Genomic DNA, 217255 nt, shown 5'->3' on the forward strand with positions numbered 1-217255 from the left:
CTCCTTGTAAACTACTACTACTGTACTTTCATATTGCTTTACCTTAATGTTTGTGATGCCTGATGCACTAATCTTATTAGGAATCCCAGCCTACTGCTTAATATCTGCTTTTCATTGTCTAGTGTAATAGAATTGTAGTTATTCAACGTCCTTTTTGAGGATCTGCAAAAAGTTGCTTTCTGCAACTTTCTCTCAAATCCACTCTTATGCGAATTCTTCTAGCATGAAAAAAAACAACAAAACTAAACTAATTTGAACAGAATGTTCCACCTGAAGCTCTGTGGAGGTCAGGAATTTAGAACACCACCTGGTGTTTGGCACTCATGAAACCGTCCAGCGCATCAATTTGTGCCATCCTGGCAAAGGCAAAGAAAGAAGTTTTAATGAGCTTATTGGCTTTCAATAGGCCGACTCCACTGCTATGCACTGATAGGTACACTAAGGGAGGGAGCCGACACCCCTTCAAATACCAGCATGAGCACACTCGATGCCTCACACAGGATGTAGCACCGCTCCCCAGCTTTCTTTTCTTCTTCCTCACGAACCGTCACAGCTCTTTGTTTTAGCCATGTTAACCCTTCTGAAATGTATCCCTCTGCTGCTGGGAGGCAAGCGCGGGCTTCCCAGGGGAGTGGATTGGCCCATTGCTCTCGGTGCTTTGCAGGGAGTTGCCATCAGAAGTTAAGTCACAAGTGAGCAAATATGCGTAATCTGACAACGAACACAAATACATGCAAAAAGTAATTACTGCTGTGTGGCTATATTGTTTCTTTACATCCATCTTGGATTACATCTGCTCCACATCTGGAGTAAAGACTTCGCCAATTCAGTCATCAATATAAAAAGTTATGGTGTTATTTCTTGCGTCGTTTTAAGAGATCCACCTTCAACCACCAAATTCACCTCACAGTACGTGCTTGCATGGGTTTCCTCTTGGTACTGTGGATCCCTCCCATAGTCCAGAGGCATGCATGTGGTTAGTTAACGACCAAACTGTTGTTTGGATGAGTGAAACAGACAAATGGAAAGTATGTGACACTACAGCTACAAACACAGTCGAGTTTAACTTCTCAGCTGCTAAGACCGTTACATCAGGCATGTACCTAAATAACAATGTGACGTACAGACAGTGTTTATACAGTGGGGGCTTCAGCACTTCCCAGTCTGTGGTACATTATCAGTGCCAAAAAGCTGGATTTGTGACTCTTGTTTACCATCGCACTGCCTTAGTCACAGAGCCTCTGCTTATTGCTGTGGTTTCCAACACTTAAACTGCAGATTACCAAAGATACTGTCATAATAGTGAGTCACGTTATTCTCTGTGTGCCTCACTGTATGTAATTGCCCTGCCCCGGCATAGGTTTACTCAGGCTTGGAGTAAATTCCACTTTATAAGAGAGATAATCTGAATCAAAATGAACTCACTGATGTGTTTCTGCACTATCCCCCACTCCAGGATTCTCATGTAGCCCTGTGTTGGTCTTGGGTTTAAAAGGGCATACTGTGAATGTGATAAAAGCAAACTTAAAGCCAGGGTAAGAAACATGTTTTAGAGCATCACTGGAAAACGCTGAAAAACATGGGGGGGGGGGAAATCTATAAGAAACTTCCAGCTGCTTTGGGGCCTGTACTAGAAAATGAGTTCAACATACCCAGGATACCTTTCTGTTAGCTGGCTTCACTTACTCTACCATCATCAATCAGGATAAGCAGACACACAAAGCTGGTTATCAGCTCAATAAGTTAACCCAGGCTTAACTCAATCTAGCTACGAGCATGTTCCCATGAAAGCGGTGGCATCGCCTGACCAGTCGCAAACATGGATAAGAGTGGTGGCATCAGAGTGACTGATTTTTGCAAAGAAAACAGAAAAAGCACTGCACAGTCACTTAGTAGTAAAAGTGTAGCATAAACATCTGCTTGCTCTAAACAATTTGCTCAGTAAGTGGGGAAAAGAGCTACTACACTAGTTAAGTTTAGCCTCTTTGAAGGCAGGAAGCTGGCAAACATGCCAGCTGTGTAAACAGACTTAAATATTAGAGCTCAACCATTAAGATTACAAGTAAGTGTTTAATTCAATTATTGTTTAAATGTGCATAAATCAGTTTTAGGCTTTCTCCTTTCAGCTGGTGGTGTAGTTGGTGTAGTTTAACAGTCTGAGAGAAATTCACATATAGCTTTACGTATGGTAACTTGATTGTGGTAGGACTTGACTTAAGCGGTCAAAGAAGTGCAGGAGACTGATGCGGTCCAGTGTATCAAGTGATTTATTCCCCATTTTGTGACCCAAACAATATTTACAAAGAAACAAATAAGAAACTCAACTCCAAATTAACTCAGTTCAAATAAACATAACTGAACTTAAATCAACGGACATTAAGGTCAAACTGCTCACAGCCACACTGACCTGAATCTCTCTCTTCTTCTGCTTAAATTGTCCACTTAACCAAACGATTTCTCCTCTGGACTATTCCATTCAGTAGGTAAGATGAACATGATTATATTCAAACCTAAACTCAACTTTATTAAATTACAAGAGTTCTTCCCCCTCCCGCACTTGGTCTCTTCCTGTGACCTCAGATGAACCCAGAAGCTATAAAGCAGGAAGTAAAACTACATTTCCTCCTTTTGTTTCTGGAAGACAGGTAGGTAAGGTAAGTTCTAAACAATACAAATTAACAGTTGAAATAAAGAACATGTTAACTTAACAAACTTGTAGGGATTGATTTAAACCAAGATGTTATATTATATAATCTGTAAAAGTGCAAAACATAAACAAACCCGGGATAGTAGATGTTTGCCTATTGCAGATTACGTGTGAAATATGGTTAAATCAAAACAAGAATGTTAACTAAGAATATAGACAAATGGTACTCTCACCCACTTTGTCACATTGATACAAAGTCGTGTATTAATGCTCACAGGACAAAACTCTTAAAAATCTTTAGGCCATTACTGATGGAAACCAATTTTGCTGGTTTCTCTGAGCATTACAGATCTGGCCTTGGAGTGAATTTGCTGGGATGTACACTCCTGGGAAGATTATGTCACTGTGTTAACACACACCTAAATGCCTCAGACCAGCAAACTGCTAAAACTTCTGCTTTTATAGAGGTGCTCCTAATGATAGGACCTACTGGAAACACCTGACCCATCCTAATGAGCTGCCTGAACCGCCTCAACTGGATCCTTTCAGTGTGGAGGAGAAGCGGCTCTACTCTGAGCCCCTCCACAATGACCAAACTGCTTACCCTCTCTCTGAGGCAAAAGCCAGGCACCCTTTGGAGAAAGCTCATTTTGGCTAGTTGTATTCACAACCTCATTTTTAACACACTACAGAGCTCAGGACTGTAGTTTCAGGTAGGAACCAGGTTCACTTTCGATGTTTCACTTTGACTGCATGGAAAGTGGCAGCGGTGCAACAGGTGTGGACGCACCCAAGGCTCACGGGCAGCTTAGCAGGTGGTCAGCTGGCAGGACCAAATGGCGCACTGACCTCTGATGGCACAAAAACCTCCAAATCACACAGAGCAGGTCCCTCCCGTGTGCCAACCTCCATCTCAAGATGATCGGGTCCCTCGGGTTCCCTCACTCTCCGATTTGGTTGAGGGACACTGGTGGGGCCAGCGGTGGTATCTGCCAGAAATCAACCCGAGCTGCCAGACTCACAAACAGCTGCGTCATTGCAAAACACAGCCACCAGCTTCTTCCGCGTAGCCACAAGCTTGGCCACCATTCGGGTTGGTGCCCAGTCATGGTTATACCATGCCACGATCCTGTGTTTTGGCACCACTGTGGCACATGAATGACGGACGGACCCGACCACATAGCTGGCCCTTTCAACACCTTGTATTCGGTTATCTGGTTCTTAGGACACTTGGTTGCAGCTTTCCAGCTACAAACCCATACACAACCATATACAGGGGAGGCGTGATGACCTGATTGAGCTCCGGTGTGTCAGTCTCCCATGCAGCCACGCCACAAAGCACGCACCACCACAAGCTTCTTAAAGATAAAAAAAACTCTGACAACTAATTACTGCTAAAAACCAACCCACCTGAAGAAGTCTTGGTCTGAATGCATCAAAGACAAACAAGAATTCAATAGAAGCGGTTACACAGAAATGCATTTATCATGGATTTTCACTTTGTCAGCATTCTGGTTGAATTTACATGAATGTCAAAAACTAGGAGGTGAATCTGCTTTTGAGGTTTTGAACAAGAAACCGTGAAAAATCAAAATTTTAAAAGAACGCAGCATGCTCTGTATCTGTGATCGATAATTTGCTGACAGCTTCTTTTTTAAATGATTTTTGTTGTTGCGTTAGCTTCTGTGTATTCTCTATGCATGCTCTGAGCTGCACCTCCATTGGTAACATCAGACTCCTATTAAATATTGAAGTGAAGGGATTATTTTAGTTGAGTGTATTTTTTTTTTCCTCACATCTGAATGGCTTACTGACAGCTCACAGCTGAACTCACTGAAAAATAATTCACTGCCATACAAGAGGCTGAAAGGAAGCCGGGTCATTGTGTGGTTGCCATCTAATCCCAATTTAGTTCTCAGATCAATTCTGCAAGTAAGAGCTCAGGCCAGTAATTGGTCTGAATGGTTGTAGGCGAACAATACCTTCATTCGTTACCCCCTCTGTGGTTGCGGATGTTTACATGACCGACACGGTCGTGGTCTAATTACAGTCCCCGTTTTCTACACAATCCAGCCCATCTCCTGTTTGTCCTTCTGTTCGTTTAAAGTCAGAGCCTACAATGAGAGAGCCGCCTGAGCTAAATGGTGATGACAGCACGGAGAAAGAGCCTCCCAGTGACAGGTTGCCATTACACATTGACCATTATCGTGGATTTCACAGCACAATTTTGGGGCTTCTTCCATTATCAACCTACTGCATTATTGTGAAAGCTCACTGCATTAACAAGTCCAACAATTAGCACAAATGCTGCTCGCATTGGTTTTATGTATTGTTGGCGACACTCGTTTGCAGAGCACAGCAACCTTTAACCACACAGATAACCACAGAGTTGAGAGACGTCCTGACAGCTAATGTGTCTTCATTTGAAGGCCGACATGAAAACTGCTTCCCAAGCAGCAGTTTTCTACAGTACTGTACAGTGCTGTGACATGTTGTGATGGCTCTAATTAATGACGGTGGCGGTGATAGGCAACCTGCAGCCGCGTCCCTCTTCTTTGCTCAGCACTCCTACCTGGAGCAAGCGGCGTCTCCCTCTCCCTCTGACTGTCCCCACCAGTTCATCTCTATTAAGGACCAAATGAGCTGTCGAGCTGCCTGCAGAGATGTTCTAACAAAACGAACTCCCAAGGGGCTGCCGTCACCCCAGCATGGCTGCCGCCTTGCTTCCTTCCTACAGATCAAAAGCAAAGACACTAATGCTTCTTTAAAAGAAGAATAGAGCCTTAACGAGCTACTTAAAATCACTGATTAAAATTTAACTCCAACAACTCGCTCATTAGGGGTCAGTTCTGTAAGCAGCGGGCATTGCTCGTAAAATATCCCTGCTGTCTAGGTAATTGTAAATCCTGAGCCAGAAACAAAAGCTTAGGCAATGCTGCCAGGCCCCGGCCACTCATTTTTCTTAATCCGGTTAAACTCCTTATCCTTCATATGCCTTTAATTCTCTCGCTTCTTATTTTCTCTGTCATCAGTACAGCAGCCAAAGCACAATGGCCTCCTGCCAAGGAGAGCAGACATCGACACTCCCTGACAAATGTCCTCAAGAGCCAAGAAACAAAAATGCTAAACTCTTTTGAGAATGTAGAGGAAATCAAAACAGCAGTGGCCACTGAGACCTTCAGGCTGCGTCAGAGGCTGAAGAACCCTAGCAGTGCTGACCTTTGGGTGTTGTTGCGATCAATCAGCATGACCCTGCAGGCGCTCCGGCTCTGCTAAGCAGCCCAGCCTGTGCCCTTGATATTTGCCTAACAAGAGGCATTACATTAATCACACTGTTGACACTGGTTATTATGAGAGCACAAGACACTGCACGGTATATTCTGGGTGTGTCACCTTCACCTTCGGGCTTCATAACTTAAATCATACCTGTTTTTTCAAATACATATGGAGAAATAACTACACAATGATTGTTTTATTTTATGAAATGACTTTGTTTGGCCAAGTTCACATGTGACGCCGCACTGGAGCATGCACACATGGAGAGTGTTGTACCTGCTGGTTGTGTGATGTGGTGGGGCTGGTTCAGGTGCCTCATGAAGATCCTAACTGCACTAGGATCTGGGAAATATGGATCACTTCACCTGCCAGTTGTTTTATACCTGTCAGCCTCATATTACAAACTCTGCTTACTGTCCGAGTGCTCCATCCTTCCATCCGCCCATGCATGTCACTTGCCCATGTCAAGAGCACAACAGTTTAAGCAGAGATTCCCAGACCTCCCGCTCCCCAGCCCTCTCCTCTAGCTCTTCCAGACCTAGGCATTCACAAGCCAGCTGATACATGTAGTCTCTCCAGACCTGTCCTGGATCTCCATCAGGGTCTTGTTCTGGGGGGACATGCCCAAAACACCAGATAACCTCAACTAGCTCCTTTCAAAGTACGGAAGTAGCAGCTCTTTTTTGAGCTCTATTCTGAGCCCTAACCAAATTACCTCTAAAGGAGAGCCTCCACCATTTGGAGGAAGATCATTTTCTCTGCTGGTATCCAGAAACTTGTTTTTTCGATCGCTGCGCAGAGCTGGTGGCAAATCAACAGATTTGCTTTCATGCTCTCCTCCCTCTTTACCACAACGGTCTGGTCTGAATCACTGCCGGTCCTGCTTCAATCCATCTATCAATCTCGTGCTCTCCCTTCACTCGTGATGATGAGTGATCATCGTGTTATCAGGTGATGTCATATCTGCTGGCGCAAGCTGCGCTTTCGTGTCATGCGGGGCGGTTGTGCATCTCTCAGTTTTTATGACGTCTCGCCATCACCGTGTAGACACACGTGTATCAGTTTTCACTGCCAGCTTAATGTTTTATCAGTGCAACAGCTCAGCACGTCACAGATTATACAGAAGAAGAAGAAAAATGTGTTTGAAAAGAAATTCTGTCATTTCTTCGCTTCCGGTTTTGACTTCTTCTTCTCCCTCCTCATTCGCTTATATCAGTGCTGATGGCAGTTTGTCTGAGTGGTGGTAGCTATCATTCAGGAAAATGGGGACCTAATGGCCAGTAAAAATGAGTCAGAGACCCCATACTCCTGAAGCACCCGCCAGAGGATGCCTTGAGGGATGCGGTCAAATGCCTTCTCCAAGTCCACAAAACGCATGTATACTGTTCAAGTGCACCCATGTTAGAAGCAATTGTCTGGTGAGTGGGTATCACGTGTTCTGCCTCTTGCATGCTCTCCCTGCATAGCACCATCACCTAAATCATTTCATCACACTGTTTACAGTCTGTGAGAATGATCTGCATTTCCCAACACTGTCTGCAGTTAATGTTTAAGAAAAAACACCAACTTCATATTTTCTTGTGCAACATAATAAAAATTAATCCAAGTACACAAATATGAAAAAAATTGCAAGGAAGCCCAACTTCATGACTGAATCATGGTCTTATACATACAATTCAAAACCCCAACAGTCACACAACCTACTATGAACATGTATTTGGTGACAGCGGGAATGAAAAAAAAATTATCATAAAGAAACCTCCAGCAGAACCAGGCTCAGGGAGGTGCGGCCATCTGCTGTAACATGTTCAAGGGGAGGGGAGGAAAACAGGACAAAGTCCCACTGTGGAGATTAACAATGACTACACATGCAGAGAGGTGTATAAACACATAACTGGTGAGAAGAGGTGAGTGAAAGAGAAACAGTGCATCATAGGAAGCCCCCAGCAGCTTTTGCCTATTCCAGCTTAACTACAGGAGGTTTTAGGGTCACCTGATCCAGCCCTAACTATAAGCTCATCAAAAAAGACCATTTTAAGCCCAATCTTGTCTGTCTCCTGAATCCAAACTGGAAGCTGATTCCACAGAAGTTGGGCCTAAAAGCAGAAGGCCTCCCATTATACTTTTAAACATCATAGGACAAACTAAAACAAGTACAACAAACTGCTCTGTTGGGGTGATATGGTACTATGAGATGGTGAAGATTGGGCCTGATTATTCAGATCCTTGTATGTGAGGAGAAGGATTTTAAATTAAATTCTGGAGCCAATAAAGAGAAGCTAATATAGTAGGATGCTCTCTCTTCCAGCACTTGGTATTCCAAGTATGTCTCCTATCCAAATACTTACCCGTCCTAATCGAGACTGGGCGTGCTCAGGTGTTAGTGTAGAAATGGCTCTCTGGATGGTTTCACTCCTAATGCTTTAAAAAAAAAAAAAAAGATCACCAAGCTAATTTCCTTCAGATCAATAAAATTATCATCAGAAATGTTTTTCTTCCCCACTGGGTTTATTGGAACGCTGTGACTCACCAAAAGGACACAGACATCATTTCTTGGAAATCACTGACAAATGAACTTTGAGAATACTCTAAACCATGTTTTTTTCTTTCAAGGCATTAACATTTTAGCAAAAGGTTAAGGTTTGATGATCAACAGATATTTCGTTCCAGTTCTCAACAATAAAAAAGAGAAAGAAAAAAAAAAAGAAAAACTACATCAAAACACCCTGAATCCAGACACCTTTGGGGGGGCCGGGCTCACTGTTCTGTCTAAATCGTGCTGCCTCGTAGCTCTACCTACATTTAACTGGGTTAGTTTTAATCACAGTTGCTTAACCAAACAGGAAATTAAAAATCAATGTTTTCCCTCCTGCTGTCGCTCCAGCTATAGAGTCTTTTCATTGTTAAGGTAATTCCTGAATCACCGTCCTGTTCAGTATAGAAATGCTTAGCATGAGCAGATGAGAATAAACCCAGAGCCACAAGTCGAATCTTTATGTCTATTAGTGTTTACACAGCAATAAAAACTGAATTCAATCAATTTAAACATATTTGTACCATAACTAGACATCCAAAGAAACCTGATATATGCATAGGGATTATACATATATATTAGGGGTGCAACGATACACAAAATTCACTGTTCGGTTCGGTTCGATACTTTGGTGTTACGTTTGATATTTTTTTCGATACAAAAAAAAATTTTCATGCCTTTTTAATTTGTCATTTATTAAAATTATAAATATATATTTTAACTCAAAAGTACAGTTTTTAAATTTAATGTTGCTGAAACAACAAAGTAATAAAAAAAATAAATCTACCTGATAGAGAAATCACTCATCTTTGGAAAAGAGAGTTTATTACAGAGAAATGTCTCTTTCCAAAATAAAAGCTATACTATACGCTTCTTCTGGGCTATATTCTCAGCAGCATATTAAACATATCAGGTCCCCATAAGGAGAATCATGTGCTAACGGCTGTCTAAATGACTCGGGTAAAGTTTGTAGCATGCTGCTTGTTGTTTTTGTCTGCTTCCACTTGTCTTTGCACTAGGATGCTGTCGGAGTAAATGTGCAGTCATATTCGTTGTGTTCCCACTAGTGCTGTCAGCGTTAATCTCGTTGAAATGACGTTAACGCCACAACACTGCAAATCTCCGTTAACGAGCTACCGCGGATCGCCCAGTGCGTGGGGCTGGACGGCCAACACGTTAACGAGCTAACTGCGCTAACGCTCTAGTTCCCACCAATGTAATTGAGCATTGCGTGGCACATCCGACATACTGTTTTACTTTTGTCCATGACAGCTTACCTTCAGGGTTATGCTTCACATGAAAACCAAAATAGTTCCAAAAGCCACATCTGAATGAGGGTGGGGGAGGTTCAATTTGCCATGTTGCAATGAGCTTAACTTCAGTCTCGCTAGCTTGCCCTGTGCTCAGTGAATCTGCGTTCGACTACTCCGCCTAGGCTGCACTGTCGAGCGCAGATCCACTGAGCGCTCAACACAGACAGCACCGTCAGAAGGAAAGTTGATAAAATAAATTAAAAATTTTGTATTGTTCGATACATATGCGTAACGAACCGAAAGCACTGTATCGAACGGTTCAATATCGAAGAAAATACATTCTCAAAGAAAAAGAATTCAGTAATTAGCCATAGTGTGAACACGTGGCAACGTTTCCTCAATACAGTCTCAAAAATGGCTTCAAAAGCAACTCAGTTTCCACAGACCCTCGTTTTAAAAATGCCATAAATTATATCAAAACATATGAACAGCAGTACCAGCTGGTTAGAACAACAATATTTTATCTTCCTCGTAGCGTTGCTTGTGTTAAGTCTGTTTTTTGCTAGCTAAAATTAGCCTCCCATTAGTATGAATGGTGACGCGGCTTTCTAGTTAAATAGCTTGCCATTGCTGGTGTTTTTTGTTGTTGTTTTTTTCAAACACAACTCTAAAACAAAAGTCCACAAAAACAAACAAATACATGACATCACAGTGAGTGAGCCCATCTTTTATATACAATCTGTAGCTCCTACAGGAACAGGAATATTTTCAATAGATCTTTAATTTTTTATAGAAAGTTCAAACAATTGGAGGCTTTGTCAGTGCTCCGGACCACAAGACTGCACACATCCTTCAGAACAGAGACATAATAATGGCCTGCAAGTGCATCAATCTTTAATATGAATTCCAAACTCTGTTTTCAAACTTTCTTTGAAGGCTAAATCAAGCAAAAGATTGCCACAAATTTTTCTAGTTTCTATATGAACACTATGAACAAGTGTACAAATAATTTCCCCTCAAGTACATGGGCACTCTTAGATCCTTAAGATTGTTTTTAAGGTTCTTACGTGTACAGTTATATAAAAGAATTTGAGACACATTCACTTTGCACACGACCAAAATCGAAGACATGTTGTGTCTAGATGATCGTCCTTGGTGCAAACACAGAGCAGTAAACTTACTGTGTAGTGGGTTTGTTTTTTCAACCAGCATTCACTGAGGCATTTATGTGAAACTTAAATGGATGAGCTCAGAAAATCCTCAAGTATCTGTTATTCCAGGGTATTTCACCACTCTCCAGCTCCTCCTAGGATAAGCAAATAGGATGCCAGAGAATTTAGCCAAGAACAATGTTGCTACAGTTAGTCAAAGCCAGCCTGCACCACTCAGCACTTTTCATTTCCCCCAAGTCCCCCCAAGTTATTGCTCCATGATCTATGCTGTAATGCAGCATCCATCCACTCTTTGCTCTTACAAAAGGACACATAACATGGAAACAAACTTGCCACATATGACCGCGCTGTACTTCAGAGACTATGAGAAAAAAAACCTTGACGTATGCAACGTTTAGAATTAAATAAATGCATAGGACTGTTGTGTTCATGAGAACTGGCTGGACATACGGTAAGCCCATGCATCTAAGGACTTTCCAAATAAGTGCGCTTCAGTTAAACTTTGATAGAAATGTGCTCTGAAGAGACTTCCTACCACAGAAAATAACAAAAGACGTTTGTGAGCTTGGAGTGCTGTGGGGATTAAGAATCAAATTTTTGCTGTGAAAGGTATTATTTTATATTTAGAAATCCTTTGCGTGATATGTGCAAACTTAAACCCTCTACATGTGAATTAAGTTACTCTAACATGCTATTAAATTATGGTAAATAGTCGATAAATGTTTGTTTCTTGTCTTACTACTCATTAGTCTGATTTCAGTCTGGTAAATCTGAAATATTATTTGCTGTAACCTTGTAGAGGCTTCCTGTGTTACATCATATACACGTCAGACTCGTAACACGTAATGCAATGACTGTTTCTCATGCTCTCCTTCATAAACACTTTATCACAGTAAGTCTCATCCTTGAGTTTATCTGATAGATCAAAACCATCATTGTTGAAATTCTTCAGCCAGATTTGTGTTTCCTGCACAAAAACATTCATTCACAAATTTTCTCTATGATTGTCTGACCTCAGTCTGATACCCATCTTCTGAAGATGTAGAAGGATTTTCTTGACCTTCTTCTGGATACAGGTCGCCATCTAGTGGCATCACTGGGTTCATAGGCTTCATCTAGTGCGTCACCCGACAGAGGAGGTGTTACTAATACGTTTTACGCTGAGCACACATCTTTTTTTTCTTTAAATGTTTAAATATTGATGAAATTGTAATGGCCAGTGTAAATCTCTCTTGCATAGGATATTTCGACCAGCCAAACACAGGCTTCACTGTTCACCTTTATACTGGGAAAAGCATGAAAAACACCAGCAGTAAAGAAGCAGATGTGCAGTGATGAATACTCAGATTCAGGTTATAAGGAGGCGGTAGTCTTCCTTGGGAGTTCGCCTTGTAATCGGAAGGTTACAAGGCCGGCTTGGACACCCTCGGTCATTGTGTCCTTGGGCGAGATACTTCACCCGTTGCCTACTGGTGGTGGTCAGAGGGCCCGGTGGCGCCAGTGTCCGGCAGCCTCTGTCAGTGCGCCCCAGGGTGGCTGTGGCTACAATGTAGCTTGCCATCACCAGTGTGTGAATGTGTGGATGACTGGGTGTGTAAAGCGCTTTGGGGTCCTTAGGGACTAGTAAAAGCGCTATACAAATACAGGCCGTTTACCATTCCTCGCTGGAGATTCATTCAACAGGATCTTGTGGAGAACATACAGATGTGTTGTTTCAATAAAAACCAGATGGGTTTATTTAGTTACTACTTTCAAAATTATAAATAATACAGCACCTAGCTATCTCGCCGAACTTCTTAGACCATACACCCCTGGGAGAGCCCTCAGATCATCCGACCAATTACCAATTACTCCTGGTACAGCCTAGATCTCGGCTTAAGACCAGAGGTGACCGTGCGTTTGACCTGGTTGCACCAAACCTGTGGCACAACCTTCCCATTGCTATTAGCGCGTCTGACTCCATCCAATTGTTTAAATAACGATTAAAAACTCACTTATTTAATTTTTCTTTCCCGGTTAGTTAACGCCTGTATTTTATACTTAATTCCAATTTTCCATCCATCCATTCGCTTCTGCTGATCCTTTTCACGGTACGGTGGTTTGCACTGTTGCTGCACAGCAAGAAGGTCCTGAGTTCAATTCCACCATCAGGCTGGGGTCTTTCTGGGTGGAGTTTGCATGTTCTCCCAGTGTTTGCGTGGGTTCCCTCCGGGTACTCCAGCCCCCCACAGTCCAAAGACATATAGTTTGTGGGGATAGGTTAAATGATTAATCCAAATTGCCCATAGGTGTGAATGTGAGCGCGAATGGCTGTCTGTGTGTTAGCCCTGCGACAGACTGGCGACCTGTCCAGGGTGTACTCGCCCAGCTGGGATAGGCTCCAGCGCCCCCAGCCATCCCGAAAAGCGGAAGCGAATGGATGGATAATTCCAATTTTATCTTTCTATATATATTCTACTTAAAACCTGTGTGTTTTTAGCAAGTTTGCTTTGATATTCCCTTTTATTCTTGTGTAATTAGTGCCATAATGGTCTTATATTATTCATGTTTTAACCCGCTGTTTTATTGTGAAGCACTTTGGTATACCGTTGGATTTTAAATGTGCTATATAAATAAAGTTGTATTGTATTGTACTACTTCATCCTCACCTGCAGTAGACAGGAGATGTGTTCACTCAGTTTAATACAGGCTCTTGAAAAAGGCGAGCATGCAGATTAGGGTGGGTGACAAACCCATGTGATCACTGTTAAATTACAGTTACTGCAATTCAATGATTACTGGAATACTCAGAGTTTAGGTTAGAGTTGAGTTCAATGAATATTGATGTAGTATTGCTGATTTACACCTCAGGAGCAACCTTAGAGCCAAATCACCTTGCAGGTCCACTCTGGGTTTCCTGGGGATTGGGGCCTCAGATTAGGGTATGGGAAGGTGGAAGTCTGGGTCACTCCTGAGCAGCTGTTTTGCAGTGTGTGTGTGTGTGTGTGTGTGTGTGTGTGTGTGTGTGTGTGTGTGTGTGTGTGTGTGATGAGATGATCAGTGTCAGTGGTCAGCTACACTGCCTCCTGTGGTGAACACTCATGCTGCCATAGTCCAGACTTAAACAATTACACAGTATAAAAGCTCGTTTTGTAATTGATGTCAGTAAAGGACAAATGGTTTTACAGAGTCGTTTAAAGTGTGATCTATTAAAGGTTTCATGAAAAGGGAGCACTGCTCTCATTCAATAAAAATCACCTTCAAAATTCTTTGGAAAGCAAAACAATGAATGAAAGTGGAGATCTCCAAAGCATGTAGGTGAACAAACTGCAGCATAAATATGTTGAAATATGTGTTTCTTTAATGGTGTTACTTTAACCATAGATGCCATTGTTCTATACATACACACGGTGTATGTATAGAACAATGGCGGTGACAGAACAGACTTTGTTTAATCCCACACTGGGGAAATTCACTTGTTACAGCAGCACAATGGCCAGAAATGAAGAAAAGGTGAATTAGAGGATACGTGTGGATGTTTAAAATACTCAGCTCTGTGACTGCTGTGAAATGACAAAAGTTAAAGAACAATAAAGTGAAATCAGGGTGAAGTTTCAATTCAAATACATTCTTCATTTTAATTTCATTTTATAATTGCCTTTGTGGCGGGGCGTGGCCTGCGGTGCCGTGCAGAGGAGGCGGGCGCACCTGTACGGCATCCGCAATCACGCCCCGCCGACTTAAATATTGTACTGGGTCCTGTGGTGGGGGTGGTTTGTTGTGGTGATAATGTTGAGCGGGCAGCGGGAGAGCTGCAGCTCTGTGAGTATTGTGGACAGCAACCGTGTGAGTTAATAAAGTGTCGAAATGCCACTGGGTCTGCCGTGTATGTTTACAGCCTTCCTAACTGATTAATGCTTTGTGCTCTTTTCTTCTTCTTCTTCTTCTTCTTCTTTGTGCGTGTGTTTGTCCTTGTCTTAGCCTTGCATTGTTCTTATTAGTGTACCCTTTTCCTTTACTACTCTGTTGGCCTTTCTTTGGAATAAATATGTTGCATAACCCCTTTTGATAAGCTCTCATCCCCTTTTCTGTCATGACCCTGCCCGCAGTAAAGGTATTGCATTTAGCCACCACGACACACCTCTGCAGGGCATGTGGAGAAAAGAAACTGATTATTATTATTATTATTGTTGTTGTTGTTGTTGTTATTACTACTACTACTACTACTACTAATAATAATAATAATAATAATAATATTATCATCAATGTTCACAGAAGTATTTAGCTGGCTAATAGAAACACATTCACCTGGACCGATATAAAACCAAAAGGTCATGTATGCATTTTCTCCATGGACAACAGCGTATGTTTGTGCATTTAATTTTATTTGTTTGTTAGTTTAGCCACAAACACTGAAGGAGACACTGAGCACCACACCGAACCGTGTGTGCACACTGAACTAGTTTCCCCGTACGAGCCACTAGAGGGCGCTGCTGGCCAGATTATGCAGGCGCTCACGCTGCTCTCGTGTGGCTGACTTTAAATGTAATCAGGTTTGAAAGGGCTGTCCCGGCTCTTTATTGTCCACTTGTCCTTTCCACAGACTGTTTAGACACGGTGCTTTTAAAGGCAACAGAACAGAAGATACGAGCGTGCTCATTAGCTTTCTAACATTAGGGTTTTTTTTTCTTAAGTAATATTTTTTTAAGAAAATATTTATTTATTTAGACTTTTGAATATTATGTACTTGGGACTGCATGCACGTGTTTGGATGTTTAAAGCACAGAGAGACAGAGAAGGCACCGGTAACTGCGCGGATCCACAGCCTCCAACAAGCGTCTTTGTGTCCCAGCATCTGCCCCCTGTCACTGCTCTGTCACTTCCCATTGGTGTCGAGGCTACGCTCAGATAAGATTATCTTTACGCTGTTTATTAGCCCGTTTCCCTTCCACGGTGGGACAAAGGCCTGCGGCAAACTACGCGCCATCAGCGGGCCAACGACCCGTTACTGAAAAACACAGGAATGTAGCCAGGCTTATGTTCATGTGCACCGAGCAACAGGTCCACGTTTGACTGCAAAACTACAGCATTTATAATAATAATAATAATAATAATAATAATAATAATAATAATAATAATAATAATAATAATAATAATGTGCAGGTGTAGCTGGCTCACAGTCCTTTTTTTTATCTTCATCGGTTTAGTGAGGACAGTGTAACAAATTTGAGTTTAAGAGTTTCAACTCTAAATTACCTGTAAATTTAGGAGATAAAAATTCAAATAATTCATTATCTTAAATTGCCGTTATGGTTTTACGGTGACTGGCTGTTTGGCAGCTGCCGCCTTTGGCTGCAGATGAACTGGACAAAGTGCCAATCTTTCCGTCATTGATCTCCCCCCGGGTCAGCCGCTAACTGCTTCATTTTAACTTACTGGCGTTTTAGTAAAACTAAGAAGGCCCCAGCGTCCCCCTGTCGGCTTCTTAGAACTTATATACAGGATCTGATCAGGGGTTTTTTTTACCCCCTAATATTTCACAGTCATCCTTTTTTAAAGATATATATATATATATATATATATATATATATATATATATATATATATATATATATATATATATATATATATATATATATTTAATCTAGAAATAGAGACGTTGTTTATAGAATTAGACGTTCATGCACTGCATCCAGCTTGAAGAAATACAGCCAAAATCATGAATCACCTCGAGCTTCAGCAAAAAAAATACAGAGAAGAAGAAAAAAAGAAAAAGCTTTTAAAATCCTCAGTCCTTCCCCCGGTGAGCAAATGAGCAGCAGTGTGCATTTGCTGAGGCCTTTCAAATGCTAACGTGGCCATATTTCACTCTTACAACCTTCTCACATCTCCATAAAATATTACAGCACTCAGAGTGATGACTGGAGCCCGGCGCGTTTTTCTCGCACACTTTCACCGTAATAACGCAGTTTGTGTTGAAAAACACCAAATTATCTCACTCTTATAAAATAAATAAAAAAAACAGGCTGTCCTTTAATGAGCTTCTGCTGTTTGATGGTTCATATAAAAGGCCAGCGACAGCTACTTTGCTTCAAGTTACCCCAAACACGTCATATTTAATAAAATAAATAAATAGATAAATATTTTAGTCGAATTACAAGTTGTATTTTTTAATAAAAAATAATACTAATAATTTATTCGATGTTATTTACTAAAGTAGCCTTTGTCGGAATCGGTATAAAAATGTATACTCTTGTGCAAAAGTGAAAGAAGAAAAAACATTTATAAATAACAGAAAAATATCAAGAAAAATAAATGTAATATACATAAAAACTAATCGTGTAATTTTGCGAGCGAAGGGTAGAACTTGTTATTATTATTATTACTTTTATTATTACATTTATTATTACAATCGTTTCACTGAAATTACCCAAAGAAGTCTTCCCCCGGTTTCCATTTCTACTTTAACCTCCTCCCGTACTCTGCGCTAACAGCTTTTAATGTAAGTGAGTGAGTGTTGCAGTACGTGGAAACAATGATTTCCACAGCGCAGGACGCATCATTAACAGCACCACCAAATATCTTAATGGAGTGGGGCTGTTGGTGCATTCAAGGTTCCTCTGACACGATGGTTTCCACAATAATAACTCCTTAATTCATCTTTACGCCATCTTAAGCAACGTTTAGCTCCTGCACACACAAAAACAAACAAAAAACCCCTCAGGCCTCGTCTCTCTAATGTAAAACCAGAAAAATACTGTTTTTTAAAAAGCGCCTTAAAAAAAAAAAAAAAAAAAAAAAGATCATTTCTATGCCAGCAGTATTAAAGTGTTATCATTATTAATGAAACAATATGCTACGCTGCCAGACTTTTTTGTTGCCGACTTGCTCTGAAATGTATCACCAACATGCATCTCCATCTATCAAAAACAAATCCACTCAGTCCTAATAGGCACCGTTGATATGCATCTTTACTGGAGTGGGGGGAACAGTCTTATTTCCGACAGCACGTCAAGGCAGCATCCGTCCAGCAGCGGGGTTTATGTCTCCTCCAATCAGGGCGCCGTCTCACTCAGCCTTGTCCAATGGGAATAACGCTCGTGCAGGTGGCTGCGCTGTTATCAGCGACTCCCGCTTCACTCCCAGCATAGAGCGAGTGAATTTATGAAAAGGCGAGCCGAGCCTTTTAATGGTTCTCATCAAAACCACCAAAAACATCATCAGATCGTCCGATTTCCGCGAGGATTCCTGAGGCGGACGCATGCAGCCTCCTCCCAGCTGACAGACTCCGAGCAAAACAAACACGCGGAGAGGCGTTTTGGAGTTTTTGCCGAGCTCTTCACTCCCGAGAGAGAACTTCGCTTTCGTTCAAGTTTTTTCTAACATTTCAAGAGTCTTCCTCCGGGCCCAGGATAGTTTGGAAAAGGCGGCAGAAGTGGCCTGGCTCCTGAATCCCAGCAGTCCGCTGTGCGCCTGCATTTACTCGCCTTTACTACTCCCGCTAGTTTCCTTCCAGTTTCTGTCCCAGCGAGTTTGGCGGTTCATGTTCACAGATGTTAGCGGTCGGGCAGATGGAGGCTAACCGGCAGAGTGCTTTCGTACTGGGCAGCACCCCGCTGGCGGCGTTGCACAACATGACCGAGATGAAGACGTCCCTGTTCCCGTACGCGCTGCAGCAGAGCCCGGCGGGCTTCAAGGCGCCTCCGCTGTCCAACCTCAACTCTCAGTTCGCCGGGGGGACCCCGCACGGAATAAGCGACATCCTGGGGAGACCAATTACCACCGCCGGGCAGCTGTTGTCCGGATTTCCGCGGATAAACGGCCTGGCAACTACCGCGGCCGCAGCAGCGGCGGGGATGTACTTCAGCCCGGCGGTGTCGCGGTATCCGAAGCCCCTGGCCGAGCTACCGGGGCGGGCACCCATCTTCTGGCCCGGGGTGATGCAAGGCTCTCCGTGGAGGGACCCTCGGGTTCCTTGTCCCAGTAAGTCCCGCCTGAGCGTGCCTCTGGGCTGCTTTTTTATACATATAATGAATAGTTTAAATTTGGGAGAAGCCGCCATTCCCCTGTGATGTTTTCTTTGGAATTTAGAGGTTATTTTGGTTAATAAGAGGCCCGTTTGGGAGAAAACAACCCCAACTTACAAGAAGTACACCTGCACTGCGTTTCACACAATCACGACAACAAATGTAACACAGGTTTGCATGTTATGAATGCTGTGTCACAGGGTCAGTGTTGTTATACATCCTCGTCAGAGTACCAGAAAAGACACCGAGACTTCCACACAGGGCGCTGAATGAACATCACAGTGGCATTAAAACTGTAATCACGAATAGTTGGGTCTGACACATCCAGGAGCATCACATTTACTGACCTAATGTTTGTTTGTTTTAGTATCCAACTACAAATTTAATATATCTTAATATAACCACACATTTTGCATCTCTCCTCTCCTCAGCTCAGGCTAACATAATGGTGGACAAGGACGGGAAGAAGAAACACTCCAGGCCGACGTTTTCAGGACAACAAATTTTTGCACTGGAAAAAACTTTCGAGCAGACAAAATACCTGGCCGGCCCGGAGAGAGCCCGGCTGGCCTACTCTTTAGGAATGACCGAGAGTCAAGTCAAGGTAAAGACCGCTAAACCGTGCCTGCTCAGGGCTGAGAAGCGTGTGGGAAATAAAATAAATAAATAAATTGTGGCTGATCTGCGCTTTGATTTCTTTAATTGGGGAAGATTCGTCTACAAGGCCGGAAAGTGTAGGGTTATTTCCACATATTATAATGCTACAGCTTCATTAAAAAAAAATAAAAAAAAATAAAAAAAAATATTAATAATAATAATAATAATTATAATAATAATAATAATAATAATAATGATGAGGAGAATAAATGTTTTATCCCCAAACTTTTGAAAATGACTGCTACAGTAACATTATTTTTATTATTATGAAAAGCAGAAGAAGCTTATTTTTATCTACATTTTAATCAGTTACTGTTTTTGTTTTGTTTATTATTTTTGATTGGACACAAATAAATTAATGGATTAAAAAGTAATTAAAAAATAATTGTAGAAGCAGCTTCTTCTTCGTCTTTTATTATTGTTGTTATTATTTATTATTAATGTTTTTTTATTGCTTGTTTGTTTCTCTTGTGTTATATATAACTGTTTGGACCTCCTGATTTCCTGCTTCTGTTACTGGTGCTGGACCTGTTGAGCATCTGTGTCTCTTTTTTTTTTCTTCCCTCTCTTCTCATCAGGTTTGGTTTCAGAACAGAAGAACCAAATGGCGGAAGAGGCACGCAGCGGAAATGGCCACGGCTAAGAAGAAGCACGACTCCGAGACGGAGAAAATGAAGGAGAGCTCTGACAACGAGGAGGACGACGAGTACAACAAACCTCTGGACCCAAATTCAGACGACGAAAAAATCACGAGACTCTTGAAAAAGCACAAGGCTACCAACCTGGCGCTGATCAGCCCCTGCAGTAACAGCTCGGACACCTTGTGATCCCCACAGCCTGGGAGGGACCCAGAAAAGGGGTCCCCACGAAGACTTGTCGCACTCTCTCCGAGCCCATCTCCACCTGACATTTCCAACATGCCTCCTAAGGGATCACCTTTATTCCCCCCCCCCCCCCCCCCCCACACACACCCTCAAGCAGAGATAGAAAAATGCGTAAAACTCCCAAGCCTGCGTCCAGACGCACGGGAAAAACCGAAAAGGTGGCCAAGCGGAGACGCACATGGCTGCATCCAAACTCACCCAGACGCTGCTGTATGCGGAGCTATAACTGTGTTTCCTCCTGGACTTGAGAAAGACTGATGAGGACATGTTTATGCGAGCTGAAAGGACACTGATGCTGGGAACGGAAACTGTCCTGGAGACGCAAATGAGTTTTTACGCATACAGGCAGAGTTTTAACAGGTGTAAATGTAAAGAAAATATTCTTTAAAAAAAAAACAAAAAAAACAACCCTACTTTGGATCAGTGCTGAGCTCAAAACGTTTACACTTACTTTAAGTCATTGCACTTGTTGCATTATTTTTACAGCTTGTCACGTTACGTCACGGTTTCAGCTCCTAATGTGACCTCTAAATGTTTTAATACAGTTCGGTATTCATACGTTCATCTGAAGAGATTGCACACTTTTTAAAATTTTTGTTTTTTATTTTACACGTATTAACAGATTTTTTGTTTTGTTTTGTTTTGTTTTTTAGTAGCCCACACTGATCCAGATCCCGGGCGCATGTTTTAAATGGCAGGTGCAAACGGGGCCTGTGACGCTTCTAAAGCTCAGTTTAACCAGGGTATCCACTGTCCTAAAAGGCAACAGACTAAACTGTTTGAAGGGGGCAGGTTTGAGACGAGTGACTGATTTTTGTGCTGTAGCCTGCAGATGAACATGTATGTGAGATTGTATATATATTTTTTACTGAGTAAGTTATGATTTGAGCAGCGGAAACGTGGCAGCATTGGGCTCATCCCTCCCTCCGATACCGCTTTTTATTTTTATTTTTTCTTCCTGCTGAGTAAAGTCACGTTTTATTGAACTCTACATTTCATTACAGGAACACTATTGTATAAAATGCTAAATGCTGTAAATAATGACTGTAAACAAACAAACCAAGAAAAACCACACAGCTTGTTTTTTAACATCACTTTTATTTAGTTTGACACAGTTTCTGTTTTACCTCATCACGCAGCCGAGCAGAGAACCGGAGCATCGTTTTAAGTTGGATCTAAAGAGTATTATCGCTTCCGGAAGGTTATAGGAAGAAAAAGAAAAAAGTAAACCCCCTTTGTATTATGAATAAATTATTTAACAAGCTTTTTTTTTTCTTTTTCTTTTTTGTTTTATTTTGGGTTTTGATTTAATGTATGGGCTTAATATAAATTAAAGAGAAATTCATGACTATCGATAAGTGAATTTCCTTATTGGCAACAATGACACCGAAAGCGGGTTAACTGATGTTGTTATTAAGTTTATATATTTCATACAAGAGTGGCGCGTAAGGAAAAACGAGTCTTAAAATATTTAATATATTTTTCAAAAAGTGCAATTTATGTGGGATCATCATTTATTTACTTAAAATTCCCTCCATAAATTATGAAGCGTTATTATAATATTATGATTATTACAAAAAGGTAAAACATCGGTTTTTAACACATATAAATGACCAACAATAAATCACCTCTTTCAGTGCTGGAGGTTTTATTTTCCATCTTATAAATGGAGATTAATTAACTCTTTGTTCAATCTTTACGTTCCTCTTGGAGAGAAAGTGTTTCTTAGCCTTTATTATTATTACTTTATCTCAGAAAAGGCTTAATTGCGGTTTTATACTGTTTGCTGTTCAGAGTTCTTGTATTTAATAGTTGAGACTTGAAGTGCTCCCCCTCTGTCTGAAATGCGGAACTACACCCGAGGTAGTTCTATGTAGGCAAATCAATGGGAGAGTTCAGCCAATCACAAATGAGCGCTCATTAAACTCAAATCCCACCTTGGACTTTTTGATAATCCGTGCATGAAGTGAACAGCTGCCATCATAAAAGACGGATTTAAGGAGAAGTTATCCTTCTTTAAACTGAGGCCGCGGGAACAGGCTGATATTAAAAAGATCCCAAACGTTTCAAGCTTAATTATGTATTTCAATATATTTCTATATATTTGTTAAATAATAATAAAATGTAACATTTTTCTCATTTTTATACTCGGAATTGTTTAACGTGGACATTTAAATTCGTTTTAGGCCTCAGTTAAAGGCAGCGAGGACTCATACACGTGGGTCAAATTGCATTGCATATTTCACTTGACGCAATTTTTTTTCTTTATCTGAAAAGTTGCGTATAAAATGTATTGTTGGGCACTAGTGCGCAAAAAGTGAGACCAAACCAATAACACTGCACTCGAGGTGGAGGCCCATATTCGAATAGTTAATGTGGAGCTCTCTCTGTGTTATTAAACAATAAGTTGTCTACCAGGAAGTAAAAACGAGAAAGAATGAGGACAGAATAGGCATTGAGCTCTAATGGGTTTTATTGCTTTTGAGAACTGCATCACCTACAGTAGAGGCCAGGCCGTCCTGAAAGGGGGCTGGAATAAAATCTCTATCTGCTTTTATAGGATGGAGTGAAGGGAAAAAATAATAACTGCAGCTTATAATCCTACAGTATACTCACAATGAGCAGCTGGAACAAAAACAAGCAGGGTTTCATTTACTTTTTTTTTGTTTAGTTTTTTTTAAACTTTTATAAACATTCTGCCTTATGGACCAAATCACAAAAGATGACATAAATTCTGCAGCAGGCACAAAAACAGTTCCACTTGGTGTTTGATTTAGATGGAGAAAAAAATAATAATAATAAGGGAGGATCAATCTGTTGGCTTCACTGAGTCTGAAACCTGTAGTGTAGTACATGAAATCGATGATAAAAAAAAAAAAAAGAAGTCTCCCATCACCTCTAATGCTCCAATTATTTGCAAAGGAGGCTGCTGAAGGCTACATACTGAACAATTACAAATAGCAAGACTCCCTGCTCTGCCCCACGCCCCTCCCCTGCTTTTAGAGTTTCTCTCATTTATCTTAAGTATTTCTGACACACTTCATTCCCGTTTAGGATACTTGGCACCATAATGCAGTAACAAAAATAGACAAAAAACAAAAAAAGACAGTTTACATTTTAAGGACACCCAAACCTACCTAAAATATCACATTCAGAACCATAATATTATAGAAATAAGTTAGAGTAAGAATAAGAATGACATAATGTGAGAGTGCTATATATGAAACATTATCTTTTTAAATATATATGTTTGTATACATACATATATATATATATATATATATATATATATATATATATATATATATATACCTGCATGGTCTATGGCACTGCTTAAAACATTCTTGGATAGGCAATAAATCACTCCTCTCTTGTTGTACGGACTTATTCAAAGGTCAGCGTGGCTGTGGGAACACCGACACGGCCGCGCTGTGTCTGCGCACGCACTCCAGCATAAACATTTTGGTAAGAATTATAAATTATCTCTTTAAAAAGTACAGTATATAAAACAAGACTCAACTGATGTGTCAGGCATGGCTGTGTGTTGCGCACACAACAACAAGAACAACTCAAAAAACCAAAATGAAACAAAAGAGGAAAAAAAAACAATATATATATGTATTTATATAGAAACTGTTGAAATAAACTTAGAAGTTCTATCTATTCCAACAAAGGGACCGCAAAGTTTGGTCAGAGAAGAGAACGGCACTAAAACCATCAACGAGTCTATGTTATACTGTCCGATGTACAAATAAACCTAACAATATAGATACAAGACTTTTTTTTGCATTGCACTTTTCTTTTTTGTTTTTTAAAACACCTTACATACTGTATGGAAAGTAGCTTCTATACATAGAGGCATACCTAAAAATGCCAAGTACGGTGTCTAAAAGGATGTAGTAGGACTGTGTTCAATTAGAGTTTTGGCAATGAGGCTGTGGCATGGAAGAGAGTTGTCCATCCGTCCGTCTGGTTGTCCTTTTCTCTGGGGAATGGGGGAGGGTTGCATGGCAACGATGAGGTCAGCGATGTGTATCTCGTCTGGAAGCCGGGCCCTCGGGTGGCTCGTCCAGATCTCGGCGAGTGTTTCGTGGGAAGAAATCGGGTCGGGGTTTTCGTATGGATGAGGCGTCTGGATTACTGCAACTGGTCAGCACTGCTGAAACAAAGTCTGTCTAGGTTCTTCAGTGTATGCTTGTGCAAAGTGTGTGTGTGGGTGTGTTTTTGTGCGTGTGTGTGTGCGCTGTGTGTGCGGTGTCCTGTTTGTTTCTCGGGTGTTCTCACAGAGGCGCTTCACGGAATATGTTCTCCCCCCTTTGGCAACACTTCCCTGCGGAGGAATAAAAGAAGGGGAGAGGGACCGGGTGGGAAAAAAAGTTTTACTCCTCCAACACACAAAGTGATTTTTTAATCAAACATATCTGATGATTCTTAAAAAGGTCAAACATGAGCTGCAGCACGAGATTTTCTTAAAAAAGAGAAGCATTTTAAGCAATCTCGCGTGACTGTGATTTCTGCACCGACGCTGTTTTATTTCACAATAAAACTCCTCAAGCAGGCATGCCTGCCACTTGTGCAAAGTCATGACAAAAACAGTCAAGCAAATCAAAGTGAACAATAGCAACAATGGGAAGAATTGTGATAAAGAAAAAGAATGATATTTACCACGACATCACTGCACCACACAACACTTGTGCTTATTTGCATTAGGTTTACCTGCCCCCGCTGTTATTCGGAAGGACAGGAAGACAGGCTGGTGAGGGGGGGACAGAGACAAACCACGGTAAGAAAACTCCATACTTCTCTGGAAGAAGCACACCACACACACACACCCCACCCTCCTCCTCCACCCCACGAAACGACCAACCCACCCCTGTGAGCACCTCTGACATGCAGGTTAAACTCACATACCAGTCCTGGAGCATTTTGGGGCCTGTGTGCTAACTACACTGGACATTTTTTAAACATAGGCAGCTGTGACTTTAGCGGCGTTGTGTGGTTTGGAGGTAAGGGACGGTGGAGTGTCTGCCGCTGTGCTCAGGTCACCTCGCACACACACAACAGTGTCCGTGTCACACCGTGTAGTGATGAAAGACCTGGCTTAAGGCGCCTCTCTTTCAGTGGAAGACCTTCTGTCTGACAGCCCTACAGCTGACCTTATGGGAAAAATCTTTTCCACATCTTTCCTACTTTCTACAGATTTTTCCTGACAAATACAGTAATAGCTTAATAAAGCCAACAGTAGGAGAAAATTCAGGATAATTATTAGAGTTTGTTTTATTGTTCTAGTGAAATTTATGCCAGTTTTATACTTAAACTCTGCAGACTTCAGTAATAATAAGGTAAGCTGTTAACTGTACAGGTTATATAGATGAACTAGGGATTGGTGATTGGGTTTCTAACACATGTAATCAAATAAAGACAAATACAGAGATTGTATTAGACGTGACGTCAGGAAAAAGCCTCTGCAGACTGATCAACTTCACACTTGGAGCATATTTCACTGTGACAACCCGAAGAACTCAACAAACTTCAACCGAATGCTTTTATTTATTTAAGGTGATGAACCCTAAAGTTAAAGGTTTTCAGAATGATAATAATAATAGTATGTGACGCATGCTTTGGTAGATTAAAGGTAAATTATACTATTTAGTCAGCTCACTTAGGCTTCATTTACCTCTCGCACTGGATTAATTTAAATGAACTTAAATAAGTACACAACTTAACTTTCTTACTTCCTTTTTAAAAATGAAACAAAAGCATTGTAACTCTATCATTCTCTTCTTTAAAGCATGAATTGAAAAGAAAGTTATTACTTATAAATAAACAGGATTTTATCAACTAAATAGTTCAAGTTAATCAGTCACATTAACCCAAAAAAGGAAGAAAACTTCAAAATGCAAAGTACTGAAGTAAAATATTTGTACAAACTTAAGTAGAATATTTTAACACACTGGTTTTACACTGCAGACACACAGATCACAGTTTCTCCAGAGCAGCATATTCAACACATCACAGAACAATCGCACACAGTGAGTGAGGTTGTGTTACCTTGTGGTCCCCCATGCAGACATTGGGCCCAATGTTATCATAGACTATAGACTTCTCTTCATTTTCAGGCTGCAGAGACACAAAATCAAACGTGGTGCGATCTAAATGTTGGGGTCGCACTTACACAGGACAATTACTACATGTTCGTGTCGTCGTGTTGATATGAACTGGAGCAGCTTCATTAAACACAATTAGGAGGATCATGTAGCTGGTTTCAAAATAAAAGTCAGCTGGAAAAGTGAAATAGGCAACTTCTGGACAAAACAGTTTCAACAGTAAATTTCAACTGAGGAGCTTCTCTCCTACACATTAGGAAACCAGAACTAAGCTTACACCCGTCATCTAAGTTCCACGTGTGCTGGAAAAAAGGACAAAGAAAAACCTCCCTTAGAAGATGCGTGACTACAGTCCTCGGTTTCTGAAGTGCAGACAGATAAAGGAAGATTCCTCCTTCATGAGTTATTAGAAATTTGTAAAAGTTTATCAGGTCCTACAGGGGCTGTTTTACATAATCGACACGTGATTAAAAATGTTCTGTTTGTTTAGGTGCCAGAAAAATCTCATAATATCAGCACTGCTGTTGTTCACTAACAGAGAGACACTTAGTCATTCAGCTTGAGAAATGCTGAAAATATTAGGGAGTGATGTGATGTTAAAAAGCCCACGTTTGAATATGAATAATGCAGAGTCTGTTGGAAAAGGGACGCAATTCTGCTGTGATCTGATCAGTCGCTTTGGAGCTGGTAAACGGATCCGTTTTTTTTGTTTTTTTAATTTACCAGCATTGGGTGGACAGAATAGAAAGCCTTGGCTAATTAAGATATGCTGTCTCCTCCACAACCCCCAAAATATTAGAGGTGGTCCCCAGAAGGCGAGTAGGCAGGCTACCCAATGAGTTCTCAGATTGACTGGGACGTAATGAAGATAAATTTTAAATAAATGCTCGATATAACTACTAAGTAAATTAGGGGATGTTAAATAGTTTATGCTTAGTTCAGGCACAGCTATTAGTAAAATTAAGCTAATTTACAGGCACAAAAATGAATCACAGCAGGCAAAGAAAACGAAGAAAAAAACCTAATTGTAGCCCGACGTCCTTTTTCGACGCCGGACTTCTTCCTTCTGATTATAGTTACCCCAATTCTTCGAGAGCAGCGGCACTGAGCTGTGGCTGAACGCACCTCGAGCTTTGAGTTTTAACTTTAAACTCGCGTGAAGAAAAATGAAAAGCTGGAGCAATTTACAAAGTGGACATTTGCCTCACGGCCTAATACACTCTCAGTGTAATCTAAGTGCTTATCTGAGAGAACCGTGTTTCAATATCACTGCCTGCACACAAAGAAGCTCCGAGCCACTCGCACATGAATCCGCAGACTGGAGTATAAATCACACTTGTCTGGTTGAACTAAAGACTTTTTAAACAGCCACCAGCCCCCACTTACACACACACACACACACACACACAGAGGTTGGTGTGTGCCACCGGTTGTGATGTGGCGAGCGGCACTGACACTTTAGAAGAAAGAGACAGAGAGCCGGAGAATGAACCATAAAGCCAAATCCAAATTAACTTCAGACCAATCCTGCAGCGGAGCCGGGTCAGCACGCCGCGTGCCTACACCTCACTACCTTTCCTAGCGGGCCACGCGCTGCCTCCTCTCTATTTGTCTGGCAGCCGGCTCCTGTGCCGCTGCCTCCCGCAGCCTGAGACACATTCATCAAACACACACTTGATAATTTACAAAGGCAGCATAAAATTGTGGATTTTCGGGCTGCATAATCTTTAGACAGATAAACAAATTACCCGGGGCCCTCCGGCAGAGAGGGAGCGCTCGCTCGGCTAAACATTCATTACCGCCGCTCCCGGAGCCGGTGCCGTGCCGCACAGCCAGCGGGCAACCTTTGGCGTGTTAGGGCTCGGCAAGCAGAAAATAACATGATGGCAAGTTAACCGACCGTGCCATGATAGATGACGCCGCACGCCGGGCTGTTTACGGGCCCATGTCTCAACAATCTGTAATGCTCGGAGCCAGAGAGTGTGCGCTCAGTGAATCATCAGCCAATCTGCGAACACACTAACTGTTCCACTCTGTCCCTGCATTACAAACAATTAACCGGTGCTTGAGGGGAAGAAAAGCAAACAGCGAACCAGCTGTTTGGGCGCGTGGATCCCCTCTTATATAATTCTGACACTTTAAGTGGGTAAAAACAAACTGCATGCTACCATATTTTAAGCCTCTGCAGTCTCTGTAATTTACAATCTATGGTAACACAGCGATGGGAGTTATTGTTCTGCGGCGTCCTTGTGATGCTTCAGTCAGTAAAGAATAAAGATCAGGAAGGAATTTTCTCATTTGTTGTGGACAAAAGAAGAAAAGAAGCCAAACTTCCTGAGTAACCCCCCCACTGTGGACTGGTACTGTACAATACACTGCTGCATCTCTTTCACACACATTAACAGATGAAAGCCCGTGTGTTCCAGCGCTCAAAAGGTTCAGGCCTCTAAAGACAAAGCTGGGTTTTATTGGCTGAGATTCCAGAGGTGGCAGATTGGCTGGCGTTAATAATGGGATGGATCTGAAGCCGAACAGGGACTGGCAGGCTTCAGCTCTGCGAGTAAAAAGACAGATCTGCCGCTCAATGAGGAAGACGGGACCCACTGGAACTCCAGTGTTTGGATATATATACTGTCTGGGTGGACCCATGGCTTATCATTGCTAATTAATATTTACAGACACCTCATCCTTCCATCTGTGAAGTGCCAAAGGAGAGGAGGGGCATGCAGATCAAGGATGATGGAGTTGTAGGAGCAGAGCGAGGCATTAATAAAGACACTTGCTCTTTAGCTGAGGGGAGAGTGGTGAGGTTTGAGTAGAAATAGAGGCTCACCTTTAGCAACATGTCTCTGGCAGAGGGAGACATCAGGATTCGGTCACACCAGGCGGGGCATCTGGTATTCATGTACTGCTTCCCCTGACTGCTGTCTTCACTGTACGGATAACTGAAGAAACACACAAGCAGAATGATCTGTAAAAACGGCAAACATTCATTTATGCATATTTATAAGGTGTTTTTGATAACCGTGCATTCAAGCAACACATGCATATATTGTTTAGCATTAATGGTGCCTTGTTATGTGCACTTATGCTTGCTTCCCCTCATCACAGATGCTTCTAAACCTCACAGGTTGGATGGTCCCTCTCATCTGTAACCTGAGGTTAAATCATGCATTAGAAATGCAGTATTTTGATTGGTCAGACCACACTTTGGATGTTGTTTATATATTTTTTTTACATCTTAAAGATAAAATGTCTCTAGACTGCTTTTTAAAAAAATAGCATAACTTGTTTTTTAAGCTTTTCTCATCTCCTGTTTCTCCCGTGCTCTATTAAGATGCATTACTGGCATCAAATTAATAACAATAACAATTCTCCATCAAGACATGATGTGTCGCAACATTAGTTAAATCCAGGGAACATGAATGATTTGCCATCGTATTTTGCATTTGACTACATTTTATACAGGGTAACTGTGTCGTATTTTATTTTATAGAAAAGTGTTGCACAAAAAGAGCCAATAAGGAAAGCAATAAATATGATTCGTGTGAATCAACAGGGCTTGGAGGAGTAATAAATATGAGATGTTATCTCACAGACAGAGATCAAAATGTTTTCCCAAGAAAACAGGAGGTCCATTAGTATGACCAATCATCTGAGTAATCTCTTGAATCAACACACATGGATGGCTCAATCAAAGCAATCTTTCTCTGCCAACTGTAGGGCTCGTGTTTGTGTGTGTGTGTGTTTGAGCGAGAGAGAGAGGGGGAAATGAAAAGAAAGAATGAGCGTGGGGGAGATTCAGTTGCCCATATGTATAGCTACATCCCTACACGGTCATCAAAAACAGATTAGGTGCTGCAGCAAATGGCTAAGAGAGATTGTATCTTGGAACAGCAGGGAACAATCGCATGATTTAAGTGGCGGCAGGGCTCCGAATGGGTGGGGAGCCATTGAGCTGATACAGATTTACATTGTTGAGAATTCAATTTGCCCCTTCGGCTCATCAAACTGCTTCAGATTTACACACCACCAATCCAATTTGTTTGTCGGCGCTCATCAGGATGTAGCGCCGGGCGTACATACTGTAATACCAATCCAATTTGCTCCTTCAGTGCTATACGTGCTAACTGAATAATAGAAAATAGCCCTTCTCTGAGGATGGTGATACCCTAATGATAAAATAAACACACACACACACCAGGCTTTCCATTCATCACACTTGCCAAGCTCTGATAGCTTAATTGGACTTTGTGCTGAGGCAGAACATGTACCTGGTTGTGGTTTCTTTCAATGTTTGTTCATTCAAATCATCACGTGGGTTCATGCTGCTGCAGTTACAGCTGTTACCACCACTGACAGAGCTGCAAGCGTTACACCAGTTCCAATATAAATAATTTCGTTTCGACTTCACCTGATCCAAGCCGTGCATTTTGGATGAGACTGCAAGCAGTTTTTTTTGTTTTTGTTTCACTGTTATGGAAAAAGTAAATAAATAAAATATAATAATGCTGCCTGATTTTAAAGTTGCATTTGCCAAGCTGTGGTAAAACTGTCAAGAGCGCAACACAAACCAGAAATGGAGACCATCTGCCTTCAAAGTAAAAGCTGCACCTTTTTAATTAGTTAAATTTTCACTTTTAATATATAAGCTTCGAGTTTGTGTTGGACTTTTTAAAGTTTCATTAGTACTAAGTGGTTACTCAGCAACTATTTGCAGACATGTTGGTATCTTGCATGCAAACCACTGAAATCTGCTAGCGATCAAAGCAATCACAGGAAGGCTTTTGGTGCAGCGCTCTCTTTGCAGCCGTTCTCACTCATCAACATCCAGTAACCTCCTGCAACCGGCTGGGGGATACACTCTAGTGACCGGAGGTTGGCAGTAGGTCTCCAACAAGTCTCTGTATGTGACCGAGGCCTAATGAAAAAGAAACTCGAAGGGGCAAAGTAAATGAGCGGGTGAACGCGAATCAGATAGCTGATTAATTTAAGCTACACAGGTATTGCAATGTATTGTAAAAACATTGCAATGTAGTGCAAAGTACTGGAGAATTGCTGCATTGAGATACCTCTATTATCATGGACATCATGTTGCAACACTGTTGTATTATTGGTTATTCATTAACACCCTTCCACCCATTGGGAAAAAATAGAATTCATCCAGGAAACTCCAGGAATATCATAACAAAATGTGCAGTTTTAGAAAGGAGAAATAAAAACAGTGACTATGGTGTTACACAGAAGTGTGCAAAAGGGACTGATCAGGACCTCAATGTCTGTACGAAACTTAGTAAACATGCATTTTCACAATTGATGTCTGCATCAAAAGTGTGGCCCAACCGACCACTATTACCATCCTGAATGAGGTGCTGTTGCAGACCATTACATTTTAAATAACAATGACACGTGACAGAAATTCTTCAAACATAAAAAACTGGATCATAATATTAGTCATGATATGAGGATGAAGAAAGCTTGAAAACATATTGTGCTGATATAAACAGTGAAATTATCCAAATATAGAGTTTTTAGATCGAGCTGGAGGATGCTAATGATCGAGTATGTGAAGGTTACTCCCTCCTCTTGTTGACTGTCTGGTTCAGCTATCTGTATTATTTTCCCTGTATAGTTTTTAATGGATTGTGTTTGACTGTTTTTATAGTTTATTGCTGACTGTTTGCCATATGCCATAGAATTCTTTAGATAGTATTTCCAACACCCAGTTCATTGACTCAATTGATTTATTGATAGCTACATTGTTCTGTTCATATTTAGTTTTGTTTCTTAACATCAGGCCAGTGAAAATACATGAAAAATGAGCGCTGTTAAGAAAGTTATTCATTAATTGGATTGCATTAGTTTTATTGGAGATTAGTCAGTGAAACATGTTTGGGGGGGTTTGTTTCTCTATCATGACGGTTATATTGCAGTTATTAATTTGCCATGTGTTTCCATCATAAAATGAAGAAGGTGCACATTAACATTACAGTATCCACTGTAGACATGATGAAAAATGATGAAATAACATTGGTTATATTTTTTACTGTGATACATTTATTACTCTAATCAGCAGTTGTATACATTATCAGAAACAGAATACCAGCAATAGACTGACTGTTTATATGATAAAAGTGTGTTTGGGTGTCTTTGTGTAGGAGGTTAATCTTGGGGCGTGAAGTGGGCTCATCTGACACGCACACACACACACACACACACACACACACACACACACACACACACACACACACACACACACACACACACACACAGGGAGCTCCCCCACCAGGTGTACAAACAGACCTGCAGAGAGCTACTTAAAGAAGTTCCCAGCCTCCAATTAGCATTAATAGCCCTTAAACCATAGGGGAAATGCATAGGGGTTTTGGTATGCTAATCAAAGGGCTAAAGAAGTGATCCAGGGATAAAAGAGAGCATGAAGAATAGGATGAGTGAAACAGAGATAGACAGGGAGGCAGAAGAGAGGGGATAAAGACGGATCAGTCAAAAAGAGGCAAAGTGAGGGTGGAAAAGAGCAAAGTCTTCAAAGAGATTGGAGAGCTGCTCGACTTCAGGGTGGCCTGAATGCTGCAGCTTCATGAGGGACGGCGCCGGCCTTAAACAGCCTGTGAACAATCAGCCTATCAGGGACTCTGTTATAGCTTTATTGACTAACAAGCTTGGGGTCACTTTAGTGTTAAAGAGATTGAGAGAAAATCAAGTTTTCCCCCTTACCTCCTTCAAACAATGAACTCCCTCTTGATGGCAAACTTCCTGAGTGCTTCAACAACAAAAACTATCATTCAGTTATTTCTGACGACAGCCAGACGTTGGAAAAACTAATTAAAAATACTCCACAGTGGCCATCAAAGGGCCATTCTCTGGCCCGGTGTGAGCAGGTATTGGGCTGTTCCCCTTTCCGTTTTACCACACCCTCCACTGGCTCCAATAGAGATAACAAGTCTTAATGCAACGGCAAACAGTCGAACGGCGCGCTGGAGCCGATGTGATTAATGTGTCCGATTAGTGAGCTCACAAAGTTATCGGGGAAGGTAAACGGTCCGAGAGGGTGTGTGGGCTGGAGGACGCCAACTTATATCCCACCTTTACTGGCCCCAGCAAGACTAATTACTCTAATTAATGAACTAAACTGATAACAACAACTGGGAAGGGGGGGGGGTACACTTTAAGGATTCCACACAGTCGCACACTAAAGATTCAAAATGAACACTGGCACTGCTTTACTGTTCTTTGTGCTAATACTGTTAGACTACATATAAAATGGAAAACTAGAAAATTCACGAAGGACCTCTAGTCAGGTCAAAACTTTATTGAATGCACAATCAGCTGTTGACAGTCAGATAAGGCGGCTGACACAAACAGGATTTACTTGGCTTGGCTGCCCGTGTAAACATCGGCCACTTGTGAATATTTCGAAACTCTTTTCAGATTTTTTCATCACTTCGAAGAGAACGACTTCATCTTTGATCAGTTAACTAATAAACATTCTCTAAATTCAAAGCTTCATAGTCTGTGGAGCTCACATTCAGTATGCAATGACCACCGTTTGCTCGATACTGAAACAATAATAAATCGAATCAAAATAATAAATTGTGACAAAACTGAGTAATTCATTATCTTTAAACCTCTAAAAGTCCAAAAGCTATAAGGCTCACTAACTGTCCATGTTCTGGGTATATAGTGGGTTTACATGAAATGTAACAACAGTAAAATAAAAAAATTACTTACATGACCTGATGTTGCAAGTACACTTTTTTCTAATACTGTTTTTAACAACTACTCTCTAATCATAAGTATAGTCAAAGCTCAAATGGCCTGTCTAAGATATGCACATACTATACTGTGCACACTATCAAATGTAAACACTGTCACTGAAAAAGTGAGGAAGGAAAGGTCTTTGATAGCTTGACTGATAAAGGACTCTAAAGACTGATACTGATATCTGGTGATTTAAAAATCTGAAATATCTTTTTCAGTCACACCAAACTCAAACAGATTTCATTACCATTTGTTATGTATGAATGTGTATGAGTCATTATTAAGATAATATGACAATGCGGTTTAAAAATAATCTGCCTGACTCTGCTGCAGCTGGTTGTTGTTGTGTGTGGCTCTAAACACATCTTTAGGAATGCCACAAAAGTCACACAGCTCCCAACGGGTTTACTTTTTCATTCTCATTTCGCTACTATTATAAATGCCGACACCCATCGGCAAATGGCTAATATCAGCCGATTCATCGGTCAGGCCCTATTCTAAGACATCTTCTCTCACTTGTGTAAAGTTGAGGTAAAAACACATTTTCCCTGCTCGTTAACACGCTCTCCTGTGTTGCTGACCACTTTACAGATGATGCATGTGCAAACGGTCGCATATCGAGACCCGCTAGCAGTCATCGAGAGCTCATTCATCCACGCTTGGGTTGGGGTTTAATGTTTGACTTTGCTGCTGGCACATTACTCACATGTGTTGTGGCTGGTGTCAGCTTGTTTGTCTTGCAACAGTAAATGCTGGAGAGGTGAACACCGGCCCTACCTACAGTGTCAATCAGCCTCTCCCAGCAGAGGGAGAGGCAGCAATGACACACATTACTGTATTATACCAATACAACGCTGAACTGTTACATCTTTTTCAAACATTACGACAATAAGCTCCAATTATCATTTTAAAAGGTTGTAGGCAACTTTAACAACCTGTTTTGCCTGGAGCAGACACTCTGTAATTGTTCCCAGGCCAGACTTCCTTGTCTCATTTTCTTCTCTTCACATAAAAAGCTATTGCTCTTCATAATGACAAATAAGTGACAGGACAAACAGTGCACTATTCACTTACCCAGTATTTGATGAGGGCAATATAAATTTGAGAATACAGGTAGGGCAGGAAGTCAGAGATAAGAGTCATCGTATCAGCAACCTGAGGTCACGAACACTAAAGAGCTTTGCAGAATGCTGGTGTGGCCGCTGTCGAGATGGGATTGGCTAAAAAAAAGTCTGAAACTGCGGGCTTCGAACGACTCGCTGCCTCTACAGCTATGTTTGTTTGCCGTTGTCAGGGGAGGCCTGGCAAAACACAACACACACATACACACGCAGAAATTCAAAAAGATCAGCCAAACGCTATCAATAAAGCTGAATGTTTGCTTCGGTTTGTAGAGCTGGGAGGCTCGCAGGCACAACATTGGCATAGTGCAGTACAAACAGAGCGAAATGCCATCAGTAGCTCATGGCTCACAGCCTGCCGGGGCTCGGCTATGACACGTTGTGCCTTTAGCTGCTCTAAATGAAGACAAGAAGACACAGATGGCATCCATTTAATCCTCGCTGTGTAAGATTGTTTTTAACAAAGGCCTCTTCTCAGTGGCATCGTCTCAGACAAGAGGCGGCGATACATGACGGCGGACAATCTTCGGCTATTATCGCCACAGTGGCCCCTCATCGTTTGCGATGGCTCTCTAGTAGTTAGAATGATGGATGCGCTGCTGGTTGTAAAACAATGTTCGCGTTCAGCAGATCAGCGTGTAACGCCGGATCCTGTGGCAGGGCTCGGGCAACATGAGCAGCACACTTACGGCGGCTCGGGGGCAACGCTTTAACCAAACACTGGCGCTAAACTGCATGTGTGGTGCTCTTCGCATGCGGTCACGTGGGACTGCTCCTCTATAGCATGGCTGTTCACAGAGCAGGGAACAACAAGACTCCTTCATATATGAAGCAAACAGAAGGGCTATAGGACTAATGCACAATTAAATTCACATGCAGAGGGTGAGATCATTCGTGCAGGCTTTCAGGGAGCAGGGATTTAGAGTGAAGAGAGCTGTCAACAGAACAAGGACGGTTACTGTATGCAGAAGAGCCATCTGTGTGTGAGCGCTTCCTATGAGCTCAAAACAAGTCTCCAGAAATTCTCCACTGCTCTGACAATTCACTCATGCTCTTATTAGCAGTTATTGAAGAACTGGCAGGTAGCCATTTGTGTCACTTGACTAAAATCTTCTCTCAACTGAAGGGCAAAGCCGTTCTGCCTGGCATCAGCTTTCCAACCACCTCCCAACCTTCCTCTTTCAGGACCATGTGAATGTTGTCGAGTTTCCCAGCAGGCAAGTCACTTTTTTGGCTTGTCCTCTCAGCCCTGCAGCTTTACAAAATAAATGGTGACGTGCCAGGAGGGCTCCCAGAGTGCTTCCCAAACAGCTCAAACGCAACCGTTTACAGGTTTCTGCCTCCTAACAGACATCACTTCCTGACCTCGAGGCCACGCTCTGCTCCTCTGCTGCTGTCAGTGTCTAGACTTGACAAACATAAGCACACAAGAGTGGAGCCATCATGTTCCCTGAAAGACCTTCACCCTGCTGTCTTTATACACACTTAAACACACTTCCAGTTGGACAGTGAGAAAGGATCAGTCTGCTCTTATATATATTTCTTGGGTTATTAGTCCTTTATTGATTCAGTTTATTAATGTGGCTATTTCTTCGTAGCGATGGTAGCAGGATTATTCTAGCAATAGCAATGTCAGTTCACTACTGTGACCCAGTTTCACACAGCTTTTCTGTGGTTCCGTATAAAGTCAAAAAGAGCAAATATCGTTAATGTGTTCATTTCAGGCACTGACGTGCGGTTCAAACCATATGTCCACAAGGGACAGGCAGGATGATAGCTTAAAAGGAGAGAAGGCAAAATGTTTTCTCGGAGACCAAACTTTACTGAGGAGGATGGACTAAAACCAAGTTTAAGAAAAGCAAGGATTATTGTGACATGTGAATCATGGAAAGCCTCTCTGGGAGAGTCCAAGAATAAAAAAATGGTACAAAGTGCTGCATCAGGTTAAAATGTACCTGTTAAATATCAGAATTTGGTAAAACTGGTCATTTTGACTTCAAAATTACAGAAATAATTCTCATCTTTCAGGAACCATTTGAATTTTCTCTCTAGCGCAAAGCTCGTTTAAAGAGCGCTTGTAAAATGAACCTGCTGCCAGATCGTAACAAAATTCAGTTAAAGGTTTTAATAATTTCATTGCAGCGCTAAACAGTTTCACTGTAGCAAGATAAGTATAGATGAGAGACATTAACTAAATTTTAATGCTATGTTTCCCTTCTAAGCATGAAGAGAATCCTGTAGAGTTTTAGCAGCTTTAACTACACATCACTGGCATCCAGGTGTCATCTACAGGAAAATATCTCCTCTTTGGCACCTCTCTCTTTCTTTACAAACACGTGGAGCAGCGGCTAGTTTTGTTTCTACTCCTGGCTTTTCCACATCTATCCACCCACCAGCATCCACACCATCTTCTTGCTCTGAAATCACTCATGATTTGTCCACTGATAGAGTTGTGCCGCTGGTCTGATGTCACTCAAAATCTCCCTCAAAGCCCATTCTAGGTAACCACGTTACAGGCAGAATACATCCTCCCTCTGCTCCCTCACCGTCCACTGCATTTCTTCCAGAAGCTGGGCTCCCGATTCAATTTTTGCATCGATCTCGTGCAAAAAGAACAGCAAAGAAATCAGATCAGAGGAGTACTAAAAGCTTTCCCTCCAAATCAATCAAAATACATGAATAAGTTACTGGTGCCTTAGTATGTTTTAGGGCATATTACCTTAGTTATGCCATTTCAAATATGAAATCAAAACTACCGTAATCTATAGCAAAACTTCACATTATTTTCATTACCGGCCATGCTGCAGCCAGTGTAAAGATAATGGCTCAATGGCTGGTTGCAAGTCTCATATATTATGCCTGATGGAAAAACTGTGTCTAAATAAATGAATGGTTTCTGATTAATAGACTCATCTTTTCTCTCTCAAATCACTGGATAGGAAAACTGCTAAGCATACATGCGTTCCTGTGTGTGACTGCGCGAGTTGTCCTGTAGTCTGTCGGTGCACAGCGGCCGACTGGCTCCAGGTCCAACTGTGGCAAGGCCCGGGCAAATTCCTCACCCGGGTGCCCGAGTACTTAGACGTGTCACGGCCAACTTTGATGGATGACTTCTTGAAGGTAAAGAGATATGCATTTTACTGCTCGAAGCCTCCGCAGCGTCGCAGAGGGCGAGAATTCACGTGTGCACACAGTCACCGACATTGTGCCACTTACAGTGTGCGTCACGGCCTTTTGTTAGCCAATGCTTAGTTCACATCTCTCATTTTGTGACAACTTCTTATCCGGCGCTGGACAGCGGACAGAATTAACTTGCAGATTAAATGTTTGTGACTAGTATTGATTTATAGATCTGAACCAAAGTGAGACGTGTGCGTGCATGCGTGTGTGTCGGTGAGGCTGTGTTCTGATGGCCTGCATTAAAAAGAGTAATAACCTCACAGATGGTGAGGGGCCGGTCCGGAGCAGACTATGTGATGGGGAACAATCGTTGGGGCTTGATTGCTCAAGGAACACAAGGCAGACCTGACAGGGGGAGGGGTACCAGTATCTATCTATACAGATAGATAGATGTGAGTGTGTGTGTGGATGTGAAGCAGAAAAACTGCAGGAGGGGGTTGTTTAAGTTTAACTAGGCCACTGCTACCCATTACATGACTGACAATGATGTGGTTTGTCGCACACACAGAGTAGATCAAATCAAATTTCATATGCTGCTCCTGGCTTTCATATATTTGATTCATCATCACCTCAAGTATGTGGAAATCATTTGTATTCGTTCACAGCAGCACATTCATTCCTCCCTGTGGAGAGATGATTCAGTATTATATGGATAGGTGCAAAAGTCAGCCAGTGTAAAAGGACAATAAATCCTACTGTCACTTATGCAAAGTGATGTAAATGGGGTCCCTGATTAAGACACAGAGTCATTTAAAAAACAGGGACTGGCAGAACCTTGACACACACACTCAGTCTCCAGCTCTCACTTTTACACATGTATGTGCGCACACACACACACACACACGGTTCCATGTATCTCGAGACCTCTCTCTCTCTCACACTCACACACACACTCACACACACACATGCTAAAATCCCCAGCCGCCCTGCGCCTGCCACCAGAGCAGTTTATCAAGTAATTATTGTTTGATTACAGCGTTTCATTATCTGCGCTGATTGAGTCACAACCGACGGCAAAGGTCAAGCGCCATTAATGCGCTGCTCCCGAAACATATTTCCGCGCCGTCCGCGTGTTTGCCCTCCCTCTCCTCTGAAAGGGCTAATTGCAAATGCATTTGTTTGAGGAAGAGGAGAGGAGAACACCCGCTCCAATCTCCCCCAAGTCCCAGTGAGACGGAATTATCAATGCTGTCCATAGTGTTCGTACACACACACACACACACACACACACACACACACACACACACACACACACACACACACACACACACACACACACACACACACACACACACACACACAGACGTACCAGCAGAGACACATGGGAGCAGTTTGGAAGCGTACGCAATCAGACTTAACAACTGATACCAATCAAACACACATCCAACAGCTTTCATTAAACCGTTTTGGACAATAAGCGCGTGATTGGCTACTTATAATTTTACATATTAATAACGAGTCTTTAAGGCGCATATCTGAGCAGCATAATCGCTGCATTTATCGAAATGTAAGAACTTAAACCTCAGGATTCGCTCTTTTAGCACTTTTCTTTTTTGCTTGTGAAGTTTGGAATTTTTTCAGATACACTGAAGGATAAAATCGATATCTCTTTATTTTGATGATTTTTCTTTTAAATTTCAAACAAACCAGGAAAAAACCTCTAAGAGATTTTGTAGCACATTAGAAAAAGATATTTGGGGGGGGGTTCACAGTCTAGTAAGCTTTTACTTCGTCTGTTTATTTATAACCAGTTCTTTGAGTCCGGATTTTTTCAAGAAGCTTTGAATGATAATGAGATAAGAATTTCTCAGAAAGTGAAAGTTAGCTCGAAATAACTTCCTCTGTGCTGCTGACGAACCAAGGACTGTGTTCTTGTCAATTCTCAACAGGTCCTTTTGACCCCGTTACAATTATAGTGGCATTAAATTTCAGTTTTTGGTTAGCGTCCAGGGTTTACCATACATTCACAAACTGTCAATGAGCTGGATAAAGAGCCACATAACCTGTGTGGCTCTACACGGTAGATCTCTGTACTGTAAATATAAATGCATCAAACAAACCATTGTGTAATACATGTAATGGCTCCATACCTTGGCGGGAAACCGATCTCTTGTTCATGCAGACGTTCTTTGAACACTGACAGCTCTTTATCAAACTCTAAAAGCTGTGGAAAGCAAAACAAAAAGACAGAGGCGTCAATAAAACATCAACGACATATACCATTTCAGTTATTTTCTCACTGATGGGGTGTTAATCAAAAAGCTGCTCACAAAAATATATTCTTATCTCAAAAACTGACCAGATCAAAGTTTTTATGAAAATATGGACGGTTTTATCCAACAAACAGACACATGATAAGACATCATGCATGTCTTTGGACTGACTTTAATTTGATTTCTGATAATGACTGTTGAAGGAAAGTATGGGGGTATCTTCCTGTTAAAAGGGAGTTTTTCCTCCCCACTTTTTCCAAGTACTTGCTCGTTCAGGGTCATCTAATTGTGGGAGTTTTGACTTTACCTCTTTTCCTTATAAGATAAAGCACCTTGAGGTGGCTGTTGTGATTCTGTGCTATATAAATAAAACTGAACTGAATTGAACTGAATTGAATAAGCCAGAGGGGAGACGTGGACAAGGTAGCCGATCATATTCAAATCATATTAAAAATGCAACAAATTCTTTGTCAAATGCAAGATTTACATGATATACAATGTACAAAAAAGCAAGTCTCTCAAGAAAACCAACACAAGGTGATAAAGACGGAGAATGAGGCTCACATCTTTGGCCTTATTCAATGAAGTCCACATACCCCATGCTGTATCGACAGCAGCTGACCAGTGTGTGTGTGTGTGTGTGTGTGTGTGTGTGTGTGTGTGTGTGTGTGTGTGTGTGTCACTAGCCCTTTCCTACAGGGGTGGGGGGGTATAACTTTCCACACTGACAGTGCATCCACACACTCTTCATCAATCATGTCTCCTCACCCAGCTGTACTCACTCACTAGAGTGTACACACACACTTCCCCCAATTTCCCCCCTTTCACAAAACCCATAAATCATTAGTGAAAAGTGCAATTAGCGGCTCCTTGTACACATTAATTATCTGCGAGATGAACAGGTAGCTAGGGCACCTGCATGACTGCTTTCCTGAGAGACTGACAGCGACGTTTCCCAGCAACACCCTCCCGGAGGACCGCTCGCAGGTCCCGCCCTTTCCTTTCAAACAGGAAGACGTGGAGACGGAGGCGAGTCGTGTTTGTTTAGTAGTAAATTAGGCTATTGTACATGTTTCAAACACCATGCTACAATGATGGCCCGATGAAGACATCACCCGCAATAGCACGAGTCTGACAGCTTAACATTAATGACATTACGTCGGTGTATTACATGCAGCAATATGTTGATGGCTACACGATGAAATATCCAAATATTACCCATGAGCACCACGTCATCGCTGTTATTTGGAAGGACGTCCTCGCAAAGTGGAGACGGTGTCATGTCGGCGTTATGATATTAGACGAAGGTAACTGCTGTTCTCCGTGTGCGCTGACATATTTATACATACGTGTATAACCGTCTACGCGTTGTCTTCGCATCAACGCTGAGTACGCACTTACACAAAAAAGAAATAAATAAGCCCGTCGGTGTGTTCCTTCACCATGATGCTCTGCAGTGTTTGTGTGATTACGTGTCAGTGGTGTAGAACAGTGGCCATTACTTGAGGCAGAGGGGGCCTCGCAGACAGAGTCTCAGCGGTTCAGGAGGGCAGATGTGCTGCATTCATCAAACTCACACTGCCGGGGTCACAGGAGAGACTCACACACTGTGGATGAGGGATGGCAGAGCAGGGGATGCAACCCCACGCTCCACTGTACACAACCATCTCACCATCCAGCCACTGATGGCTTCTTTCAGTGCTGTTTTTTCCACATCTGACCAATACGGGGCTCTTCAGGCTGATCGAAAGCATTAATACTAATTGAGAGATTAAAAAAGATGTTGTAAAGATAAGTGAACCAATGTATATTTAGCATTGCATTCTCTGCATTCATCTGCTGCGACCGGTTAGGGGTGAGGGTGTCTGTTTCTTGAATCCAAACTGGAAGCTGGTTCCAGGGAAGAGAAACTTGGAAGTTAAAGGCTCTCTCTGCCCTTTTACTGTCCTAAGCCCAAGTCAGCAGTCTGAGAGTGAAGTGCTCTATTGGGATGATACGTTATTATAAGGTTTTTAAGACAAGGCGGGGCCTGATTATTCAAGACCTTGTATGTGAACTGTGAATGTGTGACTGAAGAGGCACACTATTGAAAAGAAAAAAAAAAGAAAATACGCACACAACATATAATTCCCATATTTTTTCTCTTTAAGGCTATTTTGCTTCCTCGGTTAAACATCTTGATCTATTTCAGAAAGTTTTGTGTATCGCTGTTATTGCAGGAAACATATAGTGACAGTATTGTGAGTTATAGTGCGAAGTATCTGTGCATTCACAGGTGTGATAATGTTTGAGGTAAAGCAGCTCAGACTGATAGAGTGTGACAGTTTAAATAACAGGGGATAAGCAACATATGGCTGTGTGTATTCAAGTAGTGTGTGTGTGTTCGTGTGCCTTAAGTGAATGTTGAGTAATTCACCCAGGTGAGTGGAAAACCCTGCAGTCACAAATTTCACACTACATTTCATCCCAGGTCAATTAAGCAGAATGCTCCGGTGCTGTGTTAGGTCAGTGCTTTAAAAAAAGAAGCAGAAGAAGAAGAAGAAAAAAGCATCTGATATCAGTTCAAGGCCTCGTGACATTATAAAGCCAGCAGGAGTTTGTAAACCAGAAATGACCTTGTGGGAGTTGTGGAGGAGGTGGCGTGAGATGATGCCACTCTGGCAATACTAAGGAGGGGGAAAAGATGAAGAAGTGTCCGGATAAAAACTACCTTGTCATGGGCTCAAATTTCTGACTGTGCTTGGATAATCGCCGCGCTCCTAAATCAGACTGGCGTTGATAGCTAAGAGGCAGGAAGCCGAGAGGGGTACAAAGAGGGGGAAAGAGCATCTCGGGCCTCCGAGTGTTCCTCTCAGCATGCTGCCCGCTCATCCACCAACTGTAATTGTGCTTTGATTTACGCATCGTCAAATATCCCCCGTGACAACACCTGCTGCTGTTAAAACTCATCAATAAATGTTGGGGTGAAAGGTCATTTAATTTGATTTTTACACCTCACACTTGGCTTTCATTGCAGGGGCTGTATTTTCCCCGCTTTTTTATGGGATCTTCATTATTTTGTGCAGAAAACCGATAAACCGTCAGCGACGCCGGCCGGGGATGGCTGATTGGGAGCTGAGATGGGCCGACCAAGGCTGGGTTTAACTTCACAATTATTCTGATAAAAAAAAAAAAAAACTTAAAAAAATTCAACGGCAGCTTGGGCCCACTGTCCCTTAGAGCCATATATTCTGATAAGCCTAAGTAAGCCGTCAATACTTTCCTAAAGCGTTCAGAAGAAAGGCGAGTTAAATTAAAAGAAATACTCATTGTAGCATCAATTTATATAAAGGTCAGATTTCATTTAGCATGGCTTCTGTATTGCCACTTAAGAGCTCTGACAGGTGAAATATGAAAGAACTTCGGGCTGAGGCAGCATTTGTTCTTTAGGGGTTTTTTTTATGTCCCTCTCATGTTTAAAATGTCTCCGGGCTTTTGAGTAATGCTGAAGACTACACTGCCAGCATGACAAGGAGAGGCACGCCAGACAGAAAGGTTCATCACTTGCTAAAGCTAGTACACAAACGCACCCTCCTCCCCTCTCCTGGTCCCCCCCCCCCCCCCAATCTGCCGACACACGCTGATAAAGTTACAATAAAGAGATACTGAAACAAAATCAATGGGAATGGAGGAGGGAGACTTGCCCTGTGTGTGTTTGTGTGTGTTTGTGTATGTTTGTGTGTGTTTGTGCGTGTCTTCCAGGAAAGGCACGAGCATGCACCATGGATGCTTGCACAGCCTCACAAACACACACACACACACACCACGCTCCTCCCATCTTTCCACCGGAGCAAGGCCCCATGGTGCCCCTTGACGCCATGAGCGCCCAGAAAATTTAATCTTCCCAAATACTCATCAGGGCTCTCCATCGTCCTGCCGTGACAGCGCCGGGGATAATTAATTATACAATTTCGATGGGAATATCGACTAAACAAACCTATTAATCATAGCAAAAGTCAATAGGCATGGACACATTCAATCATGTCCCGGCCAATGATTACTCCTCTCAAAATACAATAATTATTTTCAAGAGCTGCCTCGAATTAAATTTCTGTCAAGCTGGTACAAGTCTTGCAGTTGATGAAGGATGCAATGGATTTTTTTTTCTTTCCCCCCCTTCCCCAGTGGAGGAGTGTAAGGAGGGACATTTATCCTTTTGGAAAGGTAGTTTGTTTTATAAGGATCATAACACGGTGTGTTTAACTAGACCATGACCATCAGATTATCTCTGATGCCCCCATTATGTCATCCATCTTGTCTGGCTTGGTGAGGAGGCAGAGAGAGGGAGAGCGGGAGGAAGGGAGAAGGAAATGAAGGTGAAGGGAGGGTGGGGTACCTCAGCCTCCTCACAGCTACTGTTTCACAGTTAGGGGACATTTCTGCTGGTCAGATTCAATCATGCTTTACTGGACAGCATGCAAGCAGACATCCACATCGACTTTCCTTACTGAAGACTCGCAGTCTTCTACATTTTACCTTTACCTTATAAGCAAGAATGTTTATTTTCTAGTTTCTGGATTATTTGGCTACCTTGATATGCATTTACAGTAAAAACACTTAAAATAAGTCCATAATAAGATATACTGTATCTCAGCAGTTGAAGAAGAAAGAAGAAAAAAAGGAGGACACGTGTTTTGGAGGCACTGAGCTTGCTTGAAGCCAAACAAATGTCACATAAAAGATCATGCTGAACTCAGTAAATTTTGGAAGTTAAGTAAAGTAACTGAAAATACTTTTTTTCCCCCACAATTCCAATTCCAAAATATGCCAGCTTACTTTGGACCATCTGTTTGGCTGCGTTAGGCCACTCTAAACAATTGAAAATATTCAGTGGCTTCATTTAATTTATTGACACGCAAACACGGCTAATGGAAAATCAAGTGGGCGCTTTCTTTCAGCTCAGTGAGATGCACGTCACGTGACTTATAAACGCACAGAGCAGGAAAATCAACATTATCATGCGGCATATGAATAAACCCCGGACGGCCTGAGAAAATCAATATAATTACATGGATTTAAAAATATATATATTTCTCAATGTGACAAGAGACACGTGCAAAATCATACAACTTCACTTAAAAATGCATGAATTGAATTAGCAGTAATAACGAGCTCACATTAAACCACACCTTGTGATACAAACCCAGTGCAAGTTCATAAATGATAACACTGATTTATTACCCAAAACTTTAACTTAACAAGGTTAATAAACTCTGCGGCTTCACTGCCAATTCTGCTGTGTGTGTGTGTGTGTGTTTGTGTGTGTGTTTGTGTGTGTGTTTGTCATTCATGTTTTTTAACAAGGTCCAACTTTGAACTACTTAATGTAATACAACCATATAAAAGTGGAAGTGCATTCCTCTGCTGTTTTTCTTCTGCAGACGCTGAACACGCCTCGTCTGCACTGAGTGCTGCTTAAAAGTTATTCCCTACATTTGGCCTCTTGAGTGGGGAAAAAGAGTGTTTGTTTGTTAGGTATTTGAGGGCATCTGCACCACTCAGGTCAGCAGCTGCAACCTAATTATTTGAACCTTTCTGTGCTACTGTGCAGACATGAGGAGTCATTTTGAACTTTGCTTTGTTGATTTCACAGTCAGTCAATGGCGGTCATTACACAGTGGAAAAAGAATGTATATGACAGTTGATCAAGGAAATTAAACTCGTAATAGATAAGATGAGAGGTGAGAAAGTAGATGATTATATAAAAGTTAAAGGAGTGACTTACTGAGGTCCCGTTGTCTTCCCGGAATACTTCCTGGTTGACATAATTAAAAAGCTTCTTTTCAATTTGAAGAATAACCTGAATCAGTGGAAAGAGAGAAATTGCACTCTGATTAATAGCAATACTAATGTGAACTGCACTCAGTAATTAGAGAACTAATGAACAGCATTGAGCTGCAGCAGCAGACAAGCACTGTTATCTCTACACGTGTCTCATCGAGGCTTTACATTGACCTTGGCACCTCGGGGTCAGGTGTATCAAAGCAGAAAATAAGCAGTATTTTGAAGTTTAATTACAGGTCAAAACCTAAAATTTTTTACATTAAATATGGTATTTGAATATTGTCATTTACTTACTAACAAAAGGGTTAGACCTTTATTAATACCTTAATATCAGTAGGATAAAAGCAATGAAGTGAACACACTGACCAACAGTGAGCAGTCTCACAGTCTTGACCTTTAAAACAGCAAACACTGTAATGTGTTGGCTATGATTACATTTAATCCTTATCATATACCTGCTTCCAAAGGTAGACTGTATATAAATGATGGACACGGTGACATCTCCTGAACTGAATAATTAGGCCCGTACCAACTTGGTGTTTTAGAACTGGATGTGATAAGTGAGAAACACAATCACAAGGTAGGCTCGCCCTAAACCATAACCTGCTATGAAATAATGAACATCATGTCATACCAGTAAGACTTTAAACTAAAGAATGAGACTATAAACTCATCAGGACAGTGCCTACGGAGTTCATCGACAGAGTTTCATACAATCTGACTTCGTGCAAACGGAGGTGTCGCCCCCTGTGGGTGGAAGGATTGGACCAGCCTACATTGGGTTAGTCCAGGGATGGGCAATCTCAGTCCACGAGGGCCGATGTCCCTGCAGGTTTTAGATCTCACCTTGGGTCAACACACCTGAATCGCATGATTAGTTCGTTACCAGGCCTCTGGAGAACTTCAGGACATGTTGAGGAGCTAATTTAGCCATTTAAATCAGCTGTGTTGGTTCGAGGACACATCTAAAACCTGCAGGGACACCGGCCCTCGTGGACTGAGATTGCCCACCCCTGGGTTAGTCAGTGAATACACAGTTCCACAAAAGGACTGTATTTGTTTTTTTTTTGTTTGGGTTTTTTTTTGTAAGCATCGAAGAACTCACCTTTCGGTCATTATCAGTTTCTTGAAATACTAGCTTGTGAATTTCATTGTTGTCGGTTCTGATTGTCTGCATGGTGGCATCAGAGCAGAGTTTCTGGACATAAGAAAGCAACAGGATAGAGGATTATTGGAATGTTTATTTAACAAACATTTGATGTCACTAACATGCAAACCATCTATGATTTAATTTCTAGTTTACAGTTACTGGCATGTTAATATACAGTATACACTAGTTTCTCAGTATACCTCAACACCATTCGTTAAACACTGTGGTGTATTTGAATGACTTTTAAAGAGCCAACCCACAAACAGCCACCTCACTGTCCCCTCTCTTTATCTGGGTCTATGTACTGACCACATGGACTGTGTGCATGGTTAAATTCTTCTTTGTGGACTCTCTTAACAATTAGTTAAACATTCGGCCATCTGTGTTTGAAGACAGTTGAATGAGGAAATCCCTTAGCCAGTGGTTCCCATACCACACAGCAGAGAGCCAGTGACCTGATTCAAATTCAAAGCACAGATCTGATAATCGGGTCAAGCCAATATAGCGAGCAGAAAAAGGCCCTTTAGACCGAAATGTCACAAATCAGTCCTGCTTCGGCCATGAAGAAATGGCACACCAGATTAGAACAAACACCGTGCCCTGAGAGAAAGTGGAACAACTCCTCGAACCCCCCTTCCACCGCCTCAGCCCCATTCCTTCATGCTTACCCCCACTCCCCCAAAAGCAACTTTCTAAAGCCCTAACAAATCGCTCCATCTTTCACTCATTTAGGCCTTCCAAATGCAGGGTCAATATGGTCCCCTGGCAGCCAAATGCTAATGCGCTTAAGTGTGCTTAAGCAGCTTTGTGCAATGAATAGGCCAAAGAAGGAGCTAGTGAGAAGGGCAAGAGATACTTTCCCTGTCAAAAAGTCATTGTAGCCACAGCTAGCAAAGACAATTGAAGAAGGTCATTTGAGGGTGTTTGATTACTGCTAAATGTAACAGTACTGTAATATAATATAATAATTTTAAGATATCATCAGCAAAAACTCTTAGAAATCTTCAAGAAGATTGTGAGATGTGGTGAATTTCGCATTTTTTTAAATTAGGGCTATTAAAAGCACCCTAATGTTTTTTTGGGTTTCTACAAACATCGGAGTCCAGTAATTCTTCCAAGTGGGTGCCCTTCTGACGCCTTGCTTTGCAAATCCAAAAATCAGTCAAGCAGAAATGCCTGGCCACTTCACAGTTACAACTGAAGCCAGAAGCTTACACTGCTCGCTGGCACAATAAGCATCAATATTTAAAGGACAGAAATAGCCACTCCATTCATGTTCAAATGATTTCAATAATCCGTTAAGCGTTACTTGAATCGCCGGCACAGTTAAATGTATGTAGTCATGGACAGACAGAAGATGATACATATAGGTTTCAGATAGGAGAAGAACAGAATGATGTAATTCTCAGTGAGATAACTGAGGTTTTGTATTCTTGTAGGTCTATATTGTGTGCCAAGAGTGTCACTGCTGGGAGGGTTCAATTAGAAAAAAAAGACAATTAGCTAATGCTTTTTCTAGTGGGAAAAAATGTCTTTTCCCAGAATGATTACACTTTAGCTACCTGAAGAAAGAAAACCACTTTAACTTAAAGCAAACAAATGATTCCAGATGCAGACTTTGTGTTTAGCCTGTTAGAAAAATAACAGGTATTTTACACAAATAGCAACCGGTGCAGACGGACCTTAAGGTATTCCAGCTCTGGACATCTGTGCATGTTAACAATCGATCCATTCCTATGTTTAACGACTGAATAATCATTGCTGTTGGCGGTGGTTGATTGCACTGGATTGATCACAGCTCCCCTACTGTCATCTTCTGCGTCAAACATCCCACTCATTTAAGACGCGCCCGCTCATCCCAGTGGCTGTGTCATAAGATCCGCACACCAGACACTGAGATGGGGAAAATGAGAAGCCCATGCTGTCACTTAAGGCTATATCAGTGTGGTGCTGTGTCTTTCCCGCTGCCAACAGAGCCCAGGTGCTTGGGCAGAATCTTTGAACAGATATCTCCCTTCAAAGCCGCAGCTTCCTAAGCACATTAAATGTAGAAACGGCCTCACTGACCATCCTAAATGACATTACCATAATTCTGCAATTGGCTTCTCATTTGATATATGCCAATTAGTCTGTGGGAAGAAGAAGAAGTCTGGCAAAGGGAAAACATTAACAGACAGCTGTCAGCGTACAACGCTGTAGTCCAAAGGACAGTGTGGATGTCTTCACTGCTGTGGCCTCTTTAACAGATCCTGCAAAGTGACTTGGCATTGCGTCTCTGCATTATGGGTCACAGGTCAGCACTGTGTGTTTGTCCAGGGCCAGAGGGGCCGGGTGGGGGTGGGGGGCTGGGATGAGAGGCTGCGGAGGAAGGTGCTGGCTTTGTGCATCAATGGAGGATAATCTCATGACTGTCGAAGGAGGAAGCGGCTGCTTAAAGGAGCTCTCTATTCCAGCTGCTCTCCTTAGAAGAGAGGTTAAAGCAATCTGTCCCACTTCAAAGACCGAAGACGCACACACACACAGACACACAAACTAGCATTCAAGCCTTCTGTGTTTGGTGCTGCCAACAGATGGACATGATCCACCGTTCCCAGCTTAAACACTAAGAAACCCTCTCAGGGCAGCATAGCAGTCTTGACAATGTGCAAAGGTTTGTTTCACAAGTCAACATTTAGAAGAGGAAAAAGGCTAATGGGAAGCACAAACAGAAGGGAGCATTCGATGAAAATCACACCGCTCAGGTTTAAAAGACGAACAAGACTTCAGATATTAAATACAATAAAAGTATCTCTTGATTTTTTTTAACATTAACTAACCTTTATGTTTTACCTTTTTATTGCTCAAAACAAAATAGATGAAAGGCAACGCTGGAAAATTCATTTCATATTCAAGACATGTAGTTTATTATATGCTTTTATTTCATGTAAACTGCATGTCCCAACCTATGTGATGGATCCCCCCCCCCCCTCCCACAGAAGCCCAGTGATTATTAAAGAAAGTATGAGAGCGTGCGCAGAAAGAGACAAGAGGATGAGTGTACAATGAGCTAAGTATTCATTCTTCATTACTAGAGGCAGGGGACGGGGGCTCCCCTCTGTGTCAGCGGGAGCACTGGCATTGTCAGAATGCACCATTATTTTCCAGCTGCCACGCAAAGCCAAGCTGCCAGCTGAGTTAAGGTGTGCCAGCCGGGGTGGCAGGTTCAGCGCGAATTGCTCGGCACTCCGATCGCTTTTATTCCACTCGCCGTCGTTCATCACGCTCATCCTGCGCACGCGATTGCGACATCAGCACGAACGAGGGGAGAAGGTGGCATCCAAAGTAGCAGACAACAAATTCGGCCATGCTTTCCTGCCAGCTATTACACAGGAGAGCCAGTAAATCAGCTGTGACCCCTCCCCACCTCATCTGACTGGACACAAGCCAGAGTTATCCACTCCGCTCTCCCTGTGACTGGCTAATTTAATGTCTCCAAACACAGTGGATTCATCACTGACACACACACACACACATATATACAGTAGTAAGGGGAGTCAGCGTGAAAACAAAGTTAGTCTGTGTGACCCACTTGGTCGGCGGCTGACCCCAGTAAACCTGGCCTGTGTCCTCCCCTGACACCAAGTGAGACACAGAACTCTCACTCCTTTCCATGAACTCAGTGAGCAGCGGTGAGAGCTGATGTTGATGGCCAATGGCAGTGTGCGTGTTGTAGGAGGTCCTCTAACCTGCCACGCCCTTGCTAAAAAAAAAAAAAAAAAGAGCTTGGTAAGAGGTAAGAGGGCGTGCGAGGTAGTGATAATGTGCCCTATTTATCTTGTGCATTATAACATCTGGGAAACTTCTCTAAAAACAATGGCACAATGAGGGCTGCCATTCTGGCTTTACCTTCAGAAACCCACCAAAAGCATTTGTCCCCCTGGAATGGATAATGGACAGGCCACAAATCATTCGGGACAACAGGACGGAGGGTTGTGTGAGAGAGAAACTCAATGTATGTGTATGTTTTGTGTGTGTGTGTGTGTGTGTTCACCCCTGGTATTTAACTTCTCTGCTGGCCCATTCTGCAGGGCCCCGCAGGACAAATTGCCCTGCATGGTTGTCTTTGAGAGGCAGTGCAGCGCGCAGAGAAAGGGACAGGGCTGAAACACAAGGAACAGGCCTATAAAAATTCATCACTTTGACCCCTGTGACCTCCAACTACTGGGTTTTTTTTCCTCTTTTTACTCACGCATACACACACAGATGCACGAGCACGCACTTGGCCACCCACACAAGCTTGGAGCTGAGGGCAGTTATTCAGAAATCATCTATTCGAGTTAAGTTTTTAAAGAGAAACGGACAGTTGCTGCGACAAGTCGGCTCGAGCTGCAGAAACGCACTAAGCCTCGTGATCTCTCTGTCTCTTTCTCTCGCACATGCACATGCACACTTGCTGCTGACACAATAGCCGCAGAAAAGCTTTCTACACAGGAAAAGGCCACCAGATGCTTCATTGTGACTGTGTCTCTGTGTAAAGTAGTGGCAGTAAAAGGAGGCTGGGCTCTCCAGAGCCATATTAGTCCCAGTAAGAGGAGGACATTGTCTCAGGCCTGGACTCTTGACACATTACTGCCACCTGTACAAAGAAAACCTAATGAGAGATTTAATCTGAGAAACCTCCCCTGCCACTTTTAGTCAGCACTTTGAAACCAACCGCGGCAGATGTCTGCAAGACTGTTTAACGTACCGGCTTCTCTTAACCTCTCAATAAAGCCGTGCATGCTTAAATTGCTCAATAGCCATTCATTTGAATGTTAGCTGCACTTGTTACAATTCCTCCCAAAAAAAAGGGAGCTTTGTGATGTGAAGGAGTAGCCGGCAGCGCCACGGCCATTCACGACTTCTTCTTAACACCTCGGACCTAAAGACGGCATTTATCCTGTTAATGAGAAAACAAATTCACATCCAACCGTGAAGCAATCATTGTAGCGCATTAAAATATAGGCGGCAGCAGCGCTATTGATAGAGTATAAGCACTTACTAAGCACCTGAAAACATTGCTCTCTCATTTAATTTACCTGCTCCTGCAGCAGCTCTAAACCGCAGGAATCAATTAAAGGAAACAGACAGCGAGGTGATTTGTCGTTGCCGAGTCAATTAAGGAATATCGAAGGCCCAATCACTGATTGGTGATTAGTGACGGTCCAATAAGCATACAGAGTATGTTGAGTTCATTACTCTGGTATTCGATAAAATCAGGTCCTAACAATTAATGAGAGTCTAATTCTGTACTCTTCGAACAAGGCCGGAGCGTGGTTAGCACTGTAAACGAGACGCGCTGCAATCATGGAGACTCTTCCACAACTTTTGAAGAAGCAAAATAAACATAGACTTCATCAAATGTTAAAAACATATCTTCATACGTGGAAGAAATGAGGTGTTCTTGTTCTGAGAGAGCATTTGATGGCTTTTTCAGTCAGGCGGGCCGGCAGGTGACCAGCTTCCTTCCTACTGGTAGAACCCCAGTAAGCCCTCATCACACACAAAGAACGCAGACTTATTTGAAGCACCACCCGTTAATTTGTTTGCACCATTTCATCTAAATGATGTGCTTGTCCACCAGGGTGAGAGAGAGGGAGAGGTGTAAGTCAGCAAAGGAAAGGGGAAAAGGGAAGGTAACAGAGGAGGAGGCGGAGGGGTCTTGACATCCCCCACCACAGGGCGCTAGGCAACCATCTAGTGGGTGGGCTTTGTGATACATTTTACCAATTTTTCATGCCCATCCCTCTTGATGTGACCCCACTCAGGGCCTTTTATATCAGTGACAGCTCTGCGCAGGAAAACATGCTGCCGCTCTGATAGCATGAAATCGGGAACAAAGACCCCCAAGGAGAGGAGAAGGGGGCCACCGAGGCACGCTGTGCTCCGGGCCCGCCTGGCTCTGGACACAAACAGATGTTAGGACAGCCCCGGCTCTCACTATCCCCTGAAAGAGGAGGCCCTGTCGGAGAAATGTGCCTGAGATGCATTGTTTTGGGCCTCCTCTAAGACAAAAACTTGAGCCACTCCTTCTGAAAGGGCCTGGCAATATGTTCGCCACCGATAAATCACAAGGGAGAGTGAGAGAAAGGGCCATGAATTCTCAATGTGGCCCTTAATGGGCCCTCTTAAATATGATGGGATATTTGTGTGTGGCTGTGAATGGAGCCCGGTGACTTTTAATGTCAGTGGGCAGAGTTGTTTAAAAGCCCGTGGTGCCAACACCGGGTTTACAGCTGTGTTACAATGAGCCATTGTCGAGTAACATCACTCTGGTGCTGACAGTAAAGATTCACACTGGGAATCCTGTCGGCCAACTTGTTTAAATAATCCTTGCAGGTTTGCCGGCTTCCTTAACAACAGCGGAATGTTTATTCTTTGTCATCGCTTTTCAAAGTTTGCAGTGGAATGAGCCCAAGCTCGCAAACGCCACGACTTAAATAGTTCCCTGATTTGAAAAAGGAATCATGTCTGACTTGCGACGTGCCGCTATTCTCATAAAGACTGCTTCTTGTGCTTATATGCATTATGATTCAAATGCTGCATGTGTGCATGTTTGTGCACAGCCCGCAGCCACGACATGTGCCACTCAATCCTTCAGAGGGACAGAGAAAAAACTATTATTGTGCTCTGTTTTACAAACGCTGAGGACTGCATTAGTCAAAAATAGACTGACATCATACAAGTCGGACACTATGTACCAGGCACAAAGAGATCCCTATCCTTCACAGTTTATGCCACATTTCATCTGGACTAAATAATAGCATCACTGTTAGCTGTTGTCGTTCCTCTCTGGGTTATTTTTCAAAGCCGGGTGTCCATACTGACTAACAGAAGATGAGACAAACCATCAATAAAGCAAAACATAAAGAAAGACTGTGGTGCAAGCCAAAGTTGATTATTCATGATTTATAGAGCTCTTATGTTGCTTAGACAAAACAATGGATTAAATGTTTATAAGTCATGCATTGAGTTCACTGGTATTCACAGACAGACCAGATTTGATCACTAAATCAATTTAAAGTGTCTATATTGTTTGCATAAAACTTATCAGGTGCACTGTGGGTATTACACTGTAGCATGACATGAACCAATAGTAAAGAGCCATCTCTCTAGAACCTTTAAAGGAATCTTCAAAGGTGCATCACCTTATGGTGCGCTTTTCATTTGTTGATTAACTGAGTATTAACTAGAGATGGCACGATAACACTTTTTTATGTCCGATACCGATATCATCAATTTGGATCTCTGCCGATACCGATATGAATCCGATATAGTGTATTTTATAATCAATAAAATCGCTTTTTATTAAATATCTTGCTGAATTTTGTATAAGTTCATACTCAAGTTTTAAAAACCAAAACACTAAAGCTATTCTGTTATACCTGTATGCAAAAAATACACTGCACCCAAAATATTTCATAGTTCAGCAACACTGATCAATCTAATAGACATAAACCTGCACCATCCTCCCTATTCTGGTATTTTAAAGAGAACTTAGTGGAAATATTAAACAACCTAGCTAATAGGGTTGACAACTCCCAGCAAAAGAAATAGGGAACCACCCCCAACACTCCGCCTCGTGATGCTTAATCGACGTAATCGACTTTAATTTAATGCACGTGTAAAACAAATGCACAGAAATCAATTATTTTTCAACAATAATGAAATAGATTCAACATCTTTCTTCAACAGAATTGCAGACTGCACAGATGGTACCTTCCCAAAGGAAAAAGTAGAATAGCTTACTAGGGTATATATTAGACTTAATAGTTACTATATACAACAATGGACTTCATATATTTTACATCAGATGAAAACTTTGGTTGTAAGATTCAGATAATTATTTATTAAAAGCTGGAGAATAAGAAAGAAAAGTATTTCTCTGTGACCCCCTTTCCCTGTTAACGCCCTACATGCCCCCTGGCAAAACCTTGCTAGACCCGCCCCTGCACAGTTACCAGCAGTCAGCTACATAGAAAAGGATCCTGGTGTAGAAAGTAATATTAAATACATTCTAACAACAGCTTATCAAGCTTAAACGTGCTGCTGTTGTTCAGCCTGGTTTCCTCTTTCTGGTGCAAAGTGGGCGATAAACAAACAAGAGAGACGGGACTCGGGACAGAAAAGCCGATCAGCTGATCATTAATCAGTTTCAATTTGAAGTAGCAACAGGAGAGGGAGGGAGAGAGAGGCAGTCGCTCATTATATCGGTTGTTAAGCTTAACGTGGGAATGCTTTACGAACATTCAGAGATGAACTTACATATATGCTTTACTTCTCTGGGATAGCTCTCTCGGAGATGAAATGCCGGTTTGGTAGCGAGGCTCCAAATGCTCAACCAGACCGCCGAGAGGTCGCCACAGCCGCTCTATGACGTGACGCATACTGCTCCGAAGTGCTAAGGTCATGAGCTGGGTTACGCCATGTCGCAAGTTTTGTGAGGTACTTTTGTAATATTGAATGGATCGGATTACATTTTTTATTTCTCTCTGATATCCGATCCAGTAATTTAGGTCAGTATCGGACCGATACCGATATTTAAAATCCCTAGTATTAACCAATTAAAAGATGTAAGTTCCTCCTTTTTTTACATCTTAAAAATAGACATTAAGTCAGTTAAAGAGAATCTAATCAACAGATTAACTGAGTAATGGTCAATTCTGGGGGGGAGGGGACTCATAACTCAAATATACTGCCGATGAATCTGTCAATCAGCTGCTTAATAGAATAGGTTTGAAGTACAAAAAAAAGAGACATCTAAACAGTGGCTCCAGCTGGAGAAGACAGCAGTAGTGCGTGGCTGTGGGGTAACTCAGGTTACAGCCCTGACCGAGACCAACCCCAGGGGCCGGCAAGACGGCGTCCCATCCCGGGCCCCGTTGGTGCCAGGCTCTGCGCTCATCCTTGGCTCGGTTTGTCACGCCATCCCACCGTTGTTGGCATGGTGTTCCCAGCTGCCAGTGACAGCGCCCCTCCCCACCTTCCCCCAAGTACACAATGGCTGGCGCCGGGCTCAAACGGCCTGTTGTTAATGAGCAGGACCAACAGAAGCCACTGCTTGTTCTTCATTTGCCAGGGTTTTAATTATATGGACAGCGTTGCCATCAAAGCTGCATCTCTCAAGTTTGCGCCCTCGTAGCTGAACTCGTTTTTTCTCCTCCGTGTCTTCGCCGCTGTATTCATTAGCATCAAAAGCAAACAGAGAGAAGAGGGAGAGTGAACAGGCTCTGTTGTCTAGAGGGAATAGTCTCCCTCTATATCCAGATGGGTTATCAGTGATATAATGGGCACTCATTGTGATAGATTGGACTCTTCTAAGCCAGATAATATGTCGTTATTGTATCGTAAGGAAATATCTCCACATGTCTAACCACTGGGGCCATAAACAGGCGTAGGTCAAACAGTAGGTGCTAACAACTCTATTTTGACTTGCATGGTGCAGTAAATGAATGAGGTTTACTGCATCAGGACAATTAAGACAATGTCAGGTGGGTAGTCTTTCATGGAAAAAGTGTATTGATTTAGTAGATTACCACGACCATTGGAAGGGATTTGTCAATACAATCTGGCCTGGCAATAAAATAGTCAAACACAGCACTCCAATGCCTCCTCTTGCTAGCAACGCCGTCTCGAGAATTCTGAAAGCGGTCATTCCTCCACACAGGCAGAGGCAAAGGTATGTGATCTGTGTCGCGTTCATTTTGGCGTCCAACTGTTTATCAGCTAGAGTTGTGAAAACATCCAGTCTGAATTTGATTAAACATTGTAGAGAGGTGGAAAAAAAGAGCCATTAAATTTCAGCGCTGGGCTGCTCTTTAAAATTGCAAGACGGGGTAATGGCCTTGGCTCAAAATGTTCTCTCTAAGTGCCCTTCTAGGTGCAGGAAGATTTTTAGGCAAATTCCAAAAGACTTGGTACATATATGACTGTGTATACATCTGTGTCTCTGGGTATCAATGCATGAGTGTATCTGGAAAGATGAGGGCAGCCAAGGAAGGTCGCAGTCCCCAGTGTCGGGGGTTCCACAGAACAGAGGCCCAATCAGTGCTGGCCCGCTGGTTAATGGATGGATGGCCCCCAAAATTAATTAGCCTGACTAATGTAGTGTACACTTAATTACACTGGCTGCCTTTTGATTTATAGCTGGCCTGATACACACATGCTAGTCAAAGTCAGGCTAAAAAGGGAAAAATTGTTTAGCCTTTACTAGTGCAAATTATTTACCAGGGTTAGGTTCAGCAGCCCGGACAATGGACCTGATGAACTGCTGCTGGTTTTAGTTAGACACTCCAGATAATATACGCGTTGTTTCTTTCCACTGTCTGAACAACAACCACTGTAATATTCATATTGCATTATCAAAAAGGAATAAATAAGGTGGCTGTAGATTGGACATGACTGAGGTCCTTGCACCCACATGCTCAATAAGAAAACATGCCATTCATGAGAAAAGTGATGTCCAAAAAAACCATGTTTGGTTGTAATTCTGCTCCCATAGTCACGAGCATGTGCACTGAGTGATTGCACTGTGTGAAAAATGAATGATCTATCACGCTGCTCTGTCATTACTAGGCATTTTACAGCATTCATTAGGAGTGGGGCTAGTCTAGGGCCCCACCTTTAATTTCATGCTGCTCAAGCGAGAGAAAGGACACAGGACAAAGGAAGGAAGATTGATGCCCAATCCAGCCCTCTCCACTTCCTGCAGGTGCAGACAGGGGGTGCTATTCTTAGTGTCTCTCTCCAGTCAATGAGAGGCCAGCTAGTCTAATGAAATCTGTCCATGTAGCAGCAGATCAGGCCCAATTAAAACAGCCCCGCACCATGTCACGGGGACAGTAGATCAAGTCAGCAATTAACCTCCCTGCTGGCCTCTATCAATCCTTAAATTGGAGCGGGCTGGCCAGCAGCACACAATCTCTGCAGATATTAAATTTACATTCTATTAAGTTTAATTAGGAGGGATTTTAAATATACTAGGAGTCCAGGCACAGAGCCCTGAGCCTGTCATCGACACTGTTGATTCACAGCCACGGGCCACCTCGAGGGACACGCATACACTCTTTAATACACGCCATCTTTTACCACCTTCTGACTGAAGCGTGGAACCATAGAAAAAAAGATATTCAGTGTAGGTGTGCACGGTTCGACAAAGGTTATATGATCTGGCTTCTTAACTGAGAGCCCAGCCTGGGAGCAGCTGTAGGGTGAAAGGATGGCAGCAGATTTCAATAATAAGATTAAGTGTACAGGTACAGGTTGACTGTTGTCACCTGAGCGTTACTTAAAACACAGTGACTAATGGTTTGTGTGGGACTTTATATTAGCTGTCTTTCAATGACTGCTTATCTTATAACGTGAAGTCAAAAAAAGATTTTAGAATGTTTTGATAAAAATAGTTTCAGTACTAAACGTGTGTTGAAATAACAGATGAATATACATATGCATTTTATCTAACATCCGTCCCACAGTGACAATGATCAATACATGCTCTTTATTTTAGAATAACAATGTGCATACAGGGAATCCTTTTGCCATTTCACTCCTTAACTGGAGATTTCAGTCCAGATCCTCACCTATTAAATATTAATTGTTTCTGTATTTAACAAATTAACATTTAATTATAAAGATTAACTGCTGGTTGAACAAACACTGGAGATCAGGGTGTTTCCTGGCATGTCCCCTTGGGCTCTGAGCAATTATGGCATCGTTTCAATTAAGCATTTTAGCAACAAAGCTGTTAACTGAATAACAACTGAAACATTTTGGCTTAATTTATCATAAAATGAGTTGTTCTGTCTAACTTACACAAAATTCTTTTTGCCAGTCAAGATTATCGCTGGATACTAAGGTGCACTGAAATTTACAAAGGTGGTCAGTATTGTAACATCTTTGAAAATAAATAAATAAATAAAATGCACTGTTAACAGCCTGTTTCACTCACAGAATTTTACTTTTTTGGTTTATTTTAAGCCTAACAGTCACCTGCAGTGAGCGGTAGTATCTGGCCTAGATTGTGAATGAAGAAGACCAAACACAGCCTTTGGGGTAACGTTGGTCTAACAGGTTTCAGGGCATTCCTTCAAAAACACGAGACTCAGACTCCCTAAAGGAAGTTATAGATTGATATGCAGCCATGTTTTAATAGCATGCTCTATCTTTACGCCGCTTATCATGACTGTCCTGAATGTGCCTTGAACATGAGCGCTTGATAAGGGATATAAATGGACTGATTGAAAACGTCTCCTTTGTACTTCTTTGTTTTATCAGCACTGATGCAAAGCATGATCAAGCCAAATCATGATCACACCCATGGGAGAGGAGAGAGAAGGTTGGCGGGGCATGGACCACCTCCAGGCTGCTCAGCCTGAGCATTAGTCTCCACGTGGCTGTGTCTTTTGTCTGCGAGTCAAAGGGCCGCTGAATGGGGGTCAATTGAAACCAATTCCCTCTGTCGGACACAATTAATGGGGTTGCCCAGGGTGGGCAGGAGGGGGGCAGCCACAGGCCTTTGGTTACTGATCCTGCCGCGCAAGCATGCCAGGAATTTGCCACCTGGAATTTGCCCTGTGACAATGACAAACCCACTGCCTTCCGAACCCACCTCCTTCTCTGTGCACACACGGATACATCCTAAAATACTCCCTGTCCCATCCGCCCTCCCACAAGGCAGGATGGGTGACATGGGAGTGGCTAGATGTTGTCCACAGTCTAGTCCCCCACAATGGACAAGAGACAGAGAAGAAGAGGAGTGGTGTAGCGTGCAGCTGTAGAGAAATGTACTAGAGTATTTTCTGATCCAGTGATTCTCAAAGTGAGGCCTAGGGAGCCCTCTGGGTGTTTTGAGAGCTGTCCCCAATGCACAGCAAATCAAAAAGCAAAGTAGTTCAATTTTGCAAATATTTCACCCACTTAACACAGCAAAAGTACACACAAGTATCTATTCATCAGTTTGGCTATTTTGTTTCCCCCCGGCCTGTTTCTATCGATTGAAAAAAAGAGAACGAAGAGCGAGAAAAGCAAAAAAATGAGATTCTTAGACAGGGAGAAAGAGCGCCAGCCTCCCTGTGCCTGAATCAATCTTCGGATAAGTATGGACGATCGATCCGCTAGCAGCCCATCTACAGTTAAGCACTTCAGTAGATGTGCACTAATTGTCCTGTTGACATTAATTGTCATTAAAGGGCTTAAAACGGCCTCCCGGCTGTGAGTTACACCCTGCGCAGAGGTTGCAACCCATTTGTTTATATTGGTGACATCACAGCCCTCTCTACGGCTAACACACAGTTCGCCGTTAAATCAGACATGTTGATCACCGGATCACATTTCGGTCAGATGACATCATCAGCTTTTTTTGGTCCCCATTAAATGTTCGGCTTGTTTGAGGAACCCTCATTAAGCTGGAGGAAAGGTGAGTTTGGGTGCAGTTTATACGCCGGCCTAGTGCTCTAACTTCCCATTGGGAACAGGGCGAATCAATCAGTCATTAGGTCTAACAAATTGGTTTGTGTGTGTGTGTGTGTGTGTGTGTGTGTGTGTGTATTCGCATTGGATGTGACTGTGTAAGTGAATGGGGCCAAGGTGCATAAGAAAGGAGTTCTATGGAGGGGAAAGGGGGGCAGAAATGGGGCACACACCGATGCAAGCCTGACACATCCCTGGAAAAGGGGTCACGACCCCTTACTGCACTCAAACAGCATTTCACAGCAATGCAGACACAGAGAGGTGGAGAGCTTACCGACCACAGAGCAGCTTGGACAGGACAGGAAACATGAGGAGAGAGTTATCTATAATTAGCTGCAGAGGATAAACACAGATAGACTCTGAATCATCTCATCTGACTTTATTGGATGCTTTCCTTTCAGCTTAATGCAGCCATATTCCCTGCCAGTACTGGCATTGAAAATACAGTTTTCCTTCATATCTGAATGCCTGGAACACTGTGTCTTTTTCCGCAGAGATGATACAATTTAAAACAGCCCATCATTGACAGAAAATCAATGTGGCATCCTAAATGTGTGCCAGGTGACATGTAATTGCAGAAGCTGACTTCTGAATAGCCTCAGTGTGTTTGTACATCTGCTGCTGTGGATTCTGTTTGTGTATTTATTATCTCCAAAGCAACGCATGTTCACATGACCAGCGGCTTAATGTGATCCAATTACACCACCAAAATCAAATGTACTGCATAAACTTTGAGGCCATTAATCAATGCCCGCAATAGATCGCTGAGTAAAAACATGTGATGTCCATCCCACTTAGCTGGCTGCCACAGAAGAGGCGGTGATTTACTGCCCCACCTAGTGCCTGGATGGCTAAACTACAAAAAAAAAAAGTTTTTTTTCTGTGCCACACAAAGTTAAGTCCTTCCTAACTCATTTAAGCATTCAAGCCCTCCATTCAGAAAGCCTCCCCTCCTCTTCCCTCTCCTCTGAATAGGGTTGCAATGAACAATGCTCACACCTTGAGCAGGCCCACTGATTCGTGGACCATTGTGCTGGAGAGGAGGGAGAAGACCCGCTAACAAGTGTCTCCCCTACTCTGTTACCACAACGCTGTCTGCAATGTCTTCTATAATTTCCTCATCTCCCCAAGGAGAATACTAAACGACGACCTTAGCCATGGCTACGTTTGCACCAAAAGAAGGAAGGAGGAGGAGGAGGAAGAAGAAAGAGGGGAGGGAAGGAGCCAGGGAGGAAGGGAGAGGAGAAAGAGCTGTGAATGGCACCATAACATAACAATGCACTCCGAGGCTCGGTCGGCAAACACAGCTGGGCCGGCCACAGTGAAGCGTTTAATGAGTCATAACTCTAAAGAGACAGTGAGGCTCTAAAACCACTTTTACTATACTGCGGTCACCCTCACAAACACAGTCAGACACACAAAGGCTTTATGGCACAATGCTGTATTACTATGGATTTGATAGCACGTAACCGCACGTGTGTACAGTGTGTCATTAGCTCTCTGTTGTGCCATTACATCCCCATAACGCCCAGATAATGTATACAGATAGCCATCCATTACTAATATGTCAAGAAAACAAACCCTACTCACCTCAATAACTTTCTTGGAGTCCAACCTGAAGTTAAAGTCACCGAAGACAAAAAATGGCAGCTTCTCATACCGCTGGTCCGTGATCCTGCACCACACACACACACACACAAACATAAATAATAGAAAAAATCTGACATTCATCACCATTAGGTGTAGGGATGGGTATCGAAAACCGGTTCTTGTTGAGAACCGGTTCCCAGTGTTTCAATTCCTTGGAATCGTTTGCCATTTTTGCAAACGATTCCCTTATCGATTCCAGTCGCCCCGAATGACGTCACCACGTTGCGGAGCGTCATTTACCTGGCAGGAAACACGGCGCCTAAGTGGCTCAAACGCTCAAAAGTTTGGTTTTGCTTTACAAGAATGGATGACAACAGGGCAACTTGCAATACTTGCAAAGTAGATATTTCATTTAAGGGAGGAAACACTACAAATATACAAAAGCATTTGCTCACAAAACACATGATAATCTTAAATGAATGTCGTGTTTTTAATTCCGCTCCGGACTCGTGAATCTCAACCCAGCAGCAGCGGTAACGTTTGCACGTCCTCTCCCGTTAATGCGGCAGGTAAATAATCAACTAACAGTGCATATTATGTTAGCGCGATCTGCCTTATTACCAAACCTGCCATTACTGTGCGTTTAGATGACCATGATGAGACAGACAGAGTCTGGCTCAGATGCTGGCAGTTCTCGCTGCAGTCTACCGGTAGCGTCTCCTTTCAGGCCAGGATAGACGAATGTCACCGAGCAGTGACTAAGTTTGTGGTCAAAGGCTTGCACTCATTTGCCACAGCAGATGATTTTCGGTAAGTGAATGTGTTTAATTGTAGGCAGGGACATTACTGGATATTCTTGTGTAATTGCTACAGAATAATTGATGTTATACTTTGTTATTGCTACAGAAGAATATTTATTTTATTATTTTACATTTACATTTTTTTTCCCTGGGGACCCTGTGACACCCCATTGAAGAGCTGTAGGCTGTGGATCTCTTAAGATCTCACTGTTGGGTTTGTAAGGCCATGTTACTCCTAAATTTCTATCTTGTTCAAAGAGAAGATATAAAACAAAGTTCTAAGCTATTAGACCTTAGTGTTCTCCTTTTTTAAAAAGAATCGATAAAGAATCGAATCGTTAAACAGAATCGAAAATGGAATCGGAATCGTGAAAATCTTATCAATACCCATCCCTAATCAGGTGTCAAAGGTTATCAGTTCCTTTGACCGCAGGCTGTTAAGTTCATGAGGGCCTGAGCACCCCCTGGTGGTCTGATCACTTCAATTAAAAAATTTTGTGATCTGATCCAAGCTTTCAGCACTTTTGCAGCACTCAGCAGGCAGAAAACAGTAGAAACACTTGATATGAAGCCTCATTTTTAGTATGAAGGAGGATGAAGAAGAAAAGTCTATGAAATTGCTGCATTTGTCTTTTAAAACATATCTAGTGATCCATTTGCAGGATTTTCAACTCCTGACTGATACGCTGCTATTAAATGACCTAAGTCCAGTTCACCTTTGGATACATGCGAGGGCTTCGAGTAAACGCTGCTTTCAGCTTGAAAACAGTCATTCTCAGCTGACGCCACAATTAAATGAATCAAGTGTGACCGTTTCCTTTGACAATCTGCTTTGATGGCAAAGAAAATTCACTTTGCTGAACTAATCAACGTGTGAGTAAACCAGACTCAACCCTGTTAACTTATTAAGCGCTGAGAGGTTTAGAGCCAAAGCGCATTTTCTGATTTGGTGCTAAGGCACAAAAAGCACAGAGGAGCAGCATTTTCTTATGATGCACACATCTGGGAAAGACTCGTATAAAACCAGAGGTCTTCGTTTTTTCACATGAGGCCGATTTGATAACCGAGTTAAAAGAATGTGCATGTCACCGAAGCGGAAAACCAGGCATGAATTTATTAAACGTTAAGATGGCAGAAAGGAGAAACTGCAGATAGTGAGACAGAGAGAGAAATGTGCTACGTCATCAACATAACTTATTCTTGTCTGATTATTGCCACTGTTTTTTGCTCGCCAGAATTTTCTTATACGTCTGTGTCACTGATATATGTAGTACTGTGAGTGCAACTGGGCACCTGTAAGCCTGGACCTCGGCTTGGATTTGTTTGCCATGGTGGAAAGGGTTTTATCTCATTTCTATGTGCTTTTTAAACAATCCCTATCGTGTAGACTTTGGTGATTTATGTTTCAAAACGCAATATAATTGAATTCTCAACAAATGAAAATCTGAATGAATTAAGAGATTCTACCTGAATCAAACTTAACTTCCTTTTAATCTTTCTTCTCATTTTGCTCAGTGTTTTTTTATACCTGTTAATATAAATTTGATAAAAATGCTTTTCCTACACTGAAGGTTTCAAGACAAATAAACCTGCTGGTCCCGTACCCAGCGGGCTAATCCACCTACATATTCTGCCATGTTCTGTTTTAGTTAGACCAAGTGAAATTGCTCTGCCGATTCCTTTTAAAGGTCTTCAAAATCCCCCACAGTTTATTGCTGGCTGATGTTTTAATGCACTAAATACCCTGCTTCTTTAAACCTTAAGCATATACAGTCTATGGATTTGCAGATCCTCTCTGATGTGGACCGCTTCCAAATCTCCAGAACTTCACCACACCGCCAGCATCCCAGTGCTTAAAAAAAAAATAATGCACCTAAGCGACATATAATTAAGTCCTACGCCTCATCACCTACTTAAAAGTGTCTCTTCTACAGAGCAGAGATAGGAAATTAAAGCTCTTGTGTAATTAATGATTCAGGATGCTTGGCTCGCTATCCCCACTAATCGCACGGATAAATCTCACCGTGGACTTCCCAGGCACAGATAACAATATATTTATGAGGCCGTAAAGAGAGAAGAAGGCTTTTCTTAGCGGTCTGCCCGGCTGTCGTAAAGCACAGCCACTTCTTTTCTGTGTGGCGGCGAGGCGAAGGTGACTGAAGTAAGAAGGCGGGGGACCACAGCTATTATATTAAATAGAGAGTATGCAGTTTGACATTCCCTTATATTAAGCAGAAACTGCACACAGCAGTGTGGAACAGTGGAAATGGCACTCGGTCTCCATATATTTTCTTTTAAGCTGATGCCCCAATAACCAGCATCTCTTTAAACAAGGCTGGCTGGTGGATGGTGAATTGCTGGCTATACAGAGCCCGCATTTTCTCAATGGTTTGTCTGCACATTTCTCCAAACATTTTTAGGTTCTCTGCACTGAAAGTAATAAACATAGCTCACATAAACCAAAAAAACACTAGAGGTAACCTTCGAAAGGCTGTAAGTCACCTGAAAACCTTTAATTTATATGTCAAAATAAGGTTATGGTGCCCATAAATAAGACAAAATGATCAGTCCTTTTAATGTGTAATGTGTAAAAGCACACTGCTCAAAATGTCTACCCTCCATGTTTTCACTAAGTCACTGATGCTTACTATACCTAACTATTATTTTTCTGAGTATAACTGACTGCTGCGCTCTATCCTAATGTCTAAAGTTTACTTTCTAAAGCAAGCACTGGCAGGTTAAACCAATAAAAAGTTTATGTAACATTTTATGTCGAGCTCAACTGATAAGACCAATATCAATACTGATATTTGGTGATCTAAAATATCTGCCGACTTCTCTAACATTTGTAATTATTTATGTGAGATAATATGATAACGCAGTTTAACAATAATCTTATTTTATTACCACAACAGGTTGTGGATTACTCATTTATCCTCTGCCGGCCTGTGCAGAGGATATCAAAATCAAAAATCAAAAAAAAAAAATGATATGCACATTTAAATACAGGTTGAACCAAAGTGCTGTACATAGTAAAGATAAAATAGCAAACATACATAGTAATTACTAGAAAAGACTAGTCATAACTGAAAGCTAGAGAGTACAAATGTGTTTTCAACCGGGTTTTAAAAATGTCGAGTGCTGGCGAAGGCCTAATGTGAAGGGGCAGACTGTTCCAGAGTTTGGGTGCAGCGATCGCAAAAGCTCGGTCACCTCTGTTTTTCCGTCTAGTTCTGGGGATAGTCAGAAGCAACTTATCTGCAGACCTAAGGGCTCTACTTGGATTATTTTTTGTTAAAAGGTCCGAGAGATAAGATGGAGCTAATCCATTCAGAGATTTACAATTAAAAAAATTTAGAAGTCGATTCTACGATGTACTGGTAACCAGTGTAAACGTGCCAGGATTAGGGAGATATGATCAAATTTGCGAGTGCGTGTCAGGAGTCCGCTGCCAGCTGTCACTCAGGATAAGTGAGTGACAGCTGGTTGTTGTGTTTGTGGCATTTCTCTGGTGGACAAACTCTGTAACATGACTGAAAGGTGTTCTCTGTGTCTCATTATGTGGAGACCCTCTGGCGTAACCAATCACGGAAGCTCCACTACCACCATCTGTCCAATACATCCAATCAGTGCAAGGACACGGGATCCCCCGACCACTTTTATAGCAGCCCCTGATCAAACACCAGGTATTCTCCCTTTCTGCCCTGGAAGATCACAAGATTTTCAATTCAATTCAATTTCATTTATACAGCGCCAAATCACAACAACAGTCGCTTCAAGATGCTTTGTACTGTAAGGTAGACCCTACAATAATACATACAAAGAAAAACCCAACAATCATATGACCCCCTATGAGCAAGCGCTTTGGTGACAGTGGGAAGTAAAAACTCCCTTTTAACAGGAAGAAACCTCCGGCAGAAGCAGGCTCAGGGAGGGGCGGGGCCATCTGCTGCGACCGGTTGGGGTGAGAGAAGATCTTCTTTACTTTTCAGTTTTTATTTATCAACCGTTGTAAATGCCCAAATGACTAGTATTGGTCAATATATTGACCTTCAACAACATATCAGTCGGGCTCTTCTCTATCTTTTTGTAACTGTGCTACAATTGGACTCTACCAATAAGTTTAAAGGCACTAATTTCAGAGACTTAAACCAATGGCCTCTGCACATTTTGACAGTTAGATAGACTCCTCATGACACGCACAAATGTTAATACTTTTACTGATTGCTGATAGTGCTGCTCAGTCTTTTGCCAAAAGCTAGCTATTTGGCATTTCATTGACCCCAAAGGCAGTTGATATTTAACATTTAAAGCTGACTAATCCTAGAATTTCCTGTTCTGAAGTTACCCGAAACCATTATGAAAGTCTCACTGGCTGCATTACTTTTTAATTTGCCTGGATTTCATTCTTCTTCTTTTCTTCTTCTTTGATTGTTAAGCACAGTTTTTAAGTTGCACATCCTTTGTGTGGAGTTGCTCTTTAATAAACCCAAACTGGGATTGATGCCATTAATGACCTCACACACTGGTGCTAAGAGACTGAGCTCTATCCAAACAGGCTTAGTGGTCAGTTTATACTGTTGACCAAAACGGAGAGCAGTAAAGTGGCTGAACACAGACGTCATGCGGCGCTTATAGGCGTGGGAACTTCTACATTCTTTGCCCTAATGGAGAATTTACCGCATGTGCTTTTGTGAGTAGCGAACACTATCCAAACAGATATATACCAATCAGGCAATGACATGTTAAAAAAGATAAAGAAATAAAGAACAGATTAAGTGATGAACAGGAAAGATGAGGTTAAAAGTGAGGCAGTCACCCTTAAGAAAGAGTGGCTAAACTGAGAGAGGAGGAAATGTGTGTTTCTCCAGAGCTTGAGGTCTTTCTCCCACTAACAGCCATGTCTAATACCCGCGGCCGGGCTGTTTTGTCTGCTGCTCCAAGGTATCAGCCACAGGTCAGAAGGTAACACTCTGTTTACACGATCATTTCCTAAAGCACTCATGGTGACTCAGTGGTGTGAAAGTTGACTTTTTTCTTGGCCTTTGTGGGGACGGACCAAGAATTGCAACATTAGCTACAGCTACTGGGCGTGAAAGGGTCCTGAGGGTGGGGGGTCCTGGACTTTTGGGGGTGGGGTGGAGGCTGGATGGGGATCTGACTGACCCTCACCCTGGGTGGGGGGCCCCATTAGTCTCGTCATCACAGTTCATTCAGACAAACTGTAACAGTGTCAGTGACATTCTCCCACAAAGACACACTCCTTTACACAGTCTATAAACATGCTTTCTCCTGGCCAATTCATCGCGCAGTGACACCCCTGAAAGAGCCTCTTCACACGGCCCGTTCTCGCTGAGGTTTGGGCTGGGGCCTTCATCAGGCCTTCCTTGGGGCTACACAAAGGCCGGGGTCAAACGCTAATTTACAACATGGCCCCAGACTCTGCTCCCAGGCTCCTTAAACCGCCAGCACAAAGCCACCGCTAGACTTTTTCTCTACGTCTAACTCTCACAAAAACCATGGTATCAGGAAAAAAATACAAAAAAACATGTGCTCAAGACTGAAAGCATTCCTGCATGAAAGACTCTATCAGAAGCTCAACCTCACAAACAGCACACGCACACGCACACACCATGATACCCGATGAAAAGCTTACCTACATTGGATTGCTTCTCCTTTACACCAGCCTCAGTTTCACTGACTCCAGATTACACACGGTGATTGACAGCTAAACTCAGCCATAACGGTCACCCAATATGAGATTATGAGGGTGCAAGTGGGGGCCATGTCATGATTATATTGACAAGGTGACTTACCATAAGTTGGCCAGTCAGATTCAACTTTGCACACAATAGCCAGGCCGAGCACCGTCATCCATTGTAAGTAAATGTTGAGAAATTGAGAGAATGTTAACATTGTGAAGAATCTGCTGGTGACGTCTTTCTGAATAAGCCAAGAGTGACCCGTGACAGGACCTTTGACACCTCAGGACAGCCTTACCCTCGTTCCCTTGTTAGCAGCCCATCTCCTTAGTAACTACCACCCCAACAAGAACACCATGCAGGAAAGATAAGGTGCTGAGGGGGTGAAAGGGGGTGAAAGGGTGTTTCAGCGGTCACACAGAAGTTAGGGAATAGGTCTGTTCAAGTCAACAGCATCAAGACATCCTGAAGTACAGAAGACAGCAAACTTCTGAGATATAGCCAGGAGTGGGCATTTATGCGGACTGGAAAACTACCTGGACCCCAAAAGCTTACTTTAAAATTTGTTTGAACATCCCATTGTGATGCTGTGTGATGTGCACAAGCAAGTTCATGGATGCACTCTGCAAACCCAATGAGGTGATAACTTTCCGCGCCATCCCAAATATGGTCAAATATGAGCAAAATGGCGATGTTAAACCTTGCATATTCAGTCTATAGTCGTGCATTACTACATAGTTATTTGGGTCTATTTTCAGACAGGCCGCATCTTTTTGATTTATATTGCATTGGTGAATATTTCACCCAAATCAGAAATCTAATCAAACTTTACTTTGTGACTATACTGTTCTACAGAAAATCCAACTCTACTACAGAATATAATGCAAAAAATAATGCCGAGGAGGGAGGGGGGGCTTAAGATAGGTTAACATGACCATGTGTCCACAAATAACAGAGAAGCAGCAAATCAGCAAATTCCGATGTGTTAGGGAATTCCACATTATGGATAATGTTAGCCTGAAAAGGACAAACAACAGATTGAGTAAAGGTACAGGTAAAGTTAGGTGTAGGTTAAGGTAGTTATTGTTATGGTAAACTAGAAGTGCATAGTGAGTGAGTGAGTGAGTGAGTGAGTGAGTGAGTATATGGGAGAGAGAGAAACAGGTCCACTGTGAGCAGAGAGACAGTGGAGAAGATTAACCTCTGCTCCTGCAGGCCTCCCAGGGTGAGAAGGCAGCACAGAGTCACACAGTGGCACTAGACACTCAGGTCTATAAACAAACACAATCAGTGGAAAAAGTCATTATAGATCACATATAGAAAAAAATGTAACTGTACTACACATGTTTATGACACAGGAGTTGTACTGGAAACCATGATCAGCATGACAACACACACACACACACACCAACCACTCTCTTTAATAAATTCATTCTGGCTTTAAGGAGGATCCCCCCTGCAATTATCCAGTCCTCCCTCTTGCAGCTCAACATGTCTATTGGCTGGAAACTAGCCGGCCTTTCTCTGCTCTTTCAGACCGTTGTTCTGGGAAAAGCCTAAAGGGAAACATTTAGATTGGAGGGCTTTTTGAGTCGCGCTGACAGTTGACTGATGACCCTCCATAAAATGACAAAGCATCGCTGTGTGGTGGCCAGTGCGGCCCACTGCCTCCCCATGGGAAACTAATTGCTTTGAATTGTTAACGGCAACATTATTTTTCTGCCAATCATTGCTTTTGAATGGCCCGAAAATGAGCATGAAACAAGTCTTTTCAGCGAACAAAACAGTTAAATGTCCCCAATGTTGATCAAATTAACTTCAGCACTCTGACAATGGACTATATTTGTGTGGAAATAATGGGGCACCACAAAGCAAGCCTTTATGCCTGGATTTCACAGTTGTAATGTAAAACTGTTCTCCCCTGAACCGGACCAGCCACTCTGAATGGGGCTTGGAAACAGAAACAAACTCCAATACACAAAGGGGATTTTTTTTTAACTGCAATGAAAAAAAAAACTGTTGGTTTTATCTCATGCTATCATTTCACATTGGTCATTTAGCAGAAAAGATTTCCACCCTCTAGAGAATTTCCTGTCATTACATCAGCCTGTCTTTGGAAGGAAAAGGCTAATAAGCTGATATCTGTACAATCTAGCAGCTAATGGGAGTTCATTTAACATTATGAAAATGCCCAGTTAAACTACTCTTTAAAAAACTGCTTGTGCGCACACAAACAACTCAACCATAACATAAATGGGAAACAATGAACTTTCCACATCAAGCGTACCCGAGTGTCACTTCATGCAGCTTGGAACACACATGGGCAGTTTCAAAGGGCAGGAAAAGGAGCGAGGGTACATTTCAAGCTGTTCTCCCATGGAAGCGGCCCTCACATTAGCCCAGGCTATGGAGCTGTGCTTTTTTTCCCTTTTTTTCTCTCTGATGTGACTCAATAGTGAGGTCTGGCTGGCTAAACGTTGTTCCTTCTCAGCATTGTTCCCCCGAGGCCTTGAAGCACTTTGGAGATAAACACTATTTAGCAGTTAAAAGGGCCACAGAGGAAAAGGCTTATCAGATGTGTTCTCAATGGGCTGTAAGCTGCATTATTAGGCATGAGCTCCAGATAAGGTGCAGGCTGAAGTTTGATGCTCGGCAGCAGAGCTCTGTCCCCGCAGCGCTGCCGTGCGTGCAGGCTCCAGTGTAGACTGCTGCGAGGATCTCAGCTGGTGGTGTGTTCAGCAGCTCCAACCCTCCCCAATCTTATCCCATCCCGCAATGAGAGATTAGAGCCCAGAGAGGAGAGAGAAGAGAGAGGGAGGGGGAACTCTGGCTTTAGATATTCCCCGTTCCTTTTCCTGCTCTGCTTCTGGGGGTAGGAGTCAGAGTTAGGACAATAGCCAAAAAGATGGTTCCCAACCAGCCACTGAATGGGAACACTGTTGGTGGTAGCGCTTCATTCAAAGCCCGGCCCGGGCACATTGTCCTCCCAGATCGACGGAGGAGAATGGAGTTTGCTGGTGGCTGCCAAAAGGTTAGCAGCCTCTGTGAAAGGACCGACCCATTATTCACTGCCCTTTACAGAGCCCAGGCACCCTTTGTGCTCCTCCTCCCTTCCCTCTGCACTGCTAGCTTTTTCTCACTCCGGTGCTCCGGATCTGCGCCCGAAGGCTTCACCCTAAAGTGAGTGAGTGAGGCGCGATGGCCCCCCCACCTCAATATCCCACCCCTATATCGCTAGCAAGGAATACCAGGGGAGCTGGAACATATAACGACCTCCTCATCACCACCACCACCTTGCCTCACACCACTCACCCCTCGTCCCCACCCCTGCCAAAAGAAGAACCTTTAAATGATATGGCCCAGAAGTAACAACAAGGTTACCATCCTCCAACACAAGAGGAATTAGAAGGAGGGAGCGTGGAAACTGCCACTCAGCCAGCACAGTTTCTATTCAGTCCCTTCAGCCACCCAGCTAAGACTCTCGCTGCTGTTTAGGTGTGTTTACAGGAGGCCCTTTCAAAATAAATCAACTGGGGGGAAATAGCACAATGAAAGTAGAGGAAACACTATCAAACACAACAGAGCAGAAACAGAGGTGCTTTGGAAACGTGATTATGTCGGTAAATCCAGGTGCGTTAAGATGTAATAAAAAACTGCAAAAGCTGCTGAAACACTGCCACTTCCCTGTCCATTAAAGGCAGCACATTCTTTCATCAAATCAAAAATGAAGTAAAGGTAAAATATGACCTTGCAGAGAAGAATTTATTAAGTGCCTCGTAATTCAGGCCCATCAGAAAGCCTGTTTGTAATGTATGCCACCGATATATTTATGCATGTAGTTATCCAAAGTGGAGGAGGTGGGGAGGCGTGTCATGCATTCTTATGCAAGCTGAATGAGAGGTCACCTGCTGCCTGGCGGGTATTAGCCTTTTATTCTGTGTTAGCATGGCCAGGTACGGAGCAGGGCTACCACTGTGCACTCCATCATCCCACAGTGCTGCAAATGCATGTCCCATAAATTACATTAGCGTAGCCTATGAATGGAAATCATGGTCTGTTTGTACAGACGCGGACTTCACTTAGATCAGAGGGTAGAAACCTGTACCATAACCATGAAAACTCTAGCTAGAATAATTAAAACCGTTAAACTAACGTAGCCTTGCTCGTGTTAGAGCCACCATTGTATAAATGACATGGCAATGTGCCTGCTACATAATACAATGTCCAGTATAGAAATAGATATGAACATCCAGCAAAAGGCCAGGCGGTCACAGACAACTGCAGTAGGAAAAATGACATTAAATTTAACTGAAACCCAGTTAAATGGGAAGTGTCTGTCTGTCTTATTGCCCAGCAGGTCCCCACAGTAGTGTGGGGACCTGCTGGGCAACAACCTGTTTGGCCAACATAGTCTGTAGTTAAAAGATGGACAGAGTAACCCACTGCTTTGCTAACTATCATTTTGACACAGTGAGTTAGCATTATCCTGCAATATAGACGGCTGCCATCTTACTTTTTGCAGTGACTACATTTTGACAACAGGGCAGATTGCTAAATTATAACCTAATGCTAACAGCATAGGTTAGCAAAGGGGTCGTTTATATTCGAGCATCACACAGACATAAATACATGCTAATCAGTTCCAAATGAGTAAAACAATCATATAAATTCAGTCACCAAAAAGGACAGTTAAACATAAAATGTTCCAAAAGTCACCAAGACTGCAAACACAGCTAAAATATTCAGTTCAATGACTCAGATTAGCAGAGGTGATGCCGCCTGTCACTCAAAGCAGCCACGCCCCTAATAATACATAACTTTAAGCCTTAATACAGCGTACAGTGTGTACATTGTATAGTTCTAATCAAGTGAAAAATTAGGTATGTTTATCCACTTTAAAGTTAACACAGCAGTCTATGGAGAATGACTCCTTCTAGATTCGTCTCGTGTGGTCCTCTGAGGAAATGCAGGAAAGGGTATTTTCTCTTGATGTGTGTGTCGGGGGGATATTCAGTTCTGTTCAGTTAGCCAGGACTTTTGATGCAATGCCAGTGATGATATTACATGTCACAGTATATTTCATATATTTATTTCTCAGGACCAAAGCAGTGTTCACAAATGGTGTACTGACAAATGCTTGCTTCATTTTCTCTGCTGGTAGAAAAACGACAGAGGTAAGTGTAAGATTACACTACCAAAAACTAAAGTAAAATAACAGAAAATGTTGGAAAGTAAGAAAGATTTAGAGTGAGGGACAAAAAAAGAACAGATAAAGGAGACTTGGGAGTTCACAGACCGTATAGTGAGAAGCCCTATTTCCACAGACAGATGTAATCCCACTGGTCTAAGACTGAATCCCACCAAAAACCTTCTCCACACCTCTCTTGCTCAGTCTAAGCCTTGATTACAATATCAATACAGGTTTTTGCCATGCAACAGAGAAATGGGATTTGTGACTATCAGCTGCTACCTCAATGCAGATATGCAATTTCTGTTGTTCAGGGAAAAAAAGACTTTATTAGTTTTAAAAAAAACATTTCTTAAATCTTTTTAGTCCGTCTCAGTTTTACAGATAAAGATCATGAGTGTAAACATCGTGTATAATGAAGGAACTTGCTTTGCAGATTATCTAAAAAATGTGTGGATATCATACGTCTTCCTGCTTTACAGAAACAGAAATGTTGGGTTATAAATAGAGTAAATCTCCCTTGATATCTGCAGAATTTGATCTAAGACTAAAGTAAAAAAGAAAAAAAAAAAAGCTGGTGACCAACATCTACTGTACCTGTCTAAAACGTAGGCCAGTGCCTTCTGCCTGGTCCCAGAGTACTCTGATGGGCTTTTCTCCCAGGCCACAAGGTTGGAAGCATCATGGAAAAGGTGGATGTTGACCAGATCAAAGGCACTGATGGAGAAAGGTCACATTGTGAGCTATCACTGATGTTTCTAGCACACATATGCATAAGAATACAGCCACAAACTCTAATCTGCCTTCTTTCATTTTGTTCTCTCAGAGAAAAACAAGACAGCGATGAACACCTCCCTGCAGATCCTATCTGGGTGGGTTTTTTTGTTAGCATGGGGCTTGGCAGGGCAACTCAGAGGAATTGATCTTATCCCACGGGCTTTATTCTGCAGCGACATCCTGAACAAATGAATACATCTGTAGCTTTGACTGTGTCCGATCTGATCTCCTATTCTTCACCAGCCTCTCTCTCTTTGCCGCTCTTGTCAAACGTCACGCTCCTATTAAATGCTTACCGTTTCAGCTCTTTAGTTCTCATGTCATCCCTCTATTAGATTACAATCCCCATCTTCCACCCCTCAGCCACCTACTCCTCCCCCCGTTCCCTAGCTCTGCACGCTGGAAGCAGCGATGGTATTCATCCCGTACAGGTTCAATTGCATGTAATGTTTTTTGTCATCTGTCATACGCAACTGCTCGAGTAACGTGATTACGTCTAATCGAATCCCTGCTTACTTCTGCAGCGCGCTGTCCGGAGAGGATTCGGCTATGTGAGTCACTCTCTCCGTCTGGGTGCGCTGTCTATGATAACCTCACAGAGCAAGACTCCCTGCAGCTCGAGGGTGAAGTCAGACGTGACTGACGTGGCTAGATATTCATCTCTAATCACAGCGATACACTTGTAATGATTCAAGGTTGAACAGTGATGAGGTGGGATGTGTCATTGTGGGGACCTATTAATAAAACTCACCAGTCAGCCATGGCCCATCGAGTTCTGATGAATCCCTTTCTGGACCACTTGCACTGCAGAACAGAGAGACTCAATTTAGCATGACAATTGACAGTGGCGAGGATTTACCACGAGACAAATGAAAGCTATAGAGTCAAATGTTTCACAGTCAAGTGGCAATGTCCATCATCTGGGAGCAGAATTTCTGGTTTCCATTTTTCAGGAAACTCTGCAGTTCAATTTGGACAGACAGACACATTTCATTAAAAAATTCCTGAATTGTGAGCTTTTAAGGCAATTAAACTGTGTAAGTTACCGTATGGAAACGGGCTGTTAATGACTCTATAAATACACATTTAAACATCCGAGTTAATGGATGAACAGTGGCGGAACGTAAGTGTATTGTAGCAAAGACTCCACTACATTTCACAAGGAACATCCATCCATCCATCCATCCTCCTCCAATAATCTGGGTCACTGGGGGCAACAGCCTGAGCACCTCCCTCTCCCCAGCCACCCCCTCGAGCTCACCCGAGAACAGCAAGGTGTTCCCAGGCCAGCCGAGAGATATGATCTTTCCTCCTCCTTGTAGACATGCCCAGAACGTCTCACCCGAGAGGCATCCTAGCCAGATCTCCGAATCATTTTAACTGGGACCATATAATATACTGTTACCATAGTTATACCTTTTTTATGTGTTTACGTTTTCCATCATCAGTTGTCAAATAAAAAAAATTGATGCTTTGTTATAAGTAAAATTCAGAAAACAGGAAAAAAGAGCTTGACAAGCCAAAACATTAAATAAAGCCAATAATAAATGGCTATTGTCTTTCACCTGTGTATACCAGTCAATCCATTTCATACCTGCTTGGCAACCTTTTCCAGATTTGAACAATCATTTTCAGTAAAACATTAGGACTAAAGGTGGAGTCAGTCTGAGATCAGTCTGTGATTGAATGGGGTCAAGTTGGCAATTACAGTGGGGCAAATTATGATTTGATACAATCCTGAATTTTTGAGTTTGCTCACTTAGAAAGAAATGAACCGTCTCAAAAACACATTGCATAAAAGTTAGAAACTGATTTATAACTTTTATGTTATATTAATGTTACATCACTGACTGAAAACTGAAAACCCAGCCACAATTCTGGCTCCCAGAATTCTGCATTTGATGGTTTTTGTTTGAGTCATTTTAATGTAAGTTTGCTCGGCTAACATTATTTCAGAATGTTCAGTATTTTACAAAGTATTTTAATTTATGTAATAAAATATCGATATTTGGTGTTCCCTTATCGATACAATATTGCAACAGAAAATATTGCAACACTATTCTGTCTACATTTTTCCCCCAACCCTAATAAATATGAATAAATGGCTTCAGTCAGAATCCACTGCCTACAAAATTAAAATCAAAGCACTGCATGTTCAATGCAAACAAGATTCTACATGCCTTATTAAAACTAATAAAAAAAAACAACAACATGAAGATTCATACTTATATTGTACATCAATATTTTTATGAATATGGAGGACTTGGTCAGTCAACCTGAAACATTCAACGCCATAAAAGAAAGAAAGTGGAATGTTATCAGTCTGTTTTTACACTCAGTTAATGTTGAAACTTCTACATTTAGGAAAGCTCTTTAAGAAGCTGGCAGCGCGAGGTGGGTTTTAACCTAGCTCACCTCAGCCTGAACACTCAGTGATCCTGACGGGCTTTTATTGAGTGAGCTGGTCAAGGAAGTTTTTACAAGAAGCAGAAAAATGGATTTTGACCATCCTAACCAGCTGAAGTTTTTGGTCGAACGGTGAAGAAGACATCGCGGCAGAAAGTAACACGAAGCATACGTTTCTATCTAGATTCATCATTTTAAGCGAGAACGACCAGAGAACGGCGGCGCGAGTAGCTCTATGGAAAAAGATGCTGGGAGACACCAGGTGACAGCTGCAGTACAGACATCCACCGTGCAGCTGTTTGATCAGATCAAGCTTGTGGGATCTGATCAAACAGCTGCATCTTTCTCAAACAGCACATGATCAAACAGCACATGATCTTTTTCAAACAGCACATGATTCACCATGAAGCTGGTTATTAAATGAGAGACAAATTGATGTTGCGAGTGTTCTCATTCTGAATAAATAAGCCTCTTTCTCACAACCTCTCTCTTTTTTCCTGCCTCTCTCTCTCTCTCTCTGTGTGATACCCCTAATGGGGAGTTAACTGCAGTGATAAATAAACTAATTACGGGCCAGGTCACATAATTACAAATTGACTAATTTTATTTAAAAAGCTCAGATGCAAATTAAAAGCCTAAGAGGTATTTGATTGCGCCTCACATCCTTCAATCTGCATTAGTATAAGATTAACTGTATCAAATTGAATTACATTAGCATACTTGAATTAATCCATAGTGCCTTGGCAGGATGTATGGACCCAATTATAACTTGCTGTCCCCCGAAATTGTGACTTTGAGAGGAGCATATGTAAACAGATATGATATGATCATGCTGTAGCAAAACCGATTGGCCTCGCCTTTCAAAATATACCTATATTTTTGAACTTAATGACTATATTAAAAAGATAAACAGAAGCAAACAGAAGCAATAAGGCTTATGTAGTCACACACAAAAATGCACTCCGAATAACACATTAGTTTGTTGCACGTTAAATCCATTAACATGCTGCAAATGTTTGTCAATGTAAAGTTGAGGAAAGAAAGTATTAAGAGTATGAGAGGATGAGTAGGGACAAGATGAAGAGCGAGAGGTGGCGGTGGGGGTGGAGGGTGGACTTGCTCAGGACCCATACAAGCACCGACTGCCGCCAGAGACGTTTAATCTCGATTTAATTTAAAGAGCCATTAACTACAATCGCAGCATTAAAATCCATCACTTTCTTGACACCCGGCCCCAGATTGCCCCATTTCCTCCACATATGACTGATTGACCCCCTGCTCCATCGCTCGCTTATAAACACACTCACGACGCGCACGAGGGCGCGAACATAGACAACTATCAGAGTGCATGCTTTAAAAGCATCACTGCAAAGTATAAAATAATAATAATAATAATAATAAAATCATCATCTCTTTATTTCACACAATACGAGTGCTGTTTTTGTAGCAGGAGTCCGAGTGAAGTGATTATCTCACAAAATCAATCAGAGCGCGGAAGAAGGAAACGGTGCTCGGCCTATGGGCTGACATGATGACATCACGCTTTGGTTGCGACAGCTGATATTGCAGCGGAGACGATGACACAGATGCTGTCCGGCCCCCGTTTAATCATGTGCTGAGACATCATCATCATCACGCCTCCCTCTCTCCTCCACACGCACACACAAACACAAAAATGCTTTTCCTAAAAGTTTTAGAGTTTTACTAAGAGTTCTTTTCCCCCTTTTTTAAAGACATGTTTGCAGAACAGGTCGCATGTGAAAATATTAAATATCAGATATGGCTGCTGTAGTCACTGAAGGGGAGGTTGATAGTGGGAGTCGAAGGGCGACCGCAAAAGGTCGCGAGGCTCGCGGTGACATTGGCCGACCTTCCACAGGTCAACGATGGCGTCTCCGCCCATGACAGTGATGAACGGTGGCTGCGACGGTGGGGTGGGGAGACGTGGGGTGGGGGTCACATCTGTGGATGCTCGGCAGAGTACAGACAAACTGTTTGTGCGAACGCACGAACAGAAAAAAAAAGATAAACAGTGGGGGTGGAAGAGAAAGTGTGGGATTCACTCAAAACTACGACCATGGAAAAATATGCTGATATAAAATGTCACATGTGACACAGTCAGCACACACACACACACAGTACTACCTAAAACACCCTCCTGCCACTGCTTCCCGGTCAGTCCCCTTTGATTTTTTTGACCTTTCTTATACTTCAGCCGCCCCAGTAAATAATACGATGTCGGGTTATGTTCAGAAAGAAGGCGGGGCAAAGAAGAGTGCAGGACAGAGAGTGGAGGGGGTGACACAAAAGCCCCATGACAGAAATGCACTGTGAGTAATAAGTAATACACACAAACGCTGATTGATTTGAGCCCCTGTAGACAGTCACATTTATCTTTATTCCATCATAGGGCGCGGGGTGGGGGGTATCCAATGGCAGAGGGCCGGTTTACATGACAGGACAGTACATGAAGACGTTGTGTACGTGTGTGTGTGCTTTGATAAAGCTGCACCAGAACTACAGAGGGAGTTGCTCTCTTTCGCCACGTGCAGCACTAAAAACACTGAAATTTAAAAAATGCAGGAAGCATTGCAATGCATTTTCTTCTATTATTGCAAAAAATTGCAAAAAATACAAATCGCAGTGATTCACTTGTCGTTAGTATGTCTTCAGAATTTCGCAAACTGGTGATGATTCTTCTCATGAATCATGACACGCTGCTCTCCCCTACATAAGCTGCCTTTATAGGTTAAAAGTATCGGTGTCTGGAACACTTGCACTGTATTTACTTGGTATTGATACCAAATATTTGCAGGATCGCAAATATGTCCCCAAAAAAATTTAAAAAGTGAAAAAAGCTTAAATTTGGCTCTCATTTCGGCATTAGCCCCTCGTTTATGAGCTCCTTGCAGTCTCATGGATCACGCCTGTCACAGAGAACAGCATCTGTGTCACAGGTGTCTTCTCTGGTGATAAATGCCACAGAGCGTTTTACAGGCAATGCCAGTTTAAATGACTTCATCTCCTTAACGTACACATCACATCTATGAATCACGCGTGGCGTTTAAATCATAAGGAGAGAAGCAAGTTAACTTTCAGCGAGGGCAGAACTTGAAAGTAATCGCAGCCCCGTATCGCAGCGTGCTACAGGGGGCACTAAAAGGGTATGAAAAGTCAGCGCTTTAATGGACACGCTCACGGTGCCAAACAACAAATACAAACTCATACGGATGTTGATCTACAGCCTGCCGCCTATTTTCTTCCTTTCTCTTTTTTTCACCCGCTTCTCTTTACCGTTGTGTAAAACAATCAATAGCAAGGGCACATTAAGGTCTGGGTCGTATACTTTATTTATATAAGGCAATGACAAATCCTTATGATGCAATGGTTTTTGGAGGCGTGTGTTACCGCACCACACAAATAAATACATGAATCCCACCGGGGGGAGGGGGGCAAGTAGATTGACGGAATAACGGGGGGGGGGGGGGGGGACAAGCCGCCAAATCCATCACCGCGACCTTTTGGAAGAAATAGCATCCGCAATTTTGTCCACTTCCTTCTTATTCAGCATTTCAATTAACGTCCCCGCTTCACTCCCCCCAACGCACAAACACAGCTATAATTCAGGGCGGGATTTACGGAAAGAAACAACGCTTTGCATATGGAGAGGCCGCCACTTAAATGGGAATCGAACAGAAAGTGTGAAAGTGAGTAACTTCAGAACTTTATGATGCCTTTCAGAGCTGAAAGCAGAGCGTGATTTAGGTTAAGTGAGTAATAAGTAAGATTATCGAGGAAAAAAAAAGACAATGTTGGGCTGGATATCAACTCCGTGACGTCTGAGACACTTTTCTGGCTATTGGCTCTGCCTGGTCTGCTTGTGTAAAAATGCTTGTGCAATTTCAGCGCTATAAAAAGCAATCGAATTGCATGCCTTAGGTTTTTGAGGACAAGCTAAGCTATACGTGGGCTGCAGGCATATCACATCAAGGTGTTAAAATGATATGACTGCAAAAGCAGCTTAAAATAAACACCCTCTAAAAGGGTATAATCAAAGCCTCTAGCACTGAGCATCAGAGATAGATCAACTATTATATAATTGTATAATTTATTCACACACTTACTACTTATTATTATTTTTTTATAATGGCGTAGATCAGATTAAAGAAGTAAATTGATTAATTAGTGACAAAAAAATTATACAAAATGAAAAATGATATTAAATTTTATATATGTTGTTTTCTGCTTTATGTTTTTGTCATTTTAACTTTTTTCTTTAATGACTGGAAGAAAGGAAGAAAACTAGCCGCAGTGCCTTTCACACAGAACCCTGAATGTAGAGATGGATTCATGGGTGGGATGCCATGAATGCCATTTTGTTTTAAACTAACACAAACACTCCACACTCCCGCCATGATGTCACCAGCTGTGACACATTATTAATGGGGGACGGTAAAGGTAAGCCACAAGCTGAGGAAAGCACACATCTGTCTCTGCGGCCAACCTGAGCGGCGTGCTGTCACTCGAACACCTTCCCCAGAGGATTCGAGACACCTGCCCCCTGTGTCCTTTTTGATGACTTTTAATGATGCACTCCCACATCTCTCACAAGACCTACTCCACACACACCTATCGTTATCCACCCCCCCAAAAAAAGGACCGAAGCAACTGGTTTTGGACTCCCTGTGTGTGGCGTCCTGTCCGGTCCAAGATCCCCGTGTAATAGGATTCCTCAAAGCTGCAGATGGATGGCAAATCTAGGCGGTTTCATCTACTAAAAGAGGGCATAAATCACGAGCGGAGGAAGCGGGGACGAGGCAGGGGTTATCACCAGTCTGCCTCCCTCGTGAGAGCTTTGCATTAAAGCATTAGTGAAATTAATTCATCTTTCATAAGAGGTTTGAGCAGTATCTGTGATCTATGATAACAACCAATTTCTCACTACGGAGGGGCCGGAGGAGGGAGGCAGGCACGGAGGGGGGGACAGGGGGGAGAAAAAAAAATACTCTGCGACCCTGATAGACTACACAAATCTGCTCTTTTTAAATGGGCTAACATTATCTGGAGTGCTGCTCTCTGGAGCATCATCCCAGATTCATATCCCAGCCGGGAAAGAGGCATAAATCACCAGGCAAAACTTTTCTCATCTGTACCCCCCCACACACACACACACACACCTACCTACACGGCACATACACATGCATACACACACACTTCTTTTCTCTCTACATCACTCCCATCATCCCTCTCAGCATGCGCCGTGCCAGCTCTGTTGTGCCGGTTTTCTTTGCTTGTCCTGTTAAATGCAGAACAATGCTTCGCTGCAATCATTTTAAATGGCTTTGCGCCTCAATCAGTGTAATTGGTTTTAGATCATCTCTGGAACGGGAGAGAGAGAAAAAACAGAAGTTGTATAGGTATGTATGTATGTGTGTGTGTCTAGGGTGGCTAAGGGTAGGCAGATAGGTGGGTGGGTTGAAGGGGGTTGGAGGGAGGGGGGGGGGGGGGGTCCTGCAGTGTGTGAAAGAGACGGAAATTGGGGGGAAGTGTGTGAAGGGGGCCGTATCCATCTGTTTTGCATATATTTGCGGAGGCGGCCGTCGGAGCATGGTTGACAGATGAGTGGGGAGTGCGGGGATGACACACGGGCGATCGTGCTCTTTATTACTATATCAGCACAGATATGCTCGGCGCCCAGCTCCCGTCTGACGGCGCACCACACATCGAAACCAGAAAACTGAACACAGGCGGCGTGAGCAAGGAACTGCTCCACGGGACACGGGAAACACAACAAGGACTTTTTCTCTTTGAATTCTTTGTGCTGATTTGTCTTTAGATCAGTCAACTGGGTTTCCCTGAAGTAGGGGAAAAAATCTGACTGTAAAAACAAAAAGCAATAAAAACTGCAAAGGAAATAAATAAATATAAATATAAATATAATATAAATATATAAATATTCAGGTCTGTATTGGATATGCATAAAAAATGCAACAAATTGATGTATATACAGTACATAACAATAAGTGGGATTTAATACATGAAGAAATACACATTTTGAGCACACATAACCTTCCACTGTAAATAAAACATCTGTCAGCCGGCATCTCGGGAGAAGGCTGTCAGCCAATCGTGTGTGTTTATTACAAAACCCACCTCGGGAAAGTAGTCCTGTGGAAACTTCGCCTTCTCCAGTGTGGGTGTGCTTTCTAGTGTCTCTGAGCAGGTTTCCTTCCCGACCACCTTTCTAAATTTCTTGGCTGAAGAGGAAGGGAGGTCGACAGTGATGAAGGGAGAAGAACGGGGAGAAAAACACACACTGTTACAACCACAGAAGGTTCTTTTTTTAACACTGTGTGAGTGAAGTGTGAGTCTTAATCTTCTAATTAGACTGATTCTCAAAGCTATTTCAGCTTCATCAGACAACTGCCCCACCTGCTGGTCAGAATGAGGAACGCCTGCACTCGGATGAGGAGGAAAGACTGAGATGTAAAGTGAGTAAATGCCTGTCTTTGATATCATTGGATCACTGTAGTGGATTAAATGCTATAGATTTAAAACACTGCAGTCCCTGAATTTTCATTATATTCTGTCATAGGCCGTGTATACACTTATACTGATAAATGTTGATGTTAAAAATGGTCAAAGTTTACAATAACAACGTCAGTTTATGTAGAAATTCAATCTTTACACTGCTCTGAATAATCTGTTTCACAGGGTTTTTTTGAACTCTTGGCTCTGTATGGGGTCATAGAAGGTTTCGTTCTTTGTATGGTCACCACAGGCACACAACAGCTGTTTAAAATCTTTAGTTTGCGACTTAAAGTCAGCTAAAGTGACTTCTTTCAAGCAGATGATGACCCCTCTCCTAAGCCCAGTTAAGGCCTTACTATGACGCAAGGCAACTTTAGGAGAGTGAAAGTATAAAAACGTAGCACTGGATATGGGAATGACAGGCTCCTCTTCACCCTCCTCCACATCTACACCACCCAGGGTTAGGGGAATTTTAATCTGTTAGGAATTCCGGAATGGAAAATCTTTTAATAGAAAAAATATAATACCTAAATGTATGACACTTCACTTGAAGTCTTCTGCTAAGTTTCAGAAAATTTGTCTGAAAGTTTGCATGTGGCTAAAACAGTCCCAGCCCAACTGGACAGGCCACCAGCTCAGAGATCAGAAGATTTTATTATTTGCATTTCGTCCTCAAACTAAAATTGCAAACTGAATCTTAAAAACATGGAGACTGCTAAAACAAATTATGCCCGATTAGCAGCTAATGTACAAACATCTGCAGATGCCCGGTGCTGTGATTTTAAATCAAATCTTAATGTGTGTGCACATGGGTACATGAATGCGCCTCTGCTCTCTCTTTTGACCCCTCCCCTTCCTTCGCCCTGTCCTTCACTGGGGTAACTGGTGCTAATGCTGACTTGGGTCTAATAGGAAGCGAGGCGGCTCCACATCTATATCCCCTCTTTAATTAGCGTGGTCACCGGCCCCCCGGGCCCTCTGACACCGCAGGCTGATGAGACGGCCGTAGCTGTCCAATAACCTGCTGCACACCATTACTGTAGGCCCGAAATCGTATGAATTAAATCCTAATATTTATAAGCATTACCATTCTGTCCCGCTCCCTTTACATTATCCTCAAAGCCAATCACAGCCTACTGCTTTTGATGGAAGCAGGAATAGCCTGCAAACGGTCGCATGTGATATGCAGGAATGTGATAAAGGGGAATGAAGGGAGGATAGTGGTCATGATGTATGTGTGTCATGTGATGGAGAGAGGTGGGGTGGGGCTCACCTTTGAAATCAAACTGTTGGATGTTTTTCAAAGAGTCGTGGATAAAGTATAAACTTCCAAGAGCCTGCAAGAGAAGAAGACTTTTTTAAAGACATTTATTTATCGACTTTTTGTTTTGTAAGGAGCTAAAAGTCCTTCAAAAGCTTTTTCACACCGTCAGTGTTTAAAGGACTGACCTGATGTGAAAATGCCTAATAAACTGCGCTGAAAGCAAAGCCAGCGCAGATCTTCCACACTCCACAGCACACTGCACAAACACTACACACACCCCGTCCGGCTACACAACAACAGGTGCACCGTGCTCTCGGTACAGTACGCTCGCAGCGCGGCCTCTGTGCACCCTATTCTGGAGTCTTCTAACGTGACGAGTCAACAATTTGAGCTTTCAAAGGACACATTCAGATGGACTTTTCAATGAGCAAAGATCAACTTCAATAGGCTTAAAATCTTAATTTTCCCTGTGAACAATCAGGAAACTTTCCCAGTCGGTGGACGAGCCAATCAAAGTCTGTGGGAAGAAGTGAGAGTGGTGCAGAGGGGGATTTGATGCGGTTCACAGTCCGCTACACTGCTTTTCTGTTGGGCTCTTTACATTTAGGGCAAATCGAGGCAAAGCTCGAGCTCAATCCCCTGTGTCTTTGAGATAGCAGACCTTTGATTTAGGATAATTCCGAGTCTCCTTTTCCTTCAAAACAGAGCCAGAGAGCGGAGCGGAGCTTCAGCTATGAAGACCAGAGTAACCAGATTAAAACGTAAGTGAGTAGAGGGAGAAAACTATTGCAAAAGAGTGAGAAAGATAAGAGCGAATGTACAGGAAATGATAGATGAGTAATGGTGGATGTGACGGAAGGAAGAAGGAGAAGAAATCAGAAGCGAGGGGGGGGGCTCAATGCATGATCTTTTCCCGTTTTTTCCGCACTCTTTCAAACACGCTGGGAGAGAGTTCGGGCCCGGCCTGGCCTCTGCATTATTTATGAGCGCCCGGCACATCTTGAGATTAAACATTTGCTGATTTGTCAAAAGCACAAACACGAGGTCCTGCCCATCTCCTTGACATATAAGTTCAGCCGACAGAAAACACTGTCGCACATTTAATTGATGAGAACCGCGCTTGGTGACCCGAACCACTGCCGTCGCCGCGCTCCCCTCCCTCCCGTCAATCCCTCTCCTGCTCAGACGCAGGCAAAAAGGAGGAGGGGGGTGGGGGGGGGGTGCATATGAGAGGGGACAGCGTTGGGCGAAGGCAGGACTCAAGGTCGCAGCTTCCCATTGCGAGAGGACAGCTTCCAGGAAGGCCCCCCTACACTTATTTGTGCTCACTTGTCTTTATGTTCTCTTTCACCTTAAAGTGCCAACAACGGGCCTGGACACAGAGATGGATAGGAAAGCAGGGCCAGGGAGGCATAAAGGTGCCATTTGTCAAAACGGTGCCACTATGCTAACTGCTGCTGTTTGTGTGAATATTTCACAGAGTAGAGGAGTGAAAAGACCATTATGCCGTATTATTGTGATATATTTCCTTTTACAAAAGAAGGGGAATTTTTCTTTTTTTATTTCTATTACAAATTAATTTGCAGCTGCATTTTTTGTTCTATTTACCGCCAGGTCAAAGTGCCTCTTACTGCTAGATTAACTGAAAATTAATAGACAAAAATGTTAGCAAGTCATTCAGGGTGTAACTTTTTTACAAGGCAAAACTGAATAAAATAGACTCATGTTCGTCATCTGTTCAAGCAGAGCATTTTCTACTATAATATTTTATTAAAAAACCCAAAACTTAATTATTTCAGGGGAACGGTGATGGGCAGCGTCTCTGATTTTGAAGCCTGAACCAAAAATAATTATTAGAAAATTAGATTTTTTTTAATATTCTGACAAGGAAATTGTAAATGTGCATATATGTGTTTCCATTTGTATCATTATTGCTACATTTGGCATTTTTGTTTTTCAGGAAAAACACACACACACTGATGCGGTAGAGGTCTCAAAACCTCACACAAACTCACAAAAACTCAAATACGACACACTTGGTGTTAAAGAGTTAAATAAATAATTAGTAATTAATCATTTTGTGGAGCTCATCCAAACATAAAAGTAAAAAATAAACTTTATAATAAAGATTTTATAATAATGATAATCTAAACTTTACTTTCTTTAAAAAACAAAAAAAACAAACTGTCATTTTCAGCTGAAGCTGATACCTCCACTTGCCCCCAGCACCTGTGACTACCAGATATAAAATTAATATGACATCAAACAAACCCGCATGAATCAATTATCAAATAAATTATAAACAACTATGCTTAAGTGGCTATCCGTGTAATCGCAAAAATCTACTTAACCCTCAACCCTAATAAATATTCATCTGACACTGGGGTTCAGATCCCAGCAGCAGCTGCTGGGCTCCCTCTCCTCTCCTCTGCCTGCCTGCCTCTCTCCCGCACTCTCCATGAAGAAGCTATTATATTAGCAGGGCGCAATTAATCCATTTGTCTCTTTACATGACAGGCTCAAAATATTCATTAGGGCTGGACTGCGCTGACAGGCCATGCTTATCTTTTACCAGTAGCTTTACAATGGCCTGTGTCAAACGTATGTTTGTCACGTCCCTCTTTATTGATTAGCTGCCAGATTCACTTGAAATAATTAAAAGTATATTTTACATATTTATAAACCCCACTGCCACAGCGGCTACTTAATTTTCCATTAGTAAAATGCAGTCTATTAAGTGCACCATGAGGTCCGCAGGGGGAGGTAAGGGGGAAATGAGTAATCACTATAATTGTAGACAGAAAGACAATAACCGCGCCATAAAAGCTGGGTTTTATGACTCGATCTGGCAATGCTATCTCTTATCACAAGTCCTATTGGCTGCACCACTCACAGATAAGGGCGCACTGACACCACGGCGGCTGGGCTCGCGCTCTCTCCGTGCACGTGTGCGGTTGACATTTCCAGAACCCCCCCCCCCCTACCGACCCGCCACCCAGCAGATACGGCCTGAACAAGTCCCAATAGACTGGCTGGTGGAAAATAGAGACTTGAGAGCGGCAGTACATAGCCTGCATACTTTGCTCCGCTGAATGCTTTATCGATACCGAGGGCTGCAAAAATTAGTTCTGGCTCGTGAAGAGAAGCAGGAATTCTGTGACCTCTGAATAGATTTTCTGCGTTTAATGTGAAAAATGAGCCATAAAGCAAACATAAAAGTAATAATTTTTCTTCAAGGTCTCACCTCCAATCTGTGCTAAGGGAGAGTGGGCCAGTCCCCAGGAGAGCTGACACATACACACTCCGGTGTCATCGCTGTATAGCTTCAGAGGGTAATGCTCTGCTGCCTCTCGGACACTGTAGTGCAGCTCGTGGGTTTGTAGAGGACGATGAGAACACGCGAGCAGTACGGGTGTTAATTAGAAAGCAGGTGATGCAATTAAGTGTTTATTGTGCATTACTGCTTCTTGTGGCAATAGAAGTCAGTGATTCACATCTGTGGATGAGGACCGTCTGTAAAAGGCTGGATTTACTGCTCTTTGGGCCCTTGTGTTTTTTGTTTTTTTAATGCCAGAGGTCTCAAGGGCTGAACAACCAAGGCGCAGTGCCAAAACCTTCATTTCCTGATGGATCATTTGAAACTGGCCCACAGACTCCCAATAGCTCCCAATAGCTTGCACTAATTACATCCCAATACAAAAAATGGTTTAAAAATGGGTGATTATTTTAAAATAATTGACACATTTGGATTTTGTTAAAGCTTTCATGCATGCAGCTTCCTGACCAGGCCTGGTATCATTAGCTGACTGTGGTGGTTCCCAGTCTTTATCCAGGGTTTTTCTCCACAACACATCATAGCTGACAACTCCACTTGTTCACATGTGGTCAGTTCTGACTTGTAAAAACACACACGCACACACACACACACACACAAGAAAATCAACAACATAGTGGTGGCCAAATGCTGTCGCTGAAGCTTTAAAGTAGAGCTGGAACAACGTAGGATTATTTTAATTCTATTGATTATTCCATCAACTGAGTAATGTTGAGCTTTGTTTTATTAATGTGCCGTAATAAATGTTCAAAAGAGAAAAATTGCAGGTCTTTTAAAATTAACTGCTCATTGATTTCCTTTCTAGACATTGCAATGTTTTAAACCGCATACAGCATTGTGCATGCCATTTTGAAATAAAAATAAAAATGTTCAAAAATAAGTATAGAATCTTAATTACATTAGTTTCAAATACAATAAAGTAGGCAATCTCAACTAAGACACAAAAAACATTACCGTTACTCTGTCTTCTTGGAAGGCTTTAGACATTAACGGGAGGCAAAAATAGTTCTGATAGTATTTTATTGTGTGCTAGTGAACGAGTGTGTTTTTGTAAGCCACCACATGGCTTACACACTGAATAACATTCTGATGATGTAAATTTTAATTAAAGTTATAATAATAATGAAATGAATGAGTCCAACCTTTTTTCTTTTTTTTTTAATATTATTATATATTAGTTAAAATCAAATTTTGTATCATTTCACATTAAATGGGGAACATAATCTCTGGCTCCATGTTAAATTATGACAACATCGTCATCATTGCCGCTGTTGTGCTCTCAGTCTTTTTGTGTAAACACCGAGGCCTGCCCGGGAACTTTTTACTCACAAGCGTGCTTCCAGGCATCTGTTTTAAGAGTAAATGTGGGTGAAACGTACGCGTTTACATGGTGACGACAAAGTTTAAATGAAGAATCGAAGCAAAAAAATTTGTGTCGTGCATTTTTTAGAATCACGTTGAATATGAAATTTGTTTTTTTACACTCCGCCTGACTATGTGGTATTCCAAACATGTGTTGCCAAGAAGGAAATTGTGTGCCCTCTGGTGGACAAACGATGTAACGTTGACATTCATATCATGGTTGAAGGTTTCTCCCATATACTCTTTACTTTTTTCATTTTGAGTTTTCAGGCATTACAAATGTCCCAAGATATGAACAAACAGCTCACATTAGCCTGCTGATAATTCAGTCAGTGCAGTCTAGAAGCTAACTACGTACATGCATGCCATCTTTTGGATACAGTCTATAAACTGAAGTCTTTATAGCACATTTTTATAGTTTTTATTCTTTTCTTTTAGTATTCCAATGCCATTTTTTTCTGTAACACTGCAGTTCACTCTGTCTCATTTTAGACTGCAGTTGTAATTCTGGCCTATTTCAAGCTTAAAATGCAGCTTCTCACAACTAAAGTCTTGTTTTTTGTAATTTGGGAGTCATTCCTTCACTGATAAGATTGCACCATAAATACTTGAAGAATTTATGAATTGTGGGAACATAACAACCTCAAGGCCATGACAGAGGTTATAAACAAGCCACAAGTTACGCCAAAGCACTAAACCATTTTATTAGGAGGAAAAACAGAGTGTTAGTGTGCTTGTTGGAATTCCTCAGTGCAAAGGAGGACTGGGTGCATGTGAGGGCTTAAGTGACTGACCTATTAATCCATTAGTCAATCCACAGAAAACCATGTGGCAACAATTTTAAGTAAGCTTGGTTAATAAAACTTGTTTGGTTTGGTTGTCTCGTATCCCGAATGCTTGTGTTCCCTTAAAACACTCCCTTAAAATAACTAGGCGAGTGCGAAATTATTATGTAGGTGAAAATAATACTGCCTTTGATTAGAGCATAATAATCCTATAAAGTGATGACACTTGCCCTGTAATGAGGGTTATCTGTCTGTGGCCTACAAGCTCGTTCCAGCTACCTGCAGAGAAATATCTCCTCAGAGTTTTCCGTGGCATTTTGCCTTCTGGAGAGCACAGACAAGAATGGGCTGTTTTCCAGTTTATATCTCATTGCTCAGAAATCCCTGGAGCCCCCCGCATCTGACAAATCACGAGTGATGCCACACGTCCACACAAACCTGCACGCAGAATCGTAACCCCCAAAAACAACTCACAAATGTGTATACACACACACACCCACAAACACACGCACACATACACACACAGTCTTATCGGAAAGGTCAATCAGATATGCTGTCATGAAGAAATGGTGTTGCAATACATCAGGCACACATGCTAGCCCCACACAGCTCAGAGAAGGAAGCAGAGACATAAGCTCTGACTAATAGGTACATGATATCCCCATTAATCACTAAACTCTAACATTTATACATGGCTAAATTGTAAACACACTGAATCAAAGTGCAAAAGGCAAATCCATTAGTAGACAATAGAACTGCATGCTGTGTGCTCTAACAGCTCCTGGATTTAGGAATTGACAGATCTTTTTCGAGATCCGCCCTCCACATCCCAGCGAGGGACCCATTGATATGCAGGATCCAGAACTAAAAGAGCACCTTCACAGGAGCCTCTCTGCACAAACCTCCAATACCACACAAACAGCCTGTTTGTCATCGCCGGCGAAGAAAACACCCTGGCACAAAAGTGAGAGGCATCAATAGAGGTGGCTTGCTTTTTCTTTTTTTTTTTCAGCCTGGAGATACAGATGGAGAAGTATTTTCTACCCCTCCTCAGCCCGCCGCCCACCCCAGGCTGCCATATGTGTTTGCCAAGGCCCTCTCCCAGTGCCATTGATTGAGTATTCAGAGTATTGAGCCACAGTGTCTATTATTCATCAGCTGCCTGGAAGGCCTGACTGGATACACAGACAAAACTCTCATTAAAACTTCCTCTGTCACTTCCTGTGATTTGAAAGCGGCTCGAGTGTTGGAGCCATCCGTCACGTCCCGAAGAAGCCCTTGTCTCTGGGATGTGTGTGCTGGGGACCATAGGTAAGGGAAGGAATTAGGGTGTTCACAGACATACTTAGAGGAAGCACGTTAATGTAAATTTATTTACTTATTTTACAGTAATTAAGATTTAAGTTAAGCTTACTCTCCCTTAATGCTCTTCTGCTTCTCCTGGGAAGGAAATCATGTGCGAGCTCTGCTAGAAAATTGGTTTACAGGGCAAAGCAGGACCAGTATTGATCCCTTAGAATTAAAAGACGAACCACAGATCTTTGATTCAGATTCTGGCAGTGCACCTGAAACTCATTTCGACTGCTTATACAGCTACAGTAAGTAATGAGGATAATAATGAGTAATGGGGACATTCGTTCGCTGGGCAGGTTTTTGGATAATTAGCACTCTCGCGCGCAGCTGTGATCTGCGGTTTCAAACAAAACTTCAGTTGCGAAAAACGACTGAATGGTTCGTTGGGTTGGTATGTAGGTAAGACGGCACTTTACTAATCCCACAGGGAAATTTTTGTGTTACAATAGCAGGATAAAGAATAAAAGTAGCACAGCAGTGAAACACAGTTAAAGTAAAAGTGTCACAGGTGCATAGTGAGGACTTTATACTCTAAGATTAAGCTTAATGAACTATTTGGGTCAGCTCTATTAAAGACGGCCTAAAACAGAGTTTTATTTGTAAATCAAGTTATTTAAAGTAAAATAAAAGTAAAAGTAAGACGGCAGATCTCTAACTGTAGGTACTGTAATCTATTCCTAAACTAGAGCATAAACCTGTTACAAGTTTACTTCAATTTCACTAAGACACATTAAACTAATAACAAAGCTCATATTTGACTTATTTAAGCAAAAGTTTGGGTAATCAAAATAATAACAGGCTTCATCCTCCAACACGACATGTGACGTGACGGTGCCGGACATATCGCCGTATTCCTTTTCCTGTATTTCCCAATTTCAGGCATTTATTGATCGTCTACTTCAAGTAAGCCCCCCGGCTCTGCACGGATCAGTTATGATACCTGTATTTTAGCGCTGTTGACTCAAAGCTTTTGGCAGAGTGTTTCCGGGCTTCCACTTCATTATTCTAAAATCTCCCAGAATGCAGAGCGACACACGCTCATGATTGATCTCGAAACCACTGATTTTATTTTCTTTTGAAGAAAGTATTATGGATGGGTCTAAACAAGGCATAATTGGCCAAACCCACGGCAGTGCCTGACCTGCCAACAATCCAGACCCACTCCCAAGGTTGGCTGCCTCCCTGGGAAATATTGTGCATTAATTTCATTTAGTCTCCCCTCCAACATTCAATGGTAGAAGTTAATTAAATTGCTTGTCCATTGTGTTCATCCACTTACAAAGTTAATGATATTGTGCCGGGGAATTAAAGAGCGTTTTATAAAGCGCACGGGATGGGAGCTGGCAGGCACTACATTGCCCGGTTGAACCCTGTCAGTCGGCGGGCTTCTGGACCCCCTAATTAGCGGTGAAATGGATGCTTCCATCTGCCAATTTCCTGCCACGCTCATCAGTCGTGCAGTCGCTCCTCTAACCTGCCCGGCATAGGGGTCTAAAGCAATAAAACCATCACAGCAATGACATTCAACAAAAAAAGAAAAGTGAATACGCGTCTACATGATATGACTCAGACTTTAAAAGAGCTACTTTATAATGCTGCGTTTTTGTTTTTTTGTTTTGTTGTGCTCCAGACCACACCATTGGCTGGTTCAGCATAATCCTGATGGAAGACTTTGATAACTTTGTTAAAAAATGTTCGATACACACAGTAATAGCACCTTGCTTTTATTTTTATACAGAGTGGTTTGAATAAATGTCTTCTGATAAAACAATAAGAAAGAAATGATGCACATTTTGATCCAATGCATGCTCTAAAACTTATTGAAAAAAAACAAAAAAATACCTCGGTGCACTTCTAATTAAAGGAAAACGTCTGAATTTGAAAGCGTCATTTCTGCCCTCTCCCCAGTTTCCAGTAAAGGTAGCAGTGGCCTGTTCAATAGAGAGAATGATTAATGCTCATATATATTCCAGCTGCGTATTTACTAATACCGTGTTGCTACTTCAGCAGCTTTTAACGAGGACATAAAAACTGAGGATCAAAGTAAATGGGATTACACCTGTGGGGCCTGAGCCGCTGGTGACCTCTTAATGAGGTTGGGCAAAACCGTCTTTTGCGTGGCAGAAGAGCGAGCATAAATTCATGGTTAAAGTAAATTAAATGGAGCCACGGTGAGGGCATTTTTTCACTGCTTGATGCAGGTACGCCTTGCAAATGAGGCGCGGGCTCGAAAGCAGGAAACTTAACAAACAGCTTTGTGCTTTTTTTAATTTGCATTATGGACTCCAGTTTATCCAGTTGCCCAAAAGGTGCAGGACACAACAACATTTCACTTTACAGGAAGTGTTGATGTCATTTTTTGTTTCTATTAATGTGTTTTTTTTTATGTTTTTTTAATGTAGCTTGTTCAGGATGCTGCGGCTCACCTTCTTACCGGAGCTAGAAAATTTGATTCTATCTCTCCAGCTCTTGTTGATTTACATTGGTTACCAATCAAATATCGCATTGAGTTTAAAATTTTGCTACTCACTTTTAAAATTCTGAATAATACTGCGCCCAGTTATCTCACTGATCTCAATCTGTACACTCCTTGCTGAGCATTAAGATCATCAGGTCAATTACTCCTGGCCCAACCTAAGCTTAGGCTGAAGACCAGAGGCGATCGTGCCTTTGCTTCAGCTGCAACTAAACTTTGGGATAGCCTCCCGGCTTCTATTCGTGCCTCAGACTCTATCCAATCCTTCAAATCAAGATTGAAAGCTTACTTATTTAACCTGGTTTTCCCGTACAGTTAATACCCATATTAAACTTATAATTCATTTTATTGCTGGTTTTTAACTTCTTAGTTGATATTTTGTATTCATGAACTGACCTTCCTGTTGAATTGAGGTTCGATAACTGTTTTATGTAACTCTTCCGGTCTATCACCTTCTGTCTATGCTAGTGCTAGTGCCCGATCTGTACTGTTGTTAATTGATTTATGTTGATTCTCTGTATTGTTTGTTTGTTTTGTTTTTTTCTTTTGGGGGGAGGTGGGGGGGGGTTGGACATTAGGGCCACCACAGATTTAAGCCTGTTTCACCTTTTAGTTGACTTTATGTAGCCTGTCAGAGTCTCCAAATCTGAAACAAGTAGTCTAGAAAGGGTTATTTCTGAGTTGCATTATGGGAAATGTAGGATGTATCTGGTGCACCAAACATTCTAAATTCCATCTAAAGCCAGGATATCTCTGCCTGATTTTGGCCATTCTGTTTTAAATTTATCTCCAAATTCAGAAGCAATCCAAAATTGCCTTGATTTCATTATAATCCCTCTAGCAAATTCTTTATCCATAATTTCAGTGCTAAACACAATTTTAAGATTGGCCCTGTGCCAGGGGATATTTACACTGCATGTCAGCTTCTGTTAGAATCACTTCAGACTGAAAACAGCAGTGTGATTAAATATTGTTTAATCAGTTTAGCTGAAAGGAATCTGGGCTTATTTGCAAAAGCTTTGCTGCCCTGGGACCAATGAAAAAAAAGCAATTGGTCACACTAGTTCAGACTACACAGTTATAATTAATCACGGGTCATTTAACGAATTCAACACGAATATAAATCTATTGCAATGATATATATATATATATATATATATTTATTGTGTTCCACGTTTGACTTTGACTCATAAAGACAGACAGGAAATGGGAGAAAAGGGAACATGGGGAACAATATACAGTTTGTAATTTCATTTCATCTTAATTCAGTGATTTGTTATACACTGTTACTGTTTCAAGAAGCTCCCACAGCCTTGTATGCAGTATCACAGTCTACAGTAATATAAAGGAGAGGCTTTTTTTCAGCTACTTTCAAAACTCCGTTAACATTTGCAGAACAGTAGGTGTATTTCACAAATTTATGAAATGTCTGCTCAACCTGCACAAAATCCTCAACGTTATCTCTCAAATGTAAATACGCAAATGAAGTTTTGTTCAAAGAAACTAAAAAAAAACAAAACAAAAAAAACAAAAGTGACTAAAACAAACACACCTTTGCTAGCGAATACACATTTCTGCACTGTCGGGTCACACATCGCTGACAGACTGGACAACTGTTTTTACTCTAACTTCTATCTACTCCACGTTATCACAATAAAGAAAAAAGAAGACAAGTCCGTCTCAGAACAGAACCTAGTACAAAAGGAAAAGTACTGACACATGTTTGCACTAAATTGGAAGGGATGAGATCTGTGTGCAGGGGTTAAGAATCTCTGGCCGAGCAAGAAGTCAGGATTTATAAAAACTACAGTGAAACTAACTGTAAAGTTTTTGTGTGTGTGCTATGGCAACGTTAAGTCATTTACAAAAACAAATTTAACACAAATGTTTTATAAATATGCTGACAGAGTTGGCCACCGGTCCAACCACTCCACATGTAAATGGTAAATGGCCTGTATTTGTATAGCGCTTTTACTAGTCCCCCCTAGGGACCCCAAAGCGCTTTACACACCCAGTCATCCACCCATTCGCACACTGGTGGAGGCAGCTACAGTTGTAGCCACAGCTGCCCTGGGGCAGACTGACAGAGGTGAGGCTGCCATATCGCGCCATCGGCCCTTCTGGCCAACACCAGTAGGTAAAGTGTCTTGCCCAAGGACACAACGACCGAGACTGTCCGAGCTGGGGCTCGAACCGGCAACCTTCTGATTACAAGGCGAACTCCCAACTCTTGAGCCATGATCGCCCTGTAGTGATCACAGACTGTATATAAAAGATGGAAGTTTCCACGCTGACCTCAACGACTCATTTTAAAGCCTCGGGCAGTGCACTTTCACTATTTGTGGAAACCAAGCATTCATAGTTATGAACTAACTCCATAAACAAGTGTTTCCTGAGGTCAGAGATTTGCAGGCTTTTTGCCCCTGCTGACCACTAAAAAGATTGCAGGTCTAAGGCGCTTCTGATTTGCTTTCATTTTTCAGAACCATATGCGTGTCCTTCATAGTCATGGTCAGGACTTGTGTAATGAATTTATAAATAAATGTTTCTGAGGTAAGATGATTCAGCGGAGAGGCAGTACATTCGATTATAATCAAAATGACATTAAAAAACATCTATTGAGAGCTGTATATTATCATTTGCCTAAATTTATCAAAGCATTTAAGATTCCTCAAAAAAAAAAAAAGAAAAAAAGAAAAGATGTGCTTTTGAAAAGAGCAGTTTATCAAAGCACTTTTCAGGTCACCTGGCCCCATGATTTATATAACACAATGATAAGATTGGTGTCTAAATATATAACATTAATGATCTCACGTCAAAACACTACAGTGCACAATTTAATCTAGATTTAAGCCCAACTACTACTAACACGGGATGGGACGCGTATTCTTTGACGAACACCGGAGAGCAATGTGTGAGACAATTATTATTTTGATCTAAAGGGGAATCATACAACGTCTATTCCTCCTAACAAGATCAACTTCTCAACTCTAAGTGTTTCAGACAACTGCAATTGGGCATGAAAGGACCGTTCTTCTTCCTTCACAGGAAAATCAACTTTAAATAAACCGTTGATCTAAGAGGCCGGCGTAAACGGCCACTTTCTCTAAATAACCGTGTTGTCCGTGCTCGACAAAATCCTCATTTCAAAATGGGATATGAAGATGATGAATATTTGCCTTATTAGATTGTTGCTAAAGATGAAAAATCAAAGTCTGAATTAGGCTATCCATTAGTAATTAAAGTGACATTACCTCCTCTCTATTTTCTCAAGCCACCGCTTGGTTGCCAGAGCCATTATTCAATTGTTTCGCATGCTGGGGGATACAACGTCTTTAATATACTTATGCTCATTAATGTAAATCATATTTGGCTATGGATGTCCAATAATCAAAAAGAATATTTCAACTTGTAATTCCCCGTCTATAAAAAGTATTCCCATTAGGGGAAGAGGCCCATGCAAATGACAGGTCTTTGATCCCATTGATTTTTTTTTTTCCCTCTACCCCGCGTTTTGGAAAGGCTGCTAATGTTGTCATGGACTGTTCATCAATCTATATTTTTATCTGATTCAATATTGTGCCTATTCATGAGGACTCATTTGTGAAAGAACTGATTAAATTAGGATCACACAGGCTGTAGGATGACTGGAAGCAATATAATTGTAACTGAACACTGGAGTTATATTAAGACTGGAAGGAAGTTTGAAAAGTTTACACACACACACACACACACACACACACACACACACACAGTGCGTGCAGAAAGTATTCACAGTGCTTCACTTGCTCCACATTTTTTCATGTTACAGCCTTATTCCAAAATGGATTAAATTCATTTTTCACCTCAAAAAAGGTTGTTTGACTTTCTTGGATATGTATTGAAAATAATAAAAAACTAAACTATAAAAATGTAAATACGTATTTGCAGCCTTTTCTGTAAAGCACCTTTGATAGCAATTACATGCTCAAGTCTTTTTGAGTATGATGCTGCTTAGCACACCTGTTTTTGGGCACTTTCTCCCATTCTTCTTTGCAGAATCTCAAACAGCAGGTTGGATGGGGAGCATCGGTGCACAGCCATTTTCAAATCTTTGCAGAAATGTTCAGTCGGGTTCAAGTCTGGTCTCTGGCTGGGCTATTCAATTCACAGAGTTGTCCTGAAACCACTCTGTAATCTTCTGTGTGCTTAGGGTTGATTAACCTTTGTCCCCAGGTCCAGAGTGCTCTGGAGCAGGTTAACATCAAGGATGTCTCTGTAAATTGCTGCATTCATCTTTATACCACCTCAATACAATCCTGTCTCTGAGGTTCACGGACAATTCATTACAATGTACACTATGGATCCAAATCATGTCCAATCAACTAAATTTACCACAGGTAAAGTCGTAGAAAATTCTGACAGATGACCAGTGGGAACAATTTATGTTTTTGTGCTGTTTTTTAAAAAAAATACACCTCCACCTTGCTTCTATGACTAGATCACTGGTTCCTGGGCTGATAGTGACCCAATGCTAAAATCTGAGCTGAACTCTAACACATATAGAGTATGTCAACATCTGGGCCATAGTGAGCGCAACTTTTGATATCAAATAATCAGTATTGAGCAAACTCAACTGTCCCTGAGGATGCTGGGATAGCTGTCAGAGCTGTGATGTGAGCTGGAAAAGTAATCAGTCAGCTTGTGTCCAGTGGCAGCTTTGATTCTGTCCCACGCTGCCTGTGGCTCGCTCATGTGGCCTTGTAATGATAAAGTGGCATCCTTGGCTGCCCAATGAGAAACAGCTCTATTCCAGAGTCCCATAATGAAATATATTCGTTTGCTGCATCTTAGTGGCAGTACTTTGTCACTTGTGAGAAGAACTTATCACGAAGGTCCCCATTTCTCTGCATCAAGAGCCCTTCCTCCTCCCTTAGTACAAACACAACTCTTTCTAAATGAAGGCAACATCGTCTAGATCATGAGCGATCCCATGAAACATCTATAAAATATGACAGCTCCTGCTGCACAGGGACAATCGATGGCAGCCTACAGTATTTCCTAAGGCGCGAAGACTCAAGAGCGCTTCCGTAACGCTCGGGATCGCGTAGTCACCCCATCAGAGCAAAGGGTTCAGTTTTGAGGTCGTGCTCAGAAAAATCATTTTTTCCCCCTGGGATGTATAAAAAAAATAAGCAGCTTTCTGTCTGTGTGCTGTCTGAGTATGAGCAGAGGCGTTCTCGCCGCACAACAGTGACCACAGGACCGTGAAGCTTTAGAGGAGTCTGCAAAAACACACGCAGCAGCTCGTCTCAGGCTAAGACGCCCGTCCGGTGGCTCTTTGTGGCCTTCTTTGTCTTTATGTAAAAACCAATGCTCTCCAATGATGTGTTATGTAAAATTCCCAGAGGCTTGATTTAAATGGTTGGATATCCTGCATGCTAGCTTAGTTATACTCCAGTGCATCGCCCCTAAGAGCACATGGACGCTGCATGAAAAGCAAATGTAAATGCAGCCTTAGCTTCTTAGATAACAAGAAATTATGTCATGCGTTTTTTTCCCCTCTTATTGTATTATTATAATAATAAATAAAAAAAAGGGGGACTTTTCTTACGCAGATGTTTCTTTTTTATCCGTACAATCACAGCATCCGGCTGTTCCTATGGCCTCTCTTAAAAGACAGCTTTAAGTTGCGAGGGAGCAGAGGTCCTGTGCCAGGGGCGAGAGTGGCAGCAAACCCTCGTCTGCTCTCCTGTAAATATCACACCCACAGAAATGTGGGGAGAAAAGAGGATTTGGAGGGGCCCGAGCAGGTCTGCAGCAGGTCTCCTGGGTCTCCCCCTTTGAGTGCTCGACAGATGACCAGGTGGTAATGTATTGTTGATCTTCATGCCGCATAGAAGCGGAGCTTAATACACTGTGTACACTGTTACATTAACATGCCTGTGATTTTGCAGGTGACACCATAAAGATGTAGCTTTAAATGGTTTAATTCTCATAGAACTTGAGCATTCAGAGCATTTACCCATTCACATGTTCATACAAGTACTTTTTTCTACATCCAAGTCCTCTCTATCTAACATTCCCACTCCGACGAACTCTGCATGCAGTATCTTGATGTTTTGGTATGTAAGGATCGAACCGACAACCTTCTGATTAGTAGAGGACTGCTCTAATTCTTGAGCTACAGCCACCTCCAGATTGTAGCAGTGCTCCTACAACGAGTTGCAGATGCATTTTATGCTATTTTAAGTGCATCGTTGTATGACAGCCTGGAAAAGATTGCCTCTGCATTAGAACTAAAGAAATCTAGTTTAATCCAACTAGTTTCAGAACTTGGACTCTATACTTCTTCAGTGGGATCTTTTCAAGGTCTTTACAACATCAAGTGATGATGAGTTGGTGTCCTAGTGTCTAAACAACAGAAGAAAGAAATGGAGATTCAGTTAAAGTAAAAGGTAGTGACTGCTTTTGTACATATTTCAGGACGTCGGTGGGGCAGTTTGAGTTCTTGTTGGCAGAGTTGGGATCACACATGTATCATACACATTTTATTATTTCCATATGATTATATATTCAGTACACATTCTGAGTTACATTCTGAGTGACAAGTACACTTGTTGCCAAATGCAGCAGTCTGATGGTTGGATCTGTTTATTTGCAAAAAAAAATTTGGAATTTTTTTTTTTTTGATAGATCAAAAAACTAAATGGCACAACTACATCTAGCGAAATTACACGGTTGGTGTGAACGGCTACGTTAAGAATAGTCTAAAAAAAATTTTTTTTTTACAATATTTGTATTTCATCAGATACAAGTAGCTTGTTGAATTTGACTTGTGAAAATACACAAGTGTACCAAAAGAGATCCATGAATTGAGACACAGTGCATGCACAGTATTTTGCTAACCAAGGGTTTTTGATGATTAGCCAGCTGTTTCAGGAAACTAAAGTCTTTGTACAGCCAATAAAGAGGGTACAGAATATCAGCTAAAAGCAAACTATTAAATACATTGTACAATTACACATTTAGCTTCTCCTACAGATTTATGCTCCTAATATCTCAAATCTACAATCTCACCGTCAAAGAAGAGAAGATTTGGATCTCTGAATTCTCAGAAAAGCATCACTTCTATCTACTTCTATCTTTCTAAGTCTTTTTTCTTTTTCTCGTCTTTTCAGAAATGTAATTAAGCTGTTAACATTAAGAGCTCGAATTTAACTGAAAGAGCATAACATCCAATCTAATAAGAGGGCTCTTTAATGAGTAGCTAATTAGCTACAGCACGGTGCACACAGGGTGCTATTGTGGCTTGAACTTGTGCAGGGAGCCAGCTGACTGGGGCACCCTTTGTGTTAGATTGGTTCCCACTTGGGAAACATTATTCACTGAAATATGGTTATGCTTTGCTTTATGCCTTTATAAAAGGCACCACTTGGATATGTTATGGGGTCAAACAGAGGTACGTCTATTCATCGGGATGACTGTGTTACTTTTAGGGGGGGGAAAAAACACAAACAAAGCATCTAAGCATCTAATCTTTAAGGAGTTGCATGAAATGAAAGGGTCTGCTGACTGCGAGAAGTCGACTGTCGTGACTCAAGTTTTTAAAGGAATCTCATAAAGTGTAAAGGATCTATCTTTGCCTTTAAGCTTGTGTCAAGGCAATAAAGAGAATCACACACAACATAAAACAAGGCCAAGAAAGCCAAACAACACGGGATGAGTGAGCCCAGTCAATAAATGGGCATGTATATTTGCTTGCTCAGTCATAAGAGATTTATTTTGGTGTGTGCATAAAACAGGACAGAGACGATACATCATAAGCGACTGCATGCTCCGCCTTCGTTAAATGCACGGTAAGTTTCATCAGACAGAGTCTGGGGGTCCCCTAGCTGTTTCCTTCCTTTCTGTTTACCCAGCAACGCCCCTCATCTGTTCAAGCCCGTCTCCCTCTGACCTCCACAGCCTTAGCGCGACTGCATTAATTTTCCTAACAAAAATCAATCGGCCAAGGAATGGGACAAGGAGAAAGGGCCTTGTTATTACACCGAGCAGGAAACACCCTCTGACTGAGAGCGTACGGCTGTTTTTATAGGTAACAGTTCAACAGAGGGGTGGGTGGGTGGGTGGGGGGGGGGGATTGCTCACTTCCCCTGACCCCATAGATGAGTCACTCCAAATAAACTTACACATGCCCTATGCAATGTCATTAGAAAATGAGGCTTAAAGACAATACAGGGGTTATTTGATGTGAATTTGTTCCCTGTTAATCATAAGGGAGAAGCATATGAGAGCAATTTGTCTGCAAAGATGGCAGTGGAGTGTTGAGGTTTGAAGAGGAAAATAAAGCACTCAGTCAAGGGCAAAAGAGGGCATATGACTGCAAATTCCCAGCCATGTGGCCGTTTCATTTTTGTCTATTTATGTGCTGGCTAGCTGAACAGAGTCGCAAACATTCCCTAAAACCAGATTAGGAAGTTATGAGGCCTATAATTAACCGGCTGTTTCAGCTGAGAGCTTCGGCTTCCTGTTTCCTAATGAAGAGCGAGTGAAAAATGATTTAATAATGCAACAAATGTGCCTTACGAGCTATTAATATGTAGTACATAACATAAACATGACAACAATATTGGCTAGACATTTAAAAGAAGTGAATAAACTGTCCACAGTGGGGAAAGTATAGAGTTATGGCAAGTTAAAGGTGAGAGGCAAACGCTGAATCCAGAGCTTGGGATGCCATTACTCTGACGGCAAACAGGGGATCACGAGCCCAGGGAGTGACTGAGTGTGCGTGAGTGCGTTGGCGTGTGTGCGTTTAAAATGGTCTATGTGTTTAAAATGTGCTGCACAATACCTGCTAATTCTATTAAGTGCTCCTGTGGTGTGGCTGTGTGGTTATGGGTTGATGTAAATGGACGGCTGGTTGACTAAACAATGCAATAGCATTAGAATAAGGTGATTGGATGACAAAGTGCAGTAGAAGACCCGAGTCCAGCCACCTCAGGTCTTGCCAAGTCCATTACGTGTATTGGAGACGTCTCGATATCCGTCACTGGCAGTTGTCAGCCGAGAGAGGAGAGGTTGTTGTTTTGTTTAGCCTTCATCGTCAAGATGGCTTCCACCTCATGATATCTAGGTGCAGCTAATGCAATCAATCGAGGACCTCAAAAGCATCCCCCCCACCCCCCTAGCTTTTTTAAAAATCTGCACTGGACCTTTCATGCTGTTTTAGAAAATGCTGGCAGTCAAAATGGCTCAAAGCCAAGCAAAGCCTTAAGTTCTGTTTTCACCTTTGCCAAAAAGCCATCGCTGGCTGATTTCATGACATGTACCTGTTTCCGTAAGTCATTTGTACAGTTGCAGACATGCACACAGTGCAACAGGACAACAACAAAGTTAGAGACAATCAGGAGAGAACACAACACAGACCGAGCTGCGCTAATCAGCATCGGCCACCAGCAACTCCTGAATTCTGGGAGGTAAAATTACATTTTTATTTAAAAGACGGGTGGCTTTGTGGCGAGCAATATAACGGCTTCTGAAGAGGCGTTCTACGGCAATCTATAGCAATAAAAATATTCTAATAAAACAGGCTGATTCTTCTCATTGCTGGCCTCACTGAGTAGCATCAGCTGTTTAGCTTTCAAGTCAGTGCTTGCCCCTCCAATCTACAGGCATTACAAAAGCACTCTACTGTAGTTGATGAATAAACACATGAAACCAAGGGCAATTATTCACAGCACACTTTGAGACACAAGCTGACTTGAGTGATGGGATCATCTTTGGCTGTGGCTTCAAACACAGCAGTCCTGTGTTGAACAATCAGACAGCTACAAAGTTGACCTGCAAAAGCTAATCTTACCATCCAATTGTGACTGCTACTATGACCTACACCTACAAACTAAACAACAGGAAGGCAGCGTGAAGGGATGCGCTGATTGAGTCGATAGTACAGCCAGAACAAATGTTTGGGACACCAACAAAGAAGAAAATCTAGTTCAGCTGTGCCAGCAGAAGCCTTGTTTTCACAATGTGTCCTCCAATTGTAATCAGGACCGAGCTAAGGGGTAGCATGGAGACAGACACAGGAGGAGGAGACATGATACTCTAGATCAGGGGTGTCAAACTCAAATACACAATGGGCCAAAATTCAAAACTGGAACAAAGTTGTGGGCTAACGTTAATATTTATTGAAATATATTTATTCCTCCAGATATAAGAATGAATCTTTTCTTATGGACTCAAACACATTTTGCTGAAAAACTGAATATGGAACAAGCAAAGCTTAATACTAAACAATATATATATTAGCTGTATAATACCAGTAGGCCAGCTCTAATAGTAATTTGGTATGGCTTTGCGGGGCAAATGTAATTAGGCTGCGGGCCAAATTTGGCCCACGGGCCAGAGTTTGACACCTATGCTCTAGATAATACCATCGTACAGCCTAGACGCTTCTAACTTCCTGCTCAACTTTATTAGATCCATGTCACAGAGGGAATAGCTCATAAATGTTAAAGCTTTTGTTTGCAAGCAGCCATAGTTTGAGACAGCACCTTCGATGCTGTGCTCTATTCTTCACATTGTTTATCTTTTTTATTATTTTTTTTTATTTCTGCTCCACTATTCACTTCCACTGCTGGAAGTCTCTTCCTGTTAAAAGCTGATAGTAGGCCGTCTGATTGTTATTGTAGGGTCTTTAGATTACGATATAAAGAGCCTTGATGCAACTATCGTTGTGATTTGGTGCCATCTAAATAAAACTGAACTGAAATTGACTTAAATCTTTCATCTCTATTAGCGCATTTAAAAACTTTAAATTTATCAGTAAAACATTTGCCCAAACTTGATTTATACATTTGCCTTTTGCACACATTCAAGTGAAAAATAGTGGGTAAAAATGTACACTCGTTTTAGAGGAGCTGTCTCATGCCAAGCACAGCTAATGCATTGAAATACTGTCAGCTTTGTTCTTCTCTGCCACTCGCTCTAAGAGCCCGTCATTAAAAGCACTTGTGTGCAATGTGACTGTTTAAGTGTGTTGATTGGAGGAAGGTGTCAAGAGGTTGTTCTTTCTGCTTTAATTACTCCACAACAGGGTCCTTGCCACGGGAGCCGCAGGCTTTCTCCAAACCGGAGAGAAATTGCTTGAGTTTAATGTAACGATTTCCTCTCCCTGATATTAACCAGCTGTGCGTGACACCGGGCTCAAGTGAGGAGATCAATTCCCAGTGACAGCGTCGTCGTCGTCAGGCAGGCCAGTGAGCGAGTGAGGATGTGAAGGAGGATCACGGACCGCCACTTCCACCGCCGTTGAGGGAGAGGGGTGTTGGTGGCTCGCTGCAGGTGTCTCAACCCGGCTCCCTCTACCACTCTAATGCCTCCCCGTGCTCCTTTCTCCGTCTATACATGACACCTGGTAGGGGGAGTAGGTGATCCCAAAGGACAGAAGGGATATATATATATACTTAGGCAGAAGAAAGGTCAGGCGAGCTGAATGTGGCAGGCAAACAGGCAGTGGGGGTCTGGGGGGTCTGGGGATGAATCACAGGAGAATTGGTGCATGGCAGTGAATGAATAACCCGCCATGGCTCCCCAAACCCCATTATTTCCCTCCTTCTCCAGCGGGGCCTGAAATTCATGTCTGCGCATGCTGCCAGTTCATTAGAGGGAGGATGTCATTCCTCTTCTGGCTGCGGCAGGACAGGCCATGCGGGCCCCAGGAGGACCCGGCCCTGTTTAATTCCACATCAACCGCTCCACTGAGGGCCTTAATCTCTGCTTGTGTGATCAATACTATATCAGTGTAAATTAAAATGACAATTTTAAAGTAATTAAGCCTGTTAATGCTCGATTCAAATGTCATTATTTGCCTGAAGAGAAGCAGAGGGTGAGGGATGTGGATAAATGGTGCATGTATATCAAGGGGGGAAGTGGGATTTTTTTTGGTGGGGGGGAGAGAAAGAGAGGCTAAATTCGGAGCAGTGTCCGCAGTGACAGGTAGCCCGCTTTAAGTGGCACAGTCCAGTGTTGCCGCCACGGCCACCAAAAGGAGGGCTTAACAAAAGCGCATTAACTCTCAACCCATGCCGGCCCGCAGATCTCTCCAATTTCAGAGGAGGATAACCCAATTGCTGAAATCTGATTTGTGCAACCAAACCCAATTATGGCCATATTAGATGAGAAGTGGCAGGGAGAGAACGCTTGCTGAGCGAGGCAGGAAAAATAGAGACTGTGGGAGGGGTGGGAGGAAAAAACGAAACGTTACACAATAAAAATGCACTTAACTATAGAATGAAGCCTCGCAGTAATTGCGTGATTGGATTATTTTTGTCTCCCTCCTCACTCCGCTTTTGAAAGGCTATTTAGAGTCATTGTTGGAGTGAAATAAATGGGGCCCAACGTTAACCTTGTCCCTGAGTGTGTGTGTTTCTGTGGCCTGTTCCATGTGCAGTGAGGTGATGTGTAAGTGAAAAGGAAATGAAATGATCACATTGTTGGTTGTTATTATGACAGACTCACAGCCCACAGCCGCCGACCCTCCACTCCCTCTTAAGACCAGATCCACCAATTACATCCAATTGCACTGGTTAGGGGCCGCACTGGGCCCAACTGCCATACTTAAGTCCAGCTATCACTTTGCTCTGATAGGGCCTAAAAATATGGGCTCCACCTTCCACCTTGTGTCTCTTCCTTTTCATCATATCCCTTAACTTATACAACTTATACTTATTCCACGCGCTGTGAACTCGGGCTAATGAAGCGGCTAACATAATCACCCCCGACCCCCCACCCCCCCACCCCCCCTGACAAAATACCTATATCTCACAATTAGTGGCTGCCAGATCACGTGTTGACAAAACAAGAGGAGGTGATTAAAAGGAAGCCTTTAGCACGGGGGCGTACATCAGTCATGGATACGTTTGTCACTGCTCAGCTCATTCAGCAAAAAGATGCAAAAAAAAAAAAAAAAAACACAAACCCACAAACAGCTGTCATGAGACAGAGTGACTCTGCAGAGCGGCTGTCACTGTGGCTGAACCACCTCAGTGACAGCTGGGAGGAGGAAACCGCTTGAAGCTGCTGTTATTTGCCAGCAAATGTCCCGCAGTGGTGCGATTCCTTCAGATGGATGACAAGAGTTTTCTCAGAGCTAGTTGTTATTAATTTACGTCATCTTTATCCGTCGTGATCACCATTTAGTGGAAATCGAATGCTAAAAAATCATAGCTAATTTCCTCCGAATTAGGTGAAATGAAATCAATTGCGACCACAAAGTTTGCAACAGTACAGCACAAGTCCTACACCGTGTCCTCAGATGATCTAACTCCATGAATTATTAAATACGTGCCAATAGTTACTAGATAGAAAGCCTCCCTGCTGAAAAACACCAGCGACCTGCGAGGATTTAATTAGCAAGGTGGGTGACACTATGCATCCCTGATCAGGAGGGAGGGAAAAAAAGGACACCCAGGGGCCTTTCAAGAGGGATGGAGAAAAGCTTGGCTTTGTATTGGTTTGCATCCAAGATGTCCGATCCATCATGCTGTCTGTTGACTGGTGTTAGCAGAGCCAGCCGTTATTAATTATCAGCTCATTTGGTGAGGAGGGGGGGGGTGTGGGTTTGAGGTAGTAGGTCCTCTTTGATCAATGTAACCAATCGCTCCAAGAGAACTCCACTGAGGGTGATTAAGGTCAGTCTGGCCTGGCACACTGGATGTTTCTTCTTTGAAAAAAGGAGCAGATGCTCCTGGGATGGATATGAGGAGAGGTGAGGCTGATAGCTAACTAGAGCATTAAATCTATCGCTGTAACTTCACTGTATGTGTCAGAGGAAGTTTGGCTTAAATGGAGAGAGAAGGGAGCAAAAACTGCTTTTTTAAAACTGCGAATCAACTGAGAGGCTGCACCAAGGTGAATATGGATTATTTTTGAGCTGTGAGTCAGGCAAAACTACTCCAGCTGAGTCCAAAAATACAAACATAGAGTTAAAAATGAGCCCAAAAGGCGTCGTTATAATCCATTTTTAAAAAGGTTTGAAAGGAAAGCTTCACACTCGCTGCCACATTTTTGGCTATACAATCCTCACAAGCCTATTAGAATATTGAAAGACCTATGGGCTGTTTTCAGAAAATAAACATGTCAGGAAAGTCCAGCCTAGACATTTTCGGCCTCATCCCCTCGCACACGGACATTTCTAGAATTCCCAGAATCTACCAATGATATTATTTATTGTAAATTATGAAATATTCACAGTTTTTGTGGCTTTATGTTGAGGCGCATTATTCTGAAATTGTTCCACAATATGCAGTCCGTTTTTCTGCAGATTGGTGAACCTCTGCCCATCTTTACTCCTGAGAAGCCTCTCTAAGATGCTCTTTATCCTCCCAATCATGTTCCTGAACTGCTGCCAGTTGCAAAGTGTTCCTCCAGCTGTTTCTGTTTTGTACCACTTATTTTTCCAGCCTTTTGGCGACTCCATCTCAACGTTGCATGGCGTGTTGCTGCCATCAAATTCCAAATAAGCTAATATATTTCATAAAATATTAAAACATATCAGTGTATATGTTCTTTTGTGAATAAACTATTGGTTTATGGGATCTGCAAATCATTGCTTTTTTTATTTACACTGCATGCCAAATTTTTAGATTTGTGTCTATACTTAGATTAAATATACAAATAAAAATACAAATAAAACTGCCTAAATTAACTCCACATTGATCATTTACACAATAATAGTACCCCTAACACTAACCCTATCAGAATGTGTGATTTTGGCTTTTGAAATGTGGCTATCAGGGGACAAAAAAACACATTTAAAACATCAAAAAAGTCATCCTAAGCTAACAGGGTGAATAATAATTATTATTATAGTGTAAGGGTTAAAGAATGCACTTGTAAGTACAAATTGTGGTTTTTGATCTTAATACTTCCGCTGTTGCCAAAATGTAGCATTATAAGTGAATAACACAGCATAATGGGGCATCATCGGTTACGCCAAGAATACGAATGCTGGCTTGAGTGTGTGATGCATGTTAGTGAAGAATGGAGTGTGTGGGCTGAGTGGGGGTCTGTTTTCTTCCTCCTCAGAGAGTGGGTCTGTGAGAGCTGTGAGGGCTTTCAATAGAGAGAGGATTATGGAAATCAAAGCTGAGAGATTAGCTAATGGGGATATAATGGCCACTGACGGCTTGGGTCAGCCGGGCCATGCAAATGGAGCAACTATAGCTGGTGGAGGAGGAAGAATCGATATGTATGGACGAAGCGCTGCCTGGAGATGGCCCTATATGAGCAACAGCTGAAACGTACACACATGCTGAGTGAGGGCCTGAAGCCAGCAGACAGAAGTGAGCTTTCAGCAAGAGGACCCGGCTCAAGTGGGGAAGAGGAGATATCGCCAGCTCCGGGCCTCGCTCCCTCTCACTGATGTCAACAGGCAGCATGTGATTCTCCCCAACGCCCTGGCTCTCATCCCCACTGACACAGCAGCAAGATGCAGATGCTGGTGCGGCCTCGCTCTCCACGCTCCATCGAATATCTATTCATCCCGCTTCGGGCCCAAAACACAACAAACGTCCTTGTAGACAATCGATAGTGCTGCGGCCAAGTATTACGACAGCATTTAGACACACTAAGTAGTTTATTTTCCTACAGACTCCGGACAATCTGACATCCGCCATTTAGGGTGTGCGGATATTAACCTTCTTCGGATGTACGAGGCAAAGTGGAAGTCGTAAAAAGCGATTGAGTGGGACACATGACGGCTTTCATCATCAAACTAAATGGAACGTCGCCTCTCTTATATATCAGAATACCAATTCTGAGCATGTCAGAAAAAAAAATTTCAATTTCAGGTGGGAGCGGCAGGGACTGTGGCTCCCCCGCGCCTGGCCTCTCCCCTCTCATTTTCATTCCTGCCCGCTCGGCGCAGCCATTCATCAGGACCCGGGCAGAGGACACCTCCCGCCTGCTCACAAATGCATGGAGCAGGCAATAAAATTAACCTTGTGGCAATTGTTTTCCCACCCGTTTGATGGCCCCGTGTCAGCTCATCTGTTAACGGCGGAGAAGGAATAAAAAAGTCAAGCTGGGATGTGCAAAAAATTACGACTCGCGGGGGTGGTTGGGGCGGCGGGCCGGCGGGGGGGAAAGATACCTGAATGAAGCCGAGCTAATGCCAGATTATGGAGTCAAAACTCGATCAATCAGCGTTAGGGAGTATCTGAAAACATGTTTGCTGCTGATTTGTGTTCGGGAACAATAAAGAGCGCTGAGAGTCTGCGAGGTGGGTGTTATGAAGACAACCAACAACAAGACGCAGTGATGTTTTTACAGTCCAGCGAGCCCCCATCACCCCCCTCCATCTCTAACCCGGCCCTTTCCCTGGACAAGACAGGGATAGGAGGGAAGGAGGGGAGGAGGGGATAGGTGGTGGGAGAGGAGTGGGGGGATAAAAATCCTTCAGAGGGTGTTTATTTGCTCTCAACACCACCTAAGCGATCAATATTTTTAATTTGGGTCCGAGTTATTATTTTTCACATCACTGCGCTGGGGAGCAGAGTAAAGTGGCTCATATTTTAGCACTAAAAAGATCGATATGACAGGCTCACCTTCACTCTGCCCCCTCGGTGGCTGCGGGGCTGCACATCATAATGGACGGCGGTGAGGTACACCCAGCCCGCCTCATGCTGGAATCACATCATTATCTGAGGCTGGAGACACCTCACCACCACCACCACAACGACATGCCACCCTCCGCCACAGGACAACAACACGGCCACCTCAACTGATTTACTCTCCTCGGCCAGATGCTCGGCTTTATCAGAGTGTGTGTGTGTGTGTGTGTGTGAGAGAGAGAGCGGTGCCGCAGCAGTCCGGCAGGGTAAAGGCTCAACTGCCCCACAGATTTCACTTCTTGTAATAAATGCATCAATTTCTCCGCTTCTTTACACAATCCATTAATTATATCTACATTTTCAGTCAAAATATTTTCACATAGAGAAGGCCCGCGCCTGAGGAATCATAATTCACCTGTGATGGCAGATTCATTGATTGTCGCTCAACGCATGTCCAAAGTGTGTGTGCTTTTTTATTTTCGCCTACGTGCACGCTTGCACTGTGTTTATCTGGCTCTGCGTGTGTGTGTGTGTGTGTGTGTGTGTGTGTGTGTGTGTGTGTGTGTGTGTGTGTGTGTGTGTGTGCACTTATGTCTGCCCACCAGAGTATGAGTGATGGCCATGGAGAGTTATGGCCCGGCGATATTACCGAGCTGACATCTACTCCATTCAAGTGGCCTCAGTCGGTGCCGTACTTCTCACCATATTGAAATAAGAGCTCTCTTAGATTTAGTTTGCAATATTTTAACCTGCTTATGTGCCCGCTGTGGCGTTTTTAAACACAGAGCTGGGAGGCAGAGCAGGAGGAGGAGGAGGGTAGATGCTGGAGCTAGTTAACCTCCGTGTGCAAAACCAACAGACTCTACATGGAGACCCTTCCTCTGTGACCCCACTTTAACTGGAAAGTATATAATCTCTATATGCAACCGAGTTTGTGTCCTCATAAAAAAGCAGGGGGTGGGGTATAGGATCAAGTCGTTGGTTGTTTTTTTTTAAGAAGGGAAAAAGAGAAAGGCAATAAATGTGAGTGACATGGATTTCTGGGCAATGGTTTAAACACAGTGAAACTGAAGCCCTGTCAGCACAGACGGACACTAAGCGTTCATAAATTCCTGCCTGAGGAGAGAGGGGCTGATGATTGCATTACAGCATGCATCATGGAGAAGAATTAAGGAATCACCTCTGCAGGAAGATGAACCAGGAATCTGAATGTAACTTCAGGAAAGTCAGGAAATAAAGGCGTTAATGCTTTGCTTCAGGTGGGGTTTCTCTGCATAAAACTGGGACTCTTCCTTTCCTTTACTTAAATAATGAGGCTCCGGTTTCACAATCCAAATTTTCTAGTAGTCTTTTTATTCCCTTTGCAACAGGATCTAGTTGAGCCTGCCCCAAAACACAGACTGACTGAGCTGAGACTCTGAGGCAATTATTTATTTGTATCTTTGGTGGTCAAATTAGATTTAATGTTAGATTTGACTTCCATGTCATACCAACCTTACCATTATCTATCAATAAAACATCCCCCAAAAAGCACTATCAGGTTTCACAAATCCAAAACACAGAAAAGTGTTACAAAATACACGTTTAAATTCCAATAATCTATTCAGTTTGTTTTTGTATTTCTCCTTTATCTGCTTCCTTTTTTTCATCTTTTTTCTTTATGGCACATTTTTACTTCAAATTCATCCATCCATTCATGAGAGCCTCACCCACCTGTAGAGTGGCTCTGGAAACCTTACCTCGCCCGCCCATCTTCAAATGTTAAAAGAGCTTCTGGCCTCCTTCCCCACCCACCCATATGCATTTTCATTAATTAGCAGCAAATTCCAGTTGAATTTCAGACAAATAAAGGTCTGCACGATAGCATCAGCAAACTGTTGCTTGTTTATTTTCCGTTCATAAATCATATTCGCTTAACTTAGTTACACCCAGTATTTCTCCTCTGGGCATTCACTCCATACTGCAGTGGCTTTGTTCTTCAACAGAGGTTTGCACTGTGCTGTGCTACTCCTGTCTGTGTGGGGTAAAACGCAGACAGGTCGTTAGTCCGTCTTAGGACAAAGTCAAAGAGACAGACGGATATGCAAACACAAACTCACTCGTACAGCCGATTTAGAATCCCCAATCAACCTAACAAGCATGGATGGCCGGAGGAAATTTGAGCAGACACAGAAAACCGCCCCCGCAAATTCGACTAGCAGATTAAAACCCCAGAAGCTTTCTTACATGACGTGACAGTGCTAACAACTGCACCGTGCTGCCCAGCTTCAAATGCAATATACATATGAAATTAGATTTCATACAAATTAGTTTGACCCAAGGCTTCCACTGTCATCCTGTCCTACTTAGCAAAGCTGGGCTCTACTGTAAATGTATTTTTGTCAGAATCCTGGCTTACCTGAGAGAGGACTCAACCTTGGTGGTAATAAGACTTATTCTGAAGCCACAAACAGAACTTCAGCTCCATTATTCCAAACAAACTAAGATGCTTAATGCAATCATAATAAAAATTCACTCAAATAGAAACGATTTAAGATTCATGCTAAATGTTGCCTCTGCTGGGTCACCATTTGCAGTTTGTATCAACTTGATACATCAAATCAAGCAAGCACGGCAGATTTGTCTCATCTTCCCGTTCAAGGACACAAATCCACAGGAAAAACAAAGCAGGACAAAGTGCTAACACAAAACATAAAAAGAGACAGCGGTCTCCTGTCAAAGCACGAGGCCTGATTTATCCTCTACTCTCTGCTCTCATTCCTGTCCTGCAGACCACAGACATGAGAGAAGCCTTTAATTTCCCATTAAAATGCCCCGGAACAACTGAGGGCTGAGGAGGCGCCGTGTGCCTGCTCTGTGTGGACAGCTTGATTAGGCTTGTGTGACGGCGGTAGGTGTCCTTTCTGTGCAAGCTGCAGAGACACCAGAGCAAAGTGTGTGTCGGGACGCAGCAGCATCAGCGCACGTCACTCCAGATGACATGGGCTGCAGCTCCAGGGCAGGCCTACGATAAATATTAATGGCCAAGAACAAGTGGATTGGGAGTTGAGTTATCAGGGCGGGCCTTCCTAATTGACATTTTACCTGCTGTATACCTTAACGGGGCTGTAAAACACCAGGCCGGGGCTCAGCCGTAGGGGGGAACATGTCAGTCAAGGTACCGCCACCTTCCTCTGGGAGGAGAGGAGGAGCTACCAGCTCGCCCAGCTTCTCATTGTTCAGATTTTTCAGATTTGACATGCAGGTGTCACACGGTGCTATTATCTAGCAATTATTGGAAAGATGCTTTAAGAGATGTGAGGACTGGAATCTAAATAATTATAGTAAATTATGAAAATGAAAAAAAAAAACAAAAAAGCCAAGTCTTTCCTATAAAAAGCTCAATTAGGCTTTGACATTTTTATTTTTGCATTACTTGTCATTATTTACATGTTTAAACTGATTTATTTATTAATTTTGAGGGGGAGGGGTTAACTTTTCTTTTTCCGCTTTATATTTCTTTACATTTCATCAGCTGTGTTCATGCTTATGACTTGAATTATTACAATTTAATATTCTACTTATTTACTGGAAAAAATCCATCCATTATTCAAAGGAGCATATTGAAATATTTCATTTAAAAAAAGCAAAAGTACAGATTGTTTGTAAAAATAGCTAAAAACTGGGAAGAAAAGACAAATTTTATATCATATTTTCTTGATTTAGGCATTAGATGAATCATCAAGTTGCAATAAATCAATCACTGCAAGGAAATAAATTGACCGTCTTATTATAGGGCTCCATGCATTCACGTCAACGCATTTATAAATTGCATTCCCCTTTGCATTCACTCTCAAACACACACACACACACACACACGTTGGCCTTTAACACACACCTGTAACACTACAACACAAATCATCCAAAACAGTCACTCGTCTAGTCCCAAAAAACACCAACACAACATATATGCATACACATACACGGGTGCATGCAGGAAACACAGCAGCACACACTCACACCGAGTGGAATCTCAGGACCCAGAAATGTGTTCCCACTTACATTATCTGAAAATTGACAAGCGGGGCAGACAACAAACAATTATCCCCAGAGCACAGGGAGGAGGGAACAAAAAAAAAAAAGATCGAAGACTGAGAAAACAAATAGAGGTGATGTCATCAGAGCTAAATGGCAAGCCCTGTGTGAGAAAGACTGGAGAGTCTATTCATATTTACTGTTGCCAGGATTTCAATATCAACATCATCGAAAGCACATCAGATGTTTCTCTTTCCGCTGACTGACTCACAAAGACGAGCACAAGCTGCCGTCTGTATTTGAGGAAAATTAAAATATAAAAAAAAGAAAAGAAAAAAAGGTTAATCCATAGACAAACACCATTAAATAAACAGATCATAATGCTGGGATATTAGCGGCGCTTATGTGAAATGGCAGATAATTAGATTTGGGAAAGGCCAGTGTTTGTAATATTTTTTTGAAAAGAGCAAATGTGACTCAGTGGGTGCTGTGATTTATGAGCGTTTGTGGAGGTGCAGTGTAGCGTGGCGATAACGCACAAAGTACTGAGGAGATCCAAGATAGACGCAGGCAGCGATCACAGACAAACTGGGTCTGGGGGCACGGTCCATAACCGGACAACATCCATATGTTATTTTATAGTCTATCTACATAATCTCCTGGGAACGCGGAGATCATCATCTGATGCACCTGCAGCCTGGTCACTATCAGCCATAACGCTACAACATAAAACATGCTTCTATGTGGAGAGAGAGCAGCACTCAATCCTCGGCTGCTGGTCTTACAATTGAGCATTTGGCTCCACCTAGAGGCCACAGAAGCTGTTTAGCAGGAGGAGGTATGGAAAGAGTCATTGAGAAGAAAAATGATTTTATAAGTGTCGATTTTAAGGTCATAAACATGTACGAAACAGGACAATTTCTCCACTTTTTTTTCTTTTTTTAATTGAAATATGCTTTGTTTATAAATCCCAGCTCACGTTTAGGAATCTATGATTTACTAATCAGTACTGAAACAATCCCCAAGCACTTCCAGCCTCAGCTCAGCTGAGTTCCAGATCTCTACTGCCATCTTGTGGTCATCTGCGTTTACTGCAGGTGTTAGGAAAACCGAGCAAGGCGGCTCCTACAATGTGAGCAGTTAACAACGTGAGTGTCATGTATCACATTAGGTGACACTTGGCTGTAGGAACGCAGGTGCAAAGCTGCTGCGTCACTCCATCTTTCATTTATGCACTCATATCAAACCGAAACCAGGTAATGCGGTTGTCCGTTTCCACAGACTCAGCTCATATGTAACAATTACATGGTGTGCGACAGCTTTTTAGTTCATGTTCTATCTACAGAAAACAAACAGAGCAATGCCAACCACAGACTAAAATACCACCACAGTGTCCTATTTTAGGAGGATATTGTGGTGCCATTTCAGTCACCTATCACAAAATTGCTTCTGCACTGACACGTATCAAATGTTCTTGATAGCATTAGAATTCATGTGAAATGTGTAAAGAGCAGGTGGTGGCAGTGATGGGGTTGTGTGGATCAAAGCATATAGTTTTATATTTATGCTGAATTGTTAGCATATAGTTAGGGCTCGATCAAGTGACCCTGAATTCTCCCTTAGTTATGCCGCAATAGGTGTATGCTGCTGGGGGATTCCCATGATGCATTATGTGTTTCTACTTCAGTCACCTTTCTCATTCACTATGTGTTAACAGACCTCTGCACTTTTCTCTGTATGTACTATTATTGAAGCGCTACCTTACAATATAAAGTGCCTTGAGACGACTATTGTTGTGATGTGGTGCTGTATAAATAAAACTGAATTGAACTTTTAAGCTTCAAGCTAAGTTAATAAGAATTTTTTTCATCATTTTTAGGGTACAAACTGTCTGCTAATGGAGTTCTACTTTGATACAACTAGTCTGAGGTCTGGGGCCTTGCTCTGTGTGAAGTTTGCATGATTCTCCCTATGCTTGAGTGAGCTCTCTCCAGGTACTCCAGCCATGCACAGGTTAGGTTAACCGGTGACTCTAAATCGCTGTAGGTGTGAATGGTTCTCTATCCCGCTGCGTTGGCCCTGTTCTGTGGCTACACATCCTAAGTGTATTAAAGATGATTAAATCCAGTACCAAATCTTCATGTTGAACAATAAAAATAGAATCCGACCAAATGATTGAGCTAGTTAGCCATCCCTATCACAACAGATGTAAGCTTATAACAAACAATCCTTCTTTTTCTGTGTATTTCTCATACATGTACTGCTGAAGGAGTGCACAGGAATGGCACTTTGCCTCCTAGCAAGGAAACTCAATATTGTTTGAGTTTCCTTGGTGAAATCCCGGTGAAATCCAATCATCACTAGCATGTAATTCATGCAAGAGAGCCAATGAAAATAAAGTGAACAGTCAAAGCACTCACTGCCTTTTAAGCTGCGTTGACTGACATCAACTTCTGCACTGATGCAAGAAAACATTACACCCTAAGTTAGCAGTGTTTGCTTACCACCATCAAATGCCACCCACTGAAATCAAGATTTTTTTTTAATACGATCGATATTGTGGCTGAAAAGTAGAAGATCTTTTTTTTTTTTAAACAACAGCAAAAATTAACCAAGAATATTTCTTCTTCTGTTTAATAAGTATAAGTGCTCATCAGCTTTGTTAAAGTTTCTGCATTACCATGTTTATACTAACTCAACTTTTCCTGCACCTCTTTCATTGATACACATCATTCGACCACTTTAGAGAATAAGTGAGGTAGAAAGAGGGGAACAGAGGGCAACCACCAGAAAAACAAGGAACGACAGAGAGGGGATGGCAGAGATGGAAATGAGGCAGGAGTCACTTTCACAACTGGGGTAAATCCACACAGCAGCCGATACAATCTATCAAACGCCACTCACTGTGAAATGCTCCTGGGATCTGTAGTTCTCATCGAGGTAGACGCGGGCTCTGCTGTATTCCTTCAAGGCATCACTGGACAACAGCTCTCTGAGGGACAGAACACACCAGGTCATATATAAACAAAAAAAAAAGTTCAAACTAGCCCAACAAAGTTGCGATATGACCTAAATGGCTAAAATGTTGCAGGGGGTGTTGCACGGTCTATAGCACTACAAAAAACTATCAGACAAACTTATGAGCACAACACTTACTTCACAAAATTATCCACGTGTGACATGGACTCCTCGAAATTCTTCCCACCCACCTCCTGACAATGCAGTGCCAAGAAGTGAGGCTTATGCGACTGTACTGTCTGAAACATAAGACAGAAAAAAAGCAGGTGAAAAGAGAGCAAACAGGACAAACAGTTGTGTTTCACTTCATTTTATTTAAGTGGAGTACATCCAGAACAATAACTGCAGCACGCCCATTTTCACACAATAAACAAAGCTAAATTTGAATCATTTATCCAAGCGTAAAAACCTATATGACTTGGCACCTGGGCCTCTACAATTCTTCCTAACGCGACTCTTTGACATGCTACTATATTTACACAAGACAAAGTGCCTTGCTAATTTAGGCAGAAGGCACTTAGTGAGCTTGTTCCACACGCGTAACGCTGGCCCCTCTTCATCTACAACCAGAGATGGGCCTGCAGATCTCTATGTATGTACAGCAGGGTGTGACAGACGCTCACGCATCGCCATTAGTGCTGACACCTCACTCAGTGTACCAATAACAACTGCACCGCTCCAGCGATATATCAGATGCTTATTAGAGTTTGGGCAAGACTCCAGGAAACAGGAAAAAAGTGATGATTTTTATTATACGGCTGTGAGCAACAAACACTTCCTGGAAGCTATCTCCCCCTGAGTCACATGACCTCCTATTACACATTGGGAGGTGTTTGTGAGCACCCTGTCAGAGGTGCTCAGAGTGGCTGACTTCTAATGGAAAATCAATACCAGCGAGTGATTTACAGCACTCACAAGCACTCACAGGGTCGCCCCTATGGATGTCAGGCGCGAGCTATACATCATTGTCGCAGCCCGGTGAGTGGTGGGGGCTACAAATGATCCCTGGACCCGAATGGAGCCGCGCTACTTCACCAGCACCCGCCCCCACCTCAGCATTGCATTATGCTCACTACAGGCCCAATCAAATAAAAGTAATGTATGGCAGTAATGCTATGGATTTTCCATCAACCTATGGCTTGTCACTTAGCTCGATGACCCAGGAGCGGGGACCTACAGAGGCCCCAAAGCTGGAAAGATTAGTGCACCTATCAACTCAAGATGGAAAAGGTCACACTCTCAAGGAGCTTACAACTAATGCCAAGCTGGAAAATGGTGCACGCACACTGACGCGCCTGTGCCGTTTTCTATTTATCTTTCCACACTGTAAATTCTGGTCTAGGCGAGCAATCAGACAGAATCCGTGTAGTAATATCATTATCAGGCTCACCAGTGCTATCAGGCCAGAGCCAAACAGCACTGACTGATGACCTTAGTTTGCAAAAGAAGAAAAGAAACCTTTGGACTAGCTTCTAATTAGATATAATTAGATAGTCATTTTGTTGATGTTTGAGAGTCGAGCAGTGACCAGCGTGTTGACAAGCTGCGTACTGAATCTATGACAAAAGATTTTATGGTGCGTAACGATAGTGGAGTGGAGGGGACTGCCTCCAGTGACATCTGCTGAGGCAAGGGTGAGAAAAGCCTGTTTGGCCACATTGACACTACCAACAGAGAGCTCCCATATGGGACCATTTTTCAAACTCACAATGGTGTCAAGACGCTGATGTGTTTGATATGAAGGTGTGTCCTCATATCCTCTCTCTCTCGAACGCTCCATGAAACCATCTGAACTCCGAGGACGCACCCGGGCGTCTAAATGACATATTTGTTTAACTGGAGCGGGAGCCGAGGAGAGATGTGCTGTACCAACAAAGTCAGATCAAAGTCGCGATCTCATGCTTTACATGTATTCAGATGATGGTCTTAACACAGATGTAGTTTGATGGGGGGGATGAGCATGCATTGTAAGACTCAAAGACAAAACAAAAAGCAAAAAGCTAAAGTGTGCACTGCTAAAACCCGATTATATGAATGAATGTGTTGACAGGAGCGGAGGATTTAACTGGCAAGTAAGGGTTTTTTTCTCATTGTAATTTTGAGTATTTTGAGACATATCGTGGCTGTCAATCAAAAACAATGGTCCTAGGTCATAACACATATTGTCATTTATCACCTTTTTTCAACTGTAAATTAAGTCCTCAATGTTAAGCTGTTAATATCTATTTTATCTCATAAGATAAAGTTATCTGACTTCAGTTATTGTTTCGCTGTTTTGTCAAAAAACATAAATCTGAGTCAGTCTGACCTCAGAATGATATCAATTTATTATCAATTCGATATATATCAGTAATTAAATGCAGTCTCTTTCTGATAATACAGTATTTGTATAAATTGTCAGAAATCACTTCTCTGTTGCTGTTTACATAGACATAAATTTACATATAAAAGAAATTCACATTTGACTTTGAGATCTGCACTCAGAAATCTAACCAGCTAGAAGCCAGCGGAGTCTGTTCTCGAGTTGTGCTTATTAACAGACTCATTTAAAATGAGGAAACATGCTGGCAATTTGTCAGACAGCATTTGCAAACTGTCAACAATCTCTATGAGAGTGACCTCTTGTTCGTAGTATTTTCAGAGCATTTTAATTTATTTAATAATATATCGAGAAGAAGAAGGCAGCTGGACTCCTTTAGCCTAAAAAAGTCTAGTTGCTTTCTTTTTCAAGCTGTCAAGATTACCATGAGCTGGATGACTGAGAATAGCCAACTCTCGCACTTCACCAGCCCTCACAACGATTATATGACTGTATGTATGACTACCCGGGGATACAAACTAAGGCCCCAGTCACACAATAAGGCCTAAAGACCGATCAGTGAGCCCATGATAACTACTGGCTGAGGAGGAAAACATGTATTTCCAGACTGGTTGGTCCTCTGCAATTGTATTGGTCACCAGCAGATTGATGGAGTCACCTGAAGTTTCCAGGGAAGACGCCAACATGTTCAACTACATGCTAAGCAGTTGTGAAACTGAAGAATACGTCATAAATCAGAGACCGTTTGCCTACAAAGTAAGTGTTTTATGTTTTGCTTAGCAACCAGAAGTTGCCAGGAGGCCTCTGAGTCTGTGTGACTAAGACCCAAGTTAAGTGAAAAATTAGTTATGGGGGGAACGAAACAAAAGTTTATTGCTTCTGAAGTATTCCAAGAGTTTAGGCACCACTGGTCCAGCCACCCTGATAGCCATTCAGAAGTTATTTTGCATTGCTGATTGTTGCTAACATATTTAGCTGTATGGCAACAACTGCAGGCCTTGACACCAGAAGCACATTAATAAGCACTAACCACTTGACATGAAATTGAGCCAATGTGTCAGAAGTAACCATAATCCTGCCTTTAGAGGCAAAAAAGCACACATTACATTAGCTAGTGTATAGGAATTTCTTTTACTTATGTATTAATCACATTATTTTATTGTATAATGCCTTGGTGCCACTGGATTTTAACATGTCTGACACTCATACGTTAAGACAAATGGTAGGGGGTGTAGTAAGGAAGTTGGGGGAAGCAGACTACAGGAAGAGTCTTTTGTCTCTTCGAGGACTCTGGGAGGTAGCAGGGGAGTGTGAACCTTAAGGTGTGAAACAGCTGTGTACTGCCTTTTGTTCCTGGAGAAGGTATTTAACTGAGAGCCATGCTAGGTTCAGTGAGAACTCTGCTGACCGTCTGTCCCGCGGACATGCAGGGGCTCCATCAAGCTTGGTTGTCTGTTCTTTGTGTGCTTTGATTAAAGAATGTTAGCTACCGCTCACCGCTCGTCTGCAGGCTTTATTTAAGTGGAAAACTTCAACAACACTAGTTATTCATATTTATGCCAAAGCACTTGGCAAACTTGTGTTAATATTGTGTTTTATGTGTGAAAAGGTCACAAGAAGTACTATGCGCCAGATATCAACAGAGATAGAGGGCCTTTTATGAGAACTAATCAGAAAAGCCTGAGTCCTATTTCATGGTTCCTTTTTGGAGGTGGGAAACAATCAGGGGGATCAAAGGAGCTTGTACGCTGTCAAACAGCTAGGATTGTTTGTCTTACTGTCCCATTCCAGCACAACCACTAACTGGGAAGAACTCAAAACGAGAAACATTGGGTGTAATGTAGGTTATTAGGTTATTAAGTTATTTTTATTAGCAGATTAAATCAAAAGACCATCTCATCCAGTGCATCTGAGATAGCCCCGTTATGGGGTAATTGGATTTCAGAGACTTATTTTAATTGCACACATTGGTCTGTTTAATCAATTAACTATCTGATGCCCTTGAGCACTGTACAAGTATGCAATCTACAGATCACAAGACTGGATGCTGGGATCTCACACAATCACTGGCTTGTGACAGGCCATAGAAGTTTCCAATGCAAATCAGCTGGGGGATTATTCAATTCAGTGCGGTGCAATGCAAAGCACTGTTTATACTACTGCACCAGCAATGGAGAGATCCCATTTTCACCAACCTATTGCAAACAAGTGGGACAAGCAAATGAACCTGCTTTGCCTACATGTAAATAACTGAGATGTCCTGACACAGGGTCAAAAGTCTTAATAAAGGATTTGAATCAGTTGCATAAGAAGTCAAGAAAATCAGAAGCAAAGCCTCTGAAAAAAAAACAAGTAACAGCAGTTAACAGTTTGGCCTTTTCCACTTCACTTAGATTTATAGCATCCAATAAAATGTAACCAGCAGCTTAGTCCAAGTGCCGAGAGTTCACGCTGCCTGTCCATAAAATAAAAAATAAAATTCAGTATCAGGAAGCTAGGATCCCGTCAAATAAAGATTTTTTTAATCTAAAATAACAATTATCTTTTTCTGTTTTCGGTTTTACTAAAATGTGCCTTCTTTTGTTCATCTAAGTAAAAAGCAAATAAAAAAAATGTAAATGAGTAATATGATAAACTTTGTATTATTTCAAGCTTTACATGAGTTAAAACTTTAGGTTCAGCAGTACATTCCTGTAAATCTCTTGAGTTCTTCTTTTATTCTACTTGTCTCACACATAAGGTGTCTGAAGGCCACCGTCTTTGTTTAACTAAACTTAACTGAACAAAGTTTTGCTCAAAATATGCTTCAAACAGCATCAAACAGCACAACCATTATAAATAAGTGCTAAGATTAAATAGAGAACATGAGAAACAAATCACACGAGCATAGAGAGGAACAACCTTTAATTGCATGACAGTACAGTACCAAAGGCAAACATACCTTTGAGCTTCAAACAAGGCGTGCCGTTAAAATAATTTTTCTTCCTTGAGGAATTTCCGCATGCGATCATTTCGATCATATATAAAAATACAGCACGTAACAAGTTTGGTACCAACAGGTACCAACAATGACCTAGAGCCTTAAGCGCCAGTTTTAACAGCTTTTACTGTGTAATTTGTCGTTAAAAAAAAATGACAACACTTGTTCATTACAATCTTGTTATTGATAGTCGAGAGAGTGTGAAATGCACTGAGCTGCTTTGAAGCAGCAATCCATGCAGCTTTTTGCAGGGTTTTTAGTTTTTTCCTGATGACAAAATGGTCCTGTGTGGTAGAAGTGAAGTTTAGTGGATGTGAGACCAAAGTTCGGTATAAAACAAGCTTTGGATTCTTGCCAGGTGAATGCACTGCACGAGTCTTGTCTGTAAACAGCTTTAAACATACAATGTGCTTTTTCCGATTGCAGCCGCTGACAATTTTCATTGAAAAAAGGGAGAAGTGGTTCAAAGTTTCTGGCCAAACGGCAACCAAATCAACTGAGAGCAATGTGTGCTCCAGAAGGATTGTGGCGAGCTGGCCCAGCGAGGCTGATTGTAGTTAACTCTAGCTGTTTCTGCTGGCTGTTCCCAGCCGTGCAAAGTTCAGAGTCTGGTGCTTCTTTCCATGACGTCAGCCAGCAACAGCACAGAGCTGGCATGAGGCTACAGGCCTGCCTGGTTCACACAGGGGCACATCGCTCTCTCTCCCTGCATGCTTTTTCGCACGCGCACACACACACACACGATGATATCGTCATCTAACGCACATAAGCACGTTGCACAGTGCAAACAGAATTCCTCAACAGCCATAACCAGCACATGCTCTTTACACAAACACACACACACACACTTTTTCCTCATGATATCTAATCATGAGGAAATCCAAAATCCAAAATCCTGGCAATCCAAAAATCACCTTTGCATGCCGGTAACAGTGAAAATCAGGGGATAGCAAAGCTAAGTTAACAAAGATTTAGAAATTTGCAGAGGAAATGCCACTGAGTTCATGTTCACCTGTATTTTGTGATTTCTGGAACTTGTTCTACCTTCTACATTAAGAAGAAGCTGTTGTGCCATATGAATGATTTCAATTGATTACGAGCAATCATACAAACTGACAAAACTGGAACAGTTACATCTATAACTTCTGTTCCCTGAAGGAGAGGAACGGGGTGCCACAGATAAGTGTATCAAACCCCTGTATGTCTCGGCTGAAAAAACCTCTATTTACGCCTTTAAAGTGGATGACTTGTGATAACTTCCACACAGCCCCGCTTTCACATATACCCCCTGTCATCACAGTCATCCTTTTTTGATAGCCACTCTTCACAAGCTAAGCTGTGCGACAGGGCAACCTCGTTTTGTACCTCGTTCCTCTCCTTCAGGGAACATAAGTAATAGATGTAACTGTTTGTTCCCTTTCAGCTAATTCGCTTGGTACAACACATAAGTATGAGATATATATATGCATCCCACAGAGATCCCACCAAACTGGAGTCGGACCAGTCAGTGCGTGGTAGACACAGCAGAAAGGACAGCAGCCAAAGACAAGTCCCATGCAGGACCTAACCACAGGTGTTAGCCAGCGAACTCCTTTGATGTATGGCACCAGGGGCACCTGGTGTCACCCTGTTAAAGCCAATATGACAAGCAGATATCGCTGCTAAATAAACAATTATAGAAAACGAACGGCCCCTATCCAGCAGCTCCTGGAGGAATGTACAAAAATCCACAATAGAGCACTGGAATGAAGTGTGCCAGTCCTGGCACCATTGCTTGAATGCTTGCTATGTTTAGGCATATAAGCCTCGAGTGGATGAGGTCCTAGCACTCTAGACTGTTGCTATCATAATTGGGGGCAGACCCTTAGCTATCAATTAAACCTCTCAGCAGTTAAGAATGAAGGTGCCACAGCTCCAGGTACGGATGAATCACTTCTTCTCCTGGGAGAGAAGGTCCCTGTGGAGAGGAAGCTCCCAAGGCCTTGCTGCTAACAGACTCATTATCTCCGCATATCGCGACTTTGTTGGCTACCAAGGGGCCACTAGAATCAGGGAAAGACGATGTTGAGCCACTCTCTCAAGAACAAAAAATATATTTTCCTTTGGGGGAAATGCATAAAGGAGCACATCTGGCCATTAGTGCGCTACTGCATCCATGCCTAGGGGTGCATTGTGGTCGACTATGGAGAAGAACAGGGGCCAAATAGATCCCAAAACTGGGCCACTATCAAAGGGTGAAACCTCCATTCTCTCACCAGACAAAAACCCCTGGAGAGAAGATCTAGTCCCAGAGGGACGGGAGCATGTCCCTCCCTGACTGCATGTAAGAGTCCACTGTTGAACTGTCCATCCTGACTAGGACATCCTGGCCCCTCAGAACTGGAAAGTTTTTGCTTTGCTTCAGTTTGGTGTTCATTCCAAAACACAAAGACTGCACAAAAGACTTGAAATTAGTTGTAATTAGGTGAAAAGCGTGCTAACTAAGGGATGCCTGTGATGACAGACTCTGGCTACGTCTACACTAATCCGGATAATTTTGAAAACGGTATTTTCATCTAAAAACGCTCCACGTCCACACTATCGTTTTCATCCACACTGAATACGCCATGTGCCTGTACTGCGCATGCGTGAAACGTAACACAATTTACTTTCCGGCTCTTTGAAACGTGGCAGCAAAATGTCAAGGAAAAGTGCCGAGTTTTATCTCGAGCATATACAAACTGATATTAATCTTTTAAAGGGCTGTCAAAATAGAGAGCAAACAAAACAACTGCTGTACAATGCCGTCCACAATCTTAGTTGAATTGGTCACATTAATGCATCATATGACTAAAATGCGTCATCGTTTTTGAAAGCCTCCATTTTCGCAGTCCACAGCATTTTCAAAAACTTCTGTTTTCCATGACCAAAAATGCAGACGGAAAACCAAAACGGAGAGAAAAAGATGCGTTTTCAAACAAAAAACGTATTAGTGTGGACATAGCCTCTGATGTGCAGGCGGGTCATGTGCAAGTCATCGCAGCTCATCCGCCTTGAAGGCATGAATAGAGAGGTTTCTTCAGCCAGAAGACGTGGGGGCGTGATATCCCTTACTTATGTGTTGTACCAAGTGAATCAACTAAAAGGGAACTCAGATATTCGAAATAATTTTCAGGTTTAGAGCCAGTTAAGTCATAAATTAATTGGGCCTGGTATCCTGGTTGCCTGGCATACATTTATTTTAATATATTTTTTCTCCTGTTTGCTTAGTACAACAAAGTACAGACATTCAAAGCCATGAGAAAAAAAGTCTGTGTGAAACTTCTTGTAGAAATAAATGATAATGTGTCCCGGTGTTAACTGCTTTAGGTAACCTTATGTCACAAGCCTGCATAAAATATACAGTCATCTGAGAATGATTTGAGGTTGCTTGCAACTACAAGCAGTATCAAATCGTATTTTCTGTTGGAAATGCCATTCCTAAACTGTGGCCTGCCCCGGATGTACCCTTCATCTCACCCTACGATAGCCAGGATAGGTCTAGCGCCATCTGACTCGTACCCCGATTGAACGAGTGATTAAGAAAATGGATGTGCTCCAAGTTTGGTTATTTATTACCACAACTATAGCCATAAAAGAGAGGCAGTAAGAAAAAAAACAACGTCAAATGATATGACTTTGACTATTGTCTACAGTACAGGGTTATCTTAGATCAGGGCTATAACTTCAATGGAATCGCAATAGCTAAGCTACAGTGGGGCAAAAAAGTATTTAGTCAGCCACCGATTGTGCAAGTTCCCCCACTTAAAATGATGACAGAGGTCAGTAATTTGCACCAGAGGTACACTTCAACTGTGAGAGACAGAATGTGAAAAAAAAATCCATGAATTCACATGGTAGGATTTGTAAAGAATTTATTCGTAAATCAGGGTGGAAAATAAGTATTTGGTCAATAACAAAAATACAACTCAATACTTTGTAACATAACCTTTGTTGGCAATAACAGAGGTCAAACGTTTACTATAGGTCTTTACCAGGTTTGCACACACAGTAGCTGGTATTTTGGCCCATTCCTCCATGCAGATCTTCTCAAGAGCAGTGATGTTTTGGGGCTGTCGCCGAGCAACACGGACTTTCAACTCCCGCCACAGATTTTCTATGGGGTTGAGGTCTGGAGACTGGCTAGGCCACTCCAGGACTTTCAAATGCTTCTTACGGAGCCACTCCTTTGTTGCCCGGGCGGTGTGTTTTGGATCATTGTCATGTTGGAAGACCCAGCCTCGTTCCATCTGCAAAGTTCTCACTGATGGAAGGAGGTTTTGGCTCAAAATCTCACGATACTTGGCCCCATTCATTCTGTCCTTAACATGGATCAGTCGTCCTGTCCCCTTGGCAGAAAAACAGCCCCATAGCATGATGTTTCCACTCCCATGCTTCACAGTAGGTATGGTGTTCTTGGGATGCAACTCAGTATTCTTCTTCCTCCAAACACGACGAGTTGAGTTTATACCAAAAAGTTCTACTTTGGTTTCATCTGACCACATGACATTCTCCCAATCCTCTGCTGTATCATCCATGTGCTCTCTGGCAAACTTCAGACGGGCCTGGACATGCACTGGCTTCAGCAGCGGAACACGTCTGGCACTGCGGGATTTGATTCCCTGCCGTTGTAGTGTGTTACTGATGGTGACCTTTGTTACTTTGGTCCCAGCTCTCTGCAGGTCATTCACCAGGTCCCCCCGTGTGGTTCTGGGATCTTTGCTCACCGTTCTCATGATCATTTTGACCCCACGGGATGAGATCTTGCGTGGAGCCCCAGATCGAGGGAGATTATCAGTGGTCTTGTATGTCTTCCATTTTCTGATGATTGCTCCCACAGTTGATTTTTTCACACCAAGCTGCTTGCCTATTGTAGATTCACTCTTCCCAGTCTGGTGCAGGTCTACAATTCTTTTTCTGGTGTCCTTCGAAAGCTCTTTGGTCTTGGCCATGGCGGAGTTTGGAGTCTGACTGGTTGAGGCTGTGGACAGGTGTCTTTTATACAGATGATGAGGTCAAACAGGTGCCATTCATACAGGTAACGAGTGGGGGACAGAAAAGCTTCTTACAGAAGACGTTACAGGTCTGTGAGAGCCAGGGATTTTCCTTGTTTGAGGTGACCAAATACTTATTTTCCACCCTGATTTACGAATAAATTCTTTACAAATCCTACCATGTGAATTCATGGATTTTTTTTTCACATTCTGTCTCTCACAGTTGAAGTGTACCTCTGGTGCAAATTACTGACCTCTGTCATCATTTTAAGTGGGGGAACTTGCACAATCGGTGGCTGACTAAATACTTTTTTGCCCCACTGTAGTTTTGTTTTCGTGTTTTTTGGTATTTTTATTTCTGCTATGGAAGTCATGAGGAAGGTCCTTCTGTTGATTTCAGGTGACATAAAGAAGACTCGATGAATCTTAGTGGTCTTACAAATATACCTGTAAACCTAATCAGGAATACTATTCTTTGCCTCTTGGTTACTACTCTTGCATCACATTCAGTCTGTTTGATGAGATTTTCCTTGTACACAAGGAAGTCCCCAACTGCTATCATTGCACTGCTGGTACACTGAAATAAGATCCATATTTATGGAGCACGATGCAAAGCATAGTTACAAACCCTCGCTATTATTTTCATGCCCCCATGTCCTTGTAACAGTTTCTGCATATGCAACATCCTGCATATGCAACAAACTGTATACTTGTTTGAAGGAGAACAATAAAGTGTGCGTGTGTGGGTGTGTGTGCATGTGTGTGTGTGTGCGCGTGTGAACGTGTAGGTGTGTGTCCACTGGGTGAGTCTGGAATATTTATAGCAAGGAACCAGTGCTTCGTAAGAATAGTAAATAAGACGTGTGTGTTTTTCTTACGCATGTTTGAAGTGTCATTTATTGACTCAGTTTGAACTAACCATTTTTAGGGCTACTCCCATCCACACTGTTTCTCTTTCCACACACACACACGCACACACAAAGTGGAAGGAAAATAAAACGAAAGAGAAGCTGATGAGTTGAGTGACATTTTATGCTTAAATATGTGAAAATGTATGCAAAAGGAGCCAACCAGCATAGTAAAGAGCTTAGTCAAAACATCCATCCATCATGCAGCATATCAAGTTCTCTTCATTTATTTATCAGCATGCAAAAAATATCACATTAGGCCACTTTTCACTGTAGAACCTTGCAGGGAAATACAGTATATATGTGTGTGTTCTTTGCACAGGAACCGAGGATGACATTTTTGGGATAGAAGTCATCTCTGCTATAAAAGCGGACACAAAGAGCCAGCAGCTTCACTGTTTTGGTGTTGGAAGTTAATGGCACCTACCTGTAGCAAGAAAGAGCAACCTTCAGTGGCTGAAATACTAAGCCAAAGCAGAAGCACTGCGAGAGACTGACTGAAAGCGAGTCAGTCCTGCTACATAAAACTAGCTCTTGTCTTTTATAACTTCTCACTTGTTTAAATTGTATCAAATTTATAATTTAGCTGAGTCTGTGTTGACTCATCAACTAGTTTAAACTGGATCTGTGGTGTCATTGTCTTTTGGAGCAAATACAATTATGTGACAAAGAAAAAACCTACATTGCTGTGTGGTTAACTTTACTACCAGGCCACCCAAGAACATTACAGTATTTAAACTGTATGCTACCATAGCACAAAATAACAGGCATCCGCATCTCCAGACAATTGAACATGGGTTGACTGAAATCAGTCAGGCAGATTGGTCAATGACTGGAACATGTTCCAATCAATCTGACTCAATGAGCACAAAACGTCTCTTTGCAACAGGGGACTTCACTCAATTGGATATATTTTGGTTATGTTTCAATTTAAAAGCAAGGCTGCAGAGCCGTCCTGCAGCAACAGAATTTATGAATGTTCAATTTATGAGTTGTAGGAGGTTCTGTCCTGTCTCTTTATTTCAGATTTTGCATTTTTGCTCATTTATCACAGTTAATCATCCCATTATCACAAAAACATTGCGTGTAACTGTTAGCTTGACCCCATTAAATCTCAAACTGTTTCCATCTTAATGCCGTTTTATCACCAGCTTAACACACAAAAGACGCTTTGAAGACAGAAACTGACTGCAAGTGGTCACAGACCCGGTCCCCTGTCTTTGAAACAACTACTTCAGACATCACAAGATCACAAGTTGTTGCACAAGTTGATCACAAGTACGCAATGTGCAACTGACTGTAGCATTACTGTAGCATTAACTATTAACTCCACCCTCATCTATATTCTAACTCCAAATAACCTGAACAGTGACCACTACAGTGTTAAAATCTAGGCATTAAAAATGCTAGTCTTCAAGCAAACAGGTGGGGTCACAGTGGTTATGTACCAAGTTCCTGTTAAGGCTTCTATTATGAATGTGGTGTAGACAAACAAGATAATGCAACGCCCTGGAATAAAGATCCTTCTTGTCAGTGTAAAGAAGTGAAGCAGCCTGAGTTCGATTACTTACTTCAATAGCATTGTTCAATACACCTATATTCCCTTATAAGTGCTGACAGTGTTTTCTAAACACTTTTTAAAAAAGTAGTAAAAAAAATCTTGAAATCTTAAAACTCAAAGGCCTCAAAGAGCTCAAAGAGAACATTTTCCAATGTCATCATACCAGTGTACAGCTGTTCATTCATCCACGAGTAAACTCGCAGTGCAGGAATTTGGTTTCATGAAAAATAAACGTCTGTTTCACACGCAGTCATTGTAGGCGACTGGAAAACTGCTCCTACTGATGAGTAACCTCACATCACCTTCTACCCATTAGGGAAAAACAAAACTTTTTCTCATCTATACAATCACAGCTTTGTCTATTTTTGTGTTGTACACGTAATTGACCTCTACACAGGCATGGCAGGATCCTTGGCCTCACCTGCTGGACACCTCACACATTTGTACTGCATCAGATTACAGATATTGATGGCTGTAGCACCCCCGTGGCCGGAGCACAAATCATTATGGGCCATTCAGCCTGAAAGCAGTGTTGAGTAACATTACAAGAATTGCTCAATTACGGCCATCCCTGCTGATAAATATGGAAATTTATCTATTTCAATTCTCTGTATCATCCTCTTCACTTTCTTCCTAGAAGTGATTCAGGGTGGGTTTTTTTGTTTTTGTTATTTGTCTTCTTTAGTTTCTATCTAACTTTCATTTTGTCTCATCGTGTCTGTACATTAATTAAGTTTCACCAGATCTGACTTTGATTGCTTGATACCATCATTTTATTTTCTCAAGCATAAAATCTTCTCTCTCCGAGTATAAGGATATATGATATATATTTTTCAATATTTCCAAAGATGCCATATTTGTGGTATCAGTCTTTAACCTTCAGGCTTCTTATGCTTTTTTTAATATTTATGAGGGCAGGTTTGGTAGAAAGGCTCACAATCATGTTACACATTGCACTACAAATGAGAGAACATCCTGTGTGATGTTTCCACACAGATTAATTATATACAAAAGAAATTCAATAGCAAAGGTATCTTGTATCCCTCTCAAATTATGCTGGGTCCAACAGAAACTGAAATGTTTGTAACATGTCCCTCCAATCTGTCAGGAAATCACATTTCTCCGAGCGATGAGCCAATCTTTCTATTGTATTTGCTTTTGGCAACATTTAAGGAATTCGTTCCAACATTCAGCATGTAGAAGAACTCTGGTGGAAAACCCTACCTAACACCTTACTTAGGTTAGCTTTCTTCCGCTTGGAAATCTGGATATTTTACAAGAACTCCATCTCAGATTTCAAAGAGGCACACACTAACTCACTAAGCTGAAAACTGCTCGTCTGAATCATAAGTCTGGAAAGTTTACTGCCCTGTATGAGCATATATTTAGCGCTTTAATAAAAAGAGATTGGAAAATGTATTTGAGCATTATTTTACCCTTTTGATGTGTAAAATACATTGATTGTGTGCAGAATTATGGTAACAGCGAAACTGCATGTGTCCCTCTCTGCTCTCTTTCAGACAGCAGCTAAGAGGTCTAGCTGCCTCATTTCCCTTAACCCAGTGGAAAGAGTTGTGGTTAGTCAGGGGTTCCTATGTAGATGAAAAAGTAAGATATGAAACATGACTGAGCGCGAAAAAAAACAATACAATTAGAGAGTGAAAATAACCCTAGAGCTTAAACTAACTTTAACCTGTACGAATTTAAAAAAGAGGTTTAAAGGTTCATTGAAACTTTTGATAAAGATAAAATAGTATCATAAGTTAAAGCAGATTAAAGCTAGATTTCTAAGACAGCAGCCATACGAAGCACATGACTTCATTTGACTTGATCTATAGCTTCAGCTTAAGAGAGAAATCCCAGACTATCCTTAAAGTTTGTGGTGATTGTCACATGAGAGCACTTTAAGCTATAGAAACACACGTGATGGTAACAGTGTGTTGACTGTTCTGCTATACTGTAATCCGGGAGGGTTTAGGCCATGTGGGGCATTCTGGAACCTGTAGGCATGCTGATGGTGTTTCCAACAGTCAACGGTTAAGCCCGAGTTACTCAGTGGATCAAATGCATCAAATATTTGATTTCTCTTACCTGGTAAAACTCCCTCAGCCATGTCTTCTGCAGATTTTCAAGCTGGAAACAGAAAAAAAGACAAAGAGTTAGCAACATAATACTTTAATACCAACGCTAAATGCGTAATACTTTATCTCAAAATAACAAAAATACTAGTTGGTGTCGTTTCACTTGTCTGTGCACTAGAGAAGAGCCATTCCCTTTTGGATCTGGTTCCTGCTCAGCATCTTCATAAAGCGTCTTGCCAAACCTTTGACCTTTTTTATCATTTCCTTCCCCAGTTAAATAAAAAATACTACAGGTCAGCTAAGTTTAAATAAACTCAATGTGCTCTTCGGAGGATGTTTTCAAAGACAGTGCAGTGTTGCGGGTCACAGACAAACCACAAGCAGACTATGTATGTAGTACATCAACCAACAAGGTGAAATGACTGCAATACAATCGCACATGAAAAATAAGGTAAAGATGAGTCGAGTACTCATCATGAGTATGCCGCATTTCACAATGTATTCAAGTATGTACATGTTATGAAATCCGAAGATTACATATCTAAACTCAATGATGCACACGTTGAATGAGCAGATTTAACACTTGATTTGGATTTACTAATATCCAATCAAACCCCAGCTTTTTCACCATAAACGTTACACTGAAACAAACCAGAGTATCCGTGTCAATAATCAACTGCTTACTTCTGTTGTCTTAACTATAAACTAAAAGTTTGTCTTTTACAGGAGTGGAAAGATCCCCAACACCAAATGCATTATATGTGTAAAAGATGTAGTGCATGCACTGAGAGGACCCTGCTTTAATCCACTTACAGCATCTTTCTCTCAGGGTCAAAAATCCTGACAGATCATCGACAAACGTCTCGCGCTTCTTCTTTTCCTCACCTCCCTTTGCTCTGCCTCTATCTGTCATTCTCTCTGTCTTCCACTTTAAAAGGCTATTCACAGACCTGGACTTCATTTGGTTTGTGCAATGGAAACAGACACAGGGCCCTGGGCAGTCTACCATTTATGGAGAGATCTCCCTATGTCGATAACTAGGTCTGATGAACGGCTGTGTGTGTGTGTGTGTGTGTGTGTGTGTGTGTGTGTGTGTGTGTGTGTGTGTGTTGTTGAGGAGTTTTTCCTAACAAGACTAGTCTATAATAAGAATACACAAGAGATCTGCTGGCTCCGTTGGTATCTGTAACAAAGCACTAACATATTACAGAAGTAGGTGATGTGAGCTTGGATGGCATGAGGGCTCGGAGAGAGGTTTATATCTGAATAACTGAAATCATATCTACATGCTGTTACTGGGCGAAAAAAAATAAAATAATGCAGCTTCTCTTAACTTTTTTCTTACTAAAAATCAAGACACAACAATGCCAACTTTCCACAACAGCAGCACAGTGACATCTTTTTGTTTCAGATAATAGTTCAACAAAAAGGCTACTATAGTTTAGAAGATCTTCCGCTTAGCATTAAGGCTAGCTAGCCTCTAATAGTGTTTGTTTAATTGATATAGATACAACTGTGTGAACGAGTCACTTTGTGGGGTGCGAGGTAAATATTTTCAGCCTAACAGTTTATCCCATTCATCCAGTACTTAGATAAACAACATCTTCGGCTAACGTGAAGATTTCCCGGCAACTTCACTGTAACTCTGACTGTTACCTGCCAAGAAGCCGTCAGAAAACCACAAATTAACAACCTTTGTATAAGCAGGACTGCAGAGGTATTGATAGCAAATAGCTAAACTTAGTCTAGCTATTGCAGACACATTATATGAGAAACACGACACTGAAAGATAACCTGAAAGAGAATTCTGCAACAGCAAAGATGATGGTAGGAGTAGACTTGTGACATGAAGGTTCCCAGGGAACAGTGAGGTTAAGTTTCATTCAAATAATGCGTTAAAATAACTGAATTGAACATAAGAGTCTTCAACTTTGCAAACCGCTTCCAGAAAGGCACTGAAGACTTGCTTACAGGTTCCAAGCTAAGCTAACTAACTTGTTTCGCTATTTTACACAGCCATTGTAAGAGAGACATTAACTTCCTCATCTAAGCCATCAGTCACATAGGCTTAGAGACCTGTCAGCAACCCCTAGCAACCTCTGTATTGCAACCTCTGTATTACTCACCAACAGCCAGTTGGTGAGTGGCTGCAAGATCAACCAAAAAAGGTGCTGGACCTCCATACAAGTTGTGGTTCATGACAGATTGATGCGATCACCCTTCATTTGCATGGAAGATGCAGACTTGCCTGCAAACATTTACTAATTAACCTCAGAGCAGCAGTGAAACAGAGAATGCTCACCTTCAAAGCAAAGTTATTCTTTGCCAATTTTTACACTGAAGGCCATCAGTCTCAAGCAAACGAGCTGGCATCTTATCGGGCGACCTCAGCAACCACAGGAAGGTTTTTGATGCACCACTGTATACCTGTTAATAACCAATTTCACCTTGAGACTCCCAGCAACCTCCACAAACCACCAACCAGTGGGGGAATACACATTTTTTCATAGCAACCGTGGTCACCGTGGGGTCACTAACTGGTGCTTAGGCCTGCATGACTGGGAGTTAGTAATCAATTTCACAGCAATTGCTAACAACCGCAGCAAGCGGTCAGAAATAATTATTTTTCCCTAGAGACCGGTGGTTGCCAGGCAGACATCGACCAGTCTCTTGGGCTTGTGTGACTGGGCTCGAACTTTGAGAAACAAAACCAATAACGCAATGCAAGCAAATAGTTCATTCCAGAAATGGTATGATTTCCTGAATATTTAAGCAAGCAATGATACACTTGCAAAATACTAACTGACTAATTACTGGATCAAACGCGGATCCCTGATGACATTTCCAAGGGCACCTAAATGTCTCAGAACTTAGTTGTGTGTGTGTATGTGCACCATCATCCTGGCCTCAGCCAGATCAGACAGAGCATAGGTCTATATAAGGACATGAGCAGTGGACCTTGTCATTAGTCACATGGATGGAGGAAGAGAAAAAGAGAGCAAGGCAGAGACAGGCACAGACGAACAGAAAGGTTCAAATTATTTGCCAGCTTACCATCTTAAGGCTGCTGTGAGGATTAAAATCTTTTTCTCAAGTTCAGATCTCAGTGCCCTTAGGTGACGGCGTCATGCAGTAACATGACAGCTCTTGATGATACGTGCTGATATTTTTGGCTCTTTCCATTGGTTGTTTCTCACAGGACCACTGTTAGCTGCACTTACTGCAATTTCAAAGGTTTCCTGTGTTCACACTCATATCTCTCAGACACTCAGTAACAAAGAGAATGCATCGGTTGTGAATTTAATCTCTCTAAAAAATCTTTCTGAGTGAGGACTTTACACGTAGGGGTCACCATGGTAATAAGGCAATACAAAGGTACCGCCACCTGATTTATAAAGGAGTTTGAAGGCATCTTATTTGGGAAATATACGTCCTAGATCAACCAGCAACAAGCGCTCGGTCATGTAGATATCCATCCAGAGGTTTTCTAGAGCACTCTGATGTGCAGCAGAGATGTGTGGTGGTTCTGGGGAACAGATGTCTGCCTTGCAAGGACAGCTCAGAGGAGGACCGGTAGTTCCTCGGAGGCCCGAGCCCTGGAGAGAAAGTGGGCTAATAGTAAAAGGAAAGGGAGGACAAACTGAGTCTATATCTGTAGCCTCGGCACTCTGCCGTCCGCCCTCCTCGTATCAAAAGTTAATTTGCAGTTAATTAGAACGTGGGGCTATACAGGCAAAGAGGTAAAAATAAACCCACTCCATCCCCAGCCTCTCCTCCATGTACACCACCTCTTCTTCCACTGGTGGTTTCACTAGCTTAGTTCTCTCCACCTCCTCTGTGTTTTTTGCCCATGCCTCTGTTTTCTCAGTCGATGGCCTACTTTTCAGACAGCGTGGGGAACTAAGAGACTCTGCCTGGGTTTTAAGTGGAAATCACTGTTTCAACAGTGTTTTACTTTTTCATAGGTTCGTCAACAGTGTAAAACTGTTGAGTAATATAAGTGATAATGGAGCAAAACTGCGTTGGAGCCATGACAAAAGATTGGGCTAAATCTTATCTACTTCATCACATGAACGCCGTTTGCACTCGAGTGGTACAGACAGAAAAAAAACAAAACAGAAAGGGGACTTTCAGTATGACCGGGTGTACCCTCATTTTCCTTTTCATTTCGATATAGTGAAATCTAAAAACTTGAGGCCTATCGCTTCTTCTTTAAAGTAGGACACTATCACAGTACTTCTTTTGGGCACTGGCTGTAGGCTGAGTATCTTGTGACAAGATATTTGCAGATTGCAAATAACCAATCTTTGAATTGAACAAATACCATGCAAAGCACTCTGGCTGGGCATGCTGATAGGAAATGTGGTGTCACACTGACATCTGAAAAGTGAAGAGACAAGACAAATTACCGCCCAAACTACAGAACTGTTGACGTCTTCGTCCTTTCACTGTTGACACAATGACATTCCTAAATAAATTAAATTGAAATCACTGACATGTAAAGTAATGAAAGCACTTCAACAAACTTATGTGAAACATTACAAATTTGGACACTTGCTCTCTATGAGATGCTGAAAAGCTGGGGCCAGGCTGCTAATGGACGTTCCCTAATTCATGTCACATTGTTTGGGCTTTTTTGTTTGTGCTCTTTTTATACCCTTACCCCAAATGGAAGAAGCACAAAGCTGACCTTCATGAACCTCCTAGCTCTTTTAGATGTTTCTTCATGCTTTTTTGTCTTTTCTACACACTGTATCTTCAAAAAAAATCACTGGGTTTGTCTTAATAATACTGCAAACTCTTTGCTTTACTACTGAAGTGAAACGACACTATAGAAATAACACTGAACTGGAGTGAATAAAACAGGATACAGCAATCAGAAAACAAACTCAGACTGCACAAGCAAGACAAAAGCAAAAGTATCGGCATGACTAGACCCCACCAGATGTTTTTTGGTGAGTGCGTGTTTCCACTGAAGTGATGCTGACCTAAATAAATAAAAAGGGCGGCTGCACTAAAAAATAAAACTAAAATAAAATGCTTGCATTTCTCTACCAAAAGCTGCAAGGTGTATCGTTTTGCAGAAATTGAAGGGTAAACTGTGGTGATCTCTGCTCACAGGAAGTGGTTAATCAGAGGGGAGGCTAACTCACTCTAGATCGCGCTGACAAAGACTTACAGTATACTAGCAGGAATGTCATCAGCATGTAATATATACATTGACTGTGGCCACACCGCTCTTGCATTGGTACTTATGGATTTGTTAAAACAGTAACATGAAGCTCTGCTGTTGTAGCAAAGGTCACAGCCTTCAGTCTTCTACAGAATCTTGGGGATCGTCACCTGAAACATGCGCGTACACACACACACACACATTCTTTGGCTAGAATTAACCAGCACAGCTCCATATAAAAGCAGGCTGTCTAAACTGCAACTGTGGGGAAATTACGTCAAGGCCGGTCCAGTTAGACCCCCATGGTGATCTGCTGGGAACACATGGTCACCACATGAGTTTCCTCCTTCACAGCCCACTCTTTACACTCCCAGTAATCCCTGTGATGTTTTCTCTTGGCCTCATTTTCAGCCGCTGTGTTATTATTTTCATTAAGGCCCTCTGAATACTAAGTTTGGCCAAGCTCGTGGCTCAGCTGTCTGTTATTTCCTGCCTTCTCAACAATTGCCATCCCCAATAGGCTGGCATGGGGGGGGAAAGAAAACAGCAATTAAAAAAAAGGATCTTCTCTCTGTTGCTTGCAACCTCTGTAATTGAAAAGAAGAGAGCGAAGATGAGGAGTCTTAAAAAAGCAACGGTTGCTTGGTTACACCTGGCACTAATACCAGACACACACAGGTCTACCACAGAAAAAAACACGGGAGGTACAACTTACAAACCAAGGAACAGTATGACTCTTTACAGCTTTGCTTGTAACACAAATACACATAAACCTCAACTAAATATATGGACTGTGAGTCAAAAATGATTCACTGAAAGGGTCTACTTTTCACTTCGTTTTGCAACAACACTCCCTTAATGAGAGCAGTTATCTGCCCAAGCCAGAGGTCTAAATGATCATCAGTTTGAGGGCCTCATCACTGACCAAGACATTACCTTTGCCCTGCTACATTACGGCAACAGTCGTAATTCACTTTAAGTTCAGTGGAAACCAAGAAACCGCATGTATAGCTTACTTCCTAAACTTTCATCTAAAAGTCAAGTTTTTAGAACACAAGCACACAGTTTCACAACATTACAGCTTCCTTAACGCTCACCCCAGAGTGCTGGCACAAACAGCGTCTCTGCTTCCTACCTTCACAGCACTGAACAATCAGCGTGCTAATTTATGTTAGGATACCGTAAACCAAGTACACTTACCTATAACTTTATCATGATATAAAGTATAGCCACAATACAGATGCAACAGTCATCAACATTTACCATGTGCATGCATCAATGAAATACGGCTACGTCCACACGTACCCGGGTATTTTTGAAAACGCAGATTTTTCTATGTGTTTGCACCTTTCGTCCACACGTAAACGGCGTTTTCGGTCACTGAAAACGGAGATTTTTAACAACGCCTGCCAGGGTGGATATTTTCGAAAACTCAGTTTTTGCATTTACGTGTGGACGAGAAAAACGGAGAAAACACAGAAAACGCAGCGTCAAAGGTGTGCGCCTTTTTTGACGTCACACTGTGCGCCACGTTATTGTTTCGGTGAAATGAATTTCTACAATACTGTTACTGTTAATTGTACTCTCTGCAGTGTTTAAATGCTTACATATACACACACAGTTACTGTGCCTCCACACATACGACTCGGTTCCCCAGCTTTGTTTACCATTTCCCACAGAGGCTTCTAGACTTCTGATTGGCCAACATTTCTACACGGTTAGGAATATATCGCCACCTGTTGCTTTGGCATGTTCCTAGCAGCGTTTTCCTTCATTTCTGCATTTATGTGTGGACGGGATTGTTTTTTAAACCGAAATCGGAAAATCTCCGTTTTCAAAAATACCCGTGTACGTGTGGATGTAGCCTTAGACTATTGACCAGTATGTTTGATGTTTCTCTGTTGATTGGTCTTTTTAGGAGGAGAGGCAGAACAAAGATGGTGGTCTTCCTTAAATTTCTATTCAGGATTTATTCTTATATATGAATATGTCTGCTGACTTGTGGAAAAAATGATAAAACTGATGTTTTAAAATAAAACTACATTTTATCTACATTTTCTGTATTGTTAATGGATTGGTAACATAAAAAATTCCAAATTATTACTAGTATGCAGTGGTCAAATTAGGTCTTATGTGGTCACAACTATTGAAAAAACTTAACACTATAAGAAATAAAGCCCTAAGATAAGATAAACAAGTGTGTTTGTGTACAGTATAAAGAAAATTGTCAGGAACACCAATCATCCAGCTGTATAGCAGTCTGTGTGGCTCTGAAAGAGCTCTGTCAACCTGATTATCAGCTTCTTTCCTCCATGTGCTTCAAGCTCAGAGCTGCAAATACGTGGGAATCAACCATGCAGGGAAGCTCTAGGCAGAGATCCTGCTGAACTGCAACAAGGGATGTGTAGGATCTACCAACGAAACCTCGGTGTCTCATTCTGTCTCTTGCAATCCCATAAAATACAAAAACTGCACAACTAAAAAGATGCTTCATTGTAGCAAATCAGTACTTTTTCTGAAATCCTCTGATCTAAGATACAGTCGCCTGCCATTCTCACGGGGTTTTTCCAGAACTTTTGTTTTTCATAAAATTGAGATTTTCAAGCGCGCAATCAACCATCCGTGTCCCATTTGAATCAACAAACCATGAACGAGTCAATGATAAGAAGGAATGGATCCCTTTTTTTCAGATTATAACCACCTAATTTGCCATGCAAAATAAATGAATGAATAAATCAGTGACAGATTTTACTACCAGGAAGGCTGCAGCAAACAAGCGCAGCTCACAGAAACAAATGCTCTTCAAAGAGAATCAATTCTCCACTTTGATATGTCTTATTACCTAAATGAACTACAGCATGCGCAAGTTCCTAGGAACAGGGTTTCATTTCCTTGTATCCAAAGCAAATGACCCAATTAATAACCACAGAAAGTTAAGATGTACATCAGTGGGCAAGAAGAGAGGCCTCTCACGTCAAAGCCTTGTTTTTTCCAACCCTTGTGGCAAGGCTCGTTGTGCATTGGCAGCTTGTATGCGAGTGTTGACAGGCTGCTTAAAAGGAGGTTATTGGCTTTCAGGGGAGCAGGCCGCTCACTAAAAATACCCTGCTAGATGGAGGCCCTTGACTGATCGAGGGGATCTGAGGAAGCAGAGCAGCTGGAGAATCAGCAGGGGAATCTGCCGATTGGCTGGCCTCGCATCCTTCAACAGTCTGCAGGCGATGTCACACTCCCAAACAACTCTCCTTCGTGGGAGCTCTGTGGAGGCCCGATGACGCAAAGGCGTGTCCCCTCAGTATTTTATATAACACCACATCAAAGAAGCTCATTATGGAACTAATTAGAGCAAACCCACACTGAAATGTTAAATTAGATCGGGGGCCGGCTCTAGAGAGACGTCTTCATCCTTTGAGATGAGAAGGTATGGAAGTACAGTGCAGGTACAGAGGAAGGAAACGCGTCAGCCTTAACCGGCGTTTTGTATCAGCGCCGGGCTGCTCATAATTGATTAATTGATGACGCATGCAGAATCTGAACTCTTCAATTCTTTTCAGATCACACAGCTACTTTATTTGTGTCGTTCTTGTGTACAAACAAGCACAACACTATGAATGGCTTTGACTGTGCTGCGTTTCCATGTGAACTCTTCTTACTCTCTCTAAAGGAAGGTTTCACCCAAATGTTGTGCAAATTTAAGCTACATTTACGGATAATTTGCTAAAGGCAAATTCACGTACAACTCAGTGTTGTCACACAAACATAAACTTCTGGACGTATCAGCTCTCTTACTGACCGACTGCAGTTAAAACACTGTAGAATCGGAGGGAGCAAAATCAAGAGTGAAACCTCAAATTTCTAAAATACGATACATCGGAATAAGCCATCTTATGTGCTGATATGACATTTGACAGATATGCAGCCATTATCTGCACCATCCATGTCTTTTGCATCTTTTGCACCCTGGGATGTAGACTAGTATGAAGTACGGGGATGCCACAAGAACAGCAATACATTTTGATTTCAAAAACAAGACTGTACTTGGTTTCTTAGTACTGTAGGCACAACAGGCAGCATATGTACCAGGGTAGTTCTTCCAGAACTGACAGGGGCAGCACATGCCTACAACTATTCTTCTTCTTCTGTGCTGAAAAAGAAAAAGAAGGCCATCCACAAGCACAGGAAAAACTACACATGCAAGATATTTATAGTAGTTTCAACCACAACTCATTGATAAGAAAGCCAGTAAGAGTCGGTATGGTAGTACTTTGCATTGTTATCCTGAAACACATCAGAATTGTGTTGAAGTCAGCTATGCTCAGTAGGCTTAAACGCTTGCAATAGTTGGTGTTGTATAAATGTTTACGCTTATATAACAAATTAGTAACGTTCACAGGTTACTAAACAACCATCCTAACATTTAAGTGTGCGTCGTCAACACACACTCAAACAACACGTTCACATTTTAAACTTCAGCTTACCCACGTCAGTGATTTAAAATATTTGTTATGAAAGAGTTTATATTTACATACATGGAAGAATCTTTTTTTTTCAGGTCTTGAGAATCATAATTTCTGATATGATGACATTCATAATGAAGAACAATTGGACTTCTTTCAGGGGTTTTTGGAAAATTTTGCCTCTCTTGTCCCTTAAAGTTTGGACATTGGTGGATGACGCTTTTAAAAACCTTATTTTGGAGAAAAATAAAAAGCATTAAAGGATGTTTTTTAATCAGATGTGTCTGGTGTCCCACCTGTCCACTGACCTTTAAAATAAATGAAGATTAGATCCTGAGTGGCTTTTCCTCTTCATCTCTTCAAAAATGTAATTTTATTTCATTGATTTATCTGCACTGGATTTTCACGATAACTTGCACTGAGAACAAAAGCTTGACTAAGAGCTCTACTTTTATATTTTTCTGAAAGTTTTGTCTGATTATCTTTTTCAATTAGAAAGCATACACTGGCACTATGATGTTTGTTTCTGTTTAGCTGTTATTTGATCTTAAGCTGTCATTAAACTGTATTTTCTTCTGGATAAATTCCAGCCCACCTTGACCCTAAATAGAAATAATCCAATACAGAGGATGACTGAATAATTGAATAATTTCATCACTGCTATGAAAATATTCTGGAGAAAGCATATGTTATTGTATTTGTGGGGGGGAAAGATGAGATGATGAGGGTGACTTCTGCAACCTTAGTTAGGGATACGTAAACTGCTATTAGAGTATTGATGCAAATGTACATTGTAATCAGCTGGGATTTGTCTAGATCAAATGTCATTAGAAAACAGGAAATTACAGCACTCAGGGCAACCACCATGTGGTTGGAAAGTCTTTTCCCCACTGCCTGAGAGCACAGCGCACAGTAACAATACCATTCAACAGCACACACACCCAGGTTGAAGAATACAGTCTGCTGAGTGTGACTGCACAGCAAACACTCAGACGTAGGTGTGTAAAATCTCTGCATGCAATGCAGACTACAGCATGGACATTATACCGTATGAACCATATTAGCTTTCCATTTCCTTTAATAAATGATTTAGTCTTCACTGTAAAGAGGGAAAAAAATCAAGGACATTTTAATTGCCCTGAAAAAAGCTTTTTGCTGTGTAACTCTCAGGTGCCGCAGAAGGTGTCAGAGCAGAAATCTGACAGAGCTCTGCTACGATCTAAATAGTGTGAGCTCTCCCACTCACACCTCTGCCATGTGTTACTCAACACGTACAGTAAACTCCCTTGAACAAGTGATGTATGCAGCTACTGGATGCCACTTGAATACCTCTTTAGTGAGAAGTGACAAACAATAACCTTGAATGAACTGCAATTTTCCCAAGAAAACACAAATGAAAGAGCTGTGTGATTCAGCATTGTGTCAAGTGTGTCATTCATACTTGTATCCACTTGAAAGGTTGGTCAGTGTCATATTAAAGAATCAGTTATATACTTATAGGTTGTAATTTGAGTAAGCTTTGGTTCTATAATCACAAATTACAAGAATTAATTACACAAGCTTTGCAATGTGTCTTTAATAAATTAAACCACCTCAGGATTATTTAAATCCCAAGAATAAAAAGCAACCAAAGTGACATTATACACTACTATCATAATAAATGCTTTTGGTGGATTCATAGTTAACCTGTTTGCCTTGTTTGCAAATGCTCCCTGGTTCAGAACAAAGAGGATACCCAAACCCACCGGCAGCAGGTCACAAGTTAATTTACTCCTAGAGCTCCTCCCAGTTCTCAGTAAATGGCAGGGTTGCATCAGGAAATGTGTCTGATGTTAATCTGTGCCAAATCAAATGCTTCTATCTGCTGTGGCGACAGTGTGGGTAATAAGATGAACCTTCCTGTTTCAAAATAATTATTATAGAAATGGTTTTTATTTCTGCGTTTACACAGCCAAAGTAACCATATGTGTTTGAAGGTTTGGCTTGTTTATCACACACACACACAAAAAACCCTTATAATAACCAGCTTGTCAAGAAGCCACTTACAGTGACACTCCAGACAGAATTTATCTGTCACTCTCCCACTAACGTGAGAGGTGGAGTGTAAACAGTTTGCAGTTTTCTCCTCAAATCTTGGCTGTGTGCTTAGACTGGCCATTTCACAGTCTAAAGTCATTCAGTCAATTAACACACTACTGGTACTCAATCAGTTCTCAGTATTGTCCCAGAAATTCATATTTTTCCAACATTTTAGCAAACGAAACAATATTTTTGTCTCAATACTTGTGCACAAACACGTTAAGCTAACATGGAAGCCAAAGATAAAGAAAACTCAAAGTTCAAAACGAATATTTCAGATTATATTAAATATGTTAAACCGGTTTCCTTCACCGTGGAAGCATAAAGCACAACACCGAGTCTGATCGCGCTCTCTTTAAACCCATCCTTCATGCCAGCCTAATGTGGTAATACAGTATAGCTTTCTAATAGTTGTTAGCGATACAAAACAATTATGTTAGGCCATTTTAGCTGAGTGCATAAGCTTTTATTTCTTTCCACAATGATCTTAACAGCCCAAGGGAATCTATGACTCATGAAATGTGTTCCAGGAAAGCCTGCTTCTATGTGTGTGCTTGTTTATAAAAGAAGTGTGGCAGAATAACAGGGAAATACAGTTAGTGATCACAGAGAGGGAGGAAGGGCGTGTCTGCTGCTTTAGATGCTACCCAGACCCACTGCACTGTAATTTCGAGTCACCAGCAAGCAAAGATAAAGACTATCCACACGATGAAGGCCTGCTGTGTTATCTCTTTGGCTTCTTCACTTTCAGCCACCAGCGATTAGAGCTGAAAGCGACTGATGCTCAAACAGCATCTGATACTGGCCTCATAAAGAATAACAATGAACAATAAACTCCCACCAACTACTTTTTCTGGACTTTAAATCTTTGACTGCTTTAATCTTGGGTGGTGTGCCATATGTTTAGCTTTCTTTGGACCTAATAAAAAAATAAAAACGCCATTACCTATAAAGATAAGAAGTTTTTTACATTACAGCCAAGGTGCACCTAAGGGTTAGCCCTGGCGTTCCGTGCATATACTGAGAAACAAAGGTCAGCATGTTATTTTCATACAAGGCTAAAATCAGTTATTTACAGGCTTTTCATTATTTTCTCTCATATATATACTGCTCCAGTGGTGGATGATCATGTCAAACAAGGTTTATATTTCAAATGAGGAGATTCAGGACTTAAATAACATGCAAAGTACACAAAATACTTTCCATGTTATTTAACTAAAAAAGTACAGGCTTCATCTTTTAAACCATATTCTAACCATTCATTAGAAATGACTTCCATCCTTCTTGGATGTCATCTCTTTCATCCCACAGATGATAGAGAAGGTTTCAATAAATGCTTTAAGTTTCTCATTTGTTTGCTGACAAATCAGCTGCTTCTTGTCCTCTACTTGTCTTCTTCTTTTTTTCTTATGGTATGTTAGTCCTATATATATTTTTATATAACTTACGGTGTAAAAAAAAAATGGCTGCTCTCTTACAACATCGTCACCACTTTCTCCATTTCACCTTGAGGTAAACATTCCTGATGCAGAGAAATGGGGATGTGGCAGTGTGGGGATAGTATACAGATCGCACAAGCGGATTCAGAATGATTCAGTTTCACCAACATACACACGATAAGAAGAAGAAAACTGCCCGGGGCGTGTGTAGTTATATCACATGATTTCTTTTCATATTTATATGTTTTTGAACTATGAATCAACCAAAGCTATTCTAATAGAGCCGAAAACAACGATATATTACAATTCAATTCAATTCAGTTTTATTAATATAGCGCCAAACCACAACAACCTCACGTTTAGGTGCTTTATATTGTAAGGTGAAGACCCTACAATAACACAGGACCCTAATATAATACAAACAATACACTGCAAATGAGCAAAATGTGGTGACTTTTCTTATTTTAAGTGTAAAGTAAATGACACACTAAATCTGTCTTTCACAGCAAAATTCCTCCCAATGGAAATGACAGAGGAGTGACTCCACCGTTAACGACATTTCGTTCTTTCAGAATCTTTTTCCAGACTTTTTAAACGTCACAAAACCAATAAAAAAAATAATAAAACCACCGCAACTAAATTAGTTCATAAAGCAAAATGACAGTGATTCTAATTCAAATAGGTCAAATATCCACATCAGCTGCTCCAGGGTCTATAAGAGAAGGTCTAATATTTCTTTTTCCTTTTCCGAGAGAGAGCTCATTAGTAGGGCGAGGCTGTGGTCGTGCTAGAAAGCATCCACATCTGAAAGTAACCTCTCTGGAAAAGAAATAAAAACTTTAACAAGCACCAGACACTTTCCTGGAGAATCAAACAACGTTCCACATGGCATCAAAAATTGATAGATCTAATAAAACACGGCACAGGTCTGGTTACTGTCTCTCTAAGTAGAATATCTTCTCCCAAACAATAGCCTTTTGCTTGAGGCTATTGTTTGAGGGAAGGGGATGAAATAAACGTACTGAGTTGACTATTTCTGGACAAACAATGGACTGCTGAAGTCACTAAGTTCGAACTGGAAGGAATTCTTATTGTTTGAGGTACAAAAAAATAATTCCACTGGATTTAAAAGCTAAGGCAGAGCCATGTTCCTGCTGGAGTAATTCAACAGAAGGAGTACAGAAGGTGGCTAAACTCCACAATAAGTCACATTATCAGGGAAATATATACATTCAGAATATTTCTGATGCACATTATCATGCTGTTGTTCCAAAAAGAACTTTTTCCCAAGATCGTTTTGGAGTCTTTAAAATGCCGCATACGAAACATATCCACTCCTCTTGATTCTCTGCTTATTTATTATTCCACTACACTGCCATTATTCATAAAATGTTGGTGTGAAGAACACTAACTTGTCATCTTAGAAAAGTTATTTCAGCATTTCGAGGTCAGTTGAACTGAGGTTTTTGGCACAACTTCATGTATTTTTATGAAGAAAAGCCTTGAAAGGTCAGAGCTCCAGCACCACATTCATCTTGACTCATCGGGATTCTAATGAAGACATCTGGAGAAAACGTGTCAGCTTCATCGTGCTTTTTTTTCCTAAAAGCTCCAACAGTAGCATAAGTATTAACTTCCAGGAGTGCTTATTTTAGATACGGACACGTGTGACCAGGAGCAGCAAATCCCTGACAGCTTTAAAAATCCAGAACTGTGCCACTGGGGACACACTAATCATGATCGAATTACGCGTTTGCCTGGTCAGGCTGGAATTTACGCTCTGACGAAATCTCAAAAATTAAGGAGGCAAATGTGTAGGGTTGCAATGACTGCTCACTTCGTCAACAAAAGAGATATTACTTGACTGACTTTTGATTGGTCAGATGGGGAAGAAGGAAAAAAAAAGCAGGAAGTGGTGACACGCAGTCACTCACGGACAGATCTTACAGTTTGCACCACTTCTCCATGCTGTCACTGTAGGCCCGGTATCTTTAGGATTCAGACGTGGAGTTTACCTGTCGATATTCTGGGCCAATTTAAATGTTTAACATGATAATGTTGTTGTTGTTTTCTTTTGTTTTTCTTTATTATTTTTGCTGTTGTTTACCTTTTTTAGCAGAAAAATATTTAATCACTCATTTTTGACTCATCACCACTCTGTCAACATTGAATGACAATGTAACTGCCACGGGCCATTAATGGTTCAGCATATAACACTAGAAACATTAGTTGGACCGACTAAGACTTTTAACCCTCTGAGCACTAACTTATCATTAAATTTAACCATAACCAATGCTATCACGTCATTTTTGTTCTTTTTTTAAAAATGTCTTGGTAAAAAGGTAGCAAAGAAAAACACTAACTTGACATGAATGAAAATCTATTTATTTTCTTTCCATAGAAGTACCTTTTGCTTGTCACCAAAAGAAATTCGGGTTAGGGTTGGAGTTTGAGGTTAGGGTTAACAGACCTCAGAAGGTTCAAGCTCAACCTCAACACTACCACAGCTGGCTTTACCTTATCTGCCCTACCTTATCTGAAGACACAGCCCAAAGCCACCTTTCAATTACCCAGGGCGATCACCATCATTAAGAGGTCCAAGTTTATCATTTAATATTCACGAACAAAGACACCAGTAAGCATGGAATGTAACTACACCATTTCTCATTTCTGTCTATCATAATTCAAAGCATTTGCAAGAACTGATGAGATCTATAGTGCACTTTGAACAACAAGGATCCAGTCTGCAAAAAAAGGCCATACTTAGAAATACATGCATAATTAACCAATGGAAGAAAGAGAGATGGCAAAAATTAGGCTGTCACAGATTCATCATGAAAAAGAAACCCGCTCTACTTTCCTGATCTTTGAAAAGTCACTCACATGGTTGCTACCTCTAGAGGCATCCATGCATAAATGTTTGATGAGGAAGAAGAGTGCTTTTTTCCCCTTTTTTCTGTCTTCCAGCTGTGTGCACATGTTCATGTGAAAAGGGTAAAAGTCGAAGATTGATTTGGATATCGATCCTGGACGTTGTGCCTTGGTGTCAGGAACCATTACTGCTATTGATTCAGTGAAACTAACAAAAGAGAGAATTTTGGTGTTGACGCTGAGAGCTGGGAAAAAAAATTAAAAATTAAAAACAAATGCCACAGCACAGCACTACCTCATCAAACCCTTTAGTTTCTTTAGACCAATAACTCTGTATTAGCTAAATATAGATGTCATTTCATCCCTTGTAAGCAAGATCGATAATTTGACCTGTGTATGTTTATGTACACTGCATTGCCAGGGTGTAGCACAGTAGTTTATTGCACATGAAGTCTTCTTTAAACATCCACAAGATTCCTAATCAAACAAATAAAAGTAAAGATTATTTACCCAAGTTACAGCTCAGCATATCTCCAGAGTATTTGGAGGCTTTGGCTGCTGGAAATACAAACTCAAACCAGTAAAATTGTGACAAGAAATAAAACTATTTTTTAAACTCCTGCCCTGAAAATGCCACGACCCACATTTTAATCCTGAATTAGTATCTTTACGTCAGTTTTATGGCAAAAAAAAAAAAAACAAGCTCAGCAGATAAGCACCAGGAATGTGATTATAATCTCTGGCTTAATGGGGAGAAAAGAGGACATAATGGTCCTGTAATCCATTTCTGTGTGAGGATAGCATGCGATTACAATTAGAACAGGCACGACCCTGTCAGCGGGCTGTGTGCAGAGCGCGTGATCACATTCTGAGGTGTCACACAAATTAACCAATGATTTTGTTGTTAAGTGAAGTCATTATGTAAACGTCTCTAGAAGGGAAGCAACAGGAAATGGTTAGGAGTAGGTGGAGGAGGAGAGAGAAAACAATGTCTATAGTACAAATTGTGTTTCCTTCAGGTGGCAGGCTATACACTTCTACTTCCTGTACAAGATTTGCCCTATTCCGCTGATACTGTAACTGTACTGCTGCTTTCTTCTTCTGCCTCTGCCGGGTCAGACCATCTCCGGATCACCTGTCTCATAGCTGTTTTTTTCCTTGCTGCAAATGCTGTCCTCTGCCTTCTTGGGTTGCCTTTTTTTTCTTTTCTTTTTTTTTCTTAGCGTTTCCCTCTCTGTTCTTATCTCGTGGCGCTCTCCTGCACACAGCATCCTGTTTGCACTGGGGCAGGACAAACATTGTCTCTGTGTGACGCCGAAGACATTTCACAGGCTATCACGTTTTCAGCATGGGCCCGATATCTCTATAATTGGGTTCTTCCTGCTGGGAGTGTGTGAGAGAGAGAGACAGAGAGAGTGAGAGAGAGTGAGGAAAGGGAAAAAAAGGAAGGGGAGGGAAAAAGAGTGAGCAACTGGCAAGAGAGGGGAGCTCGGAAGGGTCATTTTCCATTTCCACCAGGACCCCATTAAAATGTCTCAAAAGCCCCACAACAATCCTTTCTGTCACTGCATACTATCTAGAGCAGAAAGATCAACATGGAGATCCGTGTCATACAAAAATAGGTTAAATCCATCACAGTTCGTCAGGCAAAGCCCAAAATGGGACACAGCAGACTCTCCCCCGCTCTTTCGACAAAAAACGAGTCCAGAATATGTCCAAATGAAGACTGTACCTCCCGAGCAGTCCTCTCATTTAAGCAGCTCCTCTGGGCACTGATCTTCACCCGGTGCCAGAAAACCAAACTTCCAAAATAAACAGCAGAGAGGGATCTGGGTTTCCACAACACAGCGCCTGGGCCCAGACCTCAACCAGACCCAGTGAATGAGTCACGCCTCAGAAACACCACAACAGTTCTCAGTGGTTAAAACCCAGGCCAGACAATGATTCTGGACACACGACACACTTGTTAAAGATGTTTGACCATCTGTTAACAGAGCTGAAACGCATGTTTCTGAAACCCGTGTTAGGATTTGGGTGGTCGTGCCCTGTAATTGAACTGTATCCTCCTTTAGTTTCACCTCTTCTGACTTCCTGCATTTCATATTCTCTGTGGCCCCTCCCGTTGATATTTTAAGAGGTTTCCATTCGCCTTCAACATCACAGAGTAAACTGCTGACACCCTAGAGGGATCCCCCCTCTTATGGGCCCTCAGTTGGATACACTCAAAACACATGATCTGTTATTTATCTAAGCCCATCCCTGGGTGAGGTGCCTGCAAGCAAGGTTCATAAAATTCTCTTTATTATTTCTTCTTCTTTTTTTGTTGGAAATTAGTGGTAACAGTTTATATGACACAATTTGTTTCATAATTCAATTTCAAAACTTTCTTCTAAACTGACATGACAGAGCAGATGGTGGGAAAGTCACGAGGTTAGCCGACATTGAAAAGAATATTTTAAGTGTGTCATACATTTGGCAGCTTGAGGACTTAATAACTTTTTTAGAGGTCATTTGAAAAACAGGATGAGATGGGAAAGTAAGAAAAGAGAAGGTAAGCATCTTTGCCCAGCTACGAAACGCTCGTGATGAAGAAAAGTCCTGCCATGAAAGCAAGGGCACTGTTGTGCAGAAGAATGTAAGGCCTCACTCATTTGGGCTTTTCACACATATTTTTACATGCAGAGTCAACTCACACGTGGCTTGAGTTTTGACACACGGTCAACTGTAAAAATATTATTATCCCTCTCTGTTAAGCTTTTTCAGTGTACTGCAAACCCAGTGGCCTATCAAACCTGAGCTGGAAGCTGGAAAAAAACAATAGTGACATTATGAATACTAATAAGTTGTTTGGTATATATCTGTAATTACAGTGAAAATTTAACATTGGCTTAATCATATAATGTACTGAATATGAACAAGGTTAAGCGTTGTCTGGTGCTGTCTTGCTGGAATAGCCTACATTACAATCTGTAGGTCTGCTTTCACCTGCAACATTGTATATGCACTAAAGTTACAATGAGAGCCTCACATAGGCATTTCCACGGTACTGTTTATATTTGGTTTAGCATACCAGCATCCAGATTAACGACGAAACAACTAGTAGCTCAGTGTTCCACCACAAAGGCACCAGGCCCCCGACATGGTGTTGTCTTCACGCCTACTGGCTGAAGAACCTGACTGCACTCCGTGAGTGTCTGGCAGTACAAATGAACCAGCTGCCAGTCGATGAGGGACACCCAGAATGGCTAACCGGAGGCCGGACAGTCGACAAAGACCCTCTGAAGGTTCACCAACCAACTACCGGCTAATAACCTGCCTCAGTACCACATGGAAGCTCCTGTCAGGCATAATGGCGGCTAACATGGACCGGCACATGGCTCAATACATGAGTGGGGCACAGAAAGGAATTGGCAAGTATACCAGAGGCACAAAACACCAGCTACTGGTAGACGGGGTGCATGTGTGTGGATATATATATATATATATATATATATATATATATATATATATATATATATATATATATATATATATATATATATATATATATTACAATATTAGCTATTTGCCAAATGTATCAGTATTCTAATATATTTTCTAACATAGCTGACAGAATCAGTCTATAAAGGCTCCAATCCTTCCTGTTATTCACATATCGTGTACAGACAGAAGGAGCTGTTTTAAGGAGTGAGAAAAGGATAATGAGGTTCTGAGTGAAATCGGTGTTCTGCAATCAATTTAAAATGTAACATTTCAAATAGTAAAAGAACAAAATCAGTAGCTTTAAAGAAGATATTAAGCGGTACCATGACAAAAAAATCAATGTATGTACAACACTGCTGCAACAGCCAAATACAGTTTGGTGGGCATTAATATGCCTGAGCACCACACCAAAATCTATATATAGGAAAACACTCAACCAACAATACTGTTAACAGAGCTGTGCCACTATCACAGCCTTCAGAACAAGACTCAAGTCAGTATTTCCTGTAAAATCTGAATACAAATAACTGCTGTTTTCTACAATACATTTTTCTTTCAATCCAATTTACTCTAATCCCAAGAGTATTAAGAGTACTCACATTTTGCATACTATTGAGAAATGTTCGCTTTCCAAGAAAGGTATGACCCTGACACACATATTCCTGGATCATATAGATGAGTGGGAGCTGTGATGTGAACATGCAAAGACAACAATGTTCACCTGAACAATGGCAAACAAGTTCCCAGGAACAGCAGGCTGCAAAACCTGCATCCTGACCTGGCTCATTTCTATTCCTATCTTTAAAATGATTCACCATTTCAAGGCGTTCTGTGTTGCCCCTGTTGCTTTTCAGGCTGCATCGCCCATCAGACAGCACAAAACACCTCATCAGTTTTACAGATTCAACCACTCGGTTTCCTGTTTACCTAAGCCCGGTCCCATTCGTCATCTAATATATCTAATCATGTCTAGCGCTCGGTCCCATCATTCTCTGCTGGCCTTCCAGCAGAATGCAGACATATATTAATATGAGATGAAAACGTGTGCACAGTCAGACAGGATGAGGAGTGTACACTGGTCATCATGAGAGATGTGTAAACAGGAATTGAGAGACAAAGTTCCATGTAATCTCTGTGCTCCAGATGCCGAGTTCATACAAACTCACAAATAGCTTTTGGCTAGACACAAGGGCTGTTATCGCTAACAAAATAAAACCGTTTTAGCCACCTCACACAGCCTGTGGCAGAGATCTCCACTGAGTCACATACACAGGACATTATGTGACTAAAACTGACCACGTGCATGTCACCTCAGTGGACATGAGCTTAAGGCACACACAAAAAACCACACTGGGTGTGCCTATGTGCACACACATACGCGCACAGAAGCCCCCTTAATCTCTGATATTGGAGGGTTTAGACTATAGAGCCAATATTTTTAGACTGTTTCTCACACTGACCCTACAGCCAAGTGTCATTTCACCCCCGATGCAGTGCAGTGAGCAAAAATGAAGCTCTTAACACAATCAATAAATGACTAAGCGCACACTAATCACAATAACATTAGCTGCTGCAGAACAGTACGAATAGCTATGGCCCCGCTCCTCTAGTGTGACACTTAATTAATCTGGTTTAATTTCTACTAATGGCTTCAGTTCAAACAAGGTGAAGAAGATTGAATTAAGTGTTAGAACTTATTAAATATTAGAATACAGTACATACAATATATTATCAAGTATATTTATATGTGAGTATTTAACGCCTTAAAAATTCATGTCAACAACACTTGCCCCAAAATATCAAATATGATCCCGGGACTAACACAGATCCACTCCAGTGCCTAGATTAACTATAAATATGTGCATTGTTCTATATTAGTAAGACTAATCCAGAATAATACAATACACAGTTCCTAATAAACCCAATTAAGAATTAGAGGCCATTGTTTATACTGTAGAGGACAATTATTTTATCTTCCAAAAGAGAGGCAGCCCTATAACCTCTACCAGGAGGTCACGTCATTGAATTTCTCAGAATATGCCTAATGTCTACTTATTATACATTCACATTCAAACAGACGCAGTTAACCACCTTGACACTGAAACAGTCATCGACTAGGATAAAGCGTCGGTGGTAATCTGCCATGGCAGAAGGCGGTGCAGTTGCACAGTCACTTGATATAGAGCTGCTGGTGCTCACTTTCCTAGCTGCAAAGCTGGAACTAGGAAATAGGCTGGACAGTAAGGGTGCAAAGCAGATCACCATTCCCGGGAAGCTATCTTCTTAAGTGTCCCTTCAAGGCACTACTTTACCTCTGTCAGCAGCCAATCAGATAAGACACTGGCTTTGGCTGTCACGTCTCATTGTTAGTGTCTGCGGATACATTTGCGCAGGCGTGAAATGCAAAAAAAAAACAAGTTCCTTTCACGTCTCTTATACTGCTCCTCTCATCATTATCAACTTACCCGTATGACTAATCAACTTATTATTAATATAACAGAATGTCCAAAAAAAAAAATCAAACAACAACTTTTGTTTGCACTCCTTGAAGGTTGTTAAGTAAATCTTGCCTCTCAGAGTGATGGTGGCACTAACAGACCAGTACAAAAGTATGATCTTAAAGTAGCCCGATGCCTGTTTTAGGGTAATAAAAGAGTCAGTGAGTAAACAAAGGTCTGCTGGTGACTAGAGATGCTGCTATTCGTGACATATTCATGACTCATTTCTCTGTGAGCACTGTTGCCCCAAAACTGTGTCCTTAAAACCATATAGCCTAGATAGAGCTACAGTATCAACACAGGTGCTTTATTAGGCCAAAATTCAACTGTGTGACTGCAGCTACACTCTGCCAATAACATCAGCTAGTGACGCAGATAATGACGAGTGCAACAAACGACTTTAACTAGACACAGAACTAAGCTAGAGGTGTAAGGGTCAAAGCACACTGCCTGTAAAATATTATTGTTCTAGAGCTGCTGCACATATAAAGATCAGAATGATAGGCCACATGCAGAGCAAGCCGGGGAAAGTGTTTTAACAATGTGTTACAAGACAAAATCACCAAACTGATGCCAGCCCTTGTAAACCCGTGCGCTCTTCTGTGTCAGACAATTTTATATCCATTGGACAAGTTTATATGATACGAGCAGTGTTTTTTCTTTTTTTTTCTGCCATCAGTGGAATGTTTTTCAGTATCCCAACTGACACGCTGAGCAGACTTTGGAAAGAAACATACATTCAAAGTTTTATTTACAAGATTTAAAAAGGTTTCCACCTGTGCTATAGCTAAAGCACATACCCGTAAAATCTAAATGAGCAGCATTAGCAGGTGAATAAATGTATTCCTTTTTTAGCAGGCATTTGTCTCCCTTTCTAACCAGCCTCTTGCTGGCCAAATTGGGTAATAAAAATCCGTGAAGCAGGCGAGGTGGAGACGGTACCATCTGTTCAGCTGCTACGTGAACTGGCACCTAAGACCTGGCCTGTCCCGTAGAGCCTGAGAGATGCCTGTCTACAAGCCAGCAAGTGTTGACAGGCAGCAGGCAAACAGCCAGGAGAACCCTTCACACAAGTATGTGTACGGTTGACTGTCTAGTCTTTTTTTCTTTCTTTTTTTAATCTGTGACCTGTCAATTCAGTGCTGCTCACATCCATGTTACAAACACCTCTTTAATGTTCCAGTGGCAAATCTTTCTTCTATCAGTGAAGCGCACTGAAGCAGGTGATGGCCCTCTGATAAAGCAGAGGTGTAGATCCAAGTGCTGCTACTGAAATAAAGCTCAATTTAAAATGCATCACAGAGAGAACTGCCATAAAAACTGCACAAGCAGCTTTATTTAGAGTCCAATAAGACTTTAATCCTTGCTTGATTGTTTTTACTTCTTTATTAACTTCTCCCCGTTGTTGCTGCAGGAGGAAATCTTTGTGACATTCGAGACTCAAGACAAGAAATAATAATAGGATGTCTCAGACAAAGATATGTTTGTGGTTGCCGAGGTCTATATATATCTTCCAGAGGAGAGCAGAAGTGGTGGGGAGATGAGGGAGGGTCTGTATTGTTCGAGCTGTCCGCAGTGGAAACTTTACTGTCGGTAGTGGAAGACTAAGTGATAACCCTGTGGAAAGGCCGGGAGTGATAAGGCAGTGCGGGGGGACCACACACACACACACACACACAAAAGCAACACAAACAGGCACACATGGAAAACTGGCAAAGCCCCCGTGACCATTTTTTGAAACAAAGGGGAAATCTGCAGGGAGTGGTCACACTCCAGCTTAGTCCTTCACAGCTCAGAAACATCAGCACAGAGCTGCAGATGATCCTGCTTTCAGCTGTGTGACCACTATTAGTGTGATAAATGCCGCATCCTGTGTCACATCTAATGTTATTTCATTATTGCTTTAGGATGACTATTACTGTGTGAAAACTTCGTGAAAAAGAAAAGCACGGGAATAAATAATATAACTAATGTAATGTCTGAATTCCACAGTGTGAATAACCTTTCTTAGACCTGAGATAGGTAACACTGCTGGGCTCATAAATCAGTTAAAGTAGTTCATCTGGCAGTAAAATTTGACAGTAACATGTAGTGAAATAACAGATTAACTTAACTTTGGTGTTATATCTTTATGGATGGGCAGCATGGTGGGACAGTGTTTAGCACCATTGCAAGAATGTCCTGAGTTCGAATCCCCCAGGACCTTTCTGTGTGGAGTTTGCATGCTCTCTTAACTGGTTATGTGGATGAATGTGGATGGTTGTCTCTCTCTCTGCATTAGCCCTGCCACAAACTGGGGACCTGCCCTGGTTGGACCCCACCTCTCACCCTGCGGCAGCTGGGACTGTCTCTTACCTTTAAGTTGCTAACTACTCTGCAAATACCCCATAATCCAATTATTTGCACCTTTCTGTACCAAAGGATTACAGATCAATACAAAAAAAAAAAAAAATCTGGATTCTGTATCAGACACAGTGGCAACAGTGACTGCAACGCAAAGAAATCTAAAAAAAAAAGAGAAGACTTTGTTTTAAATATCCCTCTACATTAACAGCCATTAGACAGACAGAAAACTAATTATACCAGACTGTAATGCTGTTTGGAGATAAAAACAAAAACAAAAAACAACAATAACCAAATAATAATTAACAAATAGATGATCTAATAATCTATTAGTATTTTCTGGACAAAGAATGTCTGAGTTTTATATATACAGTAATATTGTGACGTTCACTAATGTCAACAAATAATGCATGCAGGTCTACAGTAATTGAGGGTCTTCTTTTTTCCTGCAGAAGTGAGGCTGAGAGTGGGAGGACTAATGATGCAGTAATTAAAGCAGACGCCAAGCTCCCGACACCACAGCAGCTTTCCGAGGAGTAACGCTCAATGCCATCCTCCTCTGCAGCTGGCTCTCCATTTACATGTGAGGGAAGGAAATAACATGAAGGTTCTGGATGCAGCACGACAACTGACCAGGCAAAAACCACAAAAGCTATATATTTCATTGTGCCGTGTCTTCAAACGCCCAGAGTCAAATGATGCAAAGATAAACCTGTTTGAAAGATGAAATGTAAAAGAAGCTGCGTCAGTAGAGATGGAGAGTAAGTAACGAGTGCATATTAGCGTCACTGTGTATTATTGTGCTATCAGTGTACTTCTTGTCTTGCCTTAAATGGGAAGCAGAGGATGTCAAGCAGCCAGATACTGATGTTCACTGGGAGGCAGTGTTCCATTATGGCCAAGCAAGTTGTTGAGGCAAACCAGACACAGTTGTGAGTGGCAGAAGATCCACTTTTAACCGACGCAATACTCTGACTCATGCATGAACAGGCATTTTCATTCAAATGTATGTGTGTGACCCAATCATAGCTGATATTTATAGAAAGCCCAGCACACAGTAACAGCATCCAGGTGCTCTGCATTACAGTGTGTCTCCAGAGCAGGAAATCCTAAAGAACTAAGAGTCTGGAGGAAGAGTACGGTCATAAGCATAGTTAGTACCAAGCCCTGCTTAATGACTTGAGCAGGCCAGACAAGTTTGTACTTGTACCATAGGAGAAAAAAAAACAATGGCGTTAACAGGGAAATATTCACCCACGAACTGTACATGGATCAGAGACAATGAGCTCTCCCATCAAAGGCTTTGGGTTAAATAAACAGCTGTCCTGCTGGGAATGTGCACTTGGTTGTATATGGGGGGAAAAGGATAAAGGGAAATGGTGAGTGGAGAGGTCTCTGTAGGGAATAGAGCGAGTGAGAAGAAGCACAACCCAGCTGGTGAGGCTTTTTTTTTTACTGTGCGCAGTCAATGTAAAGCATGTAGACACAAGGAGAGACGAGGCATTAAAGCTCACGAGTCCAAACTTTACGTTTCTGTCAAACGTGCACGGCTTCATTAAGCATATCTGCACAGGAAGACCTGCAGACATACTATGAGCAAATATTGTTTCCAAAAGCTGTGAATATGCATCAAAATAATACGAAAGTTAGGGCTCTAAATAGTGTACTTTAAACATTATGCCCATAAATAACCAATAACGCAGGAACAAATGTTACTTAAAGAAACAGTGCTAAGTCATTTCCCTGACTTAGACTTTATTTTGGCCACCGTACTGTTTTTTGGGCAGTACGGTGGCACGGTGGTTAGCACTGTTGCCGCACAGCAAGAAGGTCCTGAGTTCAATTCCAACATCAGGCTGGGGTCTTTCTGTGTGGCGTTTGCATGTTCTCCCCGTGTTTGCGTGGGTTCCCTCCGGGTACTCCAGCTTCCTCCCACCGTCCAAAGACATGCAGCTTGTGGGGATAGGTTAATTGGATAATCCAAATTGTCACTAGGTGTGAATGTGCGAATGAATGTGAGTGTGAATGGTTGTCTGTTCCTGTGTGTTAGCCCTGCGACAGACTGGCGACCTGTCAAGGGTGTACCCCGCCTCTCGCCCTATGACAGCTGGGATAGGCTCCAGCGCCCCCCGCAACCCTGAAAAAGGATAAGCGGAAGCGAATGGATGGATGGAGACTTTATTTTGGTAAGCTAGACAGGCACATCACTAGCTACCCTTTTAGCAAACTTTTTTATTAATATTTTTATCTTTTCAACACAATGACATAGTCTGCTATTTGCTCGGCTCACTAAATCATTTTGTTCTTACTTTTAATGTAGTCACTTCGTGTATTAAGGTTTTGCTATCAACTGACTCACTGACCTGGTTGTTGTTGTGGTTGTCCTTCCAGTAACTCAGCTGCTTCTTTAAAAATGTCAGTGAGCAACTTGGGGTTCTGCATGTTCCTATGGATACTTATGCATGCAAACTGCAGACTTGAGCAGCCAGGGATCAAACCACCAACGCTCGCCTGAGATTTTTAGCAGATGCATCTATGGTATCAAATTAAAAGTCCTACATTCTCTTGTTCTTGAGTTATCGTGTTCACAAAGCTGGGTGTCCACGCCACCCCGCCTGACAAAAGGTGCCGGCATTTCAGTAGGAGATACTCCAATCCACTGTCTTTTTCTGCAGTTTATGGCTGCAGTTATGCTTTTGGCTCAGGATATCTGCTTTGAGCTGAGAAATAGTTCATGTGACAATACTCTGAGCTCACAGGAGCTGTGGTCGTCCAAGATGGGGAAGTCTGAATTCGGGTATTTATTCAATATAAAATAAACTCTGATTTTGATGATCATGCCCATGTGGCTTTCTGAAGGGGCCTTCTGTTTAAATATCCCTTCACCCAGGCAAGAGGGCTGTCTTTATATATACATATTGACAGTTTCCTCTAGTTTCCAGTCCTAACTTTATATTTATATCAAAAATACGAGATGGGGTGATTGATCTCACCTATCTTGATGGCAAAGATGCCATCAAAAAAACAAAAAACAAAATGAGTAGATAAAGAAATCCTAATTAAAAAAAACGTCAGGTAACTTCTAATAAAGTGAACTACAAATATCTTTCACATCACAACGTTTAACCTTTTTACTCATCAGTGTGTGCAGCAGCCACCTCCTTCAAACCAATTTTAGCAGCCGCAGCTTCACAGTTTGGTTATCACTGACATCGCCACGGCAGGCAGCAGTCATTCACTGCTTGACGTTTTATTGCAGGCCGACAGACTATCCTGCGGTGGCTTATAAAGAGTCAACACATTCAACTGACCTTTGAAATCATTTAAACAATACACGATACAGGCCTTAATTTTGTAGCTTGCTGCAGTTAAATTACAAGATGAGGCAAGGACATAATTGTCTTTGAAGACATCAGAAGTTGTAATGACAAAAACAGAGTTCAATGAACATAATTTTTGTTTAAAAAATGAAAATCAAAATGAAGTACTACTAACCCTATAATATAATCAGACAGGGTATGTAAAAAACAGAATCCACTGCAAATCTTTTCTGTGACCAACACACTATTTTCATGCATCCCATTTCTAAACCTAACCCTGCAGCTTCTGGTGATGTGGAGCAGGGCAGGGGAGGACAGACTAAACTCCAGGTTCTGCCTTTCAGCCTTTACCACAGCTCTTTTATTCAAGACGCTTTGCTTCTGTGGTGACAAAAGAGGTATGAGCACTTCTGTAATCATTCAGTTTGTATGTCTCCCTCAGCAGATGCGACAGCCCAGAGAAAACGCAGCAAGAGAAACACGTGAGCATGTGTTGCTGTGAGTGTTTGACTATAACAAACAGTAAGTGTAAAAGTTTCATGTAAGTGAAGTGGATGTGGATCATAGATAAAAGCATAAGTGGACAGAAGGCCAGCTGTTGCTAAGCAAGCTCTTTAAAACACACTCTTTGGGTTTACAAGATGAAAGTCAGCCAAATTCCTTTGATAAACACCAATGACGCGAGCTAAAATACTGAACATAAACTGCACGCACAACTCCAGGTATAAACACCAACATGTTCACAGCAAGCTGTTGGAAACGTAAACCTCTTACAGCAAACTCTGCTACATTTTTAGTGCACAAATACAAATGTTGAGAAAATCCTGGCTCTGGGTTTATGTTTAGCGAGTGTAGAAGATCCCAGTTTGCTACACAATGCGCACGGTCGGCGAGTCAGCAAGGAGCTGTGAACTTTCCGACCACATCAACAGAAAAAAGAAACCGTTCACGTGGTGCATGGACAGAATCCCCTGTGTGCAACACCTTTATCAACTTACAGAAAGCAGGTGAGAAAGAGGAGAAAGAGGTTCCACTGAAACCCACGTGTGCTGATGTTAAAAGTTTGATGTCTAATATCACATGCAAAACAAGGAGATGCTCAACATCTATGAGCTTTCTAAGAAATCATCAAATTGGTACTTTATGTATTATATACAGTATTGTGCAAAACTCTTGTGTCCCCCTCACTTTTACTTTGAATATTGGTTGCTTTTATCAGAAGAATGTTTTCTTAGTGTCTTTGTTTTTTATGCCACTTAACACTGGCCTATGAATAATTCAAATATAAAAAAGACACCTAATTTAAGGGAAGAACCAGTGTGTCCATATGCATAAAAGACTTTAGGCACTTTGTTACTAGAAGTCTGTCAAAAAAACAAAATTTGCTTCCATTTCTTTATCTGAAATTATGAAAAATGCCAAAAAATAACACAGTTTGACAGGCATAAAATAATATTTTTCTACCAACAATTGATTCCCAGAGAGTTTTTAGCCAAAAACTTGGCACATCTCAGCATGATGTACAGTGTGTCCTTGAAATACTTGAGGAAACTGGACAAGTGGAGGACAACAAAGGGAATGTGGGATCTAGAAACTATCTACAGCAAATGAGCAGTATGTTATGTCCTTAAAAAATAGAAAGAAGTTTGCATGCAGTACCTTCACAGTTTGATCCGCCATGCAATTCAAGGTGAAAATCACCTAACTGGCAGCAGCTTGATTTTGAACTCCAAACACATTGCCAATGTAGTAAAAGGATACAAAAACATACAATGGAACACTATCAGCAATCTGGGATCATCTTGACAAAGAATGAGAAAAATAACTAATAATCTGCACAAGTTTCAATAATCTGCTGCACCTATTTCCCACTTGTCTAACACAGCGAACAGAAATACGAGGTGGCAGATGACTTTTGCACAACACCTTACTTGGACTGCATTTCCTACTCTCATTTGTTGGCCTTCTTGCACGCCAGCACTGGCCTTGTCAAAATGATGCAAACACGTTTTCATTAACTCCACAGAAAACATCAAAACAGACAAGCTAAGTACTTTTTTATCCATTTTTTGTAGTCAAGCTCTTATTAAAGGTGTCAGTTAGTTCACAGTTGTCAGCCCCTGTGAATTAGCATTCAAACTTCAATCTGCACAAGGACAAGTCATCTTCTTTGTGTTGCTTCTCAGAGACAGCTATCTCGAAGTCTGAACGAATAAAGCCAAAGCTGCTGTATCTGCATCACAAGTTGTCAATAAAGGAAAGTGAGATGTTCTTTCAATTGGATAAACGCACTATTAAGGCTGACGCTGAACAGAAGGTCATACCGCAGATTAGCAACTAACTTTACCACTTTACCACTTTACCATGCAACATTATACAAAACCTGCAATCAGTGCCAGCTTTTAGTATCTCTATTATTGGGCAATGACCTTCACTTACAGGAAGAAAGAAAGAAACCTCAGAGTTACTATCTAAATATGCAAAGTACATCCTCTGATACAATATCTCGACAGACAGAGAAGTCTGGACACGGAGCTGCTTTGGCCAATGAACTAATGCTACAACAAATTTTTTCCATCACTGATCATTCTGTTTTGTCTATTAAGCGAGCAGTAGTTGTAGTAATAGTTAGTAGTAGTTATAAAATGCCTTCTGTCATCTAACCCACAGTTTGACACGGCAACTCAGCTAAAAACCAAACTATTTATCAAACTACTTTTGCAGAAAAATGTCAATATGTGCAGGAAGAAGCACATCTGGACACTTTATGTGGGACATGACCCAGCTTACCAACCCTCTAACCCAGCTTGCTAAAAGAACCCGGTTAGCTCACCATGTAAATATCATAAACTAGTTAGCTAATAAGAACCTCTCTAAATTTTGTTTACTTTTACTTTATGCTAAATATAAACCTGTTGGCTTACAAACGTTTAACACATTGTGTGGTTTCTAAGGTCAGCAAAAATAAGACTTGCACAGCGACTTGATAGAAATTTTGCACGAAATCGAAAGTCTCCTGTTCTTGGGATCTGACATTATTGATCTTTTTTCCTCCCATTGCACATAACCTACTGTAATCCTGAGTGGAGTTTCATGAGCCATCACTCTTGTATCTTCTGGGAATCTTGTGAATGAGTCTTTAGACTCATCAAAGGGCTGGGTGGGGAGCTGTCCCCTCACTTGCTTTCCCAGCTGGGATAATTATGTTTCTTGGAGTAAACCCAAACTTCCTTTGCACCGCATCAACACTCCCACCCTTATCCCTTATCTGGGCCCAGTGGGACCTGGCCATTCTTTGTCCGGGTGTTTTCACAAAACCATTATCAAATCCTCCTGAGTAGGGTCAATGACCTCAAGGAGAAAAAAAAGTGGCCATCTCAAGCCACTGTAAAATCCCTGTCTCCTGGTATGTGTTACCGAGAGCCTGTATCTGGATTCATATATATGGCTGTGAGTGCATCATTTCCCCCAAGATTCAATTCAATTTTATTTACATAGCGCCAAATCACAACAAAAGTCGCCTCAAGGCGATTCATGATACAGAGAAAAACCCAACAATCATATGACCCCCTATGAGCAAGCACTTTGGCAACAGTGGGAAGGAAAAACTCCCTTTTAACAGGAAGAAACCTCCGGCAGAACCAGGCTCAGGGAGGGGCGGCCATCTGCTGCGACCGGTTGGGGTGAGAGAAGGGGAAGTCTAAGGAGTAAAATACATGCACCCCAATATAAACTCTACTGTCTAGTTTGCCTGTTGTTCAGGCAAACTAGGTGGAAACAGCATGTTCCCCACATGAGCAACACGATCATATGTAGACTTTTACTGGTTTGGGCCTGAACTGACTTGCCTGCTCAGGTACCCAAACCTGGTATTAAACAGCAAAAAGAAGACTTTATTATCTGTTCCGAAAACTAAAAATAACCACTATCTAGCTTATTATTTAGCTGAAGAAGCCCCATAAATTCAATATGACACAGTCAGAATTTCATCTGAACTTTCATACAATCAGAGTTTGGGGCAGATTTACTGACTAGCTGGTTTATTTAATTGTTCAAAACTGTTGCTTTAGACGCATTAATTTCATATGTGGTTATAGTGTTTAGGGTTTTTATTAAACCGGCAAAGCTTCAAATAATGATATCTGCATATGGCCAAGAACTCCCTGTGATCCAAAACTCAGGCTTCAGACTGGTTTCTGGGAGTTTTTTCTACTGTTTAAGCCGCATGACATCATCAGCAGCGAATCTCCCAAATATGGTCATCTTTGTCTCAAACCTCTTTCTAAAAGCAGAGAAGGCACCCGAAATAAAACTGAATACTGCAATGCTACTAATAAGATATTTTACTTTCACCACATTTAAGACTTTTCAGGGGATCAGTGGAAATTCCACAACACCCCTATCCCCCCCCCCCCCCCCCAAACCACACCAAAGTCGTTTTAATTAAATCTTGTGGTTTCCTAAAATAAATTCAAACAAAGCACCAAAAATAAAAGAAACCGTTAGAACTGTGTGCATCAAAGAATAACACACAGATAAAATCAGATGACAACTCCCTTATTATTCCCACTGTAACAGTGATAGGTTGAAACAAGGCGGTGAGACTGGCAAACATTCCATCTTGGCATTGACTGGTTGTGCAAAGGAAACCAAAATGGGCATAGCGTTTATTAGCGCTCATACCAGAAATTCACACGCGCCTCAGCTGATCTGATAACGTGCGGACAGCGACAGGTTCGCTGGCATCAGAATGGGTGTCCACATCTTACTTCCCTGTTCCACACTTGTGGAATACATTACTCTTTCTAGCAAAAAAAAAACAAATGCCAGATTCCTGAAATTCCATCCGTACCTTCTTAACTCAGTAGCAACCTGTCCGGAGTCCAATCCAGGCCTATTAAACCACAAAAGCAGCCCAATCCACTTAAAGAGCCTTAGTTTTTCTTGCCTTAGCGTAAAAAACAAATACACTGATTTTCACTAGCAGGTGAGACGTCAGCTGAGTGAGCGAGCACACAGTGCTGAAAGAATGTGGCCGTATGTTGCTCAGACCACCTCTTAATGTGGTCCGAGTGATCAGACCTCAACGGGTCAGGCTGGAGAGTTTGCAGGAGGCAAACGTGCATGTCTAATATACCTTTTCAGTCTGTGGTGCAGCAACTTTTTCCACTTCTGAAACGAGGCTTTAATGCAAATATTGCGTAAAATTTCACAACATGCAAAACACTCATTTATTGCATTGAAGTTTTCTGCTGATACCAGGCTCACGAAACCCTTATACATTGTCAGTACCACCCAAGTGTAATTTGCAACAAAAGCATCTGCTTTTGCACCCCCCAAAAGATGTTTCTTATAGTAGCACTGAAAAGAAGAAATTGCAATCGTAAAGTTTTAACAACGACAACAATGGATGCTCTATAACTAATATTAAGATGCACATTTACCAATGACTGGTGCTATAAGAGAAATGTGGTACTTGAAAGTCTGGGCTGCTGTTCCCTTTTGGTGCCATCTTTCAGCCTTCCTTCCAACATCTTTTCCTTTTTGAAATTCTAATTCCATGTTATGACAGGATGGAGCAGGGCAGCGCAGGGAGAACACCAAAATAGCATCATCTGATCTTTCTTTCATAAACTTTTCCACTCCTGCAGCAACACACTGGGACAGACTTTGGCAGCGGAAGAAACGCGAAAAAATAAAGCAGTCAGCTGAAGTATTTAGTCACAGTCCTGGGCCGTTGAGCTCCTCGGTAAAAAACGAGTTACGCCAAAAAGGATCCGATATTAAGAAGAAAACCCCCATCCTACATCGTTAGTTTCCTCCTCTTCCATCTCTTATCAACACTGCATCACGTCTGGGATCACACATTTGCACTACTATTGCCAACACTATAAATACACACCATGAACACATAACTACAATATTCAGTTTGGGAATTCACTAGCATCTGCCATGTGACTGGCAGCTATATTTAGCTTCCAGAGTCTATGCGAGCTGAAGCAAAATCATCGCTTGTTCAGAAGGAAAAATGCATTTTTAACCACTTTGCTTCTCACCTCTAATGACACGCAGAGGTTGCGTGGGGTAACAACAAAAAATACTTCCTCACCACACCAGACATTTAATGTAATAGTTACTGAAAATACTGGCAGCTAGCCTCTTGGTTTGAGGCAGGTGCTTTTTTTTCCTGCTCTGTTCCATTTTTAGTGGTGTAAATATGCCAGCTCAGTGGGATCCAAGCTGTGAAAGCCTGAGCTAATGAGCTGTCTGTCAGTGGACAGGACAGATACAGAGAGAAACAAGAGACGAGATGAAAAAGAAGTTGGAGGACAGAATCCACAAAAGGGGACATTCATAGTAATTTATTGCTTCACCATATGGTTATATTGGCTGAGTAAACAAAAGATGTATATGTCATCAAAAACAGAGCGGATTTCAACTGAATGAAACCAACAGTAAGATGAGCCAATAGTAGTTAGTAGAGCCAATAGTAGTAGTAGTAAAGTACAGTAACAACTCTGCCCTACATGTAAGGTAGCTGAAAAATTGGCATCTGTTTGTCAGATTTTAATCATTTAGCGTAATCACAGGGAGCTCTCCAAGGAAAAATCTTCAGAAGCCATGATATGATTTCTCAGTTACTATTACTTTCAGTTTAGACCAGAGATTAAATACTGGATAAGGACACTCAAGTCACACCTACATTGTTTCCTCCGAAGCGTAAAGGAAACCTTTTCATTCTCTCACTTTTTTTAAGCAGCACGATTACACACCATGTCAACACAGAAGGCGTGGCAGGAGGAGCGCGTTAGCTGAGCCGCAGCCTCGGAGCCCCAGTCAGTGTCTACACAGGACGCGATCGGGCTCCGTGTTGAGCTGTAGTTTAAATTGAAACATCCACAGCAACAAAGATTACAGAAAGACAGCCCTGTTCAGCTAATGTCCAAAAATTATATTGGATATTTTTCACTAAAACACTGATAAAAGTGGACTGCTGCTGTTATTTCTTTTTAGGAAAGACAAACTTAACTATTCTTTATTGAGAGGCAGGCTTGACCGTGAAACTGCATGCTCATTGGCTAACGACTAGTGATGCCATTGAGTGTGCAGTTTTGTACTGCGGACAATCCTCCATCTTGAAACATCTTGAGTTGTCCGCCAAATGGGAAATGATACGACCACCCCGACCTCCCCAAATGGTTGCCAGTGGTTCCTGGAGGTTTCTGGCTGTTGGGTGCAAAGAAGTTGCTGCTCCAATAGCCTCCTAGAGACCTCCACAGCTGCCTGTAATTTATATTGTTAGCCCAGAAGTAGATTAAATTTTTAAAAGTGTGACGCAAACCGGAAATTCATATAGATTGTCTTCAAAGTTAAAGCTGTTTGCGCCTATATTGTGGTTGTGAAAATTGCTCAACAACTGCATTTTTGTGATATTATGTAGCACTCTTCATGTCTAATGCATATTTGGGCAGAACTACTGAAATAGAAGCTCAAACCATGTATTATACTGTCTACAGGCTTACTTACCCAAGCGTAGCATTTATTTTGGTTTATCAAATGGCCAAAAATAAAGGGAAAAAAATTCAGTGCTTAACCCATTTAATCCCAAATTTTTCCCTGCAAAATAATTGCATGTATTTTATTCCTTAGACTTCCCCTACACACAATATGGTTAATTTTTTATATTTTTTATATCTGTCATAAGGGGTTAAAATGGCAAAGTTTGGGATCGATCATGTCTACACGTGTAGTTATCCTCCAAAAGTAGATTCTGAGCCAGAAAAAAAACCCTGAGTTATGTTCTGGAAATAGTTTGCTGCTGTTATTCTTTCTTTTACCCAACAAGGAGTAAACGTCTGCCCTCTTAAATTAAAAACCAGGGCTGTGAGCGGTCACAGTGGGATAATTTGATGACAACAAAGTCTGGCCAGCACAATGTCCCCCTTTAACAGACTGAGACCAAACACTCCAGGGTATTCTGAACATGATTACCCAATGATAATTGAGCTCAGCTCTGGCACTTAACTAATTCTAACCAATCATCAACCCTTTCAGACACAATGGCACCTATTTCTAAGGTGCAAAGAGAAAAGCATAAAGTGTGAATTGGTCCAAACTAGTGCAGCTACAGCATCTTCTACAGTTTGACTTGTTCCACCTGAATTAGAAAACTAATTACCAATTAGTTCATTTATTTTCCCCCTTTATCCTGTCTTCACCAAGCTTACACTTCAGTGGGATCATTAATCTCCATCTGTGCTTAATTATGCAAAACAGGGTGGCTCAGGAATCCAGCAGGACCCATGGGACACCTACTGTGTTTTCACACTGTGGCTTCAGGAAGGGAAGAGTTTATAAAAACCTAGCCCGGAGAGAACAGGTCCCGTATACGATAATGATAACTTCCTTTTCTGGTAGTAGTTTAATATGCTCAAGTTCAACATGTATCAATATATGGTTGAGATAAATTAAGAAAATTTGTTACACAGGAAGCCAGCATTTGAGCTGCAGTGACAGAAACCTCAATACTGCACTTTACTTTACTGCTTTACGATGCTAATGAAAAAAATACCTGACTGAAACAGACATGGGACAGGGATCAGCACAGGACTGAATGGACATAAATAAGAAGGAGAAAGACTTCAGAGTCCTGTAGTATGTGGTGCTGGGGTCAATTCACAACAAAAGTCAAAGGGCAAACAGACCACGGGGGGAGGGATGCTTCCTTAGAGCCACAAAAGCGAGCATGTGAGAAAACAAAAGACAGATGAAGGGTAAACCTTGATGGTCGTTTTAAACACAGGACAAACCAGTGTTTGCTCCCATAATTGGATTCACTGAGCATGGTTCACAAGGCCGACAGCAAATGGCTTGAGCTCGAGGACAATTCTGTAATGCTTATCAAACAATAACTGATAACTACAGTTATCGCATCAGCTTAATTACACACCGAGGCTGACCAAGAAAACACTGGTTTTAATCGCATGGGTTTAAACTGCGAGCGCGAGACCCAAATGAATACTGTTAGATGCTTTGAAAAAAAGCCAAACACTTTTAAGTTCCTGTTCGATGTAAAATGTCAAGATCAAAATGATTCAAATTCATTTGAAGTCTTGGCAATGGGACTGCGGCTGTAGGCAGGTGTTTCGAGCCGTTTTCACACATGCACTGCAGACAGCACAGAGGTGCACGCAAGGACTGAAATATTACCTGCAGTCGGAGTGAATCTTAGTAGATATTCAGCCTGCCGCCTCCCCAAGTAAAAATTGTGAAGTCACATTGTACCAGTATGCGAATAATACAGGTACAGCAAATAGTACAGCATTCACCGCTAGCGAGCGGGCTATTACGCTGCATCCTGCACCCCTACTCGGGCAACTTCCTCGCCTAAACCACACAGAGCATTTCCACTACTGCGAGCATGGCTGAAGTGAACCGTTTCCTTCTGTGATGCTACATGTGAGAAAGACTGCACTGTCCAAAAGTTGATGTCTGAAAATGACTGATGACCATATAACATAATGTTAGCAGCATTACAGCAACACCGGTTTGTTTACAATAAAAATGAGGCTTATAGCTGGTCCTGCTTTATACTGTTTTTTGTGTTTCTGTTATTTAGCCCCACTTTTTTCCTTTTTTAAGACAAAATAAAGTCTTCTAGCTCGCGCGAACTGATGTGACTCAACAGATAAAAGCACCATGAGTAAATGCATTACTATTGGCATTTCAGGCAATGGTAACCAGCGAGGCTGATTGCAACCTAAGCTGATGTTCAGCTAATTATCAGCACATTCTCACGTGCCTGTAAGTGTCAGAAACCATTTTTCTAGTTCAGGACATGATTTCCCTCCTTTTTAAAAAAAATATGTGTATGTCTATATATATGCACCCGTCAAGCCCTTTTGAACCATCACATGTGATTGGGCCATAGGGACAAACTGATCTGAATCGATAACAGAACATAAATTTTTAGGTTTGTTTGTCTTTATATACAAGAACATAAAACATTGAGGTTTCTAGGGTCCACATTTGTCTTAACAGCAATAATAACAATATAACAGTAATAATAACGATAATGATGATAATAGTAACTACACATGTATGGGTTTTTGCCTTGATCATCTCCACTGTGCACTAGACAGAAAGACTAATAAAATAATGCGACATAGGCTTCCTTTCATATGGTTCCCCACAGGCATAATAGGACGTGATCTAACAGCTGCCATCAGCTCACCTTACTGAGCAAATCTTGTCAACTATCCACGGTCATCTGGTTCTTATTTTTAAGCCTTTCACCTATAATTTTAGTCTACCAAAAGAATAGAAAAACAATCAGCATATCAATCAATACTTGCAGATTAGCTCTCCGTGCTAAAATCACACCACAACTGCATGTTACATCTGTTAGTGATGGGTTTATATTTGTAATGTTTGCAACATTACAGTTGCAGTGCAAGGTCAAAAATAAATATCTGCCATTTCAAGACAAGACTCAGTTAGATGATATCGTACTATACATTCATATTCTGAAGGCCTGACACAATTTATATTGCATCTTGGCGAATTAGTGTCAGGCTGCATTTCCTAGCACGCGATTTAAAACAGACTAAAAGTGGAAACGGTATTAAAAGCAGTCAACAAAGACTTCATTTAGCCCACATATTCATCATAAGGATGCCAACACATCAGAGACTATAGATTGCCTTATGCATGACCTGCACACCCACTCAAAGCAGGAAACATGGATATTACATTTCAATAGGAGTTTAGTAAGGAAAAAAAGCCAGAAAAATAGCACAGGACACCCAAAGCTTGGTGCTTGTGAGTGGTGGCAGGCTATTTATAGGCTTACTCCAGTCAGAGAGATAACTCTTTCCTTATGTTGTGGATCGGCACTTCACAAGAGTGAAGAAGAGGGGGTACTCAATGCTGACACAACACTGAAAGTGTTTGCCCCTCAACTTGGTGCCAGCAGGCACCAGACTACTTTCGTAGACCAAGTGAAAGATAATTACATAATAATGACAAAACAGATGTCATTCAACAACTTCAACTGGCACACCTAATAAGGCCTGACACACCTATTTTAGACATAAGACGTCTCTGCTGTCTTGACATATGCATGTGGCAATGTCAAGAGTGGATATCTGAATGCTGCCGGCGCTCGTAACATCTCTGTTATTCATAACACTGGCTGCAGGACACATTTGACATGAATGGAGAAAAGGAGCGAAACATCAGTTGCTGCTGCACTTGTTTCTTTTAAAGCTGAATAACGACTATTTCATACACTCTGTATCACATTAATTAAAAAATAATAATAAAAAATACAGTTCTGATACAGACAGAATGCATGTTTGTTTTTTACTGACTGTGATGCACACAGACTGCTTCACATCAGCCTAGAGGGTGAGTCTTCAAATAGTAAACAGCTACTGCATCCCTGATTAGCTCAAGTTACAGTCAGTGGCAATACTACAGTAATAACAAGCTGCGGGTTATCTTCCCGCCGCCGTGCATACACAGCAGGCAAGAAACATGAGAGAAAAAGTGGGTCACTGCATATGTTGAACACCTAACCCTTAAAGACAGACGGGTGTACGGTGTGTTTTTAAGGTTGTCAGAGGGCCCCCCAGTATAACGGTACAGTAGCTGTTTAAGCTACCGCACGCGACTTGACACATACACGAGTCGTGACCAGCTTTGATATTATTTAGCATGATAAAAGACACGGAGTTGACCGTGTGGCGGGAGAAATGACGAAGCTAGAACTAAGCATTGGTGTGAAGAGACAGCACTGACAGACTGTTTATCAATGGGGAAACTCACATCCTCGAACAGGGATCCAACGTTGGCTGTCACCAGCAGTATTCCTGTGCCTTGCGCTGCTGTCAGCTTCCCTGCCATAATTCTCTCTCTTATTTCTCTCTCTCTCAGGTGGGTTGTGGACTTGTATAGCGGACTTTAAAGGTAAGAACCTTTAAAAAAACAACAACAACAACAACGTGAAGAAGAGGCCCGTGAATGTCTCACGAAACTGGTTAAAACACTGCGAATTTGCGACTGGAGCCCGGGTTGAGGCTGCTTGGCTGGAGCATATTTTTCAGCAGTGGCCGTACATCTACTAGGAGTTGCTTTGCAGTAGAAGGTCCGTTGGTGGTGGTGGCGGCGGTGGCGGTTTAGCGTGCTGCTTCTCGCGCTACTTTTTCACGTTCAGAGCCATCGTAAAAGTTTCGGTTTTAATCCACGGCGAGTGCAGGAGGGCTCTGGTTCATTCCAGCGCCGAGTGTTTCCCTGGCTTTTGTGCAGTGTAAAAGTCTCCCTCCTAAGGCAGGACGCTTTGCCAGGACCATTGCCTTCACTGTTTAGAGAGGATAGGCTGGAGTCCTTCAGTGCTCTGACGTCACCTTACCAATGAAAACACGGCGCGTTTTAAAGGGCCAGCGCACAGAAAACACTACCGCTCTGCCTTCTAACGTCACTGCACCCATTATCGGACTAAACTGGTCTATCTCTGAGCGAGTGTTTGTCTTTCTGACTTTGTCCTGATATGCTTTTTGTATAATTTACTGCAATTTAAAAAAAAACTCCCTTTTTGTTTTGTTTCTTTTTTTTAAACCATTGTTGTTCCTTACATCTCTGTCAAAAGGAAATTTATGCCTAGTTCGGGATGATTGCAGTCAGATGTTACATCACTCTTTCTCTGCAACTAGTTGCAGTTCATGGGAAACAAAATTAACAAAATCTATTACAATGGAAATATTTACAATGGAAACAGCCATATTTTGTTAATTTAAAAAAAGAAAATTGGTTTCCCATGAAGTGCAACATGTTGCAGAGACATGCCCAACCATACAACTCCCTGACTGGTGATGTAACATTTGACTCCAATCATCCTGAACTAGGCATGCATTTCCTTTTTGGCAGAGAGGATGAGGAAGGTTCAGGCATGTCAGGCTACTCACAAACTATGAACCAGGTGTAACTAACATGTAACTAACAGAGCCATTAACATGCAGTATATTGTTGGAGTTTTCATTGCTACTTCTAATCTAATCTTCCAATCTTATTTTTTTAGTTGCTGTATCATAATATCATTTAAAAAAAAAAAACTTTATTGGCACATTTGCAAACATACTTAGTTCATCACAGCTTCACAGGCTAGAGTTGCATTGGTTCATGAGGCCAGTCAAGCCTGTTTCAAACAGCTGCTGGCAGTTTACTCTCTAAAAAGAGTTTGCGATGCCTAATAAACTAAGAGTTGGACAACAAGAACACACAACCTGGCAATCTAACAGAATTAAAATTTTAACTGTTGGGTGGCAATAATATACTTATAGGTATAAATAAGTTTAAAGTAACTTTGAGAGATTTTTGGCCACTAGAGGGCAAAAACGCAAATTAAACCAAGTTACTGAACCCGCCCTCTTGACCATGTTTGTGCCGTGATGTCCTTTGGAGCATTTTTAATCAGATTATCTATGCTAATTTGATAACTAATCCCTCCACCATCTCATTTAAATATAGTCACTCCAAAAATTATGCTAAAATAATGCTATAGTTATTCGTTGCTAATATCAACATTTGTGGTTGTCTTCAACCTTAGCAGTGGCGATGTGCTGGTTGACAGATGAGGTCTGGCAGGAGTCTCTCGGCTATGATGTTTGCAGATGACATAGTGATCTGTAGTGAGAGCATGGAGCAGGTGGAGGTATACAGTGGAGAGAAGACTAATGAGAAGGGGACAGGTGGAAAGGTGAAGTTGGAAAGAGTAGAAGTAGTGCAGGCGGATGAGTTTAAATACCTATATCTGTACAGGTATGTGTATAGCTGTACCTAAAGAGAGCAGCTAAAAGAAGAAGGAGATAACAATGATGATGATGATTATCTTTGATCATAGGTCTCTAAGCTGAGCATATGGAGCATGGTTTCTTGTATAGTAAATGACTGAAAGCTGGTCTCAAAGCTGAAATCAAGACCATTAATGTGAATGATTTTAAGTAAACAATCTAAATAACTGTTATTTGTAGTTTGCTTGACTGTAATTAAACATACAACAACAGCCACAGTCAGGCAGCAAAATTTTTTCTAACCTGTCATGTTCTAACATGTTGTCCTACACAATTGAAACTATAATTACTGTTTCCATGACGTGTGTGATCTTTCCATAAACAGAGGCAACCCTTGCCAAATGCGGATACTCACTCTTTGATCTAAAGATTTCCTATTTGGGTTTTGGCAGAAAGAGTTTGGAAATTTTCACATTAACAGACTGCTGACCAGTTCAGTGTGTATCACTGGATTTTGCCAAGGGGTCCTAGACACACAGCCAAACCCACATGTAACAGATTTTTGTGAATGAGAACAGTTTATATTAGTTTCCTTTTTTCCTCCCTGGAATCACAAAAAACCTGTTTGTTGACCACATATTGGCATTCATACAGCATTAGCTCTCCTGAAAAGTCACTTATGACTGCTACTTTGGGTTGAAAAGCACCCCCCAATTCAAGTAAGCAAAAGTCAAACAAAATTAGTGTAGATGACAGGGTTGTGCACGCATGTTTGCACGCACCAGGCTGGCAGCTCAATTCATCATCCAAAATTGGAGACAGAGAAATTCTTTCTGTCACCTTTTAGCTTCTGAAACATCTGGCAGAAACACAGAAAGCAGACTCCTTTGCATCACTCACAGATCATCATGTATTAATTACACGCTTTCTTTTCACGCAGCATGATGTGATCTCCCCTGATGGGTTTGAGGGAGCCCAGGACCATAAATAGCCCACCCTACTCAAAGGTAGTTTGAGGTCAACAGCTTAGAGCAGGCACATGACATGCTGGATAACAGCTCAATGAGCTCCTGTTCTCTAAGAAGTAGTAGAGTAAGATCTAACCTCACCGAGTAAGCGAAAAATTCACATACAATGCTATGTTGCATCTGAGTGCAATTACTGAGCATCTAGCTGTGCAGAGATGACACAAGGGCAATCCTCAAATGACGAGGATGGCTCATAAGTTATTATGTTAACAGCATCAAGCTAGTGTGGCTGTGTGTTTGGGAAGGGGGACCGTGGTCACGGATCACTAATGGTCTTTAAAAGAGAGGAGAGAGGTTATTGCCAAAACGAGAGAGCTCACAGCTGTGTTTGGCATGGGAGAGTGCGTGTGTGTGTGTATGTGTGTGTGTGTCTGTCGTGTATGCTTTTGCAAATCCCCTGTTGTCATTTACTTGCATGATTGTATGTTTATTTTTATGGAGTCTCGCCATGTTCTGTATTCGTGAACATGATATGCCACAAAATAACCATAATCAGTCATTCAGACACACAGAAGGATAATGATAACATTCAAAAGGAAGAAATTAGTTACAGTGTTATTGTGTGTGTGCGTATTCTGAAGTGTGTGTGTGTGTGTGTGTTTGTGCTTTAATTAAAAATGGCTCAGAGCACCCTTGAAAACAATCCGAATGTTTGCACAAAAATGTAACCACACTACTGCAGACAGCTAAGTAGCATTTTGGGCATTTAAACTATGTCGGCTGCTGCAACATTCACAGTCTGACTGGCTAATGTTTATCATAAAGTTCACATTTTTTCTCCAGTATGTGTTTAGAAGATGTAATGCTGGGCTTGGTTGACTGAAAGTTAGTAGTTTTTTTGTTTTTTTTTATCAGGGGAAGCCTTAAAGAACACAAAGCTTTAAAATAAAAAGGTTAGTGGCTCCCTCAATAGGTAGAAGAAAAAGAAAAAAGCACACAAACCAAGGTAGAAAGATGTAGAACAAGAAAATTAAGTGAAAATCTTCCTACAAGCAGAGCTAAGCAGGTTTATTATGATATGACAAATTAGGTCAATGCCATAAGAAGCTTTTTGATTTTTGTGGAACTAGCAAATTACATTTGGAAACCACTGACTGTGAGGGGAAAATGTGTATTTCCCAACAGGTTGGCAGAAACATCCTTATGATTGCTTTGATTGCTAAGAGATTGCCAAAGTTGCCCATAGTAGCATCAAAGATGTTGACTTGCACTTTTTCATGTTTTGGTATAATGGTTAACGAGTAGTTGCAGCAACCACAGCAGTCTGCTAATGAACAACACAAACACATGGAGGTTTTTGATGCACCATCTTTGCGACTGATTTCACCCAGCAACACTCCGAAATCTCCAGCAAGCATTTGCCAACCCTTCGGGAGTTACACATTTTTCCCTGGTGAGTTGAGGAGTGTGCATGTGGCATCATGTGAGGAACCTCCACAGAGATATATGGGAAAATGGCTTCCTAACTTGACCTCAATGAACACTTTCCTGCTCAGTTTATGGTATCAGTCACGTATAATCCTCCTTGTTAAACGAGAATTATCCACGGTATGATCATCGGTAACGATTTGTGATCGTTAGCCAGTGAGTGAGCGGGTTTCACAGTCAGACCTAGCCCTGTTTGGCACATCCAGTTTTTTAAAACCAAGATGGTGACCAGTGGATGACATAACAGTAAGTATGTCCATGCTTTATACTGTTTATAGTTGAAAGGCTTTTTTTCCCCATAATTCCATTACACTAAGGATTCAGTTTTATTATTAAATTCAAGAGTAGCAAAAAAAAAAAACCCAAAACCCTCAAAAGCTGGTAAGTGTTGCTACCTTCCTCATTTCTAACTTCCGAAGTGTGGAAATATGAATGTCACTTTCATTTTAAATGCATGAAAGGACAAGAGTAAACAAAATACAAACTGTACTCAGGTCACAAACCAGCATCTGCTGTTGCTAACACACTGCACATGCAAAGAGCAGGCTCATTTTGTTCCCAGGACCCGGAGAGATGTAAAGGCTGAGGGAAATCTCAAACATTTGCAGAGTCAGACTTGTAGCACCAGAGGCTCCATTTCTACCAATAAATGTTTTTATGGTAGACTCACTGTAGCCACAACACTTAAATTTCTTTCTTTAGTGGGTTGTAAGTGACTACATTATGTTGTGAAAAAAGTGACGCTACTTTCAGCTGCTCTCTTATTTCCCAAGGGATCATTACATTTTACACCAGATGGCCTTCCCACTGCAACCCTCCCATTTGTGTGGGCCTGGGACTGGCACTTGGTTACGCTAGCTTGTGTCTCCTTAAGTCTGGGTTTACATCTCCTCCCTGTATTTAATCAGGAATCTTTCACATGTAAGGGGAATATGTTAACCAGTAAGCCATGGAGCATCTTTCAGAAGACTTCAAAAGTATTTCTGCTAATACATGAAATCCCAGGTGAAAGAGCCAGTTGTCATCATGCTCTATCGGACTATTTCTGCTAAAGTTTGCAGCAGTTTTCTCACAGCTAGTCAACGAGTAGAAATGGGCATAAAAATAACAGAACAAATATGTGTGGAGATCTGTGTGCACAAAGATAACAGCACAGGTAATGTGTTCCATGAGGGTCAGTAAATACTACACCATGTTAGCTCCCGGCTGGGTATCCCACAGGGGAGAATGTAAGGAGGGGTTAATAAAAATTTGTGTGCGTGTGTTTTGCCCGTTGCTGATAAAGAAGTTCTACATGCCGGCCAAAGGCCCTCCTTCTGCGCTCTGGGTAATGGAAAAAATTATGTTGGAATTCCAGACTGCAAGCAAGTATGCGCACTTTGACCCTGAGCTCTCCGCGGCTTCAATTCACTTATCTAAAAATAGGCAAACCTGGAAATAATCAGTGTTTTTTTACATGTCTCTAAAGGAGCAGGGATTTGGCCTTGTAATAATGGATTAACACTCAATCGACATGACGTTTTATCTCCAGTTGGACTTTGAAAGCAGTCATGCACACTGTATCTATGTATCCCAAGAGAGTCTGCTTTGTGACTATGGGAATTTAGCATGAGAAAGCTGTTTCATTTGGTGGGGGGTGGGGGGGTGGGGGGGGTGTCTGTGTGGTGTTTTGTGCCAGAGACAGAGAGGAACGCAGAGATTGAGTGTGTATGCGGCGTTATCTCTGACTCGTTCCTGGGACAGTTTATGTCTCTCTGATATATTTCCATATGATTTGCATAAAACATCTGACTACAGTGCTCTCAGGTTGTTTGAGCAAGCCTGTTATATGTTTCATTTACCGAACCATAATTTGTATTGACTGGGGATAAAGTTCATTTACATGTTATAACTAAGCTTCTAAGCTTTATGCAAAAGTATTTGAAAAACTCAAATGAGTGAAAAATTAAAAAACAAAACACTGAACACACTGCTGGCAACTTTTAAGAATATCTGTCACCAAATGTTTGATTGTACTCAATAATTGTAAGTACAGTATCCACACCAGAGTTTTGAGCCAGTGGGGTGTGCGTGTTGTTCTGTGAAGCACTTTGAGGTGAGGTTGTTTGTATGTAATCCTCAATAAATAGGACTGAATGGTAAAAAAAAATTTGTTTCAATTTCCAGAAATATTGTAGCAGAGTTTGCAAAAATTAATATCCCTTCATCTGCTTTACAGGGAAGTTTGTTTTCTCATCAGCTTCTCACATATTTTTTTGACTCTGTCCTTGGCCTCCTCTAAGGTGTCCAGATGCTTGAACCACCTCAGCTGGCTCTTTCTGATGCGGAGAAGTAGTCGTTCTACTCTGATTGCCTTCAGAAGGACCAAACTCTTCCCCCACGTTTCTGCTGCTTACATACTTTTGGTCCCTGTCCAGAACTTGTGGCCATAGATGAGGATATGAAGGTGAAGTACTGTGCAGAATCCTTATGCCTTAAGAAATCCTTAACTAATAGGAAGAAATCCAGCAACCACATAGGACCCACGGGATGCACCTGATACTTAATGTACTTGGAGTTGGACCAACTTAATTAATGAATTAATGATGATTCAACTTATTTACTAGTTAATTTAACTGAGGTGATCCAACCCATGCAAATTACTTTAGTCCAACAAAAATGCTGATAGAAAACCATTTATTAATGTGGAAATCTTTTCCATGATTATTTGAAGTTCATATAAAGAGTTCATTTAAAGAGTTAAGTCTAACATAAATGTTTAATTTATAACAACTTTCACATAGTTGTCACTCCATCTCCTGTCTTTATCAGGGTTATGGGGGGATGTCATGGGCTTAGAGGCAGGGTACACCTACAACTCTAAAGTCTGACCTAACCCCACTATCTGCCTTTGGACTGCAGAATTCAATTCAATTTTATTGATACAGCGCCAAATCACAACAGCAGTCGCCTCAAGGCACTTTATATTGTACAGTAGATCGTACAATAATAGATATAGATAAAAACCCAACAATCATATGACCCCCTATGAGCAAGCACTTTGGCGACAGTGGGAAGGAAAAACTCCCTTTTAACAGGAAGAAACCTCCAGCAGAACCAGGCTCAGAGAGGGGCGGGGCCATCTGCTGCGACCGGTTGGGGTGTGAGAAGGAAGACAGGATAAAGACATGCTGTGGAAGAGAGACAGAGATTAATAACAGATATGATTCAATGCAGAGAGGTCTGTTAACACATACTGAGTGAGAAAGGCTACTGGAAAGGAAAAACTCGGCAGCCTACGTCTATTGCAGCATAACTAAGGGAGGATTCAGGGTCACCTGGTCCAGCCCTAACTATATGCTTTAGCAAAAAGGAAAGTTTTAAGCTGAATCTTAAAAGTAGAGATAGTGTCTGTCTCCTGAATCCAAACTGAAGAAACAGAAGAAAGCTGGAGTACAAGGAGAGAACCCACTCAAACACAGGGAGAACATGCAAACTCCACACAGAAATGATGCACCATCAGGCCGGGGCCTACTATGCATACTATTCATACTACCTGATGCTCAGGCCCTTCTCGCTGTGAGGTAACAGAGCTAACCACCGCACCACGAGCTGATTTTCCTGTGGTTTGAAATCTCGTGTGATCTTGTGAATTTCACGTGTCCAGGCAACTAACCACTCTTATGGCATTTTATCACATCATCTCAATAACAATAAATTGAGTTGTTGAGTTTTATGCAGATCGTAGGTGATTTAATTAATTTAATTAAGTTAGACTCTTGTAAATGTAATAACCACCCAATTTATTTATTTTAATGCAATTGATCAGTTTATTGAAGCCTCATCAGAAATGGATAAAAAACACACACAATAGAACACTATCAGTCATGGACTGGCCTCCCCAGAGCCCAGACCTCATCATTACTGAAGCAGTGTGGGATCATCTTGACAGAGAATAGAAAAAAGGAAGCCAAAATCCATAGAAAAACTTTAAAAGTCCTTCAAGAAGCCTGTAGAACTATTCCTAAAGATTAAAAATATGAACAAGAAAGTGTATCTAAGAGAGTTCAGGTTATGTTGAAGAATATTAGTGACCATATAGCAGATGCTGGCTGAAGCTGAAAAATTGTTTTTGCCTTATTTACTCTATTTATATTTAGGTCTGCACATTTATGTCTAATTAATGTTTTTGCACATATTTTTCCATTTTCCAAGTGTCACCGGTGTGATTCTGCGTTGTGTCTGATAACAAAGGTAAAAGAAAGAAAGACCTCCAAGTAAATAATTTGCCCACTCCAGCTCCTACGACCAAATACAAACAGTGGGGAAGAGGGTTAGCTCAACCCACCACAACTTCCAAGCTAGTATATAGTATATATTCATGCTAGCATTTATGGCGCCTAAAACACATTTATGATACACACATACTACACACTTATAACATCTAACAAAAACAGGCTTAATAATGACAATAATTGAACTAAAATCGCAATCAGAAACATCCAGGTGGCTAAATATGCATTATATGTATGTTTTAAAGTGTTGGAGAGAAATGACACCCACCTCTCCCACAGGGGAATTGTAGAAAAGGGGAGAGGCAAAAGGGGTACACTGTATTTATAGGATTGCACCAAAGAAGAAGAAGAAAAGAATGAGGAGGGGCTCTAACTGATAATGAACATAACTACAGGCTTGGAGGTCCTAAAAGTCAGGTAAAAAAGGAACAGTTTGGGGGTTTAGAACACATTTTGTGTAATTATAACAATGTGATTTATGACCAGTGTTGGGGAGTAACGGAATACATGTACCGCCGTTACGTATTTAAAATACAAAATATGAGTAACTGTATTCCGTTACAGTTACCGTTTAAAAAGGTGGTATTTAGAATACAGTTACTTTGTTGAAATAAATGGATTACACGGCGGTACTTCCCTGTTTCATATTTTGTTTTGTTTGACAGCTACGTTCTGTTGTTGCAGGTGGCACTGTTACGGTTGCCATGGTTACAGGGTGACACTCTCTCTCTGCGTGTTTCCTGGGTGAGAGAGGCCTTTTTGTTGTTGTTGTGCTAAGCTAATAGGCAGAATGCTACAGGTATAGCTCTAAAGAATGTAGCATCATAGGCAGTGTAGTCTGTGCTGCAGGGAGAATGGACTGCCATACACGTTATGTGTCTGTGAGCGAGGGAGGGAGAAAAAGGAAAAGTACGAGCTGTCATTAAGCACAAACGGGAGCTGGAAGCATGTAAATATAATAATAACCACTGCAGCCAAGAAGAGGGCCTGGCGAGCCCAGTTGTAAGTAAGCTATTAAGACTCGACTGTACACCGTGTTCGTGTTTTCCTCCAAAAACAATAAGTTCAGTTGGAGCAGCCTTTCAACGCCTCTCTCTGTCTCTTGCTAGCAAAGTTGACCCAGACAACAAACAAAGTTTTCGGCTACGAGCCGACACAGAACCCACTGTATTAGCCAGAGGTCCCTTTACTACGGTTCGGAGCCGCAGACCTTCAGTAACAGTAATAAATCACAGCAATTGTACATTCATGTAGTTGTAAACAGCATGATAATATAATAAGTAATCCAAAGTATTCGGAATACGTTACTCTCATTGAGTAACGTAACGTAATACGTTACAGAATACATTTTGGGGCATGTATTCTGTAATCTGTAGTGGAATACATTTTAAAAGTAACCTTCCCAACACTGTTTATGACTCTGTTACACAAGTAAAACCAAGAATTAGTGGTTGCCTGAGACTTTTGAACACTACCGGGAAATCAAGAACTTCACTTTTACACTCAGCTCTTCAACAAGGAACTGAAAAAAAAAATCAAAACTAAAAATGTAACTCTATTACCTGAACTTCTTCTATTGAAAACACACTGAAACTCAACATAAAAATATACTTCATACTGTGCGTACTACCTTTTTGATGTACTAAACAAAACATGGTTGTGAAATTCCTAGAATCCACGTTCCTTCCTCATCTGGAAATTCTCTGCTTTAATGGGCAGACGTAAGTATATGTTCTTTGTATTTTTTATTGTGTTTCATCATAGACAAAACAAACTATAAATTCCAACCTTTCCAGTTCATCTCACCTGGTTTGTCCACTTGACAAGCCAAAAGAGTTCCAGTTTAACATCAGGGTCAAACGGCAACTTATTATCTGTTATTGTAGGATAGTAAACAGTGTGTAAGCTGCACTTAAATACAGTCATTAATAACAAATAATTTAACCACAGACAGGATATATAGGATCTTTTTTGCTTTGCCTCTTGTATCCAGATCAATAAGAGTTTAAATCAGAGAGCAACAAGACTACACTGACTCCTCTTTGGTGTAATCTGTGACTGGAGCAAAATAAATAAATGACGTTTTAATGGATTGCATTCACTACCTAACTTTGTCAGGATGCTGTGTGGTGCTGGGTAGGTAAAGTAGAATGAGTTTGTCAGACGTTTCAGTGTAAATAGCTGCGTGCTGCTGAAAATAAGTATTAAGAGCACAGAGAGAGGGAAAAAAATACAGCAACAATGTAAAAACACTGATCAAAGCAGCTTTAAAATTGGAATAATTGATATTTCTAAAATGCACAATGGATTCAGTTACATGCGTAATGAAAAAAAGTTACCCAAGGGGACAAAAGACCCTCCTGATGGATTCTATCATTTAACTCTTTGAACGTTATTATGTAGAAAAGAAAGTTTAGCATTTAATTGTATTGTGTCATCATGTTTATGTTCCATACAGCTTTGCACCCTATCACAATATGTACTAATTCATTAGGTGCGTAAGTATTAGGTTGCTAGTACTGGATTGGACCTCCTTTTGACTTTACAACTGCCTTAAATCTTTGTGATGTAGATTCAATAACATTCCTTAAGATTTTGCTCCATATTGATGTGACAGCACACATCCATGATGTCCATCTCCCACAGGAGCTTTATTTGATTGCTTTAGCAGAAATCTGGTGACTGTGGAGCCGTGAACTCATTGTCAGGTTCAAGAGACCAGTTTGGGATAACCTAAGTTTTGAGATATGGTGCATTAACTTGCTGGAAGCAGGTATAGAAAGATGAGTACAGTTTGGTCATATAGAGATAGACATGGTCAACGGTAATACGCAGGTAGGCTGTGGTGTTTAAGTGATGCCTAGTTCGTAGAAAGGGGCCCAAAGTGGGCCAAGAAAATATCCCTGACATCATCAAGACTCATCAAACCAAGCAACCACTTTTCAATCTTTTCATGTCCAATTTTGATGTGTCTGTGCGAGTTGTAGCCTGAGTTTCCTGTTGTTAGCTGACAGGAGCAGTATGTGGTCTTCTGCTGCTGTAGGCCATGTGCTTAAAGGCTGGACATGTTGTGCATTATGAGATGCTCTTCTGCATGGTTTGGCTGCTTATTTGAATTATTGTTGTTATTTTCACCCAGAAAACTGCTGCTCATGGGATATTTTTTGATTATTCTGTGCAAACTCTAGAGATGTTTGTGTGGGAAAATCCCACCAGATCAGCAGTTCCTGAAATACTCACACCAGCCCATCTGTTACCAACAAACATGGAACGCTCAAAGTCACTTAAATCAGCATTCTGATACTCGTTTGAACTTCAGCAGCTTCTCTTGACTTGATTTGCTTTGTAATGGGCTGATTGGAGATTTGCAATAACAAGAAGTTGAATAGGTATACCTAATGAAATGGCCAGTGAGTGTTTACTGGGGAAAGTACATATAATTAAAATAGAAAACATGATATTAAGCAGATTCTTGGATCTTCCTCCCAGTTGTGTCAGAAAGGTCATCTGGCGTGAGAATCTGCCAAATCAAACATGCGGAGCTACCCGCTGCAGTGACCCCTTGTGAATAAGGGAGCATCTGAAAGCTTATATCATTTGTTTTATTTGTGTCCCCTCATTTCATCCTGTACATCCTCACTTATAAAGCCAAGTGTGAGTAAGTGAATAGACTGAAATGTGGGGAAAACACAGCCACGTTCTGAACATAAGAACATACAGGGCAGAAAAGCTAGCTGGGGGTGGCTTCAAGTAACCCTCTCACATTATTTCAGTTGGGTCAGTATATAAAATTAGCTTTTTCAATTTATTTTTCTTCTGTTTTTTTTATATCCTGCCTGGACTGTGCCCTGGCATATTTCTCCACCTCCTCTTGGCCAGAGTGGATCCCACAGCGAGGAAGCCTATTTTGGAGCTCCCAGTGGGTGCATTATAATATCGCCCCATACCAATTTATCTTATCTAATCTTATCTAAGCAATTAATTTGGAGCATGTTATTCTGCTGGGACAAAGGTCAGTTATTTTCTGAAAGAGGCCTGAAAGATGGCCTAAATCATTTTTAGTTTAAAGCGGGACTGATTGATATACGTCTCCCTGCTCTGGCACATTGCTCTGGATTCTAAATATGTAGCTTCAAACTAGATAAATATATTCTGAAAAGATGCAGCTGTATTAGAAGGTTTGTCGCTACTTCAGCGCAGAAAAGCAGATTAAAAAGAGTCCTGAGATATAAACTTTTTAGAGCTTTAAAATCGAAACATAATATTTCATATTAGCAGAGGTTCAAATTATTTGTGCTATTTGAAAGGTGCTGCTTGTAGCAATCAATGAACATAGTGTAGTCTCCACTCTGCAGGACGTTTCTGTGTCCTTCATCCTGTTGTTTTGGTTTTGCTTCCTGTTTTATTTCTCTCTTTGTACTCATGACATCTGCATTTCATCTGCATCAGTGGCAAAGTTTTGATTATCAAAGTGCACACTAACTGCAGAGAGTTAGAACAAGGACTCCATACTTAGAGCCGAAGGAACTCAAGGTGATGTAGCCTTACTGTGATTGGTCTAGACTAGGGATGCACCGATACCGATACTGGTATCGGGTATCAGGGCCGATACTGTAAAATGTGTTTGTACTCATACTCGTAAAAGTTAACCGATACCATGAACCGATACTAACTTATTTCATTAATCGGAGGGTGGCTTGTCATTTTTGTTGTAGTTTTTTAGATTGGCCACTAGGGGGACATCCCGCGCTAAACAGGCACAGGGTTAAGCGAGTGAGACTGGCGGCTCCAGATAAAAAAGAGAAACTGGAGGCTGCTGTAGCAAGGCTAAACAAAATGTCAGCAGTGTGGACCGGAACAGCCAACTTTAACTCAGGTTTTGGAAAAGCGATAAAAAATGTCAAGAGAAAATCTACAGGCAGTTAAAATAACAGAGGCTCTGACTCATTTTATCGCTTTGGATGACCAGCCAATGCCGGTCGTGGAAAATCAGGGAGATAATGGTGCCAAAACTTTCTGAAGAGGTAAAGACAAGCAGTGTGTGTGCGATGTCAGTTCCTGGTTTAACGGCACAGTGGACTGATGATCCACGGGCAGATGAGGAGTTCGTTCGTCAATGCCGAATACTTAAGTTATTTTGTTTGTTTGTTTACATTATGGACACTCTGCAATAATTTAAAAGTTTATTTTATTCTCAAACCTAATTTGTATTTATTTTATTCCAAACAGAAGTGTTTATTTATTATTCTGAAAGCTCAAGACAGTGCCAATAGTTCAGCGATATTTTGTTAAATTACAATGTGGAGACTCTGCAATATTTTAACAGAAGTGCTTATTTTTCAGTTGAAATTTTTTTGTGGTCATTTTTATTAAGATTTTATTTTTTATCGGCAGAGAATAAAATAAAACCTGTCTTCCAATTCATTGTATTTGTGTGTGTGTGTGTGGTAGAAGTATCGGTTTTTGTACTCTGTATCGGCAAGTACTCAGATCCAAGTATCGGTATTGTATCGGTTTGAAAAAATTGGTATCGTTGCATCCCTAGTCTAGACCCAAGTAAATAATGAAAATATAGGGGTCCTCCATACAGCAGAGAAATGTCAGTCCACCCATTTCATTCTGCTTATCCAGTTCAGCATTATAAAGAGGCAGGGTACAACCTGACAGGTCACCAGACTGTCGCTGGGCTAACACACAAAAACAACATTTTACCCCTACAGCCAAATTAGAAACACCAGTTAATCTAACCCCACTAACTGCATGTCTCTGGACTGTAGTGAGAAGCTGGAGTACCCAGGGAGAGCCAAGGCAGTCTCCAGACAGAAAGGCTGCCGTCCTGATGGTGGATTCAAACTGTGAGGTAACAGTGCTAACCACAGCACCGCCGTGCCGCCACGTGCTAAGATACATCAAGGCTGTGAAACGGGATTACAAGAAAGCGAGACAAAAACAAGAAGTGGAATTGCATTGTCAACCACTTACCAGTTATTTCATCATCTATTAGCTGGAAACTGGAAAAAAAACAAAAACCAAAATGTCTTTGAAGTAAATAGTTCCAAGTAACCTCGCAGTAGTTCCCAAAACTGCTAGCAGCAACCAGACATTCTCTTTGGGAACTGGAGGAGACCAAAACAGAGCTCAAAGGAGAGTGTATAACGAGCTGAAGTTATGTGGCATTAAAAGGTTTACCAACATGTTCACCACAGGATGATATCACAGCATTGTCTTTGTATGTTTGGCCAAAATGGACATAATGATCATTTTCCCTCTGACATATCCAGGCGATCTCTCTGCACGAGCCTTCGGAAACCATTTGTTATTGAAGAAACCAATAAATATTTTCGAGTGATCTTTTTACCCTTGATGAAAGATCAAACATGAAACTGAATCTCTTCTCCCGGCCAGGCTGGAAGCACTTGCCAAACCAGATCTTTGATATTCCTGAACAGGGCAAAATATGTCACCTAGTAAGTTTCACAGTGTCATCTCACGCCTCGATTTTACTCGTAACATCATAATTGCGATGATGGCTTATGTCACAAAGCCGCTGTGTTAGAGGCATGCTTTTCTCCCCTCCCTAAATAGTGTCTACTCATAAGTACTTCTGCGTCACAGGCTCGGGGCCATTCACCTCACTAAAACAACTGCCGTTTAGCAACAGCAGCCCATCCAAAACACCGAGGGGGTTGCTCTCAGGGCCAAGTTCACCTTTCTTACTCATTCCAGCACTAATTCAAACCAAAATTGGCAATATGTCAAGCAAACAACCCCGTGATTCAGACTTGTAATGAGACAACTGTACTAAATATAAACCGCTGGGATGAGGCCCTTTTTTATGCTGCTTGTCAAACACAAAGCTCCTGAAGGTGCTGAAAACAGGCCTGTGTGTTCCTAGGAAACGGCTGCTGCCAAAACGGGAAACAAACCATGCTCTGTGCTGCTCTCCAGAGCCTTATGTAAATGTCCCGGCAGAGCGGGGCTTAATTGACATCAACCGGTGGCCTCGGCCCAACTGGAAAAGATCACACTTCCACGCTGTGACCAACAGGTGTTTGCTTTCCAAGGACATTTTGGGAGTTGCTTGTGTGAAAAGGTTGCTAATGTAAACTGTTCAGCAGAAATGGAAATTGCAAATGTACTTTGGGCTGCCCCTCATTGCACAACTGGGCATTGAGAGGAGGAGCTGAAACTGTCCATTATATTACCACAGAATCGGGAAAGGTAAGGCAAGAGGTACACAGCCTTAAAACAAAGCTGATGCTTGCATTCTTGTCTACTCCCAGCAGATGGCGGTAGAGATCAAGGCTCTTTACAAGGTGTGGGAGAATTCCCCCGATTCCAAATGATTCTGTTAAGCAGGCTATATAGGAGAAAAGAGCACGAATCCACGCGAGGTCTGATTATCTTCCTACACTGATGATATTTGTAATCCAACCTTTAAACAGAGCCGTCTCTGTATGCAAGAGACAAGGCTGAAAATGTAACTAACAGCTTTGATCTTCAGGCCCTCGGGCCTTCTGAACAGCACGACCTCAGGTGCTAATCTGGATTGCAGTGCAAACCTGTCATTTATTCATATATATTTGTCACATTATGATGTGAACAATATCAAAAATGGAGGACTTCAAGAGCAGCTGAAATCAGGGAACAACTGATAAACCTACTTTAAAAACAAGAGCATCATTGAGCCCTTGTCGAATAAAATATCCCAGTTTTTTCACGTTTTTCAGTTATATATTGTGTGAAAGAATTGTGAATAACCTCACTATTGTTTTATTTAAATATTACACAGTATATCCGCTTTCTTTAAAATGTTGTTTGCTCCAAAATATTAAAAATGAATTAAAAATCAACTGAGAGAGGGCTGAATTTAAAGTGAAAAAATGATCCAGCGGACTAGTTCATTGTAACCTTCAGAGGTCTGTGTGTCTCTCTGACCCAACAATGAACCGTGATGTTCTAACATTATCTTCAGCTTCTCCAGACCCCTTCACGTCTGTCGCACGTGCTCAGGGTGAACCTGATCTCATCTGTGAAAACCACAGCACAGCGGTGATGGACCTGCTGATGCTGGTATTCTATTGCAAATGCCAGCTGGGCTCTACGGTGCTGGGCAGTGAGGATAGCCCTCAGGCCATCCTCGTGAAGTCTCTTTTTGATTGTTTGGTCAGAAACATTCACACCAGTGACCTGCTGGAGGTCATTTTGTAGCTCTGGAAGGGCTCATCCTGTTCGTCCTTGCACAAAGGAGCAGATACGAGTCCTGCTGATGGGTTAAAGACCTTCCACGGCCCTGTCCAGCTCTCCTAGAGTAACTGTCTCCTGGAATCTCCTCCATGTTCTTCAGACTGTGCTTGGAAACACAGCAAACCTTCTGGCAGTGCCACGTATTGATTTGCTATCCTGGAGGAGCTGGACCAGCTGTGCAATCTCTGCAGGGTCCAGGAATCTATCCAAAAGCAAAACTGGAGAAACAAACAGAAAAGATGAAGAGAGAAATAAATGTCAGTAAACTCCACCTGTGAAACCATTTCTGTTTTGGGGTTGTCTCGCTGTGGTCCCTCTTCTGCACCTGTTAATAATTTCACCAACACCAAAGCAGCTCCAGATCAATATCCCAGAAGTTTAACTGACCTAATGCTAAATTCTGATTAAATAATGTTCCTTCAATTTCTTGAGCAGTGCAGATTTCAACACATGTTTATGTCTGCTGCTACTTGTGAGTGGATGCTGCGAAAGGCTATATATATCTATATATCTATATCTATATCTATATCTATATATCTAATATAGATATATAGATCTATAGATCTATCTATAGATCTATAGATAGATCTATAGATAGATCTATAGATCTAATATAGATCTATAGATCTATAGATATATCTATAGATCTATAGATAGATCTATAGATATATAGATCTATCTATAGATCTATAGATAGATCTATAGATAGATCTATAGATCTATAGATAGATCTATAGATAGATCTATAGATCTATAGATATATCTATAGATCTATAGATAGATCTATAGATATATAGATCTATCTATAGATCTATAGATAGATCTATAGATCTATCTATAGATCTATAGATAGATCTATAGATAGATCTATAGATCTATCTATAGATATATAGATATATAGATATAGATATAGATATATAGATCTATCTATAGATATATAGATATATAGATCTATAGATAGATCTATAGATCTATCTATAGATATATAGATATATAGATCTATCTATAGATCTATATATCTATATATCTATAGATAGATCTATAGATAGATCTATAGATAGATCATGCTGAAGGCCTTTAGTAAAAGCAAAATTTTGCTTTTTAGTGTTATGATACTAAAGTGATGTTTCACCAAGTGTTTACTTTTATATTTTCTCCTATTTTGTTACCCCTCCACACGTTGAAGGACTCAACTTTAAAATGAGCACTGAATTAAAAGGAGAGAAAAAAAACAGCATCTTTTAGTAACTGGTCACATAGCAGAACACTGATCCCAGGCACAGCAGCAAATCTAGAGCAGAATAGCTCAAAGGAGTGAAAGTGTTGCAGTGGCTGCACCTGTAGAGAGCTGTGCATAAACGAATGTCCACCAACATCACTGAACAGAAGCAAAACTGTAAGGAAGAGTGCGCCGAGTCTCCTCTACAATGATGTAAAATATTAATAAAGTCATTCAGAAAACCATTGCTTCATGTTATTGCTGCTGATGTTGTTCCACAAGCTGCTGAATCATTCGGTGTACTTATTGTTTTAGATGACTGCAGAGTGCCCTGTGAAAACTCTTATTCACATATTTGACTTGAGTCAGTGTACACAGCTCCTTCTATTTACCATGTGAGTTAACTATAGTTGTTAATCTAAAGACTGGACTGTTACGTGGATGTCTTGCATGTGCAAAACTAAAAAAGGGTTATATTCCTGCAGATAACACATCTGGTGAGGGAAGTCTCAGGTTTGATATCCAAGCAAAGCAAAGCAACAGCATCGGGCAGGCAGTGGGTTTTTTGCTCTCCTGTAATTTGCAGATTGGCTTCTGAAGATTGGGATCTAAGCATTTCAAACACCTTTGGGTTTTTGTGGTGGGACACACTGGTGGGAGCTGGAGAGTGCCACTTCTGTGGCGGTGCTATGAAAGTATTTGAACTGCGTGGTACGTGTCAAAGTAACGCCAAGACCCAACATTTCCCAGCAGAACTGTGCTGTGACGGCGAGGCCAGTGCTGTGAGCTGGTTTTAATGTCGCGCTAATTATCACAGTAAACTCATATTTAGTGCTGTGCACAGTGTGCTTGTGTGCTTTTGAAGTCGACTGATCGAGTTAAATATTCAACCTGTCAGTTGTCCCTGTGGTACCACTGGGTGGCAGTGTTGGACCTACGCAGAACCATCCACTGGCTGATGAAAGACCTGTGGTTTGCTGTGAAGACTTTCATTTAATTGGGTGCAACTGCGCCACTGCTTGCATTGATTGTATTGATTGAATTCAGTCAGTCTACTATTAGCTGTCCTTATAAACCTAAAGTCAAGACAAATGGACCACTGTGCGGTTAAAAGTGATTCACTCGTTAGTAAGGACGGAGATGTTCTTTCAGGAAGTATGATTCATGGTAACTTAAACAGCTTTTGAGGGGCATCACTGAGAGGTAATGGCTGGTGTCCAGGAGTCACTGCAGAGATGTGTGGCTAATGCCCATACTGACCAGAAGCCCATTATCCAGACCAGAGGAGGGGGAGAGATAACATCCTGAGTGACAGGTCTGTGGCAGCTGTGCAGTGAACGAGCCCCCCTACCCCAACCCCAACGCACACACCACCCCATCCTCCTCACCCACCCCCACCACTCCTCATCTCTGAGTGTCCATTCACAGAGGGAGGCGTTTGTTACTGCGTGACAGCTGTCACGGCCCCCTCTCGCCCTCGCCACTTCCTCCAGCACGGCTTTCCACATCATTACCTCTCACCATAACCTGCTGTCCTTCCAAACCTGGAGACTTGTCAATGGAAGCGGAAATATCTGCATATCAAGAAGGAATTCAGGAGCAGCGAATAAAGGCGTTTACTTTGCAACTCTGCAGCTATTCACAGCAACGAAATAGGAAAATCACGAGTGGAAACGCAAACACACAAAAAAGGCTGGATGAACATAAGCCTTGATCGGTGCCAGAGGCAAAGACAAATAAAAAAATCCAGCGACTTGAGAAGTTCGTACCTTCTCCAAAGAAAATCCAAAGAAAGGAAAATGTCACAGTGCACACATTTAGTTTGATTGACAGATGACATTTGGGAAGTGCAGTGCAACTAGACTGCAGCAATGAACAGTTAGCAGCAAATGTGTGACTAGGAAAAAGGAAGGTGTGCAGTCAAACGCCAAAACAAGCGGATGTGGCTGCGGATGTGACACTTGCTCGAGTTTGTAGTCATGAAAACGATTAACATGATTATGTTTAGTGGGCATCACCACCAGCAGTGTTTGTGCCAGTCAAAGCAGTGCAGCTTGTGATCATTCATTCTTTGACAAACACCCACAATAAAAGTATACAGTTATAATTCTTATGCTTGAGTTGTTTATACCGTTCAGATTGAGGATTGTGGAGCAAGCATTACAAAGTTTCATCCTTGTTAAGTAAATTGACAAAAAAAAGAAGTCAAAATCATCTTTTTTATCTTGTGGCCAGCAGGAAAAAAAATAGTAATAGTTAAAAATTTTTTTTTTAGAAGGTATATATACAAAATCAACATCACTTCTGGGTCTGATGTGGAGGTGCCTTAAACCTGTAATCTTTCTAATCGCCAGCAGGGGGCAACTCCTCTGCTTTCAAAACAATTGTGTGAAAGTTTATGGGAAAATGGCCACTGACCGCTTTACTCTCTGACCCCAGAAATCACAGAGTTTCCTCTAGTGTCAAGTTCTGCTGAATAAAACTCTCAAATGATGTTTCTCATTAAATCAGACAATATAAAGGATGTTCTTTACTCTCTTTTTCTGAGCCTGGTTGCTCTTGAGATTTCTTCCTGTTAAAAGAGATTTTTTTCTTCCCACTGTCACCAAGTGGTCCCTCAGAGGGAGGGTCACCTGATTGTTGGGGTATATAAATAAAATAACTTAAATTAATTAAATAGATGAGAGGGTGCTACATTGACACATTTGCAGTGAGGAAGTAGTTGTTGCCATGTGGAGTTTTGAATTTGTAGTTTCCTTGTTTGAGGTCTTTATGAGTTCTTTATTCAACTTAAAGCTTTGCTCCATGATATTCCTTTAGATGCTGAACACTTAGTCCATGTTAGTTTAAGCTACTGATTATATTGTGGAGTTTATTATCTGTTATTTCTCTATTTCCTTTCTGTCCCTCCATTAGTTTTGCCTGTTTGTCTTCCAGCGTTCCCTGAGTGAAGGTAACATTGTTCCCTTGTATAGCTGTATTTAGTGTCTAGTTTCACTTCCTTTGTCATTTTACTTAATTAGCTCTTAATAAGCTCACTTTCAGCTCTGTCAGCGAGAGTATTTAAGCCCTCTCTTTCCTTTTACTTCTTGACAGAGCATCTGTTTTCCATCCACTGTGGTCTGTCTGTTTTAAATTCTGGTTTCCTTTGCCTGTGGACTTTTGTATTCTGTGGATTTTTCACCAGCTTTAATAAAGGACTCGCTTTTAGTTATTCTGTATGTCTCAGAGTCTGCATTTGGGTCCTAATCCTGCAACCCTTGACAGCGGTGGTGAGAAAGCACCGATAGAGTTGTCGGGCAGCTTTAAGAAAGCAGATGTGGTATTTTTATTACAGGATGAGTCAAACCCTGAGCTGCATACAGCACTGCTGTGTTTCACAACATAGTTATTCAGGGTTGGACCATATGGGTCTTGGCATTTTATTAAAAACTGAATATCTTTCCTGTTTCTGTCATACATCCTTAATGTGACCACAGCTGGATCTTGTAATATTATACGAGGAGCTTTTATTACCTTATGAAAAATATTTGGTCACGCCTGCATTTTTATTTTTTCCATTGGAGAAAACATACTAAAAAATAGCATCACAGAATAACCTGATTTAGAGGCTTCAAGTATTGGGATTAGCCTTTGATAACACAGAGGTTAATCTTTAATTGAAAAGGAATCAGTGCAGTTTTATTAGGTGACAAACGCCTCCACCCAAGGCTGTAAATGTTCTGTGGGACTCTAAATGTACAACTAGTTTGTGACTGCCAGTGCAGACCACTCCTGTCCTGTGCCTGCCACTGTATTGTTCTGTATGATGCAGAGCAAACTAATAGAATAAAGAATAAACTGTGAATCACAGCATGATTCAACACGGCTTTTAAACAGACACTAAATCCTCTTTTTCAATAACCTAGTGCATGTTGCTGAAGCCTGAGGTCAGTATTAACCTTTACGGTGAAACTCACAAACTTCATTTAAAGACGTTTCTTTCACTGAATAAAATTATCCTGGTTACTATGCAACAGTCCATCCTGTCTCAGCCACAGGTTGAGGAACTATTTCACGGATGGCCACAATGACACAGTCACAGTCCATTAGTCACGGCGTGCTTCCCGCAAACTCTGAGACACCTCATGCCACACCTAGCATGGGTTAAAAACGGGATGTGTGTGTGTAACCCATTACTTACAGTCTTTGTGCTTTTTAAAACGATAATGTGTAAAAAGAAGAAAGAAGCCTGGAAGGTTAATCAAAAACTACAGTACACGAGTAGGTGAGGATACTAGAGCCACAGTTATAGTTCATATTGAGATTTTCTGATATGAATGTGAGGGACCAAGCAGCCAAAGCAAAAAAATATCTTCAAAAGGGGTTTTCTTTATTTTAACCCTCAAAAAGTCCAAAATTAACAAAATTTGAAAACATACTTAGCAGGCCCATAAAAGAGGTCAACTAAATATAACTCTACAAAAAGTAATTTCCAAAAACTTAAACAAAACAAAGTGAGACACAACTTAACTCACAAACTGACCTAATTACAAAGACACATGAGGATAGCTTTTATAATGATTTGGCCAAACCATTAACACACAATAGGGGGGGAAACAAAAACACACACTATTAACTAAGCACAGAATAACCTAACTAAACCTAAAACACCCCTGCTCCTGGTAAGCCCATGGTTGGTCCTGCTGAGCAGGCATTTTGTTCCCAGAGTCCTCAGCCACGCCTTTTGCCCAGACAGGAAACAGCCACCGCCCAAACCCAGGTAACTCAAAGAAAGAGAAACATAATTAATATAACAAAACATTTTAGAAAAACCACACAATGTTACTATGTGCGCGCCTCATAATACCAGTGTTAGGTTTAACCAAATGATTAATGAAGGAAACTGCAAAGCAAACTAATAAAGTAAAAAATGGACTAATTTACCCCTGTGTGGCTGATGCCATCACAATGAAATGTTGTTGTGGATGCTGGTTTATACCTGCTTTCCTTGAACACATATATTTTATATTTTTTATTTATTTATAACGCAAGAAAAAGCTGTAAATGTGGCACAACAACAACTAAACACAGGCAAATGAAGTGTCAACAGCTGATTCAATAGCCTGTAGCTTGTAAGACTACCTTTAGCTGAAGTCATTCTTTTCTGTGTGGCTTTATCAGCCTCTCACGTCACCGTGGATGAATTCTGGCCCACATTTCTTTAAATCATTACTTCCATTCATTGAAATTTGCAGGCATTCACTTATGCACAGCTCTCTCAAACTTTGACTGTAAGACGGCCTCACATTTGACTCCACTTTTGTGTACAGAGAAGTTCATGGTTGACTGAGTGACTGTAAAACAAGCTCAGATCATCCCTCCTACACCACCGTGCTTGACAGTTGGTCTCATTTTGTGCTAATATCCTGTATTTGGTTTGATCGCCTCTTTGGTCTCGTCTGTCCAAAAGGACCTTATTCTAGAAGTTTTGTGGTTGTTTGCAAACCTAAAACATGCTGCCATGTTCAGACTTTCTTTTGGCAACCCTTCCTACAAGGCATATTTGTTCAGTCTTTTTCTAAATGTACTGTCCTGAACATTTAACATTTAGCATGCTAACTGAGGCCTGTGGAGTATGAGATGTAGTTCTTGGGTTTTCTCTAAACATTGCGTGGTCTAAAATTGGGGTGAATTTGCCGGGTAGATGTATTGTGCAACATGAACCCGAATGCTCCAGACGAGAAAACTCTCAAATCATCCGTGTGGCGGAGGTGTGGTCCCGGGCGCGGCTGCAGGGGAGGAGTGGTGCGGTGAGCTCAACGGGGCGGTGCTGGAGACGCAGGTGAGAACAGCTGATGGCATTTTGGACTCCTTCCCTTTTATAGTGAGACGGGAGAGGAGCGGAGGGGAGCTGGAAATCAGCTGAGACCCACAGCTGTCAGACTGGTCGGTCATAACACAGGAAACTATAAATAAACGTGGCATCTGGAGACAAAGACCTGTGCGTGTGTGTACCTGTGTGTAGTGCATTTCACAATCCGCTTTAAAAGAAATGGCCACACTTGCTGATGATCAGATAATCGAGTGCATTTGATTAGCAGCAGCTCTGTGCTACTTAGCTCCTTAATTAATTAGGAGACAAGGATGTACAGGTTTTTCAAAGGAATGCAAAGAGTCGTGTGCCAAACAGACTCGGGGTAGAGTTGTTTTGGCCCGTCTTAAAGGGTAAACCTTACTCACAATAATATAGAAAGAAGGAATGAGTTTACAGCAAATACAAATATGATTCTTGTCAAGTTTATTGTTATTCAAAGTCAGGATTCAAACTTAATGAATACTAAATCAAAACGTGGCAACAAGTAGCCTTGTAACACTGTAGCAAGACATTTTTATGATGTTAAAAGTTGCTGTAATTACACAAATGGTCACCACTATTGAACTGAATGTTAAATGTTCCTGATATAATACTACTACTAATAATAATCATCATAATCATAGTAATAATCAAAAGCAATTTAGTGAACAGCACAGAGGATGTTGGCTGATAACTGCCCATGAATTGAGGTTTTATTGTAGCTCTACGTCTGGGTTGTTTATAAAAACAGCTCTTGCATTTAGAGGTGATAGTGATGTGCATTTAGTTTTATAATTGATATAAGTGTCTGTCAGATAAGAGCAGAGTTGCCAACCTAGTTCCATAATGGCTTCATAAAAATGGCATGATTGTCATTAAATCATTGGATTCTGTTTTGATGACATTTTAAATTGTAAAATTTGGTGCTGGTTCATAGATAGTGAGATCAACAAATACATCGCAGAAATGTATTTTAGATGAGCTGTGTTATTTCTATTATTTCTGCCTTTTTTCCCCTTTTTTTCTTCTTTTATTTCCTACACCAAGGAGGTGTTTCTGGTAGCTTCTGCCTGCATGCACGTCCTTATTCTGTCTGTAAATACAATACCTCATGTTTACATTAACAGTTGGCTCACATCCACATACAAGGTCTTTAAGGTCAACAATAACATAATAGCTTTTGGTTGAAAATCAACAAACTGTATAACTTTGAAATTACGACTCTTACAAGTGTGGTGAGTATAACCAACACATGGAAAACACCATATAAGGATTTAACATATATCACATTTGACCGCTGAGCTCTCCGTCACGGTCACCAGACTGTTCTGAAGGTCAAAGTGATAATAATGCTATATAAAGCTATTTAATGTTGTATTGTTTGTACTGACAACATTTAGGCAATGATGCAGGTATATGGGGATTCTAAATGTCACATTATAGTTTGCATCCATATAACGAGTCACATTTTACCTGATTTCACATCTTTTTTTCCAAGTTACCCCCCAAAAATGTGTCGAGAGAAAGAGCATGAGGTGCCTAGTTAGTTAGAAATATACTGTAGTATAACATTTTATAATGCACTCAAGTTATTTATGTCCACTTATTTATTTATCAGTACCTTTTATTCATTATCTACTCCTACATAGAAAAAAAATAATACCTCAAAAGAAAGAGTGAGCTGCCTGGGCGGAGGTTTGCGCTCCTGGAGTGCTTCTTGTTTTTGTCTTTTAATTTTGTCTTTTAAAGCTCCTTGAATGACTGCGGTGTTTGAAAGGTGCTATTATAAATAAACTTGCCCTGTCTTGCCTGTAATCAGCTTTTATTTTAGCAGACTTTATTGTTGTGAGTGTAAACTAAAACGCCACAGGAATGTTTGCTTGTTTTAACTGCCCAGCACTACACTGCATGTTTCTTTACATTTAGGGAACAATAGTTCCCATAAGATGGGATAATTTCACTTTAAATTAAGTTCCTTCTTAGCTTAGACTAACGTTAAAGCCTGAACCGTTCCAGCGACTATAGCAATTTTGAGGCTCGCGGAACAACAAAAACCCTGCTAACATACACTAATATCTGGCTTTTGTCCTCAGCAGGAAAGGGTACAGTCACGATTCTTTCCTGTCTAAAATGACTCTGTATTTCTACAGAAATTGGTAAATAGCCTGTATTTGTATAGCGCTTTATTTAGTCTCTAAGGACCCCAAAGTGCTTTACACTACATTCAGTCATCCACACATTCACACACTGGTGATGGCAAGCTACATTGTAGCCACAGCCACCCTGGGGCGCACTGACAGAAGCGAGGCTGCCGGACACTGGCGCCACCGGGCCCTCTGACCACCACCAGTAGGCAACGGGTGAAGTGTCTTGCCCAAGGACACAACGACCGAGACTGTCCGAGCCGGGGCTCGAACCGGCAACCTTCCGATTACAAGACAAACTGCCAACTCTTGAGCCACGATCAAAGTTGTACGTAAGGGCTGCTGTTGCCTCCAAAAGTACCTTCTACAACCCTCTATGAGCCCAGCCACAAATTCCATATGTCCTTGTTAAAGCAGTGCTCAAACATTGTTGGGTCTGAGTGAGGCTGAAGGAAAACACAGTGAGAATATCTCCTGTAACGTGGTCACTGACCTTCATGCTGTATTGTGTCATTTACTGACCCTGCATAAGGACATGACTAGAAAATAAACAAGAAGCTGGTGGAAAAAGGAATCATTCACCTCGGAAGTGTGTGTTTAAGAAAGCATGTACGTGCCCATCTGAGGGTTAAAGGGGGCACTGGCCTATTTAAAAAAACAACAGCGCTCCCTTCAAAATGTTTAATCCTTCCATTCTTAAATCACGCTTACCATGTATATAACTGACGGTGTTAATAATGAAAGACTGGCTACAAAACAGAGAAAAACTGACTTGGTTCTTCAGGATGTTTCTGCTTCATTTTTTCCCCTTTGTTCACCATCCTGTCCTATAAAATTCCACTCTGACTCTGATTCAGTCCAGACGTGATTCAGACCCCGAATAAGCTCACAATCACCAGGTGCATGCATATGGTATGTTTGCTGTTGCATGAGCGTTCGTTTGCACATTCTTGTGTGCGTTGAGAAGAGCAGCCTGTGCAGCGGGGGGTGAATTTCATTAAGATATTCCATTTCACCTCAGCTGTAGAGGGAAGCAATGATGGTAATTAATTCAGATCTGCTATCGAATTAAACACAGATTGCTGCGGATTTAATTGGGGGGTATTTAATTGCTGCTCTGATTAAGGGTGAATCAAAGATACAGTGCGTGCATTCTGCTGGATTCATTTAAACATGTGAAAGATGGCTGTAGCTGATATGCAGCAAGTGCTCTGTGCTGTCAGCAACAGCCATCGATTTCTTCCCTGCCGATAAAATGTGCGTGTGCGTGTGTGAGTCACTCTTCTGGGGGCTGGAGCTGTCAATGAGATGAGTGGAAAACCTGTCAGGAAGTGAGGTGTCACTTAGATACCACCATGGCCCGAGGTAATTCTGAGTGAGAAATGGGCTATGTCTCTGCTGGATTTCACCGCCGTCCTTCAGCCGTTAGAGATGAAAGAGACTTCCCTTTGTGTGTTTCACTGGCCTCCAACAGTGAATTTTCCTCTTCAGGTTTTCATACACGTGCACGCTACTGGGAAACATTTAACCTTGATTAATTCCCGTGAATTTGTTAGCTTCCAAATGGTATGGCTTCCATGAATATTCAAACAATACTTATTTTTCTTTTAATTTAAAGATGTATCGCTAGAAAGTAAAATTCATATTCAAGGAGAGAATTAGTCATCAACATGTAAACTAGCAGAACACAGATGAGCTTAGAAAGTAAAATGTGGCTTAATTCGAGTGTGTCTGCCACAGCGCAGAGCCCAGGGGCCGTCACACTCAAATTAATAAAACAAAATAGTGGGTTGTGCGTTTCAACCAAGCTACCAAATCAACAAATTGCGTGCACAAATTTTCTGAAGAAATAAGTATTTCGCAGGCTCTGTTTTGATCATTGTCTCCAAGAAAGTAGCATCCTGTAGCCTGATATCTGGACACGAATGTGCAGAATTTGTAGGAAAAGTAATGTAAAAGATTAAGCTTTCACTGGGCTCTATAAGAATTAAGAGGATGAGTATGAACTATTAGCCGCTAATTGAACACACTGGATTACCAAATCATCATTAAGTGAGAAAAAAGACAGAAGAAGTATGACTTGTTTAGAAGGGTGGCGAGGAGAAAGCCTATTTCCTCTTAAGAGAACATGGCAGCACAGCTTATCTTTGCAAAGCTCTGTATGAACAAACCACAGGACTTCTGGAACAATGTTCTTTCAATTCAATTCAATTCAATTTCTTTATTGTCCCACAAGGGGAAATTAGTTTAGCAACAGGATAAAAATAAACAGAACAATACTATAAAATAATAATAACAATAATAATGATAGAAAGTTCAAGGACAATTATTTGCCATTAAGGAGACAAGACGCAGTAGGGATAAACGAGACCTGGAGTCTTTTAGTCCTCCTCGGAGGTACTCTAAAACGGCGGCCCGGAAGGCAACAACTCAAACTCACTGTGAAGTGGATGGTTCACACAATTAATAATAGAATGAGCCTTTCTAAGCACATTTCTATTGTAAATGGCCAAAAGTCCATCTTGCCAGCGCCCTGAAATTTTGCTAGCAGTTTTTACCAGAAGTCCCAACCGATTCTTATTCTTCACTGTCAGGTTACCAAACCAGGCAGCGATACAAAAAGACATCACAGATTCGATAAAACTTCTATAAAGCGAGGACAACATCTCAGATGAGACATTAAAAGATCTCATTTTCCTTAAAAAGAACAGTCTTTGTTGAACTTTTTTAGTAGTGGCACCAGCATGAGATTCAAAACACAGTTTATGGTCAAGTACCACACCTAGATATTTATAACTCTCAACGATCCCAATATCGGCAGTTTTAATGATAGTGGGTGATGAGCTATAAGAGGACTTCCTAAAATCAATAATCATGTCTTTAGTTTTTGACACATTAAGTGACAGGAAGGACTCATCACACCAATTCACAAAATCATCTACAACCTGTCCATGGCCTGACTCGTCCCCCACTAGAAGACTGACGATCACTGTGTCGTCAGCAAACTTCAGGATGTGTCTGTTCGTGAAATTGCTGCGACACTCATTCGTGTACAGAATGAACAGAAGGGGAGAGAGGCAGCAACCCTGGGGTGATCCAGTAGAGGAGGAGAGCACATCAGAAAATACATGATTCACCCTCACACATTGTGACCTATTGATCAGAAAGTCTGTCACCCAGCCGACCAGACTAGCGTCAAGCTTAAAATGATTGTAAAGCCTGTCAGCAAGTAAGAGGGGTTGAATTGTATTAAATGCAGATGAAAAGTCAGCAAATAATAATAATCTTTGGACAGATGAGAACAAAAGTGAGTTTTTTGGCCTGCATCATGTTTGGAGGAAACCAAATACAGCATATAACAAACACCTCGCTGTCATTTTTTGGCTCAATAGTGCATGTTTTTCTTGAATCCACTCAGGTCACAGTTCAAAAATCACTGTAAACGTTTTCTGAAAAGCACCAGACTGAGTGAAAAGCACTAACTGAACCTCATCTGACGTCCCAAAGCTCAAAGCAGCAATTCCAGATAAAAATGGCAATCGTTATCAGCAAGGTACACTTCGTTCATGCTGATGTTCACCCTTGTGAAAGAGACTCCTTGATGAGTGAAGTGATACTGATCCCTGTTTAAAATCTCTGTGTTTTTCACATGGACTGGCAGAGATAATGACTGAGCAGCTATGGGTATGAACACACATGTTGGCATTTCCGGGAAAAACAGCCCGCAATCAAGCCCGAAACACTGACTCATCAGCATACTGTAGGGAGAGAAAGACAACGAGAGAGTAAGGAGGAAAGCTTAAACTTGTGCTTTCTTCTGCACATTTATCATTTCTTCATGTCAGGTATTATCCCAGTGAAAGCATGCAGAACTTTTCAAAGGGTTTACCACAGTCCCCAGAGTAGATGTCGGCATGCTTTTCCAGCTGTGGAGGCTGGATATTTAGCTACAGTTGTGGAATAAGCTGCTTCTTTTACCCGCTGCGGGGAGGGCGGTGGTGCACAGAAGACTTACTGAGCTGTCGTTATTCTTCTCCTTAGGAGCAACATCTGATGCTGATCTGCCATACAAGGCCAAAGAATGTCAGATATTGGGGGAGGGGGCAGGGAGTGTATAAAGAAATCTCTCTTGCCTTCAGGATGCACGCATTTACTCTGCACGATTTTGAGCTGACAACCACATGCGCGCGCAGATACACACACACACGGAAATATTGAAGAATCAACAGTTCCCAGGCCACAGGAGGTGGAAGCTATGCAAACTCAGCTGCTTTGACTTACAATGAGAAAGTAAGCTCCTTGGCTTAACCACAGCCTGAGCAAAGATCCAGTTTCTTTTCTTGCAGAAAGCTGAGTTGAGACCTTAAAGTGCTGGAGGTAAATACATGGCTGCTTGTACTTTGCCTTATTATGTAATTAAAAAAATAAAAAATAAATCTGCACCAAGGCTGCAGAAGTACTATAAACCTCGAGGGCTATAGGGACTTTTTTTATATTAATAATGATGAGAAGTGAGAGTTAAGTAAACCTGTCCAGCCTAATGACAGGCCAGTTTGTGCTTTTGGACAGTGCTGACCTTTGTGAGAGCCAAAACTGCAGCTTCCTGCCAAAATGCAGGAAGCTATCGTTTTAGCTGTGCACTAATTCAGACTGACACACTGACTCAACATGGTTTGCAACTGTGAGAGAAGTATGGACTGTACACTTGATCTAATTGAAGTTCCCTCTAATCTGACCTTATTTAGAAGGAAGTGTAAGCCCGACGCAGATGCTAGAGCTGATTGAACTCACTCAAACAGGCCCTTGTGATTCTACCAGATGCATTGCAGATGTATTACATTGTATTTCGAAAGCCTCCCAGAAGCAGCTCTCTGCTTCCGTTTTGCTAAAAATATCCTACAAATCTGGGAATGTTTTCAAGTGCTTTAGACTGGCATGCAGGGTAAAGGGTGACTAATTTTTTTTTAAAAATAGAGAGACCTTACCCTCAGGCCAACTAAGCCTGAGGCATGATGATAACACTGTGACAATCAGTGACACCCAACAACAAAGAGGAACCTCCTGACTCGTGAATTACTACAAAAAAAACAAACATTTATTACATCTTCATGTAACAGATTTTGTTGAAAGGGTGTCAGCAACGTCCTCTTAAACTGTATCATTCAGTCATTAGCCAGCTTCATCCTGTTGATTTTTCCATGTACCCTCTTCAGGTTCTCAACGTACATTTTCTGCCTGGATACAGCTGAGCGGCTGGCTAAAGTCTTAATTTACCCATTAGCTGTACTATAGTCACACTTACAACAGTCAGGGTTTGAAGGGTGTCGTGCAATAAGATGGCTTTAAACATCAACCTGAAGTGTGGCTATTTGTGTTATCTAATCCAAACTATGACCAGTTTCAGTTTTGCTCATAGATTATGTAAACTGAGCTGTTTAACAAGGAAAAGAAACAGTAACACTTTATAATACGTCATGCAACTAAAGGCAATTTCCCTGTAATTGAGTGGAATGTTAGCATTAGCATTAGCATTATTTAAAATTGCAGTGTAATTACATTTACATACAAATACTTGAAGTTAGGTACACTAGAATAAGAAAGATTTTTTACAGGAAGTAAAGAAGAAATGAAACTGTAAGTAAACTTAAATAGTGCATAAGTAATTTTAAGTACTGCATAAAAAACCCGCAAACTTCTAACATATTCTGTACTTTTCCACGTGTGGACCATAATATGGAAAAGAGACAAGCGTCACATTCACTGCCATAATTTTAAGAACAGTGTAAGTAAAAAAGGACAAGCCAGTAAATAGAAATCCATCGTGCACATCAACATAATGAATATTAAAGATCGATGTAAAAAAAATTATAGCATGCTGTAGATGTAAGATGGAAAAATACAGTTTTTCTGCAAAATTACCGGGTAATTGCGCACTACTTACAATGAGTTACACCATAGTTAGATACGGTCTGCTTTCCTGTAAAATATCTGGACGTTAGGCAAGGTTAAAGCACTCGATAATACGGCTCAGGCCCTAAAACAATCAGCATACTTATGATGTAAAAACGTGAGGTATTGTTTGTTTTTCCTCTAAATAACCAGGAAATTATGCATTATTTAAAATTACTTACGCACCACTAACATGTACATGCAGTATAATTATTTCTTTATTCCTGTAAAAACGAGTTGTAACCCTTTTTTTTAATCTTACACTGTTTGCTGAATTTTCCTTATGAAATGTCCTCATTACCGCTGAATTCTTTCAAAGACACTTTCTGCCGCAGTACACAGGGCAGTGTTCAATACGCCTGGTCAGCCATTCTTCTTAATATTCTCAGAATTTGTTGTATGGAAGTCCACCTTAAGAGTCAATGATTAAGCTGATTCGTGCAACAGATGGATTATTGGATTTATCTGCAGTCCGACCATTTGGTTTATCTAAGCCACAGTCAAACACCGTCTCATTGAAACAGGCTCTGGTTGATTTTCTAAATAAAAGACTCGAACAGACGAAACAGTCAGCTTGTGAAACTCTCCCAGTGTGATATGAAGCCACGCAAAGGATGGAACAAAACACACACACACACAGACTAGTCCAAATGTTAATGATTTCCTTATGTATAGACTGAAGCTCTTTTGTTTGCTGCGATCAGTCTTTTTGTTCATGCAGGTTTTAGATAAGCGGTCCACCTAGACCTCGTAAGACTGGACTGGACAGTGCTGTTGTGTTATAATTCTGAAGAGGCTCTCTATTTTTAAATTTTGATTTGATAAGACCTTTTCCTGCCATTTCTCAGATCTCTATCTGAGGACGGAGAGATTTACTCTTTGTGAAAGCTCAGCCAAGTGTCTCCTGAGCAAAGAGCTTAAAGTTGTTTAGTTTGGCTTTACACTTGTGGGTCTGCTATGGACAGAATTTGGAGATGTTTGAGGCCGAAGTAAAAAATAGCCAAGAGCTAAAGGGGTCAAATTAGAACCAGATTAAAACAATACTCTGAACCCAGTTCTTTCAAAGGGTTCTTGCACACCATAAAGTTTGTGAAGGTCATATAGGAGCTAGCACTGCACCAGTGTGCTAAAGAGTGTGCATAGAGCCCACCATGAAACATGGAGCACATGAAGGCAAAATGTGGGATTTCTATAAATAAATCTCATACTGGATGAAAAGATGACTTTAAGTCGCAACAAGTTTGACCCTACAGCAACAATCACATGAGAGCTTTAAAGAAGAAAACAGAGATAGCTGTGATCTAAACGGGCATGTTCCCTAATATGATTTAAATCAAAGATGATGGGAGTATGTTAAAGCGGAAGGCAGCGCAACAAAAAAAAAAACCTCCAGGAAATAACAGCTGAAAAGCATCATCTGCTCAAAGAAATGCAAAACATCTCAACATCATGCCCAAGAGGCTCCAATCTGTCCTCCAAAATATGAACTAAATATGGCAAATGTAAGGTTTCATTATTCTTAAATAGGGACTTATTCAAATTAACTGGCTTAATTAGTTTTCTGCTTTGTCCAGAGCATTTAAAATGGACACGGCAGATATGCAATCCCTTAAAATCTTGCACATTTGTAGATGTTTATTGTCATTATCTTATTCTCATTGTTATGGCAAGCCACACATGGTGAGCTCCACACCTCACCACCAGCTGATTCACTTTAGTGTAGACTTCTGCAGTCAGAAATACAAGTCAGAACATCACACCTTCCAATGTTTATATGGCGTGCACACATATCAACACTGCAAGGTCAAAGTTCTGTTTTATGTTATATTAATACATCTTTCTTTGTTTGAGTTACCTGGGGTTTGGCTTCTCCTCCTGTCTGGCAAAAGGTGTGGCAAAGGGCTGGGAGAGCTGAAGTACCACTACAGCCTAATCGGATGAAACCACATTTTGTTTGTTTGAAGTTTTGTTGATTGTTATCTTGAGTTTAGTCTATTGAGTTGACCTCTTTTATTGGTCTGCCTGTTTAAGTTTTGGCTTCGTTAAATATCTTTTCATACTTTTGGGTCAATAAACCCCTTTTTTGAATTAAACACCTGTGTCCTTTATGCTTTACTGCTTGGTCCCTGACACTCATCTTTCACCTCCTCCAGCACTTCCTCCTCACCTCAAGCCTCATCTTGTAAACTCAAGTCGGGGCTCAAACGTGCATAAACATGCTTGTTTATTCCCGATATTGTCGCAGTTACTAATTGTCAGCAGATCAGACATGTCTCTGGATAGCTAACAACGAGCCGGCTACACAACAATAGCTGGCTACAAGCTAACAACATGCAAATCTGTTGCAGTCCACAAACACAGAAATTCACAGCCACTGCTTATACATTGTTTTGTAAACAGTGGCTGTGAGTCCAGCCAGGATATCTAGTGCTTAAAGTATATTAAGGCGCTGTATGAATGTATTATTAAATGTAGCCTGCAGCTTAGCTTCGATTGCTCAGTGGAAACAGAAAAGCACTGTATAAATGTCATTCCAAATGGCTAGTCCACTTACACATCTGACCAGTAAAGGTTTGGCCGAGCCAGTAAACCCTGAGATTACAACCCTTTATTGCAAAATGAACTGAAGTGTAGTCTGTAATCCTTGGTGGCTCCGTTGTGTAGTGGTTTACACATCTAGCTTCCCAGTTTGATTCTGGGACGGACATCCAGTGTGAAAATCTGCCAAACCAAACACGCCACACGCTGTGGCGAATGCTTGTGAATAAGCTGAAAGTAGCTCTACTCTGTCATTCTTAAATTCACTAAAGGCGATCTAATGATGGGTTTTCTTTAATAATGTGGCCGATCAAGTATAAGATCACTATCATTACCTGGATAACAGGGACTGATTGAGGGTGGGATTTTCACACCAACACTCTCATACTTGAGGTCTCATTTGGTGGTGCTGTTTCCTGTCATTCATCACACATCAAAGCATCAATCTGACAGTCAATGAGATCATACAAAGAAGCTGTGGGCCACCTGAATCAGTGACTGATATTACACATTAATGCAGTCGATCCTGCCTGCAGCCATTTTCATATTAACACCTGTAGCAGCACAGGCTTACCCGATAATCAAAAGGCAGTTAATCCCAGTGGATCCTGTTAACCTTACACCCACCCACACACACATACACATACGCCCCCACCCATCCTGAACCCCTGGCCATGTTAATTAGATTGTAGTCTGTTTAGTGGAGAGAGTTTTTAAGAGCCATCCGGAGCTCCAGTAAGCGCCTGTTGTGGCGCTGCAATGTTAATAGTCCTGGATTAGTGAGACAATGGAGGTGGTGTTGGTATCAAGCTGTGAGGAGGCAGAGTTCACAGATGGGATCAGCATAGCTGCGGGGCTGGGCCGCACACACACTGATGCACTCACAAAGGACACGAGTTCAGTCTCAATGCTAGATATGAAAAATCTACACCCACAGCACACACTGCTGTTTCTGTTTTTGCACATTTAAGCTAGCATCAATCACAGCGCCACGTTACTGAATCACAGATAAAACTGTTATAGGCTCTCACACACACCCAGACTGTACACACGTATGTTATCTAATCCAGTCTTTACAGACACCAGCTCCATTGTCAGGTATCGCATTATCACGTTGCGCAATCGCAGACAGAAACCGTTCCTGATGTAACATCCTTAAGCTAAACTCCAACTCTCAATCTGTACAGTCCACTGAGAACATTGTGTGTGTGTGTGTGTGTGTGTGTGTGTGTGCGTGTGTGTGTGCGTGTGCGTGCCTGACTCACTGCGGGTGAGTCGATGATCTTGGAATGTCCTTTTCTATGGTGCCAGATGCTTTTGATGTTGGCAACACGCTGTGGTTCAAAATAATCGACAGATAAAGTAGGACTAGAGCAGCCTGAGGGCACACAACTATTGAAGGATAAACTTTGAAAAGCCAAACAGAAAGAGATACCAGCAGATAAGCAATGCTGTAAATACTAGCGCATGCAAGGAATGTGTGACCATGGACCAGAAAAATGACAGAAGAACGATCGTGAGATATTATTACAACATGCTGATCACGCTGCGTGCCAAAAAAAGAAAGAAATCCACCACCCTCAACCCACAACGTACACGACACCTTCTCACGCATTTGTGTCTAATATGCGTCAGCCCGTTTCAGCGCTGGCACAGCTTTCTAGAGGGACTTTAATCATGAGTTACCCTGCACCCAGCAGCTGGTGAATTTATAATCAAATGCGGTTAAAATATATTTACAAATGAGCCTTTGGGGTTTTATTAGTCTGCATAAACAGCCGGGTTAGGTGTGCCTCATTATAAAATGACACAAACAGAGGAGGTCAGATCATTTCACAAAGGAATTGTGATCATATTTCTGTCATTGGCTGCTCTTGTCGTATTCATAGGCGTGCCTGACAGCCAGTAAAACCAACAAAGTAATAGCTTTGACGCTCGTAGAATATAGTTAAAGCCATATATCATGTACCGTAGTATTTAAATTAGAATATACAGAGGCTTAAAAGCTTAAACCAGCAAACTGAAAGCAAATTTGTCCTTCCCACGGTGTCAAATACTGTTGCTGGTGTATCAAAGGTGTCCTTGGGCGCAGGTGCTTTGAGCACAGGGAGATATGGCTCACTCCCTGTTTCTCACATACTGACACACTAATGCAGCGGTCCCCAACCCCCGGGCTACGGACCGGTACCGGTCCGTTAGTCGTTTGGTACCGGGCCGCGAGAGTTGAGGCTCGGGTGTGAAATGTATGGTTTTCAGGGGTTTTTTTTATCGGTTTTCAGCGCTATTTTGTTATCGTTTTTATCGTTAACTCAGTTTTCCTGGGTCTTTTCACGTGTGTTATGAATAAATCTTTATTTCGGTATCTGTACTGGTTTTATTTTGTTGTATTTATCCGCGACACCTTAAAGGCCGGTCCGTGAAAATATTGACGGGCATAAACCGGTCCGTGGCGCAAAAAAGGTTGGAGACCGCTGCACTAATGTATCCCTGGGCGTCACATTTAGGCTACGTCCACACTAGCCCGGATAGATTTGAAAACAGCGTTTTCGTCTGAAAACGCTCAGCGCCCCCACTAGCGTTTTCAGTCGTTTTCACAAAGTTGTGCGTCCACATTGAAACGGCCAAAAACGCTCACGTTCCAGTCCTGCACATGCACAAAAGCGAGTGAGAATTGAAGAATTTGAAGAAAAGCTATCTGGAGCATGTACAAACTGATATTAATCTTTTATATGGCTGTCTGTTTAATTGGTCACATGACTGCATCACATGACTAAAATACGTCATCGCTTTAGAAAGTCTGTGTTTTTGAGTGTCCACGCTGCGACGGGACAGCTCCGTTTTGAAATGTATTCGTTTTTGAGAGCGTTTCCAAAACGCTGCATTTTTCCTTGAGGAAAACGCCGTCTCAGTGTGGACAGGAGGCCAAAACGGAGAGAAAACGATGCGTTTTCAAACTGCATTAGTCTGGACGTAACCTTAAATGCACTGGGTAAGCTTTGTTTTTCAGTGATCAGGAGGAATGCATTTCCCAAGCATTTCACTGCATATCGTACTGTGTATGACTGTGTATGTGACAAATAAAAATTTGAATTTGAATTTGAATGTGATGAGAATCACAATCGTCTGTCAGTTTTAATCAGTTTGTTTTTAGAGCCTAATCAGCAACAAGTAAAAAACCTAACCCATGATATGAGCCAGTAAAAACCTAAAAAACGTTTTTAAAAAATAAAGCGCCTTTACATGGGACACCAATTATGGCCTCCTGGCTGACAAACTTGTGATCACCCTCCCACCCCTCTGGAGAACAAGACCCTCAGTGAGTGTGGCAGGGAATACAGGATGTTGCTGAGTACAGGAGCTGCAATACAACATTTGTGGACTTGGGAAGTTGGGACGGCACACTGGTAGAGGAAGTAAATTGCTTCTTTGTACACATTCAGCTCTTTCCTACTAGTACCTATTCAACTCGACTTGTTTGCCACAGACTGGATGCCAACGATTGGCTAGTCAGTGGTGTCACTCGATGAGTCATGAGAGCGACTCCTTCACAAAAATAAAAACTGCCCTTATTGAATCTCGATAACGGTAATCCCCCCGAGACTAGGGATGTTCCTGACAAAAACGGTAGTAACCAGACTGAAAAGCAGCGCACATTTCGGTGCTTTTTTTCCTGAGATGTCATACACTTTGGATTCTAGCCAATCGTTTTACCTTTGCAAGCGTAGTAGGCGGGCCCAGGTATGTACGTTCTTTTATAGCAGAGCTACAGATTAAAAATGCCCAAGGCGAAGCGGTCAAAAGTCTGGCTGTACTTCACAGCAAAAGATGCAAACTCAGCAGCCTGCAACAAGTGCTTTAAGCTGATGCTGTGCAAAGGAGGTAACACCTCGAACCTGATGAAACACCTGGCGATGTATAGCATTTTGTTAAAAGCTGAGAAATGCGAGACCTCACACCGTGCACATCTACTGCGGGTGGGTTGCCTGTTATCGGACCCGGAGTTTGCAACATCCTCCAAGAACCTGAAGAGTAGAGTCCTGGCCCCTAGCCCTGCCAGTGTAGCAGAAATGATGACGGATGATGATGGCAGCAGCAGCCGTTCTTCTCTGGGCGAGTAGCTTAATGTTGTTCGTGTGTAATTTACGTTGAGTAGGCTAACCACGTTATTACATTAATGCATGTAAGGTGAACTAGCAAACACCGTCGTAGTTACATGCGGCTGTCTTCGTGTTTGATGGCAGATACTCAACCCAAAAAGGCTAAAATGACCAAAGAAAAAGTGTAAAACAGCTAAACATGAGAGGTTTTTAGACAAAATTGGTGTTTTTTCCATTGTTTAAGCACTGCTTCCAGCCAAGAGTGATACCATATATGCCCTATAGCAGCAGAAAAGGCTAACATTGTTATCTTTTTACTAAAAAACAGCTAAACATGAGTTTGTGTTCTCCATTCTTTAAGCACTGGTTCAAGCACCGGCACTGATTCAAAAGTACTGGTTTGGTACTGGTATCGGATAAAACCTAAACGATACCCATCCCTACCCGAGACTCCAGAGCCCACAAGCTAAAACTACAAATACACAAAGACGGGTCTGACAGGATTCCAGGCAAGGTTCTAAGAGCGTGTGCAGACCAGTCGTCACATGTCTTCACCAGTATATTCAACTACTCTGTCACAGGCTTTCATCCCACCCTGTCTGAAGTCTGCAGCCCATGTAGCTGCAATCAAAACCAATCAGATCAGCCCCTGACCATCTCAGTGTCTGCTGCCCAATAGCACTTACATGTCTTGCAATGAAATGCTTTGTGATGAGATCAAAGCCTGTCTCCCCCTCCCCTTTAACACAAACCAATTTGCCTGTACAGCAAACAGATCCACTAAGGATGCTGTAGGCAAAGCTTTCATGTGAGGGCCATGAGCATGGTTTTTGTAGACTGGAAAACTGTTCTTTTCCAGGCTCAAATGAATGCACAGCATGCATCTTCAATGGCTTTAGAAAAAAACAATTGGATGCACAAGGTTGAATTTAATTTAGATTTTCCAGCGTAAACAGGATTTACCTGACAGCATTCATTGGATTGACCAATACTCAACATAATGAAAAAGTCAAAGGAACTCAGTTTATTTATTAACATAAGCTGTGAAGGTCTCTTGGAGCCATTTCTTCTAAACAACTGTAGACTCATCAGTTCAAACTGTATGTAAGTACAAGTCATGGATGTTCTGGAAGGAGACACAAAAAATGTCACCATCTGATGAAAGAAAATTAGTTAGGATGGGACCACCAAGGCTCAAGTCTGCCATGAACTGGAAACTACTGGAATCCTAGCAGTAAAACTCCAGTAAAACACCAGTAAAACTCAATTTGTGTCCACAGTAAAGTGAGTTTTATATCGCTATGGACTGAGAGAGTTCCAACCAAGGAAGTAGGTCCTGCTCCAAAATCGACACCTTCAAGCTCGACTGAAATTTGCAGCTGCCCACATGGACAAGCCAAATGGCCTGTGGAGAAAAGTTTTATGGTCAGACAAATGAGATGTTTAGCCAGTGGTACTGATGCAGTGCACAAAAGTGTGTGGAATAATGAGATAATGAAGAGAAAAGACTCCAAATGCTTCAAATTCACATCGGTTGAAACATGGACACAATTGCGTATTTCAACAGAACAATGATCTTAAACACGTCTTAAAACCAAAGCAAGCTGGCTTCTGGGATGATCTGCCCAAAGCACCAACCTCAACCCAATCAAAATATTGTGAAATCTGCTTAAACACCACATCAGTGCCAGGAAACTGGTCAAATATATATCCAGAATTATGCATCCAGAATTTTTTACCCTGAGTGGATCAGAGATGATCCAACATGGAAAAAGGACTTTCTCACAAATCACCCTCAGACAGTGACACTAACTGAGAATGTGTTCTTTGCAAGGCTGTGTGCTGAATCCACTGCTATTGGCCTTTACACCCATGACAGCAACTCGGGCCATCGCAGTAACACCATCATCAAATTTCAAATGACACCATGGCCACTGTACTCATCAGCAGAAGGGGATGAGTCTGCCTACAGAGAAAAAATCCTGAAAGTGTCAGCCTGAAGTTCAACAAACAACCTCACACTGAAGAGAAAAGAAATCATCTTTGACCTCAGGTAGAACAGCGAAAGCCCGGCCTCTCGCTACATCAATTGCAATTATATGGAGAGGGTTCAAACCCTCGAATTCCTGGGTACTTTCACCTCCGCTGACCTATCCTGGACGGTGACCTCAGCGGTCACTACATAGGCACAGCACTTCCTGAGTGCTCAGGAAGAACAAGCTGGGTTAAAAGCTGCTGGTGACCCTTGACTGCTGACATATTGCATCACAGTGTGATACAGGAGAAGCGCTAAAACAGGGAAGAGGGAGTGTGTGATCATCAACACACCAGCAATTTCTGGCTTGTGCAATATCACAGAAAGATACAATACTCCCTTAATGAGCAACACTGATCTCATATTACTAGAAACTCCGTGCAGTGTTGTCTGTTACTGGTAAAGTCGCTCAGTGGCCATGCTACTCCCTAGCATGGCTGTGATTTGTTACCTCACTTCTATCATATTTAGCAGTTTTAACTACTTTTTATAATTACTGTGCAAATCTTCTTAGTTTTACCTGCTCTGCTATGTATGCTGATATAAACTGTATAATGGCAACAAAAGGTTTCTAACTCTAATTCTCTCCTCTGCCACCTCTGCTGCAGAAGGTCACCACATGAGACGCCAGCGCCATCTGACAAACAGAAAGGAAGCATTTGATGTCCTGACATGACAACACCCTTGATTTGCATGATAAAGCGTCACGCAAAACGCAAGTGAGGCTGATGGGAACGGTACGCTTTGAGCCAACGTGTCCGTAAAGCAAACTGATGAGCAAAGGTATTGACCAAACGGGGCTGGAAAAAAATCTCAGAGGACTCAAACGAGATGGAGGGGGTTGGGGAGAGGAAAAGCGCGTGCAAAGATTAACGGCGGTGCATATTATTTTCTGCCAGTCAGTCAGTCAGACCTAATGACGAGTTCTGTGACCACTGATGTGACCGTGTTCTGGCTCTTGGGAGGCAGGAGAGTTTTATTTAGCAAACACAGGGGTGTGGTAGATTCGGTGTCTCGTTGAATTTCCTGTTTGCAGAGCACGCTCCCTCACATGATGGTGTTCCAGTGCTGAAAAAGGGACAACTTTTACTTACTGTGCAAAAGACATGCAGAAAATTTCCATCTGGGTTTAAAAAAACACAGACTTCTCAGTATCACAATGACTTCTTCGAAACATATTCTGTATTATTATGCTACATATGGACATAAGAGACAGAAACACTAGACCAGAGTGCTTTAGAATGACTTTTTCTACATGTGGACGATCAGAAAAACAAAACAGAAGAATTACCTCAGTAATTACTGTCACATATACATTGTAAGTGCTACTTAATTACACTGTAGATCACAGTGCTAGTTCTGACCTTTAGCTAGATCTTACACTGGATCCTTAAACCACCTCTAACAGAAGCGTTACATTACAACTAGCTTACTGATTTTACAGCGAGAGGACATAATCATTCATTCTATTAACTTGACTCTGCATAATGCCCTTTTCCTTATCTTATAGTACTGATAAATGGCAAGTTATTGTAATTAGAAACTTGTTTCCCCCCTATCCACACTCACATTGTGTTCTGTATTTGCTGTGGTACAGATGCTCAGTAAGTGCCCCAGTTATTCAGTTTTAATATACCGAGGAACAGCTTTTTCCCCCCGAGCTGTGGCCTCCATCCCCTCTCACACTAACTAACTTGCACTGATAACAACTTTCATGACCGCTATTGCACCCTATCTAATCACTCTCATCTCTGCTTTTCGCGGATGATGTGGTTCTGTTGGCTTCGTTGGGTGATGGCCTCCAGCTCGGTGGGAATGAGGATCAGCACCTCCAAATCTGAGGCTTGGTCCTCAGCTTGAAAAAGGTGGAGTGCCCTCTCAGGGTCAGGGACGAGTTTCTGGAGGACTTTAAGTATCTCGGGGTCTTGTGTAGGAGTGACAGGAGAAGGGAGCGGGAGATCGACAGATGGATTGGTGCTACGGCCGCAGTGATGCGGACGCTCTGTTGTGGTGAAGAGAGAGCTGAGCGTAAAAGCGAAGCTCTCAATTTACCGGTCGATCTACGTCCCCACCCTCACCTGTGGTCGCAAGCTGTGGGTAGTGACCGAAAGAATGAGATCGCGGATACAATTGGCAGAAATGAGCTTCCTCCAAAGGGTGGCTGGACTCAGGAGGGGCTGAGAGTAGAGCCGCTGCTCCTCCACATCGAAAGGAGCCAGTTGAGGTAGTTCGGGAATCTGACGAGGATGCCTCCTGGGCGCCTCTTGGATTAGCATGTTCCACCTGGAGGAGGCCCCGAGGAAGACTCAGGACATGCTGGAGAAATTATATATCTCGGCTGGCCTGGGAACGCCTTGGTGTTCCCCCGGACAAGCTGGAGGAGTTGGCTCGGGAGAGGGAGGTCTGGATGAATGAATGGATGTTTTTAAACTATTTGTTCTTTTCTAATGGGCATAGGGAACATGCCAGTCTAAATTTCTTTGCACTGTGTAACGGCAATAAAGATTAATCTCGTCTGTTGCAGGCGTGAGACGTCTAACATGAGTCATAACTACAACTGCATCTCATTCCTCCTTCATTTTAAAAAACGTTGAGTCTTTTTGCACCAACAGCAAATAAAAAACACTTTCCGAAAGAGGTCTAAAGCAACAAACCAGACTCAGATTTCTGACTTCAAATGGCAAAGCGTACTGATTAAACCCAACAAATGTGTGATCAGAAGCCCGTGCTTGTGCTTGCTACCACTCAGGTTGCACGCCGCTCACGCCCAATGCTTTTAACATTTAAGATGCAGCTTTAGCTATTCGTGAATCAGGCGTGACCTTTTCACTGTTCTATATTTTCAGCTGCATTTCCTTGATAAAGCATTCTCAGCTGCCCCCAGAGGGCCGTTATGCAATCATTAGTCATCGTATAGTCTAGATTATCCTGTCATTTTGTTTTTCACACAGATGCCACAGACTCTCTTCCTTCCTACGGTGACACTGGCACGCCAGTGGTTTAAGCCCCCTGAGGATGTTTGCCCGGCTGTGGTTTCAGTACAGAAAACCAGTACAGTCTGAGGACAATGGAGGAGGTGATTAACAGGAGGTTGAGAAAGAAAAGACAGACAAGGCCAGACGGGAAAAACACAAGGCCGAGTGCAGGGAACAAGACATGTGAATCATCGGGATGATTGTGATTAATAATTAAGTCAGCGTCCTTTAAGCAGAATTATGTAGAGATGCTAAAGTATGCTTCAGGATTTCTCCATGTTTTATCTCTCCGTATGAATGCCCATCCCCCTCTTTTAGTTCCCTGCAGTGAGAGAAGGCAGGCTGGTGAAGTTGGGGGCAGGGCGACTCCCTCTCCCTTCCTTTCTGTCTCTGGAGCCCGTCGACAGCTGCTCAGGGAGGCCTGGAGCTGCTGCCCATGGCTGAGCAGAGCCCCGGCCATATCCTGGAAGACTCAGTGAAGAAGTCATGCGTGCTCACGGCCGCGAACTGGGTGAACCTGAAATTTAAAAAAAGAGGCCTTGACAAAAGAAGTCGTGGTGTTTACTCAGTCTGTCTGCCTGTGTTAATATTTGAGGAAACCCTGTGCGTCTGACGGAACGGGAGGGAGACGTGACACCGCTGTTTAAAGTCCATCATAAGTGACGGCCGCTTCCTGCCAAGGCCTG

At 41.7% G+C, this 217255-nt stretch overlaps 2 protein-coding genes across 5 annotated transcripts; one reads left to right on the plus strand and one right to left on the minus strand.

Annotated features, from left to right (window-relative positions):
- Positions 1-18024: 18024 nt before the first annotated feature.
- On the plus strand, positions 18025-21839 carry nkx6-2 (NK6 homeobox 2). The gene is made up of 3 exons (XM_006799061.3): positions 18025-18843; positions 19319-19491; positions 20123-21839. Exons 1-3 carry the CDS (start codon positions 18414-18416, stop codon positions 20369-20371), a joined length of 852 nt encoding a protein of 283 aa, XP_006799124.1. The 5' UTR covers positions 18025-18413; the 3' UTR covers positions 20372-21839.
- A 1044-nt stretch (positions 21840-22883) lies between these two features.
- Positions 22884-173376, minus strand: inpp5a (inositol polyphosphate-5-phosphatase A). Of its 4 annotated transcripts, XM_006799063.3 has the most exons (17): positions 173129-173376; positions 172839-172987; positions 133357-133398; positions 118623-118723; positions 118371-118458; positions 85554-85617; positions 83903-84006; positions 76095-76147; positions 75164-75283; positions 62877-62961; positions 47757-47849; positions 46593-46667; positions 40706-40779; positions 29369-29480; positions 26480-26548; positions 25145-25181; positions 24584-24758 (listed from the first exon to the last, which is right to left on the minus strand). In XM_006799063.3, the coding sequence occupies exons 2-17, from the start codon at positions 172914-172916 to the stop codon at positions 24709-24711; spliced, it is 1245 nt and encodes a 414-aa protein (XP_006799126.1). In that variant the 5' UTR covers positions 172917-172987; positions 173129-173376; the 3' UTR covers positions 24584-24708. The 4 variants fall into 4 exon arrangements, with proteins under 4 accessions (XP_087706500.1, XP_006799126.1, XP_006799125.1 ...); XM_006799062.3 differs by having other exon boundaries at positions 172839-173376; XM_006799064.3 differs by having other exon boundaries at positions 24621-24758; positions 25094-25181; positions 172839-173376.
- Positions 173377-217255: the final 43879 nt, after the last annotated feature.

This window comes from Neolamprologus brichardi, chromosome 13 (assembly GCF_056152115.1).
Source record: "Neolamprologus brichardi isolate AB-2024 chromosome 13, ASM5615211v1, whole genome shotgun sequence".
In the NCBI taxonomy this organism is placed as follows: domain Eukaryota; kingdom Metazoa; phylum Chordata; class Actinopteri; order Cichliformes; family Cichlidae; genus Neolamprologus; species Neolamprologus brichardi.

What these genes read in the sequence shown, in the direction of transcription:
- inpp5a (XM_087850374.1), bottom strand. Translation starts at nt 172,916, where the DNA reads ATGGCAGGGAAGCTGACAGCAGCGCAAGGCACAGGAATACTGCTGGTG. An exon ending in CACGTGGATAATTTTGTGAA is followed by an intron (nt 118,459 to 118,622) that starts GTAAGTGTTGTG and finishes TCTGTCCCTCAG; the next exon opens with AGAGCTGTTGTCCAGTGATG. An exon ending in CCAGAGACATGTTGCTAAAG is followed by an intron (nt 24,759 to 29,368) that starts GTGAGCCTCTAT and finishes ATTCCTCCGCAG; the next exon opens with GGAAGTGTTGCCAAAGGGGG.
- nkx6-2 (XM_006799061.3), top strand. Translation starts at nt 18,414, where the DNA reads ATGTTAGCGGTCGGGCAGATGGAGGCTAACCGGCAGAGTGCTTTCGTA. An exon ending in CCCTCGGGTTCCTTGTCCCA is followed by an intron (nt 18,844 to 19,318) that starts GTAAGTCCCGCC and finishes TCCTCTCCTCAG; the next exon opens with CTCAGGCTAACATAATGGTG. An exon ending in TGACCGAGAGTCAAGTCAAG is followed by an intron (nt 19,492 to 20,122) that starts GTAAAGACCGCT and finishes TCTTCTCATCAG; the next exon opens with GTTTGGTTTCAGAACAGAAG.